The 271,176-nt window shown below is 38.7% G+C and overlaps 46 protein-coding genes across 97 annotated transcripts in view; 26 read left to right on the top strand and 20 right to left on the bottom strand.

Annotated features, from left to right (window-relative positions):
* The window catches only part of LOC124305349 (peroxisomal multifunctional enzyme type 2-like), a 5,731-nt gene extending 5,645 nt beyond the window's left edge, over positions 1-86 (top strand). For all 3 annotated transcript variants that reach the window (XM_046764659.1, XM_046764661.1, XM_046764660.1), the window contains one exon: positions 1-86. This exon is cut by the window's left edge and continues 656 nt beyond it. The gene's annotated coding sequence lies outside the window, so the exon portion shown is untranslated.
* A 420-nt stretch (positions 87-506) lies between these two features.
* LOC124305357 (PRA1 family protein 3) lies at positions 507-3,372 on the top strand. Its single transcript, XM_046764688.1, has 4 exons — positions 507-930; positions 1,184-1,401; positions 1,488-1,601; positions 2,863-3,372. Exons 1-4 carry the CDS (start codon positions 722-724, stop codon positions 2,988-2,990), a joined length of 669 nt encoding a protein of 222 aa, XP_046620644.1. The 5' UTR covers positions 507-721; the 3' UTR covers positions 2,991-3,372.
* Positions 3,373-4,686: 1,314 nt separating this feature from the next.
* Positions 4,687-15,102, top strand: LOC124305352 (uncharacterized). Of its 12 annotated transcripts, none has more exons than XM_046764668.1 (7): positions 4,687-5,135; positions 6,546-7,077; positions 9,213-9,656; positions 10,046-10,219; positions 10,325-10,562; positions 11,172-11,465; positions 12,386-15,102. In XM_046764668.1, the coding sequence occupies exons 2-7, from the start codon at positions 7,030-7,032 to the stop codon at positions 12,598-12,600; spliced, it is 1,413 nt and encodes a 470-aa protein (XP_046620624.1). In that variant the 5' UTR covers positions 4,687-5,135; positions 6,546-7,029; the 3' UTR covers positions 12,601-15,102. The 12 variants fall into 12 exon arrangements, with proteins under 12 accessions (XP_046620624.1, XP_046620635.1, XP_046620629.1 ...); XM_046764672.1 differs by lacking the exon at positions 4,687-5,135 and adding an exon at positions 5,550-5,788; XM_046764671.1 differs by lacking the exon at positions 4,687-5,135 and adding an exon at positions 5,735-5,850.
* A 587-nt stretch (positions 15,103-15,689) lies between these two features.
* Positions 15,690-17,645, bottom strand: LOC124305360 (cytochrome c oxidase assembly factor 5). Its single transcript, XM_046764693.1, has 3 exons — positions 17,419-17,645; positions 17,052-17,153; positions 15,690-16,724 (listed from the first exon to the last, which is right to left on the bottom strand). Exons 1-3 carry the CDS (start codon positions 17,521-17,523, stop codon positions 16,683-16,685), a joined length of 249 nt encoding a protein of 82 aa, XP_046620649.1. The 5' UTR covers positions 17,524-17,645; the 3' UTR covers positions 15,690-16,682.
* Positions 17,646-17,906: 261 nt separating this feature from the next.
* Positions 17,907-19,102, top strand: LOC124305359 (histone deacetylase complex subunit SAP18). The gene is made up of 4 exons (XM_046764692.1): positions 17,907-18,066; positions 18,194-18,300; positions 18,385-18,579; positions 18,786-19,102. The coding sequence occupies exons 1-4, from the start codon at positions 17,995-17,997 to the stop codon at positions 18,877-18,879; spliced, it is 468 nt and encodes a 155-aa protein (XP_046620648.1). The 5' UTR covers positions 17,907-17,994; the 3' UTR covers positions 18,880-19,102.
* A 181-nt stretch (positions 19,103-19,283) lies between these two features.
* LOC124305355 (UBX domain-containing protein 7) lies at positions 19,284-22,715 on the bottom strand. Of its 2 annotated transcripts, none has more exons than XM_046764683.1 (9): positions 22,362-22,715; positions 21,665-21,922; positions 21,130-21,404; positions 20,694-20,975; positions 20,537-20,594; positions 20,310-20,458; positions 20,141-20,189; positions 19,965-20,050; positions 19,284-19,837 (listed from the first exon to the last, which is right to left on the bottom strand). In XM_046764683.1, exons 1-9 carry the CDS (start codon positions 22,399-22,401, stop codon positions 19,679-19,681), a joined length of 1,356 nt encoding a protein of 451 aa, XP_046620639.1. In that variant the 5' UTR covers positions 22,402-22,715; the 3' UTR covers positions 19,284-19,678. The 2 variants fall into 2 exon arrangements, with proteins under 2 accessions (XP_046620639.1, XP_046620640.1); XM_046764684.1 differs by having other exon boundaries at positions 20,700-20,975.
* Positions 22,716-23,080: 365 nt separating this feature from the next.
* Positions 23,081-24,539, bottom strand: LOC124306327 (mitochondrial import inner membrane translocase subunit Tim29). The gene is made up of 3 exons (XM_046766896.1): positions 24,204-24,539; positions 23,916-24,017; positions 23,081-23,607 (listed from the first exon to the last, which is right to left on the bottom strand). Exons 1-3 carry the CDS (start codon positions 24,343-24,345, stop codon positions 23,198-23,200), a joined length of 654 nt encoding a protein of 217 aa, XP_046622852.1. The 5' UTR covers positions 24,346-24,539; the 3' UTR covers positions 23,081-23,197.
* Positions 24,540-27,608: 3,069 nt separating this feature from the next.
* LOC124306326 (uncharacterized) lies at positions 27,609-32,519 on the top strand. Of its 4 annotated transcripts, none has more exons than XR_006908579.1 (6): positions 27,965-28,102; positions 28,244-28,317; positions 29,641-29,881; positions 30,031-30,167; positions 30,247-30,416; positions 31,751-32,519. XR_006908579.1 is itself a non-coding variant. In XM_046766895.1 (3 exons), exons 1-3 carry the CDS (start codon positions 27,609-27,611, stop codon positions 29,725-29,727), a joined length of 639 nt encoding a protein of 212 aa, XP_046622851.1. The 4 variants fall into 4 exon arrangements, 2 of the variants coding, with proteins under 2 accessions (XP_046622851.1, XP_046622848.1); XR_006908578.1 differs by having other exon boundaries at positions 30,005-30,167; XM_046766895.1 differs by lacking the exons at positions 30,031-30,167; positions 30,247-30,416; positions 31,751-32,519 and having other exon boundaries at positions 27,609-28,102; positions 28,244-28,301; positions 29,641-29,727.
* Positions 27,874-31,785, bottom strand: LOC124306323 (senecionine N-oxygenase). 2 transcript variants are annotated; one of them, XM_046766888.1, is made up of 9 exons: positions 31,299-31,485; positions 30,667-30,928; positions 30,432-30,570; positions 30,054-30,321; positions 29,857-29,960; positions 29,680-29,767; positions 29,430-29,593; positions 29,031-29,339; positions 27,874-27,998 (listed from the first exon to the last, which is right to left on the bottom strand). In XM_046766888.1, the coding sequence occupies exons 2-8, from the start codon at positions 30,864-30,866 to the stop codon at positions 29,031-29,033; spliced, it is 1,272 nt and encodes a 423-aa protein (XP_046622844.1). In that variant the 5' UTR covers positions 30,867-30,928; positions 31,299-31,485; the 3' UTR covers positions 27,874-27,998. The 2 variants fall into 2 exon arrangements, with proteins under 2 accessions (XP_046622844.1, XP_046622843.1); XM_046766887.1 differs by lacking the exons at positions 27,874-27,998; positions 31,299-31,485 and adding an exon at positions 31,547-31,785 and having other exon boundaries at positions 28,447-29,339.
* On the bottom strand, positions 32,121-34,333 carry LOC124306324 (RNA exonuclease 4). 2 transcript variants are annotated; one of them, XM_046766890.1, is made up of 2 exons: positions 34,160-34,333; positions 32,121-33,545 (listed from the first exon to the last, which is right to left on the bottom strand). In XM_046766890.1, exons 1-2 carry the CDS (start codon positions 34,184-34,186, stop codon positions 32,976-32,978), a joined length of 597 nt encoding a protein of 198 aa, XP_046622846.1. In that variant the 5' UTR covers positions 34,187-34,333; the 3' UTR covers positions 32,121-32,975. The 2 variants fall into 2 exon arrangements, with proteins under 2 accessions (XP_046622846.1, XP_046622845.1); XM_046766889.1 differs by having other exon boundaries at positions 33,797-34,332.
* Positions 34,334-34,436: 103 nt separating this feature from the next.
* Positions 34,437-36,387, top strand: LOC124306328 (probable phospholipid hydroperoxide glutathione peroxidase). Of its 2 annotated transcripts, XM_046766897.1 has the most exons (6): positions 34,437-34,589; positions 34,807-34,936; positions 35,123-35,213; positions 35,313-35,422; positions 35,498-35,589; positions 35,732-36,387. In XM_046766897.1, exons 2-6 carry the CDS (start codon positions 34,876-34,878, stop codon positions 35,945-35,947), a joined length of 570 nt encoding a protein of 189 aa, XP_046622853.1. In that variant the 5' UTR covers positions 34,437-34,589; positions 34,807-34,875; the 3' UTR covers positions 35,948-36,387. The 2 variants fall into 2 exon arrangements, with proteins under 2 accessions (XP_046622853.1, XP_046622854.1); XM_046766898.1 differs by lacking the exon at positions 34,807-34,936.
* On the bottom strand, positions 35,887-38,936 carry LOC124306325 (uncharacterized). Its single transcript, XM_046766891.1, has 7 exons — positions 38,696-38,936; positions 38,512-38,617; positions 37,911-37,987; positions 37,630-37,815; positions 37,223-37,394; positions 37,055-37,134; positions 35,887-36,941 (listed from the first exon to the last, which is right to left on the bottom strand). The coding sequence occupies exons 1-7, from the start codon at positions 38,784-38,786 to the stop codon at positions 36,763-36,765; spliced, it is 891 nt and encodes a 296-aa protein (XP_046622847.1). The 5' UTR covers positions 38,787-38,936; the 3' UTR covers positions 35,887-36,762.
* Positions 38,937-39,328: 392 nt separating this feature from the next.
* Positions 39,329-49,400, bottom strand: LOC124306322 (zinc finger CCCH domain-containing protein 13-like). 2 transcript variants are annotated; one of them, XM_046766885.1, is made up of 8 exons: positions 48,983-49,400; positions 44,951-44,997; positions 44,728-44,843; positions 44,344-44,562; positions 43,381-44,183; positions 42,746-42,954; positions 42,470-42,662; positions 39,329-41,958 (listed from the first exon to the last, which is right to left on the bottom strand). In XM_046766885.1, the coding sequence occupies exons 2-8, from the start codon at positions 44,985-44,987 to the stop codon at positions 40,377-40,379; spliced, it is 3,159 nt and encodes a 1,052-aa protein (XP_046622841.1). In that variant the 5' UTR covers positions 44,988-44,997; positions 48,983-49,400; the 3' UTR covers positions 39,329-40,376. The 2 variants fall into 2 exon arrangements, with proteins under 2 accessions (XP_046622841.1, XP_046622842.1); XM_046766886.1 differs by lacking the exon at positions 48,983-49,400 and adding an exon at positions 48,717-48,735.
* A 1,253-nt stretch (positions 49,401-50,653) lies between these two features.
* On the bottom strand, positions 50,654-56,012 carry LOC124304829 (uncharacterized). Of its 7 annotated transcripts, none has more exons than XM_046763510.1 (3): positions 54,230-56,012; positions 53,748-53,878; positions 50,654-52,474 (listed from the first exon to the last, which is right to left on the bottom strand). In XM_046763510.1, exon 3 carries the CDS (start codon positions 52,448-52,450, stop codon positions 51,455-51,457), a length of 996 nt encoding a protein of 331 aa, XP_046619466.1. In that variant the 5' UTR covers positions 52,451-52,474; positions 53,748-53,878; positions 54,230-56,012; the 3' UTR covers positions 50,654-51,454. The 7 variants fall into 7 exon arrangements, with proteins under 7 accessions (XP_046619466.1, XP_046619464.1, XP_046619465.1 ...); XM_046763508.1 differs by lacking the exon at positions 53,748-53,878 and having other exon boundaries at positions 54,230-54,761; positions 54,841-56,010; XM_046763509.1 differs by lacking the exons at positions 53,748-53,878; positions 54,230-56,012 and adding exons at positions 52,715-53,042; positions 53,237-53,412.
* A 366-nt stretch (positions 56,013-56,378) lies between these two features.
* On the top strand, positions 56,379-58,753 carry LOC124304830 (uncharacterized). Its single transcript, XM_046763514.1, has 3 exons — positions 56,379-57,040; positions 57,787-57,924; positions 58,084-58,753. The coding sequence occupies exons 1-3, from the start codon at positions 56,851-56,853 to the stop codon at positions 58,356-58,358; spliced, it is 603 nt and encodes a 200-aa protein (XP_046619470.1). The 5' UTR covers positions 56,379-56,850; the 3' UTR covers positions 58,359-58,753.
* A 983-nt stretch (positions 58,754-59,736) lies between these two features.
* On the top strand, positions 59,737-64,761 carry LOC124304819 (abhydrolase domain-containing protein 2). The gene is made up of 7 exons (XM_046763494.1): positions 59,737-60,242; positions 60,991-61,163; positions 63,049-63,216; positions 63,312-63,498; positions 63,616-63,814; positions 63,945-64,095; positions 64,313-64,761. Exons 1-7 carry the CDS (start codon positions 60,088-60,090, stop codon positions 64,480-64,482), a joined length of 1,203 nt encoding a protein of 400 aa, XP_046619450.1. The 5' UTR covers positions 59,737-60,087; the 3' UTR covers positions 64,483-64,761.
* A 9,606-nt stretch (positions 64,762-74,367) lies between these two features.
* LOC124305079 (growth/differentiation factor 8-like) lies at positions 74,368-89,197 on the top strand. The gene is made up of 4 exons (XM_046764094.1): positions 74,368-74,565; positions 74,744-76,218; positions 86,264-86,879; positions 87,456-89,197. The coding sequence occupies exons 2-4, from the start codon at positions 75,837-75,839 to the stop codon at positions 87,673-87,675; spliced, it is 1,218 nt and encodes a 405-aa protein (XP_046620050.1). The 5' UTR covers positions 74,368-74,565; positions 74,744-75,836; the 3' UTR covers positions 87,676-89,197.
* A 10,546-nt stretch (positions 89,198-99,743) lies between these two features.
* Positions 99,744-105,924, top strand: LOC124304650 (uncharacterized). The gene is made up of 5 exons (XM_046763155.1): positions 99,744-102,558; positions 104,308-104,531; positions 104,617-104,848; positions 105,309-105,483; positions 105,575-105,924. The coding sequence occupies exons 1-5, from the start codon at positions 101,523-101,525 to the stop codon at positions 105,813-105,815; spliced, it is 1,908 nt and encodes a 635-aa protein (XP_046619111.1). The 5' UTR covers positions 99,744-101,522; the 3' UTR covers positions 105,816-105,924.
* Positions 105,925-114,913: 8,989 nt separating this feature from the next.
* On the top strand, positions 114,914-118,647 carry LOC124304656 (actin-like protein 6B). The gene is made up of 7 exons (XM_046763168.1): positions 114,914-115,005; positions 115,039-115,064; positions 115,379-115,730; positions 116,390-116,719; positions 116,800-117,051; positions 117,140-117,337; positions 117,660-118,647. Exons 3-7 carry the CDS (start codon positions 115,401-115,403, stop codon positions 117,873-117,875), a joined length of 1,326 nt encoding a protein of 441 aa, XP_046619124.1. The 5' UTR covers positions 114,914-115,005; positions 115,039-115,064; positions 115,379-115,400; the 3' UTR covers positions 117,876-118,647.
* A 172-nt stretch (positions 118,648-118,819) lies between these two features.
* On the bottom strand, positions 118,820-121,962 carry LOC124304655 (sulfide:quinone oxidoreductase, mitochondrial). 4 transcript variants are annotated; one of them, XM_046763163.1, is made up of 9 exons: positions 121,567-121,962; positions 120,910-121,029; positions 120,658-120,769; positions 120,380-120,604; positions 120,079-120,279; positions 119,777-119,986; positions 119,513-119,699; positions 119,174-119,420; positions 118,820-119,109 (listed from the first exon to the last, which is right to left on the bottom strand). In XM_046763163.1, exons 2-9 carry the CDS (start codon positions 120,993-120,995, stop codon positions 119,022-119,024), a joined length of 1,356 nt encoding a protein of 451 aa, XP_046619119.1. In that variant the 5' UTR covers positions 120,996-121,029; positions 121,567-121,962; the 3' UTR covers positions 118,820-119,021. The 4 variants fall into 4 exon arrangements, with proteins under 4 accessions (XP_046619119.1, XP_046619120.1, XP_046619123.1 ...); XM_046763164.1 differs by having other exon boundaries at positions 121,659-121,962; XM_046763167.1 differs by lacking the exon at positions 121,567-121,962 and adding an exon at positions 121,521-121,539.
* Positions 121,963-122,094: 132 nt separating this feature from the next.
* Positions 122,095-130,141, bottom strand: LOC124304648 (eukaryotic translation initiation factor 2 subunit 3, Y-linked-like). Of its 2 annotated transcripts, XM_046763153.1 has the most exons (9): positions 129,931-130,124; positions 128,871-128,934; positions 128,641-128,751; positions 123,686-123,919; positions 123,279-123,437; positions 122,984-123,213; positions 122,762-122,906; positions 122,519-122,688; positions 122,095-122,433 (listed from the first exon to the last, which is right to left on the bottom strand). In XM_046763153.1, exons 1-9 carry the CDS (start codon positions 130,000-130,002, stop codon positions 122,197-122,199), a joined length of 1,422 nt encoding a protein of 473 aa, XP_046619109.1. In that variant the 5' UTR covers positions 130,003-130,124; the 3' UTR covers positions 122,095-122,196. The 2 variants fall into 2 exon arrangements, with proteins under 2 accessions (XP_046619109.1, XP_046619108.1); XM_046763152.1 differs by lacking the exons at positions 122,095-122,433; positions 122,519-122,688; positions 122,762-122,906; ... (1 more) ...; positions 123,279-123,437; positions 123,686-123,919 and adding an exon at positions 123,975-127,145 and having other exon boundaries at positions 129,931-130,141.
* Positions 130,142-130,646: 505 nt separating this feature from the next.
* Positions 130,647-133,811, top strand: LOC124304663 (ubiquitin-40S ribosomal protein S27a). The gene is made up of 4 exons (XM_046763174.1): positions 130,647-130,767; positions 132,971-133,094; positions 133,296-133,513; positions 133,632-133,811. Exons 2-4 carry the CDS (start codon positions 132,992-132,994, stop codon positions 133,779-133,781), a joined length of 471 nt encoding a protein of 156 aa, XP_046619130.1. The 5' UTR covers positions 130,647-130,767; positions 132,971-132,991; the 3' UTR covers positions 133,782-133,811.
* Positions 130,708-132,831, top strand: LOC124304657 (ribosome biogenesis protein NSA2 homolog). Its single transcript, XM_046763169.1, has 2 exons — positions 130,708-130,767; positions 131,875-132,831. Exon 2 carries the CDS (start codon positions 131,897-131,899, stop codon positions 132,674-132,676), a length of 780 nt encoding a protein of 259 aa, XP_046619125.1. The 5' UTR covers positions 130,708-130,767; positions 131,875-131,896; the 3' UTR covers positions 132,677-132,831.
* Positions 133,812-135,665: 1,854 nt separating the features above from the next.
* On the top strand, positions 135,666-140,870 carry LOC124304652 (protein Aster-B-like; the record flags this gene model as incomplete). The annotated part of the gene is made up of 10 exons (XM_046763158.1): positions 135,666-135,944; positions 136,203-136,401; positions 136,766-137,368; positions 137,518-137,676; positions 137,783-137,904; positions 138,032-138,224; positions 138,472-138,705; positions 138,793-138,946; positions 139,048-139,168; positions 139,288-140,870. Coding segments are annotated over 10 exons (2,199 nt in total), but the record flags the coding sequence as incomplete, so codon positions are not given.
* Positions 140,871-141,835: 965 nt separating this feature from the next.
* Positions 141,836-143,690, top strand: LOC124304660 (protein jagunal). Its single transcript, XM_046763172.1, has 4 exons — positions 141,836-142,017; positions 142,597-142,738; positions 143,147-143,362; positions 143,531-143,690. Exons 1-4 carry the CDS (start codon positions 141,926-141,928, stop codon positions 143,657-143,659), a joined length of 579 nt encoding a protein of 192 aa, XP_046619128.1. The 5' UTR covers positions 141,836-141,925; the 3' UTR covers positions 143,660-143,690.
* Positions 143,691-144,153: 463 nt separating this feature from the next.
* On the top strand, positions 144,154-146,087 carry LOC124304658 (tubulin-folding cofactor B). The gene is made up of 6 exons (XM_046763170.1): positions 144,154-144,483; positions 144,635-144,778; positions 144,991-145,078; positions 145,241-145,432; positions 145,541-145,613; positions 145,694-146,087. The coding sequence occupies exons 1-6, from the start codon at positions 144,364-144,366 to the stop codon at positions 145,809-145,811; spliced, it is 735 nt and encodes a 244-aa protein (XP_046619126.1). The 5' UTR covers positions 144,154-144,363; the 3' UTR covers positions 145,812-146,087.
* Positions 145,755-148,853, bottom strand: LOC124304654 (pleiotropic regulator 1). Of its 2 annotated transcripts, XM_046763162.1 has the most exons (10): positions 148,605-148,852; positions 148,362-148,468; positions 148,121-148,242; positions 147,731-148,017; positions 147,411-147,560; positions 147,035-147,229; positions 146,844-146,962; positions 146,572-146,751; positions 146,251-146,404; positions 145,755-146,005 (listed from the first exon to the last, which is right to left on the bottom strand). In XM_046763162.1, exons 1-10 carry the CDS (start codon positions 148,605-148,607, stop codon positions 145,946-145,948), a joined length of 1,377 nt encoding a protein of 458 aa, XP_046619118.1. In that variant the 5' UTR covers positions 148,608-148,852; the 3' UTR covers positions 145,755-145,945. The 2 variants fall into 2 exon arrangements, with proteins under 2 accessions (XP_046619118.1, XP_046619117.1); XM_046763161.1 differs by having other exon boundaries at positions 145,834-146,404; positions 148,605-148,853.
* Positions 148,854-152,297: 3,444 nt separating this feature from the next.
* Positions 152,298-153,507, top strand: LOC124304661 (uncharacterized). The gene is made up of 3 exons (XM_046763173.1): positions 152,298-152,455; positions 152,751-152,832; positions 153,081-153,507. The coding sequence occupies exons 1-3, from the start codon at positions 152,369-152,371 to the stop codon at positions 153,428-153,430; spliced, it is 519 nt and encodes a 172-aa protein (XP_046619129.1). The 5' UTR covers positions 152,298-152,368; the 3' UTR covers positions 153,431-153,507.
* Positions 153,296-169,141, top strand: LOC124304653 (uncharacterized). 2 transcript variants are annotated; one of them, XM_046763159.1, is made up of 2 exons: positions 153,296-153,434; positions 165,933-169,141. In XM_046763159.1, exons 1-2 carry the CDS (start codon positions 153,427-153,429, stop codon positions 167,401-167,403), a joined length of 1,479 nt encoding a protein of 492 aa, XP_046619115.1. In that variant the 5' UTR covers positions 153,296-153,426; the 3' UTR covers positions 167,404-169,141. The 2 variants fall into 2 exon arrangements, with proteins under 2 accessions (XP_046619115.1, XP_046619116.1); XM_046763160.1 differs by lacking the exon at positions 153,296-153,434 and adding an exon at positions 163,507-163,742.
* LOC124304664 (patched domain-containing protein 3-like) lies at positions 153,503-158,677 on the bottom strand. Its single transcript, XM_046763175.1, has 11 exons — positions 158,317-158,677; positions 157,087-157,333; positions 156,788-156,858; positions 156,500-156,712; positions 155,203-156,398; positions 154,887-155,011; positions 154,585-154,746; positions 154,236-154,506; positions 153,999-154,120; positions 153,770-153,917; positions 153,503-153,610 (listed from the first exon to the last, which is right to left on the bottom strand). Exons 1-11 carry the CDS (start codon positions 158,412-158,414, stop codon positions 153,579-153,581), a joined length of 2,685 nt encoding a protein of 894 aa, XP_046619131.1. The 5' UTR covers positions 158,415-158,677; the 3' UTR covers positions 153,503-153,578.
* Positions 169,142-169,324: 183 nt separating the features above from the next.
* LOC124304647 (26S proteasome non-ATPase regulatory subunit 2) lies at positions 169,325-172,861 on the bottom strand. The gene is made up of 4 exons (XM_046763151.1): positions 172,636-172,861; positions 171,563-172,293; positions 169,802-171,372; positions 169,325-169,720 (listed from the first exon to the last, which is right to left on the bottom strand). The coding sequence occupies exons 1-4, from the start codon at positions 172,711-172,713 to the stop codon at positions 169,419-169,421; spliced, it is 2,682 nt and encodes an 893-aa protein (XP_046619107.1). The 5' UTR covers positions 172,714-172,861; the 3' UTR covers positions 169,325-169,418.
* A 715-nt stretch (positions 172,862-173,576) lies between these two features.
* On the top strand, positions 173,577-178,950 carry LOC124304651 (protein DENND6A). Its single transcript, XM_046763157.1, has 8 exons — positions 173,577-174,081; positions 174,701-174,973; positions 175,144-175,329; positions 175,509-175,756; positions 176,148-176,338; positions 176,459-176,727; positions 176,864-177,076; positions 177,190-178,950. The coding sequence occupies exons 1-8, from the start codon at positions 173,917-173,919 to the stop codon at positions 177,388-177,390; spliced, it is 1,746 nt and encodes a 581-aa protein (XP_046619113.1). The 5' UTR covers positions 173,577-173,916; the 3' UTR covers positions 177,391-178,950.
* A 525-nt stretch (positions 178,951-179,475) lies between these two features.
* LOC124304649 (carnitine O-palmitoyltransferase 2, mitochondrial) lies at positions 179,476-183,349 on the top strand. Its single transcript, XM_046763154.1, has 7 exons — positions 179,476-179,750; positions 179,831-179,871; positions 180,078-180,657; positions 180,871-181,404; positions 181,562-182,048; positions 182,137-182,329; positions 182,432-183,349. The coding sequence occupies exons 1-7, from the start codon at positions 179,706-179,708 to the stop codon at positions 182,559-182,561; spliced, it is 2,010 nt and encodes a 669-aa protein (XP_046619110.1). The 5' UTR covers positions 179,476-179,705; the 3' UTR covers positions 182,562-183,349.
* On the bottom strand, positions 183,134-186,210 carry LOC124304659 (V-type proton ATPase 21 kDa proteolipid subunit). The gene is made up of 5 exons (XM_046763171.1): positions 185,920-186,210; positions 185,080-185,128; positions 184,908-184,991; positions 184,325-184,718; positions 183,134-184,130 (listed from the first exon to the last, which is right to left on the bottom strand). The coding sequence occupies exons 1-5, from the start codon at positions 185,978-185,980 to the stop codon at positions 184,107-184,109; spliced, it is 612 nt and encodes a 203-aa protein (XP_046619127.1). The 5' UTR covers positions 185,981-186,210; the 3' UTR covers positions 183,134-184,106.
* Positions 186,211-187,895: 1,685 nt separating this feature from the next.
* On the top strand, positions 187,896-201,621 carry LOC124306225 (SET and MYND domain-containing protein 4-like). Of its 12 annotated transcripts, XM_046766647.1 has the most exons (7): positions 191,008-191,026; positions 193,421-193,620; positions 195,208-197,209; positions 197,304-197,338; positions 197,418-198,348; positions 198,759-199,377; positions 199,477-201,621. In XM_046766647.1, the coding sequence occupies exons 5-7, from the start codon at positions 197,425-197,427 to the stop codon at positions 199,950-199,952; spliced, it is 2,019 nt and encodes a 672-aa protein (XP_046622603.1). In that variant the 5' UTR covers positions 191,008-191,026; positions 193,421-193,620; positions 195,208-197,209; positions 197,304-197,338; positions 197,418-197,424; the 3' UTR covers positions 199,953-201,621. The 12 variants fall into 12 exon arrangements, with proteins under 12 accessions (XP_046622602.1, XP_046622613.1, XP_046622605.1 ...); XM_046766646.1 differs by adding an exon at positions 187,896-188,286 and having other exon boundaries at positions 188,851-191,026; positions 193,432-193,620; positions 195,208-198,348; XM_046766649.1 differs by having other exon boundaries at positions 191,006-191,026; positions 195,208-195,352; positions 195,567-198,348.
* LOC124305624 (loricrin-like) lies at positions 188,854-189,441 on the top strand. Its single transcript, XM_046765205.1, has one exon. It carries the CDS (start codon positions 188,854-188,856, stop codon positions 189,439-189,441), a length of 588 nt encoding a protein of 195 aa, XP_046621161.1.
* On the bottom strand, positions 200,279-205,992 carry LOC124306224 (dynamin-1-like protein). Of its 3 annotated transcripts, XM_046766644.1 has the most exons (9): positions 205,509-205,992; positions 203,962-204,526; positions 203,473-203,720; positions 202,854-203,384; positions 202,489-202,674; positions 202,110-202,259; positions 201,938-202,040; positions 201,617-201,828; positions 200,279-201,441 (listed from the first exon to the last, which is right to left on the bottom strand). In XM_046766644.1, the coding sequence occupies exons 1-9, from the start codon at positions 205,608-205,610 to the stop codon at positions 201,385-201,387; spliced, it is 2,154 nt and encodes a 717-aa protein (XP_046622600.1). In that variant the 5' UTR covers positions 205,611-205,992; the 3' UTR covers positions 200,279-201,384. The 3 variants fall into 3 exon arrangements, with proteins under 3 accessions (XP_046622600.1, XP_046622599.1, XP_046622601.1); XM_046766643.1 differs by having other exon boundaries at positions 201,938-202,259; positions 205,509-205,986; XM_046766645.1 differs by having other exon boundaries at positions 201,938-202,259; positions 202,564-202,674; positions 205,509-205,637.
* Positions 205,993-206,066: 74 nt separating this feature from the next.
* LOC124306228 (WASH complex subunit 1-like) lies at positions 206,067-209,272 on the top strand. Of its 2 annotated transcripts, none has more exons than XM_046766660.1 (4): positions 206,067-206,181; positions 206,837-206,966; positions 207,155-207,710; positions 208,175-209,272. In XM_046766660.1, exons 1-4 carry the CDS (start codon positions 206,136-206,138, stop codon positions 208,988-208,990), a joined length of 1,548 nt encoding a protein of 515 aa, XP_046622616.1. In that variant the 5' UTR covers positions 206,067-206,135; the 3' UTR covers positions 208,991-209,272. The 2 variants fall into 2 exon arrangements, with proteins under 2 accessions (XP_046622616.1, XP_046622617.1); XM_046766661.1 differs by lacking the exon at positions 206,067-206,181 and adding an exon at positions 206,199-206,537.
* On the bottom strand, positions 209,268-215,217 carry LOC124306229 (congested-like trachea protein). The gene is made up of 5 exons (XM_046766662.1): positions 214,854-215,217; positions 214,524-214,638; positions 213,999-214,313; positions 210,353-210,526; positions 209,268-210,221 (listed from the first exon to the last, which is right to left on the bottom strand). Exons 1-5 carry the CDS (start codon positions 214,947-214,949, stop codon positions 210,034-210,036), a joined length of 888 nt encoding a protein of 295 aa, XP_046622618.1. The 5' UTR covers positions 214,950-215,217; the 3' UTR covers positions 209,268-210,033.
* On the top strand, positions 210,778-213,992 carry LOC124306227 (carboxypeptidase N subunit 2-like). The gene is made up of 6 exons (XM_046766659.1): positions 210,778-210,920; positions 211,249-211,386; positions 211,575-211,712; positions 211,786-212,630; positions 212,734-213,283; positions 213,392-213,992. The coding sequence occupies exons 1-6, from the start codon at positions 210,879-210,881 to the stop codon at positions 213,563-213,565; spliced, it is 1,887 nt and encodes a 628-aa protein (XP_046622615.1). The 5' UTR covers positions 210,778-210,878; the 3' UTR covers positions 213,566-213,992.
* Positions 215,218-217,463: 2,246 nt separating the features above from the next.
* LOC124304359 (5'-AMP-activated protein kinase catalytic subunit alpha-2) lies at positions 217,464-222,337 on the top strand. Of its 3 annotated transcripts, none has more exons than XM_046762445.1 (10): positions 217,464-217,568; positions 218,010-218,123; positions 218,231-218,372; positions 218,691-218,929; positions 219,057-219,263; positions 219,379-219,484; positions 219,716-220,050; positions 220,243-220,421; positions 220,503-220,665; positions 220,758-222,337. In XM_046762445.1, exons 1-10 carry the CDS (start codon positions 217,562-217,564, stop codon positions 220,847-220,849), a joined length of 1,584 nt encoding a protein of 527 aa, XP_046618401.1. In that variant the 5' UTR covers positions 217,464-217,561; the 3' UTR covers positions 220,850-222,337. The 3 variants fall into 3 exon arrangements, with proteins under 3 accessions (XP_046618401.1, XP_046618403.1, XP_046618402.1); XM_046762447.1 differs by having other exon boundaries at positions 217,475-217,606; XM_046762446.1 differs by having other exon boundaries at positions 217,491-217,704.
* On the bottom strand, positions 220,922-226,848 carry LOC124304360 (adapter molecule Crk). Its single transcript, XM_046762448.1, has 3 exons — positions 226,007-226,848; positions 224,889-225,244; positions 220,922-224,342 (listed from the first exon to the last, which is right to left on the bottom strand). The coding sequence occupies exons 1-3, from the start codon at positions 226,039-226,041 to the stop codon at positions 223,858-223,860; spliced, it is 876 nt and encodes a 291-aa protein (XP_046618404.1). The 5' UTR covers positions 226,042-226,848; the 3' UTR covers positions 220,922-223,857.
* A 307-nt stretch (positions 226,849-227,155) lies between these two features.
* On the top strand, positions 227,156-233,071 carry LOC124304357 (structural maintenance of chromosomes protein 6). The gene is made up of 19 exons (XM_046762442.1): positions 227,156-227,516; positions 227,712-227,904; positions 227,981-228,133; positions 228,258-228,502; positions 228,590-228,709; positions 228,871-229,001; positions 229,129-229,329; positions 229,575-229,771; positions 229,904-230,050; positions 230,279-230,463; positions 230,564-230,874; positions 230,975-231,194; positions 231,332-231,502; positions 231,621-231,808; positions 232,050-232,215; positions 232,293-232,406; positions 232,484-232,681; positions 232,758-232,891; positions 232,982-233,071. The coding sequence occupies exons 1-19, from the start codon at positions 227,406-227,408 to the stop codon at positions 233,019-233,021; spliced, it is 3,225 nt and encodes a 1,074-aa protein (XP_046618398.1). The 5' UTR covers positions 227,156-227,405; the 3' UTR covers positions 233,022-233,071.
* Positions 233,072-235,442: 2,371 nt separating this feature from the next.
* On the bottom strand, positions 235,443-240,528 carry LOC124304358 (serologically defined colon cancer antigen 8 homolog). Its single transcript, XM_046762444.1, has 9 exons — positions 239,906-240,528; positions 239,600-239,734; positions 239,127-239,481; positions 238,217-239,006; positions 237,809-238,047; positions 237,597-237,717; positions 236,852-237,005; positions 236,607-236,683; positions 235,443-236,517 (listed from the first exon to the last, which is right to left on the bottom strand). The coding sequence occupies exons 1-9, from the start codon at positions 240,352-240,354 to the stop codon at positions 235,703-235,705; spliced, it is 3,135 nt and encodes a 1,044-aa protein (XP_046618400.1). The 5' UTR covers positions 240,355-240,528; the 3' UTR covers positions 235,443-235,702.
* A 167-nt stretch (positions 240,529-240,695) lies between these two features.
* On the bottom strand, positions 240,696-242,251 carry LOC124304361 (UPF0488 protein CG14286). Its single transcript, XM_046762449.1, has 2 exons — positions 242,129-242,251; positions 240,696-241,329 (listed from the first exon to the last, which is right to left on the bottom strand). The coding sequence occupies exons 1-2, from the start codon at positions 242,147-242,149 to the stop codon at positions 240,808-240,810; spliced, it is 543 nt and encodes a 180-aa protein (XP_046618405.1). The 5' UTR covers positions 242,150-242,251; the 3' UTR covers positions 240,696-240,807.
* Positions 242,252-244,520: 2,269 nt separating this feature from the next.
* LOC124305126 (insulin gene enhancer protein ISL-1) lies at positions 244,521-262,046 on the bottom strand. Of its 3 annotated transcripts, none has more exons than XM_046764198.1 (6): positions 261,053-262,046; positions 253,435-253,621; positions 251,422-251,726; positions 248,612-248,916; positions 247,452-247,673; positions 244,521-246,659 (listed from the first exon to the last, which is right to left on the bottom strand). In XM_046764198.1, exons 1-6 carry the CDS (start codon positions 261,168-261,170, stop codon positions 246,426-246,428), a joined length of 1,371 nt encoding a protein of 456 aa, XP_046620154.1. In that variant the 5' UTR covers positions 261,171-262,046; the 3' UTR covers positions 244,521-246,425. The 3 variants fall into 3 exon arrangements, with proteins under 3 accessions (XP_046620154.1, XP_046620155.1, XP_046620156.1); XM_046764199.1 differs by having other exon boundaries at positions 247,452-247,658; positions 261,053-262,045; XM_046764200.1 differs by lacking the exon at positions 244,521-246,659 and adding an exon at positions 246,774-246,858.
* Positions 262,047-271,176: the final 9,130 nt, after the last annotated feature.

Genomic DNA, 271,176 nt, shown 5'->3' with positions numbered 1-271,176 from the left:
TGACTGATTAATTTGTATATTTTTCATACCTATACGTTATTACTACTGGCGGGATAATGGGCGTTCAATAAATATTTACATTCTTATATTACCTTGACAATTTTTCCAACTTTCATACGCACTTCGTACTTTCAATATATTTTATTTTGGCATTTAAAAAATTATCGTCGCTTACTCGGATATTTTTTATTTAGAGCAACTGTGATCCTGGAAATCTAGGAGTTTAAAAGTATAAACGGGCGTTCTCCTCAACTCGATCTAGAATTGCGAAAAAGACTTTTAATACCAGGGACTTGACACCAAAAATTATCCTTATGTATCTCATTATTTGCTTATGTAAATTTTATTACAGTTTAAGTATCAAATATTCGCGCTGCTTTTGACAGATTAGCAAAATATGGTGGCGACATCTTTTAGCTAAGAATAAAACTTGATATAAAAAAATCTTAATATGTATCAAGTCCCGATTTTGCAGTTCATCCTCCGTGGCTTCCTTTCTAAGGTATCTTCTTTGTTCGTGATTGTTTTATTTAGATTGCAGCAATTCAGGAACTGCAGATACGTGACGTTAGTGACCTATCCTTTCATTTGCGGTCAACGGTGACGAATATTCGCTGCGACGTTCGGCGAAAAAATAAAAGTTTTTCAAGATATTGAAATTACAACGAAATATTGAAAGCAAGAATTACCTAAATCGAGGCAGTTCGATCCTCCGTCGAATATGGAGCGGTCAAAGATTGTGGGTATAGGAAACTCCGAACTCGTCATTCCTCCCCTACGGGGTCTCGACGATTTCCTACTGGAATCGGCCCGGTTCCAAATACCGAATTTCAAGGATCTGGACAAATGGGGAAACCGAGTTGTCAACAATCTATTTTACTACCAAACCAACTACTTCTTTATGTCCGTCATCATTTTTCTTATTGTCGGGTGAGATCACGTTCTTATTGTTATGCTTCCCATATATCATACATCGATACGAATTTGTTATTCATGATCTATTAATAGCTGTGTCTAAACTTTGAAAACAATGAAAATGTTGATATTCGACGAGTTTCATCTTTTCTAGATTTGGAATGTATAACTGACGATGCGTTTTTCATTATTTGGATCCAGCCTTATCTATTTACTATTTATATACATTTGTATTCCAAGCATATGTAACATACACTTTTTTTGGTAGGCTGATTCATCCTGTGAAAATGTTGGTCGGTGCTGTATCAATGAGCGTTGCTCTCGGACTGTTTGCCTATGCATCGTGCGAGGGCCGAGCCATTCACCAGACAAAAAAAGATTATCCTGCTCTGGGTATCATTTTGATTCTTATTGGAAGTAGTTTTCTTGCGTACACAGTTGGTTCCCTCCTCGTATTTCTGATCGGTATTCTTCTCCCTTTCTCTGGTAAGTAGAATATGTTTTTAAACTCTTTGCCTTGTGCAATATTGTCCCTAGATCAGGAGTGTAATTCTCGCTTCCTTTGTTTTTAGTGACTTTTATTCACGCATCGATGAGACTACGAAACATCAGGAACAAGCTAGTGAACAAGATGGAGGAATTAGGACTAAAACGCACCCCGATGAGCATATTTTTGGAACAGCTCGGTATAGAGCAAGAAATCTTTGCCTGATTGAATACTGATGGCGATATTAACAATCGTCAGACTACGTTCACTAAGTTGTTTCCTTAAATTAGGGTAACGTGCAAGTCCTAATAGGCGTTGGATTTTGGAATGCCCCTATGATAACTTTTCAATGAATTTTTCTTCGTGATTTAAATGAATATATAAATATACGGTCGTATTAAATACTTATACTGCTCGTGATTTCACCCGCGCTTAAATCTTTGATAAAAAAAAAGCTATTTCAGCTGTCAAAGAATCCAACAATGAACTGTGAACTAATTTATTTCAATCTAGAATTATCTACACGGCGTAATTTGTAATGCGAGACATCGTTACCCCGCTTTGCCTAGCTTCTTTACGCGTAATAGAACGCTGTAGTTTATTCGGAAAATAAGCGAGGAGTGAGGATATGTTATGATAGAAACAACAATTTTCCGAATTTAACAAGACGATAGTTGATTCTTACTGAATTTCTTTGTTCTGTTCTCGATGGAAAATATTGTTTATTTTTTTCGTGATCATGAGTGAACGATAATATTTTTATATAATCGTATAACATAGATATGTAGATATATACAAACAGTTATTGAGGCGGTTTTAACATTATTGCCTTAAAAAAAGACAGAATTTATTTCGAGACTTTTCGGTGTCATTGTTTAAGTTTTTTTTTTTTTTTAAATTTGTTTATTGTATGTATAGATATATATGTATATTAGTGTTTAGTAAACTCACATAAAATATTGCGTGTTTAATATTACTAAATCAGCAATATCCAAAACTATTTAATTATTCCGCAGATGAATTGCTATGACAGAAAATCTAACAACGAGCTGAGCTCACAATCCTTTGATTTTTCTGTAAGCTTATGACTGAGGCTACGGTTTGTATATACGTATGTATATATGCAAAATATATATACAATATCTTTGCCTGAAATAAATTTACGATAGTAAAAGATCAAGCCTATCGTATTGTTTTCGATCATTGTTCAGTTGATGAAGTGAAAATCGCCAAAAATGCTGATGCACATTCCGTTTTATTCCTCGATATTCTACGCCATTGTTATCGTTAGAATCATTCGAGATTACTGGTGTCAGGAAGTGAAATAGACAAATTAGAGATTTCCATAAGACTCAAAGTTTTCGAATTTTTTTCTCCGAACGTTTTCTCTGAATGTGTCCTCTTTTGACGAGTAGCACCGGGTTCAAAGAAAATCTTTAACTCGGGATTTCACGTTCCAGGATACCCTATGCAGACCGTCGGAATACCGAAGTCGAGGATCAAGCAAGAGCTACATGAGTTCGTTGCCGATAGTGCGAAGGGTTTCTCATTTAAACGCGGTGGCTACACCCGTCTCTCGGATAGCTGACGCGTCGTTCATAACGAAAAAAATTATCCAACCCAGCGTCAATCATTCCTATTTATTTTATCGGCAAAACTATGAACGTATACGCTTTAAATGCCAAATAAACATTTTTGTCCAATAAGTAGGGACAGGGGTAATTTTCGGCAATTGCGCTTTCCCCTTTATTTCTATTATCCCGCCGAAAAAAATCTTCCGCGAAATCACAATTCGCGAATACGCGCATCGCGAGATTGCTGCACGCAATACTTGGTCATTCGATTCGTTACATACCTAAAAACCATTCAAAAAATAAAACATCTGTATGTTTATTATTAACAATTGCATTCCAAATAGCCTCATTTTGTAATTTAAATACTATAAATAAATATTATTATTTTTACGTAAATTTGTAGCAACTTAATGAAACACTTTCAAACGTTTATCAGTATCAGACGAGTGCACTGTATTCACTCTATCTGTTGGGATTTTTCGAAAGTTCAAATTCTAAATACAAAATAAGTAATACTTCTTCGACGCTCTAGTGATGGAATAATTTTTATCATTTATTCTATGTATAATTTTTAGCTACAGCTTACCGATTGCGATACGTTTCAACACAATTTGATCAATTGCCTCTGAATAACAACTGAAACACTACAGTGTTGATCACGCTTAATTGAACATTCAATATAAAAGTGGTTAATGTGAAATTTATTTTTCACACGGTTGCAAGAAGCTTTCGACATGCTTAAACAAAGAATAAATCGAAGCTAGAGTGTTTTTCGTTTAGTAAATAACTCGTCTAAAAATAAGTCGATAATGTTTTCTCCAACATCGAGTCTCGGATTATGCGGTTTTCTCTAAAAAGTTTCCTATCAATTCGTGGCTACACATCAAATGTGATTAAAAGTGCACTTAATTAAAGCGTCAAAAGTCTCAGAATAGACGCAGCAGCTACAGCGTCGACGAATTCCGACCGAGACGCGCACACGGTGACGTAAAGTCGAGTGATTCGTAGTTGTCACGCACGTCACCTCCACGTGACTTGCGGCGGGTAAATGCAGGGTCTAGACGGCGATATTCAAAGAATCTTTTTGGACCAGGGCCACTTGAAACGGGGCCAATTCCAGACGCGTTAACCATTTCGATAAATGTGGGCGGCATGCCAATGCCGGATCGTCTCCCGTCGCACCCTCGACTTTTTCACGGCTGTACGTCCGTTACCCAGCGTTATTCCCGACCTTCGTTGTTGCTGCGTCGCGCGTTTCAACACAATGCTCGCCGTATCTCTGTCTGTCTCTCTCTCTCTCTCTCTCTCTCTCTCTCTCTCGCTAAATTGTCTAATATTGTTGTAGACACAATCACGTATATCTATCTATCTATCTATCTCTCCATGTCTGGCGATCATCCCTCCTGCCACCCCTGAGCAATTGGAGGCGTAACGCCCGGTATCATTTCGCGCCATGTTCCTGTGTCAAATCGTAAAATGTTTTTAAAGTATTCAGCGTGTCATTTATTACATAATTTATCTTGTAAATTCTATGAAATATATAAGAAATCACATGATAACAAGTTACAAGGTATACGATCGTGTAATAAATTCTATTCGGAATTCTTTCAAAACACTTTATCATTCAACACATGAACGTATTTTCAGTAGGGGTTAGCGATACGTCGCGATACGCCGCAGTACGTCGCAGGGGGCTGCGGACGAGCACGAGGCAGGCGGTAGACAAGCTGCGGGCCGACGGCCAGCCAGCCAATAATATTGGCCCCAATTCATACTAGTAAGGTAGCGTCCCGCGGCCAGTTAAGACTCTCTCTCTACGCTTTGTCAAACGGCTCTGTCAGCGAGTCGCGCGAACAGACAAGATCGGCACCGGCACCGTCATCGCGTTGCGGTTCCGGGTTCGGGGATTCCCTCAAACGTCGGTCCGTGTTCCACTATGATTAACAAGTGCACGAGAAGAATTGTCCAGCCAATCGTGGTTATGACCGGACCGAACGAACCAATGACAAACGCCGAACGTGGTTCGGAACTAGTTTTGAACTAGTGAGCATCGGGTCTCTGCGGCCGGAACGCGCGGAGCAGGAACTGGGAACCCTGCGACCCGTTAATTCGGAGGAACCGAATTACAGAGCCTCAAAATTGGTCCAATATTTTCCCACGTAATAAACACGATTTTCACGATTATATTTTGTGTCGATTTAAGAACCGCGCAGCCGATCACCGTTCGCACGCAGCGATACATCCGTGGCCGTTATATCGCCGTCTCGAGGGTCGTCCTTGAAGCATTCCGTCAGTAGACTATGCCTGACCCCGGTAGAATACTCCCCCTTGGTAATATTGCACCACCTCGGCCTCGGACCTTCCCTTTGACCCACGGTGCTCCTCCACACCCAGTCTACAGCTCCAATATCGGTCAGAAACGCGTCTGACCTTGGCCCGGCCTCTATACGCCGCACTTCCGCAGGGCTAACGTCGACGCTCTGCGCCAAAACTGCCCGCAGCATACAGTCAGCACAAGCAAATACCTACTCCGGATACGTACCTACGTATGTGTGTAACCGGTGTACCGCATGTATAGGTGGTTGTCAGTGCGCACGCACCCGCTCCGCATCCGTGGAACAGGGTGCAGCGGGCGCAGCGCACCCCTCTCCGTCTATCTTTGTCATTGATCTAACTTAACGCTGTTCGCCACCTCTCTCGTCGCCTTCCTCATCGACGCGCTTCCGTTTGCCCGTATCTGCAGCACTCGCGCCAAAGCGTTTGGCCCTCTCGGCCTTCGCGGCGGTTGAGCGCGGTGGTGCGGAGCAGCAAGGTCGCCTTTCCGTCTATACACAGTTATTATTACATCCATCATTGTACTCGTCGGGGCCGACGGTGCGTCGCGTGTACATAACTCTAAAAACATCCTCTCATCGTCATTCGGTTCCAGCGCCCTCGAGACGTCTCTGCTGCCACGTGCTACCCCACGCGCTTATCATACTACTCCTTTTTACCACAATTAACGCTCCCCTGTGTACAGTATATCTCACTCACCCTTCAAGGGGGTAAGCCAGAGTCAAACACTATTTTCGACTATTTTTGTAATGTACTGATATTTAAGTTTTCTTCCTTACTGACTTATTGACAATTTTCTACTGGAAATGTACACATTATATGGTAGTGTAATAGTCTCAGTCAGCTTCGAGAGCGGTTTCAGTGAGTAAAGTGAACGGAACCAAAATTAAAGTATTCTTTGCTTCTATTAATTCGGAAAGCAGATTTTCCTACAGTTATTTGTTCAATATTTCACAAATTAAAACTCGGTTATTATGTATGATAACATTTCATCCGGTTACATTCCGTGTCTTTCGATACAAATAGAAATATACGCCATATTCAGAGGCAACTAAGACTATCAATCGTAGAAAACGTTTCTCATGCAAAAAATATCGTTCTATAGTACGTATATCAATTATTACAATATCTTGCTAGTTCGCTGGGTAGCACAAAATAATAGTAAATCACTCTGGCATTCCTCCTTGAATAAGTATTGTCTATTTACATCCACCGCCTCTCTTGTTCCACTGCAGTGTACCGCCGAATTATGCAAAACGCCTATTCGCCTCGCCTCGTTGCTACTGCTGCTTTTGCTACCGTTGCCGATTCCGACGCTGATGCTACCAGCTACTAACACTAGTACTTGGACTGTTGCGAGACAAAACGACCACACGTAAAACCGCGTTGAATCATCGATCAATACAGGAATGTACAATAATTCATGGAGGACGAACGCTGCCCATTTACCCAGCTACGAACAACCGCCCAACACGAAACTGTTGCCGATTGAACTTGCTTTCGATACTGTTCACCTCACCCTTCAGCGACCCCAGTGCTCAACCGTATCTCAGATCTCATCGAGCGGTTAATCGTGAAGCAATTAGGAACAACCCTCGCAATGTCGACGAAGAGATCAGCGAATTGAAATGCGAAGAGGTTCCTGGTCATCGCCACGAGGAATAGTGCAGAATGCACCATTTGGGATTTGAGCGAAGTGGCTGAAGTAGAACGAAAGGGATGGCGTCGAAACGCGACACGGCACTTGTTGCCGGGCCAACCTCGTCGGTAAGATCAACGACTTTGTAGTGAACCGCAACCCTCGACCCTCTTCGAACGATCCGGAGTAGTTATACCTTATACCTCTCATCTCTGTTGTACACATACATAATATGTGCCATTAAGAATCACTTGAACTCATATAGGCTAGACTTATCAACGAGTGGCATGATTTCCTGCAACAACTAGATGAATAGAAATTAGATATCTTTTCATTTAAGCCTTCTAGATACGACTAGTTATTCCAAATTCTGTACACGGTAAACGGACTAGCCGTATCCTTATTCAAGGTATATCCATCGCGTGATGGATTATAAGAAAAGAACGAAAAAGAAAATCGGAATGCAGTGGATACGGAATCGCGACGTATGTGTGATACTCGCATATTTTTCAGCCCAACCTCCTCGGAGTTTTTTTTTTTTTTTTTTTTAATGCGATTGCTGGGGGGGATGAACCGTGACTTTGTCTTATTATCTTCTGGAGCAGACTGCAGGGAATAAAATACGAGCCAGGGTAAAGTTAATAACTTTCAAACGATTACAGTTTGAGTGGATTTGATCGATACCCCCCATATTTCACTACCTACATTTATATTATTATACGCGACTAGTAAAGTATTATTAGAACTTGGTCTAGCGTCAGCTTGAAATACCCGCGCAGCTTTGTGGGTTTATTTAGTTTTTCTTGCAACATTCGCCCGCGAATGAGTTAACTGTCCTCAGCTTCGTTCCGCGGTTAAATTCGCGATTGCGAACTGAATTCTTCGCATTCACTGCACAGCAAATAGTGGCGTTACACAATCGTAAAGAAGACCTATAAATACACATGTGTGTTTATGTGTGTGTTTTCACATCGTGGGGCCCTGCATATATCCTGTTGCCGTTTAATGGAGAATAAATAACGCGATCGAGGGACACGCAAGGGCAGGTAAGTGAGTGACATTTATGATGTAAGAAACATTGATGGGTCAACATAGAAAGGCCTGCACTAGATCTACAAACGGACTTGTCATCGTCATCATCCTTGTCGATCGAACCTTCACGGGACCCTGGAACCCCCATCAGATACACGATGACAATATACAGCTACACATAGGTATATAATATACCTATCACACGTTGTACAAACGGATTCGCTTTGGCGCGAGCATACTTGCGAGCCTGACATTTTAATCTAACCATTCTCATCGCTTTTATCGGACAACAGATACTTGCGTGTGTAACTATATGTATGTTTATATGTATGTATATATGTATCACACCAAACCCTTTGTTTTTCCCGATCCACTGATCGTTCTATCGTGCTGACGCTGACGCACTAGGTGATGCAAAAAAATAACACTTCTGGCAAGATGTTCCTCAGTATTTTGAATATTGTCAGTGATTTTCAGACGCCTGTCCTGGTTCCATAGGCATTTGAATAATTTTCTCTATAAAATTTGAATATTTCCAGGCATACAATACGCTTCTCGTAATATTATTATACTTCTGTTTACCTTATCTGAAGTTTTGACCAAAAGCAGAATCTCGAAGCCGGTTGGCTTTATGTAACCGTATCGTGCAAGATAGAATTTAAATTAATTCAACTCACTGTTTGTACGTTGAGAAGTACTGCTTGCCAGTAGAATTTCAATTTCTTAACGAGCTGACTGATCGGGTGAACTAAATGATTTCGTCAATTCTCAGAGGATAGCTAATTTCTGGTAGTCCGATCTCCTCCACCTTGGTAGGTCAGTGTCTGTCTCGAGTGATCACCATTGCCCCTTCTGATTCATTAACTGTTGTTTAGCGACCCGGATCCGCCGATAACTTCTGACTTACTAATTCTGTGCATATAGGAGGGTTGTGGCCGTTGTGCACGTGCAGTGGCATCATAGAGCTAGTCAGTAACCAGCTAGCTACAGTACTACGTATATTACACTACATAATTGTCGCGTGTTGTGACTTGTGTCTGACCCACCTGGCCGTGATATATCACTTCTCTCCTGTGGCTGTTTGCCGACGAATGAGGTAGAAAAACACGGCCAACTGCATTCCTCCAGCATCACCTCAGAACTCTCTGCTACACAGTCCGTCCACAGTCCGTCTCCGCCGTGCACGCTGCACTACTCTCTACATTCAATCATGAATCTTATGTTCCGGAAGAACTTTGCGGTGGACAAGGGAGCCGGTGCTGGTGAACGTGGGAACAGTGGTGTCGGCGGGGTGGTTGCCGGATGCGGAGGAACCACCGGTTATCGACCCCCAGGGATCCGAGGTCGGACCGGCGTCGGTCGCGATGCGGTGCGAAGAAGTCGAGAGTTTGGATATTATCCGATGGACGAACACCCCGCGCACTCGTACAGGACCCATTTGTTTCTATCGCCACCAGCCGTCAGCAGCGCTACAGAAGATTCCGGTATTCAGATAGGCTCGTCGAATCGGCGGAATTCCGGACCCATTATTAAATGGGGTGCCGGTGGAGTCGGAGGTGGAGGCGTTGGAGGTGTTGGTGGCGGTGGAGGAGGAGCTGGGAATGCGAAACGAAAACAGAACGGCAACCAGCAGCGAGATCCTTCGGAGCCACATACGCCCGCGGCCTCCAGGCAGGTTAGATGTGCAATCTTTTTTTTTTTGGAATTTTTTTTTTTTTTTTATAGACGAAGACACCACCCTTCACCGCTGAAGCACAAGCCTCGACACGCCTGTGTATACTTAACGAATACACTTGACAATAGAGTGACGATTGAAAGATGTAATAAAATGTTATTCTCAATGAGCACCCAGTTCTTACTCCCCTGTAGATGATGACCCGGGCCTGAAATCCAGCAGGCACCACGAACGCAAGAAACGCAGGGAAATCGCTTGGGAGCACGAGCTATTTTCGGACTTGTGTATAATGCAACCGCGGTCACTGATCGCGTCACAGCAATTATTTGTCGTTTTCGGACGTCGGATACTGCTGATGAGGTACTATATTCTCATTGTCGTTCATTCAGGTATCGTTTAGCGCTGGAAACACTGCAGGTGCTACCGGAACTTACACGCCGCTTGTGGTGTCCGCAAACAGTCAGCTAACCGCAGGGGAACCAAGGACCCTTGCGACCTTGGACAGGGACTGTTTCATCATTCCTTTAGCGTCTCTGGACCATTTTCTTCCTGCTGGTGTACCGGTGAGCCGCCATTACTGTTCACCAAGACATGCTGATCATGCTTCGAAAGACACGAATCCTGTTCCTCTGACTCACGGTTGAATTATAAAAAATATGCCTTTCAAGCTAGCGCCGATTGTCGACCGGAAGAAGACCGGCAGCCCGTTGTCCGTCCTCGAAGTTGAAGATCCGAAACAGTGCATCCTCGCTCACCTCATGACGCCCCTCGAGCCCCTTGATCCTTTAATGGAATCCCCCCTCGCCTGCCCTCTCGTCCTGCAGCGGGACACTGCTGCAGAACTTCTAGCTGAACTCGCGCCAACGGCAGCCCAGAGTATACTTCTTGTTAATATGGAGAGAAACGGTACGTTCAGAGATTGTTAGATATACAAAAACGCTGGCCGTGGTCTTCAGACACCATATTCACAGTTACCAAAACACGGCGTAGAGTATTTCATTCAATGGGACTTGGTTTGCCCTTGACTCGAACGGTGCCAAAAGTAATTCTTTGATGATGTTGGCACTTAATTCTGCAAGATCTCTCACGTTTGAAACGTTGCAGAATTTTAACTATTCATCGTGTCCAGTGGTACTGGAAATGTCCTTGAATATTGCTTGTCCTGCAAAAGTCCTGGAAACTATCAACTAAATTTTTCTTGTGTCCTGGAAATATTGTATTTTTAATGTTCTTGAATAATCTGAAAATATCGTAGAAATGTCCTGGAAACGTGCTTGAATTTGTTACGGATTTTTTACTTGACATCATGTTATTGTACCTACATATTTGACGCGAGGCTGTGCTGAGTCTTTCAATCCTAGCGCTCAGGAATAGACATAACACAGTCAGATCCATCGACTCCGTTTGTATAATTCTACTTTTCTTGGTACCCTGATACCGAAATAACACATTACACATCTTGATATTAAAAATGTTCACAAGGCTCTCGTTGAATCGTGATATTCATAATTCCAGCCGAGTTTCCCTTCATCTCGTACTACTTCATAAACAAACTTACGAGAAATCCGGGTGAATTTCATCACGAGGCTCAGTGCCGTGCTCTCCAGAAATTCGACCCCAGGGAGATCAAATACGCAGCCAGTCACACCTTGGATGTGTTCAACGAAGTCGCCACGATAGCTCGGCCTCCGCTTGAGCCACCTGGAGGCCGACCGCCGCTCGCTACGACTGGCTACATCATTTCTGTCTTCAAGGTTTTCGAAGGCGACGACGGCCTCAAGTTCGAACGCAATTGGCTTTATTGGACGGGTAAGAGTAGTTGACAATAACAAGCAGCACGATCTATTATGTCAAGAATACCGAATTACTTAGTCCTGATGAGATTTCGTTAGAGATTTACAGTCCTTCTGCGTGACTGTGTTAGATGACTTTATGCAATGCATGCATGAGAAGTGCTACTTGTCGTGCTTGCAGAGAGTGGTGTAAGTAGCGCTTTACATGCAGGAATAGAATAAAGATACTGCGCATGCGCAAAATGGCTTAACTGTAATTCTCGCACTAGTGCTTTCTTCTCGTTCACTTCTCGCACCAGCGCTTTCCACTTCTCTAACTCGCTGCAGCAGCCCGAAGAAGCAGTACTTCCCATGCATTTGTTGCATAAACAGTTATGTGACACTTCGGCATGAAAGCCACCATATGTATGCCGTGTGACGTGAAGTGTGCAGGAATACACGAATATCACTGTACCATGTGCAGCAGCTGTATTACTCGTGCGGCCAACTTCACAGCATGCTTATAATGGTCGCTTTCTCGCACTTGTATCACAATATACTATTATACTCTGTGGTCACGGGTCAGGGAACCCTGGAGAACCTGGAAATTTCATGGAATTCTGAAATTCTGGAATAGTCAGTGAAATGTCAGAGCTATTTGCGGAAAGTCAGGCAATCATTTACTGTATTTTTTTCATACAAATGCATCCCACAATTTTTTTAAGCTTCATATAAATTAGATCGAATACAAATCCTTTTTACCACCAGCGGAAGTTTCTCTTTAATCTTTGAATATTCCTAAATATTAACTTCCAAACGATTGCACGCATCGGTTAGGCGGGACAGTGTGAAAAAGACAGGGAATTTTGTGATGAAGATTTAGTGGCCACACTGTTATATTACTACTACGAAATAATCACTACTACAAAATTGATGTTCTACCGAATTTTACCGCAGGAGCACGAATGATATACAGATATCTGCCAAAATCTGTCGGACTACGGCGCATCACGCTCCACAAATCGATGTCACCTGGTGACAAGATGTATCTGTTGATATGTGAATGCGCACAGCTACAAGACAACCTTTCTGCTGCTGCAATTTTGCTGCCTGCACTCCGCGCCCGTCTCTGTGGATATACGGGACTCTACAGGCCATCGGTGTGCTTCTGACTCTGTTTTGAGAAACTTTTTTTACGCCTATTTGAAGACGACGAGTAGTTGCACCTCGCATGTGTAATCGTAGATTTTAACCTGGAAGTTTTTATCGATGTCAACTAATCAATTAACGCGGTATGTAGAAGCACTAAGGCTGTGAGATCAATATCTGTCAATTACCGATTTTATAGAGTTTCTTTTTAGGAAATTAACTAGTCAACGTGATTGATTTGATGGAAAACACGATTAATTAAAAGAGCAGTGGAGCCTAACTCTTTGATCTATTTCAATTTTCGTGGTTTGGCAACTTTGATTCATTGACTAGTAAAGGGTTGGTCTATACAGCTGCACTTGTGAGGACGATTAGACAGGTCATTTCATCAATCTCAAGCGTTTATCGATGTTAGATATCGGTGGCTACGAAAATTGATTGACATCTCAAGAAGTTTATAGTATTCAAACGAAAGTCGTAACATATCGTAAAGAGATGAAGAGGATTATGTAAGGTTTCTGGAATCTTTCGGATTTTCAAGTTGAAAAGATGTGAAGAATTTCAGAGAACGGACAACTCGAGAAATCAAGCGTAACCTTTGTGAAACCTTGCAGCCTCGATAGATTTCGACCAACAGGAAATTTCATCGTAAAAACGTAACTGGTCAATTGTTGAAGTATGATGATAAAGATTTCTGTTACAAACGGTCATTTTTTGTTCTTACTATGTATTAGTTATTAGATGTGTGAACAATGCATACAATCTGGCAAAATTTAGCAAATTTATCGCCGTACGAAATGAGCGACACAGAAATATGATTATATGAATACGTAATATTAAATATGAGCGTTCAGTGTTATTAACGGACGAAAAAAATATTCTAATAGCCCGAAAAAGCTATTAGTGTGGCAGTTTCCGTAATTATAACAACTGACATGAAAAAGCAATAAAACAGCGCCCATCTAGAACGGTAAGGGCACGTCAATACCGAGTGCAGGAATTTTTTCATTATTGACGATCTTTATGACCAATTATTAATCATATCTAATATGCTATACAATATGCTTTTTCTATACGCGACGCGGTCTGTCATATATTGTAGAGGAAGACAATTTTTTAAACATTTTTTCTTAGTGCATAAACGAGTACTTACAATTCGCACGCATGCATAGACTATCTACAAAGTGTGTAATATATTATAAAACACATAAAGAACAAATTTGAGCAAGACACAGACGATATTGCTTAGAGAGAATTGACGTAGGAAAGACTCGTCCATGTGAGTATAGAATTTACGCCCTAATCATTGATTAGACAAAGAATAGACGAATTTATGTAGACTTAAACTTTACAGCAGTTAGTTTTCACTCCTTACGCCAGTCGGAATGCTCATATTTAGATTATTTAGCAATTGCTAACCATCATCAGTAGATAATTAAATTTATACGATGATAATAATGATCTTCAAAACGCAGGGTGTCCTGAAATCTATATCGTTAAATAATGGTAAATACATACAATAATATAAATATGCGCTACTATACGTAGAGTAAAGACATATCTTACGATTAATAAGGCTGTGATATTTAAAGAGCGTATTACGTTTGTTGTTTTTTTCGTTATTGCGAATTTGATTCGTACGATAGCTTTAGAAGTATTTTGGATGCTTTTGCAGTTTGAATAATCTATCTAACGAAAAATTATTATATCAATGCATGACTCGCCTTCTAAAAACCGCAAGCCTCGATACGGGACAATAACTATTATCCCATTATAATAATTATAGTAATATACTTAGATAAAATTACGTTCAACTTTATCCGAGACGGTCTCTCTATCGAAATAATACTTCGTTGCATAGTCGTCGGATGTGTTACTACATACATGTATGTACATACATATCGACGATAGTATACATTGCAGACATATAGGCTTTAATGACAAAATTTTAACGATCACTCGTATTCTTATTACATATTATATCATGATGAAATTACACGATAGAAAATTAATAATGATCAGCAATTATACTGATTAGCTTCAATACTCGCAATTTCATAGGGAAATTAGGAGGACTAGGAAAAAACGTACGTTTCAGTTTCAATCACGATTGTACTAGATTGTGTTTAAATCTGTAAGATACCAGATCCTAGTTGATCAGTAGCCTTGTGATATATTTCCATAAAACTCGATCAAACCTATTCGAATTTAGCAGGTATAAATTTTAAATCAAACTAGAAAGTCTAAGCTTAATAATACGTAGCTAAGCAAATAACCGTTTAATCGAAGTGGTGAAGCGATACCAGAGATTGCTGAATGGTTGTAGGTTGAAAAAATAACAGCAACAAAATATTAATACATATCTGATCGGTGTTCCTGCAAGTTCGTTATTTATTTATATTTTTTTCCCCGTTTGTGCATGCTTGGAAAGGCAAATTCTTCGTCATACGCAACCAAATTCTTGTACTACGCACAATGATAATGACGTCGGTTTTTTATACTCAAATTTAATTTTATTGCCCTGGGAAAAAAAAAACTTACGTTTACGATATACGTAACATGTATAATGCATACAAGTGTATAAAGATAATATCGCGATTAAGGAAGATATAATAAATACATCATAAGCGAACCAACAGACCTTTTTCGACTCGTTTATAAAACGAATATATGCATAGGTATGAATATATAATATCGTATGTGCAATTTTTCATATATTTTTATCGAAGGCTAATTTCAATCGTTGTACAGGTACAACACGTTGTAATAAGAAGCTAATAAGAGAAATCGAAATGTTTTGCGATGCAACATACACATAATACCTGTTCATCTAATCAACGCTCAACAAATCGAAATACAAATAAAATAAAGAATACCGTCGCTCAATTGGCGAATCGGCGAACAGTTTTAATCATGATAATATTAATCTTATACCTACGGATTATGATCGAATAATAACGGTGTTTCCGTTACGCTTACGCCAGGTCTAATGATTACATTTTTTCTGTTATCACATTCTTCTCTACCTGTAATATCTTACTTATTACGTACGAAAATATCGCGCCATGCTCACCAAGAAATCCAAGTAAACGAAGTACTTTTTTTTTAGTCGTTCCCGAATCCTTGACCAACTCATTTTCGAAGCTTTATAAATTCGACAATATTTTTCTGCATTCGTCTTATATGCCCACAACGAAGTGATCAGAGAACGTAACGTAAATCGTTGGGATAAAATTGAAAAACAATAATAATAGTAATACGTTAGCGTTTTTGTCTCACGTTCTACGATAAACATACGAAAAAAGTATTACCTACCTATTTAGAAGTATGTATTATTGATTATACTATATGCTACAATGGAGATGTAGTATACGACATGAAGGATACATAAACTTGAATCGGATTTAAATTTGAAGTAGAACAATATCGGAAAAACCGGAAGCCCAAAATGAAAATTATAACGTCAGTATTTCTCCGCTGAGCGGTAACACAAATCTAATACATATTATATCGATATATTTTCAATTGATGCATGTACTGCGATAGTAATATTAACAATAGTAATACGTAATTGTATAATAACAACAATAATAATAATAATAAAGTTTGGCTACATATTTTCCTCGACTTGATTTCAGTTTTGATTAATCATACCTTTATTGCGTTATGACATTGTTGTGTAGATGATTTCAACTTTATGTACAATTTTCATTGAACATAATCAATACCATCATTGATTATCGTACATTTGGATAATATATAATAATAAATACTTACATAATTTGGTACATGACATTAGTAAATGTGCAGATATATATACTCTATGTATGCGTACTTACATGGTATAATACTTCTATCTATTGTTTGCATAACAGCAATTCGAAGCTGATATAGGACACAGTGAAACTCGTACTTTTTTATGTGTCACAAAAATGAATTAATACACTAGTTTCACAGCAATGATATATTGTAGAAGTTTCTAGAGTTGTCATAAACAGAGGATTAATATTTCAAAGTCGACAGAATACATATTTGGAAAAATACAGGCTCTGCTGTAATCGGAAAAAATTTAAATAATCACAAGAATTGCCTGCTGTTGAAGATGCTAGTATCCCTTTGGTCCGCGGAATCGACGTCTACCGTCTAGCTGCATACAAAGGTATTTCGCGTACATTAATTTTTTAGAGGGAAGAGGATGAAGGTATCTAGCAAAAATAGTATAGACATAGCGACGCTATATGTTTTTCAAAAAGGGATCTCACCACCCTGAATATATCACATGAATTTTTATTTCTTGCAATAATACGTCCAGTTAATGAAAAATGTTAAATTAGAATTTAAAAAAAATAAAAGTGGATTCACAAGCTCTGAAATTATCCCTAGTCACCACCCTCGTAAAAAAAACATGGAATAAACACGAATGGGGGCTTCCCTTTAAGTGAGATTGTATCGTTAAGAATTAAAAACTACTCACAAGCGAGCGTTTACATTCGAAGAAAGTTACTCTCAGTGCTTGACATTTGTCAGGGACAGTCCCATCAGTTGTTCTTAGGCATTCCCTGGGGGTGCGTTTATGCTGAACAAATGAAACTTACGCAATTAATCAAACTACACAGAGGTATCATCTGAAATCCAAAGAGACCTCGGAAGTATAAAAGAATCATTTGTTCGAAAATCAATAAACAAATAAACAAACAAATATATAAGGAAGTAATAAAAAGAAAATTGTAATAGTCCAAAAAATTTCATTATATATCACTGACGAAAGTTACACCGATCTCAGAGAAAATTGGGATGAACACATAACGATAACCTCGAAATCAGGCCAACAACTCACGTACAATTTTACAGCAGTCGCTTTCGAGAAGGCACATTTTCAGGTCTGCTCGGGCTCCGGCGCATCTTGACTTGTCTGCCAACGTTTCATTTTCATTCTCGTATTGCATTGTTTCTATAGTTATCGTTTGGTTCAAATTGAAAATCAAAATAATTGTAGTGTCTGTCGTAAACGCTTCATTGCCGAGTTGAAATGTGCAAAATGCAAACTAGTGCTGATAATTATTGCAGGGTACTACTTAACCGACTACGGGCTAGCGTTGAATATTTCTCTCATTCATAGAGCATATACTACTCGAGGAAGCTACAGTCCCCATCAAACTCGGGAAATATGCGGCCGCAGTGATGAGAGAGAGAAATATATATCCGTGTTACCCCCTCTCTCGCATTCTGCAATTTGATTGGCCAGGAGGAATCACGTGTCGGCCAATCAGGGATAGAGCGAGGAAACCAGAGTAGAACCTACATAACCCTCCTCTCTCCGTCATTTCTCTGCTAGACTTTCCTCACGCGTGAAGTCACCAAGTAGTGTATGCTCTAAGCGCCCAATACATTTACGGCTAGATTTGATTACCTTAAAAATGGCGTCTGCAGTGGAATCCATGATTGTTGACGAAAAACAAATTTCTGATAAGCCAGTTGACAGAGAAAAGGTATCGTAGTAATATTTTGCCTATCATTGGTGTTTCTATATCCCAGATGAATAACTGGAATGTGTAACCAATCTGTAAAATCTCATGCATCCTAACCTCACTTTCTCACACTCATGCCGCTATTTAGACCTGCCCGCTACTTTTGAGAGTATTTTGTAACATCGGACGACATCACAACATCGTCGAATACAGTAGAGGAAATGTGCCGTCAAATGAGCTGCAAATTTACACTTGGTATGTAGTTGAAAGAAAATTATCTTTCCTCACATCGAACCAAGACGTGAACAGTGATTGCATGTGTTCATATCTTGTTTTCAGGATGGATGCCACGCTACGTGAGATAACTGCGCTCGTGAAAGAGGTGAATCCTGACGCGCGTAAAAAAGGAACCTATTTCGATTTTTCTCTGGTTACTCCTGAAGTTCGTAATTCTAGTTATCGAATGCGAGAAATTGGGGTAACTTGTTCTGGTCAAAGAGGAGCAGATGATAATAAAACTCTCGCACAGGCTAGGTACTCGGTCCACATTATTAATATTCACAATATTAATCTTCACTAACACTATTGAAATATACCGAACTTTATTGTTTTCAGGCTCTTTCACTAGAGTTACAAAAAACAATTTGATTTACTTAATTTCGTTTGTTGAGTCACTGAATATCACTACTCGCCAGAACATATTACTATTTGTCACTTATTTGGGCAACTTTTTTCCTCAGGTTCACGATCGGCGATTATTTGGACATATCTATTACCCCTCCGAATAGAATGTCACAGCCGATGATGCGACGTGGAGGCTTACGGCAGTATTGACTTTGTTGTATTTCAATTTTGTACGATTTCAAATTAGTGTTCGAATCATTTTCACTAGGCTTAATTAGATATAATATATATTCGTCAATTATACTTTATACGTACGTTACGACGTGACATACTAATTGAGCCTATGACATAGTATTTGTTCGTGAAACATTTCACTGTTATTTTGTATAATTCGGGAACAAAATGAATTACAAATACGAATTTTTGCAAATTATACAGTTGTTTTCGATTTATATGCTCATTACTGATAAAGTACAAGTGTTCAGTTTTACCAATTTTCGGCTTTGCATTTTCTTAAGTAATATATAAATGGTTCACTTTAGTACTTATGAAAATTTACCAACTGAAATCGCATACGAATAAGGATTGAAAGTAAAAGTTGGAATAACGCCAAATTAAATGTAGATCCAATGGAATAAAATTCGATTGGTTGTTTTTATTTGGATTGGTTTCAGACATGATTAAAACAATTAGTAGATCTGCAATTATTGAGAATCAGTTAACTTTGTTCAGCCTTGATCATGAAATTATTTACACGAGGCGATTCTTCTTTTGGTATATTGAACATTGCTAAAAGTTAATCAAGAACGGTTAAAAGTGTCTAGAACTTTTCAGTTATATGTATAAACTGAATAAAGAGTAACGAAAAATTTAAAAGCGCAAGTATTACAGATACGAGACGAATTTTTTTCCTTTTTCTTTTCAATAAATACAAACGACCGCTGGCAAGGGAGTATCACTTGCGATTTTTTTCCCCTCAAATCTTGAATTACCACATTACGGGATCAAATTATATTTTTGTTATAAAAACGGTATTTGAAGGAAACAGAATAGTTTCTGACAGTCGAGTTTGTTGAGAAAGAGCCCCAATATTTGTCCTAGGAAATGGAACTAGGTACGTGTGCTCCGAGGGCGGATAACCCATAGTTTCCATTCTGCCCAGGAAGCTCTGTGGAAAAAAAAAAGCAGTAGAAATGTCATGATATAAGAACTTCGCGATGGATCGTATTTTGAGTTTTTCCACTGTATTCTAATGATAAAAAATCAAAACGAGGTTATACTCTTTGAAGACTTACTTTTATCGTGTCGCTAGCTCCCATAGAGATAGTTTCTTTGCCCCCATTTGGCAGTCGCAGACATAAACGCAAGGACGGCTCATCATCTGTTGAATGATCATAACAAATAGTCGAAGACTCAATAATTTGTGGATCAAATTATGCAAAAGGCGAAAAATCAAGTTATTTATACTTACTTGAATGTACAACGGTTGAGTTGGGCTCAGAATTACTCGGTTCACCGTTCTGCAATCATATATTTTAAATTTTAGAGGTAAGAAATCAAAGGGACAAGATAGGAAAAAGTAAAAAGAGGTTCAGAGAGAATGTGGGGGTAAGCTGATTTGCAACTAGTGTTAGGCGTACCTTTTTCTGTAATAAAGAATGTAGAATTTCGTGCTTTTTCGTCTTTGATAATTCCTCCGTTCGCGACCGCTTTCCTAAGATACTAACGCCACTACGAGGAGGGATTACGTTACTCGCGCTGGGCCCAGCATCGACACGTTCATTGTTAGCTGGAAGATTGCAATATGGCTTATTATGATGGGACAACAGAGTATTTCATTGATGCCTTGGTGTAGTTAATTTGTTACCTGATTCCACAGCCGTGTCTCGAATTCCTCTGGCTTTTTTGCTTTCTGGGGTCATACCCTAGGAACAAAAATTAAAATTTACGAAAATTATCAATTTCTTTCTTGCCTTTCGCAGCATAAAGAAAACATGATCACCAAAGTATTTCATCATACGAACACTTGCCGAAGATTCCGAAGGCACATCGCACCGCCGGACCATGGAACCTGCAGGGCATGATAGCCAGTCGTCTGTAGCGGTAGAAGGAACCTGAGGTGCAGTTTCCGGGGATAGATGATTGCTCAACATGTCACCTAGCCCTGAAACTAGATGTTCTACCGTAAACCGGTCGTATGTCCGGACACACTCGCCTGTTCTTGGGTCCAGAACAGCTAGATAAGGGTAATCAGTGACATTGTAGAAGTCGATGAAGCGTTGACCGTCAGATGTGTTAGATATGACCTGAGAATATGGCAAACGCTAGTTACACATGAGTAGAAAATTAAAGGCCGTTAGTGGATCTACATATATATAATATTTCTTTTTCTCTGTTACAGACGGAAGGTCAAGTATGAGTTAAATTTCCTAATAACAAGTATGCGATCGATATAATTACCTGCCACAGAACGAAATGGTCCCTGACCATATCCCTGATCTGCTCATTGGGCCACAGGTCTCTGTTAAGTATTTGGCATGAGAATTCAAGTGGATTTTGTACATTAACAAGAAGCCATCGGTTTATGAGCTTCGCATGTTCCCTAGCCTCGATGAATGATCCCAAAAACATGATGTCGTAAGGGGGTCTGAAGAGGTCTTCCAGGCGCTTGGACTTCCTTGGTGACATTTTTTTCACCCCTGTTACCCTCCGCGCCATTTCCTCCTCCTGGCGTTCTGGCATCAGTTAATTCATTCAATTTAAACATCGCATATTAGCTTGAAACTCACTTGAATCCATGTAACTCAAAAGGAAACTCTAAAAATTGATGTTTCACGCCGATTCTCAGCATCAAGATGATATCTGCATCGCGTATTACAAACATATCTTGCATAAACTTTTTGGTAATTAAAAAGTACGATGAAATAAGGTAAGCCGACGCCGATTTATAAGGATAAAAAGCCGTCCCGGTTATCGAGAGCCTCTTGTTCCTTACGTGTTTCTACCGCAAAGTCCCTAAATCTATCAAACACACTGTTCGATGCTCTGGGGAACGCACAGACGGGCTGTGTTGGTACCAACACTTCTCGAGTAGGTAGAATTGGAGGCCTGATCTCTGGTTCTGGGGGTTCAGTTTGACCGTCTACGTCTGCTACTGCCTCTGCTCCGCCACCTTCAAACATCAGGCTAATAGCGGCCTCTACATTGCCGTCAGCCACCACGAGGTACTGTCTGGCGACAGCCTCGCTGGATCCTGGAATTTGGTAAAATGTTCACATGAAAAAGAGGGAAGAAAATAATTTGAGACCAAATTAGGTTAGGTTAACAAAAAAAGGGCAGTATTTGATAAAGTTAGGTTAGATGAATGAATCAAAGTAAGGAAAACTTGGGAAACTCAAGATTAGGTCAGATGAGATCAAGGTCAGCTAGGGTGAATTGAAATAAAACCCATGGTAAATGTGTTATGCTGGTAAGGCTAGTAAAATGGGTAGAATATTACTGTAATACAATTCTTTGGAAATAAACATTTCAATATGAAGTAAAACAGAGAAACGGACTCCTGCATTCTTTGTTTACCGATTCAACTGTTCGTACAGTCACATTGAAGCATTGAATTTGTGTTAACGGCAAAATATAGAACTGAGTATAATGAAATTGATATTTCAATTATTACTGTTCGCTTTTGGGCTAACCTGTGACTTCGATGAATTTTTCAATCAGTTCGCGATCCATCCTGTTACAACATCAAGCTCTAGTTTTGGATTCTATATCTGTTATTCGCCGATTGTTGTATGAGAAAACAAAATCGTCTTCGTGTTTGTTTGAAATTTCGGTGGTACAAGAACGCTTTCCTTGAATAGTAAATCCGGTATCGTTTCACGGTCGCGGATCGATGCGATTTCGAATCCAGATTTTGAATTCTTGAACTTTAACCGAATTTTTTAACAGCCACGGATCACTGCGGCTGTCAACCGGCATTAACTATTTTGTCTTCAGCTTTCCTCTCCTCTCTCTATCTCCCGCTGCGCAACCGTTGCCACAATCGATCATGGACCATGAATATTCTCATAAGAAGGCGTAACTCTATTGGGATTTTTTACACCGTTCATGAAATTAGATGAGACTTTTGACGAGAGCTGGACAATTCATTGAAAACATCTTGAAATAACGTTTTCATTTCAACTACCTTCACGCGAGTTTTTGATTAGATCTAACAGAATAGGCCAATAATAGTAAATTATTTACAACTTTATCAGAAATTAATGAATTCGAAGCATTCGAATCTTTTTCAAGCACAATATTCCGCCACGTTCTTTTTCCATCATCTTGTAATATAATTCTCCAATAAATTCCAGCTTTCGATCCCGAAGTATCAATAGTGCATATATAAGTCTAAAAAAATTTACCATACTTGTGTGTGAAGACACATTTATTCAATGAATAAACCTTCTATATGTACATATGTATAAATACTATTATAATAATTAATATTTATAATTTTATCCGTCAATAATATTCGATATTCTCATTATGAGCCGATTTTATCTGGCGAAGTGGAGAAGTCTTTAAATTCCTCTTCATTTATATCAAAATCAGTCATTTTGTCCTCCAGTAGCAACCACTTATCCATGAAACCAATGTCAACTATTCTGTGATGAAATCCTAAATACTGTGGTTTGAGATACGAACATGTTGCTTTGTAGTGAGCACATTCTTTATCGTAGTTATCCAACCATATAAAAGAAACAATCCCCAAGCTCAACCTGCGTATGATCCCTTCATTGAAGCACTGTTCTATCGATTTCAAATGCCTTACACTTTGACGATTCCGAATTGGTTCTCCAACCATCATCATCTTGTTTGATTCTTCTATCAACATGTTTCTGTATGAATCTGCACTAGGGTTGTGTCGTGAAAAGTAGTATACACTGCCTAGAACTGAAACATAAACCAATTCACACGAAAATTTCATACCGAAACAGAACATTTACTAGCTCCTCTGACTCTAAATAAATATATTTTTCTTTTGTATTTTTGGTTTGATTCACTGCAATAATTAGTGTCATCTGCACTAATGATGAGCAGCTATAGTGGGCTTAAACATGTATTTTTATGAGCTGCGAATCCTTTACAAAGAAGTCTAGTGATACATCTAAGATCATAAAGATAAAGAAAAAAAAAATAATTTGTCTCTCATTCCAGCAGGTTTCACTGCGGGAAATTAAGAAATATGATTTTTCACTTACGAGAGAAATAGATTGAAGCACGAATAGGCCGATCCTTACATCCTTGTGCAACATCCTTAGCCACATCTCTGTAGTCAATGAAGAGATTCTTCCAATATTTTGCTACAATGAAAATAAAACAGGTGACAATTATCGAATGATTATCGAACAAGTTCGCATACTCTAAGCTAACACCCGATCTCCCTATATTCTGTGAATTGCTTCGTCAAATTAATATAAATATAATATAACCTGTAAATACCTAACCTAACTTAACCTCGCACAAAAATTAACATGACCTGTTCTTACCCCAACGATCTAGTAGCCGTTCCTTCACTTGCTCAGTCACTTCAGGATCCTTAGCTTTGCTTATCTCAGCTGAATTTGTACTATAGGTTCTAAAAAATTGTTTAAATCTATTACGGAATAAATGGGATATCCGAACCGCCATAGTTAGTTTACTGATCAACGAAGCGTGCGGCGATTAAATTTCACTCACTGAAAAGTCACTCTCATTTGAATTCCATAATAAGAAATAAGTTCTTAGTTAATGACAAAGCACGTAACGTTGAAAAATTCCTATTAATTATTAAATTGAGCCGAGGCGCGAAAGCATCGCGCTTGAGTAAAGTTGGAAAAATTCGGCTCCTAGCTTTCTTATCGTGAAGTAAATAAGTCGTCTGCTCTGGTTTGGTAAGCGCGGGAACTTCCCATAAAGCATTGCGGAACGCGGATTAACTTTAAACATTTTAAACAAGGACGATAGTCGATCTATTTATTTGTTTCATTTTCTTCATTTATTTTCGAGCCCACGTTCAATTTTAACTTCACTCTTGAATACATGGGATTTTGACACTTACGGTTAAACAATAAATTGTCATCATATCATAATTCATTGCAAATTATTGCTCAACTTTAAATTGTCATATCAATTTCATTCTCGACTTAATTTTACGTGTTAATAACAAAGGATTATTTTCATCAATCATGTTTCTCTGACTAACTGCAATTCAATCAACATAATTTTCAAAATGGAGAGAATTAATGGAAAAGGTAATTTATAACTTTCGATTTTCTAACTAAAGCACCTGCGACACATTATCCTAGTCTTCTATGTCACAGCGTTTATCCCTATTTTATTTCTAAAATCTTCTCAACGATTTTTCTTTTCCTCAATTCCTCAATTAACGAAGCCTAGGAATGTTTCGACCCTTCCAATATTTGAAGAAAATTCAACATGAATAACATGTGCAAGTAATCAACTTTGAATCCTACAGCTCGAACAATTTTATGCATAGTTTAGTAGACCAGACATTGACTCATTTTTTTTATTTTCAGACATGGTGCGCAGCAGATACGCAAAACTTCAGCCTATCACAGATAGAATCAATGGACTTCAAGATCCTTTTTACCATTGTAACGGACATGAAAATGAATTTTCTTGCAGCAATCTCAGCGTTAACTCTTACGCTCTTCAGCTTCGATGTGATTTTCAGAACTTGCTACAGGAAAAAAGCAGGGTAAAAACGGAAGTAGAACTTACCTGCAAAACTAAGTGAAAGTATTGAATTTCCGACCACGAAATTCCTTTGTGCATCTAATTCTGTCTGTTTTTCATACATGGGTGTGTTTATGTTGTTTTGTTGTAGGTATCTAGGATGACTGAAAAATCTATGAGAGAAGAATTTTTTCAAACAAAAATGCCGGCAGCTCTTTTGAAACAGCGCGTTTCCTCTTTGGAAATAAGTCCAACTGGTAATTACACATAAAGACCAATTAATACACCTCTGGTTTTAAGATTAATCTCTGGTAAACATCACGTATAGTAATTCCAAGTGATTATCTTTTCTTGTTTCAGAATTGCTTAAAAAACAGAAGAACCGCAAGCATCGAAATAAGGAAAAGCCGTTTTTCTCATTACTTCTCAGTACGTAGAGAAAACTATCATAACTTGCTAATTTCTTAGGTTCTTTCATTTCAACAAGTAGTGAAAATAAAAAAAAAAATTTAGGAAAATCCTTCAAAAAGTATAACGCTCTACAGCTTTTCGCTTTTCGGAAATATAGTTTGTCTTTTTCAGATCTCAAAGTAGAGCTATTGGACATCCTAAATTGCATTTTCTACGTACTGTGGTGTCCGATATACTACTTTGGAAAATTAATTCTGACAATTATAAGATCGGTTGCTTGCTTGCTGTGGAGTGTGTTGACGTTGTCGATATTCCGAGGTAGAAGTGTGCCATATGATTCAAAAGAGCTGAAATTGGTGGTAAAGGAGCCAGAGCTCTTAGTGTTACCAGATATTACAGGTGATTCAAAACACCTCTCGACAGATGTGAAAAAATTACTGCCTCAACGAAGTAGTGATTTTCATTCCATCAGTAGCTCCGGTCCGCAGGGACTAAGAACCAATGACGAAATCAGTCCGACAGAGGTAGCGGATCATAAAGGCCTTAAGGATCTCTTATCTCCACAAAAGAAAGTCAATCTCTCTTTGGAAATGATTGATAAAATGAGAGTGGGGGACCAAATAAAAGGCAGTGGGTTCCAATTACAAAATGAAAATTATTATCCGTATTCTTCACACCACGAAAATGTAAGCAATGTTGGATTGAGCAGCGATTATTTGCCAGATAAATGTTCAGGCAAATTTTGTAACATTCAGGAATGTAGAAAGACGGGTGTCAAACAATACGAAGAACCATTGACTAGTTCAAAAGATGCCACTTCCAAAGGAGGCGAAAATGTTGTCGAATATAAACGACGGATACATTCCAAAAATTCACATCTCAGAAGTGAGTTTAGATTGTCTAAAAATCCTCAAATCAAGTTATCTCATGTTAAGAAATTCGAAAAAGAAAAACCAAACGCAGTTGAACCCGATAATTCAAAGTTTCGACTTGCTGATTACAATTCTTTGGATACAGTGAACACAGGTAAAGAGAGCTTAACGATATTGCTGACGAACTTGAGAAGCAAAAAAGGTAAAAAGTCGAGGCTGCATTCCGTTCCTGTTCCATCTATTAGTTATATGTTGGAACAAAGACCTACAACTGAAAATAGAGAAGAATGTGAAGAAAGGGTAAAAAACAATCTGCTTGGATCTGAAATTCTACGTAGTAATGTGCAACAAGTCTCAGAGTTCAAGGGACAAGAAAGTAATGGATCAAAATCCTGCCTCGATGACAAAGGAGATCGGTCACAGACAAACGCTGCGGTAGTTCCTCCGCAAGTGTGTCAGGATAGAAAATTGACTACCCAGTCGGAGCATTCATGCATTGTGACGCACACAGATGATTTGGAGAATCGTATATATGCAACGACAGTTTCAGATCATATAACGGAGATAAATGAGTTGGAGAAACAGAAAAGTAAGATACAATCTTTGACTCTGGAAAGTTCAGACAAGAGAATGTTGCAGTCTAAAGACATTATCGAAGGCCTTGAGAGGCTAACAGATCCAGTGGAATCATCAGGTCTCCTTATTGAACGAAAGGACTCGTTGAGAATTGCAAAGTATACCCAGCCAGTTGATGCAAAATCCAAATGGTTAGAAATAAAGAAAAAATTTTATGGAATAGATTACAACAGGACTGCGAAGCGGGAAGAGCCAAAGAAATTAGAATCCAAGAGTCTTGCACAAATAACATCGGTATCAAAACTCCCAGCACACAAGATATTTCAGTACAATATGCAAGTCGGAAGAGCAAGACAAATGGGCGCAGAGTCGTCTTCAACTGAGGGAATACTTTTGGAGAAAAATCTCACTTCGATCGGCATTGATGGGGCAGTAGTTCCTGATCGGCTCAGAAGTAATGCATCACGGTGTCTGCAGCCAGTGGTTCAAACGCCTTGCCGATTATCTCACACTCAGTCGTTATCCCAGTGGCCATTAGGTTTCGATAATTCTTCTCTATTGAGGAAATATTTGCCAGAGCAAAAACCGAAACCAAAACCGAGAACTGAAGCAGGACTTATTCGTGGTCGTGTTACTGGTACGAATTGCAAAATATCGACTGCGACATCGACATGTATCAATTCTTCTGTTTCCACCTCCGATGTCACAGTATTGAGCCAGAAATACATGGGGAACCATAGACATGGCCTGAAAAGGGAAACAGATCGAAAAAAGGATAATCCACAAAATTTGCTACATATAAAGCCAAGCTCTAATGAAATGAGCCACTGTAGCACTCCATTATTTATAGAGTAGGTACTTTTCGATTTTACAACTAACATTTAAGTATTAACAATGACCTAAGTTGATCAATCGTTGACAGCATTCACTGTAGTAACTGTCAAAAGCAAAACGATTGTTAATGTTCGATATTGATTGATTTTTTGGTACAGATTGACGCGGAGACATGAAACGTTGCAGAAAAGTTCAAGACGGGATCATCTTTCACAGGTACAAAGCACTGCAGGTATAGTTTCGACGAATAATATTTATTCTTTGAATAACGTTAAAGACGGTTCTCTATTATCGTTTTCTGATCGCCCGTTTATCATGCCACGAAAATCTAATAACAGGAATTCGTAGACATTTCAAAACTCGGGTCAAAAATTTTTTAAGCTTGTGGATTCTTTTAACCAAACTGCTACCGGCGATTCTAATTAAACGGGTATCAATAGGTTCTTGGAGACAGCCAAAAGTAGTATTGACATGAATTTTATCGTAGTTCAGAAATCCTCTTGGAATTTTAAATTTTACCACAAAATTTCCCATGTATTCCTAGGGTATTTTTTATAGAAAGTCGTTTTGTATTCCGTTTACACAAATTTTTATACTAATTTTTTTTAGCTTTGTGCAATTTTGTACTTTTTATTTACGATACTTTACAATTTTTCGAAAATAAAATTGAAACTATAAATTGTTACAAAGGCTTACAAACACCTACGAGTTCAATCATTCTATATTATAGGTGGCAAGGATATTTGATTGTTCTCTTGTAAAGGAGTCACGATATTTCCCATTTTCAAACTGATTTTGCAACGGAAAATGTTAATAATGTAAAAACAATCACGAAAAAGAAATTGAACTACTTGTATTTCCTGCTTTCACTATTGATACTGAATCAAATTTCACATAAATGCAGCAGTAAAGTACCCAATAATGGAGGCAAATATTACTGCTCACCTAAAGTTGTACATATGTATGATCGTCTATAATCTTGTAACGATCCTCTCGATAATTCAAAAGATCATCTATGAACTTCTGGCTACTTTCGTTATGCAAACTAGTCAGAACTGGTGGCAGTGGATCTAGGTCAGCGGTTTTTGCAAGATCTTCGTAGTAAAGGCCTTGTTTTGATCCCATCATGTGGAATTGTTGTACATGCAAACCTTCACTCAGCTTTTTTTTTAATTCCATACTCTCTTCAGCGAGCATATTTTCCTTTGGCGGAAGCTTCTTAAAACCTTGCCAAAAGCGTAGAACAAATCGAACCTAATCATGCACAAGAAACAGGAGATTGCTTTTCGTCTCTTAAAGGCGATTATACTTAGAAAGAGTTACAACTTGTGTCACGATACAAACCTGTAGATCAAACATGCTGAAAGCACAGACGTAGTATGGTAATCCGACAAAGGCAAGAGTCGGACTTTCAATGGCAAGCAAATGTTTCCACAGAGGTGTCACCATATTACGATCAACCTTGACGCCGCAGTTTTTGTCCAGAAATGGAAAGCTGTACTTGTAACCTGCTCATTTATACCCAAGAGAGTGAACTTTGAATTTCAATTTCTAGATCTTTCATGGTCAAGCATTATGTAGTGCGATACTTTACCAGTGCAGTAGAAAATGGTGTCTACATTTTCCTTTGAACCATCTTTGAACACCGCTTGGTGTTCTCTGAGCTGTACAACGTCTGGTTTCTAGTTTTGATAGTAATTTGAATTACACATACAATTAAGGTTTAAATAATGACAAGTGCAGTACATCTGAAATATTTGTAAGTGATTACTTGTATGACGTTGCTGGGAAACTTGGTGAGTATTGGGACCTTAAGATGGTGACTTAATATCACCTGATGCGCATGCTTTGATATTTCCAAAGCCAAGTCCATTCCTGACAAGACAAGTAATAAATATATCAATTTTATTAACTATTAGTAACATTTGATGACTTAAACAACCAGTGTAGAGCTATTTCCACAAGTACCTGATGGTCCAGCGCCAAAAACCACGACTTTTTTACCAGCAAAGGTTTCCGGTACTCTGTAATCGTGGCTATGCAATACACGTCCTTTGAATGAAGTGTGACCCTCAAGTTCAGGTATATTTGGTTGAAAGTAATGACCGTTACAAATCGTAATAGCGTCGAATACCTCAACTAACACTTTTTTTTTTTCAAGATCCTCAACCTCCACTGACCACTTGCCCATATTATCACCATCCAATGGTTTGACTAGTACCACATGATGATGAAACTGTAATTCGATGTAAAAGGAAAGATTAGCTCTGACAAATATTCATCGGGATTAATTCAATATTTTCAGCGGTCTTTCAATGGGAGAGATAAAGGGTATGTGCCTATTACCTGAATATATTTTCTCAGCTCAAAATGATCGCAATATGTATTTATAAAGTCCAACAATTCCGTGCGTGTTAAATAACTCTTATCATTATCCGGAATTGGAAAATCTGGAAACCCCATCACTTCTTTCGGAAGATTTGTCCTGCAAACATCAGATTAATTATCTTACTTCGATTAAAGCACCAGAAAACCATAATGTAATGTTACTTTTCATAATCTTTCCTAATGCCTCACCTACCGCAAGTTTTTGTACATACTGGAGTGTATCGATAGCCCATAAGCATCTCTCCCAACTTCTGGCGTGTAGACCCATGTACCACCAATGTCCCCACTTTGTTCATAACAAATTACCTCGATACTTTTCTTGTTATTTTGGCTTGTACAGTGTCTCAGGGCAGCAAGCCCCGCCGCTCCGGCGCCTATCACTGCTATTCTCATTTCGTTCAAATGATTTACTCTCAAGTTATAAATTTGTTCAGTTGTATGCAGTCACCGATATTCTGAAAGATGTATTTGACTATAAAACTATTCCTTCAATTGGGCAATCAATTATATACATATGTACATTCAAAAAAGAATGATGAAATATGGAACAAGTTTCTTTACTGATTTCATGAGTCAATTTACATATTTTTTCACGTAATCGGCATTACCGAGCTAAAAGAATGTATTCATTGTTCAATTTTAATGTGAAATTATAATTAGTCACTGCTAGTAGCAATATAATATATCAATTTTTATCAATTCATTGATTCAAATTTAAGATCAGACTCAAGAGGGGGTGAAACTCTTGAAAATCCAGCAGTCTATACAATGGAACATTTTATAACAATAGCAAAGAGATCAGTGCACGAATTTATTCGATTTTACCTGTAAGAATAATTGATCTATTTATGATTTATGAAAGTTACTGTTAATCTGTAGTACTGCTGCAGTCTTGTTGACTTTCTATCAGACTGCAGCTGAATAAAAGTAATATGTGTAATATACAACTGTCATTCATGAGTTGTTACGAAATTAAACCCTGAAGAGTAAAATTCCCCACTTGAAAGAGTCATAAGGTCAAATGTCGTAATGTTTATTTGTAAATAAATGCAATGTTCAGAGTTCAGAGTTACCCTATGCAGCAGTGATGAAATTTTCTGGTCTGTTTTAAGAATTGAGGCCTTATTTTTTCACTTCACTTCGATTTGCATTAAATTATTGCTCGCAAAAAGTATTATTATAATTTTTCTGATGAAAGTAAACAATCTTTTCTCCACCAAGGCGCAATCTGTACTCAGATGCACAAATAATGCTATTGCCCACGTTGCTGGTTGTAGAAACAATGAAGACTGCAGTGTGTTTGATGGGAAGTAGCAAGAAATACATTCCAGAAAAGAGGGAATGTGTCTGATAACAAGGTCGTTCACTCAGGGCAATCACCAATACGGGAATGTAGCAAATGAGCTATGTATTCATTGTTTGAATACAAAGATTTTTCTTTATTCTTCTTATGTATACAACATTGAAAAATTCACGGCTAATCATTTTCACATTTAATGTTTCCTTGAAAAATCCTTTTGTGACTCTACTAACTTCCATTGATCGAACAGATGTTTGTTAGTACTTATTCATTCAAAATTTATCTGTTATATCATTACATTTTCAAACAAATTAAGCTGTCGTATAGCAAAATAAATCTAACAATTATTTTATAAACAAAATACTTTATTTTTCATAATTACAGAAATAATTGATTAGTCGTAGAAAATATGCGTCATCTCAACATGAAATAATTTACTTCTTGTTAATATACATAATCTAATACTCATATATCAAGGCAGTAATCATTTTACTATGGTTTTCTTTCGAAATTCTTCTTTTATCTCAACTCAACTAGTTCTAAACGAATTCACAGAAACAATAGTTGCATAGTTGGTGGTTAAACAAATCAAGGTCCTATTTGTATTTACGGAATTAGTCTGTGATGGACAAGACAGCACCCAGTAGAGAGAAATTCAGAAAAGCTGTTAGCATTTTATTGCAGGTGTGAATATTTTATTGGATATCTAAGGGGGTTACGAATTCTTTTCAACTAATTAGATTAAGCCATCTCATCAAAAAACAGTTATATGATTCACTTTACAGTTGACTTATCGGTAATAGACAAGAACAAAACTGTAGGTAACTGAGTAAGTAAATTACTTAGCACATTTGTAAAATCGATTGCTATTATTGCAAATCGTTATTGACCTTGTTGCAAAAGTAGAATGTAATTCGCCCCCCATACATGGAGCTAATCGTTGAAGATTACCACTTAACTATGGTACTAAAATGTGAGGAAAGTTACTGGTGACTAACCCCGCAATATTAAATTTTATGTATGTTACAACAGTCTTTTCATTCAACATTGAAATTAAATTATTAATTTCGAGCTCGTCAATATTTCATATACAATAACAACAGTTGTACGTTCTTAAAAAAAATGTTTGCCATACCTTAAATGCCCGACATGAATAAAACGTAACCTGCAATTCGCAAGTAAAAGAAAATATACAAAATTTTTCACCGCTTAGTTCTGATATCAGTTTCCCACTGATTTTTATATAACATATATAACTGCATCGCAGTTCTAGCATCTTCTACGGAACTATGCTCGCCGCTTTGTATATCAATACCGAGCAATTCTGCAGCTAGTCTTTTTAGACTCGGTGTATTCCCCATTGAAACTTTTCTAAACTGCTTATATCTTGATGTATCTCTGATCATTCTCTTGGGATGGGATAAAAACAAGACATCGGTATCGTGCTTGAGGGCGTGGCCAATGAGTAACCTTCCTTGCAATATTTCAGCCACTTCTCTTTGGACCGTCTCAAAGTTTTCCCCGTTGTAAAGATCATCAGGACGAATTCCACTCACTGGTGTTCGGTAATCTTGAACCTTTTCTCGCGGCTTGACATATTTGTCGTAAACACATACTCCGTACCTATTAACTAGCGAGACCCGTGCCAACATGTTCTCAGTTCCGTTTCCAATCCCAACCATCTCACAGTCTATTGCTACTTGTTTTGTCAATTGATTCATTGTCTTGTTCTTTGCGATATTTACCTTGGATTTAGCGGTGGGGGAAAAGGTCTGAAATGAAAATTGATATATTCTGTAAGGAATTTAGGTGGTAAAGTGATAATATGGTAGGACAACGTAGTGATGTAAGCATCTTGGAAAATTAAGAAGATATTTTCCTCGCAAAGCGGGTATGTTCCCCAGTAACAAATCACAAAGACTCTGTATTTTAAAGTACGTGGATTTAGAAAAAAATCTGGTAGTAAGTTTATGAGATCGTTCAGACTAGATTAAAAAACAAACTGATTTTCGGATATAGTTACCGAGGCAGGTGTGGATGCAGTACATTCTACATGACTGTAGTTCCTCCTCTGCCTCGGAAAAGTTTTTGTATGAGCATTATTGGTCCTAATCTTTTTTTCATCGGATCCCGAGTCTTTTATGAGATCTTTAAATTTTTCCCAATTTGTTGTTGGGGTACCATGTGCTGGCCCGTTGCTCGGTTTCAGGTTAGGTTTCATTCGTTTTTCGATATTTCTAGACTCGCTGCTGGTCGAAAATGACTTTTTGTTGTTGGCTGCTGATTCTTCGGTGTTTCTTTTAGTTCTGGTTATACTTTGCTGATCTTTCATCATCTTCGATAACATATCACGGCAAAAAATTAATAACGCGACAACAATAATTACCGGTAGAAAGGTAGCCGCCTCTACCATGTCTCCCTTCTCTCAACTTTGCACTCTTGGCAGATCGCTAGTTGTATATCAGTACAAATGCATGGTATTTCAAAATAACGGCACATAACAGCCACTCTTTTCTCAGGAATTCGCCACTGATCGAGGTTATTTCTCAAGGTTTTTTTTCGTGACCACTCGGTCGATCGTCAATGCTCTACGTTACCTACGGACACCGAGGCATAACTGAGTAGTAGTCACCCATCTCATTAATACGTACTCCGCGTTTCAGGGTAATCCTAGAAGCTGCAGGATTGTTGTCTGTGCGGTTGTCGTTTCGATCTATTTACTACGCTCGTTTGTATTTGCAAGCTTGAAGTTATTGCTCATTGTCATCGAGTTCCGACGACGAATTAAGAAATCTACGATACTAAGAAAATCACAGGTGAACAAAGTCTACATGTACAATTTCAATCATTCAGTAGAACAGTAATTGAATTCCTAAATCAAATCAATCGTTTTGTACGCCGGCAACACAAAGAACAGTAGACTAGTTTGGTACTTCATTTTTTCCCGCCAGATGACGAGGATAGCTTCTCATCAACTATTGCGTAATCTGATGCTTGACATGGTTAATCAGAATAGCTTTTTTGCTTTTCTAGACCGTGGCTCACGCATGACGTCTCAACAAAGAACACAATAGAGAATAAATTCTCGAAAATAAATTCAACATGTTCACATGCATCAGTCGGGTCACAGCTCTACCAATTCTGCGTATCTCACATGCTCAATGTTAGGCTTATTCTTTATTTATCTATTATAATAATGCTTTTTCTAATTTGTTCTGTGTTTTTTCCTCCTAAATCATTAATTGCATTGCGTTCTGGCCTTTTTAAAAATACTTGCATTTTATATGAATTTGTGAATCTCTGAAAAATATCCATCCACTCCACAACAATAACAGCAATATGTTTTCAGGTATGAGTGGAAATCAAGATTTCAAAAATGCTACATCCGTTTATGATTTCACTGTCAAATCCATCAAAGGAGAAGATGTGCCGTTATCCAAGTATGTTTAACAAAGTTTTTAAGAGCGTTTCACAAAACTTGATTTGAAGCAACATATGATGAGACGAAAGTATTAATGGTGCTTCAATGGTTATTTTAGGTACAAGGGTCATGTTCTTCTTATTGTAAATGTCGCCTCAAAATGCGGCTTGACGTCATCAAATTACAAGGAACTAAATGAGCTACATGACAAATACGCTGAAACAAAAGGTCAAGATTGTGATTCTATTGACATATTTTACTTAATATCCAATAAGTAATTCATAACATTTTGTTCTTTTACAGGACTGCGCATCCTTGCGTTTCCCTGCAATCAGTTTGGAAAGCAAGAACCAGGCACTAGTGAACAAATTTGCAGTTTCGCTGAACGCCGAAATGTAGGAAAATATTTTTGAATCTTATAACGATTTCATGATACAGTTCAACTGTCCAAATTTCATTTAAATTGATGAAATCGGAAGACATTATGTGCTCTAAAAACTGTCATAATCAATGTTTTTTTCATTCTTATTTTTGTAGGTAAAGTTCGACTTGTTTGAGAAAATCGATGTCAACGGGGAAAATGCCCACCCACTCTGGGAATACTTGAAGCAAGAGCAAGGTGGTATCATGGGCAGCTTTATCAAATGGAATTTCACCAAATTCATCGTTGACAAGGACGGTAAAGTTGTCGAACGACATGGTCCAAAGGATCCGCCCAGCAAATTCGCGTCAAACCTCGAGAAATATTTCTAATTTACTTTCTTTTTTTTTTTTTCTTAATCCTTTTAACAGTGTGTTATAGATTTTAAGTCATCTGCTACGCGTGGTAACAGTACTGAGCTACGGGTAATCTCATTGTTCGTCTAATCCTAAATTTATTTTACGTAATCGACATTTTTCAAATAATTATCCCCCGCCGGTATGATTATTGTCTGATATCTCGTTTAAATACCGAAAGAAATATCCTGCGATAAGTCAAAATGATTATATAAGCTTCATACGCCTTGCATACACTTGTTTCCAGACTCTTTCAAGTCATCGCCATTTTTCATTAATTCAGTTTAATGCCACGTGCTGTAAAAGGTCCATGTCTTTTTCTTATACGATTCTACGAATGGTTGCATGCTTTTGTAACTTCATTTTTTATGTATGATCGAGTATATTTTTGAGAATAAAACTTCGGTAGAATACTAGATCATTATTTAAGTGCATTCGACATAGCTCAAGTGATCGATTGACAGTACCGTGTCTGCTTTTTCGGATAAAACAAACTCGAGCGGTTACGCTCATTTTGAATGGCAAGGTGTCTGGTTGTATGCAACCAGGAATTTAGTCGCGTCATACTAGATTCCATATGAAGTAGGCGGAACTCGCAATTCTATCTGCACACGTAACTAAATTTTTAATGTTCTTAATTTTAATTTTAGAACAATTTCATACTTGTAAAATCGATAACTCAAGTTGTATTGAGAAGTAAAAAATGTTCCCAATTGAAATTTTAATAATAGGACGTAATGAGCGTTGTAGTACATTGCGTATCTCTGCAGCTGCATGAATTTGTTCATGGGTCAAGTGCAGCTGAGATCTTCGCCAAGCTCTCCAAGATACGTAGTTGCGAATCCATCGCTGTCGACGCAGAACGGATACCCATTGCTGTATTGCTCCGACGAATAACTTCCGTCGGTGTCGCACGTAAGACTGAAAGTCAGCCCCGCTTCGTCATATATCACATAATCCCTCGCACAGTCTGGAAAAATATATCCGTAAAATAATGTTAAAAAATTTGCACAGTTTCAATTCTCAATTAATTACACAGTTTCGATGTTATGTGCATGCACTTCTTTGAATTAAATTACTCACTGCAATCAACTGTTAGAATGTTGCTGAGTTCCGTCTGATACGATTCTATCTGCGTGTTGTTTTTCCACGTGCAAAGAATTCTGAAATTAAAATATATTTTCATTTTTTACTTTCTGAAGAAGAAGGAAGAAGTGATTCGAGAAGAAACGGCACTTTTAAATTACTAACTGTGAGCTTGAAATTTTGTAATTTCCGTAGCTGCCGTCTCCTTCACAATTGACGGCGTCAATGTGCGTGTAGTAACGACCGTGTGTTTCTAATTTCTCGAGAACTCTAGCACGTGCAACCATCACACTCTCGCACTTGCGAAGATATTGAGACCCAACCAGGGTCGTATTGTCTACAAATTGAAAAATTATTATTACTTAACATTTTCCATCTGAAGGATGATCTCCGCAATGCATAATAATGTAATACTCTACTAAAGTCTTAGGATTTAACTTACGACTATTGGGTTATTGGCCGTTGAAGCAGTTCTTATTAGTACTCGAGCTCAGACTTACGATAATAAATCAAAGAATTTGTTGTATTCTACGAATTTAGTGAAACATAAATAATACATCCATCAAGCTTACAGCATGGAAGATATGTCATCATCGACTCTGGATAGGCCCTTTCCGTCGGTTTGCCAGTCGTGGCTTCAACGCACCAGCACAACCCGTTATCACATTGCAGTTCCTCGTAGTTACCTTCGCTTGAACAGTGCAAAGAGACGTCTTCTCTACCGGCAATTTCGAGGGCCTCCCTGCGTCGGCTACAAGCTGTAAAGGATGCAGAATCGGAAAATTTTTAAATTAGGCAAATCAAATTGCAGTGGGCACTTGTTGAGGAAATAATTTCGTGTGTGAACGCTTACCGCAAGTCATGTTTTCAGCAGATGCCCACCATGCCCAACCGAACAACCTCGTGCCCGTTGCATTGTAGCAAAAACATCTACAACGTAATATTTTAGATTTTTATTTCTGGTGTCATACCGTCTTCAAGTAACGTGCGTGAATTTCTTCTCGATTAAAATTTGTTATACATCATGCGAGCATGTTCACCCGTCTTTTCACGTGTATTTTACGTACATAAGGTACCCGTTTCTATGATGGCCGAGCGAGTCTGCGAATGCGCATGCGCAGAGTACTGAAAAGACCACTTTTAAATCCTAGGAGTTAAAAGTGGTCATTTTTGTACTGCGCGCATGCGCTGTCGTGAATAAATTTGATATTACGCGACCCTAACCTTAATATCATGAAAAAACGCGTAACTTCCTACACAAAGTATCGTGTGCAACAAGGAGGCAACGATCTTTTCGCCTTCGGACCATATGCGTGCTCACTTACGACTCATATCGTAAACTCACGCCTGGCCCGAAAAGACCGAGTTTGCTTCCTAGTTACACAATATACTATTTTAATCGGTAGGCCTTAGTTCTTCACTTTGTCGTAAAAAGGCGATTGAAAATGATTCACCTGCCGTTAAGTGTTTCCCCCTTGCATTGCACGGGTTGCCAATAATTATCGTCGGTACAGTTTGGTGTCCATAAATTATCTCCAGATTCATACTCAGAGCAGGTTCCTGGGGAAAGAAAATCACTTCGAATAATGACGCCCAAATTTCTTCATACTTGACCATTCGATAGATATGAAAACCCACCGTTTTGTCCGCATACGAAGCTCGTGTGGTATCCAATGAATATCAAAGCGAAGGCAAGGTACAGGAAACCGAATTTATAAAAATTCGACATCCTCGGTGCTTCTCAGAGACGGTAAATGAAGCTTTGGTGGTTTTTTGCAATTAGTAACTGGCATAATAATCACGCTTGGACATTCATGTTTACTTTCACAGCAGGCACTCGCTATAACTGACCATCGAAATAATTGATATAACGCGTGTATCTGAAACGATAAGCAAGTGCTCCTATCTTAACCAGATGACGAATTGATTATCCGTATACGATACCGCCTATTGAACGACTTATCTCTTCATCTGCAAGTTTTGCGACGCAGTGCTGGCTAACAATAGCTTATGATTAACTAGTATTAGGAACTTGACCATTAATTGTGCAGCAAAAAATTGGTGTGATCGAACGGGATAAATTATAGAAATGATGGAATATTCCGGAAAGGGGTTCAAATTTTTTAAGACGATTATTATTTCTACAAATATTGGGCATTTCGGAGTTGTTATGTAAGTGCCTACGAAAAAATTATATACTTCAATACACGGCTTCTTTTTTGAACGTCAAATTGGTATGGCGAGAAAGACAGAAAAACTGCAATTGTCCCGTATTTTCAAGATATGTTTTATTATAATTTACATACCGATTAATCAAGTACAGCTAGGAAGGTTCATATTATTGCATTATACTTTGAGTTAATTATTATAATATATGTATGTATGTATATGTATATATTCTATTGCACTTCGGTATAACATATTATGAATTATTTTTCTTTTTCAATACAAATACCTCGCAGTTTGCAGACTCTAATTGCTGAATCGAATTTCACAAACTGTATTACGTGCCTACATATATTTACAAAGTTTGCACCACATACGGATGGGTACAAAAATGCTATATAAAAATCGTACTTATATCACACGGTTTCTTTCATTTTATTTTGTGCGTAATAGTGTATATCAATTAACGTTTATAACATGATATAATTATTCAATGAGACCACGACGGTCAACATCTAGAAGATACAGCTTCAGTTTGTTAAACACGACAAATCGAAATATTAAGTGATAATGTCGCATCTAAGAAACCCACTTAGAGTCCTCTGACAATTATTGTTTCTGTTTCATTTTGCGGAAAAACAGAATCAACTGACTTCAAACTCCCTTTCAAATTGGCTTACGAAACGTAGAATCTTTTTTCAGTGATATTATATGCGATTTATCGCCGTGTGGTAAAAATTCTGATCCTATCTTCAGCACACCTACCGACCCAGTAATGAGTATCCGATATTGCGCAGATGAACAACGTCAATCCCGCGTGGTTTGAGACAGTTTTCCACTATAATTGAACGGTGGTAGGCAATGTAGTGAAACAAATCTTGCACTCCCCCCATTTTAAGATTTATAGTTTCGAACGAGTCTTACATCCACAAGTGAATCAGAATATAGGTGTTTAAAATTGGAACGATTTTTCTTTACCTTTGGTAAGAAACCCAGATTTGACTATCCACATCGGAATTTCTCAGAACATTACACTCTCTCAACTTGAACCTGATCATTGGAGCCATTCAATTAATGGAACTTCTTGTTACAGCAGCCATAAAGTATTTCTCGAACAAATACTGCCTGGTTCAAGCCTAAATATCTAGACTAATTAGTACTCGTCGTACCCCTGCCAAGGTGCTTGTGGATGTCCAGGTGCAAATACGGCACCCGGTGGTGGACGAGGAAAGGTGGCACGAGCTCTAGCTATTGACGGTGGTACAGGATAGGAGCTGGAGCCTTGAGAAGATGAAGATTTCACTTGAACTACGGGTTCAGCTGGCCTGGTTAGCAGGTAGTTCCTCTGGGAGGATTGCAGGTTCGTATCTCTCTCCAGTTGTCGGTGAAGCGGCAGGACGAATCCGCTGGGAAGGTTTGACTCCTTGTTCAAAGTCGGCGGCAGCGCGTCGTTCAACGCGACGTCGTACTCGCTCTCCGGGATGTCTTGGAGCTGGTTTTCAACGTCGTCCGGATTACGCGACTGCAACGTTACCGAGCTATCTTGCCTTGGAGGTGCGTTGAATTGTTCTCCATCGTTCCTCGACGCGGGAAATCGCTGGTCGAATTGTCGATGTGCAAATTCCTCCTCGTCCTGGGACCGCGGCGAGTCCTTTTCGTCGGTTATCGAGTCATCTTTCTGAAGTCTTCGACTCTGCGGCCTCGTCGCAATCCCAGCTTCGATCGGTAGATCTTCCCCTTGCCGCTGTCTGACGTCGCTCTGAATTGTTCTGTAGGCGTCATAGGGCTGTCTTCTTGGGCTGTAATCCCTATCCCCTGTCGTACCGAAAATCGTTTCATCGCCCGTGTTTAACCTCGATGACCTGGCGCCACTGCTCGAAGAATGTTCTCGAGAAATGGGCTGATTCTGAGCCGAGTCAAAGTCACTCGTTTGCCTCGAGCTAGACTTGATCTCGTCTGATCGTGGCTCCACTCTCAATCCAACTTGCTTTAAACCTCTGGGGTTTGGGTTGCCGCCTCTCGATGGCAGGAAGGGCCTTTTAACAACGCGTAGTGTTGTCCTTGGCGAGGATACTGGAACCTCCTCAGGCTCGTCGTAATATTCGGATAAAGTTCCCGAGGAGTAATCGATCGCCAATGGACTCTCAGAGCTCGCCTCTTCGTACTTATAATTTCCACGTAATTCGATCAACGGTGGACGCGCCGAAGGTTCTTCGGAGGCTAACTTCGGCTCGGGGTCTGGGCTAGGATAGCTCTGGTCGTTGGTCTTATCACGATAATTTTTGTTCCTTGTCGGTGGCTCCAATTCTTCGTCCTCTTCGTCCTGTACGACGCTTTCGCCGTCGTCACGTTCTTGATTTATGAAAGTTTGTTGCGATGTGTCAATCGTTTTTTCCATCCTTTGACTGTAGAAGTTGGGCTTCTTCACGGGTTCACTCTGTACTATCGGTGGCTCTCGTTCGCGAGCTGAGAATTTCGGTCGAATGTAATCATCGTCCCTGTTTGACGGACGATTGCTCAACGGTACAATCGGTCTCTCTGATCTGATCGGGTACTGGGCAGCCGGTCTTTCCGTTGTTGATGGACTAATTGACCCCCGATCACCCACGGTTCTGTCTCTCTCGTATCCATATGGTCTGTCTCCTCTTTCATAATGCCTGTCTCTCTGCCGGTCCGGTCGTTTCCTGATACTCACTTCATCCCCCTCCTCCTCTTCCTCGTCTTGGTATCGAGGCCTGACATGGAAGGTAAAAAACATAGCTTACAAGCTATAGAGCTGGCACTAATCGTAAGTAAATTGCAATCATGAATCCTGTGAGTCGAGTGAGTGAGTGAGTGAGTGAGAAGAAACTGTGAGACGTGAATAACGATAGAAAGTGATAGAGAAATTGAATTCCAAATTTCCGAAGATCTTGGAGGATGGTCAGAACGTCGGAGGGACCCTGTAAGATTTCACAAGAATTGGACAGATTTCGTCTACCTCCGACTGTAATTTATTCAAGAATTTAACCTTCGAGATTTGATGATGCTCCATTAAAACTTTATCAGGTTTTTCGAGGTTGATTATTTCGTGATATATCAAGCTGAATTTCAAGAGCCCTAGGCGCCGATGCATTTTGCTCGGATCGTATTTACGGGCCAACGGTCGAAAGATGTGCGAAGTGTGGTAAAGGAATAATATGCTACAATTACTGTCCTCTGTACGGAATTGTGGTTGTGGCAATTGTTTTGTGTACATTACCTTACCTGTAGGTACGCTCCCTATCACGATCTCGATCTCGGTCTCTTTCTCTCTCTCTGTCTCTAGTTTCTCTTGAGTCATAAGTTTCCTTGTCTCTGTAAGCCGGCCTCCTTCGGCCCGGTCTTCGGGGTCTAGTTTCCTCCAAATCATCGTCTACGTAGTCATCATCCACCGGATCAGGCCTTCTCCGTGTTTCATCTGAAAATAATTGGTAAAAGTAAATACTGACATGGGCATACCAAAAAAATGTGAAAACTCGCTGCTTCAGTATATGTAATCACCATTAGGCACGGGGGCGGCGGCGGGTGCGGCAGAAACGTTGTATGCGTATTTATTTTTTTCGGATACCGGCACAGGCCTTCGTATCTTGGGCGGTGCTCGCGGTCTTGCGTAAACCGAACTACTTGGAGCAGCAGGTTTGACCAGACCATCGGTACCCCCCGTTGCAACGGGAGCTGGATCTGATTTATCGTCGTAGTCGTTTCTATACCTAAAATGTGATAACGATCGGTAGAATTAAATTGCGGTAAGTTGCGTATCTATGTATATTAAGTGTTAAAGTGAGAGTCAATTCTATGTTGTATCAAATGAGTATCAAGGCGTTGTGACGTCAGAGGCGGGGAAACTTTATTCCAATTCCTGGTCATTTTACTCTTAAAAAAAAATTGAACACAAAGATTTTATACTCGTGCCAGGACTATAAAATCAGCCAACGTATATATGCTTACTGATTGAAAGACTGAGTTATAGAAAACGTAGGTTAAAGTTGCGAGATGGGCTGTTTATTGTATCGCTGCGGCCATTTTTTCTCCAACTCCCCCCTCCCCGCCCCTATTCTGTTGGAGTATTTGCGGGAGATTGAAATTAAAATTATGATTGTGATTAATTCGCGAAATTATCTCTATTACGCTCTTACCTTTTATCAGCATTGTATGTTCGTCGATCATCCGAATCTCTGGATGAATCCCTAGTCCTGACATCGGTTGTCTCTTTCCGTCGGTCTTCGGCCGCTGCACCTCTCCCATCGGGATAACTCGTCGTCTCCGGATCGCGTGCCCTGTCCCTAGGCAAAGGTCGGGTATCTTCGTCGTATTGGTCTACGGGTCTAGCCCTGATTGGTGGTTCCCTGCGGTTGGGTCTGGACGCGGGTATCTTTTCGCGATCCCTCTGATCCCGGTCGTCGTAGACCGGTCGACGATCGCTGGCATCTCGGGGTCCGTATCCCGCGGGATTGTCCCTGTCCCTCTCTCTTTCCCTGTGTCTGATGCTGCGGTCTCTCTCCGGGTCTCTGTAGTCCCGATCCCGGTCTCTATCCGACACGTAGTCACGGTCGTCGTATTGGTACCCGTCCCTCCTGTCGTAGCCTCGTCCTCTGGTCCTCTCGTACGCCTCGTCGTAGTAATCATCGTCGTATACGTAATCGTAGGCGGGCCTCCTCCTCCAGGGTCGTCTTCGCCGTGTTGGGTCCCTGAGGAGGGGTCTTCCCACGGGAACTTGCGGGGCTGCGGGAACCGGGGGAGCTATTGTTGTAGTCGTGGTCGTCGAGGTCGTCGTCGTCGTCGCCGCTTGATAGAGAGCGTCGTTGCGGTGCCAGTATTTTTTAGAATTTGCACAATCCACCTCCGACGCGAAGTGGCATATGAAGGTCTTCTGGTCGAAGGCGGTGAAGTTTGCGCATAGAAAATCGTATCGGGTGCCGAAGAGACAGTGATGGTATACCTGCACAGACGGGTCGGGGTGTTGGTTTAAATATGATAACGATTAATGTAGTAGTCTGATACGATACTTTGGCATATAAAATTTTCAAAATTTTGATCAAATCTCTTTAGAATGGCAAATAAAATGAGTTAATTGATATTTAAAACGGATTTCGTCATACCTGACATTTGTGCTGTATGCTCGCGTAAAAGCCATCGTGCAGTCCGTCGCATTTAAAATCAATTTCCTCGGTGGGCACGGTGCTGTAGAATGGATACGAACTGAGATTGTAACCATTCAATTCCCGCGGTAGATTAGGATCCCAGATATAGTCTATTTGAGGGATACCCGTCAATGTGTGACCCGTTGTTGCGTTAACATCAGTCTGCACTGTAGTTGCCTGTATAAAATCGTAAGTGAACCGTGTTACACGCACCTACGTATATGTATACATAACCAAAAGCATTTCACTGTTTCTCATCAAGGTATTTCGGAGCACTCTGAGATCTTATCGAGAAATTCTTCTATCGAAATGCAGTGAAAGAAGAACTTAGAACTGACTAACCACAGGCTCTTCCGGTTCTGGTTCCTCCGTCGTAGTGGTCGTAGAAGATGTGGCAATCTTAAACTTTGGTCGAGTTGGTTTCAGAGCAGTTGTCCATACTGCCGTGAGCAGAAGCCCTAAGAGTGAATAGAAGAAAAACACATTAAAAACCGTCATTGTCTCGATAGAACCGACGCAAAAATGGGGGCAGCGCCTACGAAAACTGATCTGGTGATGAGCTTACCGTAAATCAGAAGCAGGACGCGAATCTTTTCTCTCATGATGGCTCAACTGGAATTGAAAAAAGAACAGAAAGTGTACATCAGAAATGTGTGGATGTAGGTGCAATCAATTTTGGATACAGATCAGACTGTTTCATCTTCCTATCGCGCGACTTATGCAGAGTCAGTATAATACACTTCCACTGACAGCTGGTAGCTGGTAGCAGGGATCATTGACACCGATCCAGTGTCCAAAGTTGAACCTTGTCTGAACCGTTAGCGGTCGACTGTGACGATTCACAATAAGGAATGAATTGTACAGTTGCATGCCTGGCATAGCGGCTGAGTCTCACTCAACTTGAAGATACCTCAACCGAGAGTTTTTGCCCGGTACCCCGCATGCATCGCTTAGCAACAAATCCCGCAAGAAGTGAAAATACATTGTCATTTACATAATCCGGCTCAAAACTTTGTTCGCATTCGTACAGTGCTGACATGTAACTGCGGATGGTAATTACTGGGGGGAAGTGGAACCTCTGATGCAAAAGCAGCAACTATGGTACCTGATCAACATTTTTTAATTGAACGCTATAAGTTCACTTTTATTCATGAAAGCAAATAAAATTCAGTCACGTTTTAATTTTGGGTCCGTGGATTATTATTATTATCTTTATTGATGGTAAGTACGGGGTAATTAATGGATCAATACATTACCACCGACCGTCAAATAAAATCGTTTCCGAGTTATCGTTTGGCTTCTGATTCTAATTGCTTTTCAGTAATTATTTACAACATCGCTGACGCTGCGGTTTCCCCGATAACCTTAAGTAAGCTAATATCGTTCACGTGTATCTCCGACATTCGATGGCATATAGATGTGCAATTTAAACTTCACATATATCGTTGGCAAGTCGTATAATCGGTTGACCTTTTCGGTAGAACTCTCTTGAGGAGAGTTTCATCACCGATGTCTCAGAGTTTGTATTCCGAGCTAAAGATCGGTGCCAGATTCACCGCTCAAGCAGCTCGTTTCGATGTCAAGGGTTCAACCATCAGCGTATGGTTGTTACATTTCGCGGTTTTCTACACACCGCAAATAAAGGCATGGTTATTCCCAAGTGAAATTCAGACGTTTTGCCCAAGGAAAAATCGTCGAGAATATTGTTATCGATTCTCTATTTAAGTCTATAGGTGAGTACAGATGGATAAACCACGCGGGATGGTTCGGTTATATCCTCGGTTATGTCATAAAAACCGCAATACCGATACTTAGACTTAATTGGAATTTCTTTTGACGTATAGAATAATACGTGCAGATCGACAATAACGTGGGTAGCTGATGTATAATCATGTGGCGTGGTCGCAGACAGAGACCTTCTTCAACTTCGACCAAAGTAGATAATAATATATACAGCATAGGTATACCTGTATGCATTGACGTAAATTTAGTATCCATATAGTGAAAGTGTTTCCGCGCTAAGGCTGCTATAACAACTTGTCACGGTATTCGGTCTGAACTACGACGTTTGTGGTCGGCGTTAAACTCGATCGCGAAAAAATTGCCTACCCACACTATCAATCCGTGTTAACGAAATTGTTCTCCGCCATATAACCGATCCCCTCGGTCGTTACACAATTCTTGCGATTAATTACGACCCGGCACAGGTTTTATTCTGCATACGGACAAGTATACTATCAGGAAATTACTTGAAGCAATTGATAAAAATTGATAATTTGCCGTGCAGAAGTTATGCGAACCTCGGTGTGAAATAACAAAGCTAATCACCAACTTGGTCAAACTTACCAAAGGCAAAAAAATTTGATAAGCGAATTTAAACATTGTATAAAATCACTCTCGATCCATCTAGTTATATTAGTGCATAAATAATTTATCATTAGTTACAATTTCACCTGTCCAAAAACTGTGAAATTAGTGCCAAGAGGATTGATTTGTATACTTCGTACGGCGTGTACAACGTACATGGCTTGCTTATATCGTCCGCTATTAAGTTTCGTTTCGGGAATTGACTTTCGCTCCAGTTGCATCACATTATAACGCGTATAACTATATTATGAGAAAAGTTTACCACAGGATATGATCGATGATCGATAACGTTTGAAAAAAAACTCCCGATTCAAAGATCGTACACCATGTGCACGGTGATCATGCTTGGAAACGACGTATATTTCGTTCAGGTTATGCTATACTTATGTTATATTTGTCAAGGTCGAACGTAAGTCGAAAGAAAGGTGGTTCTCGGTATAATATAGCTCAGCTGCCTGTAAATGTCAGGTACGCTGTATAATAATATAACAATATGCTGCAGGTACTTATATAGTTGCAGGTACATAGAAATATCGCAATACCGATTTACGCGTTCACGGTTGAAAGGATTGTTGTTCGATTTTCATTCTGCCTCCAGTTTTGTACAATGAATCACGACTTTCGGGGAGTTGATCTTTGTTCGGAACCTGGTATGTCACTGAGAACCTCAGAAGATGGTATGACCGTTAAGGTGAACCAAGGGGGGAAAAATAAAAGGACAAACTACACGGTTCGAGCACTGCGTTAATTTAATCTTGTTGGTATAGGAATTCCATGGTCACACGTATCCTACCTTTGTCCACGCTGGAGATGTAAAGAAAAAAGAAAGAAAAAAAAGAAGAAAACATTAACGAGCGAAAGGTAAAGGAGACAAAGTTGAGCGAAAAATATGTGAATTAAATTTATGCGGTACGATGCACTCTGAAAAAAGCCGAAACCACAGGTATCCTGAAATGGATTCAAAATGGTGGACAATACTGCTGCAGCAGATACGTGAAACGAATTTTTATCCGTCGAATAATTCTTGCGCAGCAATACACATATTTTTATTATACCCTGCGCGGCATTCCTATACATATTCTATAGTATGGTAAGGAAACTGGATTTTCTGGTATAGTGAACAAAGAGGTAATTATCGTGAATACATTACGGTCTTCATTTCCGATAAATATAATCGGCGACTATGACGTCTAAAGTGTTATCAGATATTACAATGATATTGTAATATTAGAGTGGTGATAATCAATATTTGTTAACTTATGTCGATCGCTATTCACGGCTGTAACTCACCATGGAAATCCGATCGACACGTACATATGGGTTATGTGTTTGTGAAAGTAAAATCGGTTTTAGATATTGCGTAAGGTGGGTGTCCCTGATTGGAGACAGAAGTCTCGACCGCCGCTTCGGGGTTTCGGCATATCGATAGTTGATGTGAAAAATGTCATCGATCCAAAGGCCGTTATAAACGAGAAGACGGAAACGAACGCTACCGTTCCGAATCGTCATTACACGGTAAAGAGTTTTATATAAACGGATAAATTTCACCAGTTCAAATTCGTTGTCGGATTTGCGGGGCGCAATTGCATACGTTCACAAAGTATAATGTATGTAAGTATATCTATAGACATGTGACGCAGAGTAACATACGAGTATAATAAGTATGTTAGTATATTGCAAAAGTAGAGAGGGATTTTCTCTCGCAACCTCTTGTAACACCTCGGAACTCTCGACACTTAGAGACGTTAAATAATTATAACCACATCTCTACGGAGGCTCGAAAAATCCCGCAACAGCTGGGCGACGATGAACGTTAATTAAACTTGTGTTTATTCTGCAAAATTTCACTGAATAATCTCGGCGTTTGACGGATGACGGAGTTCGCGATAAGGGCCAGTCATCCGTTCGTTCATAACTCTATCTTCTAAAGAGAAATTTTTCTCCTCGTAAAAAAACTTAGGTACCTGCCACACGAAACTAATACAATTTTTGATCGTCATCACTACAATCGGCAGCGTTTCACCTGAGCTACCGTGCGGCTCTCAATCGAAAGTGAGCCGTTTCGACTGCGGACCTGTTAAATTTATTCGGTAATTTCTACGTGCCGATTTCGATTATATGCGAAACGCCGTAATCGCTTGGTTCGCGATTGATGTTAAATCTAACATGAATATATTACGGGAAAGAAAAAATGACGGCGTTAAATTTTGATAATGAAATTTCACCGAACCTTGTCCTCGTCCAGCGTTGAAATCCACTATTCCGCCATTAGTTTCCTTGCTTCACATCCAGCGTAAGAATATGTGTTATATGCACTTGAGACTTTTCTTGTATATTGCAGTATGCGCGAGTTTGCGATTGGTCTCTTTAATTCGGCACGAATGAGAAAGGCTGGTGTCTACGGTATTTAACGTATATCGTATAATCGAGCGAGTAACGCGGTGGGTACGTGCAGTGCGTGATTGAAACAACTGTTTACCGATAATAAAAAGAAAAGGAAAGTAATACCGGTGGGAATTTGAATAAATTAACGATTTCCCGAATGGTATTTTTCGGAATCAATCTAGGGTCACGCGAATCTAACGCGGCGATATTTTTTTTCAGAATTTTTCTACAGGTCTGATGTACGATTAGAACGTCGAGGTTCGGTACCAGCCAAAGACTACCAGGCTGAAGTGGAAATTCCTGGAGTCGCGACTACCATCGTACAGAAAGCTTTCTCGTTCAGCTGAGTGGGGAACCGAACGGCATGGGCGCAGAAAGTACCTTCTTGGAATATCATACGTTCGGCATTAAACAAGCGTTTCAAAACGACGAACAAAGGCGTCGAAAAACCTTGACGACAAGATATTTGAGCATTGACACGCGATTGGCCGGTTAATTCCAGGGTTACTTCTAAGCATGCTGGATTAATTACTCTGCCTCTAATGTCCGTCGTCGACTCCGTACGAAACGAGGAAAGCACGATATCACATCTGCATACCTCTTAGGAATAGACGAGCGATAATAAAAAAATCGTTCGGAATAAAAAAAGGGATAAATGAGGTGTATCGATTTCATCGAATCGTTTGGATGTATTTATTATACCAGTCTTTATATACTTAAAAGACAAAAAAAAACCACCCAAAGTTGTCATGGGACCTTGAGCTATTGATATAATGTTCTTTCAAAGAAGACAACTTTTAAAAGAACCTTGAGGTATATTTGCGATTGAAGGAATCAAGAGATGAGAAACAGCAATTAAAATACTCATAGAGATGTGCGGTGAATGTATCGAAGATTCTGTGAGCTGTTGACTTTTCATCATATATGTAGGCAGGTATGCTTGTGAAACTTCGACGAAATCTTAAATCAGTTGGTTTTAACGGTGATATATATATATATATATAAAATCGATAAATCGAGTGATTTGTAATATATAAGCCTCGCATTTAACCACAATCACGCGAAGGCCGTACCTAAGAATAAAATCCGATATAACAAAATTTGGAAAGAAGGCGTGACCGTTTTAAATGCTAATTAATGCATTTATAATTTCTTAAAGTTGAAAAATACGCGTCATTAATTTTTATTACACCCTAGAGTTAAAATATATACAGCACTATATACAAAACACGCAATTCCTAATGAGTGCTACACCGACATTTGAATTTGAATAAATTCAAAATATTGCCACTGTAAAAGTATGGCGCTTCTTTCTATGATGATGAAACTTTGAAACACCTACCTTACCCAGCAGGTGAGTATTACATCCTTTACAGCGAGCCGATCGACGTCGAAGAATGAGAAACCTTCTCGTTATCGCCAGAGAGTGGCCGATACCGTTCAGAATTTGTTTTAAAAAGTCGGTAACGTAGACCAAGTACCTCAAGAACTGTATTCAGGATACTTGTTAGATTCATTTCGGTAGGTATATAAATAAATTTATTCATTTTTATACATGTAATATAAGATACGTAACTTAACACTAGTCATCGTGTTTGAACAGGCGTAAAGGTACAAGAAATAATTTATACGTTACTACATGTGTAATAGTATAACAACAGATGGGTGATGGAATACTAAAAACATAAGATACGGCTAGAAAGGTACATACATACATTGGACAGGCCTTCAGATTTGCTAAATTTTATCCGTGCCTTCTGAGCCTCAGTTTCATACAATAATAATACGAACCGTCATTCGCCAAATCATTGGCCGAACAATTCTTAAGCTTTGATTGGGCAAAAAGACCAACAACCATCGCATTCTCGAAATTAGTCAGATTTCTTCAACGAGGCAAACGCTTAAATCATAAACACCCTGACCAGTGAATTTTGGGTTACATAGAATAAGTCATCTCTGCAGGGTTGGGGGATTTCGCTTCTTTACACTTTCTTGTATTAGGAAAGGTTCTTACTCGGTTAACGAAACTAAAGATTACTACTGCTGTATTAAACGTATATGGTTTATAGTCACTGGCATCAATCGCACTGTGTTTAATCATTAAAATAACCAAACCCAAGATTCCATCTGATTTTGGCTTTGAGGAAAGATCCACGGTGCATGTGAAATTAAAGCTGAATGTCTCTATACGGACGTAGAGTGCGTATCTCATTATACGAGTGAAAAGTTTCGGTTAGATACGTTGCAACGTCGAGCAAAAGAACTAGGTACGTTAAAAGTTGAAGAAGACAAAAAAAAATCTTGAAGCGAGCTTGATTCACGCTTCGGAGTCTATCGTGAGTGCAGCTTCGATTTCTTCGGGGCTTCTGAGGTCGATTGCGAACCTCTTCTTTATGTTACCAGCAGTCTCCTCAGCCTTGCCCTGCGCCTTAACGTTTATACTGTAAATTTGAAACGCAGTTGCGAGCGCATAGGTGAGCTGTCTCGCGTGGTGTCGTGACTCGCAAACAAATCCGTGACATTCGAACGGTGAAATTCCCTGATTCTGCCCGACGTCCCTGACGACTATCATCGAAAATACCCTCGTGTAAACGAGGTCTTGAACACCGTACGAAATCGTGTCGATTGAAAATTTCTTCGATATACCAGCGTCGTGGCGTTTCTTACCGAGCGGTAAAAGCGCGACTCCGTCCTTGCTCACGATCAGTTTGATGAACGGGAGTATAGTTCCGGCCGGTAAGGCTCTCGCTGCTGTAACCATGTTGTCGACTGGTCTCCGGGTGTGCTTTATGCCCCAGAGGCCTCTCGCGTCGTGGGACCCAAGATATTTGACTTGAAATGTTTGGGGCAGTTCGCCGGACGCCTCGAGTCCTCGATTTTCCAGCGCCATCTTCGTCAGCTCTTGACTTAACTTGCTCTCAGCCTTGCTCGAAGAGTTCGAGTCCCTCCTCTCGGCGTTCGTGTCCTGATCGCCCTTCTTTCCGGCAAAATGAACCCGATTCGGACTCGACGATGTTTTCACTTTCAGATGATACTCGACCACGTTCGGGATGCTCGGAGGTTCACGACCGACTGACAACTCGCTCATTACACCTTTAGCCCTGGGCTCACTTCCTGTTTCCGGCGTTGCACCACCGCTTCCTTCCCTCGACACCAACGCGCTATCGCCCTCATTTACCTTCGCCGAATCGTCACGGTCATCTGCACCTGTGCCCCGGTCATCCGAGCCTTGTTCAGTCCCCGCAGACGTGACCAAAACGTTCTGCAGAACCTTTAGGTCCCTTTTCGTGTACCCAAAATCTTCCTCCTCCATGACTGATTGGACAGATTTCCTCACCTGTTGGCGAAGTAATTCGTCAAGAATGTCACGGAGACAATGATACGTGCAGATTAATGTTGATAATATGATAATGCTCTGAATAATCAGTGAAAATGCGATGTGTACAGAGCGATATTTGTAAGACTAAAGAGTCCCACTGACGCTACTATATTTAATCGATCATCTTCGGTATACCGCGAGAAAGTGAGACTTGGCGTTAATTGCATTTGTATATATACACTGTGTAGACACACGTACCTTGGAGGAGGAATAAAACGAGGTTGTTACAAGTACCGTATCATAGAACAGAACTACACGGGATGAGAATTGAACAGTGTTTCGTGTCAGTGCGACAATATTACTAAGGCGAGATATCAGTTATCGCCAAATCGTTAACTGATAGATAACAATTGCCAGATTATCGGTTTGCTCACACAAGGCGGGGATATCTTACCGCTTTGTAAACTTTGCCATTCTCTATTGGGGAGGGGGACTTGGAAACATTTTTTCGTAATGCCGAAACACGCGGCTCACAGATTTCAGATCCAGAAAATACCGGTCCTTACGTTTCTGGTATTACAGTGGTCTAAAGAACACGGAAAGATGATTGAACTATAATTGTTAAATGCATTCGAATGCGTTTGTGGCCTTGACAACGTCACGTGGATTATTAACAATTATCAAAGATGAGCACGTCAGTAACGATATGATTATAGTGTCATACTCTTTATAAAACAAATATGTACACACAACAATTGCTGAACGGGAGTAGGTACCTACAATCAGACAAGTCTAGCTCCTCTCCGCGTATTTACAGCTCCGATTGTGTCCATACTCCTCGCAGCGATAAGTATTACAGCGGGCAACAAAAACGTCAAAGATTAATGAGCACAGCAAACACATCTTCATATTTCGTTGTTTGTTCAAGAAATTAACAGGAAAGAAAGTTTGTTACAAGTCACATACGCAAAGAACCTTAGAGATGGGAATACGAGCTGCACGTGGCCACGCGTGTATGAACCGTTATTATCTCTTTCCTCAGCTGGAAGCTGCGAATATCTGACATTGAACCGTAAAGATATCATCCCCCTTTTCTGGTTCCTCCAACTTTCCTTATTCTCTGAGCTAAATCTGCATGACGATCCCCGTTCCTTCCATTCCAAGAAGCCAAGAGGCACGCGAAACCGATTCGGTCCCCACCGCGGTGACCTAACGGTCCTTTATTCTTTCTTGTTCCTACAACTAAACAGCTGTTGCGTCAACCACAGACCGCACGGATCATCTTCTATACCTGTTCGTGACTCGGCACCTGTTACACTGCGAGTCCCAAGTCACCTGCGAACGCGTAGCCAGACTGGTTAGGTAGCTATATACCAAGTCGACTTGTGCGCGCTCATGTGGAAGGATTACGTATGCCATTGCCTGCGTGTAAATACAAACAGTAGGTAGATATATGGATGCTTAGTCACCGGAAGTTTGGGCTGGATATCACTTGTAAAGTATGGTGTGACCAAGGCAATCGAATAAAAAGACCAGAGAATGTACTGCCAGAATCGGTTCATTTGGACGCATTGCATCTTGTAGGGCAGGTAATCATGGTTACTCTGAATATTTTCGAAGCGCTGCGTTGATCTGTGTGATCTGATTTTATCGTCAACTTGTTATTGGTACCGCAAAGAATCGAAAAAAGAACGACGAATAGAACTATGAAAAGTTTGAAATAGTACTGATGATCGTTGGTGTGTAAAAAGGTGCAAGTAACTGTTCACTTACCGCTATATTCAATTTCAGACAGGGAGTGACTGGAGATTTGACTGGATGAGTTCTTCCACTGTACAGGAGAATGCACGCGATTGCAAGCGATCTTCATTCGAGCAGCTCGCTCAAGTATAATTTTTCAAAGCCAGCCACCGCTGATCGCCACTCGCCGCTAGGCACCGGTCAATTGTTACCGGTTCTGCTAGACCGCGTTGTGTCGTCCGGTTTGTAACCTTCCTCTCCGATATATTGTGAAGGGTGTACTGTACATCGCCTGCTCGTTCGCCACATGCAATGCGCATCAACAATACAAAATAATACATACCTATAGGTATATAACATTCCGACTAACAATATAACATCGGCGGTAATATTGCCGGCCGGAAACGGAAGTTTACGACAAAACATTCTCGCTGATGAGCAGAGGAGCGTGATGCGTGGATATCCATCTTGCATACTCGATATCCGTATGTAGTCGAACCTCGTACCGATATTCACCGTCCTATCCATTCTTCAGGATATTTCTAGAGGTTTTTCTTAGGCGCACCTGACAATTGATGGTATGGGAATGATTGCTGATTGGTTGCAAAATTTTTTTGTTTTTGTTTTTTATCTACACTACCTACTGGAAGAATGCACGCACTGTGATTGCCGATAGCGCTCTTATGCCTCTTGCATAATTCTGTACTAGTATTTGGATGCGATTCAAACCTAATGGTACAACATAATGCCGCAGGGTTAATAAAGCAGAGTTGTGAAGTGACGGTGATCGATATGTGTTATAATCCCCGAATGACACTGTAATCCACTAGAACAAAACGTGAATGCACTTGTTACGGACTCCCTCTCCACGTAGTCGTGAGCCTCAAGTCGTAAATCACTTTTGGTTTCCAGAGAGGTACCGTTTGCTTAACGATATAGCATCATGTACACGTACATGAACGGCAAGAAGCAGCGTATAATATTGTTATAGATGAACGTATGTAGGCACATCGGTACTGCGGTACTTCGTTGGATATTTACTTTTTTTAAAGTTACAAACATCGTCATCGTCACCAGGGGATTTACCGAAGTTTACATATCGGGATAGGTCCATGCGAACACCTTTTCTCGAAACTAAAAATCAGTACACTTTCAATGTTTGTCAGACGAAAAGTTGGTTACAAAGAACCTGCTGTTTTTCTTGTAAATTTGGAGAAACCCGTTCGCCAAAATGCTCGAAGGTCCACTACTTTGGGCTGACGAACGCTAATCAGACAAATTTCAAAGAAACCGAAGGTTCTGCTGTTTTTAATTTTATCGTACCAGAACTTCCGTATAAATTCTTGAAGCTTTTGAATAGTGCTCAACGCCTTTTTGCGAATATGGGACGCAGTTCGAATTGTCTGGCCCTTTTATAACAACCGGGTTACAGAGAGTACGTGACACATTGGCGTTGAAATTATTACTGATACATTACACACGTACGGCGCGGTCTACAATTTTAAATACTCTTATGTACCCAGGCTGACCAAATAAGGTGATACCATTGTGGGGTTTGATTATTCGAGCACGATAATGAAGGTCAGTGGATAGAGTGAAAGAGAATAAATCAAACTCAAAAACACGGTTAAATTGCAACCATCCATCCGTGAAGTATTACGCGTGACAAATTTCAAATCGAGTATGATTCTTTTGGCACCCACAATCCGTTACACAATTTGTGCGCATTCCAGACCATTTATTCAAATGTGATTCTTAAGTCAGAGAAATTTTTCAAACGAATTATTATCAGAAATTTATCTCTCGAAGTGGGCAACCAGCGCATAATATCAAGATGATATTCTTTTGAAAATTTTAATAAAACTGAAGGTACCGTATCAAGGTCGGCTTAATGAACACAACCTTTGCACATCACCATCTCATCGGTACAAGATCTCAGAACATGAGAAAAGATATGTATGCAAAGGGGAAAATATGTTAGAAAGTCTTTCATACGATTCAAAAGCTCAAATTGTGCAATACGTTATGCATATACATTTCATGAAAGATTTGAATGTTAAATGCTGAAGAAAACATTTGCTTAAAAATGATTTATTCAAAAATTCATTCACTCGTCGATGGCACAGAGATTATGCAATTACTTATATGAATATTTATCATTCGGTTATGTCAGCCATCAATTGCGCCGGCCTTGCTACCTTTTTTCGTAATTTATTGGAATCGGAATTCCTGCGGCAATTTCCGTATGCCTTGTATAAAGTGCAAAACCTATTGCACGACTTGCTTATTCAGGGCGCACCAAACGATCCCGGCACACAAACGATGACCTGCGCATTGCGGCTGCGCAGTGAGCCACATAGCGTCTGCTCAACTGAGTACAACTTTCAAAATTCGAACATTCGTTCGTCAGTTCCACCGGTCGTATCGTCATGTCGTGCCGCGATGTGACGATGTATAAAAACGCAGTTTTTTGTTCACTGCTTCGCTAGCATCGTGATACATCAGACAGTACCGTCCGACCAGCGTCATTAACTTTTATTCAATGCAATTGCTTTAGTTTATGTTCATTCAAAAACGCTGCTTCAGTGCCGTGAGGCCAACGAAAGAACAATAATTCAAAAAACAAGTCAAACTAAAAAGTATAAACATTCAAAATGAGCCGGACGTTGAGTTTGATCATTTTATTTTTTGGCATTCTTTACGCTACTGCCCACAATCTCGATGGAAACGGTACTGAATGTGATGAAATCAACTCGAGAAACGGTCAGAACTTAATACTGACCCAGCTAACGGTAGAACCAGAGAAGGATACGAGAAAAACAATGACAGATGCACGTAGTCAAGGTGAGTAGAATGACCACTGACAGTCATAAGAGAAAAAAATTTTGCTGGGTCACAGTGACTGGAAAAATAATAATGGAAATACTAACAAATTATAAATAGAACAATAATCGAAATGGGAACAAGTTTATTGAAGATGATAAAAACACAGAATGAAGTCTATTTAGGACCTAGGTATAGCGTTTTTCGAACAATAAATATAATTAAAGCTGATTTCCGAAAAGTTATTTATACATAAAGTACCAATGCTTACTTTAAAAATAGTCTTGGCACAATTGAAATTCTTGGTCGTGCGCGAACGATAAGAATGATCGCTGTGATCTAGTTGGACCAATTTTCCCTTTCTAACGAAGTCGGCTCGAGGGCTTTCCGATTACAATTCACTTTTAGTTTTATCTGACTTTTAACTAATAATAAATTCTATCTTAAAACTTTCAAACTCGTATTTGAATTAATGACAATATATGTGAGGTTTTGTAGGCCAACTTCACCAGTTTTTTGGAGGGAAAATATATTCAATGCATTGATATTTAATCCTTTATTTAGTTCTGAATTTACACAGAATCTTACATAGTTGATGATGATTGCTTAAAACTATTTGTAACGAAAAAAATGTAAAAAAAACTTTAAAAAAGTTTTTCAACAAGATATCAGTTTTGCGACCGAATAAATTGTGCGATTCATTATACAATAGCAAGGAAAGGGGGACGAATAGTAATACATTTAACACGACAAAAATTATTTTACAGGCGAGGAAGTAAGCCAGGGGAGAACTTTTGCTATCAAAAGATTGCAATTCATGTTGCTCCCTGTTATGTATAAGATGGGAGTGATGACGACTCTTCTAACGGTACTCCTAATCGTATCTTTGAAAAGCTTGCTAATCGGTAAGTATACGTAATATACAATCACTTTCGTTCAATATCGATTCGAAAATAGATCTGATGAAAGACCAGATATCGTTGATGTTGTAATAATAAACACATGAAGAACATTTTCCATCTCTACGCAGGGCGATTATGCTATTGTGATTTGTTTCATGAAAGGGGTTATCCTGCTGGTCCTTAAGGTGAGCAGTTTCTTGGCAAAATTCCATCAGCCACATGCGGAACCGCATCATCAAATGCCTTGGTACATGCCTCCACAACCGTGGATGCAACCACAACCGATCCACGTACACGTATCGCCTAGCGGCGACGGCGGTCATCACAGTCATCCTACACACGATCAAGTTTACTCTGGTTGGGATCGATCGCCGCCCACGGGCCCATACGGGCCCTCAATACCGGTAGATTACGGTCAATATTACTTCAAGGGCTAATCAGTCGCGACCCCATGAGAAAAAACGTCTGCAGCTTCATGTCGTACACCTTTGATTGACGGAACAGGTTTTTTTTCTCCCGTAAGATGAGTGAAAAATTCTATGGAATTCATTTGAAATACCGTTAAACCATTCCTTTCTCATGCTTGCTTAGTATTTAAGTATGGTATTCCCGACTTTACATTGCTCTAGTTTTTTCGAATGGTCAAACGATTTGGAATTGTTATTTTATGCGTATGTACCTTAGGATAAACCCGATTTTGATTCGATCACTCAAGTCATCCGGTGAGCATCCCAAGGAATATTGTGTACATAGTTAGATATATCCGAAAAACGAAAAAAAAAACAAATTGCTACCAAACCAAAACAATAGTGATGATATCTAAAGCTTTTAAGTACGTGAAAAGTAACTTCAATAATCGCGCAGAGGTTCTGCACTACCTTTCACGAGCAAAGGCTTTAATTTACTTGTACATTATTGTGTATTATTTGTTAATTTATTTATTAATGTATATTTATGTATGTTGTATAGAATAGTGCCGAGTGAAGATTAACTTAAAATTCACGAAAGCTGTTCAGGTTGATACTTGCAGTAGCTTGCTTCCTTGTCCATATGTACTATTTTTAACCAGGACGAATTAATTATCAGCCAGTTCGTCAAACGTTGTTATACAGTGTCTCACACGCCTTTCCGAGTAACAATATTGATTATAGGCATTATAGGCTACGGACATCAAATACATGCATTCAATTGTAAGCACTGTAGCACCGAGAATTACCACCCTTGACATTATACTTAATACCTTCTTCAGTATTCTAAAATAGTTCTAACAAAATTTTTTAAATCCAGCCGAAACAGCTGACAGTGACAGTGACATGAATGCAATCTGTAAGAATAAGGGAAAGAAAAAATCTACAAACAACCTTAATTCTTTCACATTTCAGGAATAGATTTCTTCGAAAAATTCAGAAAGTAACGCCTCGGAGGTATCCAACTGATACTAGGACCTGATTTGGATTATTTTTCCACTCGTGAAAACGGTGATGAACGCCATTTAGACCAATCAGAAGGCAGCATTAAACGGAAAATCTATTCACCGGTGAATAGAAAATCAGAATCAGGCCCCTAAAGATAAAAAATAGTATCTCAGTGATCTGATAAGTATTGTATGTTATATGCATGATCCTATTTTACTGTCTAACTATTTGGACTGACAGTGACTGACTATCCAGTAGCAACTCTACGTTCATCGGCACACATTCTCGAGCTTATGCCCGAAGTTTGCAACGTTCGTATTAAATTTCGGTTCAGACAATAAGTGGCGCTAGTAGTGGTAATAAAAATGAGGCTGACTATGGCAGTCTGTGAAAATGCCGTATTCGACGGTCTGCCGAGTGAGTCACACGGTGGATATAATCGTAGTTTCGTATGTACTATGTGCGATACGTAGTTCTTGGTACGGTTTATTTTCGATTGATGCGCAACGTATGTCGCCTAGTGATAAAAGGCTGAGAAATACAAGATCCTTCGCTTGTTCGGTCGGTAATTGCAATCAAGGAAGTTCAGAGGCGGTACTCCATACCGAATTAAAACATCTACGCGAAGAAAGGTTGGCAAAGATTCAATACGGACGAGCGGGTCGCCGCAGGGCTGTCCCGCCGCTAAACCCGGTGTGGAAATTAACCTAAATAAAAAAAACAAGTATCAAACAGCACACGGCAAGCGAAGATGTCTACGGCGCTGCTTGCGGTGTTTGCAGTTATTCTCTGCATTCTGTTCCGAATTTTAAACGTGAACAGTGCTCCCCAGAAGCCAGTTATCGTTTGCAAAGATGAGTCGTTCCTCGCCACCATCCTCAAGATTGCACCCGTATTACGAGACCCGTAAGTCATGTCGAAACTCCCATAAGTTTCACCTTCAATTTCTGCAGCTATGCTGTTATCTCTGTCTCAGATTTAGAATCGTCAGCAATTTAACAACGGAGTCGCTGTCGTTCTATTTTCACCAATATAAAAACATTTCCTACTGTCACTCAAAATGTCGTACGTTTTACTGTTATTTATTTCCTTTTTAATTTCGAAAGAAGTCATTGAATATGAAGAGCGTATTGGGATTCCTGAACTTGGAGGTTTTTTCTCTGCAATGTGCAAATTTGACTTATCAAAAAAAGTTTTGGGTCACATATTTTTTAACGCCAAATTTGTAACGCCATTATTTGTATTCTGATTAATTGCATGCTTATGACGTCATTCTAAATCGGTTACGAATTTTAACGATGAGGTAATACAATCGAAATTAGTAAAAATATATGGGTAACGTTTTTTTTTTTTTTTCTATAGTAGGATGGGTCTTTCAATACGTTCTTGAAGTCCATAAATCATTTGTGACAAAGTTGTTTTTAGAAGAAGGTTTTGTCCTAATTCTAAATATAAGTGGTATTTATTTTCAAAGCTTCACATATTTCCAAAAATATTTTCCTAGGCTTCAGATGTTACGATTTATTTAAATACATGAGTAAAGACTTTGATAATCTAGACGCAGAATCTTCAAGGTACATTGAAAGAAGAGGGTTGCATCTAAATTCAAGACAAAAGTACTATTTTAAATTAAGAAGTATGTTTTTCATTTCAGGTATAAACCAACACGGCTATGGGGCTACAGCGGACATGTGCAAACTATAATCCACAGCATTATTGGAAGGGTTCGATGTCCATGGCCGATCGGAGAAAGAGTTAATATCATTTTGTCCGATAATGCAACGTTAACCTACGATCTCTACCAGCCATTAACATCGGATCATCAAGGTACATTCACTAATTGCTAATCTTTCATCGGTGAATTATGGATATTCGAAAGGGAACAGAAAAAGCTATAGGATCACTATTCCTTACCACTATTGTAAATATTACGCTGCTCCTGTAATATATTTTTTGGATTCGTCATGGTCATTAGTGGTTTGTACGAGTGTAGTTACAAGATCATATAATTGGCTTCAAATAGTTTTTCCGAATCGTTCTTGTATCTACGTTTGCATTACGATTTTTGGAGATTGGGGGCCTATCAGTCTCTATTCGTCGCACTTCTTCCATTCGATAAATTAAGAGGAAACACAAGAGATGTGGTGAACCATGTTAAATGACACTGGCTAAAGTTTTCACCAACTTTGGACAACTCCCGTTGATCATTGAATACCATCCTCACAGCGTGTGGCTGTGTTGAATATTCAATGTAATCGACACTTGATTTGAATGTATTTTAAAAATGTTTTGTAATACTTTGGCCCATATTTTTTATTGCGGATAAATGTAGAGGAACGGCTTTGAAGGTTGTTAGAGCATGTGATAAAAGCAATTATGGGTTAGTACCGATCACCTTGGGAGGCAGAGTCGTCAACCGTGAAACCTGCTTCATTATCACTATTATTTCATTTTTATCGAGTACATAGCCTTGAAATATTTCAAAGCATGGACATGTCGTCTACGTGAAGGAAAGAAATGAGCTAATCTTCCAACAAAAATGTAACCAAGAATGTCGTTTCCAGCAGAATGATACTTCTCCTCTTCGTGTTTTGGAATACTCTATGACAATCATCATCCTTTGCAGTCCGGATATCGAGAACAGATTTCTAAGGACTCCTCTTTCTGGGGGTACGTCAATTGGATCACAAATACCACAGAAATTGTGGAAATATATCTAGGTACTTTACTCCTCTGCAGCGTGCTTGCAGCTCGCTTTTCAACCTGCCAGTTTTGGGCAAAAATTATTGAACTGCTGTTGTCTTACCTTAGCTCAAGACGTAGCTTGGCTAGCACTGGAGAGAGCCTGCTTTCATGCGCGAAGTAAAGACATAGTTTAAGTTCCTCGAAAGTACACAGACTTGACACAAACTGATTGAAATTACTTCTATCATCTTTTGCGTAGTGTTTCCTGATGATCAAATAGTATGCATATACTTTTGGAGTAAACACCTGTGGTGTAAGAATCACAAATATTCATGACTCATTGAAGATGGACATTTTGACTGGTATTCAAAGGTTCGATTAGAGTTAGTTATCTTTATTCAACGTTGATATTCTTGGAAGTATGTGGGCTGGTAAAAGGTTTTCTGCTTGGTCATGGTACTTTTGTTTACGCGTTGTTTATCAGTTGTATCCGGTGCGCGGTCTCTGCCATCCCTGTTTAGCATGTTTCAGGAAGATGTTAACGATGTTTTCTCATTCTTTATCTTGGCCGTGGTTGAAATAGGTTTTTCAAACAGATTAACGTAATAAGCATGTCATTCCATACATTTTTACTAACCGAAGTTTCATCATGTCAAACTGTAACCAACACTTTGCATGAGTTTTTCAGTCCTCCCCTACCAAAGTATTTCTCATTTGAATTGTTTGGAAATTTATGCTCTTTTATACCATCGGCCATTAACATCCTTGCTGTATTTTCCGAACAAGGAGTTTTACAGTTCGGAAAAAATGTTGGTTTTTTTCCCTAGTAAACTAAACAACTAACAAAATTTCAGCAGTGCTTGCAATTTCCTCGTATCTGTGTGTATCTCTGTATTGGTAGCAGTGCTCATGTTTCAAGTTTTAAACTTAGTCAAATATGTTTGGCCCAGCAAGGGTGAACCGCAGTTGATTCACCAGTATCTGCTGTATCTAATTCGTTTGCTTGGTTTTATGTGTAATGATTTAGATGACATCACAATTGCAATATGCCCTGGAATTGGAAACAGCTCCGAGAGTGTCTACATTCGCACTTTCGTACACTTTAGCCAATGTCATGGCTATCGATGTGCAGTATTGAACCATGTTGGTGCTCTGTCCAGCGTCAAAGTTACTACTCCCAGGATATTCACTTATGGTAAGTTGACGCAGGGGTGTAAAGATTGTCTAATGTAATAATTCGAAAGCAGGTTTCGTGGAATGAAATGAGAACGTTTGTGTTCTTTTAAACAGGTCATACCGACGATTACCATGTGATGTTGCAAAGTTTGATTGAAAAGCATCCCAATACTCAGATAGTATGTATAGGCTTTAGTCTAGGTGGAAATTTGGTTACTAAATATGTTGGTGAACGAGGCACCAATAAATTGTCAAATATTATTGGGGCGATATCAATTTGCCAGGGTTACAACGCCATTGAGTGAGTACAGAGATCTTTTGGTCAATTATCCATAGCTCGGTCAAAGAGTAATCCAATTTCTTAAAACGGTGCTTATTCTCCCATCTCATTATCATTGAGTGGATTTTTCATTTTCAGAGGGACTAAGTTCTTGCTTAATTGGCAAAACTTCCGACGATTTTATCTCTATGTTATGACTGAATCTGTAAAGAATATTATTCTAAGGCATAAATATGTTCTACTCGCTGACTCAGTCAAACAAAGACACGGTCTCAATGAACGAGACATCATTTCTGCTGCCACGCTTCCCGAGCTTGATGAAGCATATACCAGAAAGGTAAAGCCACTCGGTAAAATTAGCGAAACGATAAATAGAAGTTAATTAACGAACCAAAAGAATGGCCAGAAACCCGTAACTATTGAAATTACGCAAGTTCCGTTTTAACACTGTGTTTATTATTGAACAGATACACAACTTCAGATCTGTAAAAGAATTGTACAATTGGAGTAGCTGCATTAATTATGTAACTAAAATAGCTACTCCGATGTTATTCATCAACGCCTTGGATGACCCTCTAGTTCCGGAGCAGTTATTGAGTCCTATAAAGGATTTCGCATGTAAGTTTTGAAAGGCATTCTATCAGAATGTGGGATTGGAAATTTTTATCTCTGCTAAAATTGGTCTATGAAATCTGGCATACCCCAAGATATTTGTTGTATCCCGTTTTCTGGATAATAAACTGCCGTCTTTGGTAGCTGAATGTAATATTAAAAAGACTCTGGGCTTGATTAAACTTTGTGCTTATCAGGTAACCATGAAATTTCTTTATTGCAGCTCAACATTCCAACACACTGTATATAGAACTAGCTCACGGTGGTCACCTTGGTTTCTATGAGGGTGGTTTACTCTACCCAAACCCAATAACGTGGCTGGATCGCACACTGGTATCTTTAGTCGGGTCATTGGCATTGGCTCACGCGGATAGAGCGTTGAAAATGTCTTAACCATGTAACGCTCCCAGATCTGGTACTAAGATCAATCTTACAATCTGAAAGAATCATCCAGCCTTTCCTTCAACAAGAACTGGTGGATGTCATTAACGGTAGTTGATCTAGAAACTGTTTGAGAATGAAAGAAAAGTAACGAGTTGTCGCCTTCATTATTACCTATTGTTGCATTTACCGTTGCATATATTTATTTGCCTGTTATTTAGATGGGTACATTACCAATTTTTGAAATAAGATTGTGCTATATCTTGAAGTGTTTTTCTATAGTACATATATATATATATATATATATAATTATATATATATATATATATATATATATATATATATATATATATATATAATATGTATTCAGATTCAATGTGATTCATTTTTAGTTTATCGCAAAACGATGTTAGGATACGCCTTGCAATGCCGGTAGTTTCTCGCGATAATAGTTTGTTATTGATTTATTTTCAGGTTTATTTTCATTCAGAGCACACATCAATTTTCTGACGACATACATTAGTATGTACATATTTTGGTGCAAAAGACGAGACAAATTTCTTCATTTTGCATTTATTTATTCTATCTTTTTCGATCAAAGGACGTAGAGATCTGTTCAAAAGGATTCGGATTTTGTAAACAAAATTATGAACAAATTCCAGACACAATGTACAAAAACAGTGAAAAATTACGGTTTTGTAAAGGACATCCATTCATCCAAATCTCTGCAACACCGCGTTATCCATCAATTATTTCAGAAACCTTAAACACATTCTTATCGAGAAAATATTTCGAAGTATATAATTCGTCCGATTACATTAGCACACGATTCGTCTTTTGCGCTGTATTTGATTAATTGACCTATTCGAAAGATTCGTACAAATTAGCTAAGTATCAATACCTTTAGGGAGGGATAAGTTGTAATAATTGAAATACGACCACCGTTTAGCCTTCAATTCTAATCATCCTCTGTCATTGCTCGTTTCAGGTTGTAAAGATCAGCTAGGAAGGATTACTGTTTTAATATTTTTAATCATCTACATCACAACTTGACTATACTTATATTTTTTGGCAAGAAAACGAAAAAAAACAGACAATAAATTAACTTTTCTCAAAATATATGATCTGCCTCTTTAGTGCAGGAGCAATTAGAATTTGTTGCTTTCCAATATAGTTATTATTTATTGCTCAATTAATCATCAATTCGATAAAGTCAGATGATAACTGTTTCCAAGAAGATCTGTTGACCAGTTTGGTACAACGAATTTGTGATATGTGTATAGTACCTATTAAATACACATCTCTGATGAATTTTTATTCTAGCAGAAATAAAATCCTGCTCTCTTCACAATCGATCTTTTAAGACAAACTTATACTGTTCTCTGTTATGATATTTATTATTTTCAATTTTTTCTTTATGCATTTAAGTTGATTCTTTTTTCACATAATTAGGTGTCAAACGGTTGTTGGTTCCTTTGGAAGTAAATGCCTTTAGTTAGGGACATTGATAGAGCTTAAAAAAAGAGAAACACTGTGTTATATGCACTGTGTACGATACATCAATGATGTATACATATGTTTGCAATTTATGTTAAGCACAAATCTATATTGTTGTATACAGGTGAAAAAATTGACATAACTGTTGAAAGAAAAAAGAAAGCTATGTTAACAATAAGAATAATATGATAACGGCAATTACTGCTAAACTCGTACCGCATCCTTGGGGGTTTCTCTACTATTTGCTACATTATACTTGTAAAAGTGCATGTGTACATAATGCTTTAAACATACAGCTTTTACCGACGACGTGATTGCTGTATATGATTACACACTAAAAGAAAAAACAGACACACACACAAACGCGGATACACAATTTTAAATGTTAGATTTATCAACTGGTATTTGAAATATTGAAAAAAAAATTAAATCGTGCAAAGTTATACATGTATATATAATATAAAATATATATATAGATATATATCATTATATATATATATACAGGGGAAAATGTATATAAATATATAAATATATACACATACATATTAAAAAAAAAAATATTATCGAATTTAAAACGTGTTTATAGAAACCGGTTTCCTTCCTATCTTTTCTTCGATTATATTCATGTATTTATTTATTCTTCGTAGAAAAGTGGTACTGTTGAAATGTTTTCAAATATGTATAGAGGTAGTCTCCACGGGTAGGTCGAAATTAGTGTAATGAATATAAAAATTAAATCGATCTATTAAATTCAACAGAGAAAATAAGTAACCGAATAAGAAGTATAAATCATATTACCCAGAAGACATCGACAAACGGGAAATAAATTATTTATGATTGATTTTTTCGGATTTCCTGATAGATATCATCGGCGGGGATTAGTTGCATCGATTGGATAGCGTATTATCCAGACTACCATTTGATATCGCCACGTATTACTATTTGATTGCGGTCGTCCGAGCGGAGCGATCTGTATAATTTTTTTCGCCCCCGGAAATACACGCTGCGTTAGCGGAAATCAAGTGCTAAAGCTCAACCCAACAATCTTAGCCGTTCTCTTTTAATATACATGTAATATGTATAAGCGAAGATCGTCACTTCGCAGGCGTCGATATATATTTGAGAAATTCTCGCCGTTGAATTATTAGTGACGGTATGAAGGCGTTTTTGTTTTATTCCGTTTATGTACAAATTATAAATTTCTATAACGAACAGATTCATCATATTATTAATTACGATTCGAGTATCATATCGTTTAAATTTTGCACGGTCATTGCGTCTGTAAATGCGAAATCAAAATAATTCATATCTAGAATTTACGCAGAAGTGTATATTTTCGTGTTTACATAAATTTCTTATTTGCGCATCTCGGTCTGCACGCCGATTGTCGATTTATAATTATTATACCTAGTTTGATACGTATGTCGATAGGAGCGCTGCCTAATTTTACATCGTTATAAGTATGTACGTTTGGAGTAATTGTGTGACGTGCAAGAATGCCTTCAATCAAATGGCAGTGTGTCGGCTGCACGGTATATAAGTATATTCGTATATCTAGGTTCAACCTCCATTAGTTTTAATGACCAGGAAGAGGGTTAAACTAGAAGTTTAGTACGCTTTTGCGAATCCCTGCAGTCTCGGGGTTCTTTTTATACATATTACAGAGCCGTTACTTAGGTATGTATGATATACATGTGGGGGTAGGCAATGCAGTTTCGTAAAGAGCCAATCTATAATGCCAACGATAAGTCATAAAGATATACCTCTACCACTCGAAATATAACTCCAAGCGTCGATAAAACAAACCGAGATAACTTATTGCATACACGCATCGGAGAAAGAATTTCCCTCGAAATAGCGTAGCGCACCTTGTACATGATGAATCGAGGTGCTCGGTGAGAAAAAAATTTTATTTAAGAAGTTTTAACGTCGTCGAGTCGCAACTGTCCCATGGCCGTGACGTAATTTAAGGTTTTCTGGCAATTCACCGCCTTGATGTAATTTCAGTACAAAATTTATTACTTTGTTTCTTTTTGCCAGCGTTTTAGAAACGCCGGTAAGTAGTTGCGATTCGAGGAACCTCGCAGGTAAAGATATTCAGCAGGTTGAAATCTCGAGATGATTGTTTCAACCCGCCATTTTGATTTTACAAAAAAAATTTTAATCAGCTGCTTGTAGTATAATCTAATCCAGACGCGAAAGAATACATTCAAATGTATGACGGAAAATGAGGGGATGCGTGGAGCAAGCGCGGATATTAAGATAAATGTAAACCTTGGAAAATTATTTTATCCAATAGGTTGCAAGCCCAACTGTAATTGGCAATTTACTAGATGATAAATAAAAGGTTAGGTCAAGTTAAAAAAATACTGGATATGTTCGTTTTTCGAATTGAATCGTCGAACTTCATGGCCATATTGACACGCCTTGATCGGCTGGTAGCCGTCCTTGGATTGACGCGGTTACGGTGACCGTGGTTAAATTATTTTTTTAATTAATTTTTATTCTGAATGTCGATTCAAATGCAATATCTTTATCCCTGGTCGTGTTACTCGAACAGCTGTCCATTATACATTGCGCTGTACGTTATCGAACATATTTCAACGAATAATTAAAAGAATGAATAAATTTTATATTTTATCTGTCGGTACTTGCGCCAGAGCAATTAAAACACAAACCGACAAACGAAAATAAAGCAGAAGTAAACAGATAGACGGAATAACGGATGCATGTACCAAGTGCAAGTACACAGATATATCTACGTTCATAATTAATAATATTCGAATCGCCGGGCCACGAGCGTAAAGGTGTACGACATACGCTTGTTATTCGATCCTAAAATGACGCATGGAGATATACATATGTCTACATGCACCCGTGCATGCGGCATGCATGTACCACGAATAGAAGTATTTTGACGGCTAGTTGGACTGACCTTTGGTTTATATAGAGTCTGTAGGACAAACTGCTAGCGCAGAGAACATCCGCAAGGAATTACAATCGCGCTAGGTATAATGACCGGCGAGAAACGTTAAAGACCTTTGCAGTCGTCGGTACGGAGTGAACAAAAATCATAGAAAAATTATTACAACTTCTACTACTACTATTACTACTACCGTAAAATTGCCGTTTAAGAATTTATTCTTCATAACATATTCCGATTTGCGATTATACGATTCGATCGGAAGTGAAGGAGCTAAAAATAGGTAAAACACGAACGGAAAAACCTGCAGCATTTTTTCGAAATGACTAATCGTCGCGATTGTCTCGAGGTGCTCATGACTTACACCTGGTATTTAGGTATGGTTAATGTAATCAGTGAGTTATCTTGCGGTGTCTCAGCCCTCTTATCTTGCGCAGAGCAAGGGAAACGCGATGCATCACGATGGCGTCAGAAAAACCGGCACCCAAAAATGACGCTTTAAGTTACGCGTACATTTTATCGTGGAGGAGCAACTGAAGTTTAACTTTTTGCTAGCAGCTGCTGGCCTTTTGAATTGTCCGCATATGTGTATGTATGCCGCATAGAGTACGACACCACTTTTAGAATGGTTATAATATTTAGGCATGTTACAATATATGCGTGTATAACGTATATATACTGTACGGGCGTGCAATTAGAGTCCCGTATGTTCATATGTTCGTATATAAATACATGCATCACATCCTTCGAGAGCTCGACGCACATTATACGCTTTAACGCTACATGCGCCTCTATGCCGAGTCGATTCCATCATACACGCATTCAAACGAGTGGATTCTGACGTCGGAGGTGAACAAAAATTTCCTTAGCAATTCTCACCACGATCTTATCTTCGTAACGTCTCTCGAAAATCAAATTTCTAAGAGGCTTTTCGATCGTGCACAGACTCAGAATACAACCCGCACAAGAATCGTCGCCAATACAATCGGCTGTCGATAGAACCGTTTGGCTAAAGTTGCGAGGTGGAACGTGAATCTGATTACGGCCGCCATTTTGTTTTTTTGCTCTATCTTTGATCGGACACTTGTTTCATATTTGTATATAATAGTGTGTGAACACATCCTCAAAAAATGTTCCTGGCTTGTTATAGGAGGCCGTGAGTGGGTGTTGGTATTCATTTCGATTCGCCCACATGACCGGGAGAGCATAAACGGCCACCTGCCTCGCGATGACTGACGGGTTTGCCGTGTGGACGATGCGGGGGGTGCTGCAGCAGTTAACAAATCCCAAAAAAATTCTTTCACCATATAGAACTCGTTATAACAGCCCTTCGGTGTGGTTTTTTCTAAGAATTATTATCACCGTTTCGGAGGCACACGGAGCAGCTTATGCGGTCGTTTAAGAGTGTATGTATAATTTATGTTCCAAACAAGAAAAGAAAAAGAAGAGAAGGCAATATGAAAAAAAAAAGAAAAAAAACACCGAAGGAGAGAAATGAATAGATAAAAAGAGAAAGAAAACTACGTATAACGACATCGTTGGTTTGCGCGAACGGTAACATCCACGTTGCACGCGTATACATTATTTTATTGTAAAATTATTTTCCCCGCAATTTACGCGTGATTCGGTTTAACAAGCACATGAGCGGATAGAAAATTGTTACTTATTGTTGTTCCTCAGGAGGAAGAAAACTTTTACTTATTTTTAATCAGAAAAAGAATCAATAATAAGAAATAACTTGACTCGAAGTTTTTATTGCGCGGTATAGAGGCGTCGATTCTTCGCGTAGTCCGGGTCATCGATACGTGATATATTCTCTCATTGTCAGATAAAAGTATCTGTATTTATCCGTGCCGGGGTGGCGACTTCGTTCAAAGTTGCATGAATATTTGTTATTATCACAATTGGAGGTTGAATATCAATCAACACGCTGAATTATTGCTAGTTGAGCGAATAAAAAATACCCGTGTTTAAATACCGCCGGTTGATTACCGCTATACAAGGGCAGGTGGGTAGATTGTTTGTCTGGTTGGTTGTACGGTGTATGTAATTAAATATAATATGTAAATTTTGTATCAAATCTAGGCTTCTGTTGATCAAAGGCATAATATTATTATATTGTCTGAAAGATATTTCTCTCTTCAACGGGACGAGGTAATTTAAACATACCTACTGTAATTATTCGGTCTAATTAATACTCTCATCAAAGGAACATCACCGTCTCCCATGATCCTGAAGAAAACCATGGATATTGGAATCAAATAAAACCTTTGAAGAGGTTTGTAGTTTGATGCTATACCTTATACGGCATAATACGTATAATAGAGTTATGCGTTATATGTAAATCTGACGAGTCGAGTAGAGCGTCCGCCGATACATCTATGCAGTGTTATTATATCACGTATACACGTTTTAATTGAATGATATCAAATCATTATTAACCGGTTGTCGAATATATATCAAATGTATATGTAAACGGCAAAACTACACACATCTTATCTTATCGCCTGGAATGATTTATACACATGATTTAACGACGTTCCTGATTTATACACGTGTTATACCTACCACGCATATTGTACAGTGATGAAATCAAACACTGCCATCTATTGAGTACTAGTTCTAAATATTTTATTCAACTAATTAGTATTTCGGATCAACTGATACAAAAATTTATGAAACTAATTATGCACGGGTTTATTATAACTGCAGATCGTTACATATTTTGTAAAAACTGTTATTTTCATTGATTCTTTTTCAAATTTTCAAATGCTGTGGAATCTGCCGCCGATTCGTCTGTTTCATTTGTTGATGCTGCAAGAGCGAGTCACATGACGTCACAGGGGATACTTTTTACTCTGATTTACGGAAGGAAATATAATGCCGCGGTATATTGACTAGACGTTTTGCGGCTGTGCAGGATTACGAATATCAGCGGTATCTCATTTTTTCGGTAACATTACTTCGATAAATAGGGAGAAATAGGGAGGTTCTCGTCTGTCTCCATGATTTTCCGGCGCGTTTTCTTTCCTCATTCAAACTCAAGAATGACTACGCTGAAGTTTGCATTACTTGTCTCTGTGTCAGTTGGACTCGAGTATTTTTTTCAATACTACCAAACTGGACAATATTTGCGAAATGAACAAATAAAGAATTGTACAAGATAATTTCGCGTGCTGTGAAGGAGGTTAAGCATGTGTTTTTCAATCTACGAAAGAACATATCGTCAACCAATCGCGGTTGATTGTACCGAATAATATTTGATCTGTACACAAAAAAATATCATTCGGAGAGATTTTTTTCTGGTGGGGGTTTCCTCTTCTTTGTCATTTTATACTACTTGTAATTTTATATCGTTATACGGCATGCAATAATAAGTGAGGTTAACCCTGACCATAATTTTTTTATCTGACCTATTTTCGGTTTTGTTGAAAAAGAAAACAGAAGGCAGGTTGTGGTCGTTTCAAGTTTTGACGCAACTGTGGGATTTCTTCTCGCCACTTCACATGCTAACTCGCAGCACTATATGTGAAATTTCCAAATTCTCAGATCCTAAAAGCAGTTCACAATCAGATTCTCGGGATGGATACGCAAATATGATTTGTTAAAATGAAAATTGAATAAGGAGCTGCAAAATTTGCTCTCGAACCTTCATTATTCGCTTTTCTTTCTTCATATCGTCGACTGAGAGTAAATGCATCCTATCTCAGAATTTGGTTCAAGAACGTCGTATGTCTTCGGAGATCACTTTGGACATACGATGTCGTTTAACGAGTTTCAGAGATAGGATTTTGTTGAACCAAAAACTGCTTTCAGGATCTGAGAATTTGGAAATTTCATTTACAGTGCTGCGAGTTAGCATGTGAAATGGCGAGAAGAGTTCCTACAGTTGCGTTAAAGCTTGAAACGACCGCAACCTGCCCTCTGTTTTTTTTTTTCAAAAAAACCGAAAATATGTCAGATAAAAAAATTACGGCCATGGTTAACCTCACGTATTATTGCGTGCCGTACAACGGTATAAAATTACAAATAATATAAAATGACAAAAAGAAGAAATCCCTACCAAAAAAATTCTCTCCGAATGATATTTTTTTGTGTACAGATCAAATATTATTCGGTATAATCAACCGCGATCGGTGAAATGAGCGAGAAGTTGACGGCTACAACTTCTTTTTAGAAATAAAATGTGAAACAGGCTTAAAGACAGTCTAGAAATTCTGTAATTCATTTGTACTCGAATCTCATAAATCCGAGATAACAAATACCGTCGGTCTGTCGAATAGAAATGGTTCATAAATGAATTAATCGAACGGCTTTATCGGGGTTGACCTCACCTCTCTCGATCACACAAGTAGCGATTGAACCCATCTGGTCCCCGACGTGTACCGCGTAGCCTATCGACTTTGTTTAAGCGAGTGGACGGGGTTGGGCCGCGGGCTTTCTAATTTCTCTATAATCGCAAATCCGAAGGGTAAAGCGGGGGATCCCCGCCGCCGTAGCGAGAAGCACGTATATATATATAATAAATATAACGATACAGGTGTGGCGGTAATAAATAGATGACGAGAACGTGCGCATATGATGCAAAAGCATTCACGATCGCGTTCCCGCCTCGTTCGTCGCTCGCCTCTCGACGCTCTCCGTCGCCGTCGTCGCCGCCGCCGCCACCGTTGTGTCGTGGTCACAAATATATCGTCGTCACAAGCGGCAGCAGCACAACAGCAGCAGCAGCAGCAGCAGCAGCAGCAACAGTAGTATCCACCGCATCAGAGTAAAACAGGAGTAAAGATTAACAACTCCTTCGGAGCCGGGTTACTCCGTCAGTCCGTGCAGAGTAGTTGGCAGTCCACACACGGCATATATGCAGAGAGGACCAGCGTCTCCTGACTCAGTGCTTGACAGGCCAGCAAGCTTCTAGCATCCCACTTGCCCACTTGCCGCCGTAAACTTTTGAACACCTAAAACGATCGTATTCGTCACTTGACAGATCAGCCCCGCTCTCTCTCTCTCTTTCCCTGTTCTTTTCTCTTTCCATCTCTCTCTCTCTCTCTCTCTCTCTCTTCCGTCACCCCCTCTCTCTAGCTCTCTCCCTCTCCCTCTCTCTGGACCCCCTGTTAGCCCCCTTTGCTCCCGCACACTGTCTCTGTCTTTTTCCCTCCCCCTCTCCTTCCCCCCTCCCCCCCCTCTCTCACTCTCTCTGTATCTCCCTCCCTCTCTCTGTCTCTTTTCTCTCTGTATCTGTCCAACCGTCCGTCTGTCCGTTTGTCTTGCGTTCGCCGGTTCGTCGTCGTCGTCGTCATCGTCGTCGTCGTCGTTATGATATCGCGAATTAAGACGTAAAACGGTTTAAAGGAGTCTTAAAAAGTTACAAGCATCAAGTTCAAGTTTACCGCACTTCGCACGCTTCGGGAAGTTGGAGGTTTATTTATTTTTTTTTTTATTTCTTATTTCATTTTACTTGGTTTCATTTTTTTTTTTTTTTTTTTCAATTCTCATATGTTTGGTTACGTTTTTGTTTTCTCTCTCTCCGACGCGCATGTGAATTAGAACCTTGTGTGCAACAATTTGTTACAACGGTCGTAGAACAAGATAGAAAAAAAAAAATCCAAACAATAACAATAACCGTGCAATAATTCTCGCATTGAGAACGACATCGTCGCACCAAGCTCGTCGTCGTACGTATAATATACAAATATAATCAAACTGAGGTGCATCAAATGCGCGAATAATTATATATATATATATATATATATACACAATATCTGCACAGTGTGTTTTTGTTTTTACATACACGTGTCTCTGTGTGGTGCTGCGAGATAAAATAATCATTTAATTGAACAGTTTCGGGAAAAGAAATGAAATATTAACCGCGCTCCAAATTGTATTATTCATACATACTGCGTTGGAAAGTTATCGTGTGCATTTAGCACGTCGTCGGTTTAAAAGTTACTGCAGCAGTTAGCTGGTACCATACCCGAATCGCGGATGTTCCTCGATTGACGTATCCCCTGGTAGGGATCAGTGTATGTATAATAAACTGCTGTTTACTTGGCATTGTTCGTCACCGTTTCGACCATCTGACGACCGAATTACCACGGTTTTGCATACCGACAATTATCAACCGTTACCCGTCAATCTTCTGGTGTACTGTTGAATAATTGGAAGAAAAGCTGCGGAAGAGAGAAAAAAAAATAAAAAATTCTTCGATACACGAAATAACCAAGGAATATTACAACAAGAGGGAAGGATAATCGAATTGTGTTGTGAATCAAAGAAACGCGGCAACACCTGTTAAAATCAATTTTAAAAACGTGTACAAATACGAACTTCGTTTATTATAACCAATCTCCTAAGACGTATTGACGATTGTTAGAAAAAAAAAATAAATAAATAAAATCAAAAAACAATAAGAATGTTCTGCAGCATCGTTCATCCTTGGATTGGAAAACCAGTTTCGGTGGGTTTAACTAATCGTACGTACGTGTCAGTTTGAGAAAAACGAATCCGAAAAGGAACTAAAACTAAACGTAACCGCAAATTTAACGAAACAAGCGGAGCGGAGTTTGAAAGGAGGAACATTGTGAGAATTGAAGAAACGCGATAAGGAAGAAGCAAGAAAGAAAAAGTAAGGTAAAAATTGTTGGACACTCGAAATCGGGCCAAAGTCCATACTCCACGCACCCGCGTGCCGTCCCGTAGTCGTAAACGATGCAGTAACCCGTCCGATTATGCGATGGTCTAACGTGAATGCATGTTGTACTCTGCACGGTCGTTTCGTAGGTGTGATAAAAGACTATACGATATCGTTGCTGATCGAAAGAATATATTATCAAGGTAACCAAGTACAGGAGTAAAGGGAGAAACGATAAACGATAAAAAATTTTTTTTAATTTTAATAAAAATTGTGCATCATCGAGGTGAAGGAGGAACTGTGGGAACATTTAAAATGACGAGGTTACTGGTCCTGTGTTTGGTGCTGCTTGGGGCATTGGACGGCATAAGTCTAAGCCGAAACGCGGTCAGGAAGACGACACTGGTTGCGCAGGCGGCAGGGGGTAGCTGCAACGCGTGTCGGATGCACGAGGATCTGCGTGCGCTGAGTCTGCAGGCGATAAAGGAGCAGATACTCTCGAAGCTGGGGTTGAAGCAGGCGCCGAACATGACCGGGCGCCCCTTGCCGAAGATACCGCCAATATCGAGGCTGATGGACCTTTACGGCATACAGTCGGACCAGCCGGTGGACCAGGTTGAGCCCGGGCTTACGAGGCACGAGGAGGTCGACGAGTACGCGGCGAAGACCGAGAACGTCATCGCCCTGGCTCAACCCCGTAAGTAGCGAGCTTGAACTCTCGACTCGTACCTATACCGGCAGCTTCCCGGTCCCGAGGTATTTCCTTTTTCCTCAACGCGAACGCAGCTCGCTTTTTCCCTTCCTTGGGAGTCAACGGGTGATCGCTTAACGGCGATTCCTCATCGTCACGGTTTTCTCTTCGTCCTCGTCGTCGTTTCTCCGAGAAAGATCCAACGCGGTACGCGGTTAATGCAGCTCGTCGATACCGGGGAGCCCAGGACGAGTTTCACGACCTGAAATCCCCCTCTGCAGAGAGTTCGATTCCGTACCTCAGTCCCAGGCCCCTCGATCCCTCTCCCCCTAACCTCCCATCGCCAACTCTCTCACAAGCCACTGTTATATCTCATCGGTTATTCTCTCTTTCTCCCGGGTTTCTGGACCGTTCTCTCTGCAACCGACAACTCGGTTGATCATGCCGCCCCGCATGCGTTCGCTCAAACAGTGGTGCGCTATCGACGCTGATTCGATCCGTTCGCAAAACGGACACGCGTTACACGACACGCATGACGCATCTTCGCTTCGCACGCACGTTGCACGACACCGATTTCGAGTATCGGTGGGAAATTTGAAATTCGGTTAATCGGCCGGTAACGGAAGAGAAAGGGGCGTGGAAAAGCTGCGAATAGTTATTTTCATATGGGAATTTTTCTTTCTCGCAAAAAGTCCCCGTATGCGCATATGGTACAATTTCTACTTTCCGCGCTACCTTTTGTCAAAAACCGCGATGTAGTCGATTTATTTATGGAAATAGCAAAGAAAGTATTGTTTGGTACGTTAGTTAGTGCAACGATGCATGTTTAAAAAAAATTTTTACTTCCCACGATTAGAATTGTCTGAAATTTAGTACCTAAATCATACCGAACCAAACGTATCTACATTTTGCAAAAGCCAACTCCTTGAAAGTCATTATGAAGATGTTTCATGACGTTAACGTTACTCACTTCAACCTCGCGTTTTTCGATATCGTTTCACCTGCGGAGCAGAAAAACGCGGGACATCATCGACGACGTTGCACCCATTATTTTCGAGTTCTGCTTCACTGCAGCATCTGCAGTGTGGCAGTCGAAAGGGGGTTACAATAAAGCTGTTTCACGTTGAAAACATGTACGGTGCACAGTGTGCACAGTCATATACTACATTATACGTAAACGGATTTGTCGAAGATGCTGCAAAGAAGCTGGACCTGTCAAGGGGTTATCGCGATCTCTACACGTGGCAGTAACTCCGGTCGGCTTAATCTTTCCCTCCTCCTCCTTACTCTCATTCCTCCTCTTCTTCTTCTTCTTCTTCTTCTTCTTCTTCTTCTTCTTCTTCTTCTTCTTCTTCTTCTTCTTCTTGCCTACATTTTGCTACTATCTGGAAAGTATTTCTATTTCTTTTATCGTTCAGGTATGTACTTTTTCCTTTTGCCAACGCCCCCACTGCCTGCACCCGGCGTTCGTTACATACTTAGACACATAGATTGTCTAACTATACTCGCGTAACCAGATCGAACGCTGCACACACGTAATTCAACCATACTCTGCATCCACGGTTGCGTACACGTACACCCAAGTCGAGATGTATCAAGATTTCTTCGCCGGTTAAATCCGAACTTTTTCAGTACACATGTTCGATGTTGCTTTATATACCGTACTTGCGTACGGTATGACTATACATGACGCATTTAACGTTCTTTGGGTATTCGGATAATGGAGAACGATACCTTCCACTGTCCGATAGAGCTGTGCTTACGCTCTATCGGTACACGCAGCTTCGTGTGCCTGAAACCATAAATCACACGAAACCGAATCCGCCTTGTGTATTCGAGAAGATTCCAAACACTTCGCGGCTCGTACAGCGAATGAAATCATACCGTCCTTCGAATCGTTCTAATCTCAAAATGCAGTCAATTCGTTCGTACATCTTTAGTGGCTCGTGGTGATCACTCGGAGGCAATATACATATATATATATATGCAAATACAGATTACACCGAAGTCAGATAAGGACCGGGATCGTAAACCTGAAAGAGTTGTTAGAAAAACTATGATGGAAACTACCCCCCGTGCAGTATTTGAAGTCTTGTTACTTGCGTTCCCGTTTCGTTATTAATAGAGCAACCTGACAAGAAGCTACAATGTAGAAACATCGAGGTATTTAGCGATGGAAGAAAGAAGAGAAAAAATCATGCAGATCCTCACCTATCTAAATCCATCCACACACGTCGTATGTTCACATTGACGACTAGACGCGTGTGTGGGGGACTATTTGGTCAAGGTCACGGCCAGTGTGCAGCCTAGGTCAGGCCCATCACTTCATTATCGTATTAAGCCAACATCACAAGGTTCCCCGGGGGGGCCGGGGGCCGAGGTACGGGGGTGGTGGCGGGGGGTCAACCAGCGGGAGGGCAAGAGAGGTACGCTCTAGTCGCTAGCATCTAGCATCCTGCACTGTGCAGTTCAGCCCGCTAAAAGTCTGACTCTGACTGATGGAATTAGGACACCAAGAATTTTCATTGCGATTTCAATGAATGACGAACGAATGAATGAATGAATGAATTACATTTATTCGGAACAACCAGCGATTATCAACGGGCTAATGAATATCGTAGACGAATATGAAATCGTTGTTGAGCTTCCACCTTTTTTTTCTTTCTCTTCTTACCATAATAATAACCCATTAATTTATAATGATACAGTTTTCTTCATACACGCATATTATACTTTATAGTTAAACAGCTGCTGTGTCCATGTGTTGTTCTGAGGGGGGCGATACTTTATAGGACTATCATATTTCGGAGAGATGCTGTTCTCCAGCTGTGTGTACAGAGATGGCTGACGTGATTTATAAGGATTTCTCAGCTGAAAATTTTAGGCGTTGCTTTTTTCACCGTGACAAAATTTTTTCATTCTCACAGATCGAAAGTCAGTCCCGGTATTTATCTTTACTTTTTTTATTTTACCAGCGTCGCAGACTCGGAAGAACAAACGTGTTTTTCATCCTTCAACCGTGCTGCGATTAAGCTTCGTAAATTCAAAGTATGAACTTTGCAATGCTTTAAGTAACACGAATTCGAATCGATTAAAAAAAAAGAAAAAAAGAAATTACTCTTCGTAGACGAACTTACGATATCTTCAAAGATTTTCTAATCACTCGGTATGTAGTTCAACGAGTACTTTTTCAACGCAGATAGTATAATCGGAATGAGAAACGGCAAAGCTGTTAAAACTGGGAAGATAATCGCCAGATAAGTGAATCGAGGTGTACACGTCATGACCGCTGCATCGTTCGCAACTAAGTCTCGACGTTGCAGCCACGTATGTGACGATGAAAAAAGCGTGTAACGAGCATTCGAACGTCCGAGTAAACAGCATAATATAAATAGATATCTGCTGCTCGAGTTATGTAGACTCGTCCTCTTTTTCGCAAATGTAACAGAAATCACGCGCGCCACGCGATGCGAATCAGCGACCCAGTTGTTGGTTCGAAATTGAGAAAAATTTCAATATTCAAGACAAATTAGTGATCAATTCGGAAGAGATTTTCGATAGGCAGGTTTTTTTCTCATCCGAAAAAGAAATGACAGCTTAGGAAGCTGAACACAAGTTTATGATTTTCCCCTCCTACGGCTTTGCGCCACGCGACGTTGCTACACGACATACGAACAACGAGTTTGATTTAACGCGATCTTAAGAGCGTACTGAAACAAGAAAGGTCAAGGTTTTCGATCCAGGTCATAACGTCTAGTCCCTCTCTCTTTCCTCTCTTCTCTCTTCTCTCCCGCGTACATTAGTCTCGCATTCGGTTAAATGGCCATGTGCGAATGCGCATCGTGCACTAATTGTAATATATTATGCTCTCCGAAAAATTTTCAACAAACTTAAACCTGCGTGAAGTCAAGTTTAAGACAACTGGTTAGACAGAAGAGTAGAAACTCAAAGTATCCTCGGAATGCGTATCCAATATTGAGATTTATTAACGCTTTTTTGGAATTAGAAACGTTTGACGATCATAAAAGGAGCTAGTTTAAGGGGTAACGCCGTACTAGCGGCCGAAAAAAAGGCCCAACTTTGACGATTTATTTTGGGAGTATTAAAAATAGAATATGATTTCTTTTCAGAGGGTTTATTCAACACATATTGAGGTATAAAAAAAAATTTGCTTATTATCATTTTGATGCAAAATGGCGGCGACAGAGACAATCTTTTAAATCGCCGTTTTTTTAAACTACTTCACTGGAGGACGGATTTCTCGCAAAGTATAAGACCTGGAACAAGAAACAAAAAAAAAATGTTATAATCTATGTACTATTGCCTATAGAAGTACATAGGGTTATTTTTAAATCAAATTTCGTAGAAATAGTGCACTTTTGAAGAAACGAATCTATTTTTGGCCAAAAGAAAGCAGTGTATTGCTTATAGAAAAATATTTAAATTAAATAAAAATACGGCTACGTACTTCTATAGAGAATTTTCCAAAATCCTAGAGCAGTGGTTACCCCTTAATCTTCAACAGCAGGATTTTATGCCACTATAATTGTACAGGCTTTAACAATATAGTTATAGGTATGTACTTGCAGGCCATGCGTGCACGATTATTAATACATCGACATGGTAACGGAGCCGAATTAACCAGGCCAGATAATCGTCATAAATTTGGGCAATCAGTGTTTCACCAAATTGCATAAACGGTAATCAATCTCTGGTCCCTGCATGTACATAGTCATCATGCGACAATACGTGTAATGTATAATACATAAACACATGGTCGCGATTGAATTAATCTGTAACGATAATTTGGATCCACTAAAAGTGTTTTCAAAATTTCAATACGAAACTCAAAGTCCCAACGGGCTCAGAATTCCAGTGAAACAATACCGAATATAGAATAAAAGAAAAAAAAACTCTCAAATACAACCACAAATATCCACGGTGTAACGTACAATAATCGATATGTGGACATCAGATATGTACGTGCTACGGTGGATCGTACACGCATGTCGCCACACGCGCATACATATAGAGAGATATAGATATACTTACCGTATGCATGCTTGTATTAGCCGTGTGTAGCGAACAATGACGTGCAGGGTACCATGGTGTATTATACAGCTGTGGTCAAGTGCGTATTCGCAGACAGGCGCCGCGACGCGCCGGATCGTCAGTGGTTCGCATTTGCAATTTACTGCACATATCGTCTCACACACAACCCACTTATCATGCAATTCACGCAAACGGTATAATTTTACCTCACAGCGATTACTGTCATCACGGATAAAACCTCTCGCACGCACCTTTTCTCACACGCCAATCTTCGGGATCGAATGTTCGCCGAGTCAGTTCGGATTCACGAATATTTCATCCGGCTCGTGCGACCGTTTTTGATCCGAAATTGAACTGAAAAAAAGCGTGATATTACAGGCAATGCGCAATGTTCAGTTTGACGAATCGGGAGAAATTTTTAACCGCGTTCACTGTACAGTCCAGTTTTTACTATAATTTTTTTTGTTTTTTTTTTTTTTTTCTTTTCACCATAACCAAAAAATATTACAGTTCTGGGTACAAAATGGAAATGAATATTTAACGGCTGTGATCATAATATTTAATCTCACAGTTTTCAGAACCATAATAACACTGAATATGGTTACTTTTACCACATTTTCTTAAAAATTCGTCAATAACTAAACCGTTCTTATAACGATACCGATTTTACCAGACTATTCTAGTAACTTGCTAGTAAGGATGTAACAAATTACATTTTTCACAGTGATTCACGTAACGAAGGGTTGACGGAAAGATCGCAGATGGAATTTTCAGATCAATCAATCTTATGTTACTATATACAAAAATTGAACTCTCTCCTAGTGATTCATACAACGGAGGATTGGTGACAAGATTCAGAGATAGAATTTTCGAATCAATCAATCTCGCGTTACTAGAATTTTCTAGTAACTATAGAACAATTGAACTTGTTCCTAGTGATTCATACAACGAAGGGTTGGTGTAAAGATTCAGGAATAGAATTTTCAGATCGGTCAATCTGATGTTACTAGAATTGTTTAGCAACTATATATAACAATTGAACTCTTTCCTAGTGATTCCGTACAACGACGGATTGGTGAGAAGATTCAGAGATAGAAATTTTAGACCGATCATTCTGATGTTACTAGAATTTTTTAGCAACTATATATAACAATTGAACTCTTTCCTAGTGATTCCATACAACGACGGGTTGGTGAAAAGATTCAGAGATAGAATTATTCAATCGATCGATCGATCCCAACTCTGTTTTTTTTTTTTTTTGTTACTACCTAAAATTGCAGGTATCGATCCGCCGACAGTTCGGGGCTGAAACTATACGAAACGTGTATAATAACGCGATGTGCACGGAATTGAGAACTTTGCTCTCGACTGTGCAGGTTGACTACGTTAATTTTGGGGTTCAACGCACTAGGCGGGCTGTTTGAGGTCGGGTAGTTTCGCTAGTCTCATGCAACCGGCTTCTCTCTCTCCCTCTCTCGTTCCATCTCGTTTTCCCTCTCCTTCCCCCGTTCGCGTCCCTCTCTGGCCCTCTCTTTCTCCCTCCGTCTCTCTATCCGCCTGTCTGGCTCCCCCCGGCTGCAGGCGATTCGGCCGTACATCCGCGCCTCCGCACCTCAACCTCATCCAGAAATTCGCGCTCCCGACCCACCCCTTCGCTATTCCCCTGACCGCCGATCATTCCCCGAACTTCCAAGAAATCCACCGATAGACCTCCCATCAAACTGTGTTCGTTATTTTTCCGTACTCGTCGACTTCTTTTTCACCATATAAATATATGTGGTGTGTGTACATATATATATATATACAATATTTGGTTTCGCTACTTTTTGCTCCTCTTTTTTCGACCGCGTCGAGCTTCATTCTGCTTGCTCTCTTTCTTGTTCACTCATTCGTCCCTTTATCATCATTACCATAGGCTACGTGCGGGACATCCTAAAAAAACATTTTAACCATATCCGAGGGCGCGCTTCGTAAATTACATTTCATGTATTATTGATATATTGTTCAGGTTTTTTTCTTTTACCCTTTACCTAACCTTACAATATCGGTTAACATTGACGCACGGGCATACCTAATATAGGTATATCGAGAATGAGAAAGCCGAAGATTTTATCTCGACAACAAAATAGACCATCTATCCACCCTTTCTCTCTGTTAGGTGTTAGGCTTTTCCTATCTTCGTCGCTGCCGCGAGTTGTCTTTGCATTGTAACGCTGAATGTTTCGAGAAGGGTTGAGTGATGTTTTTTAAATAGTTGAGGATGAAGTAGTGAAACAGGAGGGTGGGCGGGGTGGGGGGAGAGAGTTTGCGAAGGAGCAACGAATCGAACCGACTGTATGTGCAAAGATACTCCACCGAGGAATCGGAATAAGAGATAGCAGCTGTGAAAGAGGGAGAGAGTGAGAGTGAAAATTGCACCGATGCACCGCGACGAGGTCAAGTCGTATCAATTATTCTTCGCTTATTTATAGACATAAGTAAAGATACGATACACCCGTATCACCATTGTTTTCCAAGGCAAATTAAATGGCTTAATTAAATGTTCTTCTGCCACCCTTGCTGTAACACACCAAGGACCGAATCGCAATCGCGCAGCCCATTTACTCGCGCTTGTACATACGTGTGTACATTTATTATAAATCTTTGATCGAATATGTGTACATCTTAACGCAGAGCTTATAAGAAAAATGATAGAGGGTGGAATGGAGAACGATTACCGGGTATTTGAACTTCCTTGAAGGGGAAAAAAACTATCATATTAAAGTTAGTAACGTCTTCGTAACGATTCATGCTGAGAAAAAACCGTTATTTCGCGACTTTGGAATTGTTTGAAATTCAGTAAACCATTGTTAAGCAATATACACTAACAATACTCGTATTTCGAAATCTTAATTCCTTCAAAATAATTGTAAAATTAAGAGAATAGTGATCTTTTCTCCTCAATGTTTCGCAACGATAACGTTCCTAATTTCAACTTGGTAGAAAACTTGGGAAGAAGGCAAAAAAAATTTTTTAAATAGAAAAGATATCAAGAAATTAACAAATCTTCACCCTTGGCTGACTTTGTAGGATCTTGATCAGCTGCAAAAGATTCGTTTGTTACGAAAAACTTTTGAAAATCTTGTCACGAATTTCCGGATAGAAACATTATATGAAGAAATAGATATTATATACGTAAGATTTGAGGGTACACCGAGCAAAGAAAAAAAAAGAGACACGTACGTCACATCACATTCCATCACATCAAAGTTGCAGATGATGATCATCTTCGCTGATTAATCAGCGCTGGGTTTTAATTATATGCAGATAGCTTACGCGTACAGCGTACATACATGTATGTGCATCTGTGTATACTAAAACTGGTCGGGTAATAAAAATTTGATGTGAATTTTTATCGTCGTCATGCGGTTAGAATAACGCGACCTCAGGGTAGGAAGTGAAAGATAACAATTCGTGACCTGGAAATTACAGGGCCGACACGTGGCCATTATATCTTACAAAACGCACTATTCGATCATCTTGAAAATACGAAAATTCGCGAAGCCCAGCATCTCGCGTACAATGTATAATACATGTGCGTAAGATCGTTGGGGAAAATGTTAATAATCTATTGTACGATCGGGCTGCCAATGAACCTTGGCAACTGTCTAGAAAATGGATGTGTGGCACATAATTTGGACCATAGATTCGCGATACGCCTGCAGTGAGAAGAGACTGTATACCTTATGCAAGCTCACGAAGGAAATGTCATCAAATGATTCGAATTGTTATTGCCAACGCGTGAAAGCATCATTCGACATTTTGCATCCCCCTGTTGCATCGTCACTTGTCATAGAAATCTCTGCGTACAAAGGGCGGAATGGAAAGCAGGCAAAACGCAATCGTTTCCTCTACTGCACCAGTTTAAATACCGAGGCCTCATACTCGAGCGACTGACCGACCCGTCGTTGTTCAGAGTAATGCTTTTATAGGTATACTATATTTAAACCTGAGCCGGTGTCTCGGCGTCTTCTGCCTACCGAGATTTCTCGCCGAACGCAACTAGCATCCCCTACACATAATAATTCTGGCCGTGCGAATTTATTCTGAATCGTCACGCAGTTTTTTCCAGTTCCGCTTTCCACCTTCTGCACATACGTATACCTATTTCGTATTTTGCGATTTTTCGCCGTTTCGATTCGGCCTCCGGGTAACTATTTTTACATGTATAACGTTATACTTGATAGGATAATAAAACCGCGTCTAAATGTGAAATAAGGAGATAACGTGGGAATTAATGACGTTATGATTAGCCGAAATTTCAACGCCTCCAAGTCTGACAAAGTTCAATCGAGTCACGGAATTCATAACGCGTGTATGAGTTTATCTAATCGAAAAGTTTAGTACGTTTAGATAATTATTATATATAGTACGCGGTGGAGAAAAAATTCTCGCAAATCACTGCAGATCGTTGTTTGGAGGTAAAAAGCGATAAGAGTGAGGGGGACAGAAGAGGGGAGAAGAAAAAAGAAGCAAGAATCTTGCCAGCATTAATCAAACGACGTAAAATTCATTCTCGTTTTTTTTCATCTCACGCGTTCGCAAAGTTGAGAAATTTCGCGTGCTAAAATAGAACGACAGCCGCGTAAATCCGCCGTCTCTGAAAGTTACGTACCTAAGTGTATAACAATCGGTGACCGGAGAAATCTACGTGTTACAATTCGTGTCGCGACGGACGTAAGTAGGTCTTGTCGGGTAAAAACGCTGATAGTAAAGGTTTGCGAATATGAAACAACCGTCCGCGAAACGTGCCTCCCGATTTCCCGGTCGTCACGTATTATCGCTTTGGAAGTTTTAAAGTTTAGCACAGTAAGTTACCGTCGCAAGAGATTGTTTCGCGGCTGTACGTTTAACAATGGGTATAAAAAAAGAAAGCAAGAAAGAAAAAAAAAACTATCAGCTTTCCGCACGACAGGTAAAGGTATACGGGAATAAAAATCTATGCTAATTTTTTTTGCAGATCCGCGGCTGCGACACGCCAAGGGGAACCTGGACGTCCTGTACTTCAAATTCTCGGACAAGATAGTCCAGCACCGAGTTCGGGAAGCCAAGCTCTCGCTTTGGGTCTGGGGCAGCGACCACGAGAGTCCCGATCGCGAGGTAATCAGGTCCGGGTTCCAGCAGGAGAACGCGAGGGGTCCGGTCACCGTCACGCTCCAGAGGATCCTGAAGGGGAGCTCGGAAAACGGGGGGCCGCTTCTGGGCCCGCAGTTGACGACAAAGCACCCGCGACCCGAGAGGAACGGCGACTGGATAGTCATAGACGTTAAGAGGATGGTGGCCCTGTGGTTCAAACACCCCCGCGACAACCTCGGGGTGGCGATAAAGCTCCAGGCCGGTTCGACCGGGCACAGAAGGGCCGCCAACTCCAAGCTGATCGAGCTCGATCCGGACGCCGAACACACGCCTTACCTCGATGTAGAGATCGAGGACCTCGACTCGAGGCGGAGCGGCAGGATCAAGAGGACCGTTGGACTAAACTGCGACGAGGCGAGTCAGGAGTCGCGTTGCTGCCGCTACAAGCTTACCGTCGATTTCGAGAAGTTTGGGTGGGACTGGATCATCGCGCCTAAAAGGTGAGTGTCTTTCTCTCTACAGTCGTTCGTTAACAACGCGTGGCAAATAATAGAGTCGAGGATCCCCCGAACTCCGAGAGGAAACGGTAAAACTTTGCTGGCCTAGTGCGCATGCGCGGAATAATCAAATTTCATTGGTCGGCGAGATCTTACCACGACAGTGGCGCCAACTTGACTCGAAAGGAAACATCTGACCCGACACCTTAGAGCATTACTGTATATGCTCTAAGCCCGAAAGTATCGCGCGTCAAGTGAGCGAAGTTAGGCAGTGATCGGTAATCGGTAAGTTGGCAATAAAAGTTTTCCGAGACATTGATTGTTCGAGATAAGCTTAACCTGAAAAAATTCTCATCATGTCTGACCCAGTTTATAACCGTTTTCTCTCGGTAGGCGAAAATCTTTTTATCCAATGTCAATCTAACACTGTTCGGAAATTGTTAACCGTCTACTCTTATCGCTGTTTTTCATTTCGCTAAATATCCAAATATCGACAATATAAATAGTGTCAAGGAGTTGGAGATTGCGCGAATCGTTTGAAGTTACAAAAACGGGTCTGTTTTTATTTCGGTGTTGCAGATACGATGCCAACTATTGTTCCGGCGATTGTCCGTTGGCATTTTTGACGGAATACCCAAACACGCACATAGTGAGCTTGGCCGAGCCACCGCACAACTCCGGACCATGTTGCACAGCGCGTAGAATGTCGCAAATCTCGATGCTATACTTCGACAGCGAGTACCAAATAGTGTTCACTAAAATACCGGGGATGGTCGTCGAACGTTGTGGATGTTCCTAGTCAATTTCTACCGAATCGATGCATCCGAATTGTGCGAATAATAATATATGTAGGTAAAAAGAAGAAGAAGAAGAAGATGCAAAACATGAAAAACAGTAGAAACGGAGAATTAATCATTGAGGGGACCGGCAGTCCGAAGGGAAAGGATTCCACTGCAGGGGTAAAGGTCACGTTTTACCGAATCCCATGGATTGGTATACCTGGTAGATGATCTTTCTCGAGGCCTGAACGTCGCGACCTTATGCAGTGCAACTCTACGAAAATATTAACGTGGCTGATGCCTTTATATTACGGTTTACAATCTGTAAACGACTCACGTTGGAATACTCGAACTACGGGTGTTTCCGCTGAATTGAAGTGTCTGTCTAACAACGCTATACGTGTGTACTTTTTGCGAGTAAAACATTAATATTAAAAATCATTGGACATCATAATTTACGAAGGTGAATGACGCGAATGAAACGCTTAATTTAAGACTCTTTATAATGCAATAAGTAGGTATAGCATGTATAGATGTTATGACGAGATATCAATTCAACTCAACTAAAACTGAAATAAACAAATATATACATACGTACATACATACATACGTACAGTATATATATATATATATATATATATATATATACATGTGCATATGTACGTGTGTATATAGGTTATACAAATAAATTTTTTGTACAAGCAGATCTATCGATAGTTTTAACATATTACTATACATACCATAATGGCATAATATGTATACAATAATGATATTATTACACATGTATGTACCTATATAGACGATGCACTCGTACCTACTCGCCCATATAAATACGTATACTATACTATATATATACACCTATACATATAGAAAGTATATATAAAGTTCGGGCAACTAATGGTGAATATTAAGTTCCTATTATAGCGTCCCGATGTTATTAAAAAAAAAAAAAAAATAATAATTACACCAGAGTTTCGTTCAACTCTGAAGAGGAATATTTTTCTCTTTTCCTCTTTCCTTTTTTTTTCACGACACTGACAGACGATTCACGCGCAAAAATTATGTACACTCGATTTTACAATCATATACACATACCTATATATATATACACTAAAACCCTCGACAATTTTGTTATTCGTTGATTTCAATCAATTATTTTCATTGAAGCCCATTTTCATTATATATCGCCATGTAGATTCGTTGTCAACGTTTTTAGGGACAAATCATTACACAGACTTATCACACACGCCACACAAATTCATTAATTTTCTAATGAAAATTCTAAAGCTTTCGGTAAAAAAATTTTGAAAGAGAAAGCCGGAATGAAGATCAAATCGCAAGCCTAATCGTAAAATTTTATATTATTTATTCATGAAGGAAATCGATTTCATTGGGATGAATTTTTTTTCCCGAGATTCATCGTTCTTAGATTGGGAAGCATCACCCAAGAAATTTATTACATACCTATGTACAGATTTGGAGAAATATGGAAAAGAGTAAGGCAAAAAAAAAAAAAAGAAATCAAACCCGGCAATAATAATAGTAATAATAACGATAATTAACGATAACGTAGAGATTTTTGTTTCGTTTCTCTTTCGTTTTCGAGTGTACCCCGCAATATACAACATAATGACATATGATATACCTATATAGGAATATAGTGAATAGTTACAAGAATAAATAATTAAACAATTGTACACATAAAGTTCCGTGTGCCTGTCCAAGTTTGAATGATCGATTTGCCGTGTGGATCTATGCGTTTTACACATATATATAACAAGTGTCCTGTTTTAAAGATTTTTTATGTCCTTCTAGGTACGTGAAATAGCGATGGGCTGTGTGCGGTATGGAATTTATTAGCATTACTCCATCTATCATTGTTATTTTTTTATTAATATTATTACTATTATTATACAGCCTAAACAATGCAGTAATAGAAAAAAAAGAAAAAAAATAGGAGGGATAAGTTTGCAGAGGTAAAAAAAAAATATATATATATATATATATTATATATATAAATATATAATGTAAACGGATTTTGATTTCTCGGATGAATAAACAATTTTTGTACATATTATACAACGTAATATTGTAAATGCTTAAAACACGAGAAGAAAAACGGTAGGCAAGTTAAATTTGGTATGAAAAATTAAATTTTAATCAATCGATACCGTGAATAACGAAAAATTGATTCTTAAATCAGAGTCACGGCGTGATTAAACGTGCATGCGTTAATGAAAATATAATTAGTTATAATATTACGATCAATTTTCATGAAGTACATTTCTTTGCTACGATTATTATTATTATTATTATTATTTAAAGACGTAAAAATTCTATAAAAATTATAGATATGGAATTATTAGCCCGTACTACTATTATTATTATTATTATTAGTATATATAGAAATTAATTTATACACGTAACCTTATTAAAAATACAAATAAAAGTCAACCGATCAATCAGGAATGATGTATAATTTATTTAATATACATATATACATACATATATATATATACGTACATATAGATGAAAAATTTTACCGAACAAAAAGAATTTCGTAGAAAACATTTGTGCGAATCTCTGTAAATACAACTGTTAAATCGCTGCAGCAGAGATTGAATTTATGAGAAGTTGAAAACTATTGATCCGTTATGTATTAACATTTGATATTACAAGAAAATAGCATAAATAATCAGAAATGATTTCATGAGATATGTATGCGTATATATATATATATATATATATATATATATATATATATATATGAATATAACATATATACAAACATATACGATTATTAATACACGTATGTATAACAATTACATATTGTTTGTCACAATCTTCTGTGGTCGTTTGACCAAGAACTATTAGCCCCGTTCGATAGAAGGTACATGATTATACATGAATACACAAACTGATATACATACGACAGTTGTACATACGTAGATGCATATATTAATACAATGTATGTATAGCGAGAAAAAACGATGCGGAATGGGATGTGTTGAATAAATATACAACATCATGTGTAATATGTCTCGTCGTTAATTGAGCCAGTGCTCTCAATTTTATGCCAATCGTGCAGACGATAACAATATTGTCTATAACGGCGGAATCAGTAGGCCGGGGTGGGGGGATAAAAAATAGACAGGGATAATTTGAATTACAGTTTCACGATACGTGTCTAACTGCAACTCCGTCTAAACGATTCCGCCGTTGGTTTGTTGGTGTATATATATATATATATATATATATATATATATATATATGTATGTTTGAGAATTTATTTATATTTTTCTTTTTAAACCGCCAGTTTTTCAAATTCCTCGTCGGGATTCTATATCCCCTCCCTCTTATTCTCTGTAGGTTATCCGTTATCGTGTACAAAATAATATAAAGGTGAAAATACACGCGGTTCCCGTGCGAGATTGCAAACAATTCTGAAAACTGACGGTTCGAAAGGGGTAAAAAAAAAAATGAATAAATGAATAAATTAAAAAATTAAGGAACTCGGGGAAAAAATTTCATCGGTACAACGAATTATTATACACAAGGACAATTGCTTAATATACGTGGGTTGAAAGGAAAAAATTAATTTACCTATCATTATATACCTAATTTGAATTTCCAAAAAGAAGACGATGAAAATACAAAAGAAAAAAAGAAAAAAAATCTAGCGGATATTGTAAACGGGAGAAATTGCTCGAACTTCTCACCGATGAAATAGTACGGAAAGAGAAAGAGAGGAAAAGTGCTGCAACGACTACGTCACATGCATAACCCTTCAACGTTGCAGTATATAGTCACTGCGAAATCTGAGTCACCCTGTAATTTGATATCTCCTACGCGTGCGGGTCACGCATTTACGGATTAAGGTTCGTTCTACATAGGTGTGTGTATATATATATATATATATATATATATATATATATATATATATATATATGTATACACATGCATACATACATGTATATTTATGTATGCGTATGTATAGACCGAGCGCATGCACAGGTGTATTATCAATAACGAATCGCGGAGAGCTTCTCCCCGTCGTGTTATTAAAGCTCACAGTTATTGCACTGGGCTGAAAGAACGTCTATGCGTGCCTGAGCGTAATTTGCATCGAAAAGTAAGACGACGCGGGCGAGATTCTCAGAAATTGACATAGAACTGCACGATTAGAATCGTGTACCTGTACGGGTATACCAAGTTGTTTCGCCCTGATCACGGGGGTTGAAATTACCCCGGGGAATTCCCTCTTGGTTAGTTATCACCGTATATACATAGACGTTAAAATCAGATTTTAAATACTATTTTCTACGAATCTTCGCGGGGTGCGTGTAGTTTTTTATATGATTTCACTTCCGCTCGGATTATGGATGGAAAAGAAATTGTCAAAACACCAATCTTTGATCAAACTAACTTTTCGTAAAGTATTTTTACAATTTTTCAAACCACTAAAGAGTACATGTCTATACACTATGCAAATGTGGGGTTAATTGTTGTTCCATGTTACATTAAGCTGGCTGTATTAATGTATGCGGTATATTATTATTGTTAAATTTGCGAACGAAAATAATAACGCAATGCGTTTATGATATGGATAGAATGTGTTGTTATTAAGATCGTCAGAGGGTCGGGCATTCCTCACGCAAATGTCCCACACAATCTGGTATTACCCGCAGGCTACACGTACGATAAATTTATGTAGAAACACGAAGGCAAAAACTTGAATTTTGCTTTCTTCGCCCCCTCGAAATATAAGTTATAGGTACGTATAGACGCATGTATTGAGCGCATTATTTTCCGACGCAGCTCATGTTTGTTGTACGTAATACGCGTATGTGTAGGATGTGTATAATATAATTAGCCATTCAGATTTATTGTGCATTTATCGAAAAGTGTTATTAATCTTAGTCCGCCACTGCGGTGCTCCCTCTCTCAATACACGTGATTGATAAGCGCACCAAGGCGATGCACAACTTTAATAATCCAGTTAAGTGTATTTCAGTATCATGTGTATATATTACAGCTTTGAGAATCTTTCGCCTGAAATTTACGACACTTTTTCATTATCTTTTCGATTCAGGTTTAACTAAAACCCAAGAAATCGTTCAAGGGATTGAAAAATCATCGAGGCGAGGATTCGCAGGATGATGAAGGGTAACGAAATATCGAAACTTTCAGCTTCAGTTTCGGCGGAAAACTAGGATGCGAACGCCTCGGCGGTCGGGATTCGACTGACCCTGCGCGCAGCCACTCCGCGCATCGATTTCAACCAACCAATGAGACGGAGACACTACAGCGGGTGACGAATCATCGCCCGTTGCAAAAATGTAGTAAAAGTGTATAATTAACGTCTTCCCTTTCCATTTGCATATCGCGACTGCACGCGTCTTTGGATTTATACCTACTGCGGTGGACAATTTCACGGCGAAATTATTGTCTCATAGGTGTAAAAAGTAAAACAGACGACTCTGATAATTTACGGAGAAAACAACTTGTAAAACCACGTTTGCAAAAGAATACAAGAACGAGAATGTACATACAACAGTGAGAAAAGGAAAAGAAGATCGTTCCGACGGCGAACGCGCGTCTGAGAATAAAAAAAGTCGAATAAGATTTCGCTGTAATGAGTTTCGCGCAGGACACACGTTGACTTCTCGCGGATGCCTCTACGCAGTATGCTTGTTGCGTGTGTGTAGTATCGCATACTTAAACATCGAGCTCGCATACGTATAATCGTGTATAAGATACGTAAAAGGAATAAACGATTGATTTAGCGTAAGCAAACGTGTATCAGGTCACGTTCAACGGTTATTTGCTCCAATTGAAGCATCTATCTCTTCTCCGTTCCTGCACGATTTTCTGCCAAGCGTATAAAGTATGTATCAACGTTATACATGCGCGCGAAAGACGTAAATTACAATCTCCTAGCTGAGCAAAAGTCCCCGGACGCAAACCCCCGGTTGGTGAAAAATTTTCCTCACAGAAGCCCCGACTGGATGCAACGCCGAGTGTAAGGGTAAAAGAAGAAGGCACCTTCTTCGCGAAGGTAACGAAGAAGAAACACGCCCTGCAGCAACCCCATGTAGTACGAATGGGAACGAATTGGGTGTGATGGGGGAGGGGGGGGGGGAGGAGGGGGGGAGGGTAGGGAATTTGCAGGTCTAGCGTAAACGGAGACTCGCCGGGTTATTTGACGCCGTTCAACTCTTCTCTGCAGCCGTTACACTACACCTGCATCATGCGAGTAGGGTTGCACCTGACACGCATCGCGCAGCCCCCCCTTTGGGGGTGAATAAGGAAACGGGATAAAAATAAAAAGGGGAGGAAACGAGTGCGATGCGCGGGCGAAGAAGGATAGAGGGGAAAAAAATACAAGAACAAAAAACGACGCGAGAGAGGGAGAGAGAGAGAGAGAGAGCGAGAGTGAAAAGGGGGGAGAGGAGAGTAAAACGAACTGCGTACGCACGATAAGGGGGTAAGGCAGGAGGCAAAGGGCGCGGGACTCCGGAGGCCGTACAATACGTTAATAGCCGCTCTAATACCCTAACTTACGGTGTTTCTCAAAGTCAGAACACCCGGAGGGTCTTGTCTCCGTGTACAATGTACATGCATACGTGCATGCGGCATACACGGGCGCAATTCGATCCAATATGCACAACAAGGGTTATCGAAATTCCGATTTTACTGACGGCACTCCTTGCACTGCAGTTCGAAATTATTAAACTATTTTAACGATACTGATTCATCCAACTATTTTAATTTTAGTTATTCTTCTGAATCGGTTTCTTTTTTTATAATTTTCAAATCAGGGAGCGATGGGGGGCAATAAATTGGCGAATCGACGCCATTTTTGATTTTTGAATTTATTGAGATAGGGACAAATTATTATTATTATTTATTGCTTTGAATTATCCGAATCAAACGAATATCGATTACGGATGTTGTATGTAACGATTGGGATTCGTACATTTTTTTTCGATCATGTGTTTATCAGATTATTATATTCGTCAGCCACGCCGATTATCCTAGAAATGGAAGGAAAATGGACTAACAGTAAAATTGCGAATCGCTTTAAAACGGTGAGAAATTCGGCAGCCTCGTTTATATCTGATATACGATGGCTTATTTTAATTAGAACACTGTATCATAAATTCTCTGAAACAGATGGATTTTTTTTCCTTGATAGTTAATTTAATGTTGATATTTGTCGATTAGAATCAATATCGGCGCAATCTTGAAGACTTAATAGTAGATTTAACAATACCAGAGTGATAATCGGTGATATAAAAAATTGTCCTAAAAATTACTCGTCTCAGGGCGAAATCGAATAAACTCTCCAGATTTCTTAACGTTTTAACGTGATTTGATGTGAAAAATGGTTCCACGAACTCTTGTTTTTGATTTCTGTTTTTTTTTTCCTTCAATTTTCCTATAATTTTAGGATAACCACCGTATCTTGTGAAAAAGTGTTGATGTTGAATTGACGAACCTTTTGAAATGATTGGAGTTGTATGAATGAATTGAAAAAAAATTGACCGACGAGGTGAACGTAACGAGAAAAAGCTTATACGTATAAAGTGGATGAAAAAAGGTGATATAAAAAGAGAGAGGGATTAGAGGTTAGTAACCGCAATTTATTATGGCAAACAACATGTGGGTATAAGTATGCACTTTGGAGAGATATGAGAACGATTACAGTACCGATGCGGGGTCAGGTTATTCTTTACATAGGTAGACAATATTTACTTGTTGCCAATCGCCGGGCGAGACGGCGGCTAGACAAGGCAATGATCGATCTAATTCGTGTAATCAGACGCAATCATACGTCGGCTTAGAAATATCGTTGTCGTACTATAACGTGCATCTTATTTGGGCCCACGGCGCATAAATGTGTGTACAAATCCTTGGCACGATAATAATTGCCATAAAGACTACACGAACGGAGACGAAGATCAGTGGCCGTCTTTGGAGCGAGTTTCGGGCTGTCTGGAAGCTTCGATTTAGTTCAAAAAATCAAAAAAAAATTAGCATTTTGGGCAGATCGAATTTTTTATCCTCCTTTTTTTTCGACTGGTAAAATTTTTCTTCGATAAAACACATCACTGCAGGGAATTCTAAAATTGCAGATCAGTTTAGATGTATTTCTACGAAATGTTCTAGCTCATTTTGTGAAGACGTGATGAAATCGGTGACTGCATAAATTGAAAAAAAATATATATATATAATCGTTGTTCTCTGAAACGTTCCGACTTCTTGATTGATTCAGTTTTCAATTTTTTAGTTTTTTCGATGAGGTTTGAATTTCGTTGGAACATCTTTATATTTCTGTTGGAACGCTTTTTATACGACTCGGGATTCCACCATTTTTTTTTTCTCTACACCTCCGGAGAGTTCCGATTCATAGAATTTTCCAGGCTTTCGGAGGAACTTTTAAGTACAGTGTCTTTATTATACGAATGATTTTCACCTGGGTTTTGTGGTAAAATTTGAAATTCCTAGTGTATTATTGGAATCACGTGAATAAATGGAAGACGTAAGTAGAGAAATCCAGATCGTAGATGATCAGGGAGGACATGGACAAACGGTCTCGTTGCGTTTCGCAATTAAATAAAAATTTTCACTTGTTTCTCTCGAGTATTATAAGCGAAAAAACATGATTTGGAACTAAAAATGTTATCAATTAATTCTCTCGTAATTGTAATAAGTAATCATTTGTTTTCTATGATCAATCCGAATGTCACCTCATTAACAGTCAGGCAAAAGTTTTGTTCATTGGCTGCTTTGATGTGAAATTAGCACTCATGTCATTTGCAATCATGATAGCATTGTAATCAGATACGGAAAATATATAATATATATTTCCACGCTTTAACTTTTTGTTTATTAACTGGAATTCATCTTCACTGTGCACTTCAACCTACGGTTCAATATGGCAGCGACACCTGGCGTTCGACAACGAATAGACAACGTGTTCTTCTTTTTACCGATATACACCAATCGCATACAATCTCAAACAATTAACACCTCAAACTTATACTAAAAAAAAATTTCAATGTTAAATATGTTCAACCACAGCAATGGAAGGAAAACGTTTGCGAAATGCCGAGTCGATAAGTTTATACCATGCGCCGGTAACAACGTTGCAATTACCTACAAAACGCCGATAACAAAGCAACTTTTTAATTACGGTAAGGTAATTCTGCAAACGACCGAAAAAACTAACAACCTATACTCCGTTGATAATACGCGTGGGATGAGAGATCGATAACTCAATTATTCCACTAAGCTATGCTTAGTTTGATTGCGGCGATGGAGTACGAAAAGGGGTGAAACGGAGTGAAAACAAAAAAAAAAAAAACTACGAATAAATAATAAGGTTGAACCGAAGCCCTGCAATATCGACGAATCAAAGAACATACGTATAATATGGGATAAAACAACAGACGGCAATAACCTACGATGTAGAAAAAATGTTTATAATTTATTGACTACTGTAGAAACGTTTAAAATCGTAAAAAATATCTCTAGAATAAAACAACCCTGTAATCTTCTCACTTAAATTTACTCGGGCAGATTCATGCATGCCTGCCTGCCTGACTCCCTCCCTCCCTTGTGTTCCATTTATTGGTGTTATTCGTGGTACAGTCTTTACACGCGTCGCGAAATAGTGGTGGTGGTGGTGGTGGTGACGGTGGAGGCGGCGACGTCGTCGGCGACGGTAGTGGCGGCGGTGGCGGCGGCGGCGGCGGCGGCGGCGGCGGCTGGATAGAAGAAGGAGACGTCGGGATCATATTAAGGAAAGAACCTCGGAGCAGAATCTCTCGTACAGAATCCCCACGTGGCATGTAGCCAACAACCATTCGCTGATCAATATGCTTCGCCAGCTAGAGAGAAGCTCGCAGAGTCTCTCTCCTCCTTTCCACGCGCTTTCCAAACTTCATATACCTATCCGCGTCCTTATACCTTATACTTCTATCCTGGCTCCTACTACTTTACGTCGGCACGTTTCTCTGCCTACTCCCTATTTTACTACTATCATATATACCCGCGCGTATTATTATTCGGATTTAATCTGAAGAAGATCGTTCCTATTCTTTACGTTCTATACCGTGTGTATGATTGTTCTTTGATATTCGTCGTTATAGATTCAGAATCCAGAAAAAAAAAATCGCTTCGTTTTTTTTCTTGTTTTTTTTTTTTATTTTGTTATAAAAATTTATCTCAAACATCCTCGAGGGTATAAAATGCAAGAATATAATCAAAGTTGAATGTCACGCATCGCTTACACGCGAATCGAAGGGCATGCTAGCCAACCGCACGAATTACTCTTGTAACATGTAACTTCAAATGCCTGTTATAGGACCCTTAGCCGCTCCCCGAATTAAGTTTTCTCGCAAAACAAAAACTTCCTGTATCCAACATCATCGAGATATTTATTCTTTCTCTTTTAATGCGAATTACGATAATTGACTTTTGAAAAGTGGCGACGAGATTTTGGAAAAAGATGTAAAGCAATGTAAAATTAAAACAACCACTGGATAAAGTAACTGTAAAATGCCAAGAAACTCGCCGAACTCGAAACGTCTGCCAGTTTATAATCCAACCGTTAGAACATAATCCAATCACACTGCAGAGGACGATTATACCTTTTTCTTTTTCTTTACACATCACATGATTCGAGTCTTGAATCTAATTCATTCGATTATGGTTTCAAGAGGTTTATCCTTTTCGTTATCAATAATGTCAAAAACAAAAAATAAAATCAATCCGAATGAAAGTAATACCGTCGATCTATAGTTTCGATGAGAAGATTTGTCCTGAAATTTTTTCAAATTATGACACAACTTTTATAAAATTTCCATAACGTATACTAAAAAAGATATTATCGGCAGTTTTCGCTAATCGTTTATCCATCGTCAACTCGCGTTAGCAGGATTGATACCATTGGCTAAAAAATGTTTCTTCCAGTTCACAACGGTTGGTCTGTACAAGAATCTTCCTCGTATTACAACGTGAGAAAATTTATTCCACCAAGGCTAAGTCATCTCCTCCTCTCATTATTTCCCCTCCCTATATACATTTCAACGAATCCACATAATTTTCCTCCCGAAGGACCTAAAAGCAAACATTGCTCTATAGCGGCCGTTGGCAGTATGAACTGAACATTAGTCGGAGACCAAGAGAAAGAGAAAAGAAAATACGCGCTAAGAGTATCTAGCAAAAAGTGATTACGAAGAAGAAGAAGAAGAAGAAGAAGAAGAAGAAGAAGAAGACGAAGAACGTACGTATAAGATAAGCCGCGTCATGCACAGACACACGTTATACCCAGCGAGACACGAGTATCGAAATTGTCTGGAAAGAATGATAACGCTACGAGTTAAGATTTGCCTGTTCACAGGATGTGTGCGGCACGTGGATGCAAGGCAGTTAAGGGTGCCGATACGCAGGGTACCGTGTATCTTCGCGGGTTGGGGAGGGTTGGGGGTTGGAGTGCAGGGTGTACAGTTTGTCATAGCGGCGAACGGCCGGCAGCGCATCCATCCCCTGCAGGGTGAAAATTCCTCTAGGATTCTTTGGCGATATCTAGCGGGGGGGTGTCAGGGGCCGGGTGGATGGATGGACGGACGGTTCTACAGGGGGATGGTGAGCGGCAGGGGAGGGGGGGGGGGAGACAAGGTACAAAGCGCTTGCGCAAACTATTGTCAGACTATCCCACTACCCCCTCGCGTGGCGATACGCCGTCCGAGTGTCTCCACGACTCGACACATAGCTATCGTTTTACAGGTCTCGACACAGACGCGGAACACGGACATCTACATCGCACCAACTACCCCGTCTAACGGAGGAAAGACACGGACGTTGATATTCTGCACCACCACCACCACAAGCCGGGGAATCCGCGCCAGTAGCGTCAGACAGGCGAACGAAATGCTTCGAAGTGTGTCTGTGTGTGAGAGCGATTGAGTGTGCATGGGTATGTATGTGCCGAGATGTAGTTGTGGCGTAGTTTTAGTTGTGGAGTGGATGGTTGGTTGGTCGGTTGGTTGGGTTGGTCGGTTGGTTGGTCGGTTGGTTCGTTGGTTGGTTCGGTGATACATGTACGTTAATTCAGTGCCCGGTGCGTCTCCGGCAAGCATGCCTCGTCGCAGTCATTCATGTTGCATACGCGGAATCGTTGATTAAAAGTGATATATCGTTACATAGGTGTGATAGTTACGTATTGTTTTTGACAAAGAAATTAATTAACTAATTTGAAGAAGAAGAAGAAGAAGAAGACGACGAAGTAGAATAAAAAAATAAAAACCAAAAAAAAAAACAGAAAGAAACGGTATATGACACACGATACTATATGTATATAATGAATGTGTACGTATTACTGCGCGCGCGACAATTATAAATATTATATACACGTTTTACTGCGTACGCGTGTACGATATATTTTACATGACTATGAATATTACTGTACGAGATACCGTGCTGTAACGATTATTCGTTGATATAATAACGCTTTAAAATAGAAAGTAAAGAGACCTTACACGGCCGGATAAATTAATTAATTCATAAGATAATCAATTATACAAAAGAAGGACGCCCTCAGGCCTGAACGAGTTTCATACGTAATGTATTGTTTCACGTGATTGCGGGTGAAAGTAAAGAAGTTTAACAAAATTTGTACAAGTCAGGATCTCGAGACCGACAAGAAGACGAAGGAGATTCCAGCCTTTTTTCCCTGATTAACATACTCATTGATAAGAAGAACCGCGAGTAAAGAAGAGGGAAATTAAGTGTTATCGGAAACAATTGCGATACTATTTGAATATTGCGGATTAGAGGAGTAGTAAATGAAAATACAACCGTACAAGTAAAAAGAGGAAAAATCGTTGAGCCAAATTCATCAAACTTCAACCACCCCCTCGATCATCCTTCTATATCTCTCCCCATTTCTGTCTATACATATATCCGATCGTGAAACTGGCCCTATCTCTTTATTTTCCCTCATCTCGGCGATTTCTCTGTTGCGTACTATACCCAGTCCTATAATCTAAGAAAATCGCGTGTATGTATGTGTAACGATAAGCGGGGAGATTCCGCATCGAGCACCGCACCCCTAAGAAATTGAATCGTTGACACGAATCTGCACACAGCAAGAGAGGCTCTCGGTCTCGGAGGGAGGGAGCGCTGACGGAAAAGAAGGGGGTGATGGTGGTTGGTGCCGGTGTTGGTGCTGTGCAAAAGTAAAGCACAAATTTCGACCAGGCGTATATATATATATGTATATATATTTCTATACATGTGCGTAAATATCTATGCGTATGTACTGCAGATATATCGTTAAGAATACCAAGACAGAAGAGCAAATTCGAATGGAAGGAGTGAGGGGTGATTTTTATACGAAAGTTGTAAAAAGTGGCACTCGCAGAAGCAGCTGGTGGAAAGGCGCGGGTTGTTGGTGATGGGAGATTTTATTAAGGATGCATACCTGTCACCGTCATCGTTTACCATTGCTATCAACGGTGCAAACGTCAATCGACCGTCAGCCGACACTCTGGCACGTTTACGCGAACGAAATAATAGTGATTCTGAACCGGGTAAACCCGCAGCTAATCGTACAGCACCATCAGCAGCCTCAGTCACAGCAGCAGGGCAACGAGCTTCAAGAACCTGCGAATCAGTGTCGGGCGAGAGGTCAGAAAAAGTTGGGAAATTCGGTGTCAGGGGTGAATTTCTACGGACATTCGTTACCGTCTGGAAGAAAGTACATCAGTGCCTTTTCGGTAGAGGAGTATCCACTCGGCGATCACAGAGAGGATATAGTAAATCGACCGAGGAAGCAAGGTGACTTTTCGTTGTCGCGATGCAGCGCGATATCACGACCTTAGACTTTTCCAAATTGCCAGCAGGATCAACGGGTCAGAAATCGACGCCGTTGGCATCGCCGGCCGATCGCGGCTTGATAGACAGCCGTGAAAGGACACCGAGACAGGCTGCACGTTTGAACGAGGGTACCAAGATTGCAAAGACCGGTGAAGAATCGTTCGGTGTCACAATCAAGAACGGCGCTGGGAGTCTACTCTCGTGGATGTTGAGGGCGGTATATCGAACCTCGACGAAGTCTCCGATGCCCTGTTGTCTCCGGATGGTCGTACTGTTCCTGTGGATCCTGATACTGCCAACGATATTCGCCCACCACCAGGACCATCAAGGCTGTCCGGGTTGCCCGAGGTACAGAGACCACCACTCTTTCCACCAGCACAATCATCACAGTCAGAACCATCACCATCGGCAGCAGTCGAAGGCCTCCGAGGGTCTAAAAATCGGTGGAACCGAACCCAAGCCCGCGAGGAACGATCCGAGTCCGGATGACCTAAGACTCGAGGCGATAAAGCATCAGATCCTGACTAAACTGGGCCTTCGCGGTCGTCCCGACGTCAACAAGACCCTGGCCAGTGTGTCCAGGAATTTGGCCCTGGAGACGCTAGTCAGAGCCGAGGCTCAGCCACAGCAGTTTCCGCCGTCGTTTTCGCAATCGGGCGGGGGCTCATGGAGGCAGCAGAAGCAGCCCCATTCGAATACGGTGCACCGTCACCGAGCGGGCATTTACAACGAGGAGCGTGCCTACAACGAGTTCTTCGACGAGAACGAGGAGTTCTCGTACAAAAACATGGACCAGGCCACCGAGAGGACGACGATTGTTACCGAGGCCACCTCGTCGACGACGACGACGATTCCGGCCTTCCGGAGCGACACTTCCTACGGGCAAAAGGAGACGGGTGCGAACGGGGGCGGGAGCGACTCGGAGGACAGACCCAGCGACAACGAGCAGCCCCACGAGGAGGAATTCGACGACTTTTACGCAAGGACATCCGAGATCATTACTTTTGCTGAACCGGGTAGGTATAACAGGTCGGCGGGATTAATTGGGACGGGTATGTTCTATCTAGATATAGGCGCCGGCGCCGCAGTGTGCATAATTGTCTACGTCCGGTTGCTGGTGCAGCAGCATCGCTTCGACGTCGAACCTTTTGTTCGAGTTGATGGTGCAGTGCAGCGGTGCAGTGGGAACGAAGGCGCGTCGTAAGGAAGGCTAATCCTCTCTCGCTCTCTTTCCGTTCTTCCTTCCCGCCCCTCCTCCAGTATCGACTGTCTATATCCCTCCGGGAATCGACGATCCGCAGCGAGATCGAGAGCCTTCCGTAAATATTTACCGATCGCGCCCGCTCCCCGGGATCGGCAGTGTTTAAGAAAGGCCATTTTCGCAAGAGAGCGAATGAGTCGGTGAGTCGGTGGGGTGAGTGAGAGTGAAGGGGTGAGGGAGTAACGCGATAAATTACATACACAGCACGGTGCAAGCCACACGTTGAATGCCACGTGGCTCGGACACACGATGCAGAACTTACCGAGGACTGACTTCAATACCCTTGGAGGGTGTCGTGTTTTTCCTGAACCCTCGCCTCCCCCCTTCTCGCCAGCTGCTCGTTTCTCGTTTTCGAGTACATGTAAGTTCATTCGCTTTATTGCAGTTTATACCGGTTGCCCGAGTCGCCGCACCACAATTAGGCGGTGCCCCAACCGTTAAGCTTGGGGGGGGGGGCTAATCGCGTACTGTTCTGTCTTGAATTTAAAAGCGATCAATCTATTTGTACGTGATTCTCCCCTACCAGTCTAGACGCCAAGTCCGCGGATCGAACCATTCTTCAATACAACCACTGCACGCATATTCCGCGGCCTTTCGAGTAATAATTCGAAACCGAGCACCGGCCTGAAGTTAGAAGTTTGACGCCGCAGCAAGGGCGGTTATCTAACCCCGCGTCGTTCTTTTTCCCCAATCGGTGAGTCTAGCATAACGTCGACTTGGCACACAGCTCCGCTTTAAGTAACGCAGAATCTATCGAGCTAATGTAACGTGAGACAGAATCTTATACGCAGTAGAATCTCGCTCTTTCTTGGTATTCGTTGTGTACATACACCATGGTTCTCAAAAGTGTAAAAGGAATACGGTTCGTCTCCGATCCTCCTGCATAGCGAAATCAATATCAACTCGAAAATATCTCGTCCCTGTCTCTTTTTCGTTTTCTTCTTTTTTTTTATACTTCTCCTTCTTTTTTCAACATATTATACATGCTAATACATAACCGATTGTGCGAAACGCGTCTTTCAAATACACACGCACCTCGCATTTGGTAACGACGCGTTTTCACCGCAGACATGGGGGCGGTAACGTGGACCGTGTATTGCACCCACACAACCGCGTAAATGTGGCCGTAAGGCTATGACTGGACGCAGTGTCTTGTCGGTTGTTCGGGTGGAGTTGGCATCACGTGGAATGAAATTATGGGTCTGTCTTCATGTCTGTGAGCAATTCTCTCATACATACGTATCTATGCGTGTGCGTAGCAGCAGGGGTTGACTCACCCTGAGATTATCCCCTCCAATCCCACCCTGCCCGACTAGCTAAGGGGTGGTCCATCAGATCGGAGCAAGTACTCCGCCACTCGATGAGCGAAAAAACCTCTCCCATCCAAAAGATTCGAGTTTAGTTGTTGAACCGTAATTAAACCTTTTTCCTGTCTTGCGAACCCCAAAGTAACCTTCCACCGGTGTCGATCTGACGTTTATTAATCTGTCATTACCTCGTTTAGGTCACACCCTCAATGGACAACCGTTGTTGGAGTTCCCAATGTCGACTGGAGAACCGGTACTCGGACCTCTGAGAATCAAGAAAGCAACTCTGTGGGCGCTAGTCGAGGTGAGGCGGACGGTTCATCACTATCAACATCATCGCCAGGGTCAGAATCACCAGAGAAATATCACCCTGTGGGTGTTCAGGGTTCGTTGCGGTAATGCAACCCATCTTCGCGGTAAAGTACGTGCATCACTATAGAGGAACACTGGAATCGGTATCATCGAACAAGCATGGTCGTCATTGCTCCTATTTCTGGTCCCTTTAGGAACTTGGACAACATCTCGACATGGTTACTTCACTCGGGGTTAACATAGGCCAATTAGGGTGGCAGAAATTCGACGTCACCAGCGTTGTCATGGACTGGTACGCCCGCGACGCAAAAGCCCAGAAGGACAAATTGACTCTGCTGGTCGACTGCACCGGATGTGGTTTACACGTGCATGTATCAACCTTCGGACACCCACCGAATGAGATAGAGCCAAGCCTGAATACACAAGGTAAATAATAAACCAAAAAAATACAATAAGATTCACATAGTGGTCGTAAAAAATCTCCCGCAAGTTACACCGCGATTTTTTTTTATATACGTATATCTTCGTCCTAATCAACTTGAGTGGACGGTATTCATTACCGTAAATGCTGTCAGAATGATGAAGGACGTGACGGAATTGTAAATACACTCGGGAAATAAATAGGCCGTTTAATGGCGGCGGCCGCGATTTGGTCCACCTCGTGACTTGAGAGTTTCTTTACAGCGTGGCTACGCTTCAGATCGGTAAAATGCAAATTTTGTTGAATTCTGCGGGAATGAGGCGAAAAATTTTTACCTTTGATATGACGGTATAGCTATTTCCAAGCTTCAGCTAACCGGAGAGGGTAGGAAACCGTACTACGTTGCAAACGATGTACGCGTAAGTATTGAACTACTTACATTCAATCCGAAATTAATCTGCACAGGTAAAGATGACAACAGGCCATTTTTGGTTGTCCACACCGACCCGACTGGAGTAAAACGCATCCGAAGACGAGCCGTCGAATGTAATGGACCACTGATGGGCCAATGCTGTAAACAAAGGTTCTACGTTAATTTTTCCCAGCTAGGATGGGACGACTGGATAATCGCACCGCAAGGGTGAGTTCATTCTTCCTAATTTTCCCTAAACAGAGAATATTGACCGGCGGTGGTTTAATTGTTTTCCTCGTGTTTCTCGATTCTTCCGCAGGTACTATGCGAATTATTGCCGAGGTGATTGCGGGGCGGGTCACAGAACACCGGATACTTTTTTAAATTATTATACCCACGTGATAGAAGAGTATAGAAAAATGGATAGACTCGCGGGAATGCAGCCATGTTGTGCACCCTTAAAGTTCTCATCCGTATCTCTAATTTATTATGGCCCTGATTCGAATATAATTAAAAGGGATTTACCAAAAATGGTCGTCGACGAGTGCGGCTGTCCTTAGTGATAGTGTCGGGACAAAATTTTGACAAATTTTCAAATAAACAACAAATTAATAAATAAATTAATAAATAAATTATATACAAAATAATTCAATTATTAAATAAATGAGTAAATAAATAAACAATATTATAATAATAGTAATCATACTCAACAACAATAATAACGTTTATGATAATAATTTATCAAATTTAAGGTGACTACAACAACAAAAAAAATATATTAATTAAATAATGAAATTTCTAATGAGGTAGATTAAAAATAAAAAGAAAAAACAACTGATTAAATCACGGAAGCCTTATGTAGATATTTCTCTCCGTCATTTTTATAATTCTGCTGGATTGTGTAAGTATACCGATACCTACAGGGTGTCTCATTAATTTTAATCCAAGTAATGGCATTAGAGAAGGGTAACAATATTTTTGTCATTTCAAATTCGACAGTTGGGGAAAGAAAAAAATTGTAAACCGATTCTTTGAAACGGTACCAATTATATGAGATATTGAAAAAAAAAGAAGCAAAAAAAAAAAAAGGTATCTCTCGACAAGATTGAAATTTGACGAGGCAGCGTGAGTAGAGGAAAAAATTAGGTACTTATTCGTACAAATTGGAAAAGTAAATTGAATATAAATAATTATAAAAGCAAACTGTTGCGTTTGAGCAAGATTTACGAGCTTGAGACACTCTGTACAAATCTGTATAAAATAATACAATATTATTATTATTATTATTATTGTTGTTACTATTGTTATTATACGTGCAAGTACTATACGAACGGTACTATATTTAATATGTAGGAACGAAAGTGCGCCATTTGCTTAACATACGCCAGGGAAAAGACATTATATAAATATAATGCAGGTCAAGCTTACAAGAGCTGAACAATGACGATGGCTCCGAAGCTTATACACATATGCATATAAATATACACACTGTATAAAACTTGCTACTTACCGTCAAACGCAGGGTGATTTTCATCTTTTATTCTCGTGCCGCTTTATCGTCATCATCATCATCATCATCATCATCATCATCATCAGTGTTTCTGTAGCTGCCAATTAATTTTTTTATCTTTATCTCGAACAGTCTAGACGCGGGCGATTCTGAGTTGTGTGAAAAAAAAAAAGAAGATGTACATTATATATATAAAATGAAATTGGTAAGCAGTCAAGAAGATATATAATAATAATCGCGAGGTATCGATCTTGTAACGCTTTTTGTCCGCAATAAATTTATCCATTCATTCTTTAATATTGGAAATCGTTGTAAATATTTGACTTGAAAATGTTTCTATTTTTTTTCCACAGTCGTCTATTTTTACACAGAACTGCGTCTGACTATGTTGTGTATAATATATCTCACTTCGGAGCTCGTGTTTTTATTCGGTTGTATGAATAGCTAGAAAAGCCAATCAATCTCAAGCCTATCAGGCGTTGTGTGGAGAAAATCGGTGAAAGCGATTTTCTTTCTTCACAATATTCGGCATAAGAATGAAATCTCTCATTTTCTCATCTCGCTAATCTAATCAAATCGCAAATGTTTTCTTAAATATTTTGTTTTTTTTTCTCAGTAATTCCACTTAAATTATTGATCAATCATTGGTGAAATTTAGGTAATTCGCACACCGATCTTCTCTACAAGCGTTTTTCACCTCTCGTGTATAATAAATCTATAATATATTTATACGATTATATAGGTATACAGTAATCGAGGGTATGGATGTAATACTGATTTGTCGATGATGATATAGCAGAACAATACGAGACGATAGATAATGATTGACGGTTAATAATTATTAGCAGTGATGATCTCGTCGGACGGCGACACTTAGCTAGAATAATGAATTATCTTGAATTTAGGAAAGATTAAAGATTACATAAATACCTATTATTATTATACCTTATAGATATTAAGCTTGCCATAAATTAGTACACTCAATTAAATCATTATTTAATGAATTATAAAAACTAAAATTATATGATATTAAGCGAGAAATTCACTAGCTGCGAGCTACTATTGTTACATACTTTTACATCACAATAACGCGCATAATAAGGTACATAATGTGTAACGCAACGCGAGCACGTAACAAGGTATTATTACACAATATAATTATTACATATTATTGTACAATTGTTACGTGCCTTTGATATAAAAGAAAATGAAGAAGAAATTACTCAAATTTTATTCTGGCCAAAATTATATGAACAATAAATAAATTAATTACTTCATTGATAACTGTGTAAATCTGTAATGTAACTTATAATCGGGATTCTGATTTTCTACGATTTTATTACTATTATTATTATTATTATTATTATTATTATTATTATTATTATATTATCATTATTATTGCTATTGTTAGCATTGTTTTCTATTGTTTTTAGTACATACGTATTTACACGACTTAATTAATGATACCGCAAAACGTAAACCAGCATTATTATTGTTATTATTATCATTACTGTGAAACAATGTTTGTCATTTAATTTATTATTGATGATGAAAAAATTGAATAGATAAATAATTCGAAAGTAAAAATATTATTAAATCGGAATGAGCGAGTACAGTTGAGGTATATGAAATTAAAAAAACTTAAACTATAATAATTTATAGGTAATATATTTCTGGAAAGGCCAAAGAATAAATGATTAAAAGGAAACAACGATAATAAAATTGGACAATATTGGGAATATTGAAATTTAGGGAAAGTTTTAAATTCGTCTTACGAAGAATATAACGAGATAGGAATAAGAAAGATAAAGACGAACAAGAAAACAACAACCAAAGAAACGAAACCGAAACCATAAAGCAGCCATAGAACATAAAAGGAACAATAAAGACAACGAAAGTTAAATCCTTTAAACTAAGTTGTAACAATTATTAAGTATTTAAATAATAAATTAATAATAGTGTAGCTAATACATTGACAATTGAATTTAAATCAATTAACACGAAACGTATGAAAGTATTGTACGACATGTGCACGTGTACATAAGTATATGCATATTATAAGTATAACAACATAGATAACAACGTAACATAATATGCACACGTGTATATTTAGTCACACGAATAGATAGTGCATTATATACTACTAAAAACTACTTTTAAAACAACGAAAAAAATATACATATATAATTGCCCTACGTTTACATACCTGTAATAATTAAAATTTATTATAACGACGTATGCTTGACAGATATAATTATTATGCGTAAAAATATAAATAATAATAACGATGTTAATAATGATAATAATAGTAATATTAATAATATTAAAAAATAAATAATAATGCTAATAACACGCAGACGTGTAATGATAAAACAATAATAACAGTAATAACTGGTTAACATTCGTTAACATTAGATAATTTCATTATTTCAATGAAAATTATTAGTATTGTATAATTGTTATTTCCGTCATCATCTTTGCGATTGTTCCGATTTCCGTGATAAAAATAATCTTGAAGCCTTACACAATAAGACAATATTATGTAATTTTCCTTACAGCAGTAGGTATATACAATATTGAAAGACACATCTTCGCCGTCGCAGAGTCTGTATTATATGATTATCACGTACTCATGTACAGAGTGAATTCCTATCTACTGCATGGCCCGTCGTCTGCTAAAATTCAATGCGCACGCGCTACAATCCGAGAACGGCTGTTTGCCAGTGCTACGAACCGTCCTAAATTAACAGTTCGCTGCGATGTGTGTAACCTAAAAAATTTTGACAGTTGTCGGTAGCAGTTTTGGCCAATTTATAATTGTGAAAAATGTCGAGGTTAGCGACAGGTGTTTTTTGAAATGGGGTTTTCTCTCTAACTCGTAGAATATTAAGTTGATTTTTTATCGGTGTCGTCGGGTCAATAAAAAAGATAAAACTGACGTGAATGACTACAAAGATTTATTCGAGAAAACCATGATTTACAATCAGTAACATTAATCATAAAGGAAAATAGTAAGTGAGAAGGAAGAAGGAAAAGTATAAATTAGAATATTATTAACTTACATTCGGATAAGTTGAAAACAGGCAGTTGGCCGCCCTGACTTGCGGATTGCAGCGCGTGCGCATTCATTTATAGCAGACAACGGACTATGCAGTCGTTAGGAATTCGCTCTGTATATTCAAACACGCGCTGATATATATTTATATAACATAATATACATATACATATGGGGCATTTAGTGGAACAGGCTATACATTTACATGCTGTGTATGATAAGAAAGGTATATACATACGTATATATTATATAAATATATGTACACGCGCTGCATTCATCTGCATATTACTATATTCACCTGGTACGAAAATATTGTGTTGACTAAGAGTAAAAAAAAAAAAATATGTACCACGCAAATTGTAATTATACCTACTATGATCTTACATTATACATAATTGACACGTGATTTTGTGCACGTAGAGCGTTCACTCGCAAATTTCATGCATTATAAGAATAGCTATAATCAAATTGTTAAATAAACAAATGATTAAATTTATAAGGGAGGAATTACACCAAAAGTGCGGAGGATAAAAATGCGTTATAAAAATTCTAAATAATAATCATAAATTAATTCCCGTTGGACGGTTAATAGTATATTGTATGAAGTATATGTAAAACTTCTTCAAACTACTGCAGGTGCCAACGTTATAATATGATACTTCATTATACAACGCGACATTGAAGCTTATATAATATATACATAATTGTTCGTAATATAAGATAATATATTACATATTATGTGCAATAATTGGATTTGCAAAATGAAACCTTGTGATAATTTTTTGTTCGTTTTTTTCTCGTGTTTTTTTTTCGTTTACACTTAATCTTATTTCTTATAAAATGTAATAATGATATTTCAAAGTACGATCGAACAATTGTACGTGTATAAATATATCATCTGATTTAATTAAACGGCTAGGAAACTTTTCTTTCACTGCAAAATTATACACATACATTCATACGTTTGAAAAAGATATAATAAAAATAATAATTTCGATTAAACTTTCTGCACCCACCTGATTAAAAAAATATTCCGGGATCGAAATGTATATAATTAAGCATACATAATTACACACCAAATTTATTACTTCATTTATTTATTTATTCATTTCTGTTTCTTTTTTTTTTTTCATATCGCATAGTAACAAAAATCGAATTATCATGCAGTAGACAGTGAAAACTTAGAGGTATGTATTTTTGTTTCAATTTTTGCACGTATTTTGTTTATGACCATTTTTCCCCCCTCCGTAAGCAACGTTCGAACAAACCTCAATCGTAATTTAGAAGAAAAGAAAATATTTCATCTATTTTTCATCAATTTATGTTCCGTTCGCTGAGAAATGCTTATACATATAGGTAGAATGTATATGTATGTAACACTGAAACGGATAACTTATGAGAACGAGTGTTATGCAAATAATGCAAATTGTACAAATTCAAACTTTTCGAACGTTGCGAATGAGGGAGAGGAAAAAAAAAAAAACAAAGTGCTATTACAAATGTGACAATTATACCAACACTTCACCTTTAGACGTATAATACGAAGCATATGCGATACGATGTCAGACGTGTTATAAAATTTCACGTATTGTCAGTGTTTTTCGATTACTTATGATTTTAGTTCACTTCAGTATGAATTTTTTTATTTTCTTTTCGCCCACCGTATAAATTAATTATCATTCAGAAATATCGCGTTTCTGATTATTGTTATCATTTTTCTTACAGTAAATATTATTAATCGTTGTTTGTTGTTTTTTGATTTTTTGTTTTTCAAAGATTCACTGACTGTATACCCACAATAATATGCTGGTTAGACACAGTAGTATGCGTTTGTATGAAATCTTACATTACGAAGGCGTTGAAAAAGACAACGCGAAAAAAAAGTTGTAGGTACCATCTTTGATTGAACTGCACATTGTGTTTTTTTTTTCATTTAACGTTCTCGCTGTACAGATAATCATTCTATTACATACCTGCCTACGTTACAACAACAACAACAACAACAACAACAACAACAACAACCACAACAACAACAATAATAATAATAATAATAATAATAATAATAATAATAATAATAATAATAATAATAATAAAACCACCAACAACAATAATAATAATAATAATAATGATAATAAGAATGATAACGATGATAATAATGATAATAATAATTATAACGATAACGATGATGATAATAATAATTATAACGATAATGATGATTATAATAATAATAATAAATATAATACTATTCGACGAAACAATTGAAAGGCTGATTTCCTGCCGCGTGACAGTTTAATTCTTTAACCTACAATCAATTATTATACCTATATAATTATAATTATTATGATATACCTATATAACAATGATAACTAATCGTGTACGTGAGCTAAACAACAATTAATTAGATATGATGTTATATACAACAGGCATAAAGTACTTTTTTCATTACCTCCTCGCTCATTTATAACGATATCTCTCTCTCTCTCTCTCTCTCTCTCTCTCTCTCTCTCTCTCTCTCTCTCGTTCTATCTCCTAACTCTCAACCAGCTATCTCTTTCTAATTTCTGCATTACATTCACTAATGTAAAACTAAAATACTGAATATATTTTATTTTAATTAATTTTCTATTATCTCATTTTATATATATATATATATATAAACATAATGTATACCTATACCTATACCGTCAATCAGGGAGCCGCGAGCAAAATATTTAATATTATATGCTTACATGGGAAAAGAAAAGTTTTCCGTGGGTTTCAAGCTTCACGTACAATAGTTAATATAGAATTTATTATAAATGTCTATTATAATATACCAAAATACATTATATTATTCTTATTAGTATTATTATTATTATTATTCTTGTTATTCTTATTAGTATTGTTGTTGTTATTATGATTGTCATGGTTATTATTATTAGCTACCCGCGTTGCCTTACTGGGCCTTATCGAAAAGAGCCGCCGCAATATTGCTGTATGAATAATGCTTGATTAAAAAGAACAGAGAAAAAAGAAAACAAAATTTAAATTGAATAAACAATTGTAATTATACAATAACAGTAATATACGAGTGAATATAATACAATAATATGTATAATTAATGTGACATTGTTATTATTATCATTGGTCTTATCACTATTTTACCTTTATGATTATTAATTATCATCATCAGTAATGAACTGCGCTGTTATTGTTCTGTTAAGACTTTGAAACACTTTGTTAGGTCTAATAAAAAAATCAAAGATACGTCGCGTAAGATTGATGACATTTTTTTTTAAACGTTGCAATTGTTGTTTACAATAATTTTCTGATTTTTCACACATTATCTCGTCGTTGGCGAAATTAGAATATTTTTTTTTTAGTAAAATTTGGTATTACTGTTTCGTTTCATTTTGGTTTTCTTCCATCAGCGAAATTTCGTCTATCGTATGAATTGAGCTGTAATTTCTAAGTAGGTACATAAAAAAATGAGAAATAGAGTTCTTTTGTTTGAAAAATATAAAAGAGTAACGAATTATTGAGGACGTTCAATTTGATAATTCATGTGAAAGAAAGGTAGAAGAAAGTAATAAATGATGCGCAAAACTTAGGAAAAACATGAGGAGAACGAGAATATAGTTATTATTGTAACACCAGGCATATGTAAAACGAATTTACAACTATTAATTATTGTGCATGGTACTATTGTAATTATTAATGCAATAATGCATTGATATAATATGCATACGAATATTAAATATATATTGATGTATAACACGTAGAAGATGAAGAAAGTAACATGATGATTGACACTGAAAAAAAAGTGACGAATGATAATAATAATAATTGTAATAACAATCGTTGATAATTATTGAGAGAGTATCGAATTGACGCCAATAAAGTTGTAAGAAAAATACAGAATACGTGATTCGTATTATATAATGACGATAATAATAATAATTACGCCTCTTTTTAAGCGATGAATAGAATTTCTTTCGTTGTGTACCAGCTGTTGTATTATACTGTATTACATTGAAAAAACTGTGTTATATTCTATAGGTCGCAGCTTCTCTTCATATCTCTCCGTTTTTTTGTGAAATTGGCATTGAAAATTGTTATAGTTGTACTTATACAATTAGAAATGAATATAAACTAATACACACGCGCTATTTTAAAAGGATAGAAAAAAAGGGCAACAATTCTTGCCTGAGAGATCGAAGATAATAAATAAACTATACTGTATAATATAACTATGAATATATAAACTTGAGCGAGCGCCGCGCTGCCTACAACTTTGTATAACGTATGTACTCACAATACGTCCATATACCTACGCATGTAAGACACGTTTGTATTCAAAATATTTTCCTTCCTCCAAAATTGAATCTAAAACCGCAATAATGCTCGTAGACACGCCTGCGATACTCTTGGCTTGTTTAATCGTTTAATCGTTGAAATTCAATGTGACAGTACAGTAATTATTATATAAAACTCTGTAACAGAATTCGATTAAATCATTCGAATACAACTGAACGCAACGTCGTACATAATATTACAAACTGTTACCGTAAACTGTAACTACGATTGTTAATTAATTAACTAATTGATTAACCGATTGATGAAATTTATATTTGAATATTTGACTATTAAAGAAAATACGGTGAAAAAAAGAATGAAATCAAAAGAAAATGGGTGAAAAAATAAATAAAAACAATAAATTTCGATATCTCTAGGAAAATATTGTAATTATACATACATAGTGTATATACACACACGTATGATAACATATACATATATCTATATACATACATACATACATATATGTATACACATACATCTATACATACAATTCCAATGGATCAAGTTCCGAAATAAAATGTCTGTAATAAATTTGAATTTTAAATTTCTTTAAAAAAAAAACCGTACAGTTTTTAACCTTGAAACTCCGTTGCAAACGATGCGTTTTCGAATACGATTCAAATCGAACGGTGAATTCAGCCGCGCTTCACACATGCCCAATTCACCGGGCAATACAAATAAACGTCTAACTATGTAAATCTGGACGAGAAAGGTGAGCGAGTCTGATTTCTCGGTAGAGCATTCAGTTTGTGGACGGACAGCCCGGCGAAAGCATCCATAGCGTCGATTTGTATAGGTTATGTTTAATTGTACTGTGTTAATTCTGTTAGTTCGTGACTCGAACCCAGGACTGCCCAGGACCAAGTTGACAACTTCACTTGAGAAGTTATGAGTGTTTGATAATTGGTAAGTTTCGTACACTGAGTTGTTATAAAGAATTAACGCATAAAATTACCCAACCTCAAACGATCTACTAAATCGTAATCTAATCGAAACAATTTGTAAGGTAGAACACACACATCGAAATAATACAATCACCGTGTAATTTTTCTAACCCCTAACCAAGTGCCTCAATGAATATTAATCTGGAGAATCAATTAATTCGCTGAATACGCAAAAAAGTTTTTCATCCCAAATTTAAAACGAAAGTATGATCCCAACGAGGGAAAATAATTGTGCCACAGCTACTAAATGTCAATATTATTTTGTCCTCTCCTCAGCCGAGACTTATAGGCAACTACAATGTCTGGCGGCATGCTGTATGGTGGTGATGAGATCGGGGCGCTCGTCTTTGATTTGGGTCATCACTCGCTGCGGGTCGGTTACGCGCAGGAAGACACACCAAAGGCTGAGATTCCTGCAGTTGTCGGCGTGGGTGAAGACCCGGGTGCTACGACAGCAACAAAGAATGACGCCATGGATATAGATGACAAGAAACCTGACGGCAACATCACTCAGTCAGGTAGCAAGTATTACGTCGACACAACGATACTTCACGTACCTAGGAAGGGAATGGAAGTCGCCAGCTACATGAAGGATGGAATGATCGAAGATTGGGACCACTTCGAAAAGGTAAAACTGGCGTAGACTTGTTTTCAATCACTTCTTCGCAAGTTGAGAATAATATCGGCGGAGCATTACCAAGTTCATAAAAAATGAAGCTAAAGAAACCGGAAACAAAAAATTGAAACACGAATAAATGTTTCACTAAGAACCATTTGGTAACTTCTAATCAGCATTTAAAGAGCACCTAATTTTCACGTTTTCTGATTCAAATATTTTAGTAATATCCTTATTTAATGGTTTTCTAAGAATGCTCTGCTATTGTTACGCCACTCCAGCCGAACAATACGCATGTAATATTTCCTTTTCGAAGAAAATAGAACACCACAATTTTTAATACGGCAGGTAAACATCGCCTAAAATTTCAACAGATACCATCGAACCAACGGAACTTTAAAGAATTAAATAGAAACAATAATATACAATAAATAAAATCAATTGGGCAGGCAATACACTTGGAGCAACAAGTTGTTTATATTCCTTCAAACTAAGAATAACATTATATTTATGTTGTTCAAAGATTTTGCCACAAAGATGCAAATTATTTGTTACGAAATTCTATCAATCTATAGATTTTAACAAAAGCTTAATGTTGTTATTAATATTATTATTTATATCTTAGAACTGAATATAAAGATATTATTCATTACCTAATTCTCTTCCCACAGATTTTGGATTACACTTATGCCAAAGTGATACAATCTGACGCCGAATATCATCCTGTATTATTTTCTGAATCTCCGTGGAACGTTCGTAGCAAGCGAGAAAAGCTGACCGAATTAATGTTCGAGAAATATAATGTCCCTGCTTACTTTCTGGTCAAAAATGCGGTGCTGGCAGCATTTGCTAATGGTCGAGCCACAGGTATCGTGGTGGACAGTGGAGCTACACACACTTCGGCCGTACCGGTTCAAGATGGTTTTGTATTAACTCAAGCCATCGTCAAATCACCTCTCGGCGGGGATTACATAAGTATGCAATGCAGACAATTTCTACAGGCAAGTACAGATCCGAAAACTTTCATCATAAAGAATATATCATGCAATTATAAATTTCTTACATAATATTAAAAAAATAGGAGCAGGAAATTGACTTGTCGCCATCGTACTTGGTGGGCAGTAAAGAAGTCGTGAAAGATCAAGAGAAGCCTAAATGGGTGAAAAAGAAGGGTTTGCCGGAGGTAACAAAATCGTGGCATAATTACATGGTTAAAAAGCTTGTCCAGGACTTTCAAGCGACGGTTCTTCAAGTCTCAGAAACACCGTATGACGAAAAAATTGTCTCTTCAGTACCTGCTGTTCAATACGAGTTCCCAACTGGCTATCATCGGGTAAGCAATGCCAAAAACAAATTCAACAGGACCTTACAACGGTACAAAACCCGAACATTTTTTCGGCATTTCTCTTTTTTCTTCATAGGATTTCAGCACAGAGCGTTTCCGTATTCCAGAAGCATTATTCGATCCCAGCATGGTTCAAATGCGTGGCGGTGGAGTTGGAAATACGATGCTCGGAGTCGGACACATTGTAACAACTAGTGTCGGAATGTGCGATGTCGACGTAAGGCCAGCTCTGTACGGTAGCGTCGTAGTAACTGGTGGAAACTCGTTTATACAGGTAAATACGAGGTCTAGATTTTTTTTAAACGGTGGTTTCGGAACCCATTTGTGACAGAATTTTACACTGGACTATTGACCGCTAACAGGATATTCTCAATTGGTTTCCTTCGAGTGGTGACTTCACGTTCTAGTTTTTACATCTATCCGTGTTCAACTATCCAGCTAGATTTCGACCATAAACCTCCATGCAAAGGCTAAGGGATGGCGTAGTTAAAAAGGGGGAATCCCCTGTTACTGCTTTCGAAAATTCGATTAACCCAGTTTTTTTTCCACAGAATCGTTGAGTTTGTTGCGATTTTTATTCCATTTTATTTGTAAAGGGTTTTCCAGAAAGGTTGAACAGAGATCTCTCCATGAGGATTCCATCCAGTATGCGATTGAAAGTGATAAGCGCTAACGGCTGCGCAGAGAGGAGATTCGGTGCTTGGATAGGAGGTTCTATCTTGGCGTCGATTGGAACGTTTCAACAAATGTGGATTTCAAGTCAGGAGTATGAGGAGAGTGGAAAAAGTCAAGTTGAAAGGAAATGTCCTTGATTTGTAAATCTAATATTAACGTTTTTCTAACTACCTCTACTTGCGAATAGATGATGAATTCCGTGAGTAAAGTAAGCGAGGGTACAGGCTCAGAGTTGTATGAAAGTTGTATTGTAAAATTAATGGTTCTAGTGTCGAAAAATTTCGAACTACCAAGATTTTCTTTGTTCTTCTCAATTTATTTAAATTCAAATGTTTTACTGTTACTTCATTTACGAAAATCATTGTACAGACTTTCGTTCCTGCAAGTCGTACATGCGCGATAACAACTTTTCAAATAATATTTTTACCAGCAGAGTATGATAATAAACAGATTGCATACAGATATTTTCAACGTTCGTCGTGTATTGCTGACATTTTTATAATATAATAATAAAACAAAATCTCTTAAAGTGATAACATTCTTGCATGATTTTAGCTCCATTCAAATTGTTTCACTGAAAACTCAACGTTTCTTCTTGCTCTTTTTCTTTTGAAGCTCAGGCCAGGGAAATCCTCGAAACTTGAGTACGTCCATGATGTTGTGACAAGTGTAATAAGCGTTATCCATCATTTCCTCATTGAATATATCCATCCCAAATCGAGATTTCCCCGCACTCTTTTTTGAGCTACGAGAACTCTTTTTGGGTCCTTTCCCGTTTTTACCCGCAGAACCTCCAGATTTCTCTTTAGCCTTACGGTCTCCCCCTTTTTTCTTCTTTGATTTTCCTTTTGGCTCCATGTTTAAACATTCATTGATTATCTTATCATATATCAGACAATAAACAATTTATGCACGAGAAAAAAAATCCACAACAAGTATGTCAGTTGAATGCACTTGCCAGAGGTTATTTTATAATCTCGGAAGTGTTAAATCAATAACCAATGCCAACCAAATAATTCGAACCCGTTGCTATGTAATCGGGTAACAGGGTCGTGAAAAATATAAAATAATATAAGAATGATAAGAAATATAAAGTATGTCTTTTTCTCGGACATTTTTGGATGCTTGAAAAAGTTTTTTTGCATGTATAGGACTTTAAAGATACCTCGAGTATTTACATTGTTTACATATGACATCGACAGGATATTAAATAACGAATAATACATATGTACATTTTGTACAGTAAATGGTATAAATGACATCTGTGATCATTAGATTCAGCTTCACTGTGTCTTTGATATTGGGGCAACTTCTTTTCTCGAAAAGCAGTTAAGATACTTGCGAAATATAGCAGGACCATTCCAGTGACCCCTGAAATTAAAAAAATTATTTTAATTGCACTCACATTTGCTTCAAAGCAATTCAAATAACTCACTTCAGCATCCAATTCCAATAGAGATAAGGGAAGAAATATTTCTTCAATAAATACATAGCAAAATATTCTTTGGCTTGATTGATAGGGAAAGTTTCGGTGGGCTGAAGCTTGTAGTCGAATTCAGCCAAGATACACTTTCCATAGCCAGTAACAAGAGGGCAGGAAGCATAGCCGTTGTACGTCTCTTTTGATACCTTTCCACTCAAATCCGCGGACAGATGTTCGTAAACGACCTTTGATTGTGCCGCTGTAAAATTAACAGTTTAAAAATCGATTTTCTCGTCAAATTGATTGCAAAGTTCGTTGCAAATTCATGCTATATATCAATAAATTAGTTACCAATTGCGGCCATAGTTTTTGAATTCGGAGTATTCGTACAGTCGCCAAGGCCAAATATATTCGAGTATTTATCGTGCCTCAGAGTTTGAGGATCAACACTCAAAAATCCAGCCTCGTTAGTCAATGCAGAGTGATTCTTCAACAATTCAGGAGGTCCCATTGGCGGTGTAACATGCAGCATGGAATACTAGAATAAAAGATTGTTGAAAGGAGCGGATTACCGGTAGTTGAATAGTAATCGTTCATCTAAAAACAATTTCTCACCTTCACAGTATTCAGTTCATCCGGGTTTTGTAAATTCTGAAAAACTGCCTCGTTTTTGGATGTTCTAATTTCAATTAAATTCGCCTGTAAATTCACCGATATATTTCTGCTCTGGCAGACCTTCCATAGAGCATCAGCGTACTTTTTAACACCAAAAATAACTGGCAGTGCAGTGTTGTATGTAACATGAATGTCTTGGAGCTTCCTTTTCTATGAAAAATGTGAAAGAATCGTAAAATAGAATCAAAATGCGTTTCAATATATCCATTAGTGTGTGCAATTTAAAAAGAAATCTTTATTACATTGTGCCAATATTCTTCAGCAAGATAAACTATCTTCTGCGGTGCTCCCGGACATTTCACTGGAGAATTTGGAAAAGTGAAATATGCTGAGCCACTTTTTGTATTTTCTATTGTTCTGAAAACTTTTCCAACAGTTTCAGGTCCGTATATTGAACAAACTGGAACCTTGGGATCCTCTAAGGCTTCTGAGAGGCCTGGAACCTGTAGAAAAGTATTTGGCGATGAATTACATGCATGAAAACATGATCGTATATCTTGAATTTTGAGGAAAATAGCATCTTCCAGAGTATAAACATAATACCTTGTTCCAGTAGAGTTGAAGACCTAAAGCAACTATCAAATATTCGTATTGGATAGAATCTCCATTTGCAACAGTGACCGTGTTAGATTCTGGTTGAAACTTGACCACCCGATCTTTTATCCACTGTGCATCTTTCGGTAAAACTTTCTCCATACTCTTGTAAGACGATTCCAGAGTTTTGACACCTCCCCCGATCAAGGTGAACATAGGCTGATAATAATGTCTCTGAAAATTGATGCAATTATTCATCAACTCCAAATTTGCATCAAGGTCAGTACCTCGCTAGGTTCGACGATAACAACTCTATCCTTTGAGCCCTTAAATTTATTGCTAAATTTTGCAGCCATCGTGCAACCGGCAGTCCCTCCGCCAACCACCAATATTTTGCAACTGAAAGATGTATTGGAGCATTAGTAACTTTGATTGTGCAGAAAAAGGTTTGATTATCACGTAGAAAATGTTAGAACAACGAATTTGGCTGTTGAAAATTTGTTAAACCAATAAATCGTAAAGACTGTACTTGTATTTACCTGTGATGTGCATTTCTGAGGATTACATTTTCGTTATTGAATTGTCTTGAAGACAAGAAAGCACAGTGTCTTGAAGTTCTAAACATATCGTGAGATGTTCTTATCTAGCTTGGTTTGTGGCTAAATAAATCAAATTAGCGTCAAATTAGACAGGTAATGTGCCGTAATTTTTTTATTAATGATTACTAACAGTGAATAGGATCTATTGCAAGTTACAATTGTAACTTAAGCTGACTGAAGCTTGTCAGAAAATATGAAAGTGATAATTGGAACATGGGTTAGCATCTAGATTAAATATAAGTATCTGTACCATATATGTGTACATTTAATCAAATAATAACGATAACAGTGAGTGTAACGGTATTTATTAGTGACAGTAGGGCGATAATGAGCCTAATCAATCAGAGTAAGAACAAAATATTGATAATAACCAATAATTGAAAATCGTTGAAAAGTGGTTATGAGAACAGAATTAAGTTTTTGTATATCGCATGGTTAAAAGTACAATCTACGTTCATATTAAATCTATTAAATTTCAGATTGGGCATTTTTTACAACTTTATAATAGTATGATCGGGATATAAAGGAATTTAAAAGGCGACGAAGAATACAAATGCACAGTTGCAGGTTATAGTCGCAATACGGTTTTGTACGTACATCTATTAACAACCTGTTGCGTATTGACTTGGTTGGAAAAACAAATAAGAGTGAATTTTGGCTCGTAAAATTTGTACAAACGCGGCACATACATCCATACACGGTCATACGTATGATGAGCCGGCTACCGGTTTGTCATAACAGAATTGCGTCGGGGAATTACTCTCCGAAAATTAACAATCATCGTTATGGTATTGTTGCACTTTTTTTTACGAGAGATTCAATGAATTTCCATGTAATGTCGGTATTTGTTTTGTCACCAGATCTAGTAACTATCTGTGAAACACACCAAAATTTGTAGTTCTTATTTAAGTCCCTAAACAACACAACCTGTAACGTTGAGTGAAAACTTGGCTTGATATTAGTGCCGCAGAATTTAAGCCATTCGTAGATCATATTATGTTATTTTGATACTTTTTAAGGCGAAAGAATGCAGTTATAATTCTGCACCTTCCTCCTTCTTGATTCCAATGAAAATCAATGTGATTGGCATTAAGAATTTGTCGAGATATACACTGAAACGAGGAGTTCGATGAGAGTTCATAGAGTTTATTAAAAAGATGAGGTAAAATACACGGCAATTCCCTGTTCCAATTATTTACTTATTTCTTTATTTATTTTTCCGTTGATTTATTTATGGTCAATAATTGGTTCGATGGTGTCCCCTCCGCGGATCTGACCCCATCCAATAAGACGCCAATGCTTCTCAACACGTCGAGAGAGAGCTATCTTCTCATCAACTTCCGTGCAAACAGGATTGGTCAAGCTTATTTTAGCGAGATCGGCGCGTGTGGCTAAAACTCGCCCTCCGGTCGACAGAGAGCCAATATTCACCAATAGTACCTCGTTCTTCGATAATTTTTGTACCTAAAACAAGGGCGAAGCAAAATTCAGAGAATGTTCTAATCACTTTCATTATTTTCCGTTTGAAACGCGTTCCTGTTATTCTCACCTTGGCGCCTTTCTTGTCACCCTCCGTTCGCACTCCTAATAGACGTTTCAACAAGTAGTACGATATTTCTAGTTCAATAAAGATCTTAGGTAGAGCTCCGACTGCTCCCAAAATTTGACCCACTAATCGATCAGCACGACAAAGCGTAGGCTCGATCTTTGTACCAACACCTGTTAAAAAATTAGAAACTTAGTAAAAACTGTATCATTGCATCGCGCGAGCATAGATTATTATCTAGTTTACCAATAAGTCCTCCCGGGACAGCGAACTGAAGTTCATTTTGCTCAGCATACAAAGAAACGACGCGAGAAAATATCGGCCGACAAGTTAATTTGCCTTCACTGTCTTTCGACACCAGACCTGGTCGTACTTCAATCTCCATTCCAACCTGAAGAAAAGTAATAAATGCCGAGGGCGCTATGCTGATTGAAATATCTTTCATCGAAGAAGGCAGAAAAAACGTACCTTCAGAACTCCTTTAAGAATACTTCCCCCGGCAACACCACCTTTCAAATCGTCAACTTCACAACCAGGCTTGTTGACATCGAAAGAACGAATGACGATGAGACGAGGGTCTGAGGTAAAGTCACGTAATGGCACGGGAATTTTTTTTATGATGTATTCACATAATACTTCAATGTTGTACTTCAATTGAGCTGATATAGGAACGATTGGTGCGCCTTCCGCAACAGTTCCTAAATAGAGTAGAAATTTAATGTTACTAAATGAAATGTAGAGGAGAAGGAAGCCTCTCTCTTACCTTGAATGAATTTCAAAATCTGCTCATACTGCTCTTTAGCCTGACCTTCTTTAACAAGATCAATTTTATTCTGCAGTACAACGATATGCTTCAGCTTCATTACTTCTATAGCTGCTAAATGCTCGGAAGTTTGAGGCTGTGGGCAAGACTCATTACCAGCTGAAAATTAAAATTTGTTACATCAAAGGGGATATATCAAGACTAAAATTAGTTGGCGGGTTCATAGCGCCAACAGAAAGTATCAACTCTCTTGAATCACACGAATATTTCTTCAAACTAAAATGAAAACCAGAACAGAGGCTGGTGCTTGAAGGTAGTTGAAGATAAAATATTTCCCAATCCTGGATATCTAAGAATAGAACGATACTGGTAGGTGTATATAAAAGTGAGAACAAATATTGTCATACCAATTAACAACAACGCAGCATCCATAACGGCTGCTCCGTTCAGCATGGTAGCCATGAGAATATCGTGACCAGGGCAATCTACAAACGAGACATGCCGAACCAACTGGAAACGACCACTGCAGGCTGGCCGAAAGCACGGAAAAGAATCATCCTTGCTTGAGCCTGCGGAGATGTAACACGCTGGCCGAGGGCATTTCTCATTGTCACATTTGTAAATCTTCGCGTTAGCATATCCTGGAATGTGATGAAAATGAAGTTTCATCTGTTGCCCAGTTATTTGAATGATGATGAATTATGAGAGATGGTAAAGGGAAATTTGTCCAAATTGTACTTTTAAAGCAATTTTTTTGTTTGTTTATTCCTAGTATCTTTTTACATGTATAGACAAGGAATAATATAAAATTGAAATATTTAATATTATTTTCGGTATGGCTTGAGTTTTGCATCGCGGGTAAAGATTAAATGATAAAAACAACTTTGACCAAGTCAAACGATCATCCAAACCTGCAAAATTCGTGCACAACTTAAGGAAAAAGTCATTTTAATAATTATATTAGCTAACAATTAGAGTTAAATGGACACGTAGATATAGCAAGCAGTTGGGAAAATGAGAAACAGTATTTATTGTTTTGTTATAATTTTACGTATTTTTTCGTTTAATATTTTAATTATTCATCTTTCGATTTGATTAACACTGTTTTTCACTTAACAATAAACTACTGTACCTCCCTCCAACAAAATGCTTTTAAAGAGTCCGTGATAACAAAAAGAAAAACAACTCTATGCAGTGCTGAATAATCAATCAATGATCGCACTATGTGCTGAGGTGTGATTTAACATTATTATGTATAACAAAATACTAATATTTATTTACAACTGATACCCATTAATTACTAAATTGAGATTTCAATGGATGAAGAAAAAAGTGATACGAATAAAAGGCAATCGTCATTTTATACCAACAAGTTGAAAAATTTTATGTCGCGTAACACAGACTTACTGTATTAAATATAATTGTCGAATTTTTATTTCTACGTAGGATTAAATTATTCTCTGAATATAACATAAAATAAACTTGCTAATCACTAAAATACTATGCTTTAATATGAAAACAACATAAACGAGACTAGTGGCTAATTCTTACGGAGAAAAAACGAGAAGATAAAAACAGAATAATGATCAAACCTTGAGTTCATAAACTGACCAATTCAAAACGTAATTTTTCTTTCAATTTGGATATGTTAATCCTAACTACCAATTACAACAGTATTAAAAACTATCAGTGATCTGTTCATCAATAGAGTGTACTCTAGTGAAGTATTGAAAAATAAATGCAAATGATAGGTATCGAACAAAACATTAATCATTATTATTATTGGCTTTTTTTGTCTTAGATTAAGCCAAGGTTTCCTTGCGCTAGGAATAAGCCCGAGAAATAGTCCATACTTTTGTACAGAGGATCGTCGTGGCCGGATTTATTTGTACAATTTGAATCCTATTTAGCATCCAAGATAAATTTCGAACCTCAAGTCTTAGATATAAAAAGGATTTATATGATAACCAAAGCCAACTTATCCTTGGAACAACACAATAATGTTTATTCTATTAATAATATTATTACTAATAATTATTATTACGATTATAATAACTTTACTCCCTGGGGCATAAATTTAAAATAAATATCGTCTGCACTTAACAGCTCCGCATTTACACCTAGCTCTGGATTCAGCAGAATCATTATTCAGAATAACATTATCACGTGGTAATTCGAGTCGTTGACGAGGAGATAAAGCGGGAGAAATGTCTGCTTGAAGTTTTTCCTTCTTGGGCGTGACGACCGACGTATTCCTGAGCGATTGGCACATGTAGTCAAAGGTAATTTCTTCGTATCTCAATATATTCCTTGTCGCGAATAAGCCAAGTTTCGGCAAATTTGGATCCAAACAATTTATCCACACACCGTAAACAGCCAAATTTGGATCGCAAGAGTGATTTATAAAGTGAGATATATTTCCATAGGTCGCTGCGTCAACCGTGTACGGACACTGTTCCATCTCGTTATAGTCTAGGTCGAACAAGTAAGTTCTGCCAGCCGCGTCGTACTGTTTTCCCCTTCTCTCAGCCTCGTCGTTTGTTATCACCTCTCCGACGTACTCCGTAACGAAAGTACCCTTCTTTATGTATTGAAGAGATTTCACTCCCCATCCGCATCCCGTCTCCGTTCTAAATATGCAAAGTTTTACAGATGTCCCGTGCTGAACAACACGATTCAAGCAGCTTTGATCGCAAGCGCATCTCTTATTGCATTCGTATATCGGAGTGCCTAGAGGGACTCGGATCCTTTTTGCTGTCGTGTAGGCAAAAGATCCGCCCGACTGCTTACCGCAACAGATCGACTTTGGCTCGCAGACCAAACACTCGCAACCGATTGGCGGATCTTCCGGTATCGTTACCCCCTTGCCAGGAAGATAAGCGTCGACGTATAAAAAATCCTGCGGCGGACCTTCAAAGTCCACATCATTTTCTACCTTAATTACTGGTCTGTCCTTTGTTATTGTTCTTATCTCGTTTTCCCATTCTTTCAAAAGCTTTAGCTGGGCAGATCTATGATCGTGAAATTCGTACACTAAAATATCAAACTTCACTTTAGTCAACAGTTTGGCGTTCATTCTGTTGGGCCATTTTAACAGCTTGTTTATGTTTTCATTCAGCTCCTGTTTATTTGGCAATTTATAATCCATTATCTTTCCTGTCTGCTTGAAATTCTTCATAAGACTCTCCATCTCCATCATCGAAGGATAGTAATTGATCTGGTTTTTAAACGTGTCAACCAATCCGGCATTTGAATTCTCAAAAGCTGCCAACAGTTCGGCACAGTTTGTCAAATTCGAAAGTGGTTCCCAAGTGTTAAAGCTGTCGTCCCAGCCTTTCCACTTCACAGCGTATACTTCAACTCCTTTTGAATATCTTTTATCTAATATTCTCTCCACCTCGTGTAAATCCTCGCGATTGTTCGAAGATTTTATACTCGATTTAAGTTCGTTTATCTTTGTCCCAATATCTTCAAGCTTTATCACTGCTTCTTTCAAACTGTACTTCGTTCTTTTATCTACTTCGACTGCCACCAAATTCTCAGCCTGGATTCGCCCCTCAATTCCCGTTGCCGCTTCTTCCTCGGGTATACTGGGCGAATTCTCACCGTTTGTTGTCACAGTGTGAATAATGTCGTCATCATCCTCGTTGTCGTTGTCATCATCGGTGTCGTTATCGTTGTCACCCTCGCTAAGCCGTGGTATCTTGACAGGACGCTCTGCGTCAGAGCTCCGAAATATAGCACGTTTTTTTGTAAATTGGGACGTACTCGAGTTGGAGATCGGAGGCGGGCTTTTATCTGCAGGATCTGCCTCTTCGACACTGTTTTTTCCATTTTCTTTGTTGATCGCCTCCGCATGGTGTGGCTCTGTAATGCCAAAGATTTAAACGGCGTGATTCATCCGTTCTATTTCATGGAGGAGACAAAGATTATTTACTTTTATTAAACCGATATTTCTTTCACCATTTCATTGTTTTGGTGAATGATCCGTTTCTATTTCCGACCCCTGTGCTTTACTTTAGGATTCAGCACGAGTGTTTCTTTTATTTATTCATTTATTTTTTTTTTATTTTCATGACACGCCAAATTTTGCACCTTCTCTTATTATAGGTACCGTTTTCCGTTCTTACATGCTATTTTTTCCTCTTCGATCTTCTTTATTACTTCACTTTCATACGTGGGGTTGCTTCCACCTTTTTTTTTTTTTTTTGCGCTTTTCAATATCTTTTACTTTTATCCTCATTAACATTTGTATCGCCTTTGTTCTTCTGAACGAATTTTATTTAAGAGAAATGAGAAGCTTTGCGACAAAATTTGAATGTCTAAAATGAAACACCGTCAAATATCTTTCGGATACGGGCAGAAAATTAAAAAAATTGAGGACTGTGGTAAAGTTTGCTCAAGATTTTCGAGCTACACATTAATCCCCTATTTCTCTGAAAGTAACCTATTTTTCACAAGACCATAATTTTTACGGTTTCATGGAGTGTCGTTATCTACGGAATACTTACGCTACCCCCGAATTATTTCGATCCTACATTTAGTTGAAAATATAAACATTATTCTCAACCATCGAATTTATGTTTTCAATCCATTTTAGTTTGTACAAAAAAAAAATCAATATGTAGCGAAGATTTAAATGTATTGTACATTCAAAATTTCAGTCATCCTCCGGTACGTCTGAATATTGTCCGAAAATTTTTATATTGACAGGAGATTTTATTTTTCTACAATTTAAACACATTTTTGGGGTACAATTGAAAAAATTTCAAAATTACCAAAATGACGTACACCCTAGTGTGTATCTAATTTTGCTCTGTTTGGTAAATACTATGAAAAAATATTGAAACCCTAATAGCCCGTTATTTTCACAAAGTGTTTCTCTATTTTCCCTAAGATTATGGGGCTTAAAAGCATTGCGAACCCTGGATTTTGTGTGAAATTTCGTTAATTAAACATCCTGACCTTCCCGACTGTTGGATACTATTTTTAATAATGTGCTATGTATTTAATGCATGCAATGAGATCATTTGATGCTATGAGTTGTTTCTGCAAAGTATCAACAAGTAAAGTTTTGGGTTGAAAAATGAGTATCCATTCTTTGTATACAATCTCCAGTTGATTGAAACAAGATATGTTCACATGAAGACATTCGTAGGAAAGCCTAGGTTTTGGACAGTTCTTAGAAGTCAATAAAACTTAAAAGCATTTCATGTCCTACAAGGTTAGATAATTGAAAGTAATCATTCAGCAATAATACGATAATGACTTAGTTAGTACTTATTACTAGTTATAAAAAAATACCATCATCAACTAAATTTTTATATTAGACATTTGAAATAATTTCTCAAGTGAAGCATACCGAGTTTGATGGTAATATTTCTTTCCAGCTCATTTTTAAACCGTACAGTTTGCACGCCTGAAATGGCTTTGACAATTGTTGACTTTCCATGGGCTACATGTCCGATCGTTCCTGTGGAAAAATAATGAAAATTGTAAATTAATCAGCTCTGAATGCTAATGGTATTGAAAACATAATAAGGTAATTTTAATAACATCGTTTAGATACTTCTCACAAAAAATTGTTCTTACCAATGTTTATCGTCGCCTGTCGGCTGATCACTTCCCGGGACAGTGCAGTCAACTTACCAACATCCTGAAATAAAAAAAGGTTTATATGATTTCACGGTTAATTTCAGTACCAAATTTCTGTCTTATTATCAATAACTTTCTTAAAATTCTTCGCATAAAGCTTTCAAATGAATACTATAAAAAAATCAGAAGATATCACTCATGCTTTTACTCATTCGTCATTTACATTGATTTCTAAACCAGCAATATCTGAAAGCAAGTCTCTAAACTGGTATTTAACAAAAATGCGCTTGGAATTCTTTCACTAAGAAACAAGGTGCATTGGTTCTTTGCGAATCAAAATTAGTTAAAATATTTACTTTGGGTTAAATACACTTATTCCTGTAGAGCGGTGTGAATATTTTTCGTTTGCACTATGAATCCATGAGTTCTAAACCTACAACATATTGTATGAAAAAACTATTCCCAAGTCCATCTGACATTTGAGATAATGAGGTGATTGATTCCTAACCTAGCGTCGTTTTGTTTCTATCCCATATTCAGGTGAAGGAATCCGTTAATTCAATGCATTTGAATAATGCGTTCCAAAATTGGACGGATATTTTTTTTTTTTCATTTTTCAGATGAAATCGCACGTTCACATAAAATCGCTCCATAACGCGCCACGATTCGCTAGGGGAATGTGGGGAGCTCGATTACAGTTAGTTGATTGATTGTAAATATGATAATGCATGGATAGCGAATTTCAAAGCAAAGTTTATGCCCTACGAAGTTCTTAACCAGCCTTAAGCCACGCCATTATACGGAACCGTGTGTAAGGACAGCGCGTGAATAGATGGTTGAGGTTACGTTAAAGTGCTGTTAAGCGAGTTCTCCGAAAATTAATCAGTGCAAAGCATCGGCCGATGTTTCGAAGCAATAATTGAACATCGTCAAACTGGAATGTAATATCCAGGGGATAAAATATGTTTGAGAATTAAAGCAGCAGTGGCAGTAGCCTGTACAAAATATGTCGGCTAAGATAATCTAATCGAGGCGGATAGCTAACGCCGGAACTTACGAGCTTCGATAAATCTTGCTTGTATAAATTAGGCTGCCCTGTTGTAACCCCGATGCCTTCGTCACCTCCCATATTTGCAATTAACTTTAATTAATAAAAAATCTCTAAACTATTTAGAGTCTAGGCTCGCGGCTGGCGGCGCTAAAACTTGGAATTGGTGACAACGGGCGACAGGGCAGAAGCAGAGATGCACATGCAAAGAACGCCGGAACTCTTTAGAATCTTGTGGCCATCTGGTGACGGTTTTTCGGACACAAACTTTTGACGATTTCGTCATGCTAGGTGTCCACAGCGCTTCACTGGTGGCTGCGAGCCGAAACTTTGAAAAGGACTGAAACTCTCATTGAAATTCGATTGAAACGTTAAATAGTTGACGTGCTATAATTATGCACGTATATATAAAAAACGAATGAAGCATTTAGTTTTCCTGACTATACAACTGATTCTAAAAACATATTATATGCAAATTTCTGACGGAACAAGATAGATGGAAATCGTCGTTATGTCAACTCTTTGGTCTATGTATCGATTTAAACAATCATTACAAGCACATGTATAGTAGATTTAATGCGTAAGATAAATCAATGGTGACATTGAAATTTGACCTGTGCATTCATGATTGTGTGTGCATACGTACATAAAATCACTGAATAGATTGCAGCGTGTCTAATACCAATGTATTAACGCATTACCGACGGAACGCACAGCATCTGCGTGGTTCATGGCATAAGGTGAACGTCGCAAGAAGGGGAGAAAGATTTCTTATCCACTCGACTTTCCCTCTAAGCCGCCTCGATACTCGGCGGTCTTTTCTGTTCCTGGCGTGGTCGGCTGTAGGTGAGTTGGAATATGTTTCTCTAATTTTCATTCAAATACTTAACAATTTGCGGTATTTAACGCCCTGAACGACATTTCTATCTATCGAAACTGCTTAACTGCTGTTGTAAACGCGCGAAAACGATCCTGCTGTGATCCAATACTACTTTTACCTAATCCTGACATTTGCCACGTTTTTCTGCCCACTTGGTCGGTCCAGCGCGTGCTCTTCTCCATTACAAAATGCATTGGCGATACCGCTGATGACTATTGAAATCTAACGATCTTCAACGGTAGTCGCTGATTTGTAATAGAAACATAGTGAAATTATGTAATTTTAGCTAAAGGTCATATGTTTTTTCGCAGTATTCATTTTCTACAAAATAACCTCCGTCACCAATCGCCCACATGCTATTCTCACGGGGCAGTGTTTGGCGAACCTTTGGACTCTAATCCAAAGTATTTCATGAAATAGTTTACATCAAATTTACTGTTTTTTTTTCTAGTATGTTTTGATATGTTTGCTTTTTGCTGTCATACAACAGTTTTACTCCATTGATTCGGGTACATCTTTAGCTTATGCGTAACATTTGTACCGGTACAAGTTTCGCGCTCTACAATATTATCACAATCACTAGTCTTGCAAATCTCAATATTTGTACGATCATGCAATTATATTATAAGACTCGTACGTTTTAATTCAAGATTTGGGCAGTCTGGTTGTAGCTGCTGAAGTTGTGAAAGCAAATATTCCATTTACTCAATGAATTTGAATAATTTTATATCAAAACTAGATATTTTCGATTGGCGTTATTAAATTGAGTTTGTCAAGAAGTTATCACAAGTTGCGTCAATTTCAAGAACCAGAAATCATGGCTTTGTATTCCTTAGCTTGAAGTGGGGAGATCGAAGAAAAAATAATTGTTGGACAGGTAATGTCTGTGTATCTGTGAAATCGACGATTAAAAAAAAGTCTAAGGTAAGTTCTTTGCTGTAAAGAATAGATCAAATTTATTTGTAAATTTTCAAACCAAGTACATATAAAATACATAATTATCAATTAGCCAACTGTCCAAATCTGAACATCGACATGTGCTAATTAAAAGACATAGAAATTTTCTGTTTCAGCAAGGAGATATAAGAAAACAAAATGCCACAAAATGAGTATATGGACCGTTTCCGAACCCTGTATGGACGGCGGCTTGACTATGAAGAACGCAAGCGTAAGCGAGAGGCTAGGGAACCTCACAAACGTGCAGAAAAAGCACGCAGCCTGCGAGGATTGAAGGCAAAGATCTTTAACAAAGAACGCCGCAATGAGAAGATCCAGATGAAAAAGAAGATCAAGGCTCACGAGGAGAAGAATGTCCGAAAGAAAACTGAACCCACCCCAGAGGGAGCGCTTCCAGTTTACCTGCTGGACAGGGACGTTTCTTCGCGCGCGAAAGTCTTATCCAACCTCATAAAACAAAAACGTAAAGAAAAGGCTGGTAAATGGGATGTCCCGATACCAAAAGTAAGGGCACAGTCAGACTCAGAGGTGTTCAAGGTGATGCGAACTGGAAAATCCAAGCGGAAAGCATGGAAGCGAATGGTGACAAAAGTAACATTTGTTGGCGAAAGTTTTACCAGGAAACCACCAAAGTTTGAGAGGTTCATCAGACCTATGGCTCTCAGATTCAAGAAGGCACACGTTACTCATCCAGAACTAAAGGCCACATTCTGTCTCCCAATTATCGGCGTTAAAAAAAATCCGAGCTCAGCCATGTACACAACTCTTGGCGTTATAACTAAGGGTACTGTTATTGAAGTGAATATTTCCGAATTGGGGCTTGTTACACAGTCCGGTAAAGTTGTATGGGGTAAATATGCCCAAGTTACCAATAATCCCGAAAACGACGGCTGCATTAATGCAGTTTTGTTAGTTTAATCACTGTTCGTAGCAAACCAAACTAAAGACTTGACACATATTCTTCGATTTTATTATTTAATTCAAACATTGGACTATTCTACTTGTATTCAATCACTGTATACCATTAAGTTTAATTGAGAAATTAATAGTGAAATAAAGTAATTTTTGAAATATGGCAAATTTTTTTTCTTCCCCAATTCTTCTAATTTCTAATTGTATCAATTTTGTATGGTTATTTTTCCTAGCCAACACATTTTCAGGGTGAGATTTCAATGTAGACACATGTATATTTTTTCCGTTTTTCTTTTACAGCTGGTCTAGACCATAACCATCATGCAGATATTCGTCAAAACTTTAACTGGGAAGACAATCACATTGGAGGTGGAAGCCTCCGATACGATTGAAAATGTGAAGGCAAAAATACAAGATAAAGAAGGTAATTTAGTTGGGACTAAGCGAAAATACCAAGAAGATGAAATTTTTATCAAATTGTACCATTTAACTATTAAACACACTAGGGTAGGATTAAGCACAACAAATGTACTCGAAAAGAGGGAATCTTGAAAGTTCTGGCCACAAATCAAATAGTCAGTAAAAAAGAGAAGAAAAATGTAACGATTTGCTTTGATTTCTTCAGGGATTCCCCCTGATCAGCAGCGTTTGATTTTTGCTGGCAAGCAACTTGAGGATGGAAGAACTCTTTCCGATTACAATATCCAGAAAGAATCTACGCTTCACTTGGTACTCCGCCTTCGTGGTGGAGCCAAGAAACGCAAGAAGAAGAATTACTCCACCCCCAAGAAGATCAAGCACAAGAAGAAGAAGGTTAAGCTTGCTGTCCTCAAGTTTTACAAGGTACATTAATTATTACTATGTGTTCACAGTTGCATATTTCCTTTATTCCATTCTGAATGTGAAAAAGATACAAAACAGTGTATAGTTGAATAAAATCTTCAAATTCCTCTGTTTCTAGGTCGACGAGAATGGCAAGATTCATCGTCTACGACGAGAATGTCCTTCCGAACAATGCGGTGCCGGAGTTTTCATGGCAGCCATGGAAGACCGTCATTACTGCGGAAAATGTGGCTATACTCTCGTCTTCAACAAGCCTGAAGATAAATAATATGTGTATCCCGTATAAATAACGACAAAATAAAAAAAAAATTTAAACATAAAATATTAATTGTTTTCGGATAATCAGTTCAATCAATAGTAATTATCATATCCCTCGACCTTCAGCTAATTCTTTTTTTACTATCATATTTACTAACGACAATTGCAAATATGACACTAGACAAGTCAGTTCAAAATATAAATAAAAGTAATCCTGAATGAATCACCCAGGGATCACTGAATTGCGTGAAAAATGAAGTTTTCTCACTATTGAACAATTGTTCGTTTCTACCCTGTTTTTTTATGGTTAGGAAGTGGTTGGGAACAATATTTGATATTTCTACCCACCGGGTCTTTTTACTTTTTCACTAATTTACTACAATTCGCGTCTAACGTTACCGTTATTAACAACGCTGAACTGAAACAACATGAGCGCTACCGCGGTGAAAAATCGCAATGACCCACCTGATACTGGCTAACTACCACAGTTAGATACCAACCGGTGCCCGGGAAGCTAGCATCTCCTTTGATTTGCATACTTCGTGATCGTGAAGTATCTCATTATTATTAGTGCGGGCAGGTAAAGTGGCAGATATAGAGTTTTACAAATTTTTTTCGTCATTTGCAAATTTGGTCTCGGGGAAAGCGCGTCTCTGGTAGATCAATCGAGAGTGAGTGAAAAACTTTACTGAAAGTAACGTTGAAAAACAAACGATCGTAGAAGTGTATACACAAATAATTAGGATTCGGTGTTTATACACAGCGCGCAAGTGCTGTGTGTGGGGTCGTATAGAAATTCTACAATAATGAAAACAGGTGTAATATAATCATTGATAAATTCGATAAGACGCAAAGTGTACGTTACCCTAGTGTACCTTATCGTCTGAGACATTAGTCAGTGCGTACGTACGGAGAAATAAAAAACAAAACATGTGAAACGTCAAGGTAGGCGTTTTGTTTCGTGTCCAGTGGTAATTAATCGAAACAGAAGATTGTGTAGAATCGGCACTGTAACGATAAGTAGTTATAGTAGACAGTTCGAAATAAACGAACGTCAGAGGAGTTATATCAGATGAAATTTAGATTATGACCCTAAATGCGGTGTATTATTATCGACAATGAGAACAATTGTTGACAGCAGGGATTATCCGGTTTACCGCTGATACGTTTGCCGATAATGTGGCAGATGGCAGTTCACATTACAGATTTCGGTCCTGCTGCATCAGAACTTCTAATATTATACGAGAACGATTCAGCCACCCCGGGAGGAGACCCCACCTCCATTATGTAAGTGTAGCTTAAGTAATTCCTGTATCCGCATGTTCTGTACCCTCCGAGTACCGAAAAGGCGGGGAAACCCGAGTTGCGGTAATGACAACAGAACGTCGTCGTTATCGCTTGGCGACAACGAAAAAAAATTGTTCTACTTGTATTAAAAGACGCGTAGCATTGATCCGTCTATTTACGACAATTACCCTATATCCACCTCCCATCCATCATTGCCTTATCTCTCAATTATTACCTCGTATTGTCGTTCATAGTAGCCTATCTAATGTCATTCGCGATTTCAACGACATTGAGATATATTGATACGCGGCTTGACTTCTCGAAAACAATGGAATAAAAAAGTAAACAAAGCAACTGAATAAAGAGAAAACACCAACGGAACAATTATTACTATTTGCAATTGCTCATCTTTCTTTTATTGTTCATTTTAACAATAAGTACTGTACATAACAACAATACTGGCTTCAGTGTTAACGAAGCAAACGATTGAAATTCTGAAATGGACAAGTCAAAATATTGACTCATTATTTTTCTACTCATCATTAGGAATATCAGAAAATAATGCATGAAATTTACTTTCAGGAACAAGTCGGTAGAGAACGTTTCCACTTCCAGCCACGACTCGATAACTAGCAACAATCTGTCGCTGACAAATGCCAATCTAACCATCGGCGTCAGTGGAAATGATGGATCGGCTTCTAATTTGATTGACACAAATTTGGGGGGAGGCTCAGGCTGCAATAGCCCTTCACCTAGCCCTACTCCATCACCTTGGCCAAGTCCCAGGCCCTATACCAAGAGGGATCACTCTAGACCTCATTCGGATGTTGCTAATTTCGTCAATAAAGATATATCCCCTAGCAAACCAGAGGATCAACAAAACCAGGTATTATCTTAGGACCGAAAGAATTTTTTCTATGTATTGAGATGAAGAGAGGAATGAGTTGCAAAATACAATTTTTTAATGAAATAAAAAAAGGTAAATTAATTTTCTAATTTTCGAAATCAATCAAATCAATGAAATCTTACTTTTTGGTAGATACTAAAACTCAGACTTTGTATCTTTGGAATTGGCCTTTGAAGATTGTTCAATACATTCTTGTGCATCCTTTGCAAAATTTATTAAACATTTTTTGCATCGTAGGAAGCAATTAATCGATCTTCGGACTCTGCCGAACCTGGACGGAATTCAGCGTACGAAGTTAGAAAGGAAACCAGAGCTGGAGATCGTACCAAGAAAAAGTCATCATGGTATAACGTACTTTATCCAACTTATAAATCACGATCTGAGGATTTTAAAAGGATTTTTAAAGACGTTCCGGATGATGAACGACTTGTTGTTGGTGAGAATATTTCTTAGTGTAGCCTACATACTCATCTAGTTGTACTTGTAAGTGGTTGAAATTGAGTTTTATTGAACAGGGATTTGTAGTATTCCAACTTCTCCCCTGAATTCACAAAACATTTTCTATGGACTTTTATTTCTTGTATGATTTAACTGCTGAGACTGAGTTCAACAAGACGTGAAAATTTTCTAATTAATCTTGAATTATTCTATAGGTTTTGATAAACAGGAACGTAAAAATTGTGTTTTTCCAAGTTATGTGTAATCAAAGTCTAACAAAACTAAATAAATCCAAAATTTAATAGTACAATAAAGGTATTAAAACTTGTTAGAGTTAGATAAAAATTTCCTACTTCTTTCAGATTACTCTTGCGCCCTGCAGCGAGATATACTTGTTCATGGAAGATTGTACGTATCCCAAAACTACATATGTTTTTATGCAAACATATTTTCATGGGAAACGTCAGTATCTCTGCGTTGGAAGGACGTCGCCTCAATAACGAAGGAGAAAACTGCGCTAGTCATACCAAATGCTATACTAGTCTGTACGGAAACGGACAAATTTTTTCTCACATCATTCGGGGCCAGGGACAAAGCTTATCTTATGCTCTTCAGAGTTTGGCAAAATGCACTGATAGGTCAGCCAATGAGCATGACCGAAATGTGGCAGCTTGTTCATGCCTGCTATGGTGATGAGCTTGGCCTTACTTCTGACGACGAAGATTATGTACCTTCGCTCTTACCCGCACAGGAGGATAAAAAAATCTCCATTCAACTCTCAGTCGAATCGTATTCCGAAGCTGAAGGGGGAGCAGTGGTTAATTCAGATAATCTATTGATGCCACCTCAGCCCAACAATTCGTCTAACCCTGAACTTGACAGACGTTCATCAACTAGACCAGAGTCTCATCTGGATCCTACCGATCTCAGTGATACGACAGAGAGCGAGGCCGAGAAGCATCCACGTAAGTTTAAGATCAGTCGATACAATCATTTAAGATTTATATATTTCAACTGACATTATTCAATTTTATATAATGTATGTATCAGTTTGATTGATTGTGAAAGCATTTGACAATCTTCATGATTTGCTGAATCATTTTGTTTTCTCTAGTACGCATTGCCCTACGCAGTAATGCAGTGTGCTCAGCTGTGCATGATGGACGGCAACTTTGTAACGCAACATTACCTATTCATATAGATCAATTATTCACATTGCTCTTTACCAACTCAAAGTTCTTCTTGGATTTTCATACGGCACGAAAAACCACCGGTAAGTTCAATTATTGTTATACATGCAAAGAAAAAATGTTGACACATGCTGCTGAACGGTGTTTCTGCAACTTCAAATATTGTGTAATTTTTTTCACTATCCTCAGATCTGGTACAATCGGCATGGACACAAGACAGTCAAACGGGTCAAAAATCAAGAACGGTTTCACTAACTATATCACTGTCGCAATCTGTTGGCCCGAAATCTTCCCAAGTAACAGAGACGCAGGTATGCATATTTATTTGAAAAGACTCTTTAAAGTGGAACTCACCAATAATTCATCTAAAGAACCTTGATCGTTATGAAGACACTGGCTCATGACTATTTTTACGCGTTTTTTGTTTCCATAATATAGATAATGCTACCATGCAGCAGACCTGGGCATCTATACTGTATAGATATAGAGAGCAACAACGCAGGTATACCTTATGCAGATTCATTCAGCGTTCACACGCATTACTGTATGACAAGTTCTACGGAGGGTGAGACAAACCTTGCAGTATTTTCACAAATTAAATACAAGAAGAATGTCTGGGGTCTTGTTAAAAGTGAGTAGAATATTAAAGGTAATCTAGCTGCCTTGTAATTGAGAAAAAAGAACCAAGAAACCTGTGTTTGTTTTCATTATCGTACTCACAAATCAATATTCTATTTTTCAAATAACATCACCTTCATTCAGAAATTCATCAGTTCTTTGAGTTGCTCGCTTCCTTAGTTTTAGAACAAATGAAACACTAAAAGTTCTGTTATCAAGAAAAAAAAAACATTTCTCTTGTATTCTCTGTTACAATATAGGTTTTATCGAGAAAAATTGTTGGGCTGGATTAGAAGAGTATTTTGGTAGCTTGGTAAAAGCGCTGAGCGTTGAAAGTGAGGAAGGTAATGTTGGAGTGGGATTGAAACGCAAGGCGAGACGACGAAGGCGGTTGACCGGGGCTGGCGCATCTCTACAAGCACATCCCACAGATCACTTACAGTCTTGCCACCAAGCCGTTACAGCAGACTTGCCACGAGTATACAACAACAATGGTGAAAAAGCTGTTTAAAAATACGGAAACGATAAGTCTGTCGCGATTATACCAACTTTGTTTCTATCAACCTTAATTGTTTTCGAAGTTTCAGGTGTTCGCAACGACACCAGCAACATAGTAAGCTGGATACTTCTCTTAGCAGTTTTATGCCTTATGCTAATAAATGGTTTACTTTATTATAAATTATGGGGCTTAGAAGAAGCTGCTGCTTACACCATTATGGATCTACACGTTCTCAAGTAAGATTAATCAAGTTTTTCACAAATATCATCAGGACTACAAAAAAGTGTCCGTATCAGATTGATAACTTTCATCCTGTACCATGTTTGAATTTTTTTAGAAATACACCAAAGACGGAAGAGGATTGGATAAACTTGTTGCAACAACAAGAGAGTCTTCATAATGTGGAAATGAGGAAGTGGCAGAGAGTTTTGCACACAGCGGCTCAATTATTGAGACAGGTGATTTAATATTTTAGCTGGTAAATATTATCAATAGGAAGAATATTCTCGGGACTTCAGTTATGATCCATTATACATCTGTATTCACAATTAAAATGATATTTCTATGATATTCCCAGACTGAAGAGTCATTGACTGAACTGCAAATGAGTATTCATCCAACGGTAACAGACAACGTGATATCTGTGTTGAAAACGTTATCTTCTTCAAAGTCTTCTGAATCTAGATCTGATCATCAGAGCTACGAAATGTAAATATCGTCGAAGTACAGAGGATCATGGTAGAGTATAAAAATTTGTATTATTTTTATTTTCCTCTGGGAAAAAAAGCAACAAGAATATAGTGAGGGATCATAGAAAAAAAAATCACAAGCAAAAGGTTACAATTTTACTTTTTATCGAAAGTTTTTATTACAATATGATTTATGATTTTTTGCGACAGCATAAAACAAGAAAAAACCAATAGAGAAAGAGAGATAACCCTAAATGAATTAGAACGTAAATTATATATTATTATACATTTGGCAATTTTGTTTGCAGATTGTGTACTTAAGTGACAGATGCATACAATTATACATATTATTGACAGCCAATTTTTGGGGCAGGGAGGGATTTATGTTTGAATGAAATGCAGAAAATGATATACATGAATTTTAACGCATTTAAAAGTATTAATAATTATACAATAGTTATTGTTATTATTATATTTCATTGAAGTATCAATTACAAACGATCAATTTTTATCGATCAATGCGATGCTGTACACGTATAGTATCTGTGTGTAGTACTGTAAATTACACACAAACTGTCCGTGGATTAACGATTGAATGAATGGCGCACAGGTTGTGTAAGTTTGATCATTTACTTACAGTTCCTGAACGAAAAATCAAAGAGCGTGTCTGAGAGGGTGATAGAAAAGAAGCCCAGTGAATCTAAATATGCTAAATATGCTCGCCTGTAGTTAATTTATCGAAAATGAATTGTGCATTTACGAAACCTGTGGACCAATTTTATTTGGTCGGGTTGGGAAAACGTTAAATCGAAAGACAAAAAATCGGATTAGCAAATATTACTTACTATAGCACAATATAGAGTCGAAGTGAGTTAATAAATCAATTATTGTATTGAAGGAGCCAGCGATTAGTGCAAGTAACAAGTATTATGATATTTATATATATATATATATATGTGTATGTATGTATATATAAACATATATTTACAATACAGTATACATATATAAATGAGTTAGTATATCATTGAAATAACTTGGTAATAATAGCCGTAGTTCGTGCATTAAAATATAAAAAATGAAAGTAGTGGTGAATACACGGTATTAACTAATGACAACAATTTAATTGTTGCGCTCTTCTCGTCACGTTCTACGTGTATCATCTGTATTAATTACGTAATGTACAAGTCCGTATTGTTAATCATTTCAAACCATTGATAAAATGGATGTGGTTTTTTAGAATTCTTTTTTGGTCGCGATCTGTTCTAATTTACGTTAATTTCGATTTTTTCTGTTGAAGGATTATATGAAAAGTTGACATTTCAAATTATGCGTATAACGTTACGTATGTACTGTCAGTACTATGATGGTAATAGGATAGGAATAGATATATATATATTTTAATCACGTTGTAGCAACCTGAATCAGTTTTTGTACTCAGGCTATCTGTTAATAAAACTTTACGTTAATCAATTCCTTCGTGAGTAGGCGTAAATTCTCAATTTGAACGTTCGAACTAAGAAATAAAGGGCATAACAGTGAACAAACCGCCTTCAACAGTAATTGAATTTGCACGTCTTATTCAATTTTTGAAATCATCGAAGTGGTTAAAAATCTGATATTTTTATCACAATTAAATATGGATTATGTATATCTGCGGGTTATCTTCGAATAGAAGAGTTGTTACATATAGTTAAACCAATTCTTTATCTAATGTTGAGTAAGACCACGGTCTTATAGACAGGCCTGGGCAGTCCAAGCCCCCTTCTTATATAACGCAGCGTGACCGTGTTGAAGCCTGTGTTTCTCAATTTGTGCACCAAAGACCGGAGCGCTGCAATCTCCGAGGCCGGTGTATGCGTACTAAGGCCGTGTTCGTAAATTGACTGACAGTACTCAAAATTCTCTAGGACAGAGTCAGAGCTATTCACATACTTGGAAGCGCAAAAGAGATAAAAGATTGCTAACAGTACTGTCAGTCAATTTTCAAACACGGCCTAAGTAGGCCTCTCCCTCACTAGCGCTAGCGGCGAAAATTCACAACATCGGCTTCATTTTCGAGCACGGTTTTACAGCCGGAGTACCCAGAACTGTCTATAAGACCGTGAGTAAGACCCAAAGTTGTAAAACTACTTTTGCCCTGCGTGAAGGGGAAAACGAGCTGTTTTTTGTATTAAGATTACGACAGAAATCAATGCGAAGGAATACTATTGGTCGGATCTAACAGATTGACTAAATGATGCCAATTTGTGTTGGAAAAAAAACTAATCGACAACAGGTGACTGGGTGTGATCAACTCTTTGGTCTAACTATTCGTTCATCCAAGCATGAGAACGTGGATAACGTGGAAGCTAGCGTGTCTTCGGTGGATTAGTATGGCAGCGGTTGAAATACGAGGATTACGAAGATGGCTGCGAGTGTTTAAAAATAGTCGTGTCCTACCTGAAAACTTTTTGGCAAAGACAGGCTGCACGAGTTTTTGAACTAAATTAGTAATCGGAGGTACACAACGTTCGCTTACGGAATAATATGGCTTCGAAATTAACCGCATCTCAGGCGTTGGGCACAGATGGTACTGATTTTTTACACAGACAACGAATCGCCGCACAGTATCAATTCAGGTAAATAGTAAAATAAATAAATAACCATCCATATCAAGCTCTTCAGTATCATTTCTAATATCTATCAGTCGCCCTTATATTCCCACGCGTATAATTATGTATTGAAATAACCCCTCCCATTCATATTTTACCAGATACAACTTCTAACAATCTGTTGAATTTCTTTCATTTATTTGTCAGTAGAATTTAGAACGTATTTTCTGTCATCAAATCTCTATCTGTGTGTCTCGCACTTTCTTCATTGCCGTCGCATCGTTCACGTATGGTTTTAACCATAGATTAATACAGATAAGTATGGTTTTAACCTCATATTCATCAACGATATATTCCGATTTTATGAAGTCAGCTGTTTACACAGATTTATATCATTTTTGTTCCTTCCGTTTTTTTTTACTGATTCAAGCTTCTGTTAAGTTTTCAGAACTATAACTACCTCTTCTATTCCACTAACAAAAAATACACAATAACTTACATTAACGCTTGGTCATTCAATGATGTCATAATCATTTGCAATGTTAATAAGGCACAAGATGAAAAAATATTTCAAAATGAATAAATATAAGAATTTAACTTTTTCAGCGCCATGAATAAGTCCAGATTAAAGTATTGTATATTTTTCCACTATTTACTATTTTTTGTAATGCTGGCGAAATTATCCGCTGACATACTTGATCACTTGGATATATTTGTGTTGGAAATTGAAGAGCTACAAATACCACAGGTAACAATAGCAACAATATTATAAATGACTCATTATCATCTCATTAATTTGCTGATTTACCTTTTTTGTATCTAAAACCAGTGGTAAACCTTTTTTTAGTCCGGGTGTGCATTTCATTACCGTTTTTAGTTCGAATCTTTAACTTGCATCATTTTAATCAGGGTTACTGGAAATTAGTTACAAGTTATCTCATAAAAACTCTTTGAGTTTTTTTTATGTTTAAAATAGTTCAGCCTCACGTTAACATGTTGAAATTAGTATGAGAACTATGACCATTTCTATTGAGCTCGTAGTAATTCAAACGAAGGGTTGACCCAGTGACTGGAATCAATGTGTCGATAATGAAATAAATTCTTTTCACCTGTTATATCCTATACTATGTAAAAACCGGAAATTCTTGAATTTCAGCCGCTCTGGTGGGAATACATATGGTGCGGAAGCTTATTACTTTCATTTTTAGCTTTATCTGCAATACGCTACAATAGAATTAAGACAATACAGAGGTATATGTTTGGAATTGTGGTACTTGGTTATGGTCCACTCATCTATGGTGTAGTATACTATTTCAAAGATGTCTGGACTTATTTGACTACAAACGACAAAGAAAATATACAAATTTGGCAGGTAAGCCGTACTTTCGTTTTTAAAATACGATGCATTAGAATTAATGATGATGAAAGCAAATTCAAGCTATAGGTTTGAGAACTAAAAAAGATTAAAAAATATTAACTAGTTTTACCAAATATCACTTGTTAGCTTAAGTCGTTTATTTATTAATTTAATTTGTTACAGGGAATGCCATATGGGTTACTATGGTATGCATTTCTGCTTCTTGCCTCTCAAGTACATTTCTTTTCGTTATACTTCTCCTGGAATCTCCAGTCAGCTTGGAAAGCTCGTGGATCGAAAAAAACTGAGTAAAGATATGTTCAAGGAGTTCCAGTGAGAACGAAAAAAAGGGAGAGTGAAAGATTCGGCAAAGGGAAGAGCGGCGAAGAGAAAAAGAAGACAATTATATCAGAATTATACATATGCATGTACATAATTACAAAGAGTTTTCTTTTTTTCCGACCATACAGATTCAAACTGAATGTTCATACATAAATACATAAATTGGAAATATTCATTTACGGATATTAAATTATTTTATTTAAGGTCCTGTTGCGGAAATACAATATGTTTCGTATTTTCTCACTTATGTCTTGTCTTTTCATAACTGATGTACTTGCTTCATGAGAATACAGGAAACGGTACAAAATTACGGGAAAACACAAATATGTTTCCAAAATTAGTTCAATCTTTTGGGTCATCAAGTACGGAAGATTGTGGGTTTGGTACGCCTCATTGCAGCCTACTCAACATACGGCTAATAGTGAATGTTGCGGTAGTGCAGGCGTTTCCCTCATTTATTCAGCCGACGCCTAACTGTCAAATGTAGAGGCTATGTTACATTGTCACGATTGGTACAGTTGTGGTACAGTTTGATGATATTCTTTGGTTTCATCTACTGCGTATATTAGTTTTACTGTCTAGATTGACTGGTGAATATCGAAAATTCGAGGATTTTTCCAAACCGTACAGTTGAACAAATCTATTTCTTATTAAGCGAATAGGGGTTGTTCAAAATGACAGAATACAGCGTGGTAACCTCAGACTTCGTTAACCTAAACATCACCAATTCGGGGCAACAAACTTGCTGCGTCGAAAGGAGATTTCAAAAGGGAATCACTCTCGATGATTTTAAGGTTTGTAACCGGTAGACCGATGTTGAAATTTTCTTAAAATAGTTGAGCAAAGTTAGGCAATTAACAGTAAAAGAGTAATCATAATCCAATGTCTCTTTTTTAACTCATATTTAGCTGCCAGAATGTTATTGACAACTGACTCTTGTTTCAGGGTAAACTCGAACTCCTTACAGGAGGTAATTCAGCCACCATGAAATTAGAGGTGTACGATAAAAATGACAAACTGATCTGCAAACCTGACCAGGGTGACCGCTTGTTGGGATCTTATCCGATCGATGATGGAATGAGAGTTCATGTAAGATAAAAACTTCATGTAGAATTCTTTTTTCTGTCATGTAAAACAGTCGGCTTGTTTTTTCTTTATTAAATTCTCTACCGAATATTTCATTGGCTGATAAAAATCTGAGATAAAGTAAAAGAGAAAAAACTTGTCCATCCGCTTCTATTTATTGATTTATTATTTCTTTATATCGAATCGTTATCAAAATATTTTCTCGCTCTGAACAGGTGATAGATAACTGCATTCGACCTGACGATGAAACTGCACAGGTGGATAAATTCGAACTGTCCGAATCGGAGTATGCCAAACGATCCGGTAATTCATACATCTGATGCATGTATAAAAACTCAGGCTTCCAACAGTAAAAACTGGCCAAATGCTACTTTTCCACTAATCATTACATGGGCATTAAAGAATAATTTTTGAATTTCATGCTTCAATAAATAATCATAATGACAGTAGAAATTTTTTTTTCAGACACAGTGAAAGCATTCCTAGAGAGAAACAAGTTGGGTAAATATAATGAGGAAGAAACTAAGAGAAGGGAAGAAGAGAAACGTCGAGAAGAGGAGGCAGATGAAGCCGCTGCCAGAGCTTGCAAGGTCGGCGATCGTTGCGAAACTCAAGTACCAAATCAACCGAGACGTAGAGGAACGGTCATGTATGTTGGTAAGTAATGATGAGCAACGATTGCCCAATTGCCACAATATTTTGCCTCCATTGTATCTTTTATGTTCATTTGCACTGGGTTGATAATTTTTGAATAATTCTTTGCAGGTAAAACCGAATTCAAGTCTGGTTGGTGGATTGGTGTCAAATATGATGAGCCATTGGGAAAAAATGATGGATCGTAAGTCACTTTGGTAGTTGGTCATTTTAATGTTGTTTTCTAAATAGTTAATATTCATTCAAGATTATTTGTATTTCTAGCGTCCAAGGAAAAAGGTATTTCGATTGCCTGCCGAATTACGGTGGTTTTTTGAAGCCTGCACATATCAAGGTGGGAGACTATCCGGAGGAAGATTTCAACTTGGACGAGGAACTTTAAAACACCAAAATCGTAATCAGCATTTGTGGAAATGGAAGCTTTATTTACAATCAATTCGTAAATCGTCTCACAATACAACTTATCATTAAATTGTTATTGTATAAACACAACCTTGCTTAATGTTTATACATTCACTAATATTTTCTTCGCTTAATGATGTCAGGCCTCCAATTAATCGGATGACTTTCTTCGGACTGTAAAAAATCATTCGCACATTTAATTAATCACGGAAGTGATTATTAACGATTACAATAAATAATCAATGGTGAAACGAAACAGAAATTCCAGACATAGATTACTGTGATACCATTTGGTCGTTGCATTAAATTATGTTTAAGTTTACGATTTGTTGTTACAACAGAAAATAAAAGTAATATGAACAGGAAACAATCATGGTAAATAAGTTCATGCGACACTTAATATAAATTACTAAACGCACCGCTGTGTCGTCTTCCTTGTAGACTTTTATCGTCTTGTCGGCTTCGGTAGTTATCATACGTGTCCCCGACATGTCGAATGTAATACTAAAAACGCCTGCTTCGCTATCCATTGAACCAGGTTGAACTGGGGCTTGAAGTCTCTGGAAGTTGTAGCTATAAAAATAAATCATTTGCTAGAATTATTTCAGTCCATTGATTAACCATAAAAATTATATTACTAATTAAAACGAGGTGCCGGATACAGAATAATTATTAGGATTATTTGAAAAAAAAAAAATTCAAAGTTTCAACAGATGAATATCTAAAATTTGAAATCTCACCCGGTCCTCCAATCCCATAACTGCATGGAACCATTGTCAGCACCAGATACAAGTACACCATCCGCGTTAACGGCCAGGCAATTGACTATTGCATTATGACCAGACAAGTTTTGGATGAATTTTCCTTCTGGGCATTTCCATTGTTTGATATTATCGGGTGAGGCTGACGCAAACATGTATCTAGAATATCGGAAAAGATCAAATAAATGCGGGAAACTGGGCAACATAAATCGAGATTGAGATGCAAGATTAGATAAAATTAAGATACGCACAACGTCGGATGAAATACAACAGATCTAACGCTCTTTTTATGATTTGTTAAAGTTGCTCTAGATTTTCCGGCAGCTAAGTCCCACAGTCTGATTGTACAGTCGTGGCTACCAGTTATGACCTTAAAAATTCAAATACATTTAGATGCAAGCCCCATTTATAAAATCGGTTACTGTGGACATCATTCGTTCACCTGAGGTTCTGCTGCCTGACATATCACACTAGCTACTGTATTTGTATGCCCAGCCAGCGTGTGAACGTTCGCTTTCGTTCGCATATCCCAAACGCGAGCGGTCGAATCTCTGCCTGCTGTGACTAGTACATCAATATTTGGATGCAGAGCCATGGAATAAACTGCTGACAAGTGACCATGGTAGTGTCTTATAACCTAGGAAATGCAGTTTATTATTCTTATCTTATTGGTCACATAGTATTTTTAGCTTTGATGTCATTTTCATATTTTGGGTACTTTTAAACTTGTCTATCTTTTTTCTTTTTCTTTTCGGTATTGACACTTTTAGGTATTATTGATAATTCCAAGTTCTTACAGCGCTGTACTATATATTTACCTTGTTGTATTCTAGATCCCAGCATTTGACTTGACGATCTTCGCCACATGAGAATAGATACGGGTGTCTATGAGACACAGCAAGACCACGTACGCTACTGATATGTCCGGTTAAAGATACTTTCAACTTTCCGCTAGCAAGATCCCAAATCTGTAAAAATGTTGCATTTTTCATTAATGCTGTACTAGTCGATGTTTTAATGACATTGAAAATGTAGTTAAAAATCTTGTGAGAAATTTTTAACAAAAATGATGTAAATGCTCAGGACGAAATTAAATAAAATCTTTTAATTAACAACTAAGGAATAGATGCCCTTGTACCTTGATAACTCTGTCAGCTGATCCTGTAGCGAACCAGTCGTTGCCAGGTTCGATAGCACAGCACCGTACCCAACCAAGATGGCCACTTATTACTCTATACAATTTCCAAGGAGCATGCCAGCGTGGTTTTGCTATTGCTGGGGTCTTTTTTGGTGGGAGATTCATGACAGTTGACGAAGTGCTGTTGGTATTAGTGGGCATTGATGAGCTCAAACTGACTGAGTTGCCCATTCCGCCACCGTAAGGTACCATCGCAGATGAATTGTTACCTCCATTGAAGGTATCATCTGGGCAAGATAAAAGCGACATTGTGTGAATAACGAATTCGCCAGATAGTTTCGATTTATTTTGTTCAGTTAAATTAAACAAAGACCGTGACGACTAACTTACCACCAGGTGGGGGAGGGTCCGAATTGTGATCATGATTAGATTTTAGGTGATTGTTTCTTCTAACTCGATCTAAGACTGGCGAGTAAGAGTCTTTAGATTTGATGGCTTTTTTCAGCAATTCCCTGTTAACAAAAAGAGACGTTTATTATTAAGACGGTCTTTGCACATCAGAATGTGTTGCATTATGTATATGTGTTTAATGAGTTCACAATTGGGGCTACATTATGAGTATGGTACTTACGTTGAAGGATCAACCGGAGGAAGGGTTCCTTGATTTGACAAAAACATATCATGTGTTCTCTTAAGAGAACGAAACACCAGGGTATGTACAGAGTGTCGTTGCACGTCCTGCCAAACATGAGAAAAGAATGGTGAATTAAGACTGAAGTGACAGTAATAATGACGTGGTACATGCTACATAAAACGATGCGATAAGATTTTGGTCCACAAGGTAGTTGACGACTTATAGTAGATCAATAATTACCATAGCTATTAAAACAGTCACTGGCGACAAAAGCAGTCGGTCACGATAATCGCTATACAAGTGCGGTCGTATTAATTTAACACAAACAATATTTTTTGATACATTGGCTGATGATCATGTGAATAACGTTGAGAAATTGAAAAACAAAATTGAAAAATGTATCTGACGAAAGCCAATCAAAACAGACAGAAAATATAACCAAAAAACGAACACCGCTTGTTTTCTGAACAACCATGGGACCTAATTGTTCAAGATTACGGCTTAAACCTACGCTAGAGTGCTGCGACAGGCGGTTAAGATAGCGACCATTTTCGCAGGCTTTTCGCTGTAGGTGGCGCTATCAACAACGCTTTGCTTGTGCGCTGCACTACTAGTATCAAGCATATGGTAGGTATCAAGTCACAAATGGCTCTTCAAATCCTATTGGATTTTTCCACTGAAATATGCCCAATTCGAGAATATACTTGAATAAATTCTTCGGTGCACTACGGACACACAACTTCGGAGGAGGAAACGACAGCGCGCAGTCCCAACACGCTGCGATCAACGCATCAGAAGTTACAGCCCAAAAATAAGATCCTGTGTTTTTGACTTTTTTCGACTGGTGCTCTTTCCATCGTAATTCCACTGCTGTTGGTCCTACACTCTTTTCGCTGCGTTTTCTGAGTTCCTGGGAGTCTAATTAGTTTAAAAAGGGTCATTCAAATCGAATCTGGGACCGAAAATTTTCGGCTCCAAAAATGAAGAAAAAAGTAGGGCTAACTCCATTGTATTTTTAGCGAAAATTTTCACAATTTTGAAAAGTGCTGGAATAAGATCTTGGGTGCACTATGTCTAGGATATTTTGCGAGACGAATCGATTGGGCGCAGTCCCAATACGCTGCGAGCAACGGATCAAAAGTTACAGGCAGAAAACCAGAACCTGAGTTTTTCACATTTTTCAGCTGGTGATCTTTTCGTCGTCATTCGTCTCCCGTTGATCCCACGCTCTTTTCGCTGCGTTTTCTCCGTTCCTGGGAGTCTAATTAGTCGAGAAAAGGTCGTACAAATCGAGTCTGAGACCAAGAATTTTTCGGCCCAAAAATAAGTAAGGCTAACCCCTTTGTATTTTTGGTGAAAATTTTCGCGATTTTGAAAAGTGCTGGAATAAATTCTTTCGTGCACTATTCTGACGTAATTTTGCGAGAGACATCGATTAGGCGCAGTCCCAATAGGCTGCGAACAACGGACCAAAAGTTACAGGCAGAAAACCAGAACCTGAGTTTTTCACATTTTTCGACTGATGCTTTTTCCATCGTCATTCGTCTGCTGTTGGTCTTACGCTGTTTTCGCTGCGTTTTCTGAGTTCCTGGGAGTCTAATTGGTCTAGAAAAGCTCATGCACATCGAATCTGAGACCAAAAATTTTTCGGCCCAAAAATAAGTAAGGCTAACCCCTTTGTATTTTTGGTGAAAATTTTCGCGATTTTGAAAAGTGCTGGAATAAATTCTTTCGTGCACTATTCTGACGTAATTTTGCGAGAGAAATCGATTGGGTGCAGTCCCAATACGCTGCGAGCAACGGATCAAAAGTTACAGGCAGAAAACCAGAACCTGAGTTTTTGACATTTTTCGACTGATGCTTTTTCCATCGTCATTCGTCTGCTGTTGGTCCTACGCTGTTTTCGCTGCGTTTTCTCAGTTCCTGGGAGTCTAATTAGTCGAGAAAAGGTCATACAAATCGAGTCTGAGACCAAGAATTTTTCGGCCCAAAAATAAGTAAGGCTAACCCCTTTGTATTTTTGGTGAAAATTTTCGCGATTTTGAAAAGTGCTGGAATAAATTCTTTCGTGCACTATTCTGACGTAATTTTGCGAGAGAAATCGATTAGGCGCAGTCCCAATAGGCTGCGAACAACGGACCAAAAGTTACAGGCAGAAAACCAGAACCTGAGTTTTTCACATTTTTCGACTGATGCTTTTTCCATCGTCATTCGTCTGCTGTTGGTCCTACGCTGTTTTCGCTGCGTTTTCTGAGTTCCTGGGAGTCTAATTGGTCTAGAAAAGCTCATGCACATCGAATCTGAGACCAAAAATTTTTCGGCCCAAAAATAAGTAGGCTAACCCCTTTGTATTTTTGGTGAAAATTTTCGCGATTTTGAAAAGCGCTGGAATAAATTCTTTCGTACACTATTCTGACGTAATTTTTCGAGAGAAATCGATTGGGCGCAGTCCCAATATGTTGCGAGCAACGGATCAAAAGTTACAGGCAGAAAACCAGAACCTGAGTTTTTCACATTTTTCAGCTGGTGATCATTTTGTCGTCATTCGTCTCCCGTTGATCCCACGCTCTTTTCGCTGCGTTTTCTCCGTTCCTGGGAGTCTAATTAGTCGAGAAAAGGTCATACAAATCGAGTCTGAGACCAAGAATTTTTCGGCCCAAAAATAAGTAAGGCTAACCCCTTTGTATTTTTGGTGAAAATTTTCGCGATTTTGAAAAGTGCTGGAATAAATTCTTTCGTGCACTATTCTGACGTAATTTTGCGAGAGAAATCGATTAGGCGCAGTCCCAATAGGCTGCGAACAACGGACCAAAAGTTACAGGCAGAAAACCAGAACCTGAGTTTTTCACATTTTTCGACTGATGCTTTTTCCATCGTCATTCGTCTGCTGTTGGTCCTACGCTGTTTTCGCTGCGTTTTCTGAGTTCCTGGGAGTCTAATTGGTCTAGAAAAGCTCATGCACATCGAATCTGAGACCAAAAATTTTTCGGCCCAAAAATAAGTAAGGCTAACCCCTTTGTATTTTTGGTGAAAATTTTCGCGATTTTGAAAAGTGCTGGAATAAATTCTTTCGTGCACTATTCTGACGTAATTTTGCGAGAGAAATCGATTGGGTGCAGTCCCAATAAGCTGCGAGCAACGGACCAAAAGTTACAGGCAGAAAACCAGTACCTGAGTTTTTCACATTTTTCAGCTGGTGATCATTTTGTCGTCATTCGTCTCCCGTTGATCCCACGCTCTTTTCGCTGCGTTTTCCCCGTTCCTGGGAGTCTAATTAGTCGAGAAAAGGTCATACAAATCGAGTCTGAGACCAAGAATTTTTCGGCCCAAAAATAAGTAAGGCTAACCCCTTTGTATTTTTGGTGAAAATTTTCGCGATTTTGAAAAGTGCTGGAATAAATTCTTTCTTGCACTAATCCGACGTAATTTTGCGAGAGAAATCGATTAGGCGCAGTCCCAATACGCTGCGAGCAACGGACCAAAAGCTACAGGCAGAAAACCAGAACCTTAGTCTTTCACATTTTTCGACTGATGCTTTTTCCATCGTCATTCGTCTCCCGTTGATCCCACGCTCTTTTCGCTGCGTTTTCTCAGTTCCTGGGAGTCTAATTAGTCGAGAAAAGGTCATACAAATCGAGTCTGAGACCAAGAATTTTTCGGCCCAAAAATAAGTAAGGCTAACCCTTCGTATTTTTGGTGAAAATTTTCGCGATTTTGAAAAGTGCTGGAATAAATTCTTGGCTTTACTATATCGACGTAATTGTCTTTGACGGAATCGATTCATTCGAGACCCCTATAATATCGAGGTCATTTTACAAAGGAAAAGGATTGCGTATATATGTCTACATTAGGTGTGATGAACGCATCGAATTTTACAGCCGAAAACTGATGAAAAATTTTGCACCTCTTCGCCTGTGCTGTTGCACTGTTTTCCTCCGTCGATAAAAAGTCTTTTCATCGTTACGACTACGTTACGACTCGGTACTGTATAACCTCAATGCTGCATGCCTGTATCGAGAGACATGGCGAGCACGAAGGATTTTTTTCTCACGATTTCAGAACGGGTATTGAGCAACTGGACCGCTCTAAACGTATGTAATTATTTTCACCAGCTTCTCGTTGTCTTTCTATTGTTAATCACAATAATTATCTCCTGTTAACAACATAACCTCCCTTTGCCCGGAACAAGTTGTCTTCTACAAAGCATTTCTGTAGAGTATCATTAATCAGTTCCGAATAGTTTCATACAAAGCAGCAATACAAAACCTGTAATTAAATTGACTTCAATCCTCCGGACTTGTTTTGTAGAGATAATCGATACTGCTAAGCCACGTATGTATGAACAACAATTTCTCTAAATAATAATAATTCAAATTCTTTTTGTAGCTTGCTGTTGATCATGGAATGGGAAGTAGAGATAGGGCTGAAGATTTCCCGGCATACATTACAGAAGTCTTATACATGAATGGTTAGTCTCCATTGCTTACGTATGTAAATATTGCACTTCTCACATAATCTTCTATATAATCTGACTTCACATTGCTCATATAACTGATTTCAGTTGTGGAAATAAAGTAAAAGATACTTTCAGCTATACAAAACGTTCAGACTATTCACTTTTGAATGTTATAATGTGAATATTTTCCTTCCAACTCATTTATGATAATTTCATACGTGCGATAATTTGTATCTTATATGTCGAATCTAAATTTACAGAGGGACTAGATACTGATGATATAGCTGCGGAAATAGAAGAATATATGGACGAGGCTTTCCAGACAGAGTTGCAAGATGATAGCGCAGCAGATGTTGCCAAAGTATTGTTGAGATTTCATAAATATTGTATGGATGGAGATGAAGCCACAGCGGTAACGGAGATGGCGAAATTGCCCCCACTTCAGCCATGGATAATGGGCAGGAAACCCGCCAAGGAAACTTTAGCGCAACCTAAACTTCTGGAAGGAGTAAGAGATGAGATGAAAAATGACGAAGCAGTTGAGAAAATGGATGCTGAGGAGAATGAAGACAATGGATGGACAGAGGTGAAGACTAGAAGACAGAAATGAAACTGTGAGTTGACGAATCACCTACAATTATTTATATTAAAATGCGTGGGGGTATAATAAAACATCGTAATGAACAATAGAATCATTCTTTTATTCGATTAAAAACTCGTTTATATTTAAAAACATTTACATTCTATGCAGTCTTAATTTAATCCTGTTGTTCTACGTCAATACTTTGGCCTGAAACAATAAATATTTTTGTCGCCATGGAAGTTAAAATAATAAGTAATATACCGAGAAAAGTAGGAGAATGATTGCTCCAATTTGTTGAGACACGAAACATCACTAGCTTTTACCAGTGATTTTTTATTCTCATTAAAATGTATAAGGACCTCTTACTTTTATTGTTCATGGAAATTTGCTGTGGTGTCGTGACAATCTCAGCATCCTTTTCAATCTTCAACTCATTTGGTCCGAATAAGCTAAGTATCACAGGTAAGAAGAAGAGACCGTGAAAGAGTCCGAATACCACAACGCATGTAAAGAGCTGAAAAAATTATGGAAAAATATATTAGTATGTAATAGTGTTTAGCTATTCTCTTTCAAAGTCACGAAAATTTGATCATACCTTGAAAAACGTACTGAATAAATACGCTTCGCTAGCACCCAGAAGCACGAATGCTAGGAACGTACTGAGGCCACCGTTGAACACAGCGGGTCCCATTACACTTAGCGTTGCCACAGCTCGCTCTGACAGAAAAAGAAATGAAAAACAAATAAATTATGTGTTCATCGAAATTGCAGATAATAACGTACATTTGCAAAGTGATCTGAAACTTTACGAAATGTCCCGAGTATAACGAACCGTTTTTCGTTCCTTTCATCCTGGTAAATTCTATCCCAATGTGGGCTGCATAATCCACTGCCAATCCAGCACAAAGAAGGACCATTATGCTGGACGATATTTCAATCGTTAGCCCCAGGTAGTACATGGAACCCAATAAATCGACAAGTGTGAATAAAACGCAGCAAATTACCCAGAATGAAGCTTCCAAGTCTTGAAGCAAAATTATCGTTACAAGCCCAACGGCTAGAATTTCCAGACCCAAATTTCTGATTAGTTCTTCGCCGATGATCTGAAACAGCATTGTTTTTAAATAGTTTTTACTCAAATTGAATGAAAGGTAAATTGGAAGTGTTCTTCATGCGATTACCTTGTTTGCTGTCCACGATACATAATCTGGAGAGAATACTGCTACATGCTCGTTACCCGTTGAGAAATTTATTGATTCTACAGTCTCTCTGATTAATTCCATCGCGCGAATTTGATCCGACGTTGTATTTATTAACACGTGCTGTATTTGAATCTGTGATGTCTGAAAACGAGCGTTCGTCGTCAAATGATGTATGGAATATTCTAGATTCTCATGTGAAATCGTAATATTCTCAACTAGATGACTACATTGACTGGTAATGGAAATTTAAGTAGTATTGAAGAACCAAAACCTAAATTTACCGTAATGTTGTATTCGTTGATTGGTATTCTGCTAAATTTGATGTCTTTTATGTAAGCTTGACCCTCTTTCGTGAGCAGCAAGTACTCTGTCAAGTAACTGTGATATTCGTCGTTGTCTTCGGGGTCTGAGAAACACAGAAATAAATAAAACATAGGGCTTAACATTTCAACCTAACAGTTTACATGATAGTGTCAGTCTTGCCAGAAGCCTAACATGTAAATATAAATTAAATTTTGAAACTATACAATAACTCTATTTATCAGGAGGGTATAACTGTGAAAACTTGATTCTGCTGGGAAGAATATTGACCTAGACTTCGTGCTTGCAACCACTTATCGAAGGCGATGAACCAGCAATCGACGGTTTGGTTATTAACGTAGGGGTTTGCCTTCAAAGCTTCGGTGAAGTTGACCAAGGCCTGGTGGTCCCGATAGTAGTCAACATCGCCGAGATAAATACCGGCCCGTTTACCATACTTGGGAAAATACTCCTTCAGCTTATTGTTGTACAGTATGGGATACGAGTCTTGATTTAAGTACCAAGTGGGGTCGAAGTTCTGCTCAAGCTGACAGATGCCCCATACGTTCGACCCGAGGATGAAAGTGGTCAGAGCTAGGATTGCTATTTTCACGGGAGTCTTCGTAACGAATGGTCCTAAAAATTTCTCGAATATAGTCTGCTGGATGTTTTTCTGGCTGCACCCGTTCGGCTTCCATTCGGAAGTCGGGCGACAACAGCATCCGTCCCTCTGGAGCTGAAGCCGCTTCTCATCGTACACCAAACAGCTAACGAAAAAGGTGATCTCAAATATGTAGAGGAAGAGAATACCCATCGTTGCGAACATGCAGAACGATTCCAAGAACGGCATCACCGTTGTTACTCCGATTGCAAATGCCACAATGTTCGTAACTGACGTTACAGTTATCGACATTCCCGATTGCTGCAAGGCCCGGGCTATCCGTTCCGTTAGATCCGACGGCTTTTCGACCTTGGATATGTTCTCAAGGCTCTGCATAATTACGAACATGTCGTCCACTCCGATACCGAGTAGCAAAAACGGCAGGATAGGATGTATCGGACCGTAGAAGTATCCCATGTAGTAGCAAATTCCGTAGGCCGAAAGGATCGCTTGTCCTATGACCGACACCCCGACTATGGAGAGGTAAATCCTCTGCTGAACAATGTTGCACCTTCCGATCATCAGGATTATGTAAATGACGATCAACGAGAGGCCGCAGAAAAGGACGGTCATATTGCTGTTCAAGACTTGATGAAGAAAGTCGGTGAAACTTCTTGTCGCTACCGCGTAGATCGCCATTCCATCAGGCAAGGTGCGGTTCGAGTAGAGCACCTTCTTAATGAACTCCAATTCCCAATCCGGTGAACGAGGATGCGATTTTTTTAATAAGAAATTTAGGATCGTCGCTTTTGCCCCAACCACGTATCCCCTTGCGTCGTATTCCACTCCGGATAACAGAAGAGAAATATCCAACAGCATGTTGTTGTTGTTTCTGAAAGAGATGAAAATATTGACTTCTTTTCATTTTCAACAATACGTCTGGGTATTGGAGGACCCCATGAACTGGTTCGTTTCTTTCCAACAATAACTCACTGGTCGCTTAGGGCCGCCGTAACATCGGCAAGTATTGAGTCTCTGTTAGCGTTTTGAAAGTTCGTCCTTTCTTCAGGCCTCCATACCTTTAATAACGATTGATATAAGCAATCGTGTTTTATCGAGGTATTCAAATTCGCCATTATTTCAGCAGTGAATTCCGTTTCACCAAGATCCACTGTTCCTTCTTCGTCTTCAAACCACGTCAAGTATCTGTGGACACGAGTCGAATTACCAAATTACTTCGATTTAAAAATGAGAAAAAACTCTACTCTCAGAGCATCTTACCCCGCGCAAACGTCATTCCAAGTGTCATTGTCGACCACGATGCTTTTAACGGACTCCTCTATCTCGTACAGCTGTAAAATGAATGTATAATACATGAGACGTGTGAACTGAAGCATTATCGTTGTCGAATATCTTCTGGCTTTCGCGTCTTTCGTTTCTAATATAGTGTGCAAAAGAAAGACTATGGAAGATACAAAGATTTTCTCATCAATGGTTCTCTCAATTCGGAACACATATAGTTACATTCTACCTCTATGTTTCATTTCAAATATCTCTGCGGGATAATCTTAATCACTTACAGCTTGCAAAACTTCTGAATCTAGCACGTTTGGAGCAGTAACTATAATACTTTCGTATCTGAGATCGTCTCTGAAGTGTTCCTTGACCCAGGCAGCGTCGGCCCTGACAATCGAATCCAGGGGCATGAAGAGCTCAACATCGTCTACTTCTTCCGCCCAGAAAAGAAATCCTGGACCACACACCGCGCTTATGCAGAACGATATTATTAACCAAAGCCATGGCCGCGTGGCTATGCTCACCCCTATACTGAAAAAACATTTTAATCGCTGCTATGAAGTTTAAAGGTGTAACGTTTTAGACGTTCGGTGATGAGTAACTAAAATCGTTTCAATAAACCTTATGTAATATATGCTGTACACAAAAAGCATCGGTGTTGGTCGAATATTACGTTATAAGTAGGGTCTAATCAGCAAAGAACCAGCTAAAGTTCTTCATATATTTAATTTTCAACAAGTTTGGTAAAATATAATTGTGTCTTGATTATATATTTGTTATCGATATTAACAGCAAGAAATTGGCAACCGCTTTTATAGATGTAATCGTCTCAAGCCAACATTGACGTGATATCTTTAAACGGATCACGTACTTCTTTATAACTTAAGTACGTATGAATTGTGCTCAATTAAATACGAAGATGTCATCAAGCACATGCAGGCTTCCTTGCATTGTCTATTGACGATAACAGGCGTTCGGATACCGTAGCTTAAAATGCAATCTGACAAATCGATGACCTGCAGTAGTTCTATAACAATCGCAACAAGTAATGATTGTAACTTGTTTGGCGATTTAGCACGCTATCGTTTTATGGCTATTGGAGATGAATGGAAGTAATTACGTAGTAACTGCTTCAATTTTCACTGTCAAAGATTGAGGCTGGTGGTAGAATGTCAGGAGTTTTGATTACATCTATTAATTAAAGCGTGCTAGACTCGGTCGCGTCTAAAATTATGCATTGGCGCGAACGTCAACTGAGAACGTGGACACACATTATGCACTTTATATAGTAGAACAGGTCCTGTGTCATATGTGATCACCCTATCTTAGTCTTCGTGATTCGTTGTAACGGACGAACTATGCGCGGATTCATGATCATTTGAAAATCCTTGTTTCGATCATTCCAGTCCTCTAAATCAATGTAAGGTAATTGACCACCTCATTCATCCCGTTGACAATCGAAAGGGTTAGGATGAATCATACCTTCATGCTGGTTAAACCGAAATCGAACTTACCGATAGAATATCTTGTCGGTATTGAAATGAATCTTGCGTAGGAAAGCCTTGCACCTTTCCCAGAAGCTTTTCGAACGACCGCTTCGTCCAGGTTCCATCTTAAGTTGGGCGTTTTTCACTTTATATTCAAACGATTACTATTACTGGCGTTTCACGATGTTGTTACACTTCCAAGCATCGCTCGTTCTACTCGCTCGCTCGGTCTACATCAGTACGTGACGCGGCAGACGACAAATGTAATATGAAACAATTACGAGCCTTCCATGCCCGGCTCACTTGACAAGAGGCGCCTTGGGTCTAACTATCATCATCATCGACCAATGAAACTGGGGACGATGATTCGAGCTCTTTTATTGGCCGTTGAACTGTCGCCAAGTGAAGAAAAAAGGTAACAGTAAATACCTTTTAAATAAATAAATGATACAGCACACAAAACTATCATCTTCTCAATTACTGATTACATCGTCAACATCTTTGTGCGCTCCTCATTTTCACCGTATCATCGGTACTGAGAGAGAGTATACCTGGACCACCTTTCGCACGAGAGCTGCCACGTAAGAAGAATAACCCTTGGGGCGTTATCGGGACCTGCCCCATGGAAGGAAAAGTACATTGGCATATCTTAGGAATACAACGCGTGGCCTGCGTCAGCCAAAAACTGCGAAGACAGTATAGATTTAGATACATATATGCATGTAAATACGTGTATTGCCAATTTTGTTATGCATGGCCCACTTTTGGATACTATGCCACTCTGGTTGCGTCTAATATCTATGCTAACTTCACCTTTAGACCCTCTTCTTTACTTCGTCTTCTCCTTCTTTGGGCTGACGGCTGATGTTTAATTGTAAGACGATTCCGGAACTGTTGGTACGTGTGTTTCAAATCACGGACTATATGTTTAGTTTTTCACGAATTTGACCCGCACCTCGTCCAATTTGAATATATATCAGCTAAAACTTTCTCCTAAACCGCGAACACTGTAAGCAAAATCTTGATCGTCATGCTTTTCACGAAACTTGGCAATGATATGATTTCCATATACTTATACCCAGATAATCACGCATCTGTCTTTAACGAAAAAATCGCGGATTTATGTAGTCCCACATTTGCAGATTAATTGATTAATCGACGATTTCGATTAATCGTTTTCCAATTATCGATTAATCGACGGTTTCGATTAATCGTTTTTTCAATTAATCGATTAATCGGAGCTACCTCATAATAATTCCGTAGGTCAGTCGGTATATGAATCGAAACCGTCGATTAATCGATTAATCGGTAAAACGATTAATCGAATTCGTCGATTCAGCGAATAATTAGAAAAACGATTAATCGAAAAACTCAATTAATCGAATAAAACTAGTAGCGATAATTGTCGTAAGTTTACTGGCTTATTGTTAACATGTGAAGTATAATATCACGTCGTAATATATGCCAGCAAATATATTACTGCGATATTTGCTACAGTGGCATCTTAGGGCGTTCTACCTCCAAGATTCTGTTCCATTTTTGACGGTAAACTTGGCCTTGTGTGGAAATTTGCTACTCTTGGTCTTGAACCCGTGCCTCGTTTCGAACACCTCACGATGCTCCAAGAATTCTGCTAAAGGTCTTCGGAAGCAGAACGGGTCAAATAATAATTAATGAATCACTGGTTGATGTCGGGATACTTTCACTCGTAGACTTACACGCTTGTTTTTCGCCAGCATTAATCGTTTCACGGCTGTATATAAAGAGGCCACCCTTTTAAATTGCATGCGTGAAATTTCTGTGCACATAAAATAGCTAATGGAAAACAGCAGAAATTTCGTCACATAGCTTAAAAAATTTTTAACGTCAATTAGGTGAACTTGTCCGGTATGCAAATTATGTTATGTGCATGGACATTTACCTTGAAATCCCCCCAAGTTTCTCAGCGTCGAGTAATGAGTAACACGTAACTGTACTTTCGATGTAACTAATTGTACGGATATTTTGTTATTCCGATAACGCGGCATCTATTGAATATATTTCTAATAAACCAGTCTAAACAAACATACTTAAAATATACCTAATTCCCGGATATTTGAAGAACTTGTGCTAGATTTCTCTCTGGAATCTTTGGAAACTTCTCAGCGTTCGAATGATGGAAAGAGAAAAAAAAATTCTAAAACCTATGTACAATGATCTTTTTTTTCTTCTTCTTTCTTTTACGACTTCACGTCATAATTTCATGGTCATGCTAATTTTTTTTTACACTGCTCTCATATTCGATTTGACCGATGATAATCGATGAACCATGGTTCAAAAAGCCATGCGTTATGCCATGAGAAAAAGAAAAATATATAGGTAAAACTTTTTTTAACTTTTAGTTGCTACAAATTAGTAATTCCCTGGAGCGTTCCAATGTATTTATCGAATTGATACTAAACCGGGTTAATAACCTTCACCAAAAGTTTTAATACACGTGTGAGTTGTGGCACAGTTTAAACGAGATGCCGCCTTTCAAAATTGTGTCAAAAAACAAAAACTTTTTTTTCTGATTCGTTACGGCCTGATTTATATTTTATATTATTACAACGCTTTTTGAGTGATAGACGATCAGTAATTCGCAAATTTAAAATAAGAGGAGAAAAATTATTCCACATTAATTGTTAATACCTGGCAAAAAAAATTTTCACGGAAAGCTCTAATTGGTGAATTCTTCGGCAATTGTTTGGACAGTATCGCAAATTAATACAGCATATTTACAAAACAGAAATTCTTCACTTTCCCGTTTACGAGCAATATCCTATCCGTATATAATCATTAAAACCTGCGAAAAAAGTAATTATACTTTCTAAACAATTGGTTGTACTACACCGTACGTAGAGTTTGTTTTTAACTTGACTCGCATCAGATGATAGAAAAAAAAGCTCAAAGAAATCGCGAGAATTTGGAAGTTTAGCAGTCAACTATTTAGGCGAGGAATTTGTTAGAGAATCGCTCCCTACGATGTACTTCCTCCCACGGATGTAATGACATTAAAGTAATTTTACCCAGACGCAATGTATACATGACAATTCCTGCTGCACGCGACTTGCTTTAATGGAAGTCAATTCCAACGAAGAAGGTCTCATAATGAACCAAATTTGAGTACTTTACCAGGGTTAGTTAACAATTTAACCTTTGCTCTATTCAGACTTAATTCCCGACGTGTTCGTGCCGCACTCACACTTCATTCGTAATTCAACACGCCTGCAAATCACACTGTGCCGACATTCAGAGCCTGAGTCTAGACAGTGTGGACGAAAAGATTGATAAGAGTTCCGGTCGCCTATTCTTGGTAGATACATAATTGTCAGAATTTTTTTGTGACGGCACTGAACAACGTTGAATGAAATTCGGTTGAATGTATAATTAATGAGGAATTTTCGCGAATGACATTATAGTGGCGACGATTGCAGTAATCTGGGACAGTAATAACAATAATAAAGTAAACGAGAAGAAGAAGAAGAAGAATAAATAGACGAACCAAAACCACCGTCACAAGTGGGACATAATTCTTATTTCTAGAGCCATCACGCATACATCCACTTTAGAATTCTTTAACAGACTCGACAATGTTTGTCAAAGTACAATTTGCGGTAAGAACCATTCGCAGACACAGTGGACACGCACAGACACAGTGCGTATTCATATCCTGGTCTAACGGCGGCTTTACTTTCCTCAATGAGCATACATACACCTTGGAATCTTAGTTCAAGGTGGGGCTAACCGCGCCACTATCGTACCTCGGACCTAAGTGCCACTAGCACCACAATAAATTCCTGTCAAACGTTTGATCAGGATAGATGTACTGCTTTCAGTAGTCTTAGTACCATTTGAGGCAACACTCGTTGCGTGTAATCTGAGGTTATGGTCATGAATGGTACCGACGTGCCTGGATCTACGTAAACACTGATCTTCATATAACAAAGCGTATCAACTATTAATAACTACCGAGCTAAAACTTGCTCAAAGACGTATTTTAACCATGAATCAAGTAAGGGCGGGTAGTTATTCCGAAACTGTTGTTCATAAGTTGGTCAATTCTACGGACGATGACCTCCTGCTGGGCCCCAATCGTCATGCTTTATCGTTGTGTCTGCATGAACGCATCGGTGGTGGACTTACGAAGCCTTCCATTTGGTCTTCTTTCTTTTCTTTAAATCCTGTTCGTACTCATACGTCCTCTTTCAATGTGTGGGGTGGCATTCCCTCCTTCCTTTCTTCTCTTAGCCCAATCTTGGTGAGCTGAGTACAAAGAAAGTGTTCCTCCGTGCTTATTACTGCCGCCGATGAACGGATCGTTACCTTCTACCATACACGCACGGTTTGGAAAGAAGAGTAGCCAGTTATACAAGTATGGTTCTTGTCTCTCCGTTTCGAGGCTCTTTTTCGGCGGGCCAATACCCACGTCCATCAACAACTGTTTGAAGGCCAACGAGAAACCTGTCAGTGACCACTGAGACGTGGTCCCACGTTCGGATCTGGCACTTTAAGGTGGGATCCACTACTTTGGACGTAGTCTAGCAATTGGTATTACTAGACGTTGCAGATGCAATAATGTTTGATCGTCACTCTGTCATTCCTCTAATTATATGCGAAAACAATTAATTCTCACCGTCTGTGTGATTCGTTGATCCAATTGAAGACTCTTCAGTATTCATCTGTCTGATCTGTCTAATTCATCTTTTTTGGTACGATAGATCTCGGTGACGAACTGGCCCGTTACCCTGTCCATTTTTATCCTGAACGTTGCGTTTAGTGGGCGGACTGGTCGTTGAACGATCCCATATCCTGGTGTTTGGTAGATTCTTGTAATGTGGAAATTTTTTTATATAAATAAGATACGAACCGAAGTATACCTTTACGATAAATCGTAATTTCTTTTACTGGATTCGAACAAAATGCTAGTTAATGTTGCGATAAAATTTCTTGGTTCGTCGTTACATCCCTGGACCAGACCGTTTGGAGTCTAGACTCCCCCTCTATTGCTGACCACTGAGTCGAAGGTGTACAACAACGCATTTAAAACCATGGCAGTGTAAACGTATAAGATGGATAAATTAAAGTGTATTTGTATATGTAGGTAAAATGTGGCTCTATATGTATATCGTCAAGGTGTAGGTTGACTGAGCATCTTCTGGAGGGAATCCACAAACTCCTTTCTCGCTGTGAGACGAGCTCAGTGTCTTCGAATCCTTTAAACCGGCCGGACTCGACGGATGAGTAGTTCCGCGTCGCGCGGCTTAAATTCATATATTCGCGGGTGATTTTTTCAATTTTATTTCATTCCTTTCCCAATTCTGTTTTTATCACCCGTTGTAGCGTCCGTTTCACTTCACTTTCTTCATACGCCAAATCACACCGCATGATTCGATGATTCACGTGCATGGTCGACTACCAGGATCCAATTAGTTGTAAGTACGCGATTCCTCGCAATAGAAATAATTTACCTTTTTCCGCATCACGTGATTATCCATACATCAAGTATCTCATGTTCCTATTTTTTAAAAAAATTTATTAAATATGATATAAATATTCGCACATATTCTATTGTTACTGTAAAAGTTGGACAACGGGGTTTCTCGTAAGTGTAAGAACCGTTTTCAATCCGAGAGCCATGTATAGAATATAAATGAGCTTAGATGAAAATGTAATTTCGAATTAATGGTCAATACTGGATTTTCCGGTTCATAAGGTTCAGAAGGAAATATTCATTGATATAACGGTAAAGACCATGAATAAATTTGCGAAAGGCATATCATACTTTGTGCGCAAAATGTATACCTCATCAACAAACTTAAAGATAGATAACGCGTTATTACGAATGCACGCATTCACGGTTGATCACTCTAGCGTGAAGATATTCATGTATATTCAAAACTTATCATCCGCTTGCTTCGTCGTATCAACTACCTTGCAAACAGATCAGCAGCAATTGGCTTGCAAATGCATGACCATTTGGTAAATAATATTTATGATATACTATATACATATAGATGTGTGTGTAACAACAATAACGATAATAATGTATGTAAGTGGAATCATTTGAATTCCGGATATAATTTATTCGGCCGCCGATCGCAAAAATATATCCACCCGACTTACAATTAGATGCCGCGAATGCAAGTTCTTTCAGAAAATGTAAACTTTTAATTTCAGAAAAGACTGTTTTATCCTCCTAAAAACTTGTACATTACAATATATATACATACATGTGCTTAGCTGTAAGGTGATCGTTTTGTATAATGAAATTAACGGTTTTAGAAAGCCTTTTACTATGCGGACGTTATTGCCGGACATTCGATATCTCTTACTGTGACACACCTCGAACTGCTTAAACAACCCGTGAACGTGAATTGTCAGAGAATGTCTTGATGCTGTTCTTTTTTTTCATTCCAGCTGTATTTTTTTTTTTTTTTTTTACCTTCTTTCGTTCCTTTTTTCCCTTCCCGGTATGGGTACTACTTTCTCTCGACCAGCGATACGAGTCGGCTGGTCACATTTCGTTTATTTTTCGAGGTCGAATCACCCGCACCGATTTCCTTTTTATAAATTTACACCACACAGAAGAAATTGGCATTGTACAGGATACACGAGCAACGATTGAGAAGGATATCGAGTTTGAAAGCAACAGTTGATTCTCGTTTTCATACTTTATATCTCTCTTCTCTTTCCTTTTCTTTAGACATTCTTTCTCCTTTTAATCGCTTTGCGCTCCTGTTGGAGGTTTATAAGGTTCGCTTCATAAACGAGTTAGGCAAATTTAGAATTAAAAATAGAAGTAAAACAATGAAATAAAACTCAAAAGACTCGAATCTGAAACCAGTATGTATTACGTAATACACGAGATGCCATTGATCATTTCCTTGTACATACATATATTATGCAAACATTGAATCCTAGCACTATTGCGTAATTGTAAAACATGTTTAGCGAGGTTTTGGTTCCCATGATATAAACATAATGAACATCGTAAAATTTATTCTTAGACTTCTAACGATGAAACGAATGACAAAGTTTAAGCAAATTCAATAAATTTCCATACATGTATAATGTGCGTGACAAAAAATCGGCGATCGGAAACGTTCTATCGCATGACTCCATCTCGTGTATTTCGGTCGTTTGCCTTGATATTTGCATTATAGTGTCGTCATGATAGCAGTTTTATTTTTTCAACTAATGACGTACGGAAACAATTTATTACAGCGTGCATGAATCAGTGTAATAACCCATCATTTGCATCGATCACTAGAGATGTATATACCGCCAAAAGCCAATCACCACCACCTGTAACACGAATTAATCATTCGCTGTATAAGTACAATTTTACCGAATAGCTTACCGTTATGGTATATTTAACTTGCGAATTATTTCATTTGTTTATTTCCAACCATTTGGTACATGTTTTTAATTTATACACTGACTTTTATCACTACGGTCCATAAATCTTCAAGTCTGCAGGCAATTTCCCATTGAAGTGTAATACAAATTTATTAGTAATTCCGATTTTAGGTTAATCACCCATAACTTGTACTCCATACGGTGTTTATTCGGCAATTGTGGTACACTCTAACGGAATACTTTTATTTTTGTTGTGTTTGCAGAACCATGCGGGTATCCGTGATTCCTCTCTTTTTAATAACGATCCAGGCAGCCTGGGGTCAGTTGAACTTTGATGGTAATCCTTTGACCGAGGACACGATTTACACGGCCGAAGAGTCGCAGTTGGCAGAGAATGCGGCTAAGGGGCGTTCCCTGGAAATCTCGGATACGGAGACAGATTCGTATTTGCTTGCTGCAAAAAGCCTCCAAGCCGAACGGGCCCAGAACAAATACCAAGCTAACGGTGATAGGTTTGTAAGCCCGGGGCCCCCCCGGCTTTCAACGAGAAACGAAATATCATCGGCGGTGAGCTCCTCCGCGAACTCCTACAAGACCATCACGGATGAAGACCTCAAGTCGCCAGTGTCAGCAGCCGCATCATATCCTGCGGACAAAACGCATACCTGGAACCAGGCCTACCCGGAGAATGCGGAAACCGCGCATCAGCCGGAATTGCCCGAGCAGTCAGATGCGGCCCTGGCGATGTTCCTGAACTCGAAAACACCCGAGGAGTCCAAGGTGGCCCTCGAAGAGTACCTTGGTGGGGCCCAAAAGCCGAGTGACTTGTCGGCCCATCACCAGCCCCACATATCGGACATAGTACTGCCTCAGCGAGAAGACTTGAGTCGCGGAAACGAGCAAGTTAACCTAGCGGGCCAGCCGGAACTCCAGTACCCTCAGTATGCACAGCCGGAATACGCGAACCCACAAATAAAACCAGCCCAAATGCCGTTTGCGGCGGATCGGGTGATCGGCCATAACGCAAACTGGGTTAATCGACCGGTCCAAGGTATGGTCGAAAAGGGTCCGGCAGTTCTTAGGGGCCCACCGGTCCCCTACAGGAGGCGGAATTTCGTTGTGAGGCCGCCGTACGTGGGCGGCATTTATCGCGCTCAGTCCAGAGTGGGGCCTCCAGTATTTCCGCCCGGAGGCTACGGCCACGGAGCTCCGGAAATAATTTACACCAAGCCACCCGGCTACCATAAACGGTATTATTCTAAGGCTCCGAATCCGTACGAAGACGCAAGCGCTTGGTTTCCGGACGCCAATCATCCTCCGCCGGATCTTAACGTTTATCACTCACAGTTATACGCCCAGTCCTACGATCCGTACTACTACAACTACATTGCCAAGTACGGAAAGATCAAGCCTCATCTATACGGGAAGTACCACGAACACCAAAAGGAAAGCTTCTTCTCCGAACTGTTCAAAAGTTTCAAAAAACACGGGATGAAACACGTTATGCACCCCATGTTTCTTCTCGGTCTTGGGATACCCATGGTCACTCTTATGCTCTCCGCACTCGTCGGCAAACGGTCGTTTGCTCGCTCCATTTCCGTCGACGCCAACGGTGGCCGCATCACTGACGAAGACATCGACGAGTGGATTGACAAACTTCGTAAAGCTCTTGACTGCTACTCGGGATCAGCCTCCGAAACTGAGAAGAAGACTGCGTGCTCGGTCTTCGATTAGTGCGATGCCGATTGTTGTGTGTTCTTGGTTGTGTACAGAGGGTACAGGAAGCATTGTATCTAGTTGGTTCCTTCGACGCTCGAAATCGGCTGGAAAGTGATCAAACCTCGCATCAATTTATACGTATTCAATTGACTGAATAGAGGGGTTGGTCTTGAACTACGCAAACGCATATGAACGGGGAAATACTTACTATGTACAATCACGACGTGCACGCGGAGAAACATTGGGGTGGGCATAGGAGTATCTGTTCATGTATCGTTTCTTGATTTCTTTTTGTAAATGATTTGTTAGAAAGAGAAGATAGACAAACGAATCACGAAACAATGAATCTTATCGCGCGTTTGAATTCTTAGATAGTTTCCCTTCAATTATCATAGAATCGTTCAAACACTACATGGATTCGTATCAATTACGATGACGATAAATTTATTTTACCTTCTATAAGGGGTCAAAAATGATCTCAGTCTTGAACATTGTATGCACCGTTTAAACATTTCCTAGTCTCCTGACAGGCCGTGACTAAGTCGATTTCACGCTCACAATCAGACATGCCCGGGTTCCTGAAGTAAGAAGCGAAGAAAATCCCATTTGCATTTCACGATCATATCGTGCTTTCATCACAAACTGAAGTTTTGCACTAATAAATGTGTTAGAAACTCACGTTAACCACAAAACGGAATTCAGTAACGGATGCAATGGAGTAGGGATGTTTACTTCACGACTATGAAATATGCAGTGTGCCACCCAATAGTCAGATTACCGAAAACATGAGCACTCACGGCTATTCCAGTTACTACAGAATTGAAGTACGTCCGTACCATCGTTCTTCGAACACTCACACGATCTTGAATTGCGAATGAAATATTTTCATCTTTGACGTCAAGGTGCCGCGCAGTCTATAAGGTGTGCATGCCCTTAACGGGCACACATCGAGTTTTACTTACTTGGCAAAAAATGACTCGAGTTCTGCCGGCGTGGAAATTCTTGCGAACTTCAGTGACGGTTGATAATTATTTCCCAGAATCGCAGATTAATTATATGTAGTGATTTAACGACATAGTAACATTTTTAGTCACGTGGCCTGGTTAGACCGTTGTAACGTATATGTAGTCATCTTTTGCGGTCAGTAACTTTAGGCTTTCGAAGCCAATAATCACATGTTGCGATTTCATCGAAACAGTACAATTTTTTATCGAATACTATTTTTCATTTCCATTTAGCGCAGTATATTAATTCGTTAGACACGATATGCAGTTACCTTGAAACTATGTAAGATAACGTTTATTGAATGAGAATTTATCGGCAAAATTGCAAGTGTATCACATAATCGCAAACGTTATCAGTTTCAAGAGATTCACGACGCACTTGCAATTTTAATATTTACTTTTTAGATACTAAAATCGGTAGACTACATTCTATAATATGATATGGCAGTGCATTATTAGTACCTAATGATGAAAATACGACGTTGGTACCTAAATGCGATTAACTTCTAACTCCGTTGTATTTATTCTATTTAATCTATATGAAGTATGAATGGATGTGTATATATTTATAATACGTTTAAATATATATAAGTGTTCTTTTAACCCGAAATGTTATCACCGAATAACTTGGAAGATACGCATAAACAATGAATAATTCTTCCAGGGTTAGATCGGGTGAAATAATGGAAAAGTATGAGTGTAATACTAAATGCGTTTCATATATTTAAATAAAGAATGTGCAAGATATACCCGCCTGATTTTTTAATTAAATTGCATCCTTCTCTTCTAGATCAGTTGTGTGCTATAAAGGATTTCGGCGACGAAGAAGCTACAAAGCTAGGGTTTTACACATGTTCAAATATCGTGAAATTAATCATTCGAATGATTGAAAGAAAATTATGCATGGCAATTTTAGCGATCCACATTTCCAGTCTTCTTTAAATTTCGTTACTTTTTTTATTATTCATCATTCACATACTTATTTTAAAAGTTAATACATTAATAGTGGAAAATGAAAAATCGTTATTAAGGCGTGAAGTCGGGATTTTTTCTTAGAATTACAAAACCTTCCATTATCGGCGTCAGTGGTACGTATTCTTCAGTTGCCATTTCCGCTCTTTCTCCGTGGGCTAGCAGGACGGGTGTCGTGTGCGTTTGAAAGCCCGTTATCGTCTTTGGTTTACCCGCCTGCCCGACAACGTCAACGGCAATACCAACTCGAACAGGTACGGCGAGGGGGTTCAGCTCTTCGTCAAAAGTAACCAACATCCTAGGCTGCATCGCTGTCGCGAGTGTGTACAAAAGATAATGACTGCGACCAAGTATTACTGCAAAAGAAGATGAATAATTGTATTTAACCGCATTATTCCTGAAAACAAATGCTAAATTCCAGACACAAAAATGCTCACTGTTCTTGACATCCAAAAATCCGACCAGAGTACCCAAAAGTCCCGCAACTGCTACAGGACTGAGAAGTTGTCTGTCACTGTGGTAAGGCGACAGGGTCAACGTTCCCTTTCCAAGGTGGGTAAGGCCTTGTGCGATACGAACCATGAATAGGTTGTTCGGGTCCTTGGCGTGATACTGAGCAAGCTGTCTGAGCATTGCTGCAAGTCTGGCGTTGTTGGTACCGGCACCAACAAGTCCCATGGCGAAAATAGCATTGTGAGCAACCTCAGAGTCACTGTCGTGAGAAAACTTCGAGAGGGTATCGAGGATGTTTAGTTTGGGGTTCGATACGGAGATGAGTCCCAAAGCAAGGGGCACAGAACGACGTATGACAGGTTCGCAGTACCTGAGAAGATGCCCAAAAGTCCTGTATGCCATTTCGGCGCCTATTTCTTCGCCCATAGCAATAAGGGCAATCCCTAGTACGGCGATAGATTGGCGGGAGCTGAGCTCTCTCTCCCTCTCTTCCCTCTTTTCGTCCCTTTTGTCTTTTTCCTTACGATCGCTCTTCTCGTCCTTCTCATTACTTGACTCATGATGCTCTGAACAAATGTGAAGCAATTGTTGAATCTTCAACACATTTCCTGTCCCTGCGTAGGCGCAAACCTCGACCATAGTCGTTGCCATCGCCTTGAATGGTTCAGGCACAACTTCCAGAGCAGCAATTATTGCCTCTGCTGCCTCCTGCTTACCCAACAAGCACAAGCCTAGTCCAAGGGGCAAAAACCTCGAATATGTGTCTTTCAGTTCGGCATCAGTCTTCTCCATCAACGCGTGCATTATCGCCGTCGTAACGTAGGCATTGCAAGAGCCAACTGCCACCATGCCGAGGGCCAAAGCAGTACAAGCAATAACTTCCCAGTTAGATTTGGGGTCGTTAAGCACAGGGGTAAGCAGGCTGAGGACAGCCTCACGATTTGAACCTGCGTAAGCCAGTCCCAGACCAACTATCGCGCCTACGCGCATGCTGTTGCTGCTGTGAAGGACATAGTCGGACAGTAAAGCGAGCGCCGGGTCGCACTCGTTCCTGACTCCACAGTTCACGATTCCACAAGCCAATAGAGCCCCGGATTTTATGTAGTCCTCAGCGGAATACAGGTACTTGTCGATTGGGGTCAAGCCGCCATCAACGTCCCACAATAAAACGAGTCCTAAGGAAGCTGTGGCGCTGAGCATTCCGTGTTCCTTGTTCTTGTAGAGCCACTTATTACCGTCCTCTATCAGTAGCTTGTCATGACCAAATGCGGCGTTAACAAAACCGTTTACAAAACTTGCCGCAAGGTTTTGACGTGCTGAATCTACTTGACCACCTCCAAATGGTGGTCGCGAATTTTCCAGATGAGATTTGTAGACATCTTCGGGTGTTTTTGGCTCCATTATATCCAACTCTCGAGCCAAGTTTAGAAAATGGTTGTTTAGGTGGGCGTTGGACATTATTTCAACCAGGTCATCGTACTCATTTGAGTTCTCATTCAATTCCAAAAATATTTGCTGACGACCAAGCATGAACGCCAGCTGCTTTTGAACGGATCTGAAATGTGGAGTCATCTGATTAAAGGATCATAAATTTACGTCTCTTTGCGTTTGTTATTTGGTTTTGCTCAATTGCTTCATTACCGTTTTAACAGCTCTGGTGTAAAAATTTTTCTAAAAATTTCAGTGCTATAATAACTAGGTTAAAAAACACATTTCTCAAAAAATTAGGACTGGATATAACTTACAAATCCTTGCATGAAGTAAAAATATCCTCTATCAATGTCAAGTCATTGAGCTGCATGGCGAGCCTGAGAGCTTGCGGATACTGGCCAAACTTCCTGAAGAGCTTGAGGGCAGCGTGAAGGAGTGTACTATTTTCTGGATCAGCAACGTAAGGTACGCAGCTGGTGAGGTATAGGCAAACCCTTGGGTAAGCACTCTCGTCAACATACTGATCAAGCAAATCAAGCCGTTCGATTTCCATGAGTAAGTCACATGCCTCGGCTTCGGCATTGTGAGCCATGTTGTAGGGGACAATTTCACGTGCCAAGTCTACCAGTTTTTCCCTGATCACTTCGGCGTCATCGCCGGTTACTTGATCCCACTCTCCTGCAATCTCGCCTGACAAATGCCTGACGTACTCGTGTCCCCATTCCCCGATTTCTAATGCTGAACCAGTCAAGCGATACTTGAGACATTCCCTTCCCTCTCCCATACTCATCGCTAGGACAGATATGACATCTGAACAGAGCTCCTTGGTTTTTGGGTCATTTATCTTTTCATATACCACCTTCATTGTATCGTAGTGAGGTCGCATAAATTTCAACGGCTTTGGCACGCTCGTCATTGACGTTGTTGACGCACGTATTTGAGAACGGAGTAGTTCTAATGCCGAGAAGTACAAAGATGTGTTCGAATCTTGCAGCCTTTCGACTAGGTTGCCCAACTCCTCCTGAAGCAGCTTGTCTTCTTCCGACTGTGTGAAAACAAAGTAACCATTAATGATGAGTGAGGTTTTTATACATTCGGATTTTTCATTTCTTTTTTTCTAGTTTTACTGAAAGGTTGAACACAGCTAAAAAAAGATTCTTTTTGTGGAATGAAGTTGGCAAATCCCAGTTGGGTTTCATTGTTATTGATTGCGAAAAATTAATGGGTATGAAGATGCGAGAGTAACACTGAATTATATTTATCATCGAAGACAATCGCGGCAGAACGAACGAAAACGAAGGTGCAAGTCACCGGTCAGAGTTGGTTTAATATTTTTAGTACAACAGGCGAAATGGTTAGCCAGCAATTGGTTATAATATCTACTTACCAAATCATTTTTCTCCTCTTCTTTACCATTCTTCACCTCCTTTGATGGTTTCGCCTCAACTTTTGTTGCCTCTGGCATATTTCTAATTATTACGTCTTTTTAGTTAATTTGATATTCGATATCGGAGCAGGTGATATTCAGCTTCAAGATATTCGGCAATCCGTCAAAACTTCCTTGGTTAGGTTAAAGACTGCCGTGGTGATGAGAACGATTTGCGAGTCACTTTGCCGACCTCGGCGCTATCTGGCGGAAAAAAAATTATAACCCGCATAATTCAAAATATTTATACGGCCGATACAATACAAAATCATTGACCGTGATGTTTTATTCTACACAAAATTACACCACATCCAATTATGCCACAAAAAATTTGATAGTTTGGTGGTGTTTTTTTACAGAAAAATTTATAAAATTACGGTGGGGTTATCTCGAGTTCCGCCCATATAAAAATGAATCCGCACGTCAGCACCGCTATACGAAAAAAATGTCTTGCACGAAAAATTAAATTATTTTTTACTTGCAGTGCCTTTCAGCATATTAATATTAACGATTAGTAATATTTATTGAGTGTTTTTTTTATTGAAAAATGGGGATATATTTTCTAAAAACAAGTTGAAAAAACATGGATCGGCTACAGGATGCGAACGCTGATCGAACTCCATACAAAATAATGTCTGATTTAACACATAGCTAACTCACGCAATCTATGCAAAAATGAATTTGAATATAATCGATGTTACAATTGTTAATTATAACAATTACTGATATTCCATTCTTGAAGGTAATAAAAAAAAATAAAAATTTTTAAGTCGAGTCCTGTATATAAGCAAAGCGGCGAAAACTAATTGGAGGATCTCGAATGTCGGACACCGAGCCAATCGCAGAGGTCTGTATTTGAGGTTATTTGTACCGTTAGTTTTGACTTGTTTTTTTTTTTTTTTTATGCAAAACGTTCCCGCAGTACTCCGACCTCGCATGTTAAAACGAAAACAGAGTTGCGTATGTATACAAATTGAATGGAGAACAAACTATGGATATTAAATTTTAATAAGCTGACAAGAGTGCTGTGCGAAATCTGTGTATAAACAAGTCGTTACGTAATGACTATTAATTAATTAAAAGAACCAGAGAGATTTGAGGTGCGGGAAGGTGGTTCCGTCTGTGCTGTCAATGAAATGAACAGATGAAAGGCAAGATGTCGTCGCGTGCATGTGGTTACGATCTGCGTATCTCTCGGCTGATGAAAAGTAAATAGAAAACAACGAATACGAACACAGAATTATGTCGGACCTGGCATCTTGCTCGGCGATAAACGAAACTACAGTCAATGACGAAACGCTCATTGAGGATTTGAAAATTTCTAGAAAAAAATGGGAAAGATTCAGCAACTGGGTCCACTGCATATGTGTTGTTACATTCGATCTCGAACTCGGTCAAGCCATAGAGGTAAACTGATCCAAACATATACATATCACTTGAGTTTTCAAGTCAGAGAAATAATCTCGGCCCGTTACTTTATTTTCTCTCTCATAGTTAATTCACTTCGATTGATTGTCACATTAAAATCCAAACGATTCACCGAACCGAGAATTACCCAAATTTGAACCTGTACTATTCGACTTATTTACTTTACATTCACCAAACGAACAGAGAACATCTGCACAAAAATTATACACATGTTGGAATGATTACCACAGTGTGAAGCAAAAATTGACTAATGTGAACAATCGTGTAATTAGAAATAAATTTCTCTCGTTTCAAATTCAACGAGTTTTAAGATAAAATTCTTTTTTCAATATGTTCATATGTAGAGTGAATAAATTAGTTCAGATTACATTAGTGGAAATTATTTCCACTACACACAATGAAAAGCTTAATTTTCAAAAAGAATATTCATCACACCATCTTATATTTTCCTAAAATACAACACTTCAAATTACGATATTGAATTTTTAAGCTTGATTGAGCCAACAATTTTTCAAACTGCTTAATTAACTCTATGAGAAATAAATTCTCATTCTATTGAAAATGTTAACCTCGTTGACTTTTTCTTATACAATTTCAGCTTGTTTATCCAAGTCATGTAAAATTAACGGAGCAAGAAAGATCAAACATCTGCTACCTGGCGTTTCCAGATTCCAATTCTGGCTGCATGGGAGACACGCAGTACCATGTCAGAATTAGGCAGAATGGAAAAACGACTCACAATACTCAATCTTTAAAAGAGTACGACAGAAAGTGTCCAGTCTTTGTGCAGTCAGACAGAGATTACTACTGGGGATACGTGTACTTCAGACAGGTCAAGGACAAGACGTTGCCTAGAGGATATTTTCAAAAGGTTGATTAACCATAATTTCAAAAAACAGCATCAATTACTCGATAAATTAAATACAATTTGCAGTTGATTTAAATATATCAACGGTTTCTAAAAATGAATCTTCGAAGTTATAGGTATATAATTAACTTCTAGTGTAATTTCTCATTTGACTGATAAATATTCATTTTCAGAGTATAGTGATTATAACAAAACTACCACTAGTGAATCTGTTCAGTGAGATCTGCGCCCTTATAGCTCCAGAATTTTTTGAGTCTGGCATGTCAGTCATGGAAGCTGTTAGTCGAGAAATTGATCGATGGCCACCGCCTGTTCCAGGCCAAATACTTCATCTCACACTGATGAATGTTCTCTTCCAGGTGATGCCAATGATGAATTTTCTATAATTTGTTACTACTGTTATCGTCTGAAATTTTTGCGATCAGACTTCATTTACTTTTAGTTCCATCATTTTTCTTAAAGTTACACAGAATTTTCAAAAAGTCGACAAACAGTTAGAAGTGTATAATTAAGTTTGCTTTTGTCTGTTTTTTTGCAGACGTACATTCCAAATCAAAATTACAAAGCAACTGTGCCGACGGTAGCTGCACTCGACCACACAACGAAAAAACATTCCTTGCGGAAGATTGTTCTAACTTCTGCCTACGAGGGAGACATGTTCAGGAGCTTAGCCAGCGTTGTTAGTCATGTACATTTACTGTGGGAATTAGCACTTCTCGGTGAACCAATAGTCGTTATGGCCAGCTCACCGACTACTTGTGCAGAAATGGTTCAAGCTCTAACTGCGTTAGTATTTACCACTTGTTTAAAAAATCAAATACCGTATTAGCCAGAGTATAAGTCAAGGTTTTTTGTCGCCGATATTGCCATCAAAATTCGTACTCGACTTATACGTGGAATCCAATCACATCTAGGACATGTTTGGAAATTTGCTTTATTGATAAATATGTGAAAAAAGGCAATAGTAAAAATAAATATACCTACTTCTGTGCTGGTAACTTATCATAAACTTCGACTTATGTTTGGTTCCTAAAAGGAGTTCCTGGAAAGAAGTTGAAGATTTGGGGCTTGACTTATATTCAGGACTGATTTATACTCGGGGTAATACAGTAATTCTCGTTAAGATTGTCTCTAGCCTGTCATCAATATATCTATTTAAATTTGTAATTTTCTGCAGAACAATAGCGCCATTGAAGTACTGTGCCGATCATCGTCCCTACTTTACTATCCATGATTCAGAGTTCAAAGAATATACAACTGATGCTCCGTCACCGCCAGCCGTTATTTTGGGAGTAACAAATCCATTTTTTGCTAAAACCCTGCAACATTGGCCTCATATAATTAGAATAACGAATGGTTCAAATGTAGGTAAGTGTCATAAATTACCAGCTACGTCTGACAAATAGCGACAAGATGTTTATGATAGACCATAAATTGAAATTGTATTTAAATTTCGTAACAAACTTATCGTATGTAACTTCTCTTCAGAAAACCAAAAATACAGGATTAAAAAATCTGAAAATCTTAAAGTTTTGGACTCAAAACCGGGCGTGTACACCCAGTACAAACCATTTTTACAAAAAGACAAGGCCATTTTGAAGAAATTGCTAAGAGGAATTCAGACCAAGAGGCCTGGAGAGGTACAAACAGCCCTTCTCAGAAGACATCTCCTGGAACTGACTGAGAGTTTCATGATCCCCTTGGAGAGATACATAGCGAGTCTCATGCCTTTGCAAAAAAACATATCCCCCTTCAAAGTGAGGTGGTATTCACTTATTTGTAACATCAAAGGTTTCAGTTCTTTCCTTGCACCGTTATTTGTTCAATATCCACTTCATTTATTTGCACAGTTGAAGAAAGAAACTTTCAGAATTGATTTATTACCTTCCCCAGGCTACGCCGATACCTCAACTGTTTAATCCTGACGATTTTTTGGCGACATTGAGCAGTGCAGGACCCCAATTGACAATAGGAATTAAGGGTGATTGGGTTGGGTTGTACCGCCGGTTTTTTAGATCGCCCAATTTTTCGGGTTGGTTTCACACCAGGTACACCGAGCTAACGCAGAAGCTGCAAGCTATACAATTGGAAGCCTTATCTGAAGCGGTGAGATGATGACTCTTCTAAATAATATTGTTTGTGGAAACAGTTTAAAATATAGATTACAAAATTTCCCGTTAACGAAATTTCTTATTGATAAGTTTCTTACATGTTTCTAGGACTTGAAAACATGGGTACAGGGTAAACAAGAAGTCGAGGTGGTTGACATGATATTGAGGATTCGTCAAAAGCTTGATAAAAGCTACGAAGACGACGTACCAATAAGTCATTCAGTCCAGGAAAAGCTGAACGAGCGAATAAACGACATTATCTACACTCTACCCGACGATTTACAAATAATCTTAAGTGTTAAGTCTTGACAATTTGATCTGATCCTTAGCGCGATAATAATTTAGCCATGTAATCAATTTTTTCATTACTGATCGGTTTTCTGATCGAGTTAGTCACTTTTGCCGTGAAGAGACGTAATGGGTATAGGGTAAGAGAAAATGAAAATGAAAATGATTCTGCTCAAAACGACCCGAAACATGTAATTAAACAAAATACGATTCGCCGTCGCTCTATGACACGTAAAATACGTTGAAATTCGTATCAACTTACTGCCAAATATAGTACGTACAAATCGTAAATTTTATAATTTTTTTTCACTTTCTTCAACGACGAACTTCAGAAAGCTGTGGTTCGTGATTACTTGAAAATAATCTTACCAACTCAGATACAATGTAGTCAAATATTATTAAATAATATCCCCCCTCCCAATATAAATATTATCGAACAACTCAACAGTAATTAATAGTGAAATATTTTACTTTTCAACCGTGTCTGGAGTGGTTTTTATTTACAATATTTGTACATATTTAAACTGCGAGATTGATCCTTCGTCAAAGATAATTAGAAACTGAGATTTTAATTTTTTTACTCCTCCCTTTGCTTACAATAAGATGGAAAGTGCACAACGATTTATATACCAATATTCCGAACAACTATTATTCGGAATGTGTATTAATTTATATTTATTTATACTACAGTAATAAGTTAGAAACACTAATACAGATTTTACGATATTGACCTATATTCGTAATTTTTTTTTTTTTTAGTCAAAGTGTTTCAAACTCCAGTAAATAATTGGAATCAATAATATCTTTTATTGCAATCCATCTTATTGGCTCGCCTGGACTGACGATCGTTGGAACGTAAGCTTCAAGTCAATTTTAATTGGTGTTTAAATTTTTATTCTTAATTGCGCGGATTTCCCCGAATTAATCAATGCAACAATTTCAACCATTATACAACTGCGTATTATATGTTAATAATTGTACTAGACACGTAAAAATAGTACATTATGTAACAAGGGAATAATCGGCTTTATTCCCGTGTTTCATATAGGATTTTATTTCCGATTTAACTGTGGCTACTTTATTGACTTGAAAAGTAGTTACCCAATTAGAGGGACAAGAGTGGTACTTTTTTCCCTAAATAAGCGCGAAAAAATGAAAAGACGAAGTTATTGGCTGTTTTTATCCCGCATTTCAGCTCAAAAGTGTGACCATTATAGTTGAGTCGAGAATAACAGTCATATCTAAAAATGGAGACATTCATGTTATATATTCATAATTGTTAACTTTAACTTTCGGTTACTGAAATGATAATTGACTTGATTATATATATATGCTTATACGTTTATACTCAAAGAAATTTTTATTTTTTATCTCGATTATTTATTGTGCTGTTGATAATGTACATCTTACCTGTGAATAATTTTTATATTTCATTAATTGTGTCGTATCGATATAAATACCTGGGATACCAAACATTGAAGAAAAAGAAGTGAAAAAAACAAAAAATTTACGTGTATTCCAATCTACTTTGTTGCTGTATATACGATTACATTATTGTAAATACAAATCATTAACGTTATTAAATTCTATTTTACTATAAAACTATCCGTTTTATTATTGCCATGTGTCTTCCTATCGAAAAGTGAGAATTCATTGAACTGAAATCCTCAGATAAAAAGAAAATATTAAAGTTAAAAACTTTCGAAAAACCTTGTTATTAACTATTCGGAAATTGCGGTGATGACACGGGATAGCTCCGCTCCGCCCGTTGGCAACACGAGTTAATCAGAAGCATGACTGAAAAGTGCCCGATAAGCGCCCGGCTGGTGAGTTGACCACGTGGTTCATCAGTGAATCTCATTTCTATTGATATTCGCTAGGTGTTTGTGAAAGAAATTTAATTATTCTTTTACCTTAGATGCCAATTAACCTTCTCTTAACTCATCCCTTTATGATACCCGGCAATGATAACCTCGTTCTAAACAGATCGGAATAATGGAATTCACGAACCGCAAGCGATTATTAACTGAAATGAGATCCACTGATAAACCACGTGATCAACCCGGGTGGGGGCACTTGTCGGGTAGCGTTTTGCTGCCGCAGCATTTTGCTGTCCGTGGAAATCTAACTACAGACGTATGTCCAATGCTTACTGTGTGAAAAATGCGCGACGGAATGGTGACGTCAGAAACGAAGTGCAGAGATTGACTGGCAAAAACAAGTGAATGCTAATGAATTGAACGTACAATTCGTGCATCTGTCAATCGATCACATTCGCGAATAAAAACTCAAGATTGTTGCTAGCGAAAAAATTGTTTCGAGACTCACTGAACAAGATGTCGTTACTCGTTGCAAAGAGGCTAAAACCGATATACGTTAAGGTTAAGATTGGTTTCGACTGTCTTTTTCATACGGAATGTTTTTGTTTTAGACGGAAAAAAATTGAATCATTTTTTTACAGATTAACGGATGCACTATTTTACTACCCCTACAACGACCTAGGTATTTATCCATATTCCATTGTTGTGCTATCACAACAGACTGGGTTGTTAGAAATCCGAAAGTAGGTTAAGTGATCGTGAGCTTCTCAGTCTCTATTGAATTCAAATTACCCAAATGAATCAAGAATCACTATTCAATTACGAATTTTTTTTACACGCAACTATTCACTCACAAATCTTTGTTTCTATTATAACCTATGTTTACAGAAGTACACAAACTGCAGCTCAGATTCGTTCCAAAGATGACGACGATTATGAGTACATACAGAAAAGTATACTCAACACAATGCGATTTCAAGGTGGCTTACCTCGCCTCCCGATACCAGAGCTGAAAAAAACATGCGAGCGATATCTAAGTGCACAAAAACCGATACTGATAGAGGAACAATTTAAACATACAGAGTCATGTGTTCAGCGATTCTTAGTTGGGGACGGACCAAAGCTCCAAACAGGGTTAAAGCTGACAAATTTCAGGAAAAGACACACCAGTTACATAACCGAGTATTGGTTCGACATGTATTTGAGGGATCGTAAACCCCTGCCAATAAATTATAATCCATTTATGGTATTTACACCAGAGAGAGATCCGCGGTACGAGAATCAGCTTGTCAAGTCGACGAATCTCCTTATCTCTTCTATTAGATTTATGAAATCTCTAAGAGACAGAGTTCTGGAACCCCATGTGTATCATATGTTTCCTGAGAAGACTGACAATGAAAAGTACAGGAAAGTCATGCGATTAGTGCCTTCATCTTTGTCCTTCTACGGATCCATGCTGTTATTTAAGGTAAACAGTTTGCTTACGTTTTTCTGTTTGTAAACATTAAAACGGGCCATCTACTTCGGGGATGCTTTTAGGTGGTGTTATACTCTCTGATTAAAGAACCAAAATTTATAGACAGAAGAGTAAAAATTTATCATCCGTTTCATTGCAGTCATATCAGAAGTCGTAATTCCAAAAAAAAATTAATTTTATATACAAATGACATAACTGTTGCAGGCTTTTCCATTAGATATGTCGCAATATGACAACCTTTTTCATTCGACGAGAATTCCTGAGTTAGAAAAAGACATGATACAAATCGACAATACAACAAGACATGTGGTCGTCATGAGGAAAGGACATTTTTATACTTTCAACGTATTGGATGAAAATGACCACATTTATCCGCCGAAAGAAATAGCCTCTAGTTTGAAATTCATCCTTTCTGACGATGGAGACGCAGCACGTAATCCTATCGGCGTATTAACGACAACTGAGCGTGATTCGTGGGCTGTAACAAGGCACCATTTGTCAGAAATTGGAAACTACGATTTACTCAAAACGATAGATTCAGCTATTATGTTATTAGTTTTAGATGAGGAATCTGTAGCTACTGATTACAAAAAACTTTTAAGGACGTTCTTACATGGAAGCGGTCTTAACAGATGGTTTGATAAATCATTCTCTCTGATCGTGGCAAAGGATGGAACAGCTGGCGTCAATTTTGAACACTCCTGGGGTGATGGTGTCGCTGTTTTAAGGTACTTTGAGGTAAGGATCTAGAACGGCCGACAGTAACTCACTTTAATCTGTGAAAAAACAACACTATTGTTACCAAAGTAAAACAAGTTGAGAATAAAAAGTACGAATAAGTAAGATTTTCGAGATATTCTCAGGTCAATAAGATATCTATCAATCGTTATTTCAGGATGTAAAAAAGGATATAGATGAAAAGCCGAGATTCCACCCTGAAGATGTAGATTCAATATCGTCAAATGCAACTGTTAGAAAATTGAGCGTTATTTCTGATAACAAAATCGATGCAGCAATTGCAGAAGCCAAGAAACAATATAACGAGTGGATTCAGGAGCTTGGAGTGGATTACTACATTTATGGCGGATTTGGGAAGAAGGAGTGTAAAACGTTTGGTGTTAGTCCTGATGCAATAATGCAGCTGGCTTTTCAGTTGGCTCACTATAAACAAGAACGAGAAATGGTCGCTACTTACGAATCTTGTAGCACAGCAGCATTCAAACATGGGCGAACAGAAACGATCAGATCTTGCACTCTCGAAACTAAAGCGCTGTGTGAGGCAATTACAAATTCTTCTTCAATCATCTCGAATGCTGAATTAAAGAAGATGATTATTAATTGCAGCGTCACTCATAGTAGATTGACTAGAGAGGCGGCTCTAGGTACGTTTTTTAATAAGGTTTGAGCAACAATTTAACTGTGTCTCAGCATTTGATGAGGACATTTTTAAAAAACTTGCATTTTTTTTAGGACAAGGCTTTGACCGGCATTTATTTGCATTAAACAAAGCGTGGAAGAAAGCCGGTATACAAAAACCAGCAATTTTTGAGGACCCTTCCTACGAAACCTTGAATCACAACATCCTTTCCACATCTACTCTGTCGAGTCCAGCTGTTGCTGCTGGAGCATTTGGCCCTGTGGTCAAAAACGGCTACGGCATTGGGTCAGCACTAATTTTTTTAATTCAAATAAAATATTTCTCCGCGGATAATCTATACTTGAAAATTAATAATTTTTTTTTTTGGCTTTGTTTCAACTAATTTAGGTACATGATTCAAGACAACAGACTTGGTGCTGTAGCAACGAGTTATCAAGATCAACGTAACACAAGCGATTATATACAGAATTTAAAGTCTGCCATTAAAGATATTCACAATATATTCTTGGCGAAATAACTCCGACATAAAATATTCATGGCCGAAAGTGTTTCACCCAAGGAATATCCAGTTTTTTGCTTTAAGAATAAACAAGAATTTCGCTTCGGTTTAACCGGAAAAGAAAAAGATCAAAAGTGAATTTCAACTCGCTTGAAATTTGCTTTTGGAAATATTTCTAGATTTTCAACTATTTGTTTGATTGATATTCAGCAAGGGATTTTGATTAAGGCAACAGTTTTCCTACTTTATGCATAATTTCCAGACAATTTTTGTCAAGCTCAATTCTCATGATAAATGAAAGCCTGGTATACGTATGATCGTCGAATTACTTGTCAGAGAGCATGTTGTGATTATGTATAGAATATTAAAGACTATATTTTATTATATTTGCATTGTAATTTATATGTTAAATATATGAATTTGTAATTCACATTTTTGTTACACGAATTGAATCTGAATGGAATTATTGTACCTTTAAACACCGTAAAAGATTCTATTTGTCTTTTTTTGTTTTTCCGTTGTTACTGTGAATCTGGCGAGTATATTCAATTTCGGGACTCAATTGAAAAGTATAATATAGAATTTGAGGCTCTTATTTTAGTTGTTTTATTATTTAATTCCTAACGATACGATTTATTCATCATACCTTCCTAAGCTCCATCTAACATTCTTTACACTACGGTCCACTGCATTTTATTAGGTAATAAATAGACTCTATAGATGATACCAGATAATACTTTACGTAACTTTCCTTACTGGCTAATTGAATTTACACGTAACGGAGGAGCTATGAAATAGCAAAGAAACGGAATCGAAAAAAATAAATTTACATACACAAAAATAAGAAGTAATCAAAGTCCGGCACCAACTAAAAATGATAATAAATTAAAAATATTATTAATAATAGTTACTGGGGCATGATTGAATTTTTTCAAATTCATTTACAATTACTATAATGCGGCGGCACCTATCAATCGCGGTATTTAATTACGATAAATCAGAAAAAGCATAGATATTTACATTACGAAAATTGACTAAAACGCGACAAAACCATCTAACGTTATATATATATATATTTGTTTTTTTTTTTTAATAATAATTATTATTAACGAAGTGTACAGTGAAGAGATACGTTAGTCAGTTCTAAAATGGGAGCGTATTTTAAAACCGAGTAACGTTTAATACCTTCCTATTATATCAAATATAATACACCGAGATAAGTAACAAAGTCCAAGAAAATTGAAACGAATACAGAACTGCAGACATGTTTTTACGACTGTATTGTGAACTTTGAAACCGTGTTTAATAAATAAAAACGAAGTCTATAGCTAACACGAGGATAACTTTGCGTTTAGTTTACGGTTGCAACTTTAAAAATCCGTTTAAGATGACAATATTCATTTGAAAGTTATATTGAGACGTATTTCATGGGTTTGTGTATGCATATGAGTAATATATACGTTTTTATACACATATTTGTATATACATAATTGCTGATATCGTTTATACGCCACATGTGGCCGTGTTGAAGACCTTTGGCATATGTTACATCTGCATTTAGAATTACCCCATCGTAATCTTTGACGTCTGAAACAGGAGAAATTAAAAAATATTAGAATCTGGTAAGTCTTAGTTTCTTTCTTTGAATATTACTTTGGTCTTCATTTTCGGGAGACATTTGCAACACTAAATTCAAGTAGTAAGACGCCATCATGTACTGAATTTTGTATAAAAATTCAATAAAAAACCGAATTTAGTTGGATTCATAAAAATTAACGCACCATGTAAATACCGACAATCAAACCAAAGAGACCGATAGCAGAACCGAAAATCTCAATGATGAGGATCTTGACGAAGAGGGAGGCATTTGCGGCATCTGAAAGAGCCGCTCCTGAACCTACAATGCCGACGGCTATACCGCAGACCAGATTTACAAGCCCCACAGCAAGGCCAGATCCAAACATTATGTACCCAGCCAGCCAGTTACTGGCTTTGCGAGAATCTTCCATGTTTTCAACAGCAAATTCCTCGACGGAGTTAGATAATACAATGGCAGTGATTAGACCATAGATAGCCACAGCCTCACAGAATATGACAGAAATCAAGTTTTTCGTCTTTATACGCGGAGCCTTAACACCACCACCGACTATTGATGTTCCGGTGGTATGAATCCCCCTGACAGAAAAAAATACGAGTCATTAGTGCTTTGTGAAAATTACAGCACATATATGTTTATATAACTTTTGAAAGATTAATTTGCCCAAGTTCAAGAAACCACAACAGAATTTGTTGTTATGCATTGTTTGAACCTTCTCGTAAGATGCGACGATTGAACGGGGCAATGAGTGTCAAGGTCATACTCACATTGCAGCTCCTACGACGGACAGAGCAACAGTCAAACCAATGCCAGTGGTTGCCCACATGTATGGGGAGGTTTCTTCAAGGAACCTGAAGGGAGAATGATTTTAGTGTTCGCGCCAGTTGTGGACTTCCGATTGAATCTGGTTGAAATAACATTGAATAAATGTTTTCTTACCATGCTAGACTGATTCGCTCTCCCTTGCCAGTCAATACGTGATACAAAACTATGATGAAAAAAAAGCTGTGTAAGTTATAAACATTGAAAACTATTCTCAAAGAAAACTATTCACCTTATAAAGTGGTGTATACGGAGTATGGTGGCAATTTATTGTTTGATTCAAATGTGTCTAAATATTTATGAATAAGAAAAGTTTTCAGATAACAGAAGCTGCTGGTAATTTTTTGCTTCTTAGCTATGACTCGATGTTTCAGTACTTTGTTAATGAAATCCAAGTGTAAAAGATCTTAAATATTAGTATGCACAAGTTTTGAATATTAGCCATGGCATTCAAAAACGTTAAAGAGTATTGATTAATACTTATTACTTTGTGGTAGGTATAAAAAATGTGAACAACGGTCATTAATTAAAAAGCATACGCATGATCGTAACCTGGTGTAAACACGTGTAAAAATAGTAACTGATTTGAAAAGGGGGTGTGGCACTGGGCCTCCAAATGTTATGTTCGTCAAATTTAGAGGAAAATTGCAATGATTTCTCAGGGTGAAATCAAATACGAGAGGGCTGAGGCGATCAAGGTGGCGATACGAAAGAGTAAGATCCTGATATAGAGGTAGGTCAGATTTTGGAATAAGAGATAGCAAACCAATGTCTCGAGTATCGAGATTACAGGTCGGAGTCCGCGTGATTTGGTTCAACGGTAAGAAAGTCGTATGTACATTTTTTTTTCTTGTTTTGTCTTTAGATCAGGTCTATATTTCTCTTCTTTCAGTATCGTCCAACCCTTCGTCGTAGTTTCCACGATAATATTTAGCGAATATTTGTACAATTGCAAACCTAAGACGGTGATGGTTGCCGTGGCGGTGCCAGCGAACGTGTATCCCAAATACGCCCTCATCTTTGGTCTCGTTACCTCGTTCTACCCGATAGAAAACACCCTCGTATTGAATCGAGCTTGGTACTAATCTCGTCGATGGTCGATCGTCTTATTCGGTCGTCACTTTGGAATATACCGAATAAACCGATCCTCGCCGACGGTGGATATTTAACCAGACGGCGAAACGAAAGTGTGAAGGCAAAAAACGACGACGACCCGTGTTGTCATGTGATGACCGTCGGCCATTGAACATGTGACCGTATAGATCGGAACGCCAACAAACCGTAAGCTGACTCCATCGGTAAAAACTAAAGCAAGCGATTTTTGCGCCCTCGTATGCACTTTTTATCGGATTATTCCAAAAGAAACAGAAGGTGACATGATTTAAGCAGCGTTAACTTGATTTTTATTATAGGTGTTAATTGAATTGTCAAACAAGTAATTTATATGAAATAAGTAATAAATATTCTTCAGCTGAAAGAATTGTTTTAAAAAATCAACCAAACAATGAGGAAAAATAATATGAAATGTTCAAAGTATGAAACTGTCAACCAGAATTTCTGCCATAGTTGAAGAAGAATGCGTATTAGGAGACCTAATTCTCCTTCCGAATACACCTACTTTAACAGCTAACTAACAGATCCTTTCTTTGCAGTTCAGTGAATTAGAAAAACACGTGATTTCTGTAGTAAGCAAAGTCCATAAGATAATAATCATCCGTAATTGATACCGGGATTGTTAACCCTAGAACACACGTACCGGATCGTTTACGATACCAGTTGACGTTTAAACTGCGCTCCAAAGCTAAAAATTTACATTATCGGCCTGCGACCGTCACCATAATTCAGTTTCATTATCTAGCAGTAACATTGAGCCGACGGTAGCATCAGTTGCTTGCTGGCCATTCAAAATGACGTTTGAAATTTGGATATCGGTTCATTACAAAAAAAATATATGAGATTATGTTAAAAAAATTACGTTTTTGCTGTTTTTTAGCACTTGTGGTGGTTATTCGAATTTCTCACCAACTAAACTTCAATGAAATTAAATTTGCTTTTCATCATTCGTTTCCCTATTAAAAAACGAAAAGATTTATCTACTTACCAGTCCAATTATTGCTTTCAGAACGATTTTACGAACAAAAACCATGAGTTACATGGTAGAAAAAAAGATACATGTGTCTAGTATTAAGACTCTCAATAAAATATTTAAAGTCATCTAAGTCTCTTATATTATATTCATATCATTTTATAATTACCTTATTTAAATTTTTTCGTTTAATTTCAGCATCAACCACACACGAATCTATGGTTTTTATTGAGAAAATTGATTTCAAAATGCCGGCACCGATTAAATCGATTATTTTTTCCCGGTCGATCGATTACAATCGATTATTTTTTATAGGATTAAAGTATCAATTATCATTGTCCTAACAGAGAGACCTGTCCTAATTACTTAAGTATCTATTTGATATAGTAAGTGAAAGATAATCGAACATTTTCACCTAAAGTGAGAAATATTTTGAATGAAACTGTAAATTATCAAAAAACTTTTCCGCTATTAATTAAAACTGCATACTGAAATTTACGAAATTTTCGTTTTATATTCACTGTTTCAAAAAAATACGAAATAATCGATTAATCTATTCATGTTTACCCTTTCAATCAAGTCGTGTTCGATTATTTTTTTGGACTCGATTCGTCGACGTATCCATAGCAGTCCATAGTATCCATGGATAGTACCATAGACAAGTTTTAGCATAATGGCCATCTCTATTACGAACGCCATCTGACAGACAATCATCATAAGACATCGCATTTACTGGGGAGGCAACGCGATCGATGGGTACTTTCCATTTACTGACTCAAGACGACTCGTGTCGGTGTTTCTGTTGTATTCCTTTGCCTAGATTGGCCGGTTACACCAGAAATAGCGACACAAGTCGATTTGAGTCAGTAAATGGTAAGCACCCGATAACGTGACAGAACTCAATTTTGGGATGCGTTTGCGACACGGCTTACGCTAGATCACGAATAGGTTACTCAATCCTACAATAAAAACCTGAAAACATCAACCGCATGTTACACGTAGGAATATCACGTGCTGAACTAATGATAATGTACTACTCTGTGATGAAATTTTAGCCATTGACCTTAGTTTTATTCTGATTATGATTACATGGAGCGCCGTTGTTTGGCATATTTTGACTAAAATTGCGTTACTATAAATAACTCCAATATAAGTTCGTACCGCGAGACGGTCTTGGTTAACAGCGGTGTGATATAGTCATTATTGATGACTTCTATCTGGTATTAAATCACGAAAAGGTAAGCAGGGAAAAAGTTTGTGGATGGTTTTTTTCGCACATCTCCAAACTTACGATTATCAATTATATTTCAGGCACATATTATATATCTCGTAAATGCGGAGAGGCAAAAAACCACTCAAGCAGCCGAGTCGTAGTGTTCACCATTGAGAGTGTTGAATGGTAGCACCTCAATGCGTGGTATTTTCCGTATCTCGTATAATCAGGGTTTAGAACGCGAGAAACGTTTATAATACGTACGTATTACGTAAAAGATTGACGAAATTAGTCTGCAAGTTGAAATTGTACGGATGCTGCAATTTGGATAAGATCTGAATTCGTAACTGGAATAAGCTATTCCCAATTCTAATAGATATTGTTTGTTTCCATACATGTTAATCATAACATTTTCCCCAGATTAACATCCGTACAATTGGTAAGCTATATACATACCTATACTAGGTCAGAATGAAACGATATATACAATATGACAAGATACAGGTATACCTTTCAAATGCAAGGATATTGATCTTCTAGAGATCAGTACGTTAGGTCAAGATAAACTACACAGGTTGAAACATTTTAGACCATGTCGGACTGCGGAGGAGACTGCGGAAGTGACGGTGGGGACTGTGGAAACGACAGCGGGGGTGGATCGTATGGAGGCGACTATGGTGGTGGAGACTCTGGAGGCAGTATCGAGATTAAATCGTGTGACGACGATTATGTTAGTGGACACTCTGGAGGCAGTATCGAGATTAAATCGTGTGACGACGACTATGGTAGTGGAGGCGACCATGGTGGTGAAGGCTCTGGAAGCAAATGCAAGAGTGGATCGGGTGGAGATGACGATTGTAGTAAAAACTGTGGAGGCAAAACTGACAGTGGAGAGTTTGGACGTGGATACTTTGGAGGTGATATTATTGACCTTGAAGATTACCACCATGACAGCGCAAACGTCTGGCTCCATGATGACGATCCTAGCACGTACAGAAATGTATACACCTCTCCACACAGTTCTTATTACCGATCCTCGCGGCGAGGAGTAGGAAGAGTTGGAAGCGGTTCTTCTGATTGCTATTGTCCGGATAGCGCCTCTGCGAAATGCATAACAATCACAATATACGTAGTTACCGGAATGCTTGTATTCTACATTATATTAGTAATGATGCGATGATCGAAGTCTACCAACTCTTTCAGATCTAGTCTTTACTGACCGCGTTAAATGTCACTTATTTTTGCTATTATCAAAGTCTACGCATCATGGATATAAAAGTGCTGAATACAAACACACAAAGAAAATTAATTTCCACGAGATCTGATACAGCTCATTAGGCTAATTTGAAAACTGATTAAATAGGGCAGCAGGTGCCGAATTGTAAAACAAATCGTTCACAACAAAGCACAATGGAGACGTAAATATTTTTATATGAAAAAGTATACTTCTTGTTATTTCTAATAAGAAAATTTTTATCGCAGTAATAATTATACACTTTTCGTGCTGTAGATTTTCACTGGTAATTACCGCCGGTCTATTTTCAATTAATATAAGGCATGTTCAGCCAATGACGAAATAATGTTTGATAATATTTCAAAATATACAGGAAACAAAAAGGTTTCTGATAACGAAGATGGGGAAAACTCATTGTAGAATAGTATTATAGCGCATGCGCTGCTTTATGACAAATGATCTTTGTTGCAGGCGTTATTGGGCATGTTCACATTCCTATAGAAATTATTCCACCTATGCGAATTACTGCCAAACAAAAATTGATCAGAATTTTTTTCACGACGCTTAACTGGTTGACTGGCATTGTATATGATACATGATGTAAAAAAAGTTGTGCCAATTCTGCTTATGTATCATACATGATGAAATCGAATGACTTCCTTGTTTTTCAACCAATTTGAATGAAACTTGGTGTACAATGGTTTTTGAGGTCACTGAATCTGAATCTGGCAATGGAATTGCAAAATTCAATATGGCGGATCCCAAATGGCCGACCCAAAATGGTTACAAATGTCGATATGTTACAGAGATTTTAGCATAATTTTATATATAAATAGGGGATGGGAGCTGGCAAATCGTAATAATAACCCCCAAAATCGATTCAGCGACTCAAAACATCTCTATATTCCAAATATTATGTGATTCGCTTTATTTTTGGACTTTGCCAGTTCGAGCATGAATAGTGCAAAATGCCATGCCAGTCAACTGGTTAAACATTTGACCTCATATTTTTCTATGTAACTGAAAATATTGTACTTATATTGACGTGCGTGTTTATTGTCACGATGTATATTACAAAAAATGTGTAAATAAATATTTTATTTTAGATACTTTGTTAGATACTTCAGATATTTTGCTACTATGATCTCGTGTGATTGGCACGATCACGTTACAAATTTTGCGTAAGATCAGTTAGCAGATTTTAAACAACAAAAATAGTTCGCAAACGCGCGCCAACTTGCACGACTATATGTCGGAGACAACGAACGTGCCAAGTTGTCAAAAATTGTTTTTGCATATCTCTGACTTTAGAGAGCAACTGTATCAGTAAACAGACCACATTTACGTCGATGTGTATATTTGTACGTAATTTCGTAACACAAATACATGAAGAAAAAAATCATTTCGCGTAATTGACACCTCATTGAGATACGATCCTGCGTAAGTGTTTCATTCGCAATCTTTGTACGTGAAAAGATGCATTGTACATACTGTGTGGAATGACCCTGGTAATAGTGCCAAAAACAACATTGTATGTATACACCACGTACTATTGTTTGGTTGAAGAACTAAAGCAAGCAGCCCCCTGACACTCGCCACTGCTCGTATACTAAAAAATTGTACGCGTTTTGTCCCCGTTTTTTAGTTCCTCTACGTGGCGCTAGTAGACTTTTGACATGCTTACTGACCGCGCGCAAGCTTTTCAGACACCTACTAGCGCCACTAGTATGGAGATTGGCGGCAGAATCGAGGGACATTTTGCGAACCACTTTTACCAGCGTGTGTCAGAGGGCTGACTAAAGCTTGCCAAGTAACATATATTGGGTGCTTTCCATTTACTGACTCAAGTCGACTTGTGTCGCTATTTCTGGTGTATTCCTTTGCCCAGATTGGCCGGTACACCAGAAATAGCGACACAAGTCAGTAAATGGAAAGCACCCATTTGCTCTCGTTTGTTGGAGCGACTAAAATCACGTGATTAATGTGCAAGTCGTTCGCAGTTCGAATTACTATCGTATAAGTCAAGTTTTTTACGGTTATGTGTTGGAAATGGGTTTCTGAAATGCGAGATCGTTTATACCGATGTCAAAAGCAAGCGTTTTACCGTAATTTAAATATAGAGACGAAATGATGGGATTATCACCGTTAGCTTGACTAGTTTCCCAAGTTCAAACTAAAATGCACATTTTCTCGTCTTAAATTATCCGGATTCACAGTAAGTTTGCGGTGCTGTTTGAGAAAATTAGTACACGCCCCGACGCAAATAAATCATGCAGTAATATTTTGCGATGGGAAAAAATCGTATTGATATAATTGATAAAAAGTCATCCGCGTGGAAAAAGATCGTACCTTTACCAGTTGAGGAAGATCAAAATGTAAAATCTAAATTTAGAGGTTTATCTGTTTCGATTAAGTACATACGTACGAATGTTCTATAGTCAAAATAATACCAATTCAACGATCACTCTAATAAATATAGTTATTCTAGCGGATACAATCATTTAAAATGTGTTCAATAACTGGGTGAGTGATACAGAAAGCAAATTAGAATCTCCCCGTGTGTCTACACCGAATTCCGTTTGTTAGAAAAATTTTGTTCCAGAATCCGAATGAATAGCTATTCCGATACAGCTTATCGCTCCGCGACAGAGGGTAAATTTTTAAAAAAATTCGTCGACCAACCAAAGAGTGAAAACGCTAATAAAGTTATTGAAATAGTTCGAGAAATCCCCGAGCTTCGTAATTGTTTTTTACTCCCATGAAGGATGCAATACAATATCAATTTATATGATTAAAGTATCAATTATTATCATTATCTTAGTTACTTAAGTAACTATTTGATATAGTAAGTGAAAGACGAACGAATATTTTTACCTAAAGTGAAAAATATTTTGAATGAAACTGTAAATTATCAAAAAACTTTTCCGCTATGAAAACTGCATACTGAAATTTATGAAACATGCTCCAAGGGCCATCTCTACTAGGAACGCTATCTGACAGACAATCATCATAAGACAATCATCATGATCAACGTGACAGAACTTAATTTTGTGGATTTTGTTTGCCACGCGCTCCATGATCACGAATATGGTTACTCAATGCTACTATAAAACACCCGAAAACATCAACCGCATGTTCCACATAGGAATATCACGTGCTGTAAATGATAATGTACTACTCTGTGATGGAATTTTAGCCATCAACGTTACTTTTGATTACATGGAACGCCGTTCTTTCGCATATTTCGACGAAAATTGCGTTACTATAAATATCTTCAGTATAGGTTCGTAACGGGCAATGGTCTTGGTTAACCGCGGTGTAGTATACAGTAATATAGTCGTAAGGCATTTTTTTGCGAATACAGTGGTATAAACCAGTGGTATAAAACGTCGTTGTTTCTGGTATGTGCGGAGCTTAACTCTGGTCAAGTTTATACTATAAGTTGACGTCACACTAAAACGCTCTGGTTCGTTCTGTTCGTGATTAAAGGCGCGAAATATTGGGAAGAAGACTCAAGTGCAGAAATGAATTCCAGTTTTATTAGTATTTAACAATTTCTTCCCCATATTCGTTGATACACTCAACATATTCCATATCTACTTCCCGATTGTATATTCGCCTGTATTTAAATTTCGACTCAGAGACCACCCTGCTTCTAATTCAACCACTTTCGATTACGCTACAGAGTAGGGTTTATTCTGGTTTTATACCAAAACCGCTTGCTCCGCCCCTACCGGAAAACACCAGAGTCGCGAAAACGCGTTTGGTACCTTTTGGTACACATTGGTTGCTATACCAGTGCTCGCCAAAAAATGTATTATTGTTGACTTCTCTCTGGTATTTAATGACGAAAAGGTAAGCAGGGAAAAAATCAGTCGATCTTTTTCTTCCGTTTCCAGCACATCTCGAAACTTACGATTACCAGTTATATTTCAGGCACATACCATATAATATCTCGTTCATGCGGAGAGGCAAGCAACCACTCCAGCAGCCGAGTCGTCGTTCATCATTGATTGTATTGAATGGTAGCACCCTAAGGCGTAGTACCGCTGGTAGAACTGACCACAATTTTCCGTATCTCGTATAATCAGTGTTGGAAACGCAAGGAACTTTTACAAGACGTACGTAAGTATTATACTGTATAATACGTGATAAGTTTTTTGATATCGTATTATACGCGTTTCAAATGGCACTTGCGCACGAAAATATAAAATTTAAAAATGACGATATTCGATGGCTTACCAACAACTTTCAATCGAAGTAACGGAGTGAGGAAATTAATAAAGAGTAGATCGTGATACGTATTTTATTCCGCAGTAATCACCACGTTCTATTATTTATTAATATATATTAAGCGGTGGCGTCAATCCCTGGGGACCGACAGTCAACTTATCATTTATCAATATTTCAAAATTTTTCATTTTTGTGGCAAAAAATTTAACACGTGATATCATTGTTAACGGAAGTATCTATTTTCGTAAACTTTAGAGAATATACTTAAACATTAATATACTTATACATAAACATCTTCAATTTGCGATAATTCTTTGCTTATTATTATCCTTTCTCTGTGAGGTGAAAATGAGATTTCCTTCCTGTATCAGTGCATTCTAAAAAAAATATTGTTCGACCTAAAAAAACTCTGGGATGCAAGTGTTTATGGGAAACGCAAAAGCGTAAATCACCTTTGTCCCAATACGTATTTATGCGCGCTCATACAAAGTAGCAGTACGACTTTTTTCGCGCGTGCATTACGCGTCGTGCTCAGCGAAGGTATTAATTTGGATGATACTGTATTACTTCTGTGATTTCCCTTTAAAATATATGCTAACAGGTCTTAAATGCGTTTCCGGATTTTAGTGGAAGAGAGGGATGCATGTAAAAGTTTAACGAAACCGCTAAGTCGATATACCTGTAAAATACAGTACTATACATGTGACGTACAAAACCTCATTACACGCGTAGATTCCCAACCTTGTTTGCTCTACTGTTTTCCTAGTTGACTTTTTAGAGCTAATGGCTCAGTCCAAATGCATGAAAAGTTGAAAAAAAGCAAGCTTGACGATGAAAACACTGGGGTAACTAGTTACTTTGGAATATCAGTGTAGGGTTAAGCGATCATTGCGAACCTTAATTAACTCGCTTTTGGGGTCTTATCCAAGGTGTAACCACTCATCAAAAAATTGGGGCAGTAGAATTTCAAATGGTGCGAAATGTTTGTAAAATATGCTTTTGAAATAGTATGAAATACCTAGTGTGAAACAGTACGAAAAACAGTTGTGAAATGCGTAATGGTTGGAACACGAACATGCCCAGTAGTTACCCCCTCGGTCTTAGCGGTGCGGCTGGCTTAAAACATTTTCTCCACCAATGGCATAAGCTAGATTGATACATAACGTTTTTAATTAGTCTATTCTTGTAATTTGTCTATTTGATTTCGCTTAGCCGGCACGATATTAGTCTGCAAGTTGAAATTGCAGGGATGCTGCAATTTAGATACGATCTAAATTCGCAACTGGAATAAGCTATTCCCAATTCCAATATATGTATATTGTTTGTTTCTATACATGTTAATCAGAATATTTTCCCTAGATTAAAACTCGTACAATTGGTATGAAGCATACATACCTATACTAGGTCAGAATGAAACGTTTTTTACGATATGACGAGATACACGTATACCATTGAAACGCACAGGTTGAAATATTTTAGGCCATGATGGACTACGGAGGCGACTGCGGAGGCGACTACGGAAATGACGGTGGAGGCTATGGGGGCGACTGTGGAGGTGATATTGGTGCTGTTGAAAATTACCACCATGGCAGCGCAAACATCTGGCTCCATGATGATGATCCTTGTACTTATAAAAATGTTTACACCTCTCCACACACTTCATATTACCCACCCTCGCGGGGAGGAGTAGGAAGTGTTGGAAGCGGTTCCGATTGCTTTTGCTCGGATCCCTGCTCTCAGAAATGCATAATTATCACAGTGTCCGTAGTTACCGGCATACTGATATTCTACGTTATTTTACTAATGATACCATGATCACAATCTACCGACTCTTTCAGATTTGGTCTTTACTGCCCGCGTTGAACGTCACTTATTTTCGCTATTATCAAAGTCTACGCATCATAGATATAAAAGTGCTGAATACAAATACGTGAAGACAATTAAATTTCCGCAAGATCTGATGCAACTCATCGGGCTAATTTGAAAACTGATTAAATAGGACAAAAGGTGCTGAATTGGAAACAAAAAATCGTTCACAACTAACTGCAACGGACACGTCAATATTTTTATGTGAAAAAGTATACTTATTGTTATTTCTAACGTTAAATATATGAACTTTATTTTGTGCTAATAAGCTTATTAATATAAGAAAATTTTATGTCGTAGTATAATGATACAGTAGATTTTCACTGATAATTAACGCCGTTCTATTTTCAATTAATACCAGGCATGTCCAGCCAATGACGAAATAATGTTTAATAATATCTCAAAGTATACAGGAAACCAAAAAGGTTTCCGATAACGAAGACGGGGGAAACTCATTGTAGAATAGAATTATAGCAGACACGCTGCTTTACGACAAATGATCTTCGTTGCTGGCCTTATTGGGCGAATGCGAATTACTTTTAAACAAAAATTGATCACAATTTTTCTCACGACGCTTACACATTTGACCTCATATTATTGTATGCAACTGAAAATATTGCAATTATATTTACGTGCGTGTTTATTTACACAATGCGTGATACAGAAAATGTCTGAATAAATTTAAGTAATTTTAAATACTTTACTACTATCAACTCGTGTGATTGGCCCGACCACGTTACAAATTTTGCGTAAGGTTAGTTAGCTGATTTTCAACAACAAAAACAGGTCGCAAACGCGCGCCAACTTGCACGACTATATGTCGAAAACAACGGACGTGCCAAGTTGTCAAAAATTATTTTTGCACATCTCTGACTTTAGAGAGCAACTGTATCAGTAAACAGACCAAATTTACATTGATGTGTATATTTGTACGTAATTTCGTGACATAAAAAAAGAAGAAAAAAATCATTTCACGTAATTGTCACCTCATTGAGATACCACCCTGCGTAAGTGTTTCGTTCGCAATCTTTGCACGCACATAGATACATTGTACATACTGTGTGGAATGACCCTGGTAACAGTGCCAAAAACAACATTGTATGTATACGCCACGTACTATTGTTCGGTTGAAGAACGAAAGCTTGCCAAGAAATATATACTTGCCCTCGTTTGTTTCGAGCGACTAAAATCACGTGATTAATGCGCAAGTCGTTCGAAGTTCGAATTACTACCGTACAAGTAAATTTTTCTTAACGGATATTTGTTGAAAATGGGTTTCTAAAATACTAGATCGTTTATACTGATGTCAAGAGCAAGCGTTTTACCGTAATTTAAATATAGAGACGAAATGATGGGATTATCACCGCTAGCTTGACTAGTTTCCCAAGTTCAAACTAAAATGCACATTTTCTCGTCTTAAATTATCCGGACTCACAGTAAGTGTGCGGTGCTGATAAAGAAAAGTAGCACAGACTCCGATGGAACTGAATCATACAGTAATATTTTGCGATGGAAAAAAATCGTACCGATATAATTGATAAAAAGTCACCCGTGTGGAAAAAGATCGCACCTTTACCAGTTGAGGAAGATGAAAATGTGAAATCTAAATTTAGAGGTATATCTGTTTCGATTAATTACATACGTACGATTGTTCTATAGTCAAAATAATATCAATTCAACGATCACTCTAATAAATATAGTTATTCTAGCGGATACAAACATTTAAAATATACTCAATAAGTGGGTGAGTGATACCGAAAGAAAATTAGAATCTCTCCATGTGTCTACACCGAATTCCGTGTGTTAAAAAAGTTTTGTTTCAGAATTAGAATGAATAGCTATTTCGATACAGCTTATCGCTCCGCTACAGAGCGTAAATTTTTCGAAAAATTCGTCGACCAATCAAAGAGTGGAAACGCTAATAAAGTTATTGAAATAGTTCGAGAAATCCCCGAGCTTCGTAATTGGACAATAAAAGAATCCTATCGACCAAAATGTGATAAAGAGGCTGAGAAATTTCTAATTCAATCTGCTCAAACGGTAAAACATGATGAAAAAATATTCCGACTTACAAAAGCGGTATTTGCGGCCAATATTAACAACTCTACAGTGTTTCTGGACGCTCTGATGGACCGTATTCGCTGCTTCTTCGCGGCTGAATATTTCAAAAAATGTTTGATGGATTGTCAACACATGTCTTCAGTTTTGAATGAAAAAATTTTCCCAAATTTAAACGAAAGAGACCATCAAATCTTGAAAATGGAATGTTTGTCCTACGAAATAAGGTGTCTAAAAATCTTGGGAGACACAGAAAAGGCGAAAATTTTAGCCAGAGAAGGTATAAGGGAAGCAAAACACTTCTTTCAATCTATAGAACAACAAGGTGGAGAGCAAATAAGCGATGAAAAAAAGTTAGAAAAACTTTCCCCGTTTCTCGGCGTTTTGAATGAAAAATATAGCCATAGTAGAACATCCGATGCTCAAAACGATGATCAGATAGCTATCCCCAGAGTTTTGGGTAAACAAAATGAAAAGTTACAGAGCTGTTCAGACGCCGTAGCCCTACAGTATGATCAGACAAGGGGCAGGCATTTAGTCGCTACAAGGAATATAAAAACTGGTAGTGTTTTGCTAGTTGACGAGCCTTTTGCTTGGAGCACTGATGAAGCAATGCTCGAAAAAAACTGCCTTCATTGCCACAAGTCTTTAAAATCTACGGAGACCGTTAAAATACCATGTCGCAATTGCCAAACAGTGAGTAATCGCTTAAATATGTGACACAAATTGAAATTCCAAATAGGAATTCTATGCTGGAATTGTACAAGTTTTACTATCATTTTTTCTAAAAACCGAATTGCTTTAAAAATTTTCCAAACAGAAATGAAGTCTGTATAAACAAAAAAAAAATAAAAATATCTGTTTTTTCTGCAATTCAGTTACAATAAATTGTCGCACAGATCGCAAAGCTTTTCACAACTTTTTTTCAACTGTTTAGAATATTTCATGCGAAGTTAGCGAGACGAATTTTTACTATAAAAGTATGGACTTCTTTCCTGAAAAAGCAAAATTAAACAATATTATGTTAATGAGGAGAAATTGTATAACAACAATTATGCACAGATAAGATCAATAATGACAATGATGATAATAACGATAATTTTCAGGTAAATTATTGTTCGGAGGAATGTAGAATAGAGTCGTGGGAAAAGTATCATCGCTGGGAGTGTACAGTCTTTGATTACTTTTATAGTATGAAGGAAATACAAAGTTCACGACTTTTGTTAGCATATAGGGCAACCGTTATGCTGGCGACACGAAACATGGATATAGAGAAAGACGATAAACTGAGTGCTGACTTGAAAAAGTATCATTCGGATAATGATATTAATAAAAAGAGACTAGAAATTGGATTAAATAAAGAATACGACCCGATGGACTATAGCACTGTTTATTCGCTGGAAACGAATTCCAAAGATATCGACCCAAAGGTGAATCTCATGCATGCGTTACACAGCATACTTCTGGCTAAATGTTTCAGATACGTGTCCACCAAAATATTGCCAAAAATTGAAATTGGTGACGACGAAGAACACATTTTAGCATCGGCAACCCTTCGCCATTTGCAAGCAATAAATTCCAATGCATACGAGATAGTCGAAAATGTTTTGGATAAGGGCACTAAAGTCTGGGAACCAAAAACCGTTGGTGGAGCAATTTATGCAACGGTTAGCTTGACAAATCACAGCTGTTACCCGAATGTGGTTCGCCATAGTTATCCTAGAGGTAAATTTTGATAATTTCTCTACAATAATTGGGATGAAATTAATGATATAAGTCTAGAAATATGGCGTCGAGATTTCATTACACAATTTTACATTCAAGGAAAAGTCGTCGTACGAGCTATACGCTTCATTCCGAAGGGCACAGAAATTTTGGATTGTTACGGACCGCATTTTCTGCGCGACATTAAATCAGAGAGGCATAACTACCTCTTTAAAAAATACAATTTTAATTGCAACTGCGAAGCTTGCAGCAAGAATTTGTCACTACCACTTTCAGATTTGTTGTACAAATGTAAAAAATGTGTCCAGATTTGTGAGAAGTTAAAAAATTCTTGCAGAAAGTGTGCTACCAGAGTTGATAGAGCGAAAACAAGTAAGATTGTCACCGAATCTGTCCGACATAGATTGATAGCGATTCAAAATATGTTGGATGGAAATCATATGGCCGCTTTGCCTATATTGTTGCATCACGCTGAGCTACTTGATAAAACAATTTCGGATTATAGCATGGAGGCTGTTAGGACTCAGCAAGCATTAATACAATGTTTCAATAGTGTAGGTTGCACATCTAAGTAAAGCATTTGGTTCTCGGGTTTCGGTCTTGAATAAATGACAGATAATGTGTTAGTTAAACTATATAAAAACGAAGATGAAAGAAAACGGGCAAACGTTTTTAATATTACTGCTTATGATTTATTATTGGATTCACACTCATGATACTTGGAATTGTCTAAAAAGAGAGAGGAAAAGAAAAACACTAATGAAAAAAATTAAAAAAAGAAAAAAAAATAATGTATATATAGAAGAGAAAAAAATCGCCTAGCAATAATATCTAAGAAAAATTAATTATGGATAATAATTAAAAACAGTACAATTGTAGAATCAGAGAATTTTTTGCTCGAGTATATGAATATAAACGAACGACAAGAATATATTAGCGATCTTTGGATTTTTTGCGCAGTAATTCTATTTTTTTTTTTTCGACGTGAATTTCACTCTGTTTTTCTTAAATATATTTACAAAGTTTAAGCATGGCAGAAAGTCAAACTTCTGTCTAACTTTTTTTATGTACATGAAAAAATCTAAAGAGAGAAAAACAAGGGGGGAAAAGTATCGATATTTGCCTTTCTAAATTTCGAATTTTGCTGTAATACCTCGGTTACAAAATTCGGAATTACGAACCGAAGTAATAGTGAATTTCTTGATACAGCGAAAAATGTCGGTACGTTTTTTTTGCAGAAAAATGGTTTAAACTGTATTTTTGAAAATTTATATACCATAAAGAATTTCAGAATTTAACGCAGACAGCGAAAACAGCCTATGTGAATTCGGCTTGCTTTTATAGCTTTGAATCGTTTAAAAATTAATGCGTGATTACCGGCACGTGCGCGCGTTTCCTATTTCCTAGTTTTTCGTAATAATTGTATACGTCATTTTTATACAATAGTACAGTAAACATCATTAACAATTAGAATCAATTAAAAATATAATAATTAATACAGCACTACCATTTTACATGTATACCTCGATGCCTATGCCAGGTATACATTCGACACTTATGTTTCATTCCCGAGTAAGAATTCACACACGAAATTGCAGTCGATAACTACGCCATAACTACGAATGATAACAATAAGTAAGATGGGGGGGAAAAAAAAAATAAAAAAAGAAAAGCTCCCTGAAATAAAAATATACACTCGATTCTATTTTCCATGTGAAGTTTTACACTCTTTGTTCTCCTGAATACCCTTGACATTAACTCGAATACGATAATTTGATTTCTTAAATTATGCATTCGAAGAACTTGGAACTTTGCATTTTTAAGAATTGCATACTCGAGCAGTTTTCAGGATATTGGACAACCGCTTGGAAAACAGAACCGTTTGATTCAACAGGCAAATGGCATTAATTCAATCAATTACCGGCGTATGTCCAGACGCAAGTGATATACCTATTTGTTACTAGCATTTCTGCACCTGTGCATTTCTCATACGACTAGTGACGATGATCACCACATATGTGTCTCACGAATCTCGCTTATGATGTGCCCAGCCTTTGTTAGTGCCTGTAAATGATATAAATATAATTATACACCATTCTTCAGCGATCGAATAATTGTATGAATTATATTTCCATTGTCCTTAAAGCGGGTCTCTCGATCGGTTAACGTTTCGAGACTCCCAGGTGAACAAACGATAATATTTGCGAGGTAAAAAAAAAAAAATAAAAAATGTACGCACTTTGAGCATATCAGCAGCTTCCCTACGCCTCACGGCGATGTGTTCGCTCTCATTAAGTAACGACTCAATGTGGTCCGTTTTGTACAGGTGAGTGACCAACTCGCTCTGTAAATTGTCCTTAACGTAATTAACGAGGAAATGCATAACAGCCTTCGGTACGCTGTCCTGAATTGATTTTCTAACTATGTAAAAATACGACTTGATAAGACGCTCTGAAAAGTATAAAATAACATTAATTATTTATAGTTGAACAAAACTGTAGATTAAAAAAAAAAAAAAAAAAGACGAAGATCGAACCATTAATCATTCCAGATATCTTACCGATCACATCACAGTCACGTTGCTCACGATCACTAAGCTTCCGAGAAGTTTGCATCGGAACTTCTGGGAGTAGATTTACTGGTTTTTGCTGTGGCGATCCCCGCTGTAAATCCGAAACAGAATTTGGGCTAGGTGTAGGATTAGGAATGGGACTTCCATCCCTATATCTTACTGGAGATCCATCGATGGAATTGCCGCTTGTTGAATCAGACTTTACTTGCGGCAGCAAGTTGCTCAGCAGCCAATGATTTGCTTGTGCCTCTTTACTTTGTTCGTTATTAAATACTGGTGGCTCCTCACGATTGTTGACTGCTTTTTGATTCTGACAAAACATTGTTACCAAAGCTTTTATGTGACGAAAATATTTGATTGATTGTAGTTGATCAGGAAATTTTTCAACTTGCGAGATAAAAAAGACAATATAGGTATGTTCTGAGAACAATAAAATTTTCTCAAAATTCTGTTCAGAAACATTCAATGGTTGATAGAAATAGACGAAAATATAAAATTGTTCAATTTAAACCAAGAATGGATCATCTATTATTGCTCACTTGTTCGGAAGGTAGAATCGTACTGCCTGTAGAAGTATTTGAAGAAGCAGATATATGTCTTTTACTGGGTCTTACTTGATCCGCCTCTGCATTCTTTAATAACGAAGAGACTAGTGCCGCATCTTTGTGAAAATCTGGATGTTTGGTATTGATGTAAGCAAGCTCGATAGCGACCAAATTCTCCACCTTGTAAACAGATTCTCTTGGTTAATTATAACAAGTGCCGAAATAAGCGAAAAACTAGTCGCAACGTCGTTACAAATAAGGTAAGCCGTTCAGGCAAGTCTAAGTGAAATCGATGTCAATGCTCCATTTTCACAAAACGCAGACCAAAGTTGCGTGTAATGTATTTGAAATATCTTCACCATAGAATTAGTTGTCGGTAATCGTCGGCGTAGAAGATGCGTAACAACGTCGACGATCCGTTCGTGTAGTTTTGGAAAACGAAGCATTTCTTGCTGAACTTCGGTGCCGCAGTGTTGAATGATTCTCTGCATCTCTTCGTGAACTAGTTCGACGCAGCGTAGCGAAGGCTCTTCGAGTCTCCTGATCTGTCGCTTGACCAGGAGTTCAAACGAGACCTCAGGAACAAAGAGAGCCGGTCTGGGACCCGTCGCATTTCGAATTGCAGTCAAAATATCCATCCTAGTTAGACCAGCCAGTGGATGAATGGAATCTAGTGTTCGTCCAAATGTCTCGTGAAATATGTAGCAGATACGAGCACCTCCACAGAGCTCGGTAGTCTCTATATTTCTTGCCGTTCCCTCAATTGTCGAACAGTAACTGCTCGCAAACTTGGTTATTATCTGAAGCAGTGTCTGGCTCTTGTCTCCCACATCCTCTCCGTACGAGTTTAGAAGTGTTTGGAATTGGGAGACCATCACATTCACGCGTGTCTGTTGTTTGAATTAATAATTGTTACGTGGCCGAAGGAAGGGACCAGATTTACATGCTCTCCTGACTAACAATTTAGCAAAGGCTTACCTTTAAATCGGGAAGGCAATCGCGAATATGATGCATTAAAAGTCTGTTGAGGGTTTTTGCTAAGTAAGGAGTGCCGTTTCTGTTTGCCAAAGTAGGATATTTTCGTTGCAGGAAGGCAGCTTCGTCCTTAAGAGCTTCCTGGATAGACTTGTTATTCATTATGTCTTGCTGTGAACGATTTACAACTCCTATGATCCCCAGCTTCACAGGAATCACCCGTCCGCACAGGATATCAATCGCATCCGTTCCTCAAACCCAAAATAACAAGCGACTCTCAAGCAGGGTTGTATAAATGAATGATAAAATAATTCCAAGAAAAATATAATTGTTCGGGACAAATTTTCAGATCAAGATTAGCTAATCAAATCAATTCTTAAACTTAACTCCAGTTTAAGAGAGAAAAAAAAGAAGGATAAAAAGAAATACGTCGCCACAAAATTCAATACATCAGATATCAGTTCAAAGTTACTATTTAGTTGGTCAAATTACCAGCGTCCATTAAATCCAGTTTAGTAACAACTGCGAGGGTTCTCCTTCCATCGGGATCAACGTCTTTGCTGAGTTTGAGGCTCTCGCTGGTCGCCATGTCCGTGTTTGCAGTTACAACGGCCAATATTATGGAATTTGGATTGCAAATGTGTTTCAGAACCAAGTTTCTGATTTGCGCTTCAATATCCTCGGGCTGATCGCCAACGGGGACCTTGGTGATCCCTGGCAAGTCGACGAGTGTCAGATTTACAACCGAGGTTGAATAAACCTTCAGATTAATCGGTTCAGGACAAATTCCCTTGTTGGATCCAGCCATCCGATTCGTTTCAGCCTCAATTTCCAACCTGATATCATCGAAGTTTGTAAATATTTTATTTTTAGTGTGCAAAAATACACCCCACTCGTCAAGGGTCAGCGTCCCATCTTCGGCTGTTCTGTGCTCCCTGTCATCTTTCGGCGCATAAACGAGCTGAAGAATCAACGGCCTACGAGTCACTATACCAGTCCCTCTGGGCAGAAACGAGCGGCCTACCAAACTCTCTATGACGGACGATTTCCCAGAGCTCTGCATACAATGGAAAACATATATTCTCATTTCATTTGTCGGATATTCTTTTCATTCTCAAATGGGATAATGTATGGATAACACAAGGGAATTGGAAGAGGTAATTGACCATAGAAATAAACATTTTCCCAAACTATTTGTGACTGCACAGTTTTCTGGAGTTCTGATTCATAGTAGAAAATTATTCCTGGAATTAGATTCATTTCAATTTATCAACAATTCTGATGACTCTCAACCTCAAGAATAAGTGTTTTCATAGTTTGGCACAGGGATTAAAATTTTTATCTTTGAAAATCATTAGCAATCACTAAATAACTAATACCGGAAGTGGTAATGAAAGAAAAGTAATTTTGGAATGGGATAACGTTTTTTTAAAGTTTCACTTGTATGTTCATTTTAATGATTGTTGAATTGGAAAAATAGTTTTTGCTGGATCCTGTTAAGAAAATTCATATTTGTTGTCATTCACAGATCATGCAATGTAACCTAACAATGAGAATCTAAAAATTGGAGAAATGTTTTATGAAAGTAGGCGTTAAGGTGGACGAATAATTTAAGAGTAAAAATGAAACCAAAGATGGATACAAAATTAAAAAATAGTGTTTAGTTCAAAGAATTGATTTGCAAGATTCCATTAGGAAAAGAAAAAAAATATGTTTTCTTTCATCACTGGTCTCATCAGCAAAAAATAAATTCAACTGTAAGAAAATGCTAAAACTAGAAAAAATCATCGAAAAAATAGAAACTTTTAAACGATAGTAATTTTAATGAGTGAAGTAAAATAATTTTAGTCTAATATTCTTCGAATTTGAAATACAATACCTGAAAAAGTCATATCGACGACAAGTAGGATCACAAAGATAAAGGATCAAGGATCCGAGGGCAAGATCGGGCTTTTAAGGAAGAAACGCGAGACTGTCTAAATCAATGGTTTGAAACGTACCGATACATTGTCAATAGTATAGGTGAAATTATAATTAACCTGTGTTCCGAGAACGACGATTTGAGGCAATTGTATGGCGTCAGCACCAACGGTGTTGAATACATCTTGGAGTTTATTTATCACTGGAATTAGGGCCTCCATGATCGACGACGACGAGGTTAAGAGTAGTCGAGGAATACCACGATTTCTGTACAGATTAACGGAGCCTGAAATTCTAGCCACCCGACGAAAATTACAAGCTGAAGAACAATCGGAAGATTGAGGATACTGCGATTCCAACAGTTACGAGCATCTACACCACCTTCAACAAATCCGGCTCGAACGTATGCAGAGATCGATGGATTATCGTTTTATTCTACAGAAACTAAAACCTAGGCGGTTTCTGCATCGATCGTCGACGAAACCGAAACCTCTCATTAACCCAGCGATACCCTTTTTAACTCACTACTCCCGTTTAATCCACCGGCTGAATTCACTCGGCCAGGAATCGTCAAGCCGCCATCTTTACTCTCCTCAAGGCGGTCGATTGCGAATTGGATCGCGAATGGGTTTTAAGTGCGGCCGTTATTTGTAATTTGAATTTATTACAGACTGCACGAAGCCGCGATTATAATCACGGAAATCAATCTGCGATCGTATTTTCTTTTCTCATCCTCTTTGCTACGCATGCGATCTTCAGCCGCCTCGCGCTTTGGATTTGATTCGAAACTGGGCAAAGAATTGCAATCTTTGGCCAGTTTTTGACGAACGGAACGGAACCTAACATAACCTAACCTGATAAAGAATTAATGGGCGTAAAGTGGCAGAACTAAGAATGGCAGTCGTTCGCCTATGCAGACGATATGCAGTAGCACTTGTTTTGAGTAGTTTAAACCAGATTTAAATACAACTCGAATGATATGAGAGAGTTTATGGCGATGAGTTAATGGTTCGCGATTGTTGTTAAGTGTCAATACATTTTTCGGGGGAAGAACCCGGCGTCGGATTGATATTTGAATCAATTGTCGTTTGTTTGTATAAAAATTGACCTTATCGAATCAGGAGAAATGCAGGGCCACATAGAAATTGGTAATAATGATACATTCGGCGTAATTTTTATACATTTCGTGTTATAAATACTCAAACATCATTCATTCGCATTGTTTTTAATTGATTCAAGAGATAGATGCGATTTCTAAACAAATTCATTCGAACGCAGACCACAGTGTTATGCAAAATAATTTATGGTCTTTGGATAGATAACATTATGAAATCGTATGATTTTTAATCTTTAAATATCAGATAACAATAACAGTCACAATAATATTTATTTAAACAAATAATTATTCTCTCTTTGGCAAGTTTTAATTTTCAGCATCGTGTTTCAGGTGTGATTCCGCATGATTTGCGACAGGAGGAAACCATAGTCCAGATTGCAGAAGCATTAGATTCGCTCAACTCTGCTGTAGCAAGCATATTTAGCTGTATCGACGAGCGGTTATCGGAAAATACAAAAAGGTATTCAAGACAAAGTTGTTTGTGTTCTTTCGTCATGAAATGTAGTTGTGTAGCGCAAATCTGGTCTTCACTCTAAGAGATTGAAGAAAGAATAACTAATTAGCGTTTTCATTTTTCACAAGGCAGAAAAAAAGAACTAATGGTTGGAAAATATACTAAAAAATCTCATCTTTGATACGTTGTTACAGATTAGCCGGTATAAAAGGTCGCGCTGTGAAACTTCAGGGCAGATTAGACCACCTCCAAAATAACCTAAGCTTGAAGGCCGTGAAGCTATACTCTGCAGCAAAATACCCCTCGAATCATGTCTACAGAGAGTATCCGCTGGCTCTAAAACTGCCAATTAAAAAGGAGGATAAACCGCCGAGCGTCTATAAGAGCCCAGTTCCCATAGCGCAGGAGTTGAACTCGCAAAATATCGTCACCGAAAAGTCAAAGGGCGGGCGGTGGAACGTTGACATCAACATACAAGACAAGCTGCAATTTTATCATGTCAAAAGTAAAACAAATAAAGGCAAGGGCTCTGGACATTCTAGAGCTATTCCAGTTAGACCAACCTCTGTCAGTTCGCTACTGCTACACGACGCCAAAGACAACCAGTATGGTAAACTTCCCGCAAAAAGCCTGGCATCGGCTAATGACAAGAGGGAAATCGAAGATGCTCCTACTTCGATATTGCAGTCATGGCACACCAACGATCTAGAATCTCCATCAAATTACTTCTATGCTCCAACGTTAGGCGAAGTACGTTTTTTAAGATTTATACCAACAAGGGCTTTTAGTTTGAAAGATATAAAATTTCCTGAATATTTTCTCTACTTTTTTAACTGATCGAGGTTTGCAATTTGAAAGAAATTCGTAACCGTTCTACAACATGCTATTACTTTCAATACAAGGGTACCGACTATCAAATCTTATGAAACTGCATTTTTTCAATGGATATTTAAAAACATATTGTAAACTCATCACTTCGGTACTTTAGATTTGAAAAGAAAAAATTATGAGTACAAAGAAGTTGAATGTTCAGATCAAACAGATTTACTTTTCACTTTCACACGTCACTAACAACTTAAATTTGGTATGAAAACTAGATCTAGTTTGTTTTATTCAATTGATGATAGATACCAAATGATCAATGTTTAAAACTTCAAAACTAGCTCAGCGTTTATGAAGAATTGATTGTACGATTATACCATTTGTGTTTTCAGGTTCCGCAAATAAACGTACCTCTCAGTCTCCCAGACCTGCCAGGAATAGTGGATGACGAACGTTTTGTGCTTGACCTACACAGTCAGAGTCCAATTGCTCCATCTTCGGTGGTAACAACACCGACTGTGAACCTGCCCTTACCAGCAGCTCCGTCCGATTCTGCCCCTGACGCAACTATGGACCCTCAAAACAGTAGAGAAAATGAACCTAGCCTTCCAAATTTGAGCCTACCAAGCATATCGTCAGAGCAAAATCCTCCACTACCACCACCTCCGGTTGAGATCGGTAACATTTCTCATCCTGGGCCACCACCGCCTCCTCCTCTCAATCCCTCCACACTTTCAATCTCGACATCTCAACCACCACCTTCTGCTCCTGCTCCTCCTCCTCCTCCTCCGCCTCCTCCTCCACTTGTCGAACCTCCAAAATTGTCATCATCGCTTACGAAAGACACTAAAACACAGTCTGTTAAATCTGTTCCAAATGTCGATCAGGTCGATAATCGGTCTAGCCTAATGGCAGCTATCCGCGACGCGGGCGGAGTTGGTAGAGCAAAATTAAGGAGTGCAGCACGTAAGGATGAAAATACAGATAAATGGTCTTCTGCTTTCGTTGGGGGCGATTTAATGGCAGATTTACACAACAAATTATCACTCAGACGTAGAGGTATTTCTGGAACAGCTACTGGCGCATTGGGCAGAATGTCCGCTATGATTCCTCCACCTCCGAAACCAAATGAGTCCGCTACTTCGGAGCGAAATTCTGCCGCAAGTGAACAAGACTCGCAACCTGATACCGATGATTGGGAGGAATGATAGACTAGAATTGCTACTTGAAACTTCCTTTTTCGCTGTATAAAAACATACACAGAGAGTGATAAAATATATATTCCAACAATAACGATAAAAAGAAAAAAGAAAATGTCTTCTTTGCTGTCGTGTACATAATTCAATCCGTTGTGATAGCCGTAATTTCTGAATTAATTTCACGCAATTTGAACTAAAAGCTGGTCAGTATTAACAATTACAGTACTTGATGTATTGGTAAATCGATACAAAAAAAGGTCAACAATAATAAAAATATTGGTACAAAATTCATCGCATATCTATAATAAGTTTCATATCCTATATCAAATGTACATTGTTATTTGTAAGATATGCAATGAAGTAAAACAACTTTGAATATTGATTAACCGTAAAGAATTGTAGATCTTTAATTTTGTGGGCAGGTTACGATATTGGTATCATGATATTCGTAGTATCTGTCAACAATTAGATTAGATAAAACCAGCCTTCTCTACTTTCACGCAATCTACTGGAGTCTATGATTGTAGAAAAATCTCTATTCTATGCCTCATTCAATGAAGCAATAATGACAACTACGACAATGATCAATTAATAAGAATTCAGCACTGGTCAGCAATGCAATATTATAACATTGAACGTTTTAAGTCATCATTTTGATTATCTACTCAGCAACAGGACTTTTAGAAATTAAACAATTTGCAATGTGCTTGGCCACTTTTTACATCACTTATAATTTTTTTTTTTTCCAAGAGTTAAATAAAAATGTTCAATCGCTAACAACATTCCACACTGAAGAATGTTTCGATTTTAAAAATGGGGGGTTGGGCCGACTTTATGGCGGTTATAAAATGCGCGTATAAAATTGTAAAATCATTTCGATTAATTTCCGTAATACTTATCGATAGAGCAGTTCTTCACAATATTCATATACTTATTCTCAACTAATAATATATATAATATTATATACTGTATAAGATTCTTCAGTTAGTAAAGGCAGTTTTTCAAAAATTATAACACCGACGAGGGTGTGAAAATAGGTGATCCAGTAATCGTTATAAATTCGGAGCTGCCAAATTGAGGAAATTCATCGCCACTTCAAAGCCGGCAAAACAAGCTGCGTTTGCAGGGAATGCTCTGAGCATTACAGGAGCACATCCTTTGTAAAGTGCACGAGGTCCCTCTTCCTTCATCAGTTGAGTAAATACAGAACGAATTCCATTTTTGTATGTGCCTTCCGGTGCTTTAGAAAAATTAGAAACACACGTTAAAACCTTCACCCCCTAGTTGAACGATGAAGAAGAATAAACGATTGCTTGCGTATTACTGGACATCGCAGTAATTTAGTCATAATTCGTTGGCTTGTTCACCTACCAGTTTGCAGTCTACTTTTTAATACATCTGGGGGTATCGCTACGATCCAATTTGCAATTCCAGCCATACCACCGGCAAAAATAGTCGACACAACACCCAATTTTCCACCATCAGGTGTCAACCATCTCTGAAGCAATTCGTACATCATGAAATACACTCCACTGGCCGGTACGTCTGTAATGATAGAGGAATAAGACAAAGAGTCGAATAAGTGCATATGCCCGAAGTTTAGGGGTGGCGTATTGTTATTCGCGATGGGTGTGCTTGTTGTGTTTGCTATTATTAATATAACTTAGTAACTTTCAAATTGGAAATCACACCGTAATTAATAATAGTGTAGAACGTGCGTGGGTCGATAGATAACTGACATCCTGCCCGGATATGGGACAAACAATCTGACAGATAAATACAAACGAAATTCAGTTTCTCTCCAGCTAGCTTCTCTTTCGGAAATCTAATTATTCCTCCTTGTCATCTGACCACGGTTACACGCCACATCTTTTGCTATTCTATACGTTTTACTATCATGAAGATCGTCACGCTGTTTTTATGGCCAGTTTTAATCCCGGTTCGTGATCATCGCTTTGTGCAATAATTTCTACTCTCAGAGTTTTTCTCGTTTTTCTTTTTTTTTTTCGATCTTTCAGAATAAAGTTAGCAGAATAAACTAATTCATTATTAAACGCGTTTGATTGTTGAATCATTAATTTTGGACAATTTTAGTTCGGAAGGAGATAGTGTTTTTGTTCGTGTTTTATTTTTATTTATTTTTTTAGAAATTTTAACAACAGCTCGCGATATGAATCAGAGCTTCTGATTTCCTACATAATTATATCTCTTGCTCATTTTCCTCAAGACTCAATGAATGTATTGAATATGTTCATGATTTTATTCAGGCTTGGTGTTTTGGACAGATAATAGACATCGGTGGAATATGGGAGATACAATGTCCTCATGTATGCAATTGTCAGATAGCAAAGTTCTATGATTTGCCTTTGTATCGGTGGGCCAACATGAACACGAATAATCAAGAGGTAAATGAGTTGGGTTATTTAGCTGTAACAAGACGTAATAAGTTTGTGAAAATAGATTGTTTGTTTTTTTTTTCTCGTCAAATTAGACCATAATTTTTCAATAAATCAATAAATCTTCAAAAGGTTAATTACGAGAAGCACGTTACATTTTGATTTGACAATACTCCATGGTTGTATTAATTCCGCAGGATTTAGAACCGGAGGTGAATTATTATCAAAGTTTGAACAATGACGAACCAATGGCAACCGAGTTGTTGAAAGTAGCCACGTGTGTGCTGACAAAGGACGCAAAGCAGTTGCTGGAATCTCTTCCGATAGATTTGCAGGTTTGAATGATTATTCGAGTATCGCTGACTGGCTGTTCCAACTTTCACTAATGGACAATGATAAAAATTTCAGGTATTGACTATTCTAGAATCTGGAGACGGAGATAAAGAAATCCGGTTGAGTTCCACCGACACTAATCGTTTCACCGATTTGATATCCTTGGATATCCAAGGAATGGGGTACAACGACAGACTCAGAAATTCTGGCGGGAAGCTCAAATTAACCAATAAAAGATATGGAATAGTTCTAGATGTGGACGCGTTGCTTCCGCTCGGTCCGACGCTTCGCTACCTCAACTTAGAACGCGTAAGGCTCTCGAGTAAAAGTACGTTCAATAAAGGTCAAGTGAACTTGGTCGTCAAGCCGGTAAGTCATGCGAGCAATGAACACGAGGATCAGGATTCTGGACCAGAAGGTGAAGTTGTCAACCAGAATGGCTTGAGATTGATATTTTTGAGCCGCGGGGGTGACGGAGAGAACGGCGAGGAAGAGGAGCGAGAAATTTTGCCATATAATTTGTACAAACAAGAAGTCGAGGGCTACAGAGAATCTGCGCATCTCTTTACAGGCTTAGGAAGATTGACGCACTTGAGAGCCTACGATTGCGCGCTAAAAGATATTTCTTGGGAGATGTTTGACGGCTTGGACAGTCTGGTTTTATTGTCTCTGGAGAAAAACGATCTGAAAGTCATTCCTAAATTCTGCTTCTACGGTACACCCATTTTGAAGTCACTATCTTTGGCGGAGAATCAGCTACTGACTTTGACGAGCGTCGAGCTGGCTGGACTATTGGCACTTGAACGATTAGACCTTCGAAGAAATAATTTAACTTTCTTGTCCGAACTCTCCTTTCCCCCGTTTCCAGTACTGGTCGAAGCCGATTTTACTGGAAATCCGCTCGATTACATATTTCCAAGGTATGAAAAAACTTTCACAATTTGATTTCACAATAGTTTATACTAATGTTTACATGCAAATGACTTGTCTTTCTTTCTTTCTTTTCTTTTTTTTTTTGTGTAGCACATTTGAGATCATGAACGCGACAACTAAATTATATCTCGGAGGCGACGGTACGCTTCTCAAGTTGCAGCAAAATTCGTTTCTAGGATTGCGCTTGCTGGAAGTATTACACTTGTTTAATGTAGAGATGCAGGTGTTAGAGCGTTTTATATTACGAGGAATGCCGGCGCTGAAGGAGTTGAAAATGAACGGAAACATAAGCAGCATAGATTTTGACGCGTTTCTCGAGCTTAGAAGTCTGGAAGATCTGGACCTGAGCAATTGTCAAATTCGAGAATTATCCATGGATGCTTTTTACGGTTTGGAAAAAGTCAAGCGTATCGATTTGTCCAGAAATGAATTAGAGACTATTCCCCCTGGCCTGTTTACTCTGCAGCAGCAAACCGAGCTGAGGGAAATTCTACTTAATAAAAATAAACTAACCATGCTTCCGTTAGACTTTTTTAAAAGCCTTAAAAATCCTGGCAAGCAACACCAAATATTGAATTTGAGATTAGACGGAAATCCTTGGGACTGCAACTGTGATATGATTTATTGGAACCCGAATCTGGTTCGTATTCGTACCCATTTGTAATTTTTTATGTCACTTCGGACGCTAGACATACAGAATGACATCAATGAAATGCTTTTGAAACAATTATCATTATTTTGTACACAGGTGAACCGAGTCAAGGAAACTGCACCTCGTTGTACAACACCAACTAAACTAAAGAATTGGGGAGTTTTTTACGCTCTGCGTAAAGGAGGACTTCGTTGCAAGCGCATAAAACGACGGCATTTTCGGACAGGTCATAAGCTCTCAAGTTACGAAGACACCAATAACATCAGCTAGATTCTAGACAACGATCCGCACAATTTACCGTGTCACTATAAACTTATTATGCACATTTTAAGGTAGATAGCTCGCGTAAAATATCGGAATAAGAAATTGACCAAATCAATTTTAATTTGTAGCCATACTAATTCAACATCTGTATCTTAGCGTCTGAGACAATGCTCAAAGAAGCGTAACAAAGTGAGATTGCCACAGCATCCGTTTTCATGTACTTGACGAAACAATTTTACACTGCGTCATATCGAAGCTGGAAAAATGCATCTTTAATGCCCTCGCACATTCTGTAATCGTTTACTCACAAGAAAAATTTTGTAAATTTTACATTGTTCAAATTGCTGCGCGTTGAACTTTAAAATTAAAAATTTATTTAGATTAGATTGTAATGTTATAAATTCTGTATCATGCAATAAAAAAAATATGAATTGTGTACCTCTCAATAAAGTGGCGTAAGTCCCTTTAAAAATACTCCTAACTCCACCCTCTCTGTACAATTGTTTAATGCAATCGACTGGCCCGTTGTACTTTGGCAGAGCGTCGGCATGCTGTATTTGTAAAAGGCACTTTATACGTTCCCCAGGCGCCATGATACAAGTTGTGCAAACTCCGCTGAAAGCACCGGCATAAAACAATTGCGGCAGAGTTAGTTTTTCATCTGGATTCTTCTGCTGAATTTTTTTACCCACACCGAATCCGAGGAAACTAATGGCAAATATCGGAGCCACGCCTGTCAGCGGTGCTCCCATTCCTACGGACGTAAAATAATTATTATCCTTTTGATCTGGCAGTCGATTCGTTTGCCTGTTACGAGTTCGAGTAGCATACTACATAGGCGGATATGCTTGTACTTCAAAGCTCATTCCCTGTTTGAGGTACAGATAGGTATACATGCCACTTTTATGCGTGGTTTAGACTGACTAACGAGGCTCGATACTTAGTAATAGATCGTATATTGTACCCTTGTATAGGCCTCGAAATCCCTCTTTGGCTATTGTTTTCTTCGTGCAATCCCACATCCCTGAATAAAGTGGCAAGGCATTTGGTAAGGGCTTTGGCATAGTCTGAAGGCGAACCTGTTGAAAATTGTTTTTGCCTCATCACAGTAAATAAATAAGGACGATGATTTAAGACCAGCTTATGGCTGTTGAAGTATAATCACAAGTTTAACGATCAACGACCGAAATTTAATTGCAAATAGATGGCTTTTATTTTTTCTTTGTTACTGCAGTCATTTTCTAATTGACGGAACGATTATCCAATCGACGTGTATACTAGTGTATAACCTTACTTTTATCGTGTCCAGGGGATGACCAGCTATAACGAGACATACTCCACCGAATCCACCGGAGAGAAAATATTTAATTGGGCTAACGTTTTCGGACATTATTAAAGATTATTAGCGCCAGATCTGTGAATATCTTTCTTCACGCTGATCAACAAGTCAGAGATTTTGTAACTGATTAAAGTCCGGACTGATAAAAGTATAAAAGAAAAACTACACGTCTCAATTGTACTTAAGTAGGGAGGTTAAAGTCCACAAGAATGGGGACGTTAGATAATCATAAAAATTCTACAACACTTCAAGCTTCGCAGCGTATATTTTCCCGGTTATCTAAAAAGACACTTTCACAGTGTTCCATATTTGTGTAAAGTGCACGGAACAGGTTTCTCAAATCTCTATTTCGCAATATTTATTTCAATTACAGAGACTCGTTCCATTTCATATTTTGAATATTGGCGGGTGTGACACCGTCCGCCATTTTTCTTACTGTCCAATCACCGTTTGTTCTGTTTTACCGATTAAACTACACCGTGAAGTGTGTACGGATTGAAGAATGATCTCTGAGGTCGGGTGGACAATCCTGGATAATCTTGAAATATGTATGCCTATATCTACGCGAAGGTTCCCAATGTCGCGGGGTATCAAGTCCACGCACATGAGATACATTACAATTTTCTAATATTATTAATTTTGAATAGTTGGAGATAAAAGTGGTTTGCACTCATGTTCTAGTGCCGTTTTTTTTTAGAAAGTTTTATAATCATGTTTATTTTACCTGTTGCTCCATTATCAAAATCAGTGATACTATTCTTTCAAGGAATTAGAGTCGAGCGTTTAAAAAAAAATTCATTCATCACGTTTGCGGAAATGGTTGCCTAGGATATGCATTTTTTTTTTCGCAGCATGGAATTAAAAATGATTGAACGTGGCGTATTTTGAATTTTTTTTTCATATTGAACTTTATTTGAAAACAATTATCGTATCTGATGGATCCAAAACAAGACAAACACAATTCACAATCAATCATGAAACGTATCATTTTATATTTTTACACTGTGCCACACTGGATTCCTAGACTATTAACAGTGCATTCCATGTAAAATAATTTCAAGACTTTCTAAAAAAATATTCTTCTTTCCAACAAAACGGTAACACGATTTTAAGGGTTTTTGGACATGTGGGAAAATTGGAAACGTTTTTGTTTAAGGTACAATAATTTACTGTGACCATTTCAAACACGTAAAAACTTTTGATATATAGTTATTCTCAAATTACGAACACTCCGCATTATAGGTATAACATTCCAAATGATTTCAGCGCAAAGTGAAACCAAACTCGTATACGAATTTTGTACCATGTTTTTTGCTAGTCAATATTGCAAGAACAAATTATTTGTTGCAAGCATTGTCAACAGTCTTTTTTTCCTAAGAAATTTATCAAAAATTTACTCAACACTATCCTATTCATTAGACCTGTCAAAATGGATTGAAAATACGGCTTGTATCCATCTGTGTCAGAATATTTTCGTAAAACTAGAACAGCCTTTATCGATGAAAATTCGTTGACAAGAGGAATGGTACAATCCAACGACGATACAACTTACAGATCCGAAGTAATGAATGTTTCAATCGTTTCATTGGCTGGCAATGTATCAAATAATGGATTTCATGCGAAGCTTACCCATCACGTGCTGTCTAGGGCATGTTAACTTTCGGAACCTCGTTCCTTCACGGTGAATTCAATCCAGTTCGTCTGGTAATGAGTATCCAAGTATTGTCACTCTTTTCCACTATTTCACTATGTAACTACACACGAAAACTGAACATCAAGTTTTCTGACAGATTCGGAAAAGGAAATTAGAAATTCATCATTACTTTCGAGATATTATTTACACTTAGCGAAAATATTACGAAAATTAGTATTACAATATTCGACGCATGGGACAGAGTGTAATTACTGCGATAATATTATATGAATAATTCATACCGAATAAAAAGACAAACTTATTACAGCGTCGGTTGGGAATATTTTCAAACTCGCGATAGTCTTTTGTTTGAACGTTTAAAGGAACCACCACATCCAGCATACTTCACACCGAGCAATTATACAACAATCGCAAACATGTCTTGACTTGAATCTCTGTCAACAGCCCAGATTGTGGATTAGCTGTGTTACTCTCCCACTATATTTTTTTCAAGTATTGAACAGCAAGATTCGCATTAAATTTACTGCAGCGTCGGTTGGGAATATTTTCCAACTCGCGATAGTCTTTTGTTTTAACGCATAAACGAAACACCATATCCAGTATACTTCACACTGACCGATTATACGGCAATCGCAAACAAGTTCGAATGAATGTCGGTGGCACGCCATGTCGATTAGCTATGCTGCTCTCCGGTCATATTTTCAACATGCAATCATATCAAACTATCAACAAGTCCGAATATAATACGCGAATCAAACACACCGATTTACCGAATGACGACCAAGTTCGACGAAGTTCCGCGATCTTGTAACCAGCGATCGTCAAGTGTTGGCTGTTGCAGTGACGCGAGCGCCGCCCTCGGCGACGTTCGGAAGCTTGAAATACTCTCAACAGTTTCGAAGAACTCCACCAGGTAGTTGAGGCTAGCTGAAGCCTGTGCTCAAGTGCAAATGCGGCCCTGCCTCCTGGGTCAAAAATATAATATTTTTACAACCATGGATAGTAAATAATGTCAGGTGATAATACACGTTCCCACATCGCTTATTTACCTTAGGTATATTTTATGTTGCTTAAAATTAACAATGTTTCCTTGATCCGCGAACGGAGGTCATCATATTCGTCACCGCATGCATAATTGACACCCTTAAATAGGTAACAATCAATTATTCTTTACTTCAATTCAATTTTCGCTAATGAAAGTGTCAGACGACAATATATTATCGCATACCTGATTATATATCTATTATCATGTCATAGACGCAGAATTATTGACTGTCTTATTATTTAATTTTCAAATTTACATTCTCCTTCTCTGACTCCGTTCATGAATACACCTTTGCCTGTAATGGAAAAATTTTATTTATTTTTCTGCTGTCAGAGCCGTTAGCTAATCGAGCCAACTGCTAGTTGCTCTTCAAGTACTGGACTAATAATTGTGCCTTGAAATCGTATTTTAGGGCATTCAAAAATGACTGATAAAATTCAGTCAGGTCAGCCTCAGCCCATCGTCAAGATAGGCCACTACACTCTCGGGCCAACTCTGGGCGTGGGAACATTTGGGAAAGTTAAAAGTTTGTATTCAAATTGCCTTCGTTTCCTATTTTAAAACCCTTGTTACGTCGATTACTTTGCTTTGCTTACAAGAGTAAGCTGAATCTTTTTCTGATTTGTATTTTAGTCGGAGAACATGCGCTGACCAAGCTCAAGGTCGCTGTGAAGATCCTGAATCGTCAAAAAATAAAAAGTCTCGATGTTGTTGGGAAGATACGAAGAGAGATTCAAAATCTCAAACTGTTTCGACATCCTCACATTATTAAACTGCAAGTTTCATGCTGCATGATATTTTAATATAAATATACTTGCTTTTATTTTACTTGATACATGTTAATCTTAGCAATAGAGCTGTTTAAAACAATGAACTAATTTCTACTGAGCTTCTTTTGGTGTTCATGCACAAAATTACAGCGATTCCTGTGCTAGGTAATTTTAAAAGTTGCCTTTGATTATTGCCAGCTTATTATGACAACTTATAATGACTGGTAGTTTTTCAGATGATAAAAACTTTCCAGTTAATCTTCTATCTTTGTTAATCCTATTTTTTCTTTAAATTTGAATGCAGTTTCAATTTTTCAATACAGATATCAAGTAATAAGCACGCCAACGGATATCTTCATGATCATGGAATATGTATCTGGAGGAGAATTGTTTGATTATATAGTCAAGCATGGAAAGCTCAAGGAGCACGAAGCCCGAAGGTTTTTTCAGCAAATTATATCTGGTGTGGATTACTGCCACCGACACATGATTGTTCACCGTGATTTGAAGCCTGAAAATTTACTGCTAGATCATAATCTCCATGTTAAGATAGCAGATTTTGGTAAGAAATAACCATAGCTAACAATTTCCGTTGATAAAATTTGTAATACAACTAAAATTAACTGATGAAGAACTGTTGATTATAGAAGAAAGAATGATTCAATTTTATTTTACTGCTTAAACTTTAGGCCTATCCAATATGATGACCGATGGAGAATTTTTAAGAACATCTTGTGGCTCTCCGAATTATGCGGCACCTGAAGTTATCTCAGGAAAATTATACGCAGGTCCGGAAGTCGATATTTGGTCCTGCGGAGTTATTCTTTATGCACTGCTTTGCGGCACATTACCTTTTGATGACGAGCATGTGCCAACTTTGTTTAGAAAAATTAAAAGTAAGTTGTACGACGTAAGATTAATATTTTTACTGATTTTGCAACTTAGAGTTCGATTCATTCATCGAATCACACATGGATAGAGTTTTTGACGATTTATTGTTCCCATTTTCAGCTGGCATTTTTCCTATTCCGGAATATTTGAACAAATCCGTGGTCAGTCTGTTATGTCATATGCTGCAAGTTGACCCGATGAAAAGGGCTACCATAGAAGATATAAAGTAAGTTGTTCAAATTCAATACATTTTTTCAAATACCTCCGTGTCACAGGTCATCTCTTATTTTGATACCAGTAGATTCTCAGCATAATACATTATTTTATATGCATCATTGGATATCGAGAAAAAAAAAATCTTAATGTTCAATTACCAATTTCATTTCTGTCATAATTATTTCTATGATATAATGATTGAAATGGGTTTTATTTTTTTTTACCTTTCTTTACGAAACAGAAAGCACGAGTGGTTCCAGAAAGAGTTGCCCACTTATCTATTTCCATCACCTGTCGAGCAAGACTCTTCCGTGATCGATACAGGGGCTGTTAGTGAGGTTTGCGAAAAGTTCAACGTCAAGGATAGTGAAGTACATTCTGCGTTACTGAGCTGTGACCCTCACGATCAATTGGCAATTGCTTATCATCTAATAATTGATAATAAAAGAATCGCCGATGAAGCTGCGAAAGCGGAATACAAGGACTTTTACGTCGCCTCCAGTCCTCCACCAGTTGCCTTTAGTCCGAGCGAATCAAATAACAGTCCATTACGTCCTCATCCGGAGAGAATCGCTCGTTAGTATAAACCACCTGCTTTTCGAATCAAAGACAATTGAGCCTCTAATTTTGAAAAAAAAAATTTAGATTATCTATGTGCAACAGAGTTGAGAGGGTTTCAGATTTATTCCAAACGTCAAGAATTCAGATGTATTGTATAGAGAGGTTTCGTACTTTTGAATTCCTTGACAGTTGATTGACGTTTTTCAGCATTGCGCGAAACCAAAAACTCTCAAGGTGGAGCTTCAGCGCAGACTCAAAGTGGAGCAAGTGGTGCGAGCCGCGGAACACCTGTGAAGCGATCCAAGTGGCATCTTGGTATTAGGTCCCAGTCAAAGCCTAACGATATTATGAATGAAGTGTATCGCGCTATGGCAGCTCTCAATTTTGTGAGTGACATATCGAATTGCAAAGAGTCATGCGTCAACTTGCTAGTTTCAACTCTTTTAACGTGCCTATGTTTAATACAGGAATGGAAAATTATCAATGCGTACAGTGTCCGAGTTAGACACAAGAACAAAGTGACTAATAAATACAGCAAGATGTCTTTGCAACTCTATCAAGTAGATTACAAAAATTACTTGCTTGATTTTAAATCGAGATCAAGCGAGGACACAGAAAGCGTTAATGAAGGTTTGTTACCGACAATTTCAATAACTTATTTGCAGAATACGAAGAGTTTGATCCGCAATTTATAGCTACGTCTTTTCTTATTAATTTTACAGATTCTATGAATACCCAGTCGCAACTAACGGGTCACCACACAATGGAATTCTTCGAAATGTGCGCAGCGTTAATAACGCAATTAGCTCGTTAAACTTTCAAGAACGAAAAATAAACTTATCTAAAGTACAAGATGAAAGCCATTGATCCTTCTTCGCGGAAAAGGTCACGCGAAAATGGAGAGGATATAACAGAGGAAACTGAATGAACAAAAAAGAAGATGATTAAATTACCAATGTTTAAAATTGAACGCAAGTCAAATTTTTAACGATCGATGTTCAAAGAATGAATTGTACAAAACAAAAAATGAGGATCCGATTATTTATATTGTATGTATTAGCCGAAATTAACTTGATACCTAAATGGGGAATTTGGCGGTATTTAGCAGTCAGTTCTGTAAAAGAAAAAAATCTTTATTTTAATAACTAGGAATTTAGAGCTACTGTGTAGTGTGTATTTATATGTATATTATTTGTAAGCGGTAAAAAATATATATAACGTAACAATTCAATTGTTCGAAATGCATTAAATTTGTAGATTTTTCTCCTGAGTAGGTGTTCTTGGCTAAAAATGACTGTTACTTTTTATTTTAAAATCATGTTTTTTTATTTTATTATAAATTAATAATACAATTACTTAATTAGCTACCTACCGCGGCTTCTTTTTTTTTTTTTATTCTACTCATACATAATTCTCTATGTTATTTATCTAGTTTTCATCCTAAGCATTTTATTTTATTTATCGAATAACCAGCTCAAAAAAGAGTGTTCTGCTCCGTATACTATTATCAACCAAAATAACTAACGAAACCTGAATATACATAGGTAGGTATGTGCGCATGTTACAAAAATATACAAATATCACTTTTATTATAAACATTTCCCAGTCATAGTGATCATGTTCGGTTCTCCACACATTTAAACGCGCTGAAGGAATTTTTAATCATACCAAGCGAACAGCGATAGATAAAAGTATGTGGCATACTTTTACCCTAATAACATACACATTATGCGTGTCTTTTATACATACCTGAAACGCAATTTTTACTTTTATTCGTCTCTTCTTTTGGTCAGGATTTTTGTAGGATTGTAATTTTGTTCCTTTCCTTAGTGTTTGCATGTGATGTTAAGAAATGTATATTTTTTTCTTTAAATTTCACGGCTTGCAGACACTTTGGTTTCAGGTATTCATCATCTATGAACATATTGCGCATTTATAAATCGGTCTAGTTTATTATTGCGTGACGGCATTGTAGATCGAATAATCTTATAACGTTTAAACATTTAATTACTATACATTACAAGAATTTTTACCTATTATAAGTATGGTAAAACGTAATCTAAATATTATTTTATCAATTTGGTAAATACATGCCATATCATAATGTTATTATCATCTAAAATGGTGTTGTGACAATTCAAATTATAAATCTTAAGCACCAAAGACGACGAATAGTATACACAATGGCACGGTCATACACTATTTTTAATCTATACAAAATATGGCCAGACTTTTTCTGTGATTCTGCCAATGCAGGTGAATCGAAAATGGGAAAAATGGGAAAAATAGTTAAATTTAAAAATAAAAATAAAAAAACAGAAAAAATCCACCCACAGTGCTGCCTATTTTACATTCCAAGTTACTGACAATATTTGTGTCATCAAAACATACATATGTTTCGATCAAAAGAAACTTCACATCTTATCAGACAATTCTTACGTCGTAAGCTGATCACATTATTAATGATAATTGTGTATAAATGAGATAAAAAACAATACATTTTTTCTGCGTGTATGTGCATGATTATTTTGAATTATCGGACAATATACGTCCTTTGGTAAATAGATTTATTGCAAATGTGATTAGATTTGTGTTTTTTTTCAAGACTATACATATATTTGTGTATGTATATTATATATATATATAATTATTTTTTTTATATATGTACGAAAAATATGTGGCAATAGAATCATTCAGCTATTAGATATTTCCTTTCCCGTTATTTCAACCACAGTACTTTTATTCAATTCTTTCCTTATATTCTTATTTCTGATTAATACTGCACGTACTAACTGGAAGATTTTTGGGTTATCGCCTGTACAAATTGTTGAAGAGTGAAAATACCAGCTTTGGATATTATGAATAGAAAATACATTTCATCAATTTGTGCGTTGTAACGAACGAATGTAAGGAAGAATTTAGAGGTATCAAAAATAGCAAAATGAAATGAAATCTTGCTTTGTCTTTCCTCTGGTTCGTATTATTTTTATGAAAATGTTTTGGTCATTAGAATGCAGATCTTCGTGAAGAAAAGAAGTTAAGGTTTGGTATTCAGACTTTTCAAGTGAACGTTCTACAACCCTGACTTGATGTATTAGTGGCACGATTTATGGCTAACAAAAGACTGTCTATACTAATGCATGGGATATTTCGCACATAACTATACAATCACTTGTTGATTAAAGCAGAATAAAAAAATTAGTCGAACCCCAAATTAAATGCCATTTATTTAAAAATGTCGGATTGCGTAGAGCATTTGGTCTTTCTAACTTCAACTATCTACATATTAATTTTACGTAAGTATATTATGTTTGTACAATATTTTTCAGCAAAATAGGTTTAAATTGGAAGTTTCGTTGATTTAAAAAAAAAATTGACAACAATTTCTGATACTGCTGAATTTGGTAGATTTTTGTGATTTTAAAAATGTACTTCACCTTGTATTCAAATTACTAATACATTCGCAGCAATTTCATCGTCGTTGTCGAGTGTCCAGCAGAACTGTTCACTTTCATAAAATCAAGTACTAATTGGAATTATCAAGAACCGCCTAAATTTAAAAAAATTCACGAATATTGATATGCAATTCATATAAACTGAAATAGAATATATACGAAACTGCAAAATTGGAATGGACGAATAGAAATGATTGATTAAATTTTTTGTTTGCTTTTCTAATATTATGTAATAAATGACTCAAATATTTTTCCTGCATTAATATAAACAGCAATGAATGACGATGGTGATGATAGAGGGGGGGGAAAAAAAAAGTGCTTACGACGCAGCCTTCTAAATTGATTACACATTTGCTGCACCTTGGTTTCACATCTCTTGATTACCGTCGCCATTCTCACTGTCGACGAATTCGACATGCGTGAAAGGAAAGTGTCCAGTCTTGCCATGCAATTCACCCTCCCATTGACCATTGATATTTGTTTTAGTAACTTTAATCATGTCACCAACCTCAAGCTTGAGTGCCGTTTTATCATAAGCATTTGGTACTCTGGCTTGTTTAACCTTAGCAAAGGCAGGCAGAGTTCTCTGAATGTTAGATCGCCTTGGTATACCGGTTTGTCCGGTCTCTTGAAGAAGTAACTGGGATTGTGTCTGTTGCTGTTGCTGAAGTAAATTCGAATTCGAACTACAGCTACCCCCAGAATCAGGCCGTGAACTATTCTCCAACAATGTCATACTGTCCTCCTCGTATTTCTGGATGTATGGAACTGGAACAGATCCTGTTTGACCCACACTGTTCCTGGCTGTCCACCACTGCTCCTCATCCTTCGATATTACCGTCAGTATTTCACCTTTGAAGTAAATCAATGGAAATCTTAGTCGTCATTCAACTTGTTTTTTTTTTGTTTCTGTCTGTTTTTTCCTTATCCAATGTAACAGAATTCTATTTTTGTCCATTTGCCTACATTGAACCATTGTTGAATATCTTGGATACTGTGATTCATAAGCAGTAGTAAGAAGGAGTGTACGAGTCATTACATTTTTTTGCCCTCTTTGCATTCATATAATTCAACTATAGTCATAATTACACAACATTACCGCTTTACAAAGTTCACAATTTCATTCAACGAGTTGTGCGATTGTCTGTTTCTAATCACGGCAATTTTATGTCTATAAATATTTAATAAAAGAGAAAATTTTGAGAGCTTGTAAAAGTTTTTTAAGGTTGAACCCCTAAATTACGATGCTTTACAGGTTATTTATTACATTGATTTTACTGTCAGTGAAAAGTAATTTAGTGATTTTATAGTAATTTTAATGATATTTGATAATGATATTGATATATGAGAAATCTAATGAACGTAAGTTATACAGTAAGAGACAGGAAACAAAATTACCTTTTCTAAATGGTAAGTCATCGGAATCACTGCCTTCAAAGTCATACTTGGCAATAACTTTTTGAATCCTCCTAGACGCAGGCCTGATAAGTGACGTTGTATCCAGATAATGTAGTTTATAAAAAGCCAGAAGGTTTGGTATGTCAGGGAACATTTGATCGCCAATCCTATACCGTATCTGATCTCCTTGTTGTATTTTGTTTATAATATAATGACTAACTTTACTATCTTCCCTAACGCATAGGACAAAATCTCCATGGATAGTCGTACTGTCTCGCACCAAAAATACACCACTTTCTTTTTCACTCATCAATAGATCCGTCGCATCCTGCCTTGACATAGTACCAAAATACCAACTAAAAAAAGAAAACGTATTCAGTTAACATTACAATTATTTATACCAGAAAAAGACGTGAAATTAAGAACGTGAGAAAAATGACGAGGTTTAAGTCTGCAACGTTATTGTAACAATGCATTTTTAGAAAAACTTGTTATTTCGCAATTCCAGGAATATTATCTGACACTCATTGGTAGTTTCAAATTCATGTCAAATTCAAACTCCGATAGAACGAATCATAATAATCATATTTGGAAAAATCAATTCCATTAGTCATACTCAGGAAACAAAATATTAATTTTTTACCATCCACGTTCCGTGACATCATAATTACTAACTGTAATCTCGTGAAAAGTAACGAGCGGAAAAAAAATTGACAAAGTTAAAGAAAAAACAACGATAGAATAATTACGAAGAAGAACGTGATTCATTACTTTACGTCAATTTCATTTGTTCCTCTCCAGCTTCATTGTTAAAAAAATATCAATGAAATTAATAAAAATTATGGCAAAGAGAAACGAAGAATTCCGTAACTATGTTAAGCACATGATATGAGCTGATTGCGTGTTGGAGATAGAACTAAAAAAATAATTGTATTTGGTAAATGGATGTACGTGTGTGCATGCCGAATAGATTTGGGCAATAAGTTCTTACGGAACGTGTGTTGGAATCGAAATGCAACACAGAGGAATTCCGACGTACGATTACGAAGCAATGTCACGAGCGATTTGAGTCATGTATACACAATGTGCGATGCAAGTGACTTTGTAATTATATGTACCTGGATTTGTCATACTGGTCGAATGTAGCGGCCATCGTTGATTGCTCGAGTGAAAGGTTTTGTTTTAATTGAAGAGCCTTGAATCTTTTCCGCTGATTAGCCGATCAATTTGCAATAAACTCGCGGCGATAACAGATGTGGTCAGCCTGAAGTCGCATATCGAATAAAATCATCTGTTACGCTCTTGTTAATGCTATACGTTTCAACGGCTAGGATTCGACGCGTTACACGATTATGGGTACCGTTCTATTATTATTTTACTCCTACGGCACAAAACAAGTGCAACTCGCCGTGCGGAGTCTGCACAAGTGTCTCTTCACAAGTGACGATGATTGTACTTTCTTACGTCAATTTTTTTGCTCAAAAATTTCTGGTCGCACGTCTTGGTCGATGCTTGTTCGGCGTCTTTTTTCTCTCTCCGGATATTCAACACAAAGATGATGCACGTATAATGCGTAACAAGGAATCACGATGTATACGCTATTTATTGACACTTGATTACAACAAAGTAAGAAACTAAATAACCACCCAAGTTAGTCACTCGCCGCAAGAATTAAGACTGGGGCAATGCCTGTTAACGTCCCGTACTTATTAACTTTGCACAAACACAACACATTCTCGTCTCCCTCCCTGCCGAAGACATACTATTTTCAGGATGTCCTCGATAACGGAATAGTTATTTTATTGTCATCTATATACTACGTATAAGAGGTTCTCGTTACTTCGCTACATACACCGAATAATACATCCTCTGTTCCTGATAATTAGACACATTTCTTGTCGCAGTAGAGATACGCGACGACTTGTACAGCCACGGGCTTTTGTACAATAAAATACATCACGGTGTAGGAAGATAAACCTAGACCACTAGCTCACCGAGTGAATCAGTACCGAAGATGCGTTCGTAAAGACAACTTTTGTTCCGCATCTGCCGATCATGGTCAGCTTGGGTGCTTTCCACTTACTGACTCAAATCGACTTGTGTCGCTGTTTCTGGTGTAACCGGCCAATCTGGGCAAAGGAATACACCAGAAATAGCGACACAAGTCGACTTGAATCAGTAAATGGAAAGCACGCCTTCTGAGTCCATGAATTGAATCAGAATTTTAGAACGCAGCGTGAGAACTGAGAAGTAAAATCATCTGAAATGAAGACGCTAAATAGTTATGATGACGTCAATGTTGTACTATTCTTGCGTTTATGTGGTTTGCATTTTGAATTGACAAGAGCGCCGCTTTCTCGTGGATCCAACGGATAACATCGCGATATTCATAGAAGCTCTGTATTATGCGAGTTGGTGCGAGTCAATCGGAAACCCCAACAACGGCGATACAGTTCGGTGGTTTTGAATCGCGGTAAAGTGTACGATGACTTTTTTTGCTAAATAATCTCAAAGATTATGAGTAACGAAAGAAGAAAACGGAAAAACTCGGATCGCGATGCGTATCCGAGTAAGGTTGCCAGACGTTCAGTTTCTCAAGCTAATTCGTCGACAGATGAAGATATCACGGTATGTGCGATTTCTTATTCTTCGCAAAATAACCTCTTATCGTTTAATTTTTTTTCTGTGGTAATATTCGAGTTTCTGTTTGCGCCTGTTGATCTACGTCGCAATTATTTAGTGGGATTAAATTTCTATAGAAATATGTTTAATTAGCTGTTGCTAAAATTCGCAGTAGAAATTGATCATATAAAATTTTTACAGGAGACTACTGGAAAAATAAAGCGGATATTTGTGAGAAATTTTATGTGCCACGATGCATTAGAAATATACCTTAACAAGAATGTAAATTTCATCGTTGGGCGCAATGGCAGTGGTAAGAGTGCTCTTCTAACAGCATTGGTTGTAGGACTTGGCGCCAAAGCAAATACAACAAGCAGAGGATCTTCTGTCAAAGGTATTTTAGAAGCATATTAATATTGCGTACGCAAGATGTTAAGAAAAATGCATCAATTCTGTCACGGTATTTTTAGATTTTGTCAAGAAAGGGAGGAACAGTGCGGTCATCGAAATCACCCTTTGCAATGAAGGACCCATGGCTTATAAACCGGAGATATATGGAGACAGTATCTTGGTTAGACGTACAATTGGATCTGCTCCCGGATATAAGATAAAAAACTCAAACGGTATTCTTATCATCTTTTTTTATATATGTTACACATAATTTTAGATGTGATCGAACTTTGTTCTTCGAAGAATTGGACGTACGCACCATTTGTGTTAATTAATTTGTGACAATTAAAAAATCAGGCGAAGTAGTATCGTCCAAGAAGGATGAGCTGGAACGTATCATAGCAGAGATGAGTATTCAAGTGGATAACCCTATTTCGATCTTGAATCAAGACGTCTCGAGGACATTTCTTGTCACTGCTGGACCCAAAGAAAAATATCAGTTATTTATGAAGGCCACCAATTTGGAGAAAATTGGAAACAATTATAAAAATGCCCAAATAGCAAGTGAAGAGACCAGACAGCGGTTAATTGAAAGCATAGAGGTACTTCTAAATTTTCCTCAGTTCCTTTGGATTTGTTAAATTGCAAATTGGCGTAATAATTTATGAAACTTTTACAATTTATTTCAGCATCTAAGTGTCACGAAAAAAGAAATCGATAAACTCGAAAAAACTGTTCAACAGTTGGAGTCTATAGAAGGAGATCGTGCTCAACGTGAAGCTTTAAACAGTGAACTACACTGGGCACTTGTTAGTACTCGATATTTCTAATGGCACAATTCATATAATTCCGATTCCATTTCATCACAGACAATTGTCTATCAAAACTCTGCAAATGTACTTGCCAAAAATAATCGAGTTTTTTGTACCCAACAATTTGATTCGAGGTTTTTTATTTCTTTTAAAATTAGGCAATCGCAGAAGAACGTAAACTTAGCCAGATTCAAACGAGGCTGGAAGAGCAACAGAACAATGTGGAGAATCATCAAGAAGAAATAAAGACAAAAGAAATCAAAGAGAAAAGGATAAAAGCAAAAATCAAGTGAGTTACTCAATAGATTAATTGTTCTTCTTGTTCCTTTCTATTCGCTTCTATCTTTGCGTGTTTGTTCGATTGTATTGAAAATGCAAAATTAATATTTCAATATATTTATTCCAATTATCTTCAGCGAATTCAAAGAGAAAATCCAGGAAATTAAAAATGAGGCTGCAGGCAGCTCAGAAGCATATGCAACAGCAAAACAAGAACTAGTATCTAAGAAAGAAGCTCATTCTGTAAAGCACAAGGAATTGGTATTGGCACAGAGTAAGATAAAACGGATGCAACAGGACATTAACGTTTTACGTACGGAGATACAGCGGCAGGAGGCGTAAGAATTTTATTTTACATACCTATATACAACAGTGTTCCTATACTTGAAAATAATTGAAAAGTTACCGAAAATTGATCTAAAGCGCAAACAAAAAACGTCTTACTGACGTAAATTTTTCCACATGATATTTCTGTATATTCCTTGGGAGTGATCACGTATTCAAATTTGGAAAAAAAAGTTATCCTTAATTTTTTTAAGTATCCATAAAAACAAGGTAATGCAACGTAAGTATTTTTCCGTAGTGATAGCAATCAAGTTGAAAATGAGAAACGCCGAGTTAGGGAAGAATTATCCGAACTGGAAGAACAATTGAATGAAATTGACGCAATGTTGCTTACTAAACAGACAGATCAAATACATCGTAATAATAATTACAATCACCTGATTCAGGAAGAGCGTGCGTTGAAACAACAAATTGACCACAATGACACGATAATTAGTAAGTGGTGGCCCTTTATTCAATACCTTGTCCTTGTAAGTTTATTCTTACTTTGTTGCTTCAGCAATATTAAATTCCACTATTTTGGAAAAACTTGTGTAAAATAGTCTGTTATTTCAATTTTTTTTCCAGAAAAAATCAAACGACAGTTGAACGATTTGAAGCAGGAATCTGATAACGCTGTGACAATTTTTGGTCATAATATGCCACGCCTTTTGCGCCGTATCAAAGAAGAATATGACAGAGGAAGGTTTAAACAAATGCCGCGTGGTCCGTTGGGTAATTATATACTGTCTTAAAAATATGTTCCAAATATGTCATTGGTTTTATTGATACATGTACAATGGTTAGTGTTTTAAGAATTGAATTTTTTTTGCCAATCAACCAGAAAGTTTTGGAGAATTTTACCAGTTTCCTCTTATTTTAAAATACCTTGAAGCAATTTTATTTTCTGTTTCAAATAATGATAGCATTTCAAGTAAATGCTAATCACTTATGATATTGCAGGAGCTCATATAAAAGTTAATGATCAAACATGGGCAGCAGCCATCGAAAATTTTCTTGGCTTTGGAACTTTACGTTCTTTCTGCGCAGATAACATGCAGGATGCCAAGTTTTTGGGTCAGATAATGAAAGAAATCTTCGGGAATGAACATAATCCACAAATTTCCGTCAGTAAATTTTTTCACAAGGTGTGTACACATTTTTTCTAGTTACTTTTTTTGAGATAAAATTAGGGCATTTCGAGAGTGGACTTTTAAAAAATTATAACCGTGGTAAATCTCTTTACAGATGCATGATGTGAGTCAGCATTGCACACGCGCGCCTGGATTCAAAAATCTATTGGAAATGATGGAGATATCAGATCCTATTGTTGCTAACTGTTTAATAGATCAACGAGAAGTTGAGTGTATTTTATTGATACCCACCAGCCAAAAAGCCAGTGAAATGTTATCCGACAGACGTAAAGTACCTCGAAATTGTAAGAGGGCCATAACGCTGCAGGGTGATGAGTTCTTTCCTGATCCAAATTACAAAAGCTATGGTGGACGACATGGAATGAGAGCAAAATGTTTACAAGTGTCGACAAAAGAAGCTATTCAGTAAGTAATCTCGATTTTAATATCTGTATTGATTCAGTCACTATTTAAATAGTTTTTAAATTGGAATCACACATCGTCAATAATTTTTCTCTCTCTACAGAGCCTTCGAAGAAGAACTAGTCCTTGCTCAAGAACAGAGAGCGACAATACTTGACGAGCACAAGCAGATCCAGAGGAGTATACACCAAGCTAAAATGGATCTGAATCAAGTTAACAGCAACATTTCCAGACTTCGCTCAAACCAATCTAAAATAAAAACTAAGATCAACGAGCTTCGCGACAAGTCCGAAATTGATGAATCTAATTCTATTGCTGTATTTGTGAGTATATGTTGAAGATATTTGCACAATTCACTAGCAAAAGTACCAATATAAAGTGGTCAGTCTCTTCTTGAGGCCATCGTTGTACTTTTCATAGTACAAAGTCGCCACATGTATTGACTAAGTCGTTTTTGCAGACGACGGAAATGAATGAGTTGATACAAATAGTAGAAAAGGATTCGAAAATAGTCGTGCAACTGAAGAAGGAAACGGTTGGATTACAAAAAGAAGTTGAATCATCTGAGACGGAAGTAAAGAGGTGTAGGGATCTCATGTATTGCCTTGATATGAAACTTGAACCAATTCAGGTAATATTTTTGCTATAAATGTGGGTTGACCGTACGCAATAATATATCAATCAGTTTTCGAATAAGTATTCAATAAGCAAAAATCAGCTACTTGATTAACAGTAATTTTGTGTTACAGAAATTGATAAGGGAACAGGAGAACGAGTTAGGATTGTTGAGTATGAATTCACAGTATGGAGAGCGAAGGTTGTTAGAAGCTCAGCAAGCTCTACAAAAACTTAACGCTGATCTTGAAATACAGCAGCGTGTCACTGGCAAAGCAGTAGCAGGAGCAGCCAAACTTTCTGCTAGAATTAACACACAAAGGTAATTTAAGGTTTATTTTCGCAAAACGAGACTATTATTATTATTATCCAAAAATGGTTTACCATTAATTGTAGAATAACCACTTCCAGCAGGTTGCAATCAAATTTTTAAACAATATGACCAATCATATGTAATACATTTGTCAAATATGTAGAACCAGGTCAAAGAAAACTTGAAAATTATTTCGATGCTGAGTCTTCGGTAATTTTATCTCCGCTTTGACACTTATTTCTGCTTGTAGATCTGCCAAGACAATCAATGAGAAGCTAGAAGAATTAAGGGTAACTATTGAAACTGCAGAGAGGCAGTTTGGCGCTCTAGACCAGATTACTGCTAACTTGGAAGAAAAAAAAAAAAAGTATGAAGAAGTATCACAATTTGCTTCTGCCTTGAAAATCAGTAACGATGTAAGTCATCTCTCGTCTTTGACAAGTTTTCCTGAGATTATTTGTCAGTCTGTTAAAATTGTGTGTTCAATCAACAGGAACACTTGCAACGATTAGAGGGACGAAGACGCATATATCAGCAAATGAAAAAAGAGATTGGCACTAAAGTACGCCAGTCGTTCCAAAGCATCCTAGCTGTAAGACAATATAAGGTATAGACTTTTTTTCCGTTGCATGTACCCACTGCTTAAGTCGACGTAATTCTTAATAACTATAATTGTTTACACAGGGTAGTCTTACAATAGACCATCAAAACAGACTGTTGTCACTTGAAGTCAACCCTGCAGGCAGCGCTAAGAGGACAACCAATGATGCTAGATCACTATCGGGAGGTGAACGTTCATATTCGACTGTAGCATTCATCTTGGCCTTGTGGGAGTGCGTTAAACTGCCATTTTACTTTCTTGATGAGTTCGATGTGTTCATGGTAAGAAAATGATTAATTCGAATCAAAAAATTGCTAATTAGTAAATTTGATAAATTGTTGTATAAATAATTTATAGGACACAGTCAATCGACGGACTATTATGGATATTCTGCTAGATCATACGAGAAACCATCCAGCACACCAGTTTGCGTTTCTAACTCCGCTCGACACTTCGAGTATATTAGCTGAGGATTTTGTAACCATTCATCAGTGAGTAGAATTATAATCACGAGGAAGCTGTCGGTAATATTTAGTGTTAACTTGATTGAACATAGGTTACAAACCCTTATTTTTGTTCAGGTTAGCAGCCCCCGAACGGGCTGTAAATGGTGAAAATTGAGCAACTGCGACGGAAAAGGAGGAAAAATGAAAAAAAAAAAAATGGAGGAACAAAGAGATGTCCTAAATCTCGCCATGGGTCAAAGCATTGAATGGTTGGCTATACCATGTGTTAAATTTATAGAGTATTTATTATAGCAAGCGATGAAAAAGTTTGATTGAAGTATGTGGATCAGGATTTTTTTTCACCAAATCTTCTCAAAACAACAATCGAACGACTTCGTCTCATACAGCACTATGTATACGTAATAACATTTTTTTTTTTTTTTTGCTTTTTAATGTAACGAACAAAAGATGATACAGACATTCTCTGCAAATTCTGATAATATATTTACAATTCGGTAAGCCGTATGTGGTCCGAAATGGGAATTTTTTTTTTCATTTTTCCACTACAGGTATAGTAATGTCGCCACGACAAACAATATTTTTAGATTTAAGCAAACAACCAAATGCATGATGTATTTTATTCCAATTTGGATCATTATCATATTAAATGAGAGAATGCAAAAAAAATTGTATAAAATACATCTCTAGAAGTATAAGAAACAGAGTCTTTCTGTTATGCTACATTTCACCGCGTACCAATGATCTTATTGCTAAAATAACTGATCTGTTCCTGAGGTGTTTTTTTTTGTTTTTTTTTTCCGAGGATCATGTTTCCTTGACCTTATCCAAAATTTTCACTATTAGTTACTTGGTATCTCAGATTAGTGAAAAAGAAAAACTAGAAAATTCTTGTTCTTACCTGATAAGTGTTGTCCAATCTTCCCTATTGCGTTGAATGTGGTGCTTTTTCTTTTACTGTTTACTCGTGGTAATACCATAAAAATTAGAAATGAATACGTAGAATACTGACGTCTCGCATATGCATGAAAAAAAAAAGCAGACAAGCTAAAAACCAGTTTTCTGTCCTCTGATTTTCATTAGGATTCGGAACATGATAGCATACTTGCGTCGCATACTTACTGCATAGTTTTGAATTGGTTTTATTTTATTCGTACTGATAAATTCAACTCTTTCATTTTTAGTATGTGTCCGTTTCGGACCTATGTTGATTTATCATTTTTTTATTTACTATTAATCATAGTAAATATTATAGCCAATGACAGAGAAAAAGAGAGAGGGTAAAAGAAGTGGAAAGTTGTAGTACCAATTGCGTGTGATAATACTATCTGGTATTAATGAGAAAGAAATATGCATGTGTATATATAATATACATATAATATATCTATTGCATAGATATACATGTATAATTTACATATAAATATGTACAGTGAAAACTAATCATATTTTCCGACGATTTTACTATTTTTGTATTTTGCACAATAACATGAAATAAATAAATTTCAGAGTTATATATGTATATTATATGTTCGTATATAATGTACTATATGAACGTCCATCTAGATTTATGTATCGGAAGATAATATATTGGTAGATAATTATGTCTTACAGCATACGAGCCACCTGCTACGTAAAACGTATTGAATTTTGTACCTGACGTACCCATAATATGTAACCTCTCTCAGCCTCTGTACTTTATAATTTTTTCTTTCCTAATAATATTAAAATACGTACTTGTAAAATCCATTTTTGCATTATTTGCATGCCCCAGTGAAATGGTATCTTCAAATATCCACGTAAAAAAGGCGGAGAGATTCGAATATTTCTGGGTACCATTAGCACCACTTTCATCAGCCTTCTCCAGTGACTTATTTACGCCATCTAAGGCAGTCAGGATTCTGGAGTACCCATCGATCATCAGGTGTGGTGCATGAAATGAATGAAATTTAATAATCGGGTCCTTAGCTTCAAAATGAAAACTTCTAACGGTTTATTTGTTTCAGATTCGCTAAACTTGTTTCCGGAGTGAATGATGACAATGTGTTATTTATTACGAGTAATTAATAAACACTTTTTGCTGACCAAACGGCTGTGAGAATTGATTGTAATCTGCAAAACGTCAATCATTACAGCAAAGCGATCGAGGCTGACGTTTGCCAAATGGTTTAGTGGATGTCGTCCTTGAAAAGTACAACCATCGATACTATCATAATTTGCGTTCTGCGATAGGAGTGGTGAAATGGCATGTCTGCATTTCGTTTAAACTATTATCTATTGCAGCATAATCGTAGTTACTTTCAACATCTAACAGTGCTTCTTGCTACAACGTATTTTGATCCACAAAGTCTGGTACGGGATTCAAGTAGTATGAAGCAATGAGCCGGGAATCGCAAATATGATCAATCTAAATAAGCTCGTCATTTTCCATATCTCCTTCCATTTTTCCAGTTTCAGTTCTACAGAGTATAATATATATTTACTTTCAAAAGTAGCGCTATAAACAAGCTTTTCAAAAATTTCATAATTACAACAACGAGCTGCAGAATTCCGATTGTTTGATCACGGTAAACGGCTAGTGTTGTTTTTGTTGCACTTATAATCCCTCATAGCACACTTTATTATCCAACAATAATTTGATACATCAATTACACCCCCTTCACTAGACCTATTGCTATTTAATATTACCCTACGAATTCACGATGTAAGTCATTTGCACAATATATTTCTGAAGTTAGTCCACACGTGGAATTAACCGGATATATCCAAGTCGAGTTTACAGTATTTACGTAGAGAATGAAAATTTAACAAATAAATTACACAGATCATGTCGTACCGTACTTAATGTTCTGCGACGTTATTCGTCGGCCCGGATTCGTCAAATGCAGGAGCAGCTTCGCCCTGTGGTTCTCCATAATTCTCGGGCTGCACAGCACTTGGCTCAATGCTCCCGTCATAACCAGCAGTGTAATTCTGGTCGTATTCCTGCTCGTACTGCATGTTTTGATAACCATCTCCACTCTCATATTGCCCCTCGGCTGCCGCCTGGCCTTCTTGGTAATCGCGCTCATCCTGTTGATCGTATTGGTCCTGACCGTATTCCTGCATGTTGTACTGGTCGTAGGATTGATCTGTGTACTGGGGGTCGTAGTTCATCTGATTGTCTGTGCCATAGTTTTCCATTTTGTAGTCCAATTCCGCGTTTTCTGGCTCGTAATTGTTCTCTCCCTGTACCTCAGCCTGGCCATGCGATTGTTCAGAGTCATTTGCGACTCTGTATTGCAGTCTTTCATTGCGTTGATCTTCGGATTCCGTTGGAGTTTCAACCGCGTAATCTTGATCCGTACGCTGAGGAGCGTAATCACTTCTTACATCCTCGTTTTCCTGCGAATAAGCTACTTGACTTTGTTGCAAGACCTGTTTTTGATGTTCTGTCGTCCTCATCGAGTACGGATCGTCGACGCTTGATTTGGTCAATGCGCCATCGGGGCTGCTCGTCGATTTCGCTCCTTCCGTCGTGTTGTAGGTTTCGTCTGGTTTTTGTGAATATTGTAGCCGCTGATCTTGGGCTGTTGCAATTCTGCTGTTCTGGTCTGGTTCATTGTAGTTTGAATGATCTGCCGCAGACCTGACATTCGCGGGTTTAGCTGGAAGTTCTGCATGAAGAATATTTCAATGAATCACCAAACCTTATTAAGAATTATTATAATAATTGTATGTCACGCGTAGGCGAATGATGTATTACCGTTTTGATGGACTAGTGAGTCTTGTATTTGGGATGTTAGATACTTTAGGTTGTCTTGTAGGCTGGCCATTTCTTCCCTGAATGAAACAGTGAAAATGTTCTGTATCAGAACTTTTGCGTTTGTTCCTTTTCCTTCAGTTACGAATAGGAAACTAATGATTAATATTATTATTAATCGTATCTTAAATTAAATGACGTTCCAAAATATATCGTTTTGCATTTAAATCTTTGATACGTGCTATTACTGTGCTGATAGAGGCGTCTTGGAGGTATCTGAACGACCTGACTTCTTTTTAGGAACAACTTTAACTTTGAGATCGACCTTAACAGTGCGTTTCTTGGTTGGGGGAGGCGAAGCGGTCATGGCAATGGCTCCTTCATCGCTCTGAACGATTCCCTCTGTCAACACAGAATATATACCCCCGAGTTGGTACATCATAGAGTGTAGCAACAGGTGTATAAAATGATCACAACTAACGCACGGGTCGATATTCAAGTAGTACATGTTATAACGCCCATTGACGGAGTGCGGAATCTACGATAAGCCAGTGAAAAATGACAATGAGAGAAACTAAAGAAGAAGAAAAGGAGATAAAATGGCGAAAAATAATTATAGACGAATGTTAATTTATACTTGTGTTTCACGCTGTTGGCTTCTAGCCGCTGTGTGAGAGATTGGCACTCGAGTGATAGTTGAGAGACAACAGAAGCCTGATTAGCCAGAGCATCTTCTAGGCCAGCGACCGTTGTAGCTAAGAAATTCAATCCCATAAATGAATTCGAAATAAATTGGCTAACGCGTCGTCGTCCTGCCCATGTTAGGCATATTGCCAAATATGGTGCCGATTTCTCACACAGATGCCAACGGAGCATGCAATTATGTACGTACATACACAGGATATTGATACTATTCGTTCATCACAGACGTACACGTAACGCTAGAGAAAAGACAGTATACCTAACACAGGCACGTAAAAATTAAATTCTCACCATGCTTCGTTTCTATGTCCATTATCATCGATGCCAACTCCTTGTCATTATCTACTCCTCTTGGAGTAACACCCGCGGGAGTACGGTGTTCCTCCTCCTTCACCATCTTGCTCAGGTTCACCTGAAACAAACGTAAACTTTGAATCACTGTCCAACTTGTGGTGTAAATTTTCTACCAATCATTTAGTCGACGAGAAAACGCTATTCTTCACCTCTTTCTCCAGAGATGCAATCTGCTCGGACAGTCTTAAATTTTCACGGCGACAGTGGACCAGGTCTGCGTCTGCTCTCTCCAGCCTTTGCTTGTACGAATTTATCTCAGATTGGAGTCGACTCTGCTCCTGTCGAGCCTGTCTGTCCGCCCTTTCGGTGGACAACTTCGCAGCGGATATCTCCTGTTCAGCGGCGTCTTTTTCAGCCACTGCCTGGCTTAAGTCGCTTTGCATGGCGGCTAGATATCGAGGAAATAACAAGTCAGGGTACCTGAGTTCAACCATTGCTTGGGATACTTTCGCCACTACTGGAGTGTCGAGCATGGGTAGTGTGCTCACCCGCGAATTGCTGGACTCCAATGCTTCACTCTCTGCGAAAAATGGTGAAATAGCTGTTGTACAACTTACATATTTTGCTTTGAAGTTCCTTCTTCAGTTCGTCAATGAGGGACTGTTTCTGTGCCAGTTCCCTCCTGAGGTCTCCGATCTCCCTGCGTTGTTTCTCAGCCTCTAATTGGGACTTGCTGGCAACGTCCCAGTGGGAGGCAGCGTCAGCGGAAAGCTGTTCAACCTGCTGGCTGTACCTGCGTTCGATCTGATGTCTCTCTTCGGCGACACGTCGGTTGGCTTCCTGTGTAGCTTCCCTGAGTCTGTCGTGTTGCCTGTCGAGCTCGTCCTTGAGCCTTCGCATTTCTGCTTCGGCCTGAGTTTTTTCAAACTGAGCTTGTTCGAGAATGTCCAAAGTCCTTTTGGCCTTGTGCGCCGTGTCGGCTTCCCTGTCTCGCACTGACGAGAGGGTTCTCTGAAGTTCCTCCACCTTCATCTCGACTTCCCGCTTGTCTCGAAGGGCCCGTTCCAGCTGAGCCTTCATCTCTGGTCCAGCCTCGCCCCCGCCGCTCTCGGAAAGCCTCCTCAAGTTCGCTTGGTTCTCTTCCTGTGCTTTACGAAGCTCCACGCGAGCTTGCGTAAGCTGGGCTTCGAGCTCGCTGATCCGTGACTCAAATACTATGCTCGGTCCCTCCAAGATCTTGTGGAGCTTGACGCGCTTTCCTTTACCGAGTTCAAGGGTGTTCCCACGAGACGATGACTCCTCGTTTGGTTCCCGATTTTCTTCCTCTGAATTATTGTAGTCGTCAATAACGGACTTGAGAAACCCATTCTTATTCTTGTCCTGCAGTGTTTCGTTCTCCGCGACGACCTGAAAACATAATCATTTTAGGTCACAACAATGAAATTCACAACAAACTGCTTTTGGGAATATAAACCCCCTCTGGTCTCCGCAGCCTCGCGTAATAAATTTCTTCTTTGTATATCCTACCTCTCGAACTTTGCCTAACAAATTCGTTAGCTCGTCTCTGCAGTACTGCGACTCTCTTTCCAACTGCTCGATGTACTCCTCCTGACGTTCTATGAACGACATTAATTCCGGTGGTGCAGATTGAGGATCTCTCGAGAGCAGAGCCAAGTTACTGCAGCCTCGCGATAATTGGGAATTCTTCTGACGAGGTAAATACGGGCTGGAACGAGGCGGAAGATTTCCCAGCATCCCAGTTGACGCTTTTGTCTGTGAGACTTCGCTGACCAGGCTCCGATCATCCGTATCTTCTCCAGACTCGATGTTTATCTTGTGATTACTGTCAGCGTTGTATCTTCCGCCACCGTGCAGTAATTTCCTAACAACGTTTTTTCATAGCCACATATAAGAGAAAAACAAATATGGAAAATAATTGCATCAATTATACATATTCTGATTTCTTTGATAGATCTCTAGCAATTACATCATCGTTGTACCTAGGAGTTACTCTCGGTGTGTATGACTCCGCCAATAAATATTTCAGCTTGGAAACCGCTTCTCGGTACGCAAAATCGGTATAATCGGGCGCCTTCTTTTTCGTAGGGTCTATCTTCTGGTACCCGTTCAATTTTCTGTAATAAATTTCTCTGTTCACATTGACGCAATGATAATTATACTAATGCGAACGCTGTTTTCTGGTTCGAATATCTCATCCTACAACGTTTAAAAATTCTTTTTAGAGACTGAAAAAAGGGACTGAGAACACACGTATGATAAAAAAAAAGATCGTTCCTCTCTGTTACCTCGATTTCAGTCTTTTGGATCTTCCGTAACCGGCGACATCGCCGCTCAAAAGATTGGCGGTGGTCTTCGGCCTTGAGTACGATCTCAACGGTAGCCTTGGGCGGACTAGAAAGGTGTTCGAGGCTCCTGTTGATGGCGCAGGAGCTGTGGTGAGGCCGTAGCGTCCTCGGCGAGGATAAGTGCTGGCTCCGAGCATTCTGTGAGAACTGTGACTGCTAGTCGTAGTGCAGCCCCTAAATATAAGCGTGGGGAAAATCGATTTATCACGTACGGTACGCTCGCCACGCAAGGCGATTGCTCTCCTATCCGTAAGACAAGAGGGGCAAATCGAGGAACTTCGGAATCGCGAGTTGTAGCCGGAGCCTGGCAGTGAATCGCGTGCACAAGAACACTTTGTTTTCGTCAAGGCAGGATGGGAAGCCGGAGACCGCGACAGGCACCGTACCATCGAACCTCGACGTCTTATCGTTACTAACTTGAATTATTACTAAATGATCGTACCCGGTAATATCCAGGGACCTCGTGAACAATTTTTCACTTCCATATTTATCCTCAGACAACGTTAGACGTAATTTAATTTCGATTACGGTACACACAATTGGCAATCTCTGCGTTGTCTGAATCACGTCATAAATGGATGGAAATGTTTGAATAAAATTTTAACCATTTTCGACGTCATTTTCAGTTCACGAAATTTCCTCAGAAGTCGTAAAACCGAAATATTTAATAGAGTTTTCTGAAAATATTCTGTGATGTTGAATTGTATAAAAATTTTAAGTTCTCTTGAGAATGCGATTCGGAATGTTGAACAAATGGAAATGAGGCATAGTGTACAGAATATAAATACGGTTTATTATACATGTTGAAAAATGCTTACACCTAATTATGTTTCGTAATAAATTTACACTTGAGGGTCGCTGAAGTTGAATTTGAAAGAATTATTATCTGACGGCAATATTCGGAAGCCGGTAGTGTTTTTTGTTTCTATCGGTTTCGGATGAGCATCCGTGGCTGCGGCCTTTCTGAGAAAAATCGATTTCTTGTTATCGTTGGTCGAGGGTGTAAACTTAACTTGAGTGGAAGTTTTTCCGAGTTTTTTCTGTTCGTTAGCCATTTTGGTTCTATAATCGCCGAACGTAGTCCGCATGAATTGTCTTTTCTTGATCAAAGGTGCTGTATTACTCTTTAACACGTTCAATGTCTTGCTAGTATCCAGTGTCTGTTTTTCGGTAAGCTTTCCGGAATCCAGAGCTGTCTGGAGCTGCTGAATGCACCAGCATAGTTCCACCTCAAATTTATCTTCAGCTTCGCGATCCAAGCTATTGGAAGTAGATGTCGATGCGGATTCGGCGCCCGGGATGCTGTTCAGCGTTTGAGGTGGTAACGAGGTCGGTTTAATTTTCGGAGGAAAGGTCCTTCCACCCTGCATGAAGTGTGGTTTTTTGATAAAACATATAAAGAACGTGATTTTAACTTTTTGGCTGTAGCCACCAACGTTGCTACCAATGAGCAATGTGGCAACGAAATTATCAGATTGAGTACTTGATTGCTCTAGGCACATTGTACGAATATCAATGATAGAGAATTGTTTGCAAATTGTGAAGCATTCACTTCGTTACATCAAGATACCGTATCATTGGAAATACGATTAAAAAAAAAACAGACTACTTTAACAATCAAATACGACATTCGCAAACATAATGTTTATAAAATTGAATCTGATTTAACTAACATTTCAATTTGACTTAAAACCAGGATGAAATCGAATAAATCATGAGGTTGAAGTTAGTAACGTTACTATAACGATGCAAGTTTAGGACAAATCGTTACTTCGCATCTTTGGGATTGTCTGAAATTTAGTAAACTATACTAAACGAAACATAATCACACTTTGGAAAACCAGCTCTTTGAAAGTTATTTTGAAATTGCACAATAATGAATTTTTTCCTCTCGTTTCGTTACGTTATCGTGACAAACTTCGATTTCATAACGAATCGATACTACATTGTCGGCGCTGTTCGCATTCTATTTTATCCTGTGAGTGGCAGCGCGGTAGACACAGCAGTGGATCTTGTTAATTCGACCTAACCTCAAATTTCAAAACACGTTGACGATAAGTAAATTTACGAAAATTATCCATGCAAAAAGAGTGCGGGAGTTAAATCCGAGCGTTAAACAGTTTAATTGATAATGTATAAATTATATGGCGCGGTATTATTTACCGGTTTATATTTCGGCGGCATATTTTCTTTAGCGTTCGTTCGAAATATTGTATCTGACTCGCACTTGCTGTACTTCACGTTGCCTTTACTGAAACGGACGCATTGACGGTTTGAATGCGAAGCTTTCTTCGTACGGCTGGACCCGTTTACCATACGCGTGGTGCTTTGTATTAGTGGTAGCGCAGAGTGAGTGATCAATATCTGTTTGACCGACAGAAAGTAAGATTACCAAAGATCAGCCTTATCTTTCAATGAACAGTTACCTACCGCGGAAATTTGCGTCTGGCATGAAATACTATGATGAAAATTAATCAATTGACCGAGTAACATCGTTTTGAAAGTTAAAGATTTATTTGTTTGCAATTAACTAATGAATTCCTTTGCGTAAATGATGACGGTGAATTCGTATAGGTAATATCTTTTCCATTCTCTTGACGATAAAGCTGGGAAAATTAATAAATCCACGAAAAATAACAAATTGACCGACTAGCCTCATTTCGACAGTTGAGAATTTATTTGTTTGCAACTAAGTAATTCTGCCACGTAAATGATAACGTTAAAACTCGTAAAAACGTAATATTTTATCAATTTTTTTACCAATCAAGCTGGAAGCTATTAGAAAAATTTTTATAGGTATCCGTGCTATACTTGAGTAAGCGATAAAACGGTAAGGTATATTGAAGTCGACAATTTATTGCGCTTATTTATATATGTATATACATATGTGTATACACATATACATATATTCATGTAATCATCACACTAATCTGTATATGCATATAATACACATATTTATAATATGTGTTGTGTGTATGATATATACATATTGTGCCGGTGTAGAAATATTATACAAATCCAATATTTGACCAAATTTTGGAAACATATGACGTTATTACTATTATAGATAATTACTACATAAGAACTGATCGTACGATACTTTATACCTATTATATAATACATATACAAGAGAGCTTGTGGCGTACGTATATATAACGAGTTTATACAAAGCTACCGCATAGGTGCAGCAGATGCAGTAGCATACGTATATAATTATTTCAATATACAGGATACAATACAAATATTATCAGATTTGTTCTTGATTACTATTAATATTATTATTGTTATTATTGTTATTACTATTATTATTATTATTATTATTTAATAATCAATTAGTTATTATAGTTAGTTTGAATTAAAATATTCATCAATATTATTTACAATCTTATATTTATATGTATATGTATAGTTTAGTGCGTTTGAATTATGTATCGCGACCTGCACACTTTGGTATTAAGTGAAAATGAAAGGCTAAAGTAAATAGAGAAACGTAATGAAAGAAAAATAAAACAAAACATGTAACAAAAACAAATATTATATGTATAATATTTTACGTATACATATAACATTGGTTAAAATTTGATATTAATACAAGTATATATAACTTATTTTGGGGTTATGACATACGCGTATCCGTAATGGCAATATAATAATATTAATAATAATAATAATCTGTATATAATATATACACTTATATGTATACATGTACGTTATTCGATATTTATACTAAATTATTTCTTGTGCCTGAGTATATTATAGCGACGATATCTTCTCAGTGTTTCGACGTTTGTATGCATATATGTATAGCTGTACATACAACGATTTTCCTGTGTACAAGCAGCGTGTGATTTATGTTTCAGGACAAGCCTCGCAAGCTTAAGATACACATGTTATGTGCATGTTTTAGTGAATTCATGGTACATCTAATTTTGCCAAAATTGATGTATCTATAAACTCTACGAATTACATATCCATGGGTATTAGAATTTCAGGATCCTTTACAGCTTTGCAACAAATTACTCTGTCAATTGATTATACAGATGAGTTGAAGTTCGTGACCGTGTGGATACTATGAATATTTGATTTCGTTGGATCACGGTCAGGGTTGGAACCACGCACATTAAGCAATCAATTTTATTTTCTGTACGACGTTTCGGCAGGTCCCGCCTACCATCGTCAGGTTTCTTTAATATAAATAATAATACATTTTTATATGACTTACACTTGTTCACTACCTGTCACGTTAAGAATATTGCACAGCTGGTTAATTATTTATCTCTATTACATCTAAATACTTTATACTGTTTTTAAATTTCATAATGTACATAAACGCCAGCGTTTAATATTTTATCTTATTGTTTAAACTACTATGGAAGATTAAATTTTTTAAAAACTTGTATAAATCGACATTCTTTAACGCTTGCGATGTTAATCGCATTGTGTTCGAGAAGGAAGTGAATACCAACATAACTATACCACCAACCGAACTGTTCTCACGATGGTCAATTTTAACAACAATATTTGTAAGTCAAGTACCTGGTTACGTATTTGTTTGTGTACTGGCGTAATTGCTTACATAAAATTCTATGCCAATTTCTATTGACAATTTAGAGGACGTCCGAATAGAGGTGACTCAGGTATTGTATGGCAGTTCTTCTGTTGACTGTATTGTTTCTAGATATGTGTATCATTTCGTTGATAAGCGTTCTATGTCAGTTGGTTTGTTTGTCAACTATTTTTTCATTTTTAAAGTCGAAATCATGCCCTTCAACCAATGAATGCTGAGCCAGAGCAGATCTATCAGGATCACGCGTTTTTAAATCATACTTATGATTTGCTATTCGTTTTTTTGAGGTGATGTGGCGATTGGCCTATATAACACTTGTCACAGCCTTACATTCAATTTTATATACAATGTTGGTGTGTTCTAGTATAGCAGTTTCGACTGGCACAAAAGGCTTATCAAGGAAATGTTACACATATCGAAAAACAGTAGAGTCAACAAAAGAACTGACATACAAAACCTGAGTGACCTCTATTCGGACATCATCTAAATTGTCAATAGAAATTGGCATAGAATTTTATTTAAGCAATTACGCCAGTACACAAACAAATACGTAACCAGGTACTTGACTTACAAATATTGTTGTTAAAATTGACCATCGTGAGAACAGTTCGGTTGGTGGTATAGTTATGTTGGTATTCACTTCCTTCTCGAACACCATGCGATTAACATCGCAAGCGTTAAAGAATGTCGATTTATACAAGTGTTTAAAAAATTTAATCTTCCATAGTAGTTTAAACAATAAGATAAAATATTAAACGTTGGCGTTTATGTACATTATGAAATTTAAAAACAGTATAAAGTATTTAGATGTAATAGAGATAAATAATTAACCAGCTGTGCAATATTCTTAACGTGACAGGTAGTGAACAAGTGTAAGTCATATAAAAATGTGTTATTGTTTATATTAAAGAAACCTGACGATGGTAGGCGGGGCCTGCCGAAACGTCGTACAGAAAATAAAATTGATTGCTTAATGTGCATCGTTCCAACCCTGACCGTCATTTAACGAAATGAAATATTCATTAGTTATACACGCGATATCTGTCACCCACGGTTACCTGTTTGAAAATATTTTTATTTTAGCAATTGTGGGATGGAAGAACTCTTAAATATTGTCTGACGATCGATTGACGTTGCACGATTGAATCTTCCCGGAGCAATTGTCCAAGAATGAAACTTCGCAAAATTAATTAATATTATTCATGCCTTGAAAATTAAAATTTCATATTTTGAACGATGAAAGTTCATACAGATCCTGATTCATTAAAGTCCGAATCACCGATCCTTAGTTTTTCGATTAATTTCGCAGAGAAAAACCAATAAGATAATTACAATTACATCTTGCACTACAAGGTTATACGCAAATCTGTCAAACTCCCACGCCCTTATAAAAAATTGAAACAACAGAGTATCAATTCAAATGTTAAAAGAAAGGTAAAAAAATAACAACAATCAACGAGACTTTCTCGGCGTTGCATACTTATCGCTTTACAACTTTTCGATCAGATTGATTATTTCCTGCAGTTTTCGCTGTCGTACGCTAAAACGTAACAGATGCAACATTAATAGAAAATAATTATAATAATGAGAACAACGAGCCCGCACTTGATTCGCACAATATTCCGTTCCGCACTAAAGATGGTAACAATTTTAAACAGCAGTAGCGCACAAACACGCACGCACGCACACATGCAAACACACACACACACACGCACACACACACCTACCTCTATTTCTTCACTATTTACCGACTATAACAGTTTTGGAACGCTTTTTAAACGTTCTTGGCTAGGGCACGCTGTAGGTGATGCACGGTACTATTTCGGACGAGGCTGCAGGTGCGACGACGGCAGAGGATTGGTGGTAGGTGCAACACAAGTTGAGCGGATGGCACTATGGACTTCCTGTGTCGTGGTGAAGGGAGTCGCTGTCGCTTTCGAGATACGTCACGTAGCTATCCGTGCTGTCCGGGTGTTGGCCCATGTCCGGACCACCTCCGCCAGGGTGGTGACCACCCGGGGGTGGCAAAGGGCCTCCACCGCCGCCTCCGTCGCTCATCGGACCGCCAAGCATACCTGGAGGAGGCAGAGGGGGTGGGGGTCCTCCGTGAAGGTCGTAGCCATGCATCTGCGGAAGGAGAAAACGGGGAGATAGTTCAGCTCTAAAGGATTTTATACAGTCGGTTTTTACCGATCAAGTCAAACTTTGCTTATCTTTACTGTCATCTGCGGAGCAGCCTACGCGGTGTATTACTGATGTGAAAACTTGGAACGGTGAACAAAATTCGCGTGCAAAACCTTTCTCCTTCCATTCGTTGAATGTATTACTGCAATTAGCGGTAATTCAATTACAGGAATACATTTTCTAGCTTTATACTGGGTAAAAGAGTTCCCTTTTTTTTTTTGAGGTTATTCGTGTCTCGCATTGAACACAGAATAACGTCAGCTAACTGAAACTTTTCAAGATAAATAATGGATAGATCGCGATAATAGCCGAAATAAATGATATCGAGTGCAGTTAGTTAAGACTGACTATGGCTGGAACGAGAAAAGAAAAAAAGTAGAAGGACAACGGTATTGAGAGATTCAATATGGCGTCCAAAGGGTTGTCAGCTGATCGGGTAAGGTGAATTGCACGAATACACCAAGGCATGAAAAACTTCTTGTAAGTTTTCGACTTTTTATTTCGTTGCATTAAATTAATGCATCGTCAAGGTCTATGCGATGAGAAACTACGTTTGTTATTAAATACGACTGCGGTGCAATGGACCGCATGTAAATGTATTTTCTACCACACGGTGGTGTCTTCCGATATGTTGGCGTTCGCAATTAATACGAATATTCTAGTACTTAGGCAGTAGTATAGTTTTTAATTACACCTGTTTTTATCCAATTCTTATAAAATTGCCCCGCGACTCACCTGCGAGACCAGGTGATGAAACGGCGGGGCGTTTGGATCGAGCCGATCGAGATCCGTGTGGAGGGCGAAGTCTGAAAGAGCCTTCCAGGGCGGTTGATACGCTTGGACCTCGAGGGGCGTCATTCCGATTGGACTTTCGTGGCGTACCGGACTGCTGGCTACCATTGGGATCCCGTGCATCCCGCCGAAGCCCAATTTTCGCCCGTCCTGCAACGGGAAATACTTCGAGCCATTAGCTTATTAAGAAAAAAAAAAAATATATAAAAATAAAAAATCCGATTATTGATAAAAACTTCCGAACTTTTTTAGGGTTCGACATGGTGGATTTGAAGGAGGTTTGTTATAGCGCAACTGCTTTGTGCTGTAGCGAGTTTTATAAATCTTTGACAAAAGTATGAATGTTTGCAAACGTTCAAAAGAACCGCACAAGGAACAAATTATATTGATCTGAAGATTAGAGAATATGGATGGGGGTCAAAACTTGGAAAGATCAATGTGCGAAAATAAAATAACGAAGGATGAATTGTTTGAAATTGTTCGAACTCCAACCGAAAATATGATCAAGTATTCGGAAAAGCTGGGTGAAAATTTTTCAAGCACAACAATTTGGCGGATATTGAAAGATGACCATGCCTGTTGAGGATCAAGTATGTACACGGCATATTGGTATACACATATGACACATAACTTAAACTTCATTTTAACAGATAAAATTATGGTGTTTGACAAGCTCGGGCAGCGGCTCAGAAATGTTCTTGAAGCTCTGAATGCCTGGCGTGAAATAGCGTAGGTATAACATACATATATCAGCTACAAACTTCTACACTGGGATCTCGGAAATATTGTTTAAAAATTTTTGACAAGCTTAGCTGTCAACGCTGACACTAAGTCAACATAACCGGCGTGATTTCGCGCTTGTGATTCCATTTCTGTTATACACGTGATCGTTTCTAACGCTGATCAGATGCCGAGCATCTTTAAACGTCCAGCAAAATGCGGTCGTGAATAGTTTAGTTATAATTTCACTCGCCGTAGACGAAAGTCCGAAAACTCGGCATTCGGCTCTGGAAATTCACAATTCTTCGTCGCTAGGGTTTATTCTCAAAGATTATACTCGTTTCGGATCCCGTCGCAGAATTGCGTGAAAAAAAGTTTATTACCTTTTCTTGCTGCATCTGTTGCTTCATGGCGATGGTTTTCTTCTTGTCCTTGCACCGTTTGTTCTGAAACCAGACCCTGATGACCCTGGGACTGAGTCCGGTCATCTCGACGAGTTGTTCCTTCATCAGAGCGTCCGGTCTCGGATTCGCCGCGTAGCAGGTCCTCAAGGTGTGTAGCTGTTTTTCGTTAAGCACCGTCCGCACCCTGGTCGGTTTCCCGTCGGATCCACCGCCACCTTTGTGACCTCCAGATCCTCGAGGTCCACCGGTTCCAGCCTTGTGAGACCCGCTTTCTGACCCGGAGTCTGTAAACGAGCGGTAAACGAAACCCCGAAAATTATTTTCAGCCAGAAGTTATAAGTCAAGAGCAGCTGGCCATTCAGGCTACATCGAGAAGGTAAGCCGCGCGGCGTTTTTGTTTAGTCTCTTTCCAGTCTCTTACACACACTATTTTTCCTCTTTTACCATTTCTTTGGTCTACTCTGATTTGAGGCGAGCCGAGGCTGCGGCGGAGAGATGTTAGTAGAGTAAGAGGAGAAGGCAGGAAAATCCCACCGGTAAATTGTCAATGTCCTAAGCAAACTGGATGGACGAGGAACGAAGAGCCCTAAAGCGTAGAGAGGCTCTTCACCTCTTTCGACGTGAAGCTGCAGCAGTGAACAGTGGTCCTGTTGCAGGGGGCGATCCGGATGTCGCGCAACTGACTCTGGATGCAGAGAAGAGCGGCGAGCACTGTCGACCACAAAGCTTTGAGATTGTCCCGCTCTGTGTGTCCAGTTCAAACACACGCTATCGTGACAACAACTGGTACAGCTCCGAGAACCGTGTTTCTGATATAATGTGTATCGCAATCGACATCGATGACTCCTTTACATTTCACGAGTACAAATTCAACCTCATATACCCAACGATAAGTCAGCAGTATCGATTTATACCATCTCGTGCACGTATGGGGCACAGTTTACTTCGTCTTGTTATACCAGTACAAGATCCGTGTAAATGGGCATTGTGTCACACGCTAAAGTCCAACATACCGGGCTGATAAACGCGTGAAAATCTGATAAACTATTAACGTTATAACATGCGCCAATTTTTTCCCCTCTTTATATCATCGCTACATTAACGACTCGTACGAGTCGTATATATATAAGGCGACGGAGCATGCAGCCGCTTTATGGTTTTGAATCTCGTCTCTGCAGGACCGAAACTTTGAGATTAACAATGGCACGTACACCAGTGATGCCGGACCTGCTTCTCAAGCTTCTGCTACTGCTGCTGCTGCTGCTGCTGCTGCTGCTGCTACTCGCTGTGAATCTACAAATAAACGTGAAAGTCGTGCGTCGATGTGTGCCCCGGTAGTTGGCAGGGTGGTGCTACATTTGACACCTCTCTCCCATGCTCAGCGTTCCTATATACGCGACTCCGTATCGCATTAATCGTTCGGTCCAGTCGAAATCCACATCCTGGGCTCATCTCGGTGGCATGTCAATCCGGTATGAGAAGGACGTTCGGGCAACGGGATCAGCCACTCGTCGAGCAAAACGAATTCAACGATTCCAAAGATATCACACGGCTTCTCGGTCACGTAGCAATCGCGCACCTGAAGTCGGTCATTCGTTTTGATCTTCCTCGCGTTCCATACGGGAGGACGATTTGAGTTCAAACGGAAATCATTGGCACCAGACGCTTCTCAAACAATGCAAAGTTAGGTGGGTAGGTAATGATCGGCTTTCGAAACTGGAAACCCGTGAACCTGAGAATTCTGTATGCACCTTACACACTGTTTTCCCCCGTAAAGTACCATAACGAGGTAGGTACATTCTGCCTGGTTGATCCAGACAATGTTTATCTCCGAACACTATGTGCACACATTTGTAGGGTGTATATTTATGCGTACAGATTATAGGTACACAAATTAAGGGTACCTGCACACATACGCGGCTGGAGGGACGCGTGGGTGCAGAAGAAGCTGCTACGCGCCTGGGCCTAAGGTTTATAAGCTCTTTCGAGCATCCAGCATCATCCCGATTAATCCCTACTTAATCCCTTGAGCCGTGGAAGGTCCGGTGGTCAAGCCTTTACGCCCGGAGTAACTCCAATTATCAACACCTAATTATTCCTCCTGATCCTATCGCTATGGCCACGGCACGAGCTCCGCACTTCGATCGCCGATGTGCAGGGCCACCCTGATGGTGCGAGAACGTGATCCTGCATTAGCCGAGGTGTCGGCTCCCTCGTTTGATCATAACCCGTACCAATTACTACATGCCAATTTCGCGCCTCAGTCAGCTGCGCGATTCGTAAGTGGAATAAATTTTATATGACGCGAGCATGTTTCACGCCTTTTTCCATGCGTGTTTTTCATACGCAAAGTACCCGTTTCTATGTAGACGTTCGAGTTAGTCTGCGTATACGCATGCGCGGAGTACAGAAAAGATCACTTTTCAGTTCTAGGAGTTAATGCGCATGCGCTGTCACGAAATAATCTGATATTAAGCGACCCTGACATCAATTTCGTGCTTCGTGAAAAAACAGGTAACGTATTCTCGTTATATAAAGAATCATGTGCAAGAAGAAGGCAATACGATCTTTTCGCCTTGCGTATTTGCAATATTAGGCTTCGACTTCACCTACGACTCATGTTAGAAACTTACGCTCGGCCCGAAAAGACCGAGTTTGCCTTCTTGTTACACAATATACTGCATCGTGCGTGAATGTATGACAGCGCTTGTTTTAATTCATCTCTTCAATTCAATGTCCGTTACAATTTTACATTTAATATATAATTGTTTATCTTCTTTTTTACTTACCAGACATCGAACCGTCGTTCGGATGGAGGTGGTGGTTGTTGTTCGTTAGGGAGGCGTTGTTGTTGTTTTCGCTACCGGGGACTCCTCCGGGGCCAGAACAGAGCTTGCCACCTTCGAGAACATCGTGGTCGTGGCGACAAAAGAGCCCGTCGTGTCTCAGGGCGAATTCGTCGCCGGGTACCAACTGCCGCATGCAGGCTGAGCACCGAAAACACTCGATATGGTAGATCTTGCTCTTCGCCCGCATCACGAAATCGTTTTTACTAAAGGACTGGCTGCACTTGTCGCATTTCGTACCGAACAACCTGGCGGAAAACAGGTCATTAAATATCATTCATGATCGTGTGTGATGGAACATAAATACGCGAGATCATTATAACTCCGAAGAGGATTCTCTCAGGCAAAGAATAAGCGCATTGCGTACACAAATTGCACTAAATTCAAAGCTTTGTCACTAGAATCTCATTACAGAATTTAATAAAAAGCTGTACTCTTATTGTACCCAGATCTTCTTATTCCTTTGCCAATAACATAAGATTATTTACCATGCCTTTGTCGAACTTATTCACCGATCGTCGGTGTTAGCTTTGGCTTGGGTTAGCAAAAGTTAAATGTACTTATGAATTGAGCGTGCACGGTTTCTCAAAACACGTCTATCGAATAATTTGGATTTAAAGTCACATGTGAGAAGCATACGTCTTTTATACGTTCCTTCTATTATAAACACCCACAATTCAACGTCTGATAAAAATATCTCAAGACGATCGATTTGCACTATGTACATTTGTAAGTATCTCAAAAACCGTCCACGTCACATAGAAAAGAGAAACTCAACTGACGTTTGATTTGGATTTTGGCTTCATCGGACGTATTATATTAAGCATTCTGAGAATTCTTTCGCGTTGTTATAAATCTGAATTTTTGCAGTGCTACGCTGACTTCAATCCGACGGACAAAAAATCTATTTCGGGAAAGAACGATACCTTCTCATGTAGGATAATAATCCATTAAACGCGAGGTTAAAACTTTGGTTGTTAAACAATTTCCGAAAATAGTATACTTTTCTCTGCCGGATATGTCGAAACTGCGAATGATATAAAACGTTTAGCTGTCTAAAGTGGTGGTATACATCGTCCATATCTCTGTGCATTATATTACTTCTCTTATAGCACGTGTACACGGTTTATTTTTACTCGATCGCATATAGATATTGAGAGAAAACAAGAGTCGTACAGGCAGGCATAAATACGGCGGGGGTGGTTCGGGGAGTTTTTTAACCGATCGTCGCCTATACGCATTATACGCATAACACCGATAGGAAAAGAGACATTTTGTTTATTTGAATACGTCGTCGGAAGGTCGGACGCATATCCGACAGCCTAAATCACCACGAGGTCCGCTGCCACGAAACCGGGTAACGGACACGCGTTTGTTGTTCCTGTCCTCCTGTCTCTCTGACTCGAAACTTCGGCACGGCGTGGGTGTTCCTTCTTCCTCGGCCACCCGCGCTATACATATATCGCCTTATCTCCTATTACACCCTCCCTTCTACTCGCCTGAATCTCTCTTTCTTTATTTCTCGCTTATTCCCACTCAACTATAGCGTGCTCGGTTTTTCCAATCCACGTCCCGATCTCCGAATCTGAATTAGCGAATTATAGGTATTTGCCCATTAATCACTGTCGTCATGAGTACTCCATAAACAGTCAAGTACATTATACTACGTCACTGCATCCATATACTATAGTGTGACAATTTCTATCGTATAATCAAATAAGATTGAGGCACTGCGCCTGAAATCGTTTGGAAGAAAATAATGGATCAATGAAGAATAAAATTTAACCACTGATACTCTAAATCGCAGAAGCTTCACAATTGTATGATCGTTTATGTACTTATAATCGCGTATATTTCGGGACAGAGAGAAGAAGGCATCTAGGAGTAGGTGCAGGAATAACTTTGACTGAATATAAACGCAGAGTATGCTACGGATCGTATGATTATAGTACGTACTTGACATAGTCTCGTTTGCAGTAGGTTTTCCCATCGCGTACGAAGCAGGTACAAGTTTCGTCTAAGAATTGCTGGCATTCGGCGCATCGCAGACACGCCGCGTGCCATTCGAGGTCAGGTGCAACCCGGAGTATCCATTGGTCGTGTATCCGTCCACCGCATCCGACGCAGTGGGAAGTCCTGCTTGCTGAAATGTAGAATATTCGAATAATTACGGATAAATTTATACAAGTGGTAGAAATTTCACTGGGCACACCTACGTGTCTGATTATGAGTCTGCAGCTAGCATAATGTGGCAAAGGAGAACCTATCAGGCTAATCACCGTCATCAATATCGTCGTCGTGGTCGTCGTGATGAGATGCAGGATAAACAAGTCACCTTGAATCATCGACGTTACGTTACAGAATCGCGTGTGCATGACACCTATGTGAGACCGATCACAGGATCTGCGCAGTCTGCTGCCGATGGTAGGAGAGAAGGAGCCGAGTGAAGAGAGTGAAATCTACGTCTGGACACGTTAAACGGATTGAAATCGGACATCGCGCCTAACATATATCGCGGTGGTTTCACTACTCGAGTGAGACTAGACCCCTATGTGCATGCGAAAATGAAAAAGGTAAACGTCAACGTGAAGGAAAACCTGCTCGATGGGCGGAGTGCGTGAGGAGCGGAGAGTTCCTAAAGTGGTTATGGGCGGAGTTATGTGTCCAGTTCCCCGTGCCGCTACACCGCTCATGGGCCTCAAACTCCACCCTCCAGAGGCTCTTCGGCAGAAAATCTGCGCCAGCGTAGAACGAGCCTGTGCTCACAGTCTGCGTGCTAGTGTGAGTCTATGCGTGAATGCCATCAGATTCGAAAGCCGCGCGGCGCGTGCGCGCACACATGCGCCCTTCGTCTTCTCAACGCTGCGCTGTAAGATGTGGATTGCGAAAATGCAAGCCTGCGAAGAGCCGCACACCGGACTACTAGCTCTATATCCGTACTTGATCACTACTGGCGTTAGAACAGTTTTAAAGGTCGCTTTGATTTCAGGGTGAAACAATATGCCTAGATAAATAGTGCGGACGAAATCTATAATGGAAATTATAAATCGAAAGTCTTCAATAGGGCTTCCTAGAGATAGTTTAAACCATAAAAGTATAACAAAGGCACTTTTGAAAATATCGTTAAATCATTTCTACGAAAACATATCCCAGTACATACGTATATATGCATGTATATATGTAAGGCTCAACATTGATCATTATTCCATTTGCCGGACTATGAAAGGGGACACTTTGAGAGGGGGGACCGGTGTTTCCGTAGAGAGATTTTTTGTTTCGGGGCACGGTTTACTTAGGGTTTTCAAGTATTATCAGGTGAGAGTCAGGATTTGTGAGACGCCGGCTCTCATAGCTTCGGGCAGTTAAAGTAAAAGCGATTGTTGTCAGGTACAAACTCCGTAGTTCGAGGAAGAACTTTGAAATTTGTTAGGAGACATTCTGTAACCGATCACTCACTAACAGATTGGCCAACGATGTACATTTACAATTTGTTCCCGAATTTTGTAATTATAGAGTCGCTGTGTCAAATTGCCAATGCTTTTGACGAACGATCAGATCTGTGCTTAAACGTTTTCTGCCAGGTTTTACTTTGACTGTGCATGTGTACCGATATACGAGAGAAAAACGTCTTCAGGATCGATCTCATAACACTTTAAAAATTGAGTACAACGATTTAATTGTACCTATACCAGCACGTTCCAGAAATTTACTATCAAATTCACGCAGTATTTGCTTTATACTAATCCACGCATTTTCGGTCAGAAAAAATTTGCAAGTAGTGCTGAAATGGATCGAACAATATCAGTGCACAAGTATAATTTATGAATGGTATTTCGCTTGGTTAGAAATTTGATGTGATATAAAACAAAAATCAAATCAAAACAATAAATGAATGTATGATATGAACGGGCGTTAAAAACAATTACAACTATACATAAATATCGCCTCAAGTGATTATTACATATAATAAAAAATAAGCGCGCGTGAATTTCAGTCAGAAGAATTGCTCTACATTTGTTTGAAATTTAGCTCTCAGGCATTTTTGATTCTCGAGAATATATGTGTAGTAATCGAGATGACAGTCGAAAAAAGCTTCAAGAATCGCTTTCACAGTAAATCACTGATAAATCCTTTGAAAAATCCATCTATCTTGACACGTAAAAGTACAGAAACAGAGTGAAGTAATAATCAAGATGAATCGAATATTTGTTGAACGCTTTGGTGTAAAAGGATTCCCGAGGTTCAAATATTTGTTATAAAATACCGCAGATCAGTTTCAAACTTACACATTTGTAGTGATGAAAAAATTTCAAAACTGTTTAACAAATATTCGTAAAGTGAATTCTAATGCTGGCACAAGATACTTGTGATTAAATTTGTAACAGAAAATTTTCGATGAAATTTACAAGCTTGTAACTCACATACAGGAGGCTTAGAATTTATTAACGATACTCTGTAGTTTTCCTAAAATATCATTGAGTATAATATAAAAGTAATAATCGAGCTGCTCTCTGAAATATAATGGCAGTTGTGAATCTTGCATAGTAAATAATAATGTAACTTCCAACTCTCGAACATTAGTATAATGCATAAAAGATATCATTATCCAGACGTAGAATAAAATATCTATTCAAATACAAACCTATGATAAAATTTACTTGCGCGAGAAGAATTGATGTGTCGGGTTTAAATAAATTATGGTTGAATCAAATAAAAATTTTTATCTTCCAAATAAATCGAATAAGATTTTTTTGCGAGTTCATCGTAACTGCACTGTTAACTATTACGTAAGTACGTCACCCTCAGTTTTTTGAAAAAAGATAGATCTGCCGAAAAAATTCTGTTTTTAAATTTACTTTAGCAACTTCACGCCTGCAAATATGTTCCATAAATATTGAAGCATATTAAAAAAAAAAAAAAACGAAATAAGAATTAAAACATCAACTGCAGAGTTTACTCAGGATATACCATCGCTAAAAATGCGGCATCGTATGAAAACATCTGTTCATCGCCTGACAGCGACTATAATATCAATCTCAAAAAGATACCAAAGAGTTTTGAATCGATACGTGAAAATGGTATTCATTGAATTGTAGTAGCAATATCGTTAAAAAGAAGTGAGACCGAGTCTCTCGCTGGTCACACGCAAAGCTGTGTACCTACTTATCTCCAAGTTGAAAGTGCATATTACACTGCCATGCAGAGAAACTAGAAAATTGAGAACACGGATAAATGAGAACAGTCACCCGAAAGTAAATTATATTTTTTGACAACAACGTTAAGGATATCACTGAGAGAAGAAAACCAGCAGATTTTACTCAAAACTATACGAAAAAAGGTACGCATTAATGTTCTTGGTCAAAAATACCCGTGTCAAGAGCTTTTCTTTTTTTTACAATAAATAGAGTAGATTTTCCAGCGCAAATTCTGCATTTTACGAGGTATATTTTACCGATAAACGTGATGTCACCCACATATACTGCAGTTTTTGAGTAAAATCTACACTTTTATTTCCTCCGTGATTAGACGAACAAAGATCATTCAAATTTTTTTTTTTAAAGCATAAACTTCGTTGAAAGAAATGCTATCCTCTGAAATGCGCGGTGACTTACGTCGAAACGATCATGAACAGCGGTTAATAGGGGATGTAATAACCTCGGATACAAGGCGATTGAAGATTAAGATAAATTGTCGTTGTTGTATAGCGACGTTGTGTTGCGTTCGAATGGTTGGAAGGGAACGGGGAGAGGGGCAATCGAAATGATCGTGCAGTGTAATATGAAGATGGCAAAAGGAAAGGATAATAATTAGCGGAGGTGTTAATGAAATACCGAGCGAACGCGGTCGGCGTCGGACACCCAAGTCGGCGTCTGTGAACTGCTAACCAGACATTCCTGACACGCGGCTCGGCGCCGATCCGGTCACCCGGCTGTCCCCGGCCCTCCCTCACGATCTATATCCCAAAAATCTTCGGCCCTTAGCCCCGGTGGTGCCGGGGTGAAGATAGACAGAGAGAGAAGAGAGAAAAAAAAAATATGAAAAATTTTATACAGACCCTGCAAGTTCGTGAAACTGCTGAGAATCACAGACGTTTTAATCCGAAAATTTGAATACCAGCAGATTCGACTTATAAACAATGTCGCCTATTGTACATCATACTTGTACATGTACCTATGTTACGTACCAATAAGGGTTGGTATAACGAGGAAAAAAACAAACAAAAAAAAAAAAAAAATTAGAAACAAAAACAAAAACGTGAGCGCGGTTGAAGGGTAGAAGATATACTCTGTTGGGTACTAAATTTAGGATGTACGCTTAAATGAACCAAAGGTTGTCTTTAGATATCCCCGTTAAATTTATGTAGGTGTTGGTCGAGGCTTTATCAGTGGCCAGCATTCCTACGCGTCCTGGCGGCGTCCTGCCGGCGCCCCAGCGTCGCCGAAGAGCAGGTTCTAATTCCTTTGACTCAGTTCTGCTTTAATCTTTTATACTTGTATAATGTCGGGCGCGAGTCCGAGCTGCCGGGTCACCGGCCATTCGGTGTGTTGGTGACGCTGCTGCACCGGGAGACGCCGAAAGATATATACACGGTTCGATCGAAAACCGCTGCTGCACCTGATCAACCGCCGCAGGACTCTTCTCCGATCCCCGAAAATCGGTAAGTTTAGTAGAAACTCCGGAGACCCTCGAAATCGGACCCTGATCCTCCGGATTCGCCGCGCCAATTAGCGCCTGTATCCGTTATCTCAACTTAGATCCGACGATTCGATCTACGATTTTTTTACCCTAACCCTAAAAAGAAACAAGAAAAAAAAAAAAAAAAAGAATAAACAACTACAGTACGTGCGGTAATTTTCGCGACGACTTTGGTAGGCAACGATTAGACCTGAACCGTCAGCCCGTCTTACAATACAATAGCAGGTATAATTATTCGTTTTTTCTCTTCGCAGCAACTCTTTGAGACCTTGTAAATACCGCGATAATTGAAGGCCGGAGGTTCATTTTTTTCTTGTCAAAAAAACCCCGATAGGATCGCGTAAATGCTCTCGGATCAGATAAAAGTCGAAGAAGAGTAAGCGAAGGCGCTTTGCAAAGCCGTAAGAGCCCGCGTAGTCCGGAAGTAGTTCGAGCCTCGTTACCGTGCACCGGATTAAAGCCCGCAATTAGCGCGGGGATTCCCTGGGTTGACAGTTACGGTTTAAGTGCAGGGCGATTCCTCTCGCATTATATATGGAACGTGCCCGCGTTCGCATAACTATATAATTCCAGCGATCTCTAAATTACCGTTGTCATTTATGTCTAAAATCGAAAATGACACAATATTATACTCTGAAGGCGATTCGGGTGTTTTGGAAAGTGTCGACAGTGACAGAAAGCAGGCGGCTCAATCCGACCGAGTGTCCAATGAATGTCCTCGGACATCCGGGTCCCCGGTTTAAGGTTTGAGGTTTAAGGTTACTGGCGCTTGACCTGCGTCGAAAACGGACACGAGTCCTTTTTTCCGGTAAAAATTTCGAGGCCAAAGTTTCTACGACACCCTCGAAACGGCGCTTACCCTTCTTAGTCTTCAGGCTATACCTGGCGTGCAGTCAGCGTTGAAAAATCCGTGTATACTTTTACGGTGGCGCCTATAAGACCGGCTGATTGCATCGAAACACGGAGCGTCGCTATTTCGCCTTCCGTCCGTGAGACATTATAGCCTGAAATTCTCCATTGTTTAAGGGAAAATTTTCGAATTTCGATGAGGATGAAATTACGCGGTGCTTTACGCCAAGGCAAAAGAATTTATTTATTTTTTTTCCTCTCTCTTCTTTTTTTTTTTTCTTCATACGCATAGAATAACAATCTATCTGGGCTTCGTACCGATATACATCGAGAGAGTGTTCAGGTATTTATAGAAATGATGGAGCGAAGATATTCGGCTTAGGCGAGGTGGAGTGAGACAAAGAAAAGTCTGGTACAGAGATATAAGATGTTCGGGTGTACGGGGGCTAAAAAACCAAAAGGAAAAACGGAGCGAGAGAGAGAGAGAGAGAAAGAGAAAGAGAGAGGGAGAGAGGCTGCGGGCTTCCTTCAGCCGGATAGCAATATAGGCCTAATTCAATTGCAGGCCGCCGCTCCGCAAACACTCATGATAATTCAATCAGGCTCACCCTGTCCCCCGCCTTATACCCTGCAGGGCGACCCTGGTCCCCGGCGGAACTTGCGTTCCCCTCGGCTAGCCGGCTCGGTAAAAGTCCCGTGGCCGTTGCTGCAAGCTTCGAACATCGCCAAGTTTGTCCCTCCCCCCCCCCCCCCCCCCCCCCATTCGCAGGCGCACGACTCGCGAACCCTGCTTAGAAGTGTGAGGACATGCACATCGGGCATATCCGCATGCTACGTAGTGCAGTTCGAGTATCGGTACAGTATCGGTGCCCCTTAGGTGTAGGTAGAGGAGGGTGAAACGAAACGGTTCCGACGATAATCTTCGGATGAGAACATCTGCACTCTAATCGGCTGATCATACTCTAGTTGTTTCGTTGCATCTCGGTCACCCCTGCAGGACGCCGTGTGCGTACCGTGAACCGAAAAGTAAATCACCCACCCCGGACTATTCGCGGAGCAACCCTCGACGCGTAAGTATAGGTATACATGTGGCGTGTATGTGTGTGTGTGTGTGTGTGTGTGTGTGTGTGTGTGTGTGTGAGGTACAGGGTACCTTATACCGAGTCAGAACTGTGAGTCTACTGCTCAGTAGCACTTTGCCTGATTAAATCGGTTCGCATTTCTAGGAGGCATGGGCACCCACGCCTGAACTATGTGCTTGGATATCATCCCGAGGATCCGCCGCTCTATAATTGTGAACTACTATATAAGCCTCGTCGTTAATAATCGCTCGGGGACAACCGGCTTACGCAACTGTATCGGGGATAATAAGGTGGTAAACTGATCGCTTGGGTACTGTAGTTGTAATATGCCACGCGGTGAGTGGTGCCAGCCCTTTGTATTACGTTCCGAATTTTAGTTGAACTTTGTCGAGAATTCTGCTATTCACTAGGCGGGCAGTTTTGCCTACGATACTCTGATCGTATCCGACTGCATACGTTGAAAACGATGACAACAAGACTGATGATTATTTTATTTTCGAACCGATGAATTGTTGCTGAGAACGATTCAGCTTCCCCTTTTACGTTGATCGGTATTATCGTATCGTTGGTATAGAATATCGCTGACGTAACGCTGTAATGAATATTCTGATGTGAATTTCGTATAATGGAATGGAGCTTTTCCTCTACGCAGGCAGACGGTTTACCTGGTCCACCTTGTGCCAATGGAGAGTCGTGGATGTTGAACCGACTACCAGCGTGAGATCGTTACAGTACAAGGTCGTGAATTAAACGACCGCCGATCAGGTTTGCAAAACCGATCAGAACCCGATTGATATACGCTACTCTATAATGACTTCGAGGTATGCATGGTGTGGAGTTGTCTAGCTGCTTGTAAGCCAAACGGAGAGCATACGACGGGCGTAATGTTTTTTAAATATATATATATATACAGTGTTGCATGCGGATAAGGCAAAGGGTATACGTACTTTGGGACAAAGGGTCTCCGGACTCATCTTGAATTTTGACAGGCGATATTTTTAGGGACCGTGGGGGCCCCTGCAGGCCCAGAGGCCCGGGACCTCCGCCAATGCTGGCCCTCTGCATAGCGCTGGGACCCCCTATTTCTGCGCTTCTCACTGAGCACTTCACCCGATGATTAAATCGTTGATTTGTAATTAACGGTGTTCGACGGTACTTGGTCACTGTTAAAACACCACTACTCCGATAATCCAGATCTGCAGCTTTGTCTGATCTGCACTTGTAATTCACGATGGGCGCAATAATGCCGACGATGTTGATAACAAAGTGTTTAAATTTCGATTTCCAAACAACTGATCACCGGTAATCGGTGAGTCGTGTGAAGATAATCTATATGATCAATTGTATCTTGTACCGAGCATCTGCTGTCTTATTACGTCGATAATATTCGAACTCTTCAGTCGTATATGATAAAAAGTTGTAAACAAAAATCTCCGCACTGAGTAACAAATTGTTGTGATAAAATTATACGTTAAAAATTTCACTCTTCACCATCAGAACTCAGCAGTAATTAAAACATTCCTACATGTGTCCTTATAAAATTGAACAATTACAAAGTGAACATGAGGAATTACAGCACTGCAGGGTTTTGGTAGTTGAAGGAAATCTTGAAACATCTCGTGCACGTTTTTTCTTCTTCTCATTATTTCGCTTCCGTCGTTGCAGTTAAATTGCACCCCGTTACTGAACAATGTATCAATACCAGGTACTGCACCGCCGAGGGAATGATCGGATCTAGGTTCACGTTCACGCGTTTTAACTTATAAACTGGCGTCAGCTGGGGCAAGGAAAGGTGGTGGTGGTGGCGGTGGTGGTGAACTTTTTTCGCGTTGCACCTTGGATTTCGGTTTATCGTTAGTTGCTGACTACGTCTCTCCGCCGGCGTAACTCGACGCACGTCAGCCCCGACAAAGTTGACAGCGCGGGGCCCAGCGAGGCACTGAAACCGTTTGGCGCCTACCCGCCCACGACCTGGGTTTCCCCCACGAGAAGCCTTGGCTCCGGGTCGGTGAGCAGCTCGATTTCAGGCGCGTTCAGCAACTAGCCGCACACAGCGCGGGTGGCTGTTTCCACGCCTCCTCGGATTCCCATTGGATAAGCTCTCCGATCCAGCAACAAAATGGCCGACTCCCTAATCGATTACGTATTCCGGCCGGGCTCCCCGCGCCCCTCGACTCCCTGGGGAACGGGGAGCACCGCGCCCACGGGGACGACACGGGGTTGGGCTGGGTCGAGGTTTGGGCTGGGCTCCAGGCTCAGCCTCGGCTTTCCTGGGACTCTTGACGCACCTGAACACCGAATCACGATTCTCCGACTTACGCCTTCCAGGATGAAAAAACGGGAGCTGGAGAACCGGGACTTCGTACAGTGGAAAAACCCTGCACGCTTGGGCTTCTCCTGCATCAGTCAATGCCGTTTTTTCTATGCTCCGAGTATCGCAAAGTAGTAGCGATTAACTGACGTATCGAAACACGGAACGCTGCTTCCGGTTCGAATGATAAATAAATTTCATATTTTCACAACCCTGTAACGTACATCCACAGCACTACGCTGTGAGTATGCAGCTACACGTTGTACTAGGTAATCAGTACTTCGCGATAGTGTTGATTCTCTTCTATTATACCCAATCGAAGTCAAACTTATAGGTCTCTTCGGAGCTTCTAAATTATGCGGTGCAGGTACATGCCCATCGGCAACGAGGATGATGACGATTATACTATGTACACGAGTGTTTACCGTATTCACATACGCGGGCAGAGTCCAGTTAGATCAATCGACTGCCTATAAGACCATCGGGAAGATATTTTGCTCTGACGTTATAGAAATATGTAAATATATAACGAATTTTCGCCTATCTATGATGACTATATGACTTTCGTGTACAAGAGCAATTAGAATTTGAGAGGAGACGCGTAATTAACATTCAATGCATGCACGTACCTTGGTCTCCATAACATGGTTCTCTCTCTCTCTCTCTGCATGAGTCGTAGTCGATGGAATGGTGTGGTTACCGTTATCAGCTTCGACTTTTTTGCGGAATACAGGTAGCCATATTATAGCTTCGCGCGAGTTAAGGAACATTAAATTCTCTGTGGCCATGTCTGAGCCAGCAATGTAAACGATTGAATGATGGAAGCTGATAATTATTGGAACGTGTTATTCAACTCAATGTCAATAAGATCTCGTTTAAAATGTCACGCTACGATCATCGTTATATTGATTATTCAGCCCGTACTAAACGCGTCGGATTTATTGATACTGGTTTTCGATGGAACGCAAAAAACTCGTAAATTTTTTTCATTCCCCAAATCTACGTCCAGACGGTGTCAAGTGTCTGCAAAATAAAAAAAAGGAGAAGAAACGGTAAGCACGGTAGCGCATACAGAAATAACAAGTGTCAGGATCGTGTCGGTTCTAGAATCGGATTAAACGAACTAGGCATATACTGGATTAGAGAAGAAATAGGATAAAAAGAATTTGAAATAAACTCAGAGGAAGAGGGAGTCACGTACTCGGGCTTAACTCAACACCGAAGACAATCTACAACATTAGTAACGAACGTCACATAAACTTTCCGGTCCTAGGGAAGAGTCAGCATCCGAAATCTTTGTTCATCAAAGTCTCAATCACTCAAGTTTACTTGAGTTTACTTAAGAATGTGAAGTAGAAAATGTGGAGGGAAAGAATTTTGCTTCGAAATCTGGGATTGATTGATGATTTCGCAATTTAAATTGATCAGAATGAGCTTCTGGCCTCACCTGATCGTTTTTGATTAGTTCGAAAACTGATTTTAACGAAGATCATTCAACCTTCAGCCCAGTCGATATTTTAGAATCGTCCCTGAGTCAGCCATCTTTCTATAGTCGTTGAAACAAAGAACGCATTAAGAGATCAAGGTACGCTTTATTTCTTCTCATAACGTCACGTCCACGTCCAGGCGATTCTCCCGCAGTTGGAATATCCTTACGTTAACCTCACGGCGAATGTTTTTGATATCGCGTATCGACGAATCGCGAACAGATCGAGCTCCGTGCCCTGAGGAATCGTTTGAAAGTTTGAAACAAAAAGGTAGGTAGCGTCACTTCTTCCTCGGGCATACCGAAGTAGCTGGATTATAGATTCGCTGAATGTATTCAGGGTAGTACCTACATGATTTTTTGTCTCCAGAATCGCGAGCAGGTTCCCCGAGGGGTTGTGGGGGTTCGAGGGGGGTCTCACATGGCGAGGCACTCGAGGCAGCATCTGCCCGGCTGCCCGATGATAGCTTTGTCGGCTTTCCGCTCCTATATACTCGCTGAGCAGCTTAAGAGGCCCTCTTCTCCGCTGGCTCCTCCGGCTCCTCGCTGCAGAGCCTGCTGCAGCCTCTTAGACTAGGCTTAAAAAAGAACGTGAAAAAAGCTTGAAAAAAAAAGAATGAAAATAAAAACGAGTCAGGGGTGAAGAGATCAGAGGGAGGAGAGGAAAAGAAACGGCTTTAAAAGGAGCAGTCCGAGACTCGCTTGCGGTGTCCTCGATGTGAAAAGTAGCGCCGAAGACGTGCAATCACACTAATCCCAAAACTTTGCACGGATACTTGCTCCGCCTGGCCATGAACCATGCATCGGTTAACATGGCTCTTGGCTGCTGTGAATCCGGCCAAGTTTTTGGCGCTTTTCATCCTGTTCATTCTCTCCTTGAGGTGATCATCGGGGCATGATGCAAGTGGCAATTTTATCCCTGCCAACACTAGCTGAAGTGGTTGTTCAACGGTCATTTGTTTACCGCGGTCGACTTCCGTCTCGCCGAGCAGAAGACCCTTACCGCTGGGATTTCCTTAGTATGTCGTCCAGGAAAGCGGCTTACGCTAGTATAATGTGCGAGTGCGTATCCTGTCGGTGTACAGGCAGAATATCAGGTAGGCATGGACCCTGTTCCTTGTACTGTAACAATGTCGCTAAATGCGCAACCGTTAAGTGACTATGCAGGTAAATACTGAATACACTGATTTTGAAACTTCCCGCTCGAGTGCGTAAGTGCGTAGCTGCGGATGCACGCGTGTAATACATATATCTATGAGTAACTATACCTACCGACCATCATGCATACGATGAGTCCACGTGAAAGCGCAAATCGGTGGACTGACACGCGTCGATACAATAGAATGCATCACAAAGGACTCGAAAGGCGACACAAGAAACCCTGTGCTTCTTATCCTTCTTGGGAAGGAAGCATCGTTGCATGAAGGATTAATGAAACTGCTTTGTCGTTTACTGGATAAGAAATTTCGGTCCGTGATATCATTTTCAACCGTTTGGTTACACAGGTAGCTTGTATACCTACTATACTTCGACTTCATCCACTGTGTACACTTCTAACAAAGACTGTAGTAGTAGTAGTAGTAACAATAACAATAACTCCGTAGTAAACGGCAGGTATTCTGGAAAAAATAGGCATGCGATAAGCCAGCGCTAATGAGGGTTTCAGTATTACCTGTACATCCTGTCCCCTGGAGTGGAGGTTGTAAATTCCTGTATCATACACTGGCCAATGGCCCGGAAGCAGAAATTAGCACTAAGCCTGCAATGTTTTGATTGGAAGATTTCCGCGTTGCGCAATCATCGACGTCAATTAATGACGACACGACGATTCTCGCAGGTAGGCATAAGGTACCAGAAGACATTAGCGGACTAGTTCCCTCAAAGCCCGAAGGACTTCGCACAGTGGACTAGCCGTAAAACTTTGCACGGAGTGCTGCTGGCCTCCGAAGGTGACCCCGAAGTTCACGGTTTCGGTCTCTCATTGATATTCAAGAATTGGAACACCTTAGGCTCCCGTATTTCTATACGCATGCATACGTGACGAAGATGCCGCTGCGTTCAGCATCGTTATGGAATCCCGCTGCATGGTTGCATTCGATATCGTTTCAAGTGTCTCGGTGTAAGGGGGGTGTGGGTGTGCGTCTGTGTTCACACTGTATACAGATTTCTTGAGTTGTGCGTGGCGCCAGGCTTTACGACTCTCGACGCCCGCCCGCGCGCATCGCCACTATATGTATAGGGGATATACCTCCTCAGATGGTTGTGGTTCGTAAAATCGGGCTGCAGTCAGGTAGCTGCTGACGGAAGTTTTACGGCTATAATCCCTAATACGGTATACCGATGACTATTAACGCGATGGCGGATGTACGTACCACGGTAAACAAGGCCGATTGTCGAATGGGCGTGTGAGCCCAAACGGCCTACGCAGGATGGAAAAATTTCATCTGATTTCGTCAGCCGATAATTCAGTTCCGGGTAAATAGACAACCGCGATGACAACGAAATGACGAACCAGGAAAGAACGCGGGGACGAGAACACAGCGCACGTTGCTTATATACGACAATCTTGACAAATTTGCATTGCACTTTACAGCGGTGACCATATTTTATATATATTTGCTCGGGTTCCTCAGCGCGACGACGACGACGACTTTTGTCCTCGTAGCTGGTCAGTGTCCACGTATTATTGTCTCAGGGAGCCAATGTTAGTTGTTATTCTTTTTTCGGTTCCTTGTCCAACATCTTCTCGCTACTCCTCAGCTGCAGGTTAGTTCTTTCCAAGTTCCCATCAGCGGGATGTGAAGGAAATGTCTGACTCTTTCGATTATACGATTAATCGGTAACGTATAACGTGGCAGGAGCAAACTGGTCGTTATAGTATCTATGAAATTCATGTCACCATAGAACAAGTCGCAAAACATGACTATGACCAAGCTTCCGTATCTTCCCAAGATAATGTTTACAGAAAAAAAAGTCTATTTGTATAATGTGACTTCTGATCTGGAGACGATTGGCATTGTGGTGAAATTCTAGCCATCAATTCCTTCGACATAGTGTTTCCAATTGGAACCTCTTGAGAAAAGTCGGTACCAAAAGAAGATGAAAACCAATGCAAAATAGATTCATTTCCATTTTCGCCTCTCTGATATTACGCACCGAAGCCTACCACCGGGTACAGGGTGTAGTGATGCCTGTACAGATCTGCATCTCAGACTGTCTATCCATATCTCTCCGCACAAACGCGCTATGCGTATGGGCATGGTGCAGAAGCATGTGGCGTGGTGGTTGTACATAGACGCTATGGCTAGATTAAAGTTTTACATGTGACTCCAGCTCCGTTGTACATATGGGCGAGTGAAATTCTCGCAAGTAGGTATAGGCATGTAGGTAGGTAGGTATGGTAGGTAGGTGGGTAGGTTGGTAGGAAGGAAGGTATATACGAGCATCATGGACAGGCGGAGAGGCACCCACACATGGCTTCAGCTCTGCTCGCAGCTCCGCAACTCTATGCTCTGCATTTCGGGCCGCCGCGCTGTTATCTCGCCACCATCTCGCCCGGCTAAAAGCTTCTCCCTCTGCCTTCTACGTTCCCTTCTTCTGCTTCTCCCCCCGCCGTTTTCCTCCTCTTTCCTCCTTCCTCTGATCTCCCCTACCACTTTTACACGGCTCGCCCTCTTAGCCCCTCAAAGTATCCCGCCGCATCGTTCAATCTTCGAGCATCACCAACACCGCGGCACACAATTTTTTAGAATCTCTCCCCCCCCCCCCCCCCCTCGCCGTCCTCTTACTGTTCGTCCCGCGCGACTCTCCGTCTCTTTTTTCCTCCATCCCTACTCGATACCCTTGTTGAATATACGTCGAACAGAACATCTGAACTGGTTAACATCTTGTAGCCCGTGTTCCGTGAGCCTTGCGTCATGCGGACCGCGATATGCGTGCACCGTCACCATTATTCAAGGCTCGCATGGTCATTGAACGGCTGTCAGGGAGGTGGAGAAAGTATTTCCACCATCTGCAAGGAGATCGAGATGACCTCTACATCATGAATCGCATGGAGCGATCATGCAAGTCGAATCTCTTTCGTATGTGCAATTTAAGTCTTTCTCGTTCCTGCACTAAGGAACAAATTTCGAAGTGATTATGCAGTCTCATCCTTTGTCGTATCGGCAAATGGTGGGTAAAACCAAGCCGGCGAATCGCGCGGGAAATGGCGACGAACCACGAGCGATGCCTGAGGTTGGTGAGCCGGGTCGATATGTCGCGCGCACCTAACCAACGCGGATTTTCTCTTGGCCTACGTTCCTGCCTTAGCCGCTTTCCCTTCGACACGTCGCGTTGCATACCTACCTACCCCGCTGGATGTCAACGCGTTCCCTTCGCCTCAACCAACGATACAATGTAATCCGCCATTTTGTTCTTTCTTCATTCAACGTCGCGTCGTGTATAGTTATGTTCATTAATGCCTTGGGCTTCCGGCTAACTTGTTTTCGGGTCCGAAACAAAATGCGAGTTCTATTCTGTACGACTTATGTGACATTAATGACTCTGCAACGACAGTCATTGTCACATAATCCGTATAGAAGCGAACTCGCATTTTGTTTCGGACCCGAAAACAAGTTAGCCGGAAGCCCAAGGCATTAATGAACATTACTGTACCTTCAGTGGCAAGATCAGGTGTGCGATTCTTCTTCGTTCTAGTATCACTATGAATAGGAACAATAACTGGTTCGAAATCATTCGACATCGTTCATCAACGACAAGCGGATTTTACGATTATTACAGATGACAGTATGGAGGTGTGCGGTTGGAGCGTGGAATTATTCCCGAAACTGAATGTATAAAACGATTCTCTTGCAATGTTCTGCGAAGAACTTCTTCAGTCTCTTTTAATGCCGCTACTACGATTTTCCAAACAGAATAACATGCGATTCATCGTCGCTGCACTTTCGGTGCTGAAAGAAACCAACGGATCGTCTATCTTGTTTAGTTTTACTATCCAACTTACCGTACCAGGCATTTTCATTGTTTCCATTTGCCGTTTGCTAGGTTACACGAGTTTCGCCCGACTATAAAAATGGTGAGCAAATGATACTGGGAAACTTGATCGGACGATTAATGTCCTTCTCAAGGAGACGAGAAGATCACCGAGCAGAAATAGGTTGCATGTTAACGAACACGTGGCAAATTGACAGTTGTTGCGAAAAAAGGTAAAGGCGCAAGAGTACGAGTATGGAACCTTCGTGGAGAATGGTGACTGTTGAAAATATCGTTCGAATTAAGAACTTGTGTTATTATAATATACCTACCTAGGGTGTACGCCGAGTTGTAGCTATATGCGTGAACGCGAAGATACCGGCGGATTAAAGAGTGCAAAAACATGCTCCGCTGCTTCTGGGCTTTCGAGTGCCTCGAAGAAAGGACTCGCGCGAAGTGCATAGAGGGGATGGATGGGGACCGTCCGATGAGGTTTGCCGGCCTGTTATTACCACCGCGCCAGGAAGAAGAGGCGAGAGAGGCCACTTAGTTCATCGGAGCGCGTCCATCCATCCCTTCGTAGCTCCGTGTAGCGGAGAGTTGAAATAAAATCGAATGAAATAAAATCAAATAAAATAAGCTCAAATAAAACCGGGCACATCAAAATAAGCTACGTCAGCTCAGCAGCCCGCGATGCAATGGGCGTGTTACGCCTCTAAAGGGGATCCCCATTCTCTGCAGACCGTCTGAAAACTTCAAGTGTTTCTCAGATACTGCTGATTTGAATTGAAGAGACTCGACGTGAGGTAAATTTTTTAATTTTTTTTTCCGTCGAGAACAAAGATCTTCAAAGCCGGAATCAATCAGAACTCCATACATTATTGTTTTACCTAAAAAGGAGAGTGCCCCTTCCACTCAAGTATCGACTAGTTGTTTTCTCGTCTCGACGATATTCCAGAAACTTTTTAGGAGACATATCTTTGTGCGAAGAACTTTCAGCTGCATATTTTTAGAAGCTGTGTGGTAATGCACGTCGAGTTAAAACTTTGTGCAGTCATTTAACAATTTGTCATATAATATGAGATGAGATGAGTGGAAAAATGATTTAGGGTTCAATTGATCATGCGAGTTGCTACCGCTCTCATTTTCTCTCCTTCCATACCGCGCGGTGGTTGGAGAAGGGCGAAGGTCTTCATGCAGGGATGGCTGCAGGTAGTTACCTATATACCTATATCAAAATGTGAAAGGATTGGCCGGGTTTCCCCGCGCTTAATCTGCCTCCAGGGTAAAAAGGGGCGCCCCATTACGCGCTTTGACATCCACCACGAGGGTTAATTTCAGAGCACTGCCCTGCAGTAATGGATCCCTAATGCGGGCCCTGGGCGACCTTACTTCAACCCTGTTTACCCGTTGCCCACGCCATTATCCATCCATACTCTGATATGTCGGAGGAATACGAACGTCGGTGATATGTTTCTGTGCCACGCAATGTGTGTGGGCGTAGAAAATGAAAGGACCCGCTATTTGTCTTCGGATAGTGATGAATTATCGTCGTAACACGCTTTCAATTCACCTTCTAACCGCCTACGCGCATAGATTTGTTACTTTGTTATATTAGCAATCAGGATCGCTACCCTTCAGTTTTTTTTGCGTACCTAATCCCGACTTTTGCCCAGTATCTAACTTTCGAGTTTAGAAATTCCCCGTTTTGTGATTTTCTCTTTTGGTTGAATGCACCGAATTTTTTAAATTCATTTATTACTTCAGAAATGAACAAACATTTTCTGTAAAAAAAAAGATCCACATCTTTCACAGCCCTCTTCGCGAGTGGAAATGAATGAGAGTTGAGATACAATTAATTTTTGACTTAAAAAAATACAAGGCTGGTCGAACCGTCGTTCAAACTGCAGGTATAAGTACCTGTCTGAGATATTTTCGCTTTCAGGTAACCCAGGTGAATCATGCACCGGGAATGCTAAGTTCAACTTATTGTAAGTGGCCAACTCAATAACGCAGAACAGACCGTATCTTATCTACAAGGAGAACGCTACGACGGCCTCATATTTTCGTAAACCTAAGATCGGTGAGATTATATTCGATAAAGCGAAAACCCTGCATGACTAATAACTCGCAGACACTTCCAGTGAACATTTGGGAAAACCCTTACATTCGGAGCCTCATTAGCCACGAGCCTAAATGCATATACTTTTCGGGTACGATTACAGGTGCGATTATGAACTATGAAAAATCATCAATGACAACTTCCGACAGTGTGAAAGCAGAATTTACGATCGGTTTAT

This window comes from Neodiprion virginianus, chromosome 5, assembly GCF_021901495.1.
Source record: "Neodiprion virginianus isolate iyNeoVirg1 chromosome 5, iyNeoVirg1.1, whole genome shotgun sequence".
Lineage (NCBI taxonomy): Eukaryota > Metazoa > Arthropoda > Insecta > Hymenoptera > Diprionidae > Neodiprion > Neodiprion virginianus.
The sequence above is the reverse complement of the archived record's forward strand: the minus strand, read 5'-3'. Positions and strand labels throughout refer to the sequence as shown.

Coding starts and splice junctions, on each gene's coding strand:
- LOC124305357 (XM_046764688.1), top strand. CDS start 722: ATGGAGCGGTCAAAGATTGTGGGTATAGGAAACTCCGAACTCGTCATT. Junction 1,402..1,487: donor TATTCTTCTCCCTTTCTCTG/GTAAGTAGAATA, acceptor CTTTGTTTTTAG/TGACTTTTATTCACGCATCG. Junction 1,602..2,862: donor CATATTTTTGGAACAGCTCG/GTATAGAGCAAG, acceptor TTCACGTTCCAG/GATACCCTATGCAGACCGTC.
- LOC124305352 (XM_046764668.1), top strand. CDS start 7,030: ATGGCGTCGAAACGCGACACGGCACTTGTTGCCGGGCCAACCTCGTCG. Junction 9,657..10,045: donor CGCCCGCGGCCTCCAGGCAG/GTTAGATGTGCA, acceptor TCGTTCATTCAG/GTATCGTTTAGCGCTGGAAA. Junction 10,220..10,324: donor TTCTTCCTGCTGGTGTACCG/GTGAGCCGCCAT, acceptor ATGCCTTTCAAG/CTAGCGCCGATTGTCGACCG.
- LOC124305360 (XM_046764693.1), bottom strand. CDS start 17,523: ATGCAATACGAGAATGAAAATGAAACGTTGGCAGACAAGTCAAGATGC. Junction 17,154..17,418: donor AAAGCGACTGCTGTAAAATT/GTACGTGAGTTG, acceptor TCATTTGTTCAG/CATAAACGCACCCCCAGGGA. Junction 16,725..17,051: donor TCGAATGTAAACGCTCGCTT/GTGAGTAGTTTT, acceptor CTTTGTATGCAG/CTAGACGGTAGACGTCGATT.
- LOC124305359 (XM_046764692.1), top strand. CDS start 17,995: ATGGCGTCTGCAGTGGAATCCATGATTGTTGACGAAAAACAAATTTCT. Junction 18,067..18,193: donor AGCCAGTTGACAGAGAAAAG/GTATCGTAGTAA, acceptor GCCGCTATTTAG/ACCTGCCCGCTACTTTTGAG. Junction 18,301..18,384: donor GAGCTGCAAATTTACACTTG/GTATGTAGTTGA, acceptor TCTTGTTTTCAG/GATGGATGCCACGCTACGTG.
- LOC124305355 (XM_046764683.1), bottom strand. CDS start 22,401: ATGGATCGCGAACTGATTGAAAAATTCATCGAAGTCACAG. Junction 21,923..22,361: donor AAAATTCATCGAAGTCACAG/GTTAGCCCAAAA, acceptor ACCAAATTCCAG/GATCCAGCGAGGCTGTCGCC. Junction 19,838..19,964: donor GAGCTAGCGACACGATAAAA/GTAAGTCTTCAA, acceptor TTTTTTCCACAG/AGCTTCCTGGGCAGAATGGA.
- LOC124306327 (XM_046766896.1), bottom strand. CDS start 24,345: ATGGCGGTTCGGATATCCCATTTATTCCGTAATAGATTTAAACAATTT. Junction 24,018..24,203: donor ACGGCTACTAGATCGTTGGG/GTAAGAACAGGT, acceptor TTTTCATTGTAG/CAAAATATTGGAAGAATCTC. Junction 23,608..23,915: donor TGCTTCAATCTATTTCTCTC/GTAAGTGAAAAA, acceptor TTTATGTTTCAG/TTCTAGGCAGTGTATACTAC.
- LOC124306326 (XM_046766892.1), top strand. CDS start 27,609: ATGGGCGCAGAGTCGTCTTCAACTGAGGGAATACTTTTGGAGAAAAAT. Junction 28,103..28,243: donor AGCACTCCATTATTTATAGA/GTAGGTACTTTT, acceptor TTTTTGGTACAG/ATTGACGCGGAGACATGAAA.
- LOC124306323 (XM_046766887.1), bottom strand. CDS start 30,866: ATGAGAATAGCAGTGATAGGCGCCGGAGCGGCGGGGCTTGCTGCCCTG. Junction 29,768..29,856: donor TTCCCAGCAACGTCATACAA/GTAATCACTTAC, acceptor TATCAAAACTAG/AAACCAGACGTTGTACAGCT. Junction 29,340..29,429: donor TCAGCATGTTTGATCTACAG/GTTTGTATCGTG, acceptor GTGCATGATTAG/GTTCGATTTGTTCTACGCTT.
- LOC124306324 (XM_046766889.1), bottom strand. CDS start 34,186: ATGGTAGAGGCGGCTACCTTTCTACCGGTAATTATTGTTGTCGCGTTA. Junction 33,546..33,796: donor CTGCATCCACACCTGCCTCG/GTAACTATATCC, acceptor TTTTCATTTCAG/ACCTTTTCCCCCACCGCTAA.
- LOC124306328 (XM_046766897.1), top strand. CDS start 34,876: ATGTTCACATGCATCAGTCGGGTCACAGCTCTACCAATTCTGCGTATC. Junction 35,214..35,312: donor GAAGATGTGCCGTTATCCAA/GTATGTTTAACA, acceptor TGGTTATTTTAG/GTACAAGGGTCATGTTCTTC. Junction 35,423..35,497: donor CAAATACGCTGAAACAAAAG/GTCAAGATTGTG, acceptor GTTCTTTTACAG/GACTGCGCATCCTTGCGTTT.
- LOC124306325 (XM_046766891.1), bottom strand. CDS start 38,786: ATGTCGAATTTTTATAAATTCGGTTTCCTGTACCTTGCCTTCGCTTTG. Junction 37,988..38,511: donor GGGGAAACACTTAACGGCAG/GTGAATCATTTT, acceptor ATTACGTTGTAG/ATGTTTTTGCTACAATGCAA. Junction 36,942..37,054: donor CATTCTAACAGTTGATTGCA/GTGAGTAATTTA, acceptor ATATTTTTCCAG/ACTGTGCGAGGGATTATGTG.
- LOC124306322 (XM_046766885.1), bottom strand. CDS start 44,987: ATGAGAGAAAAGATTCGCGTCCTGCTTCTGATTTACG. Junction 42,955..43,380: donor ACATACAATGCTGATAAAAG/GTAAGAGCGTAA, acceptor ATCACATTTTAG/GTATAGAAACGACTACGACG. Junction 42,663..42,745: donor CGCCGCCCCCGTGCCTAATG/GTGATTACATAT, acceptor AATTATTTTCAG/ATGAAACACGGAGAAGGCCT.
- LOC124304829 (XM_046763510.1), bottom strand. CDS start 52,450: ATGGAGGAGGAAGATTTTGGGTACACGAAAAGGGACCTAAAGGTTCTG.
- LOC124304830 (XM_046763514.1), top strand. CDS start 56,851: ATGAGCCGGACGTTGAGTTTGATCATTTTATTTTTTGGCATTCTTTAC. Junction 57,041..57,786: donor GACAGATGCACGTAGTCAAG/GTGAGTAGAATG, acceptor ATTATTTTACAG/GCGAGGAAGTAAGCCAGGGG. Junction 57,925..58,083: donor TTTGAAAAGCTTGCTAATCG/GTAAGTATACGT, acceptor GTTTCATGAAAG/GGGTTATCCTGCTGGTCCTT.
- LOC124304819 (XM_046763494.1), top strand. CDS start 60,088: ATGTCTACGGCGCTGCTTGCGGTGTTTGCAGTTATTCTCTGCATTCTG. Junction 60,243..60,990: donor GCACCCGTATTACGAGACCC/GTAAGTCATGTC, acceptor TTTTCATTTCAG/GTATAAACCAACACGGCTAT. Junction 63,499..63,615: donor CAGGGTTACAACGCCATTGA/GTGAGTACAGAG, acceptor TTTCATTTTCAG/AGGGACTAAGTTCTTGCTTA.
- LOC124305079 (XM_046764094.1), top strand. CDS start 75,837: ATGACGAGGTTACTGGTCCTGTGTTTGGTGCTGCTTGGGGCATTGGAC. Junction 76,219..86,263: donor CATCGCCCTGGCTCAACCCC/GTAAGTAGCGAG, acceptor TTTTTTTTGCAG/ATCCGCGGCTGCGACACGCC. Junction 86,880..87,455: donor TGGATCATCGCGCCTAAAAG/GTGAGTGTCTTT, acceptor TCGGTGTTGCAG/ATACGATGCCAACTATTGTT.
- LOC124304650 (XM_046763155.1), top strand. CDS start 101,523: ATGCAGCGCGATATCACGACCTTAGACTTTTCCAAATTGCCAGCAGGA. Junction 104,532..104,616: donor CAACCCATCTTCGCGGTAAA/GTACGTGCATCA, acceptor TGGTCCCTTTAG/GAACTTGGACAACATCTCGA. Junction 104,849..105,308: donor GCCAAGCCTGAATACACAAG/GTAAATAATAAA, acceptor TAATCTGCACAG/GTAAAGATGACAACAGGCCA.
- LOC124304656 (XM_046763168.1), top strand. CDS start 115,401: ATGTCTGGCGGCATGCTGTATGGTGGTGATGAGATCGGGGCGCTCGTC. Junction 116,720..116,799: donor AATGCAGACAATTTCTACAG/GCAAGTACAGAT, acceptor TTAAAAAAATAG/GAGCAGGAAATTGACTTGTC. Junction 117,338..117,659: donor GTGGAAACTCGTTTATACAG/GTAAATACGAGG, acceptor TTATTTGTAAAG/GGTTTTCCAGAAAGGTTGAA.
- LOC124304655 (XM_046763163.1), bottom strand. CDS start 120,995: ATGTTTAGAACTTCAAGACACTGTGCTTTCTTGTCTTCAAGACAATTC. Junction 119,700..119,776: donor ATGAACTGAATACTGTGAAG/GTGAGAAATTGT, acceptor CTTTTATTCTAG/TATTCCATGCTGCATGTTAC. Junction 119,421..119,512: donor AAAAACTATGGCCGCAATTG/GTAACTAATTTA, acceptor TTAATTTTACAG/CGGCACAATCAAAGGTCGTT.
- LOC124304648 (XM_046763152.1), bottom strand. CDS start 130,002: ATGGGAGGTGACGAAGGCATCGGGGTTACAACAGGGCAGCCTAATTTA. Junction 128,935..129,930: donor AGCAAGATTTATCGAAGCTC/GTAAGTTCCGGC, acceptor TTTTTATTTCAG/GATGTTGGTAAGTTGACTGC. Junction 128,752..128,870: donor ACAGGCGACGATAAACATTG/GTAAGAACAATT, acceptor ATTTTTCCACAG/GAACGATCGGACATGTAGCC.
- LOC124304657 (XM_046763169.1), top strand. CDS start 131,897: ATGCCACAAAATGAGTATATGGACCGTTTCCGAACCCTGTATGGACGG.
- LOC124304663 (XM_046763174.1), top strand. CDS start 132,992: ATGCAGATATTCGTCAAAACTTTAACTGGGAAGACAATCACATTGGAG. Junction 133,095..133,295: donor AAAAATACAAGATAAAGAAG/GTAATTTAGTTG, acceptor TGATTTCTTCAG/GGATTCCCCCTGATCAGCAG. Junction 133,514..133,631: donor CTGTCCTCAAGTTTTACAAG/GTACATTAATTA, acceptor CTCTGTTTCTAG/GTCGACGAGAATGGCAAGAT.
- LOC124304660 (XM_046763172.1), top strand. CDS start 141,926: ATGGCTTCGAAATTAACCGCATCTCAGGCGTTGGGCACAGATGGTACT. Junction 142,739..143,146: donor AAGAGCTACAAATACCACAG/GTAACAATAGCA, acceptor CTTGAATTTCAG/CCGCTCTGGTGGGAATACAT. Junction 143,363..143,530: donor AAAATATACAAATTTGGCAG/GTAAGCCGTACT, acceptor AATTTGTTACAG/GGAATGCCATATGGGTTACT.
- LOC124304658 (XM_046763170.1), top strand. CDS start 144,364: ATGACAGAATACAGCGTGGTAACCTCAGACTTCGTTAACCTAAACATC. Junction 144,484..144,634: donor TCACTCTCGATGATTTTAAG/GTTTGTAACCGG, acceptor CTCTTGTTTCAG/GGTAAACTCGAACTCCTTAC. Junction 145,433..145,540: donor AGGAACGGTCATGTATGTTG/GTAAGTAATGAT, acceptor AATTCTTTGCAG/GTAAAACCGAATTCAAGTCT.
- LOC124304654 (XM_046763161.1), bottom strand. Junction 147,561..147,730: donor CAGCTGACAGAGTTATCAAG/GTACAAGGGCAT, acceptor ACATTTTTACAG/ATTTGGGATCTTGCTAGCGG. Junction 146,405..146,571: donor TTATGGGATTGGAGGACCGG/GTGAGATTTCAA, acceptor TTATTTTTATAG/CTACAACTTCCAGAGACTTC.
- LOC124304661 (XM_046763173.1), top strand. CDS start 152,369: ATGCCTGTATCGAGAGACATGGCGAGCACGAAGGATTTTTTTCTCACG. Junction 152,456..152,750: donor GCAACTGGACCGCTCTAAAC/GTATGTAATTAT, acceptor TTCTTTTTGTAG/CTTGCTGTTGATCATGGAAT. Junction 152,833..153,080: donor AGAAGTCTTATACATGAATG/GTTAGTCTCCAT, acceptor CTAAATTTACAG/AGGGACTAGATACTGATGAT.
- LOC124304664 (XM_046763175.1), bottom strand. CDS start 158,414: ATGGAACCTGGACGAAGCGGTCGTTCGAAAAGCTTCTGGGAAAGGTGC. Junction 154,507..154,584: donor TATCGTGGACAGCAAACAAG/GTAATCGCATGA, acceptor ATGCTGTTTCAG/ATCATCGGCGAAGAACTAAT. Junction 154,121..154,235: donor GATGAAAGGAACGAAAAACG/GTTCGTTATACT, acceptor TTTTTCTGTCAG/AGCGAGCTGTGGCAACGCTA.
- LOC124304647 (XM_046763151.1), bottom strand. CDS start 172,713: ATGCCAGAGGCAACAAAAGTTGAGGCGAAACCATCAAAGGAGGTGAAG. Junction 172,294..172,635: donor AAGAGGAGAAAAATGATTTG/GTAAGTAGATAT, acceptor GTTTTCACACAG/TCGGAAGAAGACAAGCTGCT. Junction 171,373..171,562: donor TTTACTTCATGCAAGGATTT/GTAAGTTATATC, acceptor TCCACATTTCAG/ATCCGTTCAAAAGCAGCTGG.
- LOC124304651 (XM_046763157.1), top strand. CDS start 173,917: ATGTCGGACCTGGCATCTTGCTCGGCGATAAACGAAACTACAGTCAAT. Junction 176,339..176,458: donor AACGAATGGTTCAAATGTAG/GTAAGTGTCATA, acceptor ACTTCTCTTCAG/AAAACCAAAAATACAGGATT. Junction 176,728..176,863: donor AAAACATATCCCCCTTCAAA/GTGAGGTGGTAT, acceptor TACCTTCCCCAG/GCTACGCCGATACCTCAACT.
- LOC124304649 (XM_046763154.1), top strand. CDS start 179,706: ATGTCGTTACTCGTTGCAAAGAGGCTAAAACCGATATACGTTAAG. Junction 179,751..179,830: donor TAAAACCGATATACGTTAAG/GTTAAGATTGGT, acceptor ATTTTTTTACAG/ATTAACGGATGCACTATTTT. Junction 182,049..182,136: donor GACTAGAGAGGCGGCTCTAG/GTACGTTTTTTA, acceptor CATTTTTTTTAG/GACAAGGCTTTGACCGGCAT.
- LOC124304659 (XM_046763171.1), bottom strand. CDS start 185,980: ATGAGGGCGTATTTGGGATACACGTTCGCTGGCACCGCCACGGCAACC. Junction 184,992..185,079: donor GAGCGAATCAGTCTAGCATG/GTAAGAAAACAT, acceptor TTCTCCCTTCAG/GTTCCTTGAAGAAACCTCCC. Junction 184,131..184,324: donor TGATTGTCGGTATTTACATG/GTGCGTTAATTT, acceptor CTCCTGTTTCAG/ACGTCAAAGATTACGATGGG.
- LOC124305624 (XM_046765205.1), top strand. CDS start 188,854: ATGTCGGACTGCGGAGGAGACTGCGGAAGTGACGGTGGGGACTGTGGA.
- LOC124306225 (XM_046766646.1), top strand. CDS start 197,425: ATGAATAGCTATTTCGATACAGCTTATCGCTCCGCTACAGAGCGTAAA. Junction 198,349..198,758: donor CATGTCGCAATTGCCAAACA/GTGAGTAATCGC, acceptor GATAATTTTCAG/GTAAATTATTGTTCGGAGGA. Junction 199,378..199,476: donor TCGCCATAGTTATCCTAGAG/GTAAATTTTGAT, acceptor TTTACATTCAAG/GAAAAGTCGTCGTACGAGCT.
- LOC124306224 (XM_046766643.1), bottom strand. CDS start 205,610: ATGGAGGCCCTAATTCCAGTGATAAATAAACTCCAAGATGTATTCAAC. Junction 203,385..203,472: donor ATTGCCTTCCCGATTTAAAG/GTAAGCCTTTGC, acceptor TTCAAACAACAG/ACACGCGTGAATGTGATGGT. Junction 202,260..202,488: donor CGATTCTACCTTCCGAACAA/GTGAGCAATAAT, acceptor ATGTTTTGTCAG/AATCAAAAAGCAGTCAACAA.
- LOC124306228 (XM_046766660.1), top strand. CDS start 206,136: ATGCGATCTTCAGCCGCCTCGCGCTTTGGATTTGATTCGAAACTGG. Junction 206,182..206,836: donor TGGATTTGATTCGAAACTGG/GCAAAGAATTGC, acceptor ATCGTGTTTCAG/GTGTGATTCCGCATGATTTG. Junction 206,967..207,154: donor TTATCGGAAAATACAAAAAG/GTATTCAAGACA, acceptor ACGTTGTTACAG/ATTAGCCGGTATAAAAGGTC.
- LOC124306227 (XM_046766659.1), top strand. CDS start 210,879: ATGAAGATCGTCACGCTGTTTTTATGGCCAGTTTTAATCCCG. Junction 211,387..211,574: donor TGAACACGAATAATCAAGAG/GTAAATGAGTTG, acceptor TTAATTCCGCAG/GATTTAGAACCGGAGGTGAA. Junction 213,284..213,391: donor TTTATTGGAACCCGAATCTG/GTTCGTATTCGT, acceptor TTTTGTACACAG/GTGAACCGAGTCAAGGAAAC.
- LOC124306229 (XM_046766662.1), bottom strand. CDS start 214,949: ATGTCCGAAAACGTTAGCCCAATTAAATATTTTCTCTCCGGTGGATTC. Junction 214,314..214,523: donor ATTTCGAGGCCTATACAAGG/GTACAATATACG, acceptor TTACGTCCGTAG/GAATGGGAGCACCGCTGACA. Junction 210,527..213,998: donor TTACGCCACTTTATTGAGAG/GTACACAATTCA, acceptor CTATCATTACAG/ACGTACCGGCCAGTGGAGTG.
- LOC124304359 (XM_046762445.1), top strand. Junction 218,124..218,230: donor AACATTTGGGAAAGTTAAAA/GTTTGTATTCAA, acceptor TTTGTATTTTAG/TCGGAGAACATGCGCTGACC. Junction 219,485..219,715: donor GCTACCATAGAAGATATAAA/GTAAGTTGTTCA, acceptor TTTACGAAACAG/AAAGCACGAGTGGTTCCAGA.
- LOC124304360 (XM_046762448.1), bottom strand. CDS start 226,041: ATGGCCGCTACATTCGACCAGTATGACAAATCCAG. Junction 225,245..226,006: donor GACCAGTATGACAAATCCAG/GTACATATAATT, acceptor TTCTTTTTTTAG/TTGGTATTTTGGTACTATGT. Junction 224,343..224,888: donor TGACTTACCATTTAGAAAAG/GTAATTTTGTTT, acceptor TTTACTTCAAAG/GTGAAATACTGACGGTAATA.
- LOC124304357 (XM_046762442.1), top strand. CDS start 227,406: ATGAGTAACGAAAGAAGAAAACGGAAAAACTCGGATCGCGATGCGTAT. Junction 230,051..230,278: donor AATGCCGCGTGGTCCGTTGG/GTAATTATATAC, acceptor ATGATATTGCAG/GAGCTCATATAAAAGTTAAT. Junction 232,682..232,757: donor ATGAGTTCGATGTGTTCATG/GTAAGAAAATGA, acceptor AATAATTTATAG/GACACAGTCAATCGACGGAC.
- LOC124304358 (XM_046762444.1), bottom strand. CDS start 240,354: ATGGTACGGTGCCTGTCGCGGTCTCCGGCTTCCCATCCTGCCTTGACG. Junction 239,735..239,905: donor TCCAAAAGACTGAAATCGAG/GTAACAGAGAGG, acceptor AATTTATTACAG/AAAATTGAACGGGTACCAGA. Junction 236,684..236,851: donor AAGACGCCTCTATCAGCACA/GTAATAGCACGT, acceptor TGTTTCATTCAG/GGAAGAAATGGCCAGCCTAC.
- LOC124304361 (XM_046762449.1), bottom strand. CDS start 242,149: ATGCCGCCGAAATATAAACCG. Junction 241,330..242,128: donor TGCCGCCGAAATATAAACCG/GTAAATAATACC, acceptor CACTTCATGCAG/GGTGGAAGGACCTTTCCTCC.
- LOC124305126 (XM_046764198.1), bottom strand. CDS start 261,170: ATGCAGAGGGCCAGCATTGGCGGAGGTCCCGGGCCTCTGGGCCTGCAG. Junction 253,622..261,052: donor CGGAGACCCTTTGTCCCAAA/GTACGTATACCC, acceptor TCTACATTTCAG/CAAGCAGGACTTCCCACTGC. Junction 251,727..253,434: donor TGCAAACGAGACTATGTCAA/GTACGTACTATA, acceptor GTTTTCCGCCAG/GTTGTTCGGTACGAAATGCG.